Below are 288358 nucleotides of genomic sequence, written 5' to 3'. Positions count from 1 at the left end.
GGGATGCCCATCAATTGGGGAATGGCTGGACAAGTTGTGGTATATGAATACAATGGAATACTATTGTGCTGTAAGAAATGATGAGCAGGAAGAGTTCAGAGAAACCTGGAGGGTCTTGCGTGGGCTGATGATGAGTGAGATGAGCAGAACCAGAAGAACATTGTACACAGTATCATCAACATTGTGTGTTGACCTACTGTGATGGACTAGATTCTTCTCACCAATGAAATGGTACAGAAGAGTTCCAGGGAACTCATGATGGAAGAGGATCTCCAAATCCAGGAAAAAAAAGAACTGTGGAGTATAGATGCTGAATGAACCATACTACTTCTTTTGTTTTTGGTGCTGATGTTTTTCTATTTTGAGGTTTGTTGTCATTGCTCTGATTTTTCTCTTATAACATGACTAATGCAGAAATATGTTTAATGTTATTATATATATATATATAAAACCTATATCAGATTGCCTGCTGTCTAGGGGAGGGGGGAGGGAGGGGAGAGAGGGAGAAAAAAATCTGAAATTGGAGAGCTTGTATAAACAAAAGTTGAGAACTATCTTTACATGTAATGGGAAAAAAATACTTTATTAATTAACAAAAAAAGAAATTAGATTGTAAGTTCCTTGAGGGCAGGGATTGTCTTTCATATTTCTAATTATATTCCCAGCACTTAGCACAGTATGTGCCATGGCACGTAGTAGGTGCTTAATGTTTTTTAAAATGACTGACTGATGTGGGAGTAGAGTTCAGGAGAGGGATTAGGGCTGGATATAAAAATTGAATCCATGTGAGCTGATAGGAAGTCCAAGTGATAGGGTATAGAGGGAAAAGAAAAGAGGGCTCTCAGGACTGAGCCTTGGGGGACACCTATAGCATGAGGAGGAATAAGGGAGAACAGTGTTATAGAAGCCAAGGGAGGAGAGAGTATATAAGAATATCCTTGAAAGTTTTAGTATTTAGACTGTGGCTAGATTGTTGCTTAAATTCTGGCTTTGACCAGTTTTATTTTAGAGATTTCTTGGCCCTGCATTCCTCTACCCAGGCACCCAAAAGAAAACTTTTAGTTTCTACTTCACTCTCTAGGAAATCTTTCAATTTAGTTGGCCTTGATCTCTACCAGAACCCAAGCCAGAGTTCTTTTTCAAAACTTTCCAGATAAGTTATTGTTCTTTTTAAACATTTTTACTTAAAGTTTTGAGTTCTAAATTTTCTCTCTCCTTCCCTTCCTCTCCTACCCCCTCCCCGAGGCAGTAAGCAATCAGATATAGGTTATACATGCGCAATTATGTAAAACATTATCATGTCAATCATTTTGTATAAGAAAACTCAACTAAAAGAAAAAATGAAAAAATTAAGTGAAAAATAGCATGCCTCAGTGTATAATCAATATCAGTTCTTTCTTTGGAGACAGATAGTATGTTTCATCATTGGTCCTTTGGAATTGTCTTGGATCATTGTATTGTTGAGAATAGTTGTCTTTCACAGTTCTTCATCAAACAACATTGCTGTCACTGTGCACAACATTCTCCTAGTTCTGTTCACTTCACTATACATAAGTTCATATAAGCCTTTCTGAAATCACCCTGCTTGTCATTTCTTATAGCACAATAATATTCCATTACAATCATATGCCACAACTTGTTTAGTCATTCCCCAATTGATGGGCATTTCTTTGATTTACAATTTTTAACCACCACAAAAATAGCTGCTATAAATATTTTTGTATAAATAGGTCTTTTTCTCTTTTGGGGATGTCTTTGGGATATAAACATAACAGTGGTATTGCTGGATCAAAGGATATACAGTTTTACTTTGGGCATAGTTCCAAATTGCTCTCCAGAATGGTTGGATCAGTTCACATGAGTTATTGTGCTTGGGACCACAGGCCTCACCCCCTAGTTTAGAGTAAAATATCTTCCCATAATATACCACCTAACTTAGTCCAGGTTCTATGATAATTTCCTTTGCTGAAACATCCCCTTTTAATCTCCACTACCCAACTCATTCTCTTATTTTCTTCCTTCTTTTGTTTCATATTTCCCTTACTTTTCTCCAGATACCTGAGACTGAAGTTTTCCTTTAAGTCTATTATTTAGTTACTTGACAACTGGTCTCCTGATCCAAAGTGAACTCTCTCTTAAGGATGGGTTCATGTTTTGAATGGAAGTTAGACAAGAATTTAGTTCCTTCCAACTCTGAGATTATATTATATTTATAAATTACATGGAAGATGATACTCTAGCCATAGTAGAAAGAGAAACTCCAAAATATAATCATTTATTCATCATCATCTTTATCACAATAATAGTTGACACTTACATAGTGCTTTAAGCTTTTGTTGTTTAGTCATTTCAGTCATCTCCAACTCTTTCTGACCCCATTTGGGGTTTTCTTGGCAAAGATACTGGACTGGTTTGCCATTCTCTTCTCCAGCACATTTTACAGATGAGGAAACTGAAGCAAACAGGGGTAAGTGACTTGCGGGGGGTTACACAGTGTCTGAGGCTGGATTTGAATTCAGGTCTTTCTGACTACAAGCCCAGCACTCTATCCACTGAGCCATCTAACTGCCCTCTTTATGCTCTCTCCTTTGTTTTTCACAATAACTTTTGAGAAGTTTATAACAAGATGTTCTATTATCACTTTAAAAATTAGAAAACTGAGGCTCAGCAAGAGCAAATGACTTGTCTGTGATAATTAAATTAAAAGATCTCAGAAGAGGCATTCAAACCCAGTTCTGTGGTGATATCAAGCCCAGTGCCTTCTATTGCACCACAATACAGTGGTGAATACTTCTATTCTGCGTCATAGAGGCTTCCATGAACCTGGGAGGATTAGCAACCAGAGATAGTAGTGAATGTGCTTTGTCTGTTTAAGAACTAGAGCCTAAGGATGAAAAGTATTGTAGGATGTCATTTATTGAATTTGCATAAACTGAGTATTTGGGAGTATTGGTGATTCCCAGGCCCACCAACTATTCTGGACTTGAACCCTCCATAAAGACTTTGGTTTGGGGATTTTCTGGGGAACTGTGATGAATAGATTAGTTGGGACTTTTTTGTTTGTCATTTGGGAGGCCATTGAGTACTGTGCCATGAAGAATTTGGGAGACTTTTTGGTGCAAGACATTTTAAAAATTGGGAACAGGGACACATGTAGCAAAATTTACCATCTGCTGAATGGATAGGGTTTTTCTCAGTTTATAGAAACAACTTCCCCTTTTGCTCTAGAACTGTGAACTCTGCTTTCCTCCTCCTGCCTCCCACCTTCCTTCTCTTCCCCATCTATTTGCAGACAAGTGTTAGTTGAAATAGTTTTGTAAGTCTCCTGAGTTAATTGGTTTTTGTTTTGTGTGTTTGTGTCTGCTTTAATCCCCAGTGGTGACAGAGAGCAGTGGCCAGGGAAGTAGGGGAGGATATCTGGATATCATCAGAAAGCTCAAACAAGATGGGTCATCTCATTAGAAAATTGGATTTAGTATTGTCTTATTGTCTCTTGTTGGCTTGTGCCTTGTTTCTCTGTTTCCTAAATAAATTAACCTTTATCCTTAGTGGTGTGTGGCAGAGCAACCAAATTTTAACTATTTCAATGCTTTCCATAGTGCCTGGTGTCTATAGTTCCATATCTCTTCAGAATATGTGAATATGGATATGATTTTACTTTTTAGTGTAACAATAAAAACTATTGCTGGTCTTAGGGGGACTGGGTCATTCACCCTCTCCCTCTCAGGGATCCCTTTCAACTGCAGGAGCCACACATGAAGACCAGATTCAACCTAGTGGGGACATGGCTTCTAGAGAGAAAGGTCAGCCTCTTTTCTTACACTCTTTGGTTCTTTACATCTTCACCTGAAAACCACATTGAAAAATACTTCAAACTTAGTTTTGGGCATGTCTAAGGTATATCCAAGGTCTCCCCTAGAAGGGAGGTTTGTAGGTACTCAGTAAATCAACAATATATTTAGGGGCAGCTAGGTGGCACAGTGGATAAAGCACTGGCCCTGCATTCAGGAGGACCTGAGTTCAAATCTGACCTCAGACATTTGACACTTACTAGCTGTGTGACCCTGGGCAAGTCACTTAACCCTCATTGCCCTGCAAAAAAAAACCCCACAACAACAACAAAACAAAAAAAATAAAGACTTGGAAAGTCACAATTTTAAAACTACAGTTATACTCTCCTGAAAGGTAAACACTTAAAACATCAAACAAGAAACAGATTGTAGGACTCCTGATTAGGCCCTTTATCTTCAACTCAGCTCTGCACTGTGTCTCTCAAGGGCCATATCTTCTAGGAAGCCAGGTCAGATACCCTCATCCTCTGCAGTGCTGGTGGTTCTGGGTTGGGGCAGGTAAGCAATTCCAGGATTTGTTGCATCATCCCAAAGTGTCAGGCCCTTCAGTGGGGAGGCATTTGCTACCAAATGAAGCAGTTGAAATCATTAGGACAATTTGATCAACTCTAATCATTTTTAAATTCCTTAAAATCAAGGAGGACTCGTTCTAATCGCTAGTGAGGAAAGGTACAATGGTCATATTTATTATAGAGGAAGTTAGCCTCAAAAGGATGAGTTCTCAAGAATTAGCATAGGGAACTCATTGACCAACTCAAATTTTAAAATAACATATGAAAGAAAGATGAGTATGAAAACAAAATGCTTTGTGTTCTTATAAGAACATTCAGGACTAGGATAAGAACCTAGTGATACAAGTTAAGGGCAACAAAGGGTTGGGTTTAAGAAATTTTTTAAAATTGTATTTAATTTTCTTTTCTGAATTCTGTCCTTCATACGTCCCCTCCCCCATTCATTGTAAAATGGACACACATATGTATATATGTACACATATATGCACATATGTACACATGTGTGTGTATACACACATATATGTCATAAAGCAAAACTAATTCCCACATTAGCCATATCCCAAAATAGTACATTTCAATCTGGGCTCTGAGTCCATCACCCATCTATCTGGAGGTACAGAGCATATGATTGGTTCCATTGTGTTGGTCAGAGTTCCTAAGTCTTTCAAAGTTATTTGTTTTTACAGTAATGTTATTGTATAAATTGTCTTCTTTCACTTTACATCAGTTCATACGAGTCTTCCTAGGTTTTTCTAAAATCACCCTTTTCATTATTTCTTACAGCATTTGGTTTTATTTTTAGGCTCTCTTGAAAGCAAGAGGAAGATCAAAGAAAGGATAGAATAACAATAGTGAATAATGTTATAAAGCATAACTATTCAACTCTTGTTTTGTTTCTCTTTCTCTTCTAAGGACAATGATCTTTGGAGAGTGGAGGTCAAAACCAAACTGTTCACCAGGGAACAGAAGCTCAAAATGAGTGAGAATATTCTAGCTTGAACTCAGTTCAAATCATGAGGCTGTGATGGACTTTCTTCAGGAGCACTGAAAGAAATGTCAGATATCTTTGCTGAGTAATTGCTGTTGATCTTTGAAAGACCTTGTAGAGGAAGAGAGTGCTTCAGGACACTCTAGAAGAGCAAATATCTTGATTTTCAAGAAGCATAATAGGATGGAATTTGTAAACTGTAATTAAGTAAGCTTGATTTAGACTCCTGGCAAAATTCTAGGTTATAGTGTTCAAGGGATGGCTTGTGAGTATTTAGAAATAAAAGTAGCAATCACTAAAATCCAACATGGCTTCCCTAACCCATTTTATGCCAAATTAATCTCCTTTTCTTTTTGAAAAACTAACCAGATTAATATATTTAGAGAAGGTTATAAACATTTTATTTCAGTAAAGCATTTGGCAAAATTTCTCATGCTATTCAAGATGGATAGCAAACATCATCTCATTCACCCCTCCTTATTCTATGATGAAGAAACTGTGATTCAAAGGAGTGAAGTGCTTTTCCCAAAGCCACAAACCAGTCAAGGCAGAACCAGTGACCAGATTTCTCTCTTGATCACAGTATAGTGCTCTTCCCATTAAACCACATTCTTCATAAACTGGAGTAGGTTCTTAGTAGCCACAGCTTTCATTGTCATTGTCATCATTGCTATCATCATCACTATGATTATCATCACCATAATTTCCTCCACTAACTTCTTGCTCCACTGTAATCCCTTCCTTTCAATTTAAAGCCCTTTTGATTAGATGGTATAAGATTCTTCAACATTTTGTTGAATCTGTGATCTCATTAGTGTAGGTGCTCCTTACAAAAGTTCATACTGCAACCTCTCTACAGCTTCTCGTCTTTTGTAATATTTGTCCATGACCTCTTCTGATACAGAGAGTCTAGATGTCTTGTCATTACATGAATATTCCTGGAGCATTTGGGCTCTCTGTCAATTATCCCCCACTTTTGGCATGTGGCCCTCCCACCTCCTTTTCCAGTAATATGGCTCTCTGAGATCACTTCTTCATTGATATTTCATGCCCACTCATGCCTACCATATACCTCTCCAAAAGATTTTTTTGGTGATTCACAACTTTTATTCTTCAAAGACTGTGGTATTCCATGATTTATCACCTTACAGCATTATTGAAAGAATATTAATGTTTAATGGAGTTATGTCAGGGAGAAACTCTGGATCATGAAAAGCTCTACATGGTTTTACAAAGGAAATCCAATTTGTATTTCTCCTCCAATTGCAAGATTCCAAGAAAAAAAAATTCCAACCCCTTTTTGACCTGAAATAGTCCACTTCTTCCCATCAAGGATTTGCTGGAGGTCATGGACAAGCATCACATACAGGGCAAGGGAAGGGAATAAGCATTTATTTATTAATTAACTTCCTGTTGTGTGTCAGGTGCTGTGGGAAGCATTTTTACAATTATTATCTCATTTGATCTTCATAACAACACTAATATAGGTGCTGCTATTATCCCCATTTTATAGTTAATGAAAATGAGTCAGGCAGGGGTTAAGTAACTTGCCCAGGGTCATACAACTCCTAAGTGTCTGAAGCTCAGTTCTCCATCCACTGTGCCACCTAATTTCTCAGTAATGGAGGAGAAAGTGGAATAGGTTGCTATATGAACTGTTGTAGAGGTTACCCACATTGATGTGATCATAGCACCAACAAAATATTAAAGGTGAGATAGTAATAAAATATTTTTCTAACTTTCTCATTTAGCTCTATGATCTTTAGTCCTGGGGCAGGGCACCAAATTTAAATTGTCTCGATTGTTACTTTAGATGAAGTATGTTATTTAATATATTGGTAAAAGAAGTAAAAAATTGATTTTTATTTCATAAAATCAGAAAATATCAGAAGGGAAGGAACCTTAGAGGTCATTTAGTTCAACTCACTCATTTTACAAATGAAGAAAATGAGAATGAGAATTAGTGTTTTGCCCAAGGTCACCTAGGAAGCTCAGAACACGAATTTCCTGATTCACAGACAATAACTTTCTGCTTCTGCATGTTTCCACAGGGATATGTATATTTGTGCTTGTCCCTATGATATCTCCAATAATATGGAACTGACCATTGTGAGTAGTTTTCCATCAAAAGGACTCTGTGTTTTCTCCCTGGGGGAGGCTGTTAATTTGGCTTAATTGTTTGTACCATTTCAGTACCAGGAGGACATGGGATGGAAGTGTAATTAATCCTTTCATGCTGTTTAATAAAACAAGGAAATGTGTTCCTTGCACTTACACGAGGGCTTTTACTACACAAACACAGCTAACAAAATAAGCAGAGTATTTCCTGTTTATAAGTGCTTATGAGTCATGTGAGGGTGATTTTCTGCAGGCGCTGAGCTTGCCCTGGCATTGTTCTCCAAGAAATTGGCTTTCACTTTCATTAAATAATAGCATCTCATTGTGTTAGTGGCAAGAAGAAATAGAGCCATGAGATCTAAAATAGTCGTGTTTTAATTGCTAAACTTCTTTAGAACTTTTCTGCCAATAAGACTCTGTCCACATCTTAGTATTTTCCCTCCCATGATTTCACCTGTTGACATCTGAATGAGAGAAAATAAATACAGATTGATGTTCTCAAAATAGTGAAGTGAGAAGTATGCTGACTTGGATTCTAGTCCTACTTCTGCTCCTGATTCTCTGTGTAACCTTGGGCAAATCCTTTCTTTCCTCTTCTGGGAAAGGGAGGAATATAAGAAAATGTAAAAATGAAATAATAGTAGCAGTTAACATTTATATAGTGCACTAAAATTTACAAAGCCCTTAAGAATATTGTTTCATTTTAGCCTCACAACTACCCTGGGAGGTAGGTGCTATTATTACCCTCACTTTACAGATAAGGAAACTGAGGCATGGACAGCTTAAGTGACTTGCCCAAGGTCACACAGCTAGTAAGTGCCTGAGGCTGGATTTAAATACAGGTCCACTTGCTTCCAGATCTATCTTTCTCTCCAGTGTGACATTTAGTTGTTTCCAGCTGTTGAATAAACAAAAGAGAAACCCTACCCTTCAAGAGCTTCTCATCTAAATTAGGGGGATGACACGCACAAATTATTATAAGTATTGTGATTAGCACCTAGTAGACATCTGATATATTATGAGAAATTTGAAAGGGGAAAGATCATTTTTAGCTAGCGCAGGTAGCTGGAGGAAATTGCACTTTGGTTGGGCCTAGAAAGAAAGCATTTCAGCAGTTGATGAAGGAAAGTGAAGAAGTTTGTTTGGGGGCTACAGGAGTGGGAGTAAAAGGTACAGAGATGGAAGTTAGCAGAGAAGCAATGCACTTGGGATGAGAGAATATGTGAAAGGGAGAAGTGTGAACTAAGGCTATGAAGATAGGCTTGTCATGGGGGAAAGGTCGGGGTTCCTTAGGTATTCCTCAGTTAAAGAATTACACTCTTACACACAGTCCAGTTAGGATTTTATTTGGCGATATAGAAAGCGACCAAGTGGGAGGTCAAAGACTAGGGAGAAGGTGGTTCAGAAACATCCTCCTCCCAGGACACAAGGAAGGCAAAAGCTTTTATAGAGGATAGATGGGGTGACCACCTGAAAATGTAAAGTTCTTTTTTTGGGGTGGGGAAAGCTTGGATCCTTGTCATATTTCTGAGAGCATAGGGGGATTTTTTTTTTAATGATTTTGTCCTGGCCTTTGGGGTTACCTCTGTCTCATAGTTCGAGTCAGGTAGCCTAACTGACTTTCCTGCTGTAGAATTTTATTTCCCCTTATTTCTTAGGTGTATCTGTCCTGATATCTAGTTGGTCAATCTAAACTTTGATAGTCCCTTGATTCCTAGATATGTCTGTCCTGTTATCTGGTCATCTTTGGTTTTGCTTCTTCTGAGTTACCCCAAACCCCATGTCAGGCTGAAAGTGGATTGTGAATTGCATAGGGCCTTGAAGGATAAAAGAAAGTCTATTTGAGGTGTAAGGATAGATTGGAGTTAAGTGGGATGAGGTTTGGAGATAGGATGGGTCTGGAATAAGGAAGACCAATAGGAGGCTATTATAATAGCTTAGGTAAGATAGTCTATATTCCTAGGGACTTTCAATCTCTAAGCCTTTTTTTTTGTTCTAAAGTAACTTTCCACTCTAATATTCTATTTTTTATTTTCTACCATTCTGTATTTGAAAGTCCCTTCCTTCCCTATGATAGTCTTCCCTTCTACTGTCATCCCTTCTCACTCCTAGTCCAGTATCCCTGCAGTAAAACTTCACTTTAGTTGAATAAACAATACGTGAATTTTCTCTTTATTTTTGGTGCCTGCCAGGCCTAGGGTGATTACTCTCATGAGATAAAAATAAAAATATTACTTGCAAATTTTTCTCTTCCTTCCTCAATAAAATGAAAAAAAATTACCAAGATTCAAATCTTCCTCAGGGGACTAAAAACCCACAATCATTTGAGGAAGATAAAAATGTATTCTATAACTCTTTGCTGATAAACTATGTAGGCAGCACTTAATTCCCTAAAACTTAGAGTCAGAGATGAAAAGGACCTTTGAAATCATACTAGAAACCCCTCCATTTTATGAGGATGGGAAATTTCTCAACCCAGAGGCCTAAGATCCTCTGGGAGAGTAATTCTTCCCACCTTGGTCCATTTGAGTAGAGGTCAATAAATCAAGAGTGGAGACTAAAACAGAAAATGTTTAATTAGCGTGAGATGATGGGCAGTTGCCAGGTGATTAGCAATGCTAAGGAATGAGAGGGGATACGGTATATAGAATTTTGCATGGCCTTAGGGTGACATTCCTAGCAACAAAATAATACTATCCCAGGAGGCTATTCAGTAATTTTCCTTATTTGGGAGATTGAGTCATAGGGACTGGATGTCAGGTAATTTGGGGTAGAATATCTTAACCATGGCGTCTCAGGAGTTGCCAAAGATCAGGTTTGTTCCAGTGGAGATGTTTTCTCTATACTTAATTCCATCAGAATGACCTGGTGATGTAGGAGGTCTCTAAGGGAGTGGAGGCCTCCTTCAGGATAGAATCCATAGACTTATTCTGTTGAATAAAATACAGCTTGAAGGTCAACCTCTATTTACACAACCCTATAGCTGCTTTTCTTTTACCTCTAGGATTATTTTTCCCAAACATACAGCACACATTTTTGTTTGTTTGTTTGTTTTTTTACCCATTGAAAGGAAATGATTTTCCTAAGGACATAGAATAGGTTAATATCAGCACTAAAAATGATCCCTTAATTTTTTGGGGGGGAAATATATATATACACACACACATACATATACACATACACACATACACACACACACATACATATATATGTATATATTTTTTTTGGGGGGAGAATATTAGAATAAACTTGGCTCTACCAAAAACCATATTTTAAGTGTGATTGTTGAGTTCAAGTTCACCTAGTCCACTAGCTAGGTCCCAGAAAAGACTATGCTGCACCTACCATCCAATCATGTACCTGGGCCATCTTATCCCGTACATCCAGCTTTCTACTTCCTATTCTAGGCACAATAACCAAATGAATATTTTGATTTCCATTGCTTTACAGAAAATAAATTTATTAAAAACCTAACCTGATTCCCTGTTCAACGAATAACAGAGTTTATGTTATCAGCTATATTCCTAGAAGATAATGTACGATGGTGGTGTGGGGGAGAGGGAGTGTGGTGAATTGTTTATCAACTATTATTTAACCCCACAATACTATTGATTGATTGCTTAGATGGGTTTCCCAGTATAAACATTTTCTTTCTTTGCTCTGCAAAGTTTTAAGTAGAAGATACACACATGACCCATCTAACAATAGCATTCTCTTCTTCCAAAATACTCTCCCCTTTCCCATTATATCCTCTCAACTATATTCCCACTAATTATCAAAAGTTTTCGGTTAATGCTATTTATTTTTTTAAAAAGCAAACTTTTTTTTTTAAATAAAGAAAGGTAAACTTTTTTTTTTCTTGGTGGGGCAATGAGGGTTAAGTGACTTGCCCAGAGTCACACAGCTAGTAAGTGTCAAGTGTCTGAGGTCAAATTTGAACTCAGATCCTCCTGAATCCAGGGCCAGTGCTTTATCCACTGTACCACTTAGCTGCCCCAAAAGGTAAACTTTTAAGAAAGACTTTCCTGTGCTCAGGGGAAAATACTTTAGACTCCTCTAGAGGGAACCTAAGGGAAGGAAGGAAATAAAGAATTACTGCTTCAATTTTTGTAGAGGGAGGAGGGACAAAGTTTAGTGATGTAACAATTGTGCCCAATTGGTCCATAGAGCTTTGCTCCAAGAATCCTAGGACTTGCCTAGGTGGTGACTACTTTCATTTGTGTTTCTTTTATTCCAACTCTACATGGCTTCTCACAACTTCTTCTCCTTTAGCAGCTTTCAGGTTTTTAGTTCATAGCAGGGTCCCTCCTTTATTTTGGCTCCTATTTGGACTGGCTTCAAGAATGGGTAAGCTCAGCTTTTTAAGAGCCAGCAAGGGTGTGGCCAATCTTCATCTAGGCAATGGTATTGCCCCTTCCTATTCAATCAAAGGAAACTTTTCCACATTTCATAAAAAGACACTGTACATACACTTCTCTAGAGTTGGTGTAACACCTTGTTATTTGACCTTTACCTTCTGTAATTATATACCAGGTTTCTTGGACTGAGGCGCTGCTCAGAGACTGCCTGCCCTATAATAATGTTAGCTTACAGTTATATAGAACTTTAATATTCACAAAGAATTTTCCTTAAAACAAACCTGTGAGGTAAGTAGTACAAATATTTTTACAATTTTTTTTCCTTTTTTTTGCTAATGGAAAAAATATGCCTAGAAAAGTTAGGTAACTTGCCTAGGATTTTAAATGTTGGAATGGGAACTCAAACTCAGGTTTTTAGACTCTATAATCCAGTGTACTCTGTACCATATATACCATGATACCTAAATCAGAAACATTTTGAAATTATCTTAGTGCCTGAAGAATGCTAGGGAGTAAGAACCAGGAGACCTGAAATTGAGTTTGTTTCTAATTCATCGTATGAACATTCTGTGAGTCCAAGAATAGCAGAGTAGAAAGCACCTTAGAAAACAAAATGTTGAGGAAACAATGTTAGTGTCAAAGAGATTTTAAACATAGAACAAAAAATGTCAGGGACCTCAGAATATAATATAGTTTACATAGTAGTCACTTTAAAAATGCTCATTACCTTGAATTCAACCTATGATTCCAAGAACTTCTTACAGAACCAATTCCAGGGTTATAGGACCATGGGCAGATTACAGTCATTTTTACACATTCTTACAGATACATTTCTTTAGACTGAGAGATACACTGTGACGATGATGACATACTGGCCACTGGATTGGTTTTGATCAGTGTCACCTCCTATGCCTCTGGACTTTATTCTACATTGTGCCTAGAATTTTTAGGAACTCATTATAAGCAATGTATTTTGATTTAATGCAAATTAAATATAGGTATTAATTTCTTTCTACATAAGACAATGTAGGTGGACTTTGTTAGCTTGTTCTACTTGACAATCAAAAAATCACTTTTCTTTTTTTCCACCTTCAGCGGTACTGGAGTCAAATTGCCTACTTTTAAAAAACTAGCCCTTCTCTGTAATAGACCTTCCCCAAATCCCTCACCTTTTTTCTTTTTGGTGGGATAGAGTGGTGGTGAAGAACTTTTAAGTTTATGTCCCTGTTAAAAAAAAAAAGGACATGATAATACTGACCTACTTCTCAGAGTTTACCCAAGCCTACACAAGTAGTAAGTGGGGGAGGTGGGATTTGAACCCAGGTCCTCCAAATCCAAGTTCACCACCTCTGATTGAGATTCACTCATCTAGTGAAAGCAGAGGGAGATAGACTCAATAAGTTCTTGATGTTTTTTCTCAGCTTTCTTGCTTTATCATCTCATGATTTGGTGTAGTTAGGACAAACGTTATTAGCCTTCATTTTATTGATAAGAAAACTGAGTTAGAGAAGTTTATGTTCAGGCAATCCTTTCTACATTATGGTACCCTGAGACAAAGCCCTCTGTCACTTCACCCTACTTGTGGCTCTGATCTTTGACTAGTGGTCAACAGGCTTCTAATTAGAGAATAATAACAACAATGATAATGCTTACTATGTGCAAGGCACTGTGCTAGAAGTTTTATAGATATCATCTTATTTTATAAAAATAAATTATGGAATAAAACAAGCGTTGTTATAATAAAAAGATGATTGCATGTGAATCTGCAAATATATTCCTTTTAATATGTAACAAAATTGTCATGTAAATTTTTTCCTTTTTCTTCCGTCCCCTGACACACAAATATGTGTATATATACATACATATATGTGTGTGTATGTAAAATCTGGTAAAAATCATTCTATTCATACTTTTATCAGTTCTTTCTTTGGATACTAATAGCATCTTCCTTCACATGTCCTTTATAGTTAGTTTGGGTATTTATAATAGTCAAAATGACTTATTCAAAGTTGTTCTTAAAACAATATTGCTATTACTATATACAACCTTCTTTTGGTTCTGCTCATTTCACTCCTCATTATTTCATGCAAATCTATCCGTGTTTTTCTAAGATTATCAAGCTTTTGTCTTTATTCTCACAACATCCCTGGGAGGAAGGTGCTATAATTATACTCACTTTATAGATGAGGAAACTGAGACAGAGGCTAAGTGACTTGTCCAAGGTCACACAGCTAGGAAGTATCCGAGGTTGGATTTGAACTCAGGTCTTCCTGGCTTCAGGCCTTGTGTTCTATCTACTATGTCACCTATTCACCCAGTCACCTGCGAAGGGATGGGAACCCTCATCTACTACCCATTATTACTCTTCTTGCTTTTTACCATGTAATTTTACTGAGACAAGTTATAGAGTTCAGAGGTATAGAGTAGCTGTTTGTAGACTGATTGATTTAAAAAGTTTTATTGATAATTTTCATTTTTTAATTTCATTTCACTTAAAGTATTCCTTTGTAACAAAGATTTTTTTTAATTCAGCAAACCCACTAACACATTGACTACTTCAGATAAAATATGCAACATTCCATAATTTTAATCCTCTTATCTCTTGAGAGAAAGGAGGAAGGTGCATTTTCTTATTTCTCCCTGGGTGCCAAATTTAAACATGACACAATCTTCAGTTTTGTTTTATTGTTATTTCTATTTACAGTATTGTAATGTGTGTTCTGTTCATTGTTTTCCTGGTTCTATTTACTTCACCATGCATTAGTTCACATCATCCTGTATTTGCCTAAATTCATTACAATCAACATTTCTTAGGGTATAATAATATTCTATCACATTTTAATAATAATTTGTGCTTCTTTTTATGTCTTTTTTTCTCTCCTCTCTCTTATCCTCTCTTCCCTCCTCCCTCCCTCCCTCCCCACGCCTCTCTCTCTCTCCTCTCTCTCTCTCCCTCTCTCTCCCTCTCTCTCCCTCTCTCTCTCTCTCTCTCTCTCTCTCTCTCTCTCTCTCTCTCTCACACACACACACACACACACACACACACACACACACACACACACACACACACACACACACACATGCACACACACTCCGAATGTCCTGAGAACTTGCCCTTTTATCATCAAATGCTGATTTGTCTCCATGGCCCCTTCAGAGTTTACTGCAGTTGTGATGACTTCCTGAGGACTCTCTGCTGCATGGTTTCTTTCTGACAGGACCTGCTGGAGCTGGGTCTCTGTGCAGTTGTTCCTCCTTTCCCCCTTTCACCTGGATTTTTACTGCCTGGGGTACTGGGTTTCAGTGCTAGGTGGCTGATCTGGGGTTGCTTTGTGCTTTCCAGGCAGACTTTGCCTTTGCTTCCTCTCTCCCTAATGACATGTCATGTATTTTACTGCCACTGGCTGAGGTCTCCAGGCTTTCCTCATGAGCCTGTTGCTTCCCTTCTCCAGTCCCTAATGGCTTCTATTGCATTTTTATTACAACAGAGGCACAGTCTCCAGGGCTCCAGGGCTATTTGTTCCGAGATTTTTATTGAATTCTCAATAAATCTGTGGGCCATTGGGGGTCCTTAGATGGTTTCCTTACCTGTTTTATTGAAGCCATGCTTCTAGACAGACCATTCAGCCGTGGTTTTGATTGCAATCTGGTTTCTTCTCTAGGCTCTTGGCCTGCGCCATGCATGTTTGCTTTGGCAGAGTCTGAATCTCTTGGCTTCTTCTGATCTCCAGCTCTGATGTTTTTCTTCTTTTGTTGCCTCTCAGGGTAGGTCAGGGATGTTGTGTTGGGTGACCATTTCCACACGGTCTGGGTCGTTGAGGGTTGGCAGTGGGGAAAGGGATACAAATAGACCTTTGTGTCAAGTGGCAGGTGGAATGGAGCAATTTTAGGTCTCTCTAGTACATGGAGAAATGCTCTTGAGTTTTAAGATATTAAAAGCCCCTTACTTCCCTTCCCACTCCATACACACACACACACACACACACACACACACACACACACACACACACACACGCACGCACATACATCCCAGACCAGATGTAATGTGTGCTTAGAAAAACCTTCCTTTGCTGATGAACAGATCAGATTTCTATGTTTCAATTACCTGCAACTACTGAGGGGGTCTCAGGTAGGAAAAGGGGGCAGTGAATTCAATGTTCTGCAAGGAGATTGAGAAACCCCAGAGGGGATCAAGTTCATATTAGCCTTAGGACAATCGATAGTGAATGAGTTTAAATAAAATGTTGTAAATGCCTGCTTTGTGCAATTCGAGTTTAACTTTCCTAGCTAGAGACCAGATATAGTTTCAAAGATCACTGACAGCCCCTTGGCAGTTAAGGGGATTTGGGTTCAGGTGTAGGTTGGCCTAGAGAGTCTGTTTAGCCTCTTTCATTTCTATGATTCTGTTTTGGTACATACATGACTTTTCTTTTCAAATGTCAACAGGACAGTTATTTATGTGATGATTATCTTCATGCTTGCTGGTGGCTCCAGTGACTCAAAAACCTGAATTCAAGTTCTGACTGACATTTTTTTGGCTGCCTAACCATGGACAAGTCACCTCACTCCTCTGATCTTCAGTTGAATCATCTGAAAAACCAACTTAACCATATTTGTACTACCTACTTCTTGAGGTTTTTGTGAAGAAATCACTTCGTAAACCTAAAGTGCTGTAGAAAGAAATGGAAGCCATTGTTATCAATACATATCATTTGACCAAAGACCCCACATAGAAATTTGGGGAAACCTCCATTAAATAATCTAGAGGCTTGGAACTAACTTCCCACTTACACCCAACCTGGCCATACAATATAACTAACATGCTGGATGACACTTTCAAGATCCTAAGAAATATTTTGACAGTTTAGAACATTGGACTGAATCTACTAAGAGAGAGGAAGGAAGGATTAAATATTTATAAAGCAAAAGGAGCTGGTAAAATTTTTGTTGTTGATATAAATTCTTTTCTTTGATCTTTTTGGGGTTATCAGACTAGTGGTGGTATTGCTGGGTCCAAAGGTTTGTATAATTTAGTTGCTTTGGGGACATAGTTCAAAATTGTTTTCCAGAATGGCCGGCTGATTAATAGCTTTGCCAAGAGCACATGAATGTGCTTTTCCCACAGCCTCTTCAACATTTATCATTCTCTTTTTGTGTCATCTTTGCCAAATCTAATGGGTATGAGGTGGGACTTCAGAGTTGTTTACATTTATATTTCTTTCTTTCTTTTCTTTTTTTCTTTTTCTTTTTCTTTTTTGTTTTTTTGCAGGGCAATGGGGGTTAAGTGACTTGTCCAGCTAGTGTCAAGTGTCTGAGGCCAGATTTGAACTCCGGTCCTCCTGAATCCAGGGCCAGTGCTTTATCCACTGTACCACCTAACTGCTCCTACATTTATATTTCTCTAATTATTAGTAAGTTGGAGCATTTTAAAATATGGCTATTTATAGCTTGGTTTTCTTTCTTGGAAAATTACTCAATCTAGGGGGCAGCTAGGTGGCGCAGTTGGATATAGCACTGGCCCCAGATTCAGGAGGACCTAAGTTCAAATCTGAGCTCAAACACTTGACACTTACCAGCTGTGTGACCCTAGACAAGTCACTTAACCCTCATTGCCCCACAAAAAAAAAAAGAAAATTACTCAATCTTTTAAAATGTATTATTTATTTGTTTGTTTTTGCTATTTACCAATTGCTGAATGGCTCCTGGAGAACAGGGCATGGTTAGACTGGAAAAGAGACCAGGGAGCATGACAGTTGTGTTACAAGTATTGAAGGGCTATCAGATTCTTTTATCTGATTAGACAGGCCATTGGGCCCCAGAAGCAGAGCCAAGAACAATTTATTCCTTTTATAAGGAGGTAAATTTAAGCTTGACTTTATGAATCTTTCTAACAATTATAGACATCTGAAAGTGGAATGAACAGACTGCTTTGGGAGGTAGTGAATCTACCTTACTGGAAGGCTTTAAACTGAGGTTACCCTGGGCACTATAGTGGATATTCTTTTTCAAGTATATATTGGAATAAATGACAACTGAGGGCCCTTCTAGTCCTAAAATTCTGCAATTTTATATCGAAAAGAAATTTTATTATGAAAAGAGAAAAAAAAAATTGAAACAGTACACATCAAAACAATCCAGTTTGGGAGGCTACAATATCACAATTCTATCCCCAAGAATTTTGGTATAGCAGGGTCCTCCCTAAAGCTACTCCTAAAAGTCTTCTAGTAGTGGTGAGGTGACCCTGAGACAAAACCTCCTATGTACTGCTCCCATGAGTCTTCTAGATTCACTGGGCTTTTCTGAGATGCATTTTCATGATGAAACAAAGAGGGCTAGATGTGGAATAAAAGGATCTAGATTCGGATCCTGGCTTTTTTACTTTCTTTTCATGTAAATTTGGGCAGAATATTTAACTTTTCTAGGCCTCAGCTGTCTTATGTGTCAGAGAGAGAACTGTATTAGTCAGTGGTGTCAAACTGGCCAAATAGTGACTTAGAAAATCACAGATTAGCATTATCTATGTTGTATTTTATTTTATTTTATTTTTATACTTTACCCAATTACATTTTAATCTAGTTCCTGTGGCACTTGGGAGTTTTTTGGACTGCTTGAGGCCAGTTGGCCATCAGTTTGACACCTAGATGATATGGTTCTTTCCAGCCTAGGATGATTTTTTAAAAAAAGTTTTATTGATTTATTTTTATATTATGAATATTTATAGAACATTTTCATTTCCAGAAGTCTTATAAAAAAGTAAGATAGTTAAGTAAAATTAATAATTCAATGACCTCATCTGAATGTTGCATACATGTAACATCAATAGCACCCTCTCACCTTTCCATTTAAAAAAAAATCAATTTCCTCTCCTTCCCATTCCCTACTCAATTAGAAAAAGAAATGCTTGTAACAATGCTATGTCCTGAATAAGTATAAAAGAAAATCATTTTGCTTGAGATGGAGTAAGAGAGTCTATGTAATCAGTTTACCAGTTGGAATTAGTTCAAGAATCATGCATGGTATGTGATATCTCTGATGGATGCTAACATGCTCCACAAATAACTTCATGTGGTGGGAGACAGCAAAATTCTTTCATTTATCCTGACCTAAAGGAGAAATTTTGGTTATCTAGCTCTGTTTTCTCTAGGTTCCAAGCCACCCAGGTAGACTCATGGCCATTGCCCAGTAATCAGTGTTGATGAAGATCTTTTCCGCGCTATTCCTCAATGATCTCTCATACATCAACCATATAGTTTTTAGCTCAGCTCATTAGTATAACTTTCCAGGACTCCATCTCTCAGGGTGTAACCCATTATGGGATTAATAGTCCCAGCCATGAGCAAAATCCAACAAAATACTATTACTCAAGACTTATGCCTTGCTTCATGTGCATTATCTTATTTGATCCTCAAAACAGCCCCATGTGGAAGGACTGAATATATACATACATATGTGTATATGTGTATGTATATACATGTACACAGATATACATATACACACATATATATACATATATATGATAATTATTGTTATTATTATCACCCTCATTTTACAACTAAGAAACCTAAGTTTAACAGTTAAGTTATTTAGTCATGGTCACATAGCTAAGTAGATGTCAGAAACTGGCCTATGTCCAAACCTAAGTCTTCCTGTGACTCCAGGTTCAGCACTCAATCTCCTAGGCCCAAGCTTCTTAAACTGTGGATTGTGTAACTGAATGTGGGGGTTGCAAAAAATTTGGCAGTGAATGTTTGATTTTGTATACCTATTTTGTATACTTACATACCCAGGGTCATGTAAAAATTTCTTGGGCAAAAAGGGGTTATGAATGGAAAAAGTTTAAGAAGCCCTATCCTAGGCCAAGGTTTCAAAGAGAAGGAGGTAAAATGACCACATTGTAGCCCATAACATTCCTCAGAACAGCTGAAACCAGATTAAAATGCAGTTAGGAAATATGTAAAAGAATAATTTCTTTAAAAATAATAAACATTTTTATTTAAAGTTTTGAGCTACAAATTTTATCCCTCCTTCCCTCCCTCCCCTACCCCTTCCCTGAGGCCATAAGCAATCAGATATACGTTATACATATGCAATTATGTAAGACATTACCATATCAGTCATTTTGTATAAGAAAACTTAAATAAAAGAAAAGATAAAAGAAAGTGAAAAATAGCATGCTTCAATCTGTGTTCAATCAATATCAGTTCTTTCTTTTGAGGCAAATAATATGCATCACCATTAGTCCTTTGGGGTTGTCTTGGATCATTGTGTTGCTGAGAATAGTTAAGTCATTAAGAGTTTTTCATCAAACAATATTGCTGTCACTGTGCACAATGTTCTCTTGGTTCTGCTCATTTCACTGTACATGAGTTCTTACAAGTCTTTCCAGGCCTTCCTGTGCAAATTATCCTGTTTATCATTTCTTATAGCACAGTAATATTAGATCACCATCATATACTACAGCTTGTTTAGCCATTTCCCAATTGATGGGCATTACTTTGATTTCCAATTTTTAGCCACTACAAAAAGAGTTGCTGTAAATATTTTTGTGCAAACATGTCTTTTCCTCTTTTTTGAGATGTCTTTGGGATATAAACCTAGTAGTGGTATTTTGCTAGATCAAAGGGTATGCACAGTTCTATAGCTGTTTGGGCATAGTTCCAAATTGCTCTCCAGAATGGTTGGATATTTTCACAATTCCACCAACAGTGGATTAGCATTCCAGTTTTCCCACATTTCCTCCAACATCCAATATTTTCTTTTTTTGTTATATTTGCCTCTCTGATAGGTCTGAGGTGATACCTCAGAGTTGTTTTAATTTGCATTTCTCTGATGAATAGTGATCTAGAGCATTTTTCCATATGATTAGATAGCTTTGATTTAAAATACACTAGAATGTAGATGATGCATTAATATGTAGTTTTCTAAGTCAATAGGCTGCCTGTAGAGACCTTTACATATGATTTAGTGACCTCTTTTCATTTTTATTTTGACACCATTGCCCTAGGCCACAAGAATCCTGTGGGATGGTTGCATGGATTCCAATTCACACTATTCAGAGTTATTATTATGTAAGATATGGTCACTGGTTCCAGCCCAGTGGAAATATGCAGTTCAAATTTCATCACTTGATCACTTCATGGAATTTGTTATTTGCACTAATCAAGACATACCTATAAACTGTCTTAAGAATGAGTCTGGGGGCAGCTAGGTGGCACAGTGGATGGAGCACCGGCCCTGGATTCAGGAGTACCTGAGTTCAAATCCGGCCTCAGACCCTTGACACTTACTAGCTGTGTGACCCTGGGCAAGTCACTTAACCCCCATTGCCCCAGGGGAAAAAAATAACAACCCACAACACAAAAAAGAATGAGTCTGGGTCACAAATGTAATAAACTTCTTTCCATCTATGGTGCCCTATATTTGGACATTGACAAGAAATATGTGTTGTCTTCTCTTGTTAAAGATGCTATTGGGGGGCAGCTAGGTGGTACAGTGGATAGAGCACTGGCCCTGGATTCGGGAGGACTTGAGTTCAAATCCAGCCTCAGACACTTAACACTTACTAGCTGTGTGACCCTGGGCAAGTCACTTAACCCCAGTTGCCTCACCCCCCCCCCCAAAAAAAGATGCTATTTGCCCATAGCTGTTTGAGATTCCTTCAGACTAATGGGAATACATTTTCCCACACAAGGAAGGCACTGCATTGGAGTAGAAAAAGCATTAATTTGTGAGCTAGAAGACCTGGGTTTGAATTTTGGCTCTGGTGCTTACTACATGTGTGGCCTTGGACAAGTCCCTTGACCTCAGCCTCATTTTCAACAGCTGTAAAATGCAATCCTTGTATCAGAAGCTTCCATATTACATGAAGAGCACAGGTGTATTTTGGGAAAATAAGGCAACTGTGCAATATGATGCCACCCTGTGTTATCCCTTACTCTCCTAACTAGCAAAGTTCAAAAGGGAAAAAAGATTTAGATCAGAGTGTTGCAGGACCTATTTTTCCCCCAAAAAGAAGTAACCAGGGATTTGGGCTAAGGGGAAAAGTTAGAAGTATTCAGTAAAGCCTGAAGCTTAAGTAAAGGTTACAGTGGAGCAGTGTATAGTAGGGCAGCATCCATTGGAGCACCCAAGTCTGACTAAATTGTATTCTGCAGAGACTCTTAAGACTAGCTCAATAAAGACTACAGGAGCAGTGGGAACAGATGGGTGGAAACAGTGTAATGAAAACATTATAAGCTATTAGCAATCCTGAAATATAAGACATGAGTTACCCCTCCCTGCATACACCTGGGCCACATGTGTGTTTCTACATTTTCTGTCTCCATGTGACTTTGTTTACTCAGGCTGCTGACACCCACATGGTCCTGCAAGGATAGCAGGATATCCAGCTAGGTGTCAAGTTTACCTAAAGACTTGAATCACTCAGATGATTGGTCCATAAATTGGTGCACTTATATATATATATTTTTTTTTTGGTGAGGCGATTGGGGTTAAGTGACTTACCCATGGTCACACAGCTAGTAAGTGTCAAGTGTCTGAGGCTGGATTTGAACTCAGGTCCTCCTGAATCCAGGGCCAGTGCTCTATCTACTGTGCCACCTAGCTGCCCCCAATTGGTCCATTTATTAAACACCCATTATCTACTAGGCATGGTGCTAAGTGCTAAGGATGCAAAGAAAGGCAAAAGCAGTTTCTGGTCTCAAGAAACTCATGGTCTAATGGAGGGTACAACATGTAAACAACAATGTACAAACAAGATAAATGCAGCACAAATTAGAGATAATCAACAGAGGGAAGTCACTAACATTGAGTAGGACTGGGAAAGGTTTCTTGTAGAAGGTGGGATTTAGGCTGAGACTTGAAGAAAGCCAGGAAAGCCAGGCTGCAGAGATGGAAGAGGAAAGAATTTCAGGCAAGGGGGACAGTCAAAGAAAACATCCTATTTGTCATTCAATCAGCCAATATCTATAGAATGCCTAGCCCTGTCAGAGGAAATATTTTCTATGGTATTGAAACAAAGTATGACATGATAAGGTATAGCCACAGATTAATGGGAGACAACAGGAGCCTGCCTTGAGGTTAGCAGGAATGGGCATGAGGGAGCGTCTTGAACTAGGGCAGAGGATGAATATGAGGGCATCAGATTCTGCAGTTGTAAAAGATACCTCCCTAGCTCCACTCCCAACCACCTTGCCCCAAAACAAAGGAGACTCTGTAAGGTCTGTATGGAAAGAACTTTGAATCATATACTCATCTTTTCACACACACGTACAAACACACAGAAGTCTCACTAAGAAGCATTGCCTTCAAATAATAGTTCATTTTATAAAGGCTTATATAGCACTTTATATATACTCTCTCATTTGATTTTCACAACCACCCTCTAAGGTAGGTAATCCAAGTAATATTACACCCATTTTATAGAAAGGAAACTAAGGGGTAGTGAGGGGAATTGGATTGCTCAAGGCCACCCAGCTAGTAAATGGTTTAACTGTTTTGACTCCAAGGTCTAGTGTTTTTCCCCCACTACACCACACAGCTTATTCTTTTTAATTATTATTTTTGTAAAAAATTTGAACTTAGCCATCAACAAACATTTCAGAGTACAAGGAAGAACAGAGAAGAGAACTGTATAAGGAACAATAAACTTTAGTTACATATTTAAAAAAAAGAAATGTATATATATTAAGTTTAACAAGATACTAACAAAATGACTCCATTTGTGTCACCTATGTTTCTTTTTTTTTCTCTGCAAGGGTGGAGTAAGAACTTTTATTTATTAAAAACTGATAAAATTCAAGTGCAAAGAAACACAGTTATCAGTGACACAGAGAGTGGACCTCTCTGAAGAGCATAAATGATGCCTGGAGTTGCTGGCTATTGTGATACTTTAGTTCATTTTTATGTTATTTGAAGGCTTAGTGGGGTAAAATTCACAAAATAAAAAGTCATGTAACTTGGAGACTATGTGATGATTAAATGAAGAGGAATTAATAGGGGAGATTTAGATGGTGTTGTTAGTGTTGTTTTAATGTCAAAAATGAATGGTGAATACTATTTCTTTTGATTTTGGTGCTGTTGTTTTTCTATTTAGAGGTTTTTCCTTATTGCCCTGATTCTTCTCTTATAACATAACTAATGCAGAAATATGTTTAATGTTATTATATATGTATATAACCTATATCAGATTACCTGCTGTCTAGGGGAGGGGGGAGGGGAGGGAGAGGAGGAAGGGAGAAAAATTTGAAAGTGGAAATCTTATATAAACAAATGTTAAAAAACTATCTCTACATGTAACTGGAAAATAATAAAATACTTTTATTAAAAAAATGAATGGTGAGACCCAGTAGACTGATTTAAGCTACTAAAGGTAGTATTCTAGAACCTGGCAAATAGACTGGAAAAAAAAAAGTAGCAGGGCTTGAGATGTGAAGGCTTTTTGAAGTACAGTTGCTCTTTGCTGCCCCCTCTGATTTGAGAAAGAAAAACAAGATGGAAGACTGGCTTTATAATTATTTTGCTGAGAATTTTGTTTGCTACATACAAGCTGTATTGGTAGACACAGTGCCCCGTTGGGTGAAAAACTGGTTGGACTTGTCTGTATTGGCAAGGGAGAGCAAGATTGATGAGCTTTGTAGCTCTTTGGGTTTTGTTGTTGTTGTTTTTGTTTTTTAGGGACTTATTCCTTTCTTTGATTTCTTTAAGACAGAAGCATAATATTAGGATCAGTGTGTCAACTAAATTAAGAGTATAGCATTTTCATAATGCCCTTTTAGGGAAGATCATAATTTGAAAGAACCTGCAAATACTTTCTTGTTTCAAGAGTACTTCTATTCTTGGATTTGTTCAACCAGAGAGCAGTGAGAATCAGAAGAGAAGTCAGCAGAGAAATAGCTTCTTGTAGGGCAGATGTTTCTGAATGACCCAATGACTTCAAAGCCTTTAGTCCAGAGTTGTGTTACCCTCAGCACAAGTGTTTTTCTGTTTAGTTTCTGTATATGTGTGCCCACTCAACTCCACAGATGCTGAGTGCATTGGTAGGAGAATAGGAAAGAAGTTTATATATGAATTATGATGTTTTTATTATTCTTTTATTTGCACCAATGCATGAGTAATTATGGTATTGTTATTTATTTAATTAAAATTGTATTTTTAAAACTAATTTTTAAAATTATGAACTAGAGAGTCATCAACAAACATGAATATTTCTATATAAAAGGACAAAAAAGAAGATTATATATGAAACTGTGAATCTAACATATACAGCATATATGTATGTATATATACATACATACATATATACATACACACACATATATGAAACATGACTATACCAACGTGCTCTTCTAGTCTATGCCTCCTTTTGAACCTTATTTTGTTCCCTATGTATTCTGTTGGGGGGAGGGGGTCAATTTAAAAATAAAACTCCTTGTTTTATTCTGAAATTTTAAAAAAACTTCAACTATAAGTCATTTGTCTATTTCTCCCTCCCCCATCCTCACCCAGGGGAAAATTTTAAAGAAAAAAATAGAACTCTTGCATCATAAAAGCCAAGTCAAGCATAACAAAAATCCTACTTTGACCATACCCAAAATTCATTTCTCATTCTGCATATTAAGCTATCATCTTTCTATCATGAGCTGAGTAGTATTCCCATCAGCCCTCTGGAGTCATGGTTGATCATTTCACTGATAAGTGTTCTTAAGTCTCAGAATTGTTCATTTTTTACAGTATTGCTGTTATAAGTTGTTCTGCTCATGCTCATTTCACTCTGCATCAGTTCATACAAGTATTCACAAGTCTCTCTGAAGCAATCTCTTCATTTCTTACAGTACAGTAGTATCCCATTACATTCATATACTATAATTTGTTTAACAATTCTCTAATTATTCGGCATTCCCTTACTTTCCAGTTCTTTGTCAATACAAAAATAACTGATGTAAATATTTTGTACATAAGGAACCTAATCCTCTTCTTTGAATTTTTTGGAACATGTACATAGTATTGGAATCAGTGCATGTACCATTTAGTAACTTTGTGGAAATAGTTCTAAATTGCTTTCCAGGATGATTGAACCCATTCACAGCTTCATCAATACTACATCAATGCTCTTGTTTTGTCCCTTGGGCCCTCAAACAGTTATTATATTTTTGTCAACTTTGCCAATCTGATGAATATGAGGTAAAATCTCAGAGATGCTTTTATTTGTATTTATTAGTGACTCAGAAATACACATACACACATGCATGTGTGTATATGTGTGTGTATATGTGTGTATATGTATGTGTATGTGTATGTGTATGTGTATGTCTATATGTATGTGCATATTATTCCAGATAGCCTGGGCATCTTCCCTTGAGAAATTTGTCAGTTGGCCTTATTTTTATAAACTTGAATCAGTCCTTTGTATATCTTGGAAATGAGTTTTAACAGAGAAACTTACCGCAAAGATTTTATTTCTGAATTAACTATTTTCCTCCTAATCTTATCTATGTTGGAGTTTTTTGTTTAAATCTTTTTAAAAATCAATATTATTAAAACTGTTCATTTTATCTTCTGTAATCCTCTCTATCCCTTGTTAGGTCATGAACTCTTTTCCTATCTATAGATCTGAAAGGTAATTTCTCCATTTTTCCTTTCATTTGTTTATGATGTGACCCCTTTTATATCTAGGTATGATATTTTTCATATCTTAGTATAAGATATGAAATATTAATATAAACATAATTTATGTCATGCTGCTGTCCAGTTTTCCCAGCACTTAAAAAAAATCAAATAGTGATTCCTAATCTCAGTAGTTGAAGACTTTGGGTTTATAAAACAGTAGACTTCTATGTTCATTTGCTTCTTTATACTCTATACTAAATCTTCCCCACTGATTGAGCTCTCTATTTTAAAACCAGTAACCTAATTGTTTTTGAGAATTACTGCTGTGTAATATAGTCTGAGATCTTGTGATAGGTTAGGTTCCCTGCTTTCCCATATTTTATGACTCTTTCCCTTGAGATTCTTGAACTTTTGTTCCTCCATATTACTTATCTTTTTTTTCTAGTAGTATTATTTTTATCAGACAATTATTTAGCCCTATCTTTATTTCTAAAACACAGTATTTGTAGTTGTACTCATACAGTTCTTTTGTGCATGTTAGTTTCCCATGTATTTCATATATTCTATAGTTATTTTTCAATGGAATTTTGCTTTCTACTTCTTCCTGCTGTATTTTAATGGTATTCAGGTTTATTTTATATCCTGTGACTTTGCTGGTTATAAATTATATCAATTAGTTTTGCTTACTTTCTGGGGTTTTCTAAATATACCATGGTATCATCTGTAGGAAGTGATAATTTTGTTTCTTCTTTATCTATACTTATTCATTTAATTTCATTTCCATGATTTTATTGGAAAGGACTTTAGTTTGTTCCCATTATATATAATACTGAAAAGTACTATTAACTATATGAAGGAAAGGTCTATTTATTCCTATGTTTTCTAGTGGTTTTTAAAAAATAAATGGGTGTTGTATTTTCTCAAAAGCTTTTTCTATATCATGTTATAATCATATAACTTTTGTTGTTCTTTTTACTATTATGGTAAAACCATTAGGAGTTTTCCTAATTATTGAACCAATCCTGTTTCCATGGTATAAATCCAACTTTCCATAGTGAATAATTTTAGTGGTATGTTGTTATAGCCTTTGAACCAATATTTTATTTTAAATGTTTGCATTAATATTCATCAGGGATATTGATCTCTAATTTTCTTTATTTTGAATCTCCCTGGTTTAAGCATCAAGATAATATCTGTAGGGGCAGCTAGGTGGCGCAGTGGATAAAGCACCAGCCCTGGATTCAGGAGGACCTGAGTTCAAATCCAGCCGCAGACAAACTTAACACTTACTAGCTGTGTGACCCTGGGCAAGTCACTTAACCCCCATTGCCTGGTAAAAACAAAACAAAACAAAACCAAAACCAAAACAAACAAACAAAAAAAGATAATATCTGTGTCATAGAAGGGATTTGGTAGAAACTTCTCTTTTGCTATTATTGCAAACAATTTCTGTATTGTTGGAATTAATTGTTTTTTGAATGTTTGACAAAATTCACTTGTGAATCCATCTGATCATTTTCCCCCTCATTTGTTATTCAATTATAAATAGTTTGTTTCTGAGATTGGGCTGTGTACTTCCTTTTTTGTTAATATAGATATTTTATATTTTTGCAAATATTCATTTATTTCATTTAAGTTGTCAGTTTTATTACCATACAATTGTAACAAATAATTTACAGTGCTGTCTTTCTTTCTTTTTTGTTGCAATTTTTTTTCATTTTTATCCCAGTAATTTGGTTTTCCTCTTTGTTCTTTTTAATCAGACGTCTTAATTGTTTATTTATTTTTATTATTTTAAGATAGATGTTGTTAATACTAATTAGTATTAATAGAGCCCTGTAAAGCTTTCAAAATGTTATACAAATATCATTTTATTTTATCCTCACAACAACTCTGGGAAAAAGGTGCTAAAATTATCCCCATTTTATAGATTAGGAAACAGGCAGACACAGATTAAGTGAAATTCCCAGAATCACATAGTTGGTAGGGGTATGAGGACAGATTTGAACTCAATTCTTCCTCATTCCAGGTCCAATACCTAGAAGTAATAAGTATTTCTTCTGTCTTGTTGGTAAGTATTTATATTTAAGATGTAGAAGTGTCACCATTGTGAGTAATTGGTTTGAATAAATGAAAGCACTGGGGGAGGGGGGGCCTTAAGAGTAAAGTAGTGAGTTAGGATAGTGTATTCTACCACCACCCTAACTTCTCCTCTCTCCCATCACAGGATTATTCCTAGAACCCTGAGAGAGTTTGAATGTAACCCTGTGAAAGTCGCCCTTCTCTGGGAACCTAGATCTCTAAGTGTGAGAGCAGTTTGGAATGAGCTAGCCAGGTCAGATGAGGTGCTACAGAATGAGTGGCCCCACACATACATTTTTTAAAATGTTTTATTAATGTTATTGTTGTTATGTCTATCACTATGCACTAAACCCCCCACCCCACCCCACTGCACCCCATCCTGAATAGAAGTCTTCCCTTGTGATAAAAACATATAGTTAAACCAAATCAATCCAGTGGCCAAGTCTGTGATTGCATATCTGACTCTGTACTTAGGCCATAAAATCTTATGTAAGTGGTGGGAGGTATATTTCATCATTAATGCTTTGCAGTCTGATTTCATCGTCACTTTAGTTAGAATTCTGATACCTTTTAAGACTTTATCCTCACATTACCATTTTGATCATGACATAAATTGTTCTCTTGGTCTGTTCACTTCATTGTGCATCATTTCACATAAATTCTTTAAAGTATCTCTGAATTAGTCCTTTTTTAATTTCTTATGGTATAATAATATTCCATTACATTGATATGGTATAATTTGATTAACCATTCCCCAAATGATGGGTACTTATTTTGTTTTTAGTTCTTTATTACAACAAAAAGTGTTGCGATAAATACTTTTGTAAATGTGGTCCTTTTTTCTCTTTGAAGATATATATTTAGTTGTGTAAAAATTAGTGAATTTGGGGGGAAGAGTTCCAAATTTCTTCACATAATGATTAAAACAATTCATAGCTCCATTAACAGTGTATCAGTATGCTGTTTGTTGGCTTTTGTATTTAGGTCACTAGGATGCTTTATCAATGATTTGAGCCTTAGTTCCCTTGGGGCCAATTCAGCCTCAGAGATGATTTCAATACTTTTTTGGGGGGGCAGTGAGGGTTAAATGACTTGCCTAAGGTCACACAGCTAGTGAGTGTCAAGTGCCTGAGGCCAGATTAGAACTCAGATTCTCCTGAATCCAGGGGCGGTGCTTTATCCACTGTACCACCTAGCTGCCCCGGATTTCAATACCTTTTTTTTTTTTTTGTGAGGCAGTTGGGGTTAAGTGACTTGCCTAGGGTCACACAGCTAGTAATTGTTAAGTGTCTGAGGCCGGATTTGAACTCAGGTACTCCTGAAGTCAGGACCGGTGCTCTATCCACTGTGCCACCTAGCTGCCCCGATTTCAATACCTTTTAAAGAAAAACTAGTCTTGGTGGTATGGGGTAAGGCCCTAGGAAATACCAGTCCAGCCTTTATGGAAGAGACTCTAGTAAATATTGCTCATATAACATTTCTAAAAGAACAGTCTCTTACCATAATTTAAGACCAAGTGCTCTTAGCTTGAACTTTTAGTTTTTTCTATGCAAATTCAAATCTACTCTATAGCAAAGCTTCTTAAATTATGGGGTGCAAAACCATATGGAATTGTGTAACTGAATGTAGGGGTCATAAAAAATTTGGCTATAGTAAAAGGTTATGTATACCTATTTTATATACCTATATACCCGGGATCATGTAATAATTTCTCAGGCCAAAAAGGGTCGCAAGTGGGAAAAGTTTAAGAAGCCCTGCTCTGTAGCTTGGCTCCTGAAAGTGAGGAAAGATCACATTCTTCCCTTTCCAACCCACGCTTCTCAAGTTTATTGTCATGCCGTATAGGTTCTCTCATGTATCACTTCAGGGCCCAAGTGGCTAGGACACTTGATCCAATAAGGGCCTCCTTTGCTCTGGACCTATGCACATAGTAACTGGGTTCAATGGGGGTAGGGGTGGGAGATCTGGCCTCGAATTAGAAGGGTGAGCTTCCTTTTCTCACACAATTTGACTTGTTAGACCTCTTCCCCCAATGTCCCAGTGGCAAATTTACATCAAACTTAGGTTTTAACTCTTGTCTATGGTCTTCCCTAGGCAGGTAGTTGGCTGCAGTATTGAGTGTTGGGTCTGGAGTTAGGAAGACCTGAATTCAAATCCAGTTTCAGACACTTACTAGCTGTGTGACCTGGGTAAGTCACTTAACCCTGTTTGCCTCAGTTTCCTAATCTGTGAAATGAGAAGAAGGAAATAGCAAACTATTCTAGTATCTTTGTCAAGAAAACTCCAAATGGGGTCATAAAGAGACACACAACTGAAACAACTACTAGCGTCTCCCCAAAAATGGAGAGTAGAAAGAGACTCAATGTACAATATGAATCAGGTATAGGGTTGATATGGTAAACACAAAACACCCACAAATGTGAATTGACAGAAAGGATTAAAATAAATAACTAAACGAGCAGCAGTAGTAACTACTATTATATTCTGCTGGAAAGATGAGGCTTAAACCTTGTCTCTACTCTATGTCTTCAAAGTCCTTGTCTACTGACCAGCTAGGCCAGTGCTTGGGCTACTTTTTTTGGTTGGCAGTCATCTTTTATGTAGAAATTTTTGCTACCAGTCAGCTCCACCCAATGGACCCAGGACATTTGCATCACCCACTCTCATAAGGTTCTATCCAAGCTGAGACACATACATTTTGAGGTCAATATTTGTTCATCTCTTCTAGAAAGGAAACACAAAACAGGAGTCAGAGAAAAAGCCTGATATCATCTAGTTGAGTATCCCTGCTCCAGTTCATGAGCTCCCAGTTCATGACCACTGCTCCCAGAATTGGGAGAAAGGATACTATCTGATATTTGCCACTACTGGAGAGTTAAAGGAAGAGAAGATACGGGTAGAATCACTCTCTTTTTAGGGGCTCTTCAGATCTAGTGGCCAATAAGAGGGTTCCTTCCTCACCTCAAAGTATAAGTCCTTCAGTACTGAGTCACACATGACTGGAAACAGCTTGGGGCTTATCTCCCCAAACCAACCAAACACTGTGCCAGCTTTGCATATGTTCTGTTACACAGGGAATTAATTGAAGCATATTTATCTAGTTGCTATGCTTTTTTTTTTCCTTCTGCATCAGGTTCCTGATCTCTGAAGCATGACAGATGAATACTATTTTTACTTTTAGATATGAGTCATAGATTTTTTTCCACCAAACTGCCACAACCTACCTTTCTTTCCTATCTATGCCTTCCCTCCTCCGCTAGCTTTACAACTCAATAAATTTTGTTTTCTTAGAGACCTAGAAAATGACTTCTACAGAAATAGATAAGACTGAGTGTGGGAGGAGAAATTTTTACCGTGTGACTAAATAAAAGGACTTTTGTCCATATTGGTATGGAAAAATGGATAATATCACTTAATTCATAGAATGTTAGAATGAACCACAGAACATAGACTGTTACACCTGGAAGGGACCATACAACATATCACATTAAGAGACCTTAGTTTTCAATCCCATTTTACAGTATAAGAAACTAAAACTCAGAGAGATTTGTTAAATTGTTCAGGTTTATAGAGATAGATTAGAGCTGGTACTCGAACCCAGGCCTCTTGACTCTTCCAAGGTCTGATAATGTTCTTAACATTTCAAGATATAATGGAATGAACACTGGACTTGGAGGCAGGAGGCCTTGGGTTGAGTCCTAATTCTTCCCCTACCTAACTGCATAAGTTTGGTCAAATCGCATTTTCTCTATAAACCTGAGCATCTTCATCCATAAAAAGACTGGCCTGTATGTTCCCTTGATTCCCTTAAAACTCCAAAATTCGATGCTCCATAGAATTCGGTTTTTTTTGGGGGGGGGCAATGGGGGTTAAGTGACTTGCCCACAGTCACACAGCTAGTAAGTGTCAAGTGTCTGAGGCCAGATTTGAACTCAAATTCTCCTGAATCCAGGGCCGGTGCTTTATCCACTGCACTACCTAGCCACCCCCTGCTCCATAGAATTCTGTACATTTTGTGAAGATGCCCTTCCCCAGAGTGAATTTAGTTCCATGGAAATAAATTGACATTAGGACTAGGAGACAGAGTAGAATATCTTTTCTTCATCTCCCCTCCTTAACACTCCATTCCCCCAAAATACATATATATGAATGCTGGGAAAATCCCTGTAACATCAGGCCATGAGGTAAAGTCCACAGGGCTTTGGGAAACTAACCCTTGGCTGTTCTCTCAATCAGAATTAGGAATTCAAGTGAGGAAACCCCCCATAACAATTGTTCAGTTATGATTAAACTATTATTAAAGGATGGTTTTTGATCATTTAGAAAGGGAAAATAGTGGTTAAGAACAGGTCACATCACAATAACCCTGTTTCATTTTTTTTGACAGACAAGATTACTAGAGAATGTCATAAACATAGTATAGTTTGATTTCAGCAAAGCATTTGATTAGATTTCTGGTGCTGTCCTGTTGATAAGAGGGAGAAATGTGAACTACTTGAAGAGAGATCTGTAATTTCTGTAATCTGCCTTTAGCTTTGTGCTATTTAATGTTTTGGTTTTTTTTTTTTTTTTTACTGATCATTTGGATAAAAGCAGAGATGTTATGCCAATTAAATCTGCAAATGACATGAATCTGGGAGAGATAGCTACCATACTGGATGACAGATTCAAGATGCAAAAAGATGTTGATAGATGGGAATGATAGGCTGGAAAAAATTTAGATTTAGAACTGTAAGGGACCTTAGAAGTCATCTAGTACAAACCCCTCATTTTACAGATGAAGAAACTGAAGCCTGATCAAGAAAGGTGAAATTATTTGCTCAAGCTCTCTAACATAATTAATGGCAAAGCCAGGATTTGAACCCAGACTTAGGACTTAAAGGAAGATAGGGCATTCAGTAGATAGAATAGAGGAGGGAGAGCATTTCAGGCATGGGAGACAGCCAGAGAAAATGCCCAGAGAAGAGAGAGGAAGTGTCTTGTTTGAAGAATAGCCAAGAGGCCAATGTTACTAATCTTTCCTCTAACACTCTGATTTTTAAAAACTTTTTTTTTCCACTTAAAAAAGCACTTTATTTAGCATTCTAGGAATTCTTGTTGGACTTGTGTGCAATCTGCATTTTTCTTTCAGGCTTTACTTGTAGACGTTTCCAAGACGTCTTCTTAGTTTGTGTCTTGAGCTTCACTGTCACCATATGACACCAGTTTATGATCAAGTTATTTTTTGTTGTTGTTTACTTATTGTTCAAGCCTACTTCTTGACTTTGGACTCTGTTGGCTTTGCTCATCTTTGGGGGTCAGGGAGATGTCTGACCTGAGCTTCTGTCTTCTATGTCCTTCTGCTGCTTTTCTTAGCTCAGTGGATCTGTTAGTTTTTAGTGGTTCCAAAGTGTTACGATTCAAAGAGAAATCTGTTTGCTGACCCCTTGATGTGCAAATTCCTGACCTGGTTTAGGTCTGTTGGCTTGTATGTCATTGAGTTTCTGCAGATTGCTGCTGGACCCAATCACAGTTAGCCCACTAGGTGGTTTTGTAGGATTAAAGTAAATGAACTTCTGGCTTCCCATTGGTTTTGATCACCTACTCTGGTTTATTCCACTGTAGGCTTATATAGAGGGCTAAAATTAGAACTGAGTCTGCATTCTACTCTTGGGCTCAGGGCTATGATTCTGGAACTTAATCCTTACTTCTTATCTAGTTAGGGCCCCTGCTCCTCAGAACTCTGATTAATCCTCTCCATGCTGGAACTGTGACCTGGAACTGGGTAATGGGTGATAGACCTGCTAGATGGTACCAGATAATACCTGCTCTCAGGGCTCCCCGAGATCTCTTTCTGCCCAGGTGTTCAGTCTTCTTACTGTCCTTGGGTACTAGACTGCTTCCTGCCACTGTTACTGCCACAGGCTGTTGTGTGCTATTACACCTGCTGTGTCATTGCTGCTGCTGTGCTCCTGCCTAGCCTCTATCCCAGTGTCCAGTCATTTCTTTCTGTCTTTTTAAGCTGCCCTAGACTGAAAAATGACTCACTGTGACTTTTTCTTAGCTTTCTCCTCTTTTTTTTTTTTTTTTTTTGGTAGGGCAATGAGGGTTAAGTAACTTGCCCATGGTCACAAAGCTAGTAAGTGTCAAGTGTCTGAGGCCTGATTTGAACTCAGGTCCTCCTGAATCCAGGGCCAGTGCTTTATTCACTGTGCCACCTAGCTACCTTCTTAGCTTTCTCAATAAGTAATTGGTCTGGTGCTCTTTATCAGTCATTGTAGGGGAGGATGTGAAGGAGCTAAGGCAAACCTGCTAGCTCTCACTTTGCCATCTTGCCTCTGTCCTTCACAGGCCTTGGCAACAGATTGGATATTGGGGAGGGGGGGACAGCAAAAGAGAGTGAAGAGTCCCGAGGGACTGGAAAGATGGCATTGCCTTCTGCAGTAATAAGAGATAGGAGGGGGGCAGCTAGGTGGCGCAGTGGATAGAGCACCGGCCCTGGAATCAGGAGTACCTGAGTTCAAATCTGGCCTCAGACACTTAACAGTTACTAGCTGTATGACCCTGGGCAAGTCACTTAACCCCAATTGCCTCGCTAAAAAGAGAGAGAGAGAGAGAGAGAGAGAGAGAGAGAGAGAGAGAGAGAGAGAGAGAGAGAGAGAGAGAGAGAGAGGAGGAAGGGAGTTTAGGGAGAAAGATAAAGAGTTTTATTTTGGACAAATTTACTTTAAGATGCCTATTGGACATTCAGTTTGAGGTGTCTGCAAGGTAGCTGGATATGTGATGTTAGAGGTCAGCAGAGAGTTTGCGGCAGGATAGACAGATCTGAGAATTATCAGCATAGAGATGGTAATTAAATCCATGGGAGCTTATGAGACCACCAAATGAGATAGTATAAAGGGAGGAGAGAAGAGAAGAGGACCAGGATAGAACCCTGAGGGATACCTATGGTTAGAGGGTGTGAGTTAGATGAGCAAAAAAGTCTAAGGAGTGGTCAGATAGACTGAAGGAGAACCAGGAGAAAGTGTACTAAAAACCTTGAGAGAAGAGAGTATCAAGGAAGAGAGGGTAATCAACTATATCAAAGCCTGAAGAGAGGTCAAGAAGGAAAAGGATTGAGAACTCATTGGATTTGGCATTGGACCTAGAGTCAGGAAGACCTGACACCAAATCTAACCTCAGTTACTAGTTTATGACCCTGGACAAATCAAGTAACCTGCTGTCTGCCTCAGTTTCCTCAACTGTAAAATAGGCATAATAATTTCACCTACCTCCCAAGGTGGTTGTGAGGATCAAATGACATAATATTCATAAAGTACTTAGCATAGTGTCTGGTAATTCATTAAGTAAATACTTAATAAATACTTGTTAGCTGATCTGAGGCATTAAGGTTATGATAGAATCATAGACTTATAAAAGCAAAAGGGCCCAATGGATTCCAATTCCATTCAAATATTACAATTTTGATTTTCATCCTGATAAGAAGATATCACCAGCATGTATTACATGATCCCTAATGATAAAGTGAAAGCAGTACCTAAATCATGTTTCATTTTCTCACTTGACCAAGACTTCAAAAGCTGATGGTATAGCAGTTTGGATCTAAGTTTTGTTCCTAACAACTGATTCTGAGTCCCTTTCATTTTTGGATCTCTGCTTCTTCACCTCTAAAATAGAGATAAATAATAATTGTATTACCTTTCTTTTAGGATTTTAGGATTAGAGATATGTTCATACATAAAGAGATGTTTCATAGCCAATGGCAGTTTCCCATAACTCTGAATTAACAGACTTATGGAATGTCAAAATTGTAGATTTTAGAGTCCTAGAACATAGACTGTAAAAGCTTAAAGAGACCTTAAAGTCATAATACATCAAAATTGGAAGGGTGCTCAGAAGCCATCTATTCCAACTCACCCATTTTATAGATGGGAAAAACTAAGGCAGAGAGAGGAAGTGACTTGCCCAAGGTCATATGGTGACCTTGGCAGTAATGAAGCCAGATTTTCTGATTCTCTGCTCAAAGCACTCTTTCCACTGCATCCCTTTCTTTCTCCCCTGTAGGTATACTTCTTCCTAGATGAAATGCCACCTTCAGATAGCTCAGGTGTCAAATGTCTTCCTTCCCACCCATCCACCAGTACCCGGTATCTGTCATTCTTTGTTCAATTTCTATTAACATCACAACCAGACATCCACTAAAAATGAGTGTGTCTATTATTTTCCCCAATCTCCTATAGAAACACTCATGTAGGGAGTTATGGGAGAAGAGAGTAGGTAGCTTAATCACCAAAAATGTCAGTCAGGGAACCTCAAACAAAAACAAAAAAAGACTAGTTCTGCTTTTATTTGTTTATATAGTGGAAAGCATGAAATATTTAACAGCACTGAAATGTGTAACAGATGGGAATAATCCATCCTTTAAGGATAATGTTAACTGCCTTATTGCAAGTGGCCTATTAGGGCCATTTATAAACTGGACTTCCACTGAGGGAGCTCTAACAAGAAGTCCACAGGCAATCTAGCCTGACCCTGATAACATCTGCTATGGTTATTCACTGAAGGGGATTATGTTACAATCTTCAGTAATACCAGGAAGGCTACAGTAGAACCGGATGAGCCTTTGGGGTCAAGTCCTTCTTTGCTATATGCATTTATCAGAATCTGGGCAGTGTTTTTTTTTTTTTATTGTTGGCAGCAGACTGAAATTTTGGAATTTCCAGACATAAGATCCAAATTCTTAAGCATGTGCCTCAGTCTTTACCTCTCAACATCAGCAAAAACACAGGCAATGTTCACCAACTGGTTATCCAGAGACAAAAGAAAGGTTAGCCAATAAGTCAATGAACATTTTTAAGTGCCTACTATGATCCAGGTACTATGTTAAGCCTTGGGCATATTAAAAGAGGCAGAAGACAGTCCCTACCCTCAAAGAGCTCACAATCTAAGAGAGGGAGACAACCTGCAAACAAATATATTCAAACAAGCTATACACAGGATAAAAAGGAAATAATTAACAGAAGGAAGGCACAAGAATTAAGAGGGATTATAAAACGCTTTCAGTAAAAGATGGCATTTCAGGGAATTCAGCAGGCTGAGTGGAGAAAGGAAAATGTTTTCAGGTAAGGGGGCAGTCAAAAAATACCCAAAGCAGGGAGATAGAGTATCTTGCTTAAGGAAGGTCAGTGTCATTGGATTAGAGTATATATTGAGGAGTAAAGCTTAAGAAGACTGGAAAGGTAGGAGGGATAAATTATGAAGGGCTTAGAATGCCAGACATAGTATTTTGTATTTGATCCTGGAGGTAATAGGAAGCCCCTGGAGTTTACTGACTAGAGATCTGTGCTTTAGGAAAATCATTTTGGTATTTGAATGGAGGATGGATTGGAGTAGGGAGAGACATAAGGCAGGCCGACCTACCAGTAGGCTGTTATTGCAAGAGTCCAGGCAAGAGTCCAAACACCTGCACTAGAGTGGTGGCAGTGTCAGAAGAGAGAAGGAGTATATTTCACAGTGAAATTGACAGGCTTTGGCAGCATATTGGATATAGGGGGTTGAAAGATTGTAAGGAATCCAAGATGACACATAGGTTGTAAGCTTGAGGTCCTGGAAGGATGGTGTTGCATTTATAGTACTAGGAAAGGTAAGAGGCTAAGAGTCTCATAAATACAAAAGGAAAAGTAAATAAAAACTCAGAGGCCTGAATACAATAAACAACTATTGTACTAAATGTAAATGAATGAAATTCTTATTTAGAAATAATTTTGTACATTCCTGAGAGATTTTAGAATAATAAGAAACTCTAGAAAGTTTCAAAAGAGAAATAAAACTTTTAAAAGAAAAATTTACAAATGGAGTTGTTAGAACTCAGAACTCTCAATACAGAATTAAAAATGGAATGATAGAAACCTATCCAAAGAGAAAAGGCTTTCAGAGTAAATAACATATTTGAAACATAAAAATAAAGTGGAAGAAAATTTGACAGAAAAGAAGCAAAGGACAATAACTTTAAAAGAACACATGAATTCTATATAAGCCAAAAGGACTGATTTTGAAGACAGGATGCACAGAGATAACTTAAGGATGATCAGTCTCCATATGATAAATAAGCAAATGTGAATCCTATATTGCAGCAAATAATACAAGATAACTGCCAAGAACTTTTGATTATAGGAAATAAAGTAATATTCAATAAAATCCACAGATTAGTACTAAAGAAACTTTCTACGCTTCAAACTCCAACCCTTGTAGTAATTACATTTTATAATTTCAATAACAGGCAACAAATTTTGCAATCAGGTAGGAGAAAGATTTTCAATTATTGAGAAATTACAATTCAAACAACATAAAACGGATAGTCAGGAGAAATGGAAGGAATGAATATGATATTTGAAAAAGCATAGGATCTCAAGCTACAACACAAATAATGTCTTCTTCAAATCTGAGCCTACTCACCAGTGAAGTCTTCAACAAAAGAGAAACATTTGAAACATGGCTTATTTTTTTAAGTCAATAACCACTACAAAAAACAAAACAGATAAGCAGAGGATTTTTCTTGGAAACATGCCAAGCAAGAGAAACATTAGAAAAAAGGTAAGGAAAAAATTACCTCAAGATTATCAGCTATTAAAAAAAGAACTGGGGCAGCTAGGTGGCGCAGTGGATAAAGCATCGGCCTTGGATTCAGGAGTACCTGAGTTCAAATCCAGCCTCAGACACTTGACACTTACTAGCTGTGTGACCCTGGGCAAGTCACTTAACCCCCATTGCCCCGCCAAAAAAAAAAAAAAAAAAAAAGAACTGAACCAATTAATCAGAAAAGGAAGAAAGAAAGATCATTAAGAAACTAAAAAGAATTCAAGAAGCTACAGATTTAAGGTGAATTTAAGGAATCAGGAGAAGGGAAGGAGAAACAGCTGACTTAACACTGTGTGGATTAAATATCATTCTTGCCAGAAGTGAATTTTGTGAGAGATATAATATAAAGGGGAGTTGAGTGAGTGAGGAGATGCAAGGTTAGAGACAGAAAGGAATTAAAGATGCACCTCACACAATCCAGAGGTGAGCAGATAATGTTGAATAATTTGTTTAGTCTCTCAATAGGTGTGGAGGCATAGAGTATATATTGAGGAGTAAAGCTTAAGAAGAATGCATTTGCGCATTATGAGACCACCTTCCCCAAGGAGAGGGGATATATGAGTCTTCAGAGGTAGTATGCATCAAGGGTGGCATGAAGACTTAGGATAAGAGATAAATTAACAGGGTACCAGGGATGGTAAGTGATCATGGTAAGACAAAAAAATCAAGATCATTATTGGACAACATGCTCCAACAGACATAGCATCTAACTTCATAAAGGAAAAGTTAATCCAATTTCAAGAAGATATAGATAGGGGGAAGGTAGGTGGCACATTGGATAAAACACTGGCCCTGGATTCAGGAGAACCTGAGTTCAAATCTGGCCTCAGACACTTGATACTTGCTAGCTATGTGACCCTGGGCAAGTCACTTAACCCTCATTGCCCTGCAAAAAAATAAAAAGAGAGAGAGAGAGATAGAATTATAATAATTTTGGACACTACAATGTTTCTTAGAGCTATATAAGTCTAACAAAAACAAAAACAAAAAATAGATCATATGAACTAGAAAAATTATAAATAAGTATAAAAATGCAGAAATGCTAAATGCATCTTTGTAAGCAATAACATTATTGATAAAACAGTAATTGATACAGAGAACACAAGCAAAAATACAGACAACATGAAATCACAACAAATGGAGAAAAAAGTAAGAAGAATGATCAGAACCTACTACACACAGAGCTATATGCTAGCAAACCTTAGAATTTAAGGAAAGTAGGTGATTATGTATAAAAACATAAAATACACAAATTAACAAAGCATTAAATAGAAATCTCAAATAGCCCAATCTCAGAAAATGAACCGGAAAAAGTCATCAATTATTAAAGAAAAAAGTGCAGACAAATATGTGAAAATTCTATCATGTATGAAGAGCAATTAATACCTATATTGTACACATTATTCTCAAAAATTAGTCAAGAAAACATTACCAGGGGCAGCTAGATGGCGCAGTGGTTAAAGCACTGGCCCTGGATTCAGGAGTACCTGAGTTCAAAGCCGGCCTCAGACACTTGACACTTACTAGCTGTGTGACCCTGGGCAAGTCACTTAACCCCCATTGCCCCGCAAAAAAACAAAACAAAAAAACAAACAAAAAAACCAAAACATTACCAAACTTCTAAAGCCTAAATTAAAGGGATAAAGAAAAAAGTAATATTTTTTTTTGGTTGAGCAATGAGGGTTAAGTGACTTGCCCAAGATCACACAGCTAGTAAGTATCAAGTGTCTGATTCTGGATTTGAATTCAGGTCCTCCTGACTCCAGGGCCAGTGCTCTATCTACTGTGCCACTTAACTGCCCTGAAAAAAGTAATATTATTAATGAATATTGATACATTTTTAAAGTCCTAGCAAAATGATTATAGTGATACCCCAAATTACTCACTATGATCAAGGTTTTGTTTTTGTTTTTGTTTTTTTTTGTTTTTTGCAGTGCAATGGGGATTAAGTGACTTGCCCAGGGTCACACAGTTAGTAAGTATAAGTGTCTGAGGCTGGATTTGAACTGAGGTATTCCTGAATCCAGGGCCGGTGCTTTATCCCCTGCGCTACCTAGCTGCCCCTATGATCAAGGTTTTTAAACAGAGGGAAACAAAAAGCACTATTAATAATATTAATAATTAAAACATGCCAAAGCACAGCTACTTGGGAACAATTCTATGGAAATTAAACACATTGCTTAAAATTTAGGGTACAAGATTTATTTCAGCCATAGTTACAAGGCAAGGCAGGGAGAGACATCTGATGGCCCACAGGCAAGGGAAAGCACTGCAGGACAAGTGGATTTTTTAATATGAGTCATTTCCCATTTTGAAAAGTAGGATACTATGGTGGATACATCACTGGACTTGGAATCATCAAGAAGACATGGGCTTTAATTTTTTCTTGAATTAGCTGCATGACCCTAGGCAAGTCACTTAATCTCCCTGGGCTTTAGTTTCCTCATCTGTAAAATGCTGGGGTATGACTTGATAACCTTTAAGGTCCTTTTTAGTTAAAAAATCTATGCTCCCTTAGAGATTTAGTACACACAGAAAACATATAGTCATGCTGGGTTCATGACTGGTTAGCTGTTGACCTTGCGGGGGGGGGGGGAAGTTTTTGATGTTATAAAGGACAGAGAATTTATTTCCCATCCAGCTACTTTCCTGGACTTCATAATTTCCAGAAACTCATCATTCTGCAAGATGAAATCTACCCTGAAAGTCAGTCTTCCACAGTATCCCCTGGCCTTAGGGTCCCTTTTCCCCTATGATTTGAGAAGGGAGAGGAGACATCTGGGAGCTCCTCCCTGATCCTTCACTATTTAAGATGAGCACCCAGGGAATCTTCCTCTTCATATCACACGTTCTTGCTTTCCTGGAGGAGTGTATGGAGTGTTCAGGGAGAACTAGCCTTTTTGGTGTGAGGGCTTGCTGAGCCCTTTTCAGGGCTACTTTCCTCATCCCCCTTCAGTGTCCACCTAGCATTCCACTCTCACCTGTGGCTCTAAGAAGATGTAGCATGCACAGTAGCCACACCCTGGTGAAATAGTTTTGGCAGGTGGGCTAAATGAGGCTGAAGGTAACTAAGGGGACTCTTGTGATTTAGGGGGGTGTCTACCCCAAGCATGTTAAGACTTCCTCCATTAGAATAGGCAGATGAGAACAATTTGTCCCAACAACCATGAAGTCAACTAAAACAGGTGGTGTGGAATACTCAGAGGTTGGTCAGACGTGGAAGAAGCCAAGGTCATCTACTATATCCCAGGCCATTGCCAATCATCTTGACTTCTGTCTTTGCCATTGGACTTCAATGACTCTGGAAGAGAGAGTGAGGCTAATGACTTTGTGCAACTCTTCCTCACTTTAATCCAATTCACATACAAGTTAAGATATCATCCTGTGATGTCACTGGTCTTCTTCAAAAGTGAAGGACAAGGGGGCAGCTGGGTGGTGTAGTGGATAAAGCACTGGCCCTGGATTCAGGAGGATCAGGAGGACAGGATTCAAATCTGGTCTCAGACACTTGACACTTACTAGCTGTGTGACCCTTGGCAAGTCACTTAACCCTCATTACCCTGAAAAAAATGAAGGACAAAACCCCAAAACAACAAAAACAAAAGCAACGGCTTTCCTGGACTTCACCATCTGCAGAAACTCCTCATTCTGCAAGATGAAATCCACTCAGAAACTTTCACCATCATATCCCAACCCAACCTTCATCATGTCCCTGTAATGAATAACCTTTTCCTCCTTCTCTTCCCTACTTTTTAGTTTCTTTTTCTGTTGCCTACCTAATTAAACTAAGTGCTCTTTGAGGGCAAGGGGGCCTCTTATGCCCTTCTTTCTATCCCCAGAGTGCCAGGCACAGTGTGTGGTGCATAGTAAGTGCTTAGTAAGTGATTTTTTTGACTTTGACTTCCTAATCTGCTAGCTTGTCATAGACTTAAAGGATCCAAGACAGGGAAGGCTATGTTTGTCTTTAAGTTGCTGTTATGCAAGGATTGATGCAGAAGATATCCCAAAAGAACTAGACATGCTTCCTTGTTTATGCTGAAATGGAGTTTTGCCTCACTCTAAAATATCATTACTCATGTCAATAGAGGGAAAGAAAATATAGAGCCCTTCCATCTACCACCACAACAAAGAATATTTGTTTTATCTATGTAGTCCTATCATCTAATGTAGTACCTGACACATAGTAGGTGTTTGATAAATTCTTATTTTTTATTGATTTTATCAATAGATGCAGAAAATTCAACACATATTTGTAACGAAAATCCTATAGAGCATAGGTAGGGAAAGGAACATTAAAAAAAATAATAAACATTTTTATTTATAGTTTTGGGTTCCAATTTTTATCCCTCTTCCTCCTCCCTGAGGTGGCAATCAGATACGGGGTTATACATGTATGATTATGTAAAACATTGCCATATTTGTCATTTTAATATATAAACATATGCATCTAAAAAAAACAAAGAGGTAGCATTATTTTCAAAAGGGAACTAACCAGAAGCTTACCCATTAAACACAAGAATAAAGCAAAGATTCCTCCCTTCCCCTATTATTTGACATTATTCTAGTGTGGAGTGACCCTATATTTGTTGTGAGGCCCCTGCATGTTTTTGAGGCCTGTCTCCCACATGTATTTTGGGGGTATCATTGTGTATCTTGAAGGGAGGCAAAATAGACATCTCTAGTCCTCTTCTCTGCTCACTCTTTTCCAAGGGAAATTTTCATTCCAGCCAGGAGGGAAAACAGGAAGTTGGGGCAGAGGCTACTCTCATGCTCAGAGAGAGGAGATACAGGTTAGAATTTTATCTATCTGCACCTTTAAAAATTGTTAGTCTTAGGGATTACGATCAATTTCAAACTAATTTCTGATCACTGTGCATTATTGGTGGGAAGGAAAACCCAAGCTCTAAATCCAAGGTTTGACCCCTTTTCCACAATGAACACACTTAGCATTTAACCAAGAAGACCCATTTATCCAAATAGGTAGCAAAAACAGAAATTAGAGAAGATGTACATAGGAGAAGATATACGGGACAATACAGAGTGAAGGAGCTGTCCCACTGGGAGTGAAGTAACTGAGCTCAACCAAGAGAGAGTCCTAAATCTCACCCAAGAGGAATGAGTTCCCCAAAGTCTCAAGTGTAACAGACTGGGGACAAGGGCTTGATGGACTACCAGTTCCTCTTATGTTGGCTTCTTCCAAGAATCTTTTCCTTCAGCCATCTGAAGTGGGGTTGGCCTTTTCCATCTTCTCTTTTGAAGTTGGGAGCCAGCAGTGCCTAAAGCAACTTGAAGCTTGGAAAGTCCTGAAGTTGGCTAGAGCTCTTCACTCTCACCAATTCTGCCCTGACTCTCAGGAAGGGCAGGGTATTCATCTCTAACAAGGAAAAGAATCCCAATATCAATGGATTTGGGGACTGGTTCTATACTAGAAGTGCTAATGGTAGCAAGGAGATAAGAAGAGACTAAAGGCATAAACATTAGCAAGTTGTTCTTGTATAATCATTCAGTTGGATCTGACTCTTCATGACTGCATGGATCATAGCATGCCAGGTCCTTCTGTCCTCCACTATCCCATGAAGTCTGTCCAAGTTTATGTTCATGGTTTCCATGACACTATCTATCCATCTCATTTTCCATCATCCCCTTTTCCTTTTGCCTTTAATCTTTTTAGACATCAGGGTCTTTTCCAATGAGTCTTGTGGTCAAACTATTTAAGCTTCAGCTTTAGTATTTGACCTTCCAGTGAAGAACCTGAATTAATTTCTTTAAATATTGACTGATTTGATTTTTGTTTTGCTGTTCAAGGGACTCTCAAAAGCCTAAATCTTACAGGCATACATTGCTACTGGGAAAACCATAGCTTTCACTATACAGACCTTTGTAAGCAAGGTGATACCTAATCTTTTTAGTATGCTGCTCAAATTTGCCATAGCTTTCCTTCAAAGAGCAAGTATCTTTTAATTTCATGGCTGCATTTACCATCTGCAGTGATCTTTGATCCCAAGAATATAAAATCTGACACTGCTTCCATTTCTTCTCCCTCTTTTTGCCAGGGACCAGTTCATTTTGGGTACCAAGATCTTTTTTTATTGTGAAGTTTCAAGCCAGCTTTTACACTCTCCTCTCTACCCTCAGCAAGAGACTTCTTAATTCCTCTTCACTTTCTGCCATCAGAGTGGTATCATCTGCATATCTGAGACTGTTGTTATTTCTCCCGGCAACCTTAATTCTGACTTCTAAGTCATCCAGACTGGCATTTCGTATTATATACTCTGCATATAAATTAAATAAATAAGGTGACAATATACAGCCTTGTTGTACTTCTCTAATCTTAAAGCAGTCAGTTGTTCCATGTTTGGTTCCAATTGATCCTTTTCAGTCTGTGTACTGGTTCCTCAGGAGATGAGCAAGCTGATTTGGTACTTCCATCTCTTTGAGGACTTGCCACATCTTGTTGTTATCCACACAGTCAAAGGCTTTATTGTAATCAATGAAGAAGAAGTAGCAGATGCTTCTCTGGAACGCCTTTGCTTTCTCCATAATCCAGTGAATGTTGTTGGCACTTTGGTCTCTAGTTTCTCTTTGAAAACTAGCTTGTTCTTCTGGTAATTCTTGGTTCATATTTTGCTGAAATCTAACTTGCAGAATCTTAAACATAACCTTGCTTGCATGTGAAATGAGTACAATTGTTTGGTAATTTGAACATCCCTTGGCATTACCCTTCATAATTGGTACTTAAACTGGTCTTTTCCAAGCCACTGTTGAGTTTTCCAAATTTGCTGGCATATTGAGTGCAGCACTTTGACAGCATCATCTTTTAGGATTTTAAATAGTTCAGCTGGAATTCCATAACCTCAGTTAGCCTTATGGTTTGCAACGCTTTCTAAGGCCCAATTGACTTCATTCTCCAGGATGTCTGGCTCTAGATCAGTAACCACACCATTGTGGTTATCAGTGATATTACACTTTTTCTTGTGTAGTTGTGTGTGTGTGTGTGTGTGTGTGTGTATTCCTGCCACTTCTTAATCTCTTCTGCTTCTGTTAAGTCCCTACCATATTTGTCTGTTATCATGCCCAGATGACGTAAAATTATCCCCATTTGCTGAAAACATGACAGTTTACCTAGAAAACCACAGAAGATAAGCAAATAAATTGAGACGATGAATAGACAATAAAATAACATATGTAAAGTGTCTTTCAAATGCTATATAAATACATAATATAATATAATATATAAAATACCATATAAGCAATAGCTGCTGTTATTATTGTTAGCTATTACTATTTATTAATAGTGTCTGTAAGGTAGTAGTATACAAAATATTATCCACAAAAGTCATAAGCATTTTATAAAATAATAATAGAAATCAGGAAAAAATAATAGTAAAAGAAATGCCCTTCAATATTTCATAAAATGTGTAAACTAGGGGTCAGTGTATCAATATATATTTGAAACTTTATAAATATGATACTAAAACAGTCTTTAAAGAAATAATTAACTGAATAATTAGGAGTCATTGCTCTTGATTAGATCATGCAAAAATAATAAAAATTACAATACTACCTAGACTAATTTACCAATAAAATAAAAATAAAGTAGCCAAGAGGCTACTTTACAGTGCTAGAGAAAATAATTTTTAAAAATTCATTTGGAGGAATTAAAGATCTAGATCTGAAGGAAAATTATGGGAAAAAAGGAGAAATAGGAATTCTTATAAAAATAGTAACATAAGGGATTATAGTTGAGCCTCACTTCCCTAAGAAATTCTCCAGCAAACAGGGACTAAGGTGCCAGATAAAGCAATGATCAATAGTAAGCTTCTTTATCCAGACTCAAAAGGATGGCAAAAAGCCTGTTGCTATCTGGTCAAGACATACTAGGGGCCTGAAGCCAGAGTGATTTCTAGTAAATGGGGCCTGAAGCCAGCAAATGCTGGCCTTGGCCTGTTGTAGCAACAGAAAGAGACAAAGGTAGTTTCCATTAAATAAGTGAATAAGGAGATTGAGAACAGCTCCCTGGTATTTGTCATGGCTATAAGTAGAGGACAACTCCTTCCTGATGGCTTCATAAGTAGGAGACAGAAAGAGGCAAAGGGTAACACCTGGGCTGGGCCATCAGGAGGTAAAGGAAAAAGCCAGAGATTGGGGGTAGAGGACAGGGCCTGGTTCTAGCACACAGGGAAGGGAACCAGGGTCCAGTTTTACCATCCAAAAACTATGACAGGGCAGCAGTAGCAGCATTTGGACTGCAAAGGGGATAAGAGGATACTAGGCTACATCGTCCAAGAATGCAAAATGGGGCAGAACCTCACCTGGCATAAAATCCCAAACCAGGAACTGAGGCTGGAGATATGAGTAAACAGCAAAAAACAAACAAAAACAAAAACACCTTTGACTACAGTGAAGAAATACTCTGAGTTATAAGAACTCCAAGAGGTTAACCCAGCAAAAGACAGTAATTCCACAACAAATTCCTGTAATGCCTCAGAACAAAAAAGAATGGACTGGCCACAAAGACTTCAAGAGCAGTTGGAAAAAATGAAGGGATAAAAAAAATAAAATTAGAACTTTTGGGGGGAAAGTAAGGAGAAGAATAAATAACTTAGAACAGAAGGTAGAAAACATGACCTAAGTAATGAACTCCTTGAAAAATAGAAGGGATAACTACCACACTATAAGTGAAAAGCACAATGAAATGAAACTTGAATGCTAGTTATTTTTTATGACCAAGCTTGGTTCTAGAGAGAGTTGAGAAAATCTATTTCATTACAAAGAAATGGAAATAGGAGTGGGGAATTTTAGATAGATAGATGTGTATATATAAACATATTTTCTATATACATATACATACATATATACACATACATACATACACACACACACACATGTAGTAAGAGATGATTGGGTTTGCTGAGTTCTTTCCATTTCTTTTTCTTTAAATATTTGTTACAAGGGAAAATTGACTGGGTGAGGCCAGGATTATGTTTGGAAATTAATATAATATAAAAACTCATCAATTTTTGAAAAGGGGTGGCTATAGTGGAGAGATTCTGATTTTTAATCAGATGACCTAGTTTTATATTCCTGTGTAAGCTGGAAGAAGTCAATTTACCTTTCTAGGTGCTGGTTTACTTCTGTGTAATATAGGAGTTTGGGGAGAAGTGTTGAAATCGGCAATCTCTAAGTTTTCTTCCAGATCTAGACAAGTAATCCCTATGAAATTTAGAGATATAAGAAACCTTAGAATGTTCTAACACTCTAAGGAAGCGAAAATAAGAATCACTCAAGCTAACATTACTCAAACTGTGTTCCTTAGAATTCTGCTGTTGTATGTGATTGAAACATCAGTTACTTGAGAAAATTTTGATGGTAGTGCTATTTGTTCCTCTAAAATATTAAGTATTAGGTTATGAAAATATAACCAAAAAGTGTGGAACAATGTTTAATTAGCTGGCTCTCTTTTTTCACTTCCTCTTGCCATGGAAATTTGGGTAGGAGCTGATTCCTCCAAGATGACACCTTTCTACTTTTACATGACTTTCTCTTTGGTTAACTCTTCTACTCCACCCCGCATAATTCAGTGACAATTGGCTTTTTTGTACCTTTTGGTCTGTCTACTGGGGCAGCTAGATGGCACAGTAGATAGAGTGCCCAGTTTGGAGTCAGAAAGACTCCTCTCTTCCTGAGTTCAAATCTGGTCTCAGACACTTACTAACTGTTTGACCCTGGGCAAATCACTTAACCCTGTTTGCCTCAGTTTCTTCATCTGTAAGATGAGCTGGAGAAGGAAATGCCAAGCTCCTCTAGTATCTTTGCCAAAAAAAAAAAAATCTCAAATGGGGTCATGAAGAGTTGAACATGACTGAAAAATAACTAAACAAAAAGGTCTGCCTGCAAACAATGGCTTATTTGGCTTTAACCCAATAGGAAATTTGCCCTGGTCCCCATAGGTCTCTCTGCTGTTTTCTAGAACAAATAAATAAAGGTTATTAATTGTTTTAAATCATTGTTATAAGATCATCTCTATGAAGCCTTCAGTTAGGAAGTAACCCTAATGTTTTCAACAGAAATTCAATTCTCTGACCTGGTCAAATTCTGCCTTTCTAAATAGACATTGATGTCATCCATTTGCATTCCCTAGGAGGGAACAAACATAGCGATAGCAATACAAAGCATTCATGATCAATTGTATATTTTTATATAAAAAAAACCCACCAGAAAGTAGCCTAAATCAAGAGCAAGAAAAATCATATAGAAACGTGTTAGTAAACAAGCAGAGGGAAGAAAAGTTGGGAAGAGCCTTTTGGATTTTTCCCCTCAGTTCTTCAAGAGTCAGTTTCAGGGGTGGCATCAGCCTGAGATCTTGGTTCTGTTTTGCAGAGTCTGGGCCACTGAAGCCAACCTTCTGCACCTAGTCCCTAGTCCTGGAACTTCATGAATAACCCCAGGGACCTCAACAAGATGACCTCAGGGACCTGACAGTACAACTCTCTCTCTCCTCCATCTCCTCTGTCTCTCTCTCATCTCTAGTGTAGACTCTCCCCCAAATTCTGGGAGTGGAAGGATGCCTCAAAATTCTTGATAGCGTCAGTATATTCTAACATCTAGAGGCAACAGTGAGTGGCTCTCTAGAACTATAACCTCTAACTTGCCAGATAGGGTTTCTTTACTTTTAACCCACTCATAGGGAAGTCTGAATACTTTGTTTCATTCACAGTAACTTATCAAGGAGAACTTTTTTTTGGTAGAAAAATGGGCTTAAGCTAATAGGATTTAGAACTGAAGGCTGCCTGGAAAGAATGTTCTTGTTTGTGTTCTCTGCAGAAGGTGGTCGTAACTAGTTTTCTCTGCCCCATAGACACAGCTGGTGCTGGGGAGCAGGACACTGGTGTTTACTTGGAATTTATCTCTGATGTAAATTGGTCCTCATGTTCAGTTTTGTCACTTGTCATCATTTGTCCCATTTCAAGGACAACACATGCAGGACTAAATCCCTATACAATTTTCTACCCAGGAAAGAATGTGGCTTGACTAAGGCCACCCAAATGAACTTCCTTCAGGCCTTAGGGCCAAAATTCCTTGGCCCTAATGTTTCCATTGGGGCACATTTCTAAGGGTTCTAGGTGACTTCAAAGCGGCTTCCAAAAGGGATACATACATTCTTTGATTAAAGGTAAATTTTCATTTAGAATGTTTTCTTTTTTTCCCCAGTAAGTTTTCAATGGTTATGTATTGCCCAGAAATCCTTTTGTTTCTTTACCTCCTCCTATTCTAACTCCATGTTATAACAAGGATTTTGAAATGCATTTAACATTTAGCTTAAAGGAAAGGCACTGATAATAACAGATTTGCTTTGCTTTTTATACCTTCTCAAGCTGGTCTCCTAGCAAGTATATAATTATAAGGTATTTTTTAATTAAATGCAATCTATGCCTTTTGAGCCACTAAGTCACCAATGTCCCTTAAACTTTAGAGGTCAATTCTTATTAGATGTACAGATTCCCTGCTTACTGATCAGCTCCAGACTCCACCTTCTCCTGAACTTGGTCAACAAAATACTTGTTAACCCAGAAAAGAATGTTTTTCTTTTCAAACCCATGAAAACCCGAAGGTCCATTCTTTTCCCCCTGCTTGGAGTAATCCCCAAATTATGCACAATATCCGGAACAGAGTAATGGCTCCAAATTAAATTTTCTGGTCTCTGAAAAACTGATTCGACCCAGGCTGAGGGTCAGGAGGGATTCCCCAGGGACCTGGCCCCAATTTAACAACCAATGCAGTCAAAGGCTGAGAGAAACAAAAGACATGGAGGAACAGGAGGGATGCGTGTATGCAGAGCTCTGACTGGAGAATATGTGGCACCACACAGGGATTAGCCGTGCAGCACCAAAGGAAAGCATAGTTTAATATTGTTTTCCGTGTGCATTCCTGGCAATTGCCTAGAATAATGTTTGAAGGGAAAACACAGGTGGGAGGCTGCTGAAAAGTATTTCAACCTGTGTGACTTTCTTCTCCCCCAGACAAGATTTTTGTCACATTTTAAAGGAAGCATTGTGAAGGCTAATAGTCACTGAGACATCCCAAGTTTCTAGTCAGGGCTCTGCCACTGATTCATTGTGTGACCTTATCTAGGACACTCCCAATAAACTAAGGCCCATCAATTGAGGAATGATTGAGCAAATTATGGTGCATGAAGATATTGGAATGTTATTGTGTCATTAGAAATGATTATAATGATTATAAATAAAATCATTAGAATGATTTTAGAGAAATCTGGGGATACTTATGTGAACTGATGTAAAGTGAGAAAAACCAAGAGAACACTTTATATAAAAATTATACTGAAAAGTCAAACAACTCTGAAATTGTTCAGAACTCTGATCAATGCAGTGACCAACCATAATTTCAGAGGAACAATGATTAAGCATGCTGCAGATCTGCTGACAGAGATAATGGACACAGAGTACAGGATGAGACAAGCCTTTTTGAAACAAGACAGTGCAGGAATTTGTTGTGCTTAACTATGCATATTTGTCATAAGGGTTTTGTTTTGGTTTTGTTTTTTTAATGGGGATTATGGGAGAGAAAATAAATGTTATTTAAAAATAAAATGAAAGGGACAGCTAGGTGGTACAGTGGATAAAGCACAGGCCCTGGATTCAAGAGGACCTGAGTTCAAATCCGTCCTCAAGACACTTGATACTTACTAGCTGTGTGACCTGGGCAAGTCACTTAATCCTCATTGCCCTGTCAAAAAAATAAAATAAAATGAAATGAAAGTCTTCTAGTAGTAGTGGTATAGTCAACAGTGTGAGGATTCATGCTAGAGTTGTGTCAGGAGGAAAGGAAGAGACACTAGGCTTTGGGGGTAATTCATGGCCATAAAAATTTATTGACAATAATAAAAATATCCCAAATAAATACTTACTTTTCCTTAAATTGTACCCCAAACAGGTGAAAACAGAAGAGAACTTTTAAAAGGCCACTGAATTTGGTATTTACGAGGTCATTGGTGATATCTGAGAAATCACTTTCAGAACAAGTGTTGATGCTAGAATATGGCAGAAATTTTAAGAGGCTGAGGAGAGTAAGTGAAAGCACTGGGGAAAACAATTTTAAAATATTTAATAACAAAAGGAGGAAGGGAAGGGGATAGTAGCTACTTGGAGCTGAAGGGAAGAATCTAGAGAAGGCTTTTTGAGGACTAGAGAGAAGTGAAAATGTTTGTAGTCACATGGGAAGGATAAGGGTAGAGGGGAGATGTTGGGGTGAGAGAGAATAAGAGAGAGAGGGAGAGGGGGAAAGAAAGAGGGAGAGGGATAGAGACAGAGTCAGAGAGAGTCAGTCAAAGAGAGAGACAGAGGGGGGAGGGGAGAGGAGAGGAGAGGAGAGGAGAGGAGAGGAGAGGAGAGGAGAGGAGAGGAGAGGAGAGGAGAGGAGAGGAGAGGAGAGGAGAGGAGAGGAGAGGAGAGGAGAGGAGAGGAGAGGAGAGGAGAGGAGAGGAGAGGAGAGGAGAGGAGAGGAGAGGAGAGGAGAGGAGAGGAGAGGAGAGGAGAGGAGAGGAGAGGAGAGGAGAGGAGAGGAGAGGAGAGATGATTCAAAGAAATTTCAAAGAATGGAGGAGCAGATCTAAAATCCACTTCTAACTTTCAGGGATTCCATGCAACATATTTTTCACCTTCCTGCAACCTCCTCAGCATTATACACATATATACAAGAACCAGAAAATGTGGATCGTCAAAGTTAGGACTTCACTGAAGGGCAATTTTGCAACAATTTCTCTTGGTGTCTTTCATCAGAGACGGTCTCTCATTAAAAAGTCAGCAAACAGAAAAGGCTATCATGTTTGATCTTAGATCAGGAGAACTGAATCTATACTAAAGTGGAAGAACAAGGCAAGAGCCCAGCAAGTGAAAACAATACTGAATCCAGGTAGTTTATCCCTGATATGTAAGTGAGAAAAGTCCTGTACTAGGGAAGGGAGGAGTGGGAAGGATAGAAGAGGGAATTCTGCGAGCTGTAACTATGCATATATCGACATAGGAGCCAGACAAGGCCAAGTAATTGTAAATTCCTCTCTGAGGGATCCCCATTAAGAGATGATGAATCTCTTCAATTTAATGTGTTGCAAGTGGTTTTGGAAGTAGAATGTGAAAATGATGGTATGATAATTACTACCATAGGATTCTTGAACAGGGAAATAAACCCACTCATAAATTGCATTAATCACCAGGTCAGGAATATTAGTGGGATTTCTGTCAAGACTGAGAAATTGCGTCTGACTTTAGCACATAGGCAATCCTCCCACTTGTGGCAGGGTTGGGTCCTGAAAAAGACATTTTAAATAAAAGTCGTGCAATTTAAGTCAAATTCTCTATTGGAAAAAAAGATGACAAAGGGTGGGGAGTTAGATTCCTGATCAAGGACCTAACATCTGATCATTGGAAAATTAGAAATGATCAGAGAATCAAAGAATCTCAGGGTTAAAATGGACTAAATTGTATAGAGACCATTTAGTCCAGCCTAGCTCCTAAACAGAAATCCTACCTACAATATTCCTGACGATGGTCATTCAGCCTCTACTCAAAGAAGGTTCTCCAGGTCTCAGAAACTCACTTCCTTACAAAACGATCCTTTCTGGGGCAGCTATGGTGGAGCAGTGGATAAAGCACTGGCCCTGCATTCAGGAGTACCTGAGTTCAAATCTGGCCTCAGATACTTGACACTTACTAGCTATGTGACCCTGGGCAAGTCACTTAACCCCCATTGCCCTGAAAAAAAAATACAAAGCAATCCTTTCCACTTTTTAACATTTTGGATGATTGATTAGTTTTATTTGCCCCAATTTAAAATCTGCCTTTCTGTAATTTTTACCCATGACTCTCAGTTCTTCCCTAAGGGCCAAGCAGAACAAATCTAATCTGTGTTCCATATGATAACTCTTCAGGTACTGGAAGAAAAAGATTATGTTCCTCTTAAGTTTTCTCTTCCTACTCTACTGGTTGGGACTGGTTAAAGTAGCTAACATGGGGGGCAGCTAGGTGGCACAGTGGATAGAGAACTGGCCCTGGAGTCAGGACCTGAGTTCAAATCTGGCCTCAGACACTTGACACTTACTAGCTGTGTGACCTTGGGAAAGTCACTTAACCCTTAGTGCCCAACCAAATAAAATAAAATAAAATAAAATAAAATAAAATAAAATAAAGGAGCTAACATATACTCTAGCCCTGATAAATTTATTAGGTGAAAATAGCTCTACTCAGTCAATCAAACAAGAAATGTTTTGCATGATTGCACATGTATCACGTTTCTTGCCTTCTCATTGGGGGTTGGGGGAGGGGGAGAATTTGTAACTCAAAACATTTTTTAAACAAATGCTTAAAATTGTTTTTACATGTAATTGGGGAAAATATTAATATTAATATTAATTTTTAAAGTAATAAACTTTTTACTTATAGTTTTGAGTTCCAATTTTTATCCCTCCTTCCCTCTCTCCCCTTCCCCTTCTCTGAGTGTGTAAGCAATCAGATATGGGTTATACCTATGAAATTATGTAAAACATTAACATATTAGTCATTTTGTACAAGAAAACTTGAATAAAAGAAAAAATGAAAGAAAGTAAAAAATAGCATGCTTCAGTTTGTGTTCTAGCAATATCAGTTCTTTCTTTGGAGGTGAATAGTATGTTTCATCACTAGTCCTTTGGGATTGTCTTGGACCATTGTATTGTTGAGAATAGTTGTCATTCACAGTTTTTCATCAAACAATATTACTGTCTCTGTGTACAATATTCTCTTGGTTCTTCTCACTTCACTACACATCAGTTCATACAAGTCTTTCCAGGCCTTTCTGAAGTCATCCTGCTTGTCATTTCTTATAGCACAATAAAATATTAAAAATTTTAAAAAAGATATGGTCTGGGAGCGGCTAGGTGGCACAGTGGATAAAGCACCGGCCCTGAATTCAGGAGTACCTGAGTTCAAATCCGGTCTCAGATACTTGACACTTACTAGCTGTGTGACCCTGGGCAAGTCACTTTACCCCCATTGCCCCGCAAAAAAAAAAAAAAAAAAAAACCAAAAAGATATGGTCTTACCTGAATAAGCGACAGAAAGATTTTCTCTATTCTCTTCTTCATGGTATGCTTCTTTTCATGCAGTATGAGAGCATGCTAATTTTTTTTATAGAAACATCATACCTACTCAACTGAAAATGATATATTTAAAAATGAAAAGTATAATTGAGAAAAGAGAAATGTTGCTGAATACCACTAGGCATTAACATAAAGATTTTCAATGAGATAGCACACCAGAGCCTTATCTGGTTTGTTTTTTAAATGATTTTGAATTGTGGTCTCAATAATCTCTGCCATCAAATTATTTTTAAATGCTATGAAAGTAAAGTTCTATTGAAATGTCCAAATTAAAAATGGTCACACCGTAGTTAATTGTTGGTGGAGATGTGAACTCATGCAACCATTCTGGAAAGCAATTTGGAGCTATGCCATCATAACTGTGTATACCCTATGATTCAGCAATACCACTACTAGGTCTGTATCACAAAGAGATCATAAAAAAGGGAAAAGGATTCACATGTACAAAAATATTTATAGCAGCTCTTTTTGTGGTGGCAAAGAACTAGAAATTGAGAGGATGCCCATGAATTGGGAAATGGCTGAACAAGTTGTGGTATATGAATATAATGGAATACTATAGTGCTATAAGAAACAATAAGCAGGCAAATTTTAGAAAAATCTAGAAAGACTTACATGAACTGATGCTTGTGAAATGAGCAGAACAAGGAGAACATTGTACACAATAACAGTAATACTGTATGATGATCAGCTATGACTTAATTAGCTCTTCTTAGCAATGCAATGATCCAAGACAATTCCAAAAGACTCATGATGGAAAATGCTATCCACATCCAGAGAAAGAACTATGGAGTCTGAATACAGATCAAAGGATACTATTTTCACTTTTTTGGGTATTTTTTTCCTTTTGTTTTGATTTTTCTTTTACAGCATGAATAATGTGGACATATGTTTTTATAATATCGCACATGTATAACCTATATCTGATTGCTTGTCATCTTGGGAGGGGGCAGGGAAGAAGGAAGCGGAGAAAATTTTGTAATCAAAATCTTTCAAAAACTGAATGTTGAAAATTGTCTTTACACGTAATCAGAAAAATAAAATACTATTAAAAAATAAAAATGGTCACCAATTATGTTTTTTTTCCATGGGAAAAGACCTGGTTGAAAGGTATATTACTTATTTCAATTCTTCAAGTAACTTTTCAAATTAACATTTGGAAGTACTAATGTGGATACTGTTTCCTCCAGTACACTGGCTCAGGCTTCAACTTCTTTAAGTAGACAAGAATTCATGAGTTACTGGGGCTGAAAAATATTGTCACTTGGTGATCATTCTTTTTTTTTTTTTTGGTTGGGGCAATGGGGGTTAAGTGACTTGCCCAGTGTCACACAGATAGTAAGTGTCAAATGTCTGAGTCCAGATTTGAACTCAGGTCCTCCTGAATCCAAGGCCAGTACTTTATCCACTGCACCACCCAGCTGCCCCACTTGGTGATCATTCTTTATGGTTATGAGGATCTGCTAATTACTTTTTCAAAATATGTTAAATGCTTGCCTTAAATACTTATAGAAATTTTGTTCATATCTTTTAAATTATTAATCGCCAGTTTCAATATCAGTTTTAAATTAAAATTTAGGATAGTTGGAAGAATTCTCCAAGTTTGTTATGTGAGTTCTATAATCTTCAATTCAATAATTAAACTAGCAGTGGGCTGAGAAGCAGGACACCTGGGTTCCAGACTCAATTCCAACATTACAAATGTATTTCTTTGGATAAGTCACTTGGCCTTTCTGGTCCTCCTCAGTTTCTTCATTTGTAAAACAAGAGATTGAACTGCAAAGTTTCTACTGTCCCTAACCTCATCTGGACTTGTATGCTAAAAGGTCCCTTCCAGCTCTCACATTAGTTGAAATGTATATTATGAAATGTCCATGCTTTCCCCATCCACAAAAAAACCCAACCTTACTTGATCTATCCATCTCCATTAGCTATCATTCCATATCACTTTTTCCTTTTGTGGCTAAACTCCTTGGAGAAGGCAGTTTTGATTAAATGATGGGGCCATTTGCCAGACTGTCAAGAGTTATGATGATAGTGACAGAAAAGTAAATGCAGGCATTCATTGTAGAGAGCCTTCTCAAGGAATTTAGCCACACAAGGAAGGAAAGCTATAGGATGGTAGCTAGCAGGGATAGACAGTTCAAATGAGGCATTTTTCTGCTTGGGGAGATATGAATATGTTTGTAGAAGTAGCTGGTAAGCAGACAGATTGAAGATAAGTGGAAGCAGGAAAGATAGGGCAGTCTTCTGGAGAACATGGGATGGAATGGGATTACTTGTGCAGGTAAGGGGTTTGCCTTGGCAAGGGGAAGAGTTACTTCTTTTAGTGAGATAGGGGTGAAGCAAGAGAAAATAGCAGAAGGCATCTGGGTGATGTGAAATGTTGAGTGGGGGAGGAGCTCTTGGAAAATAGCCTTAATGTTTTCAGTGAAATATAAGGAAAGGTTTTCAGCTGAGAGGGTGAGAGAGAGAAAACCATGGGAGGTTTGAGGAGGGATAAAAAGGTTTAGAAAAGCTGTTGTAAGGGGCAGCTAGGTGGCGCAATGGATAAAGCACTGGCCCTGGATTCAGGAGTTCCTGAGTTCAAATCTGGCCTCAGACACTTGACACTTATTAGCTGTGTGACCCTGGGCAAGTCACTTAACCCCCATTGCGCCACAAAAAATAAATAAATAGATAGATAAATAAATGAATAAAAAAGAAAAGCTGTTGTAGTGAGTAAGATAGTAAAATAATTAGGGAGATGTAAGAGGATTGGCTTGCTGCAGTGAAGACCCAGTTGAGATTATGTAACAAATTTATAGTGGACCCAGTTAACCCAGTTTTGTGATTTTTCTCTAGCTTCATTCAACAGCAAGTGAGTAGGAGTGGATATAGTGTGGATGATGCTGGGCAGGGTAAGATTAGCAATAGGATAAGGGGACCAAGGACTCAAGAGAAGAGCATAGTGTAAAGATGGGGAAGGAGGAAAATATAGATAGTACAGAAGTGATTGCTTGGGAAAGAGCTCAAAGGATTGACCCAAGGGTCAGAGGATAAAGAAAAGGGTTTGGAAATACAAGGTCAAAGTGGAATGACAATAGATTGTCATCAAATAAGGGAATTTGAGAGTTTGTGAAGATTTAAGTGGTGCATTTTAGGGGGCAATGACAACATCAAGAGTATTACCATATTCATGTGTCACTCAAGAGTATGACCATATTCATTTGTCACTGAGGTGAGGTGGTAGAATGAATAAGTTAAAAAATTGTGAAGTTATTGTGTTTTAAAGACTATCAATTTATATATTGAAGTGTGAGATTAGGAGCTAGAGAGGAAAGAAAGACTGAGACAAGCACTGAATTTATTGGGGAAAGAAAGGGAATCTCCAGGAGGCTGGTAGACAACTGTTACTAGAATTTTGATTGGTTACTGATTAATGATGGTAGAGGGATAACCTGGAAGTAGCAATAGGGATCAAGGAGTATTGAAGGAGTATCCCCCACCTAGACCAATGAGTTGGGTGGAATGAATGGAAGTAGAACCAGTGCTGGAGAGGCCAGGGACTCTACGTTCATTAGTAGGGACCCAGGTCTCAGTGAGAGTCAGAAGATGATACAAGTAGGAAAGGAAAATATGTAAGATAAAAGCAAATCTGTTTCATATAGTGAAGACAGTTTCATTCCAGGCAGTGCAGTAAGTGCGGGGATTGGGTTGATGGGAATAAGAATAAGGGATTGAGCAGTGAGAGTAGAGAACAACTTTGTTATGATGATAGCTGGGAATTCAGAATTACTAGGATGAAAAGGGAATAAAAGGGTGATACGCTCAATATAAGGTACTTAAATAGCCCATTAGAATGATTCAACAATCCCCTCTCCAACTCCAAGTATATAGACTTCAGGAGACTTTTGAAAAAAATACTTCTCATTTACCTCAAAGCTGCAGTATCCAAGCAACAGTAATGGCAAAAGTAGAATTGGTAGCATCTAGCTCACTATTCTCCCTCTTCTCCCTGGAATGGCTTTTGTGCATTAGTTGTAGAGTGATTCTCTGTTGATGATCCTCTTTCTTCTCCAAGATACCAGCTACTAAGGAAATCTTTTTCTAGAGGGACAGTATCCAATCCTTCCCTTCCTTCCTTCCTTTCTTTCTTCCTTCCTTCCTTCCTTCCTTCCTTCCTTCCTTCCTTCCTTCCTTCCTTCCTCACTCTCTCCTTTTTCTTTTTCTTTTTTTTACTTTCAATTCTAAATTCTTTCCTTCCCCCATCCATTGAGAAGGCAAAAAAAAAAAATTACCAGTTATACATAAGTCATGTAAAACATTTCCATATTAGCCACATTGCAAAAACAAACAAAACCCGCCAAGAAAACAAAGTGAAAAAATGCTTTAATATGCACTCAGTGTTATCAGTTCTCTTTTTCCCTCTCACCCCTCCCCCCTGAAAATGGATAGCATTTTTTCATCATAAATCCTTTGGGATTGTAATGGATTATTATATTGATCAGAATAGCTGTCTTTCACAGTTGATCATCATTACAATATTGGTGTTACTATGTACAGTGTTCTCCTAGTTCTGCTCACTTTGCATCAGTTGGTATATCTTCCCAGGTTTTTCTGGTTTTTTGGTTTTTTGATTTTTAGTGAGGCAATTGGGGTTAAGTGACTTGCCCAGGGTCACACAGCTAGTAAATGTTAAGTGTCTGAGGCCGGATTTGAACTCAGGTACTCCTGATTCCAGGGCCGGTGCTCTTATCCACTGTGCCACCTAGCTGCCCCCCAGGCTTTTCTGAAGCCATCACCCTCATCATTTCTTACAGCATAATAGTATTCCATTACCATAATGCACAACTTGTTCAGCCATTCCTCAATTGTTGGGGATCACCTTAATTTCCAATTCTTTCTCACCACAAAAGAGCTGCTATCTATCTATCTATCTATCTATCTATCTATCTATCTATCTATCTATCTATCTATCTATCTATCTATGTCTTTTTCCTTTTTTCTTTGATCTCTTTGGGATACAGACTCAGTATCTGTATTGTTAAGTAAAAGGGTATGCACAGTTTTATAGCCCTTTGGGCATAGTTCCAAAATGTTCTCCAGAAGGGTTGGACCAATTCACATCTCTAACAGTGCATTAGTGTCTCAATTTTTCCACAACTCCTCCAGCATTTGTAATTTTCCTTTTCAGTCATAACCTAGGTGTGAAGTGATAACTCAGAGTTGTTTTAATTTGTATTTCTCTATTAATGATTTAGCACATTTTTCATATAATTACTGATAGCTGTTTTCTTTTTCTAAAAACTGCCAATTCATATCCTTTGACTATTTTATGAATTTTATGAATTGCTCTTATTTTTTATAAATTTGGCTCAGTTCCCTATATACTTGACAAATAAGATCTTTATCAGAGAAACTTGATGTAAACTCTGCCCTCTCCCCCCACCCCAGTTTCCTGCTTTTCTAATTTTGGATGCATTTGTTTTGTTTTGCAAATCTTTTTTAATTTAATGCAATTAAAATTATTTTTTTAACCCTCACCATCCTCTCTATTTCTTGTTTGGTCATGAACTTTTCCATTATCCACAGATCTGATGGGTAATTTTTATCATGTTCTCATTTCTTTATGATATCACCTTTTATATCTAAATCATATACCCATTTTGAGTTTATCTAAGTATACAATGTAAGATATTGGTCTATTCCTAGTTTCTTCCAGACTGCCATACAGTTTTCTCATCAGTTTTTATTGAATAGTGATTTTTTGCCTCCAAAAGCTTGTATCTTTGGGTTTCTCAAACACCAGGTTAATGTGTCTGGGCGGGGAGGGGAGGTTTGGGAGGGGTGAGGCAATTAGGGTTAAGTAATTTTTCCAGGGTCACACAGCTAGTGTCAAGTATCTGAGTCTGGATTTGAACTCAGGTCCTCCCGAATCCAGGGCCGGTGCTTTACCCACTGCACTATAATGTGGTTTATTCACTTCTGTAAATTGTGTGCCCAATTTATTCCATTGATTCCATTGTATTTCTTATCCAGTACCAGATTCCTTTGATTACTGTTTTGTGGTATAGTCTGAGCTCTAGTACTGTTAGGCTGCCTTCCTTTACTTTTTAAAAATTTGATTTCCTTGATATTCTTGACCTTTTGTTCCTTCAGATGAATTTTAAAATTATTTTTCTAGCTCTATAAAATAATTCTTTGTCGTTTGATTGGTATGGCATTGAATAAATAAATTAATTAATTCAGGTAGAGTTGTCATTTTTATTATAGTGGCTTGGCCTACCTATAAGCAATTAATATTTCTCCAATTGTTTAAGTCTGTCTTTGAGTGAAAATTGTTTTGTAATTGTGTTCATATGTGTATGTCTTGGCAAGTAGATTCCTACGTGTTTTATGCTGTCTTTCTGCTGGGTTTGTTGGTAATATAAAGAAATGCTAAAGATTTATGTGGGTTTGTTTTATATCCTGCAACTTTGCTGGAGTTAATTGTTTTGACTAGTTTTTCAGTTGATTCTCTAAGGTTCTCTAAGTATACCACCTATATAAAGTATACATAAATATACCATCTACATAAAGTAGTAGTTTTGTTTCCTTGTTGCTTATTCTTATTCTTTGACTTTTTTTTGTCTAATTGCTGTAACTAATATTGAACCAGCCCTTTATTCCTGATATAAATCCCACTTGGTCACAGTGTATGATTTTTGTGATAAAGTGCTGTCACCTCCTTGCTTGTGTTTTATTTAAAATTTTTGCCCTGATATTCACTAAGGAAATTGTTCTATGGTTTTCTTTTTCTGCTTGTGTTCGCCTTGGTTTAGGTATCAAAGTCCTTTTTTTTTTTCATAAAAAGAATTTGGTTGGATTCCTTCTTTACCTACTTTTTCAAATAGTTTATGTAGTATTAGAATTAATTGTTCTTTAAATGTTTGGTGGAATTCACTTGTGAATCCATTTGGTCCTGGGACTGTTCCCTTAGGAAGCTCATTTATGGCTTGTTCAACTTCTTCTTCTAAGATAAGGTTTTTAATGTATTCTATTTCCTCTTCTGTTAATCCGGGCAACCTATATTTTTGTACATATTCATACATTTCATTTAATTGTCAATTTTATTGGTACATAATTGGGCAAAATAGCTCCTAATAATTGCTTTAGCTTTATTTTCATTTGTTGTGTATTTGCCTTTTTCATTTTTGATGCTAGTAATCCCCCCCTTTTAACAATTAAGTTAAACAATGGCTTATCTATCTTATTGGGGTTTTTCATTAAACCATGTCCTTGTTTTATTACTTCAATGTGTTGTTTTTTTTTACTTTCAGTTTTATTAATCTCTCCTTTGAATTTCAGGATTTCTATTTTACAGTACTCAGTTCTTAAACTCAGGAATTCAGTCTCTTATAACTTCTAGAACTTGGGTACTCTCAAACTCAGTATTACAAGCAAGGGAACTCCATAGGCTGTAATTCATTCTCAGGATGTCTAGCTGTGGATCCATGCTCCTATAAGAATGCAAAAGCAGAAGGAGAGGAACTATAGGTCCAGGAAGTCCCAACTTAGGTTCTCCAGCAAGCCCAAGCTGGCTGCTCAAACTATGCTTCTCCTGTAAGTTACCATTTTACAATAGAGGACAAGGGAGGAGGAGGGGAATCCTTTCCCCTCTGCCTTACTGTATTCCATTCTGGAAGTCCAAGGGAGAAAGTATGAGGAAAAAAAGAAAAAAAAAAAAGGAGCCAGGGTCTTTTTCCAGACAGTAAAACCTAAATAAATGGGACATTTACGTATTTGTGTATCTCTTGGTTTAGAAGGCAGATTTTTTGATGTTCAAGTTGTCTTCCTATTTTTTCTCCACTCTGGAGAGGTAGCATGATATAATAAAGGAAATATTAGGCTTGGGGATCAGAAAATCTGGCCTTCTACTTATTGAGTGTTAGGTCAGCCATTTTACTCAGTTTCTCCATATGTAATATGAGGATTATCAAATGCCAAATCCAAGGTTGTTGTGAGGAAAGTGATTTGTAAAACTGCCAAGTGCTGTGGGAATTATAATTATTTCTCCGTACAAGTAGCAAAGGGAATTTCTGGGTTCTAAAGTAACTGGCCTACTTTGGAGAAAAAATGGAGACAAGACATTCCCCCAAAATACAATGTTTCATAGATCAAAATATATGTATATTTTATTTCCAAACACAAAGCAGGCATCAGTTTACAAAAAAAAGCAAAAAATAAACCCTTTGAGCCCTCTCCCACCCCCAAACCCTTAATGATACAGCATGAATGAAATATGATAGAAAGGAAAAAGTTTAAAATGCAATATGATTTTAAAAAACACAATTTACAGTTTAGATAAGAAAATATAGTGGTCCATGTTCCCCTGTGTCGAGCAGATGGTCTTAGCCAAGTCAATATGGTACTTTAAATAAATCATGATTAATACACGTGGAAAATGTGAAGTCAGGGGTGTGGGTTTGACTCCTAACTCTGCTACTTACTAAGTATGATTTTGCACATATTCATTTTCCTCTTTGGCCCTCAGCTAAACCTGTCAATCTTAGAATTGGCCTATGTGATTTTCGAAGGTCACTTTCAAATTCTAATCCTCAAACGATCCTATAAGCAAGCCACAGCATTTTACCATTGATGACTGGTGCCCCCTTAGAAATGGCCAGCCATCACTGGGGACACGTATGAACAAAAAAAGGAGGTAGGCTGGCCTTACAGTCAGAGGGACAGATCATGGATGGTCAGTCCAAGTGCAGCAGACTAGCACTCACAAAACATTAAACAGTTCAGAGGAAATGCTCAAGAGTAGCTGGGTACATCCTTTATGGAGCGTTAATAGGAAGACAAACAGTAGTACAGGATGGGACAGGGACAGGTTGTGATCTGCAGTGGTGGTGGGAGGACTTGCACTGATAAGATCAAGACTCCATTCAAATGTCTCATATGCCGACATACACAATGTTGAGAAAGTGCTAACATTCCTGTCTTAAGAGAAAGCATCTTTTGTTATAAAGAGATTTTAAAAATCATAAATGACATCACAAAAATGCATATGGTCCCTGTGTATACCTGAAAGATCCTTGGAATGAGGATAAGGTGGTTAAAAGATAGGAGGGATTCAGGGAAAAGAGGTACAGGGAATGTTGAGGTATAATGGAAGGTGACCAAAATATCCCCTTTATGAAAGGCTCTCTATTTGGCAACCTATAGATACTTTTTGTTTTTGTTGTTTTGTTTGTGGGGCAATGAGGGTTAAGTGACTTGCCCAGAGTCATGTGTCTGAAGCTGAATTTGAACTCAGGTCCTCCTGAATCCAGGGCTGGTGCTTAATCTACTGTGCCACCTAGCTGCCCCAAACTATAGATACTTTTAAGGGCACTTTACTTAACCCACTGTATTACTAGAAATAGGTCCCATTTTACAATGGGGTGTTTCCAAATACAGGAAGGTCCCCAAAGTATAGAAAAGGACTAATGGACTATAAAACTGACTCATTTCCTAAGATTTCATCTTGTACTTAACATGGGACATAAAGATGCTAAAGAGACAAAACATATGATGTATGTGAATGCACACATACACACATGTACAACCATATACACAAACAGCAAAGGGTAAATACAAGGAACATTCAAGAAACTATTTCACGTGTATACTGAAATACAGAAGGATTGTGATCACTTTCTACAGAGAAAGCACCAACACATGAAATCATGGATTTCTTAGATACAATTGGGGAGGAAGAAGAAAAGGAGATAAAGGAAAACAGAAAGGAGATCAAGTAGGACAAGAAGAGGGAAAGGAAAAAGAAGAAAGAGAAGGAATTTTTGTATATAGTAAGTTCACTGCATTCTCTTTAATTTCCTCTACAAAAAATAAGAAATAGCAGAAACAAAATGGTTCTACCTCTGAAGAGAAAAATTACTCTCTGGACACAGATTCAAGAAGTTTGAGGACTGCTATTCTGCAGCCTTCCACTAGGAAGTACATGGACTTCTTGCAAAGGAAGGTCCATTTCCTTAAAGCTTCTACAAGCAACAAGAACAACTCTCTTCACCCTCCCTGTGCTCCCTCCTCCCCTCCTCCAAATCCAAAGCTATGGCTCATCTTGGGATTCTGGCCTTAAATTTCAGTAGGAAAATAGTTACAACTCAGCTTCCAAAATGAGAAGTCACCAAATCCTCTGTCTCTTCCCTTGAAAAAGCAGGATAACCACCATAGCTTCCTGATTATTCCTGATAGATTCCTACATTTCCAAGGTACTGCCTGAACAGCAAAAATAGTACCTAGGTAAAATTAAAGTGTGTCCTTAAAGGTAAGTCTAACTTGCTAAAAATGCAGAAGGTATAAACAGAAAACATGGAGAGAGATTTGTTTGTACTTTACCCTAAATCCCAGAATACTTGAACTAGGGGGCTGCCTCCCTCCCTCTGGGAGTTTGAAAGAGGTAGTTTTAAGTTAAGTGCTAAGCCAACAGAACTTTGGGAACTTATGGAATATTTTAATCTCAGGGGTGATATAGACAAAAAATGACTGGAAAGTCTATTGGCAAATATGTCATGAGTTAAGGGATGAGCAGTTAGGAGAGTACCGAAATATATCTAGAGGACAGTGGCAAGGAGAAAGACTGCAGATGGGTCTAATAAGACAATTGGATTTCTGCTTATAAATGGACTTCTCTTTGCATTGTTTCTTTTAGCATGTCAGGGACTTGCAAAATGACAAAATTAACTGAGAAGACAAGGAATATGCCATGTTCATCTTCATATCCTTAGTTCTAGCATAGTGAGCATAACATAGTATTTACTTTATAAATACTGGCTGATGGATTGTTTGCATTATCATAGAAGGATTAAAGGCTGAAAGAACACCCTAAATAAACTAAGTTTTTGTTCAGTGGTTTCCAGTGACTATCCCATCAGTATGTCTATCAGCTGTAGAAAATGGGTTGGGGTGCCATACTACTCAGCCACTAGCATTACGTGATATGGATCAAAAAGAAAAAACTCATCTTTTTAAAAACTTAAGCTGGCCAATGCAATCCCTATGTGTTCACAATAGCCTTTTTAGACAACTCCTTAGTTAGACCAGATAATTGCAGAGATCCTTTCTAATTCTAAATCCTAAAAGGAGGGGAAGGGATTGTACACATTTTGACAGGTTCAAGGCTAGGGGACAGCATTCTTGTGAGGTTCATCCATTTTCTATATTTCCCAGATGTGTTTCTGAGTGTTGTTTTTCAGAAGACCTTATCCCTGAGAGAGCTACTGCTCTGATCATATAGGACTTGGCAGATAGAACAGCTAACCACAGCTATAGCTTGGGAAGAATAGTATAATTATGTTGGTGCCATTTGGGTGTTTGAAGCTAAGGTAGTTTCGATATTTCTAGTCCTGACTTTTAAAGGCTTTGATTGTTCTGCTGTAAAGCATTTTCTCTGAGTGGAAACTTTTTTTTTAGGTGAACTTTGTTTCTCCCTTATAGGAGTTTATACCTTGACATTCTGAGAAGGGGGTGGATAGGGGGTATTTAACTTGTAAAATGAAACCGAGAGAGAAAACTTTAGCTGGATTCAATGAACAAAATAATACTCATGCACTGGGATAACTCAAAAGCTGCTCTGAATCAAGAAATTAAATATGACTGCTGCATAAGTTCAAAATGAGATTGAATCCTCCAGGCAATGCAAGAAAAGGAAGAAAAAAAATCATAGGCAGCTGGTACATTTGCTGGATACTGTGCAGCCCATACAGTATGGACACAATCTTTCTAGGAAGCCTAGGACAGACTGGGCTTGGGTTGTATGGTAAATTAAATAGCTAAACAAGACTTAGTATTCTGGAAATTTGGACAGTTTCTTACCTATGGGCCTTCCAAGGCACTAGAATGATACAGCTGAAAGTGTCCTAAGAACAAGGAAACACTAGAATGTAGGCAATAGTATGACACGTGTTGAGGTCCTTAGAAGTCCCCTTCAACTCCTTCACTTGAGGGAAATGACCCCTGAAGTGGTTAAATAACTTGGCGAAAGGCACACAATGAAAAAGGCAGTGCTAGGGCTGGCACCCAAGACTTCTGACTCTTAGTTCAGAGTTTTAAGGCAAGAATAGAAACCCTGATTGCCAGAACTCTACCCCTCCTCAGCATCTTCCACCACACATCCCTCTGAGCAGAAGCAGATGCAGCCCTGGCTTCGAAATCATAAGAATACAGAAGGGTTAGCAGCTACCTTTCCCTATACCACTTGACACTGCTCAGTGCTGTGGGTTTCTGCCTTTCAGGTTATTGCGATTTTAAAACTTGGTCAAGGGTGAGTAGGAAGACTAAGTGAGTTTCTGCAGTTGTAGGTGAAATTGTAACACATCTACTAGGCATGATGGTACCCTGAGTTTGTCAGACACTAGCCTAAGACCAGCACAGACCAACCACCTAACCTGTTTCCTTCCATCAATAAGTAAATCTATATTCTATCTCATTTGAGCTTCATGACAACACTGTGAGGTAAGGGATTATCCAGATTTTACAAATGAGGAAACTGGCTCAGAGAGATGAATTAACTTGCCCCTGATCACACAGCTATTAAATGCTCAAACCCAGTGCTCAAACTGTCTCCTAGTCCAGCCCTCTGCCTCCCATACAACACGTGTCTGTCTGTCTCTCTTCTCTTCACCTCCCCCCCACAAGTGATGACATTTTCTAGACATTTTTGGTGGAGTGGTACAGGGACTGGATTGAGATCTCAAGTTGTACAATATTAAGTTAGTTTCTTCTCTATGAGCCTCAGTTTCCTCATCTTTAAAATAAGCAGATTTAATTAAATGGTCTCTAAGGATTCCATCAACTCTTACATCCTGTATTCCAAGGTTTGGCCTCTAACATCTGAATTCTATGAGTTTTTCTAAAGTTTTCCTAAAGGAAGAGCCTTGGGGTTTTCATGTCTCTTCTTTTCCCTCCCTATCACTGGATTAGACTATATTTTCATTTGCTATGACTTCACAACATTCTATTTTCCATCCCTCTGTTCAAAATGTCTTAGTATTTCTCTTCTCTCCTCCTCTGTCCTGGAGGACTTCTCACTAATGAAGACAAATGGTTCCTTTGACTCTTTCCCTTCTCTATTCCTCTGTTCTACTTCTGCTTGCTGTCTCTTCTCTCTAATTGGTTATTATTTTTCTGGTCCTCCTCACTCTCTTTTCATGTTTTCTGCTTTTCTCTGTAGTGAGTAGAGGTCCATCCTCTCTAGACATGAGCCCCAGAGAAGCCAAAGGTCACTGAGTTATTGGGAAAGTCAGGATCAAAACCCACGTACAATCACAACACACACACACACACACACACACACACACACACACACACGCCTGAACACATTTGGAATACCTGCCTGAAATTAGAGGGTCTTTTCTAGTCACCTTTCAATTACCAGAGGCAAATGACCTAATGCCTCTTTTATTTCTTCTTCTCACTGCTCACCTTTCAGCTGCTTCACTGACTCAAAGGCAGATTAAATGATCCTCCCATACTTACAATATCCTGCACATAGTAAACATGTATTGAATCTAATTAAGAGAGCAATTTATACCATTGGTTAATGGCCTGGGTTTACAAACACATTCATAATCCTGCCTATTTACTCCTAGCTATTTGTATGAATCAATCAAGTAAGCATTTATTAAGCATTTACTGTGCCTAAGGCACTATGCTAATTGTTGGAGATACAAAGACAAACGAAACAAAACAAAAAAAAATGCCTGCTTTTGGTCTAATGGGGAGACAACATGAAAATAACAATGTACAAACAAGATATAGACAGGGTATGTTAGAGATGATGAGTGAAAGGGAATAGTATTAAAAGGGATCCGGAAAGATTTCTCGGAGAGGGTGGACTTTTAGTTAGCCCTTGAAGGAAGCCAGGAAGCAGAAATGAGGGAGGGAGAGAATTCCAAGCATGAAAAATTACTTATATGGAAAATAATAATTCAATAATTGAATGGATCCGTGCTCTACCAGGACACAGCACAATGTGCTTTAAAAGTAAGCAAGTGGGGTTGAGCCCCTGTAGAGGCTCAAAGAGAAGACACAGACAACAGTATTTGTTCTCTTCCTGTGTAGAGTGCTTATTCATGTTTTCTCTTATATCCTCCTCAGGCCAGGAACTTTCTTCTAGATCTCTGAACTTTCTGTGGGTACCAGAGCAGTCCTCAGGCTGTCCATCTGTTGTCATTTATTCTCACTACATGACTGACCCAACCTCCTTTTCTGACCATCCATTTCCTTGAGGCTGCTTCTATACATGGACCATTAAAGAAAATATGCTGCCCCCTGCTTACTTGCAGCCAGAAGGGTTTTTTTTTTGCCCTTTGGGTACCCTGAAATTTGGATGGTGTTTGGATTATGGTGTTCCAAGGACACTTGTCCAAAAAAGGGTACCAACATAAAACCTAGAATGGAATTTACTGGGGACCTTATCCACTCGGTTTCATTAATGCAAAAGTTGTTTTACCCACGTAGTGAACCCCAATTTTAAAAGTCCATGTGACTTGTGACATTTCTAGATTTCAACAAGAAAGCACTTTCATTTTCCAAATAAAATACATGTTTTTCCATCAGTCACATAATTTTCTTGCTTTGTGATCTAGAAAGTTTTTCATTATCTATGAGAAGATTGATTGCAACTACCCACAGGACCCTCAGACCATTGGATCAGAGCTGGGAGGATGTTATGGCAATGTGCCACTAAGGGTGGTACATAAGCATGATTCTTGTGGACCATTCTCATGGTATGGTAAGAAATGAACTCTAAGCTCTTAAAAGAAGCTATTTGTCCCAGGAGAAGCAATCAACAGGCAATCAAAAGACCTGGGCCTGTAACCTTGGACAAATCTCAATCTCTCTCTCTCTCTCTCTCTCTCTCTCTCTCTCTCTCTCTCTCTCTCTCTCTCTCTCTCTCTCTCTCTCTCTCTGTCTCTCTCTGTCTCTGTCTCTCTGTCTCTGTCCCTCCTCCCTCTTCCCCCCTCTCTGTTTCAATTTCTTGATCTTCTCTTATGTGAAAGCTACATGATATTTCCTCTTGGGTACTTTCCAAATTAAACATTTTATGATACAAAGGTACCTTCTAGTTTCAGTATTATTCTGATGCCAAAATCTAATGTAAAAGATTTAGGGTCAGGAGCACCTATTTTTTGTGTGTGTCAGAGGACCATGGCTTTAGAGATAGAGAGGATGTCCAAAATCATCTATTTCAACTCTCTTCTATTGCACTGTATTACTGTGACTAATAGGGCATGACCATATAGACTGATAAAGCTTTCTAAAAAGAGTAGGCACTTAGTATGCTTTGGTGGTGACTTTCTTTTAAATAGAACTTTCCTACTAAGGGCAAATATTGACCCAGATTTAAAGCACAAACTACCAAGAATTATAGAGAGCAAAAAACTTGGAGTTGAGTCCAAGGCAGTGGCTGTGGAGAGGGAACAGGCCAATTTGTTAACCAGGGGCAGTAAGACAGCACTTGTTCTAAAATGGTGCTTCATCTGTAAGATCCCGAAAATCAGGTTGAACCTCTCTACATTGGTTTTGGGGTTGTGTGTATATATGCATGCCAAACTGGGAGGTCAGAGATGGACAGCAATGGAGGCTCCAAAGTGGGCTTACTCTATTTCTATACTGCACTTCTGACACAGGTTCCAAACATCCCTCTTACTCATCCCTTTCACTTGGATTGTAAACAATACAAAATTAGCCATAAGGTAAATACAGTAATGCCTTATTTATCTGGTCCCTTGCAACACTCACTTTTATGAGCTATGACTTACAGTGATTGGGAAAGGAACAATTCCACCTAAGTGAATTTCCTGGATAACTGTTTTCTTTTTTTAAACATCCCAACTATGATTACTTTAACCATTTTAAAAGGATAGCCCACATTCCTAAAATGCATTATATCTCCCTGTTTCCTTCAACAGAAATTTTAAAAATTAGAACTATGATTCCATGACATACGGTACTCCCAATGTGCAAACTTCTTTCTAACACTTGCTTTGCAACTTAAGAGTCTTTGAAAGCTGCCTGGGACACAAAAAAGTTAAGTAATTTCCCCAGGGTTACCCAGAGGCAGGGTTTGAATTCAAGTCTTCCCAACTTGGTCAGCTTTCTACTCATTCCCCTAAGATGCCTCTTTGGCACAAGAACCAGAGGATTAATATAAATTGCTTTAAAAAAAAAAGCCTGGGCTTTCTGGGTGCTATGGAGATACTCACAAGGGCCCCTGAAATATTCAGGGCTCTTTGTATCTACCTGGAATGGTTACAGGCTCTGAGCTTTCTGAAAGGCACATCTAAGCCTTTCTCTCCTTGGAAAGAACAATGGATTTAATGCCAGAATACCTGAGTTTCAGCCAAAACTTGTGACCTGTTTGACCTTGGAAAATCACTTAATTTCTGCATCCCAGTTACTACATCAGTAAAATGAAGGGGCTGGAAAAGATGACCTTTCCAGCTCTAGATCTAAGATCCCATGATACCCGAACTACCTGAATCATAGGATTGTTGGGAGGAAAGCATTCTGTAAAACGTAAAATGCCATTTAATGGGAAGATAGTCATTTCCTGCTTCTAATCTGGGTTGAGCTGGAAAACTAGATGATAATAATAATGTTAACAACAATACAAACCCACATTTTAGAGTGCTTCAATCACTGGTTTGAATTTTATAAAAAATAAGAGTAAGTAAGTTCTGAGTAAGAGCCAGAGGGGCTCTCATAAATAAAATGCATGAACTGTAGTGCATGTATCTATTTTAGCTGTTCAGAGACTTTTCTTTTGGGTTTCCTTTCAAGTTCTATGTTGAGTCCAGATAGCAGAGAATTGATTTCCAGATAAATGAGATGTTACTCTATTTGTTCTTCATGGCTACAACAAAAAAAATACTGCAAAATGATGTCTGAGAAGCAGGTTAGGATTTTTTTCCATTAACATCCATTAATAATATATTTATATACACATGTAGAATACTTATTACATGTATATAGCCTGCATCTCATTCCCTATCAACACACAAACATATATGTTATAAATATAGTCATATAATATTGTATAAAAAATTAACTTAGCTCTAGTTACATTGATGCTGGGCTAATACAGATTAAGGTTTTGCCAGTTGGTTCTGACCACATTTCCAGTTAGTGCTATGTCCTTGGGGAAAAGCCTAGGGTTGGAGAGCAGACTACAAGCCTGCTGTCTTCTGGTTTTGGTGCTTGCTAAGTTGGCGGGGGCCCCTCATACCGCAGCATTAGCTTGAAGGAACGGGCGAAGTTGTTGGAAAGGGCGCAGCTCCACCGCTCTTGTCCCAGGGGCAGCAGCAACAGAAGCAAGAGCAGGGACAGCAAGAAGAGCTGAAGGGGTAAGGCTACACAGCATACCCGATGGAGGAAGGGGCACAGTCCTCTTGGACGACTCTGCAAAACAAAAGCAGGGCAAAGTGGCTTAGTGACTGGGGAGGGAGGTTGAGACTAGCTTAAGGAAAGAACAGTCAAGGAAACTTTAAGATCCAGTAGCAGCTTCTGACTATGCTCCTCTTCTACCAGCAAACTTCCAGGGCTTCCTTATCACCTTCCCAATGAATTCTTGATCCTGTCATTGAAGGTTCTCTAAAAGTTTTTCAACTTTATTTCACATTGCTGTCCTTCAAGTATTCTACTTTAAAAAAAAATTAATAAAGTATTTTATTTTTTCTCCGTTACATGTAAAGATAGTTCTCAACCTTTGTTTATACAAGCTTTACAATTTCAGATTTTTCTCCCTCCCTCCCCTCCCTCCCTCCTCCCCTAGACAGCAGGCAATCTGATATAGGTTATATATATATACACATACATATATATACACATATATATACATATATATACACATAATAACATTAATCCTATTTATGCATTAGTCATGTTACAAGAGAAAAAAATCAGAGTAATGATGGAAAACCTCAAAATAGAAAAAAAACAACAGCATCAAAAACAAAAGAAATAGTATGGTTCATTTAGCATCTATACTCCGCAGTTCTTTTTTTTTTTCCTGGATTTGGAGATCCTCTTCCATCACGAGTTCCCTGGAACTCTTCTGTGCCATTGCATTGGTGAGAAGAATATAGTCAATCACAGTAGATCAACACTCAATGTTGATGTTACTGTGTACAATGTTCTTCTAGATCTGCTCATCTCACTCATCATCAGCCCACGCAAGACCCTCCAGGTTTCTCTGAACTCCTCCTGCTCATAATTTCTTACAGCACAATAGTATTCCATTGTATTCATATACCACAACTTGTCCAGCCATTCCCCAATTGATGGGCACCCCCTCAACTTCCAATTCTTTGCCACCACGTAAAGAAGTATTCTACTTTTTGACTAAACACAACTCCCCTTTGCCTGCCTCTCCCCTAACTCATCTCTAGTTCTTGCTACATTCTTCCTTCACAATAATTTTGTGTGCAAGTGTCTTCCTACCTTAGAAGGTTGTAAACTCTTCAAGAGCCTCCACTTAATTTTATTTTATCTTTGTATTCTTACGATTAGGAAGAAAGCCTTGCACATAGCAGGCATTCATTCATTAAATCAACATTTACTAAATGCCACATACCAGGCACTATTCTAGGAACTGGGGACACAGAGACAAAAATGAAACTCTAATTGTTAAACTGAACTGAATTGACACGCAGGGGCTATTAACCTTACTTCTACATTACCCTTATTATGGCCCCTTAAGCAAATCACTTAAATGACTTCACACCTCAGTTTTCCTATCTTTTGTGATATCTATATATCTATATCTATATATAGATATATAGATATCTATAGATATATAGATATATAGATATCTATAGATATATCAATATAATTTCCTGGATATACTCTTCATATAAGGCCCCAAGCGAGTTTTCCTTGATAACCAGGATAAAACAATAGAACAAAATCAAATAGCATGGCAGCTGTATCTGATGGGTGAAATCACCCTGTCTATAACTTGGGGCTGTGAACACATAACTACCCTTATCTTTTTGTGTTTATTCTTTTCTGATCTTGAGTGAATGACTATTTCAAGACAGAAGTGCCCAGGAGAAGTACCCAAACTCTTTGTGAGTTTGGATGGTCCAGAGGTCCCACTAAAGGGCTTATTGGTGGTTGGGGCTGAATAGTGGCAAGTAATTATAGCATCCACCAAAGTGGTAGTGCCAGTGGCAGGAAATGCATCTGCAAAGGTAGCAGAGAAAAACACTAAGAACAAATAGACATAGGATGACAGTCACCCAGGTGAACTTCCTGCCCTCTTGTCACAGAGAGAAGTGCCATCTGTGGATTCCAGAAAGTCCCAACCCTTTGAGCCCCGAGGAGGGCTACAGGGAACTTCATGAGAAAAGGACTTCCAGCATAATAGTTCTACATGTATGCTTCAGTACAATCATAATCCAAATATAAGTCCACTCTTCCCATAGAGACTGTGTGTATTTGTAAGAGAGTGCTCCTCTCAAGTTTGGGGGGAAATGTTTTGTACCAACTGTTCTTTCCATACTGTATGAGTAAATAACTACCTTTTTCTAAAAGCTAATTGATGTTACTGGCTGATTGTCGATGGGGAACATATCAATGTGGGATCAGTAGCGATAGTCCTAAAAGTGTACCTCCTTAGGACAAGACCAATAAGATACAAAACTAGACATTTCCTCTTCTGAATTCTTAAGCCTCTCTAAAATAAGAATTGTGCATAAGATAAAAGAATTTTATCTCTATTTGTAGTCTAAGACACCAAGAACTTTAATGAGATAACAACCTGATTAAATAAGAGCAGAGAAGGTTAATACCTAATCTCTAATGGATTATTTTAGCACCCCCTCCTTCATAAGCCCCCAGGCTCTGACAGTTTGTTACAAGCTGACCCATGGGTTTGTAACAGAGCTCAAGTTTGCCCCTATATATACCCTGCAGTATGGAAAGTGGGAATCGTGTTCTGTCTGAAAGGACAAGGTGCCAACATACTCTCATATTCTCTGGCTTAGCCAGAGAATAGAGGAACAGAGGGAACTGAGGCAGGATGCCAGCATTTGTGTGGCTCCACCAGACCTCAAGGAAAGAGAACTGGCATCCAGTTGAACCTAGTTCTGTTCCGCCATAAGTCACTTAGGGCAGAGACTGAGGCTTGTAAAAAGTGAATTTTCAAGGAAGGAAGGAGGGTAAGGTGACTTTGATGTATAGTACCTCTGGAAATTGCCATCAAAGGGGAAAGACTCAGAAAGTAAGCAATAGAGGAATATAGGGGAGGAAAGACTGAAATTAATATTTCAGGTGGAAGAAAACTCAGTTAAAGTATTTGAGCAATCTTGCCCTGTGGAAAAGTGGGAGGGGAAGGGGATAAGTGGGGAGAGGTGAAGGAAGGGAGGGCAAACTGGGGGAGGGGGCAGTAAAAATCAAAACACTTTTGAGGAGGGATAAGGTAAAGAAGATAGAAAATAGAGTAAATATTAAGGGGAGGGAATAAGATGGAGGGTAATACAGTTAGTGACAGTAAACTGTGAAAGAAATGATGAGTAGGATGCTATCGGAAGGACTTATGGAAAATACAATCCATCTACAGAGAAAGAACTACAGGTTGAACTACAGAAAAAATACAGATTGAAGTATAATTTTTTTTGTTAGTTCCTCTTTCTAACATTCTTTTTTCTTTTTTTTCTTGCACAACCTGACTAAGGTGGAGATGTTTTGCATGACTGCACATGTATAACATATTGAATTGCTTGATATCTTAGGGAGGGGTGATAAGGGAAGGAGGAAGAGAATTTGGAACACAAAGTTTTAAAAAACCAATGTGAAAATTTGTTTTTACATGTAACTTGGGGAAAATCCTAAATAAATAAATTTATATAAAGATTTAAAAAATAATAATACTGGGACATAGGAGTCAGCTCAATAAAGAAGGGCATTGAATGTCAAAAAAAGTGCTTGGGCACAAGGAGATAAACCAAAAGGGAAGCTATTAGTAACAGGAGGGAATATGATTTCCAGATCTCCTAAATTAGTCCATACACCTTTGAATAAATAGTGCAAGACAAATAAAAATGAATATACACCTCATGAGGCAGAGGATTATGCTGATTCTCAAGAGAAGATGAACATCATAGTAGGGGTGGCTAGGTGGCACAGTGGATAAAGCACCGGCCTTGGATTCAGGAGTACCTGAGTTCAAATCCGGCCTCAGACACTTAACTTACTAGCTGTGTGACCCTGGGCAAGTCACTTAACCCCTGTTGCCCAGGAAAAAAAAAAATCATAGTAAGATGTTCCCAAATAATTTGAGAGAAAACTAAGATTCATGAAAGCAGAATATATGTCCTGCATAGCATAAATAATTGGTAGAATAGAAAAACTTAAATTTATGGTGGCAAAAAACAAAGAATCAAAGAAACAATATATTGTGAATATAAACACAAAGACAGTAGAAAATCTGTAGAATAGAAGCAAAAACCAATAACATTAAAAGAAAATATATAGATACACATATATACACATATACATGTGTGTATAAATGTATGTGTGTATATCTGGCAAAATATTTTGACCTTGAAGACAGCATGAATAGAGAAAAGTTAAAGATTATAGGTCTTCCAGAAGAACACAAGTCAAAAACTGAGCACCACAATTCAAGAAATATGAGAAAAAATTCCAGAATTTCTGAACACAGAAAGTAAAGTGCCAATTGAAAGAATACATTGCCTCCAGGAAAAAACAAAATCCTATGCTGCAAATTCCAAGAGTCATAGTCGGTAAATTTAAAAATACTAATTACAATCAATAAATTTTGAAGTGACCTGGAGAAAGACCTTCAAACATAAAGGAAAGGAAATTTGAATAACAAAAGATCCATAAGAAACTGAAGGAGACAATGGGATAGTATGTTCTAAAAAGCAAAGAAGCTGAAAATGCAATCCAAGGTGATATATCCTGCAAACCTGAGTCTAATCATCAAAAACAAATGATGGACTGTGAGAAAATGGGTAGTTGTCTCCTCTCAATGTGGATATAACAGTCAGTCATACTCCTCCTAACCTGTTTGTAGGACAAAGGTCTCAGATCCCTTCTTTCCCCTCAGGCTGGCAAGGTCACATGGTTCAAGGAACTCTGGTCTCAATAAGGTCCGCTCCAGAGTTGTGTCCATATAAAGAAGCATAAGGTCCACTCCTGAGTTATGCCCATACAATGAAGAGGGGTAGGAATACTGCATTCCGATTAGCTAGTTTTTGTGCATAGATTGTAACCCTTGAGTAATCGGACCAATGATGCAAAAGGGGAGGGTCCATTCACATTAGGGACTAGGGTACAAAACAGGGCCTTTGAGCCCTCTTTTTTTGCACCCACTAGCTGCACACTAGGGGGCATCAAGAGCACTGGCACAAAGAAAATCAGAAGTGAGTGGATTAGTATTATTATTTGCAAATTCACTAAACAACAAAAACAATAAAGATAAATACAGAAACCAAGAATGTCACAAGTAAGGTAATAAATTGCCTGCTAGGGGATAATTTTCATGATTACTACTTTGTAGTATAGTTTTAGATCTGACACTGCTAGATTCCCATTCTACCCCCTCTCCATCCCATTTTTTCCCAATTATTGCCTTTGAGATTCTTGATCTTTTTATTTTCCCCAAGATGAATTGGGTCATTTTTTTCCAGTTGTAAAAAAGGACTCTTTGGCAATTTGACCGCTATGGTACCTAATAAGTAAAGTAGGGAATATTGTCTCATGTATTATACTGGTTTCACCCAACCATAAGTAATAATCATTTCTCCAATTATTCATATTTGACTTTATTTCTATAAAGGGTGTTTTCAATTCTACTCATATAATTACTAAACACATATGTCTTATTCAATAAATTTCCAAGTGTTTTATACATCTAGAGTGGAATTTCTCTTTCTATCTCTTCTTGCTGGGCTTTGTTGGTAATACATCAAAAGGCTAATAATTAGATATTGCTATTTTAGTAAAATTATTAATTTTTCAATGCACTGTAGGTGAATCTCTAGGGTTCTAGGATTGTGTTGATTCTCAAGATAGGATGAAAATCATAGTAAGATATTCCCAAATAATCTGAGAGAAAACTAAGATTTGTGAAAACAGAATATATGTCTTACACATCATATTGGTAGAATAGAAAAACTTAAATAGGCCATATCAACTGCAAAAAGTAATGTTTTTTCCCCCAATTTTCTTCCCTTAATTGCCTTTTGTTGTCTTATTAATATAGTGAAAATTTCTAGAACTACATAAAATAATAGTGGTGATAATAGTCACCTTTACTTTAAACCAATTTTTAAAAAATGTCTATAGCATTTCTTCATTAGAGATAATGCTATTTCTTAGTTTTGATAGATACCATTTGTCATATTAAGGAAAGGTCCATTTTTTAAAAAACAGAAACTGAATTTTGTCAAAAGCTTTTTCTACATCTTGTAATAAGTTTTCTTGATAATGAGCCAACCCAGAATTCCTGGTATAAATCAAACTTGGTCAGAGTACACAATAGTTTTAATGTGTTGTTATAACCTCTTTGCTAATATTTTATTTGACAGTTTTATAAGACTATTCTTTAGGAATACTGGTGTTTATTTCTCTTTTTCAAACTTGTCACTCCCTCTTTACAAAAGATAGCTTGTTGGGTAGAGGAATTGAGAGTTATATATTCAGAAATAAAAGTGACATAAAAATGATAATTAAAGCTATTAGATCTGTGATTTTGCTGGTACATAGAACTCAGGTGAAAAAATGCCCTGTTCCACCATAAAGAGACATTTTCTCTGCAACTGAAGTGTTTACCTAGAGAATTTAAGCGACTTGCCCAGAGTCACATAGTCTAGTAGGTATCAGAGTAGAGGAGCCAGGTCTATTTGGCTCTACTTCTCTATGCCATATTGTCTCTATCAAATCAAGTGAACAAGCATTTATTAAGTACCTACTATGTGCTAAACGCTAGAGATACAAAGAAAAGCTAAAACAGATATTACTGCAACAGCTAGATGACTCTGTTGAGAATGCTGAATGGGGGATTATCTTCTATGGTGCACTTACTGGGAGACTGGACTACATTATCTAAGGATTCTGCCAACTCTAGGTAGGATGTTATGGTTTGTACAAGTCCTTGCTCTCAAGGAGCTCACAATTTAATAGAAGAGACAAAGTGCAAACAACTATGTATAAACAAGATAGATATAGGATAAATCAGAGGCACTTAGCATTAAGGAGGGTTGGGAAAAGCTTCTTGCAGAAAGTAAAATTTTTATCTGGGGCTTGAAGGAATTTAGGGAAACCAAGAAGTGGGGACAAAAAAAGAGAGAATTCCAGGCTGTGAGAAAATAATGGGATTTAGCAGATACTCAAAGGCCCACCTGGAGATTAATCTAAACTGATTGAATTAAGTGACAGTGATTGACTTTGCTGATTAGCCTACTTTAGGTTAATTAGATTGTAACCACACTTGGCTGGCTCTTAAGGAGGTATTGTTCTCAGAAGCTAAGGACTTTGAACTCAACTCAAGACCACCTTCAAGTCCAGTAAAACAATAGAGTTGGATGACGCTAACCAATCAACTTGAAGCAGTGTGTAAGGACCGCCTCTGCTCCAGACCTATAAAAAGCTTCCACACTCAGTTTGACGCAGTCCATGGTTGAAGCAGGCTCATGGCGGAGGACTTGAGGAAGAACCAGACCAGGCTGGAACTCTAGGCTAGATAGGCCTTTTCTTAACTTTCTGAACTCCATGTGAATACCTGGTATGCTTTAATAAATACTTAATGCCCAAAGACTGGTGCTAAAGCTTCTAATTTAAGGTGACCACACATTTAGATTTTAAACATCACAAGGCCTAGGGAATAGTCAGTGAAAATGCTCAGAGCTGGGAAATGGAGAATTTTGTGTGAGAAATGGCAAATGAGGATTGAGAATGTTTTAATTGCTTTATTCTTTTTCCTACCATTCAAAGCAGAGAATTGGGAGAAGGACACCACAACTCCTGAGTGTAAGGAACCATATTAGAATGGAATTGGAAAATGATTAACAATAAATAAAAATGCAATATGGCATAGATAATGTTAATTTGTGGTTTTCCAAGTCAACACGTGTCCCACAGGGATCCATTTCTATTTGAGTTTGACACCACTGATTTACTTTGTAATTGGGTTCCAATTTATTACTTTCCTATTTAAAAAAAAAAAACAACCTACTAAATTCTTCCTTCCCTCCATCTACTTTCATTCCTTCTACTTCTCTGGGAAGGAAACTCCTCAGACTTAATGGAATCACAGAACGTGAAAGGTGATAGGGAGCTAAGCAACTGGTTCTCTGAAAAAAACTATATGCATACCACACTTTTAATAATCTGCATTATTAACATTTTCTCCATCACTTTCTTAAGTCTAGATAATCAACAAAACAATTAAATCCAGCCCTGATTTGTTGCATTTGCCAATTTCCAAGGTATAAATGATTGTATAATAATTAACAATTGGTTTTGGCAAGCCAGTATGAGCTGGCTCCAGCACCTTTCTAGTCCAACTCTCATTTTACAGAAGAAGAAACAGACACAAAAGTGACAATCAAGATCACATAGTAAGTTTGTGGCAGATAAGTTTTTCCAACTAAGATCTTTAGACTCCAGAACTTTCTACCATACCAAGGAAACTCCTCAGACTTAATGGAATCACAGAACGTGAAAGGTGATAGGGAGCTAAGCAACTGGTTCTCTGAAAAAAACTATATGCATACCACACTTTTAATAATCTGCATTATTAACATTTTCTCCATCACTTTCTTAAGTCTAGATAATCAACAAAACAATTAAATCCAGCCCTGATTTGTTGCATTTGCAACTGTAACGAGACAGGTAAATTAAAATGCATCTAGATGAAGACAGCTAGGATGGGAAAGAATCTGCAAACCATATCAAATAAATACTGTTGAAAGAACTGGGAAGGTTTATCCTGTAGAGAAGACAAGGCTTAAGGAGAGCATAATAAGGGTCTTCAATTATATGAAGGATTGCCATATGGAAGAAAGTTAGATAGTCTCTGTTTGGCTCTAGAGGGAAGAACCAGGAGCATGACAGCAGCTAGGGGAATGAGATTTATGGGGAGTCAGGTTTTGGTGCTTGATAATAGTCAGAGCTATCCAACAAGGGAACACACTGCTTTGGTAGGTAGTGATTTCCCTGTCACTAGAGATATTAACACAACAGCTTGATCATCATCTGTCAAGGATTTTACATGAGGGATTCATTCAATGGTGTGTTGAATAGAAGGCTGGATTACATGATCTGGACTGCATTATATAAGGGCCCTGCCAGCTTTAGGATGTTATGATTGTACAAGTCTCTGAGTTGTTGCTGAGGAAAAATGGTTTAGCACTCAGTGGAGGAGCCCCTGGGATTGATTGGGTGAGTAATGCATGGTTCTTATACACCTAATGAACACTAGGCTGTCAGCTGACCTTATTTTGACCACAAATTCAGGAGGAAAAAGTCTATTTTAGCAGCTGTATTATTATTGTCACATAAGAAAATATTTCCTGAGAGAACATCATAAATGGCTTCCCAGCAGCTGCCTGGATACTGCTTGTGTATCTGACAAACATCTATAGTGCACCCACTGCTTGGTTTATTTCAGTCCTGCCATTCTCTTAGGCTGTCAGAATCTCTCCATTTGCTCTTTCTGATCAGAGCCCTGGTTTTGCCTGATTCCAATACTCCTGCTTTCTCCCAATGGGAGGAAAGGGGGCAGACATGTTGCAACTTAAAACCTACAGTTAATGGTCTCCAAAGGAAAGAAAAATTAGTAGATACATCATGTTTCTGTTTATATTTCCATTCCCAAAGCTAATGATCTGTTTGTTTAAGTGAAGAGTTCTGCCTTGACGACAACTCTCTAGTGAAAATGTATTTGCAGTTCACACGCTGTGTGAAGTGATAGACTCACTCATCACAGAGTGGCCAAAGTCACTTTAGTTATTCACAGCTGAATTTTTCCTTCAGAGTAAAAAAGGAAACTAGGCATTAGATTTATATTGGACTATGACTCTATAAAAAAATAATACTGAAAATGTGAGCTCTATAACTCATGTCCATTTTCTACCATAAATCACCCATGAGAATGTGGGAGATGGGGGAGGGGAGGGAAGAAAAGTTGCACTTAATGTGCCAGGATCTCTTGACACTGTAGGTGCTAATGGAGAACAAGAAAGATCCAAAGGTTATCTCCCTAACCAGTCTCCCTCCTTTCCCAGTCATATATCTTTCTAATGATATCCTTTACACCATTTCTCATGCATGATTCTTTGTTGGGACTTTAAGAGTCTAATTCTAAACCTTCCTCAGTGAACCTCCAATCACTGTACTCATTGCTCAATAGTTCCCATAATCTAACCCCCATTATATTCTCTCCATCCTTCAGCTGTTGATGTATGTGCCCATCCACCTTGATCCTATTCCCCCAATTTCCATTCCAGATATGCCTACTTCTTTTACTTGCCCTTCTGAATACCTGCTGCATAATTAACAAACTACTTCTTCTTCTTCCTTTATTCTTCCTTCCATCCCCGGCACTCACTGAAACCAGGCTCCTTCCTGATGACACTACTTCCCTTTCCAGTACTGGCTACACACTTTCTTTTATCTCTACTGCCACTTCAGTGGTCACTGTGAAGGTTTGCTCCCCAGTACCATTTCTAGATTCTTCCTCTATTGCCATCATTCAGCAATCACTCTCCTTGGAATTTCACGCTATCTAAATTTGTCAACTAATCTAGATCTTGATAGTTATTTTCTGTTGACACCCCCACCCCCACCCCTGCTCCCAACATACACCCAGGGCATTCTCTTTCCTTCCTCCTCTCTCAAGATTTTCATGACATTTCTTTTTCCTAGTTCTCCTGTCTCTCTGACTTCTCCTTTTCATTCTCCTTTGTTGATTCTTTATAGCTGTTGCATCTACTAAGCATGGGCTTCCCCCAAGGCTCTGCCCAGGGGTCTCTTCTCTTCCTTCCATATCATCTCCCTTAGTAATCTCATTAGCTTCCATGTTATCATGTATAGATGGATAATTTCAGATCTATATATGCAGCCATACTCTATGTCTTGAGTTCTAGTCTTGAATCACCAACTGCCTTTTAGACATCTGAAAGTAGATAGCCTGCAGGCATTTCAAACTCAGCATGTCTAAAACAGAATTAATTATTCTACACACACACACACACACACACACACACCCTTTCCTCTTCAAAACTTTGCTATTACCGCTGAGGGCACTACCATCCTCCCTGTCAACCAAGCTCACAACCTTTATGCTATCTTTGTCTCCTCACTCTAATTCACCCCATATATTCAATCCATTATAGAAACTTAATAAAAAAAATCTGTTTTATATGTATATATGCATACATGTATGTATACACACACACACACACACACACACACACACACCCCATATCCTCTTCTCTCTACTCACATAGGCCAATAGCCTAGTTCAGGGTCTGATCACCTCTTCCCTGGACTATTACAACCTTCTAGCTATTTTCCCTGACCCTAACCATCTTTCCACTCCAATTCATCTACCACTAAGCTACCAAGATAATTTTTGGGGGTTGAGGCAATTGGGGTTAAGTGACTTGCCCAGGGTCACACAGCCAGTAAGTGTTAATTGTCTGAGGCTGAATTTGAACTCAGGTCCTCCTGACTCCAGGGCTGGTGCTCTATCCACTGTACCACCTGAGAGGAGCAGAACCAGGAGAACATTGTACACAGTAACAGCAACATTGTGTGATGAACAATGATGATAGACTTCATTCCTCTCAGCAGTGCAATGATCCAAAACAATTTCAAAGAACTCATGATAGAAAATGTTCTCAAGATCCAGAAAAAAGAACTGTTGATTATCAATGCACATTGAACCATACTGTTTCTACTTTGGGGCTGGGTTTTTTTCCCCTTCTTTTTTGAGGTTTTCCCCTTGTTCTCTGATTCTTCTTTCACCAGATGACTAATGCAGAAATATGTTCAATGTGATTGCACATATGTAACCTATATCAGATTGCTTTCCATCTTGGGAAGGGGGGAGGGAAGGGAGGGTGGGAGAAAATTTTGGAACTAAACATCCTATGAAAACAAATGTTGAAAACCATCCTTCTGGGGCAGCTAGATGGCGCAGTGGATAAAGCGCTGGCCCTGGATTCAGGAGGACCTGAGTTCAAATCTGACCTCAGACACTTAACATTTACTAGCTGTGTGACCCTGGGCAGGTCACTTAACCCCAATTGCCTCACCAAAAAAAAAAAAAAAGAAAGAAAGAAAACCATCCTTCTTCTACTTCTAATGAACACCAAATGGTGGACAACACCATGCTGCAGGAGGAGCTGGAGGCCCTGGGGCCCTGGAGTCAGAGACAGAGGGAGCTTCTGTAGTGGCTATGGCAGTGGGGACCGAGGTCGAGGTTGGGGCCACAGTTGAGGCCGGGGTCAAGGCCTCAGGGCCCAAGGATGAAAGGCCAAGGATAAAGGGTGGGTTCCTGTTACCAAGGAACCCACCTAGTCAAGGACATGAAGATCAAGTCTTTGGAGGAGATCTATTAAGATCTTTCTATTAAGGAATCTGAGATCATAGATTTTTTCCTGGGGTCTTCATTGAAGGATGAGGTTCTGAAGATCATGCCTGTTCAGAAACAAACTAGAGCTGGACAGTGTACCAGGTTGAAGGCTTTTGCGGCCATTGGCAACTACAATGGCCATGTTGGCTTGGGTGTCAAGTGCTCTAAGGAAGTAGCTGCAGCTATTCTTGGTGCTATCATTCTGGCCAAGCTGTCCATCGTTCCTGTGAGACGTGGCTACTGGGGAAATAAGATGGGCAAGCCTCACACAGTGCCCTGCAAGGTCACTGGATGCTGTGGATTAGTTTTGGTGTGCCTGATCCCTGCCCCTCAAGGTATTGGCATTGTCTCAGTTCCTGTGCCTAAGAAGCTCCTGATGATGGCTGGAAATGATGACTGCTACACTTCTATAAGAGGCTGTACTCCCACTCTGGGCAACTTTTCTAAAGCTACCTTCGATGCCATCTCCAAAACATACAGCTACCTAACCCCAGACCTGTGGAAGGAGATTGTGTTTACTAAGTCTCCCTATCAAGAATTCACCGAGCATTTTGTGAAGACTCACACTCAGGTGTCTGTCCAGAGGACCCAGGCAGCTGCTGTAGCAACCACATAAAATGGGTTTTTTTATAAACAATGAATAAACTGAACTATGTATGCCTGCTTTAAAAAAAACACCACCAAAAGTATCCTTATGTGTAACTAGAAAATAATAAAATACTTTAAAAAAGAATACATATTTACTGCTTCTATTTTTGTTGATGACAATGAGTGTTTGTTATGGAAATCCTGACAGATCGTTTCCATTTTCCAACACTCTGACCTGTCAGTCAAAACAGGTAATTTAACTTTGACTGCAATGAAGAAGGTATAGTATTCAGGTTGAAGGAGGTTATAATCCCATTGTGCTCTTTCTTGATTAGGCATTTTATAGTATACTCTGTCCAGTTCTGGGTACCATAGTTTTGAAAATATATAGAGAAGCTGGAGTGTGTCTAGAATACAATGATTGGGGAAGGGGAGAGGACAAGCATTTATTAAGAGATCACTATATGTGAGGAACTGTGATAAGTGCTTTATTAAAACCACTTCATCGAATCTTCACAATAACCCTGGGAGGTAAGTTCTATTATTATCCCTGTTTTGTAGTTGAGGAAACTGACAGAGGTTAAGTGATTTGCCCAGGATCATGTAGCTAATAAGTATCTGAGGCTAGATTTGAACTCAAGTCTTCCTGACTTCCGTCCCAGTGCTCTATACATTGTATATGGGTGAATAGATGAAGTTACAGTGGGCAACAGGTGTTTGATATAAGGAAAGCAAAACCAAAATTTCTCAAGAATGGAAGCTATCCAAAATTAGAATAGGTTCCTATGGAAGCTAGTGCTTTTCTCTTCACTTCATGTCCTAAAGCAACTTTTTGGTAACAATTTGTATATGATAAAGCTATAAGGTCCTTGTAATTTTGTGAGTCAGTACACCAATGAAATCACAGACCTTTGAGGTACTGAAGTCAAGCTTATCCTGTCCCTTAGCTGTCCCTGCTAATCAATGCTTCTAGATGTCTCCATCAGAGTTTTTGCTCCCATCTCCTCATAATGTCTGTTCTCACTGTTTTAATTCTAGTTTAGGCCTTCATTACTACTTCCCTGGACCATTCCAACATCCCCCTTCCTGGTCTTTCTATATCTACTCTCTTCCTCTTCCACTGGATTCTTCATTCCAATCCCAGACTAATCTTCCTTAGGCAAACATCTGATCATGTTATCCCTTTGTTCAGAATCTACCAATGATTACCTGTCATCCTGACAAGTAAAAGTCCTAACTCCTTGACTGGTATTGAAGGCCTGTCACAATCTAGCACAACCCCAACTTTCCAACTTTATGTCATACCCCTTTCTTGCATGCACTGTGTATGGAGCATGCTTTGTCCCTTTAATTTGTAATTTTAGCACCTCAGAGCTTGGGAATTCTTATTAGCTACTTATCTAAAAATTGGACTCTACTAATAGTAGAAGGTGGGAGGAAATTGAATCTTACTCTAACAATTTGATTTATAGTATAGACTTGCTTAGCTAGGATCCTGATTATTATCATGAATAGTCTTAATTTTTTAAAAGAGATTTGGCTAGGTAAGTGATCTCAAATGCTATATTTTGTAGATAGTTTTGGATTGTCATTTTTTACCCCCTTTGTCCAGAATGAACAATACAATTAAGAAATCTTTATTTTAATTTTTTATCATTAAACTCTTTGTATAAGTACTACTTAAATCTTTGTTACTATTCACAAACTTACAGATTGACTTTTTTTTTTTTTGCGGGGCAATGAGAGTTAAGTGACACAAATTGACTTTAATAACTCTAGACCAATGTGCCTTTCAATCTCAAGTCCATGATCTAATTTAAAATAATTGTGTAATATTTACTATGTTATATTTCCAATTAAATGTTTATTATTAAAACTTTTATTAGAATACATATGGGGGGACGGCTAGGTGGTGCAGTGAATAAAGCACCAGCCCTGGATTCAGGAGTACCTGAGTTCAAATCCGGCCTCAGACACTTGACACTTACTAGCTGTGTGATCCTGGTCAAGTCACTTAACCCCCATTGCCCCATAAAAAAAAAAGAATACATATGGGGTAGCTAGGTGGTGCAGTGGATGAAGCTCTGGCCTTGGATTCAGGAGGACCTAAGTTCAAATCTGACCTCAGACCCTTGACACTAACTAGCTGTGTGACCCTGGGCAAGTCACTTAACCCTCACTGCCCTGCAAAAAAAAAAAAAGTATGATGTAGCAGCTTTCTCACCACATGACTGGCATCCTTACTGTTTTAGTGTAAAACCAATAAAACCATTCTTATAGTACTGATACCTTTTCAATAATCAAGTGAGCAAATGCACATATGCTTTGATATCAGACATTTAAATAAGATTTAACAAATGAAGAAAAAATAGATAGGATTTGATAAGTAAAGAAGTAGGAGAGGATACTCCCAACATAAAGAAAATATGTGGGGGCAGCTAGGTGGTGCAGTGAATAAAGCACCGGCCCTGGATTCAGGAGAACCTGAGTTCAAATCCAACCTAAGACACTTGACACTTACTAGCTATGTGGCCCTGGGCAAGTCACTTAACCCTCATAGCCCCGCAAAAAAGAAAAAAAATATGTATCTATACACACACACACACACACACACACACACACATACATGACCAAATTTGTGAAAATATAGACCATGTTGAGGAGATGAAGAGTAGTTCATCTTGGCTGGAGTCTAGAGTATATGAAAAGGAAGAGTATAAACAAAGGTTGGACAAGTATGCTGAGACTGAGGAAGGGCAAAAAATTTTTGTTTTGTTTTTTGTTTTTGTTTTTCAGGGCAATGAGGGTTAAGTGACTTGCCCAGGGTCACACAGCTGGCGAGTGTCAAGTGTCTGAGGCCACATTTGAACTCAGATCCTCCTGAATCCAGGGCCAGTGTTTTGTCTACTGTGCCACCTAGCTGCCCCGAAGGGCAAAAAAATTAATTTTACTTGGCAGGCTGTGAGCATTTTTGAATAAATGAATGAGAAGACTACATCTAGTCATAAAGAAGATGATTTTGGTAGTATGAATGATAGATTAGACTAGAGGAAAGATAGAACGGAGGCTCTAAGAACTATTGGGAGGTTATTGCTACAAGTATATGAATGAGGTTATGTCCTTTATAATCTCAGGTTGTGTCCTCTGTGTTCTATCAGATGAAAGTGATTTCTCTCTCATCTGATCTCATAGCATTTTGTATTCCTATTATGCACTTAGGATATTCTAACTTGTATTACATTAATATCTGCCGCTATTCAAGTCCCCTATATTAGGATGTAAATTCCTTGAAGATAAGGATTATAACATTTATTTTTGTATTCACTATAACACCTAGTTTTACACACTTAATATTTGCTGAATTCAGCAAGTATTTTTTAAGTGCCTACTATGTATAAGGAACTGTGTTAGGCACAAACCATTTTTTAAATATTCTCATCCCCCAATCCCTTATCCCAGCATTTAGAACAAAGCTAGGCACAGAGTAGACACTCAATGAATATCTGTTGTACTGAATTGGAAAACTAGAGATTTTGATTTATTCCCTTAGCTTCTGTGACTCATGGCAGCACAAAGGGCAGACTCTCTTTAGGGTATTAGGATTTCTCTTTGGTGTCCTTCCTGTTTCCCTCTACCAGCTCTACCTCTAGGTCCACAGGTTTGGCAAATCTGAATTATAATAAAAGACTGTCAACAACTTACACTTAAGGAACAGGGAAGGCTAAGGTACGGGAATCAACATTGAGAGTTAGAAGGTATGTTACAGGCAAATTAGTCCAACCCCATTTTACAGATGAGGGAACTGAGGCTCAGAAAAGGGATTAAATTTGTCAAACATGCAAATAATAACAGAGCTGGGATTTGAACCTAGCTAGGTTCTTAAAGCAGCCTTTCTGCTACATAATTGTAGTGCTAGTAGAAAGCATCTGAGGGAGGGGTAAAGGATGATTTTTGATAGATATATAATCCCACTACCATGGAGAGTATGGTGAGAATTCTTTTCTGTGGAGAAAATATATATAGGATATATATAATAATTATATACTCTTAGGCAAGTCTTTAGGATCATAAACCCATATATTTAGAAGTCATTTAGTCCAACTCACTTGTTTTACAGATGGAGAAACTGAGGCTAAGAGCAGGTATATGACTTACTTAGAATCATTGGGCTAGTTTGAGAGTCAAAAATCTCTATATCCCTACTTTATATAGTCAAGGACGCTAAATTCCTCTCTAGTTTTGGCAGATTATGACTTTTGAGACCCTTGGATTATAGAGCAAGGGCATATGAAACATGCTGGTTGAGCACCTGCATCCTTGCCCTTGAAGCCAATCAAGTTAGTCAAGAAATCTAGGTGTGTCCAAGTTTCTTTCATCATTTCAATTCCCAAAGTAAGTGTTTTTACTTTAGATTACTACAGACTCATAATTGAAATAAAATTACAGTGTTCTCCATTTGTAACAGGTTTGGGAAGTATTATCTAATTATTCTGGGTATATTACCACATAACCATTAAATGATTGTGGTAAGGAACAATAATCCTGGTATATAATTCCATTTGCATTTTCCCTGTGCTCAGTCTCTTTTGGATATTACCCCATCTACCAAAACCCAACTCAGAATTATGCAAAAAGTCATTAAATGAATAAAATATTGACTGACATTGTCCAAGGAATTGATACAAAGACAGGATAGCTACCTTTAAAAAGCTTACATTCTAGTAAGGGAAATATGACACACACACTTTTTTTTAAGGAGAGGGGATTATTGGTAAGATGGAAGAGTGAGAGGTTTCTTAGTTCCCCTCTATCACATTATTATCTACTTATTCAAATAGAAAGACTCAAATGCAGAAAACTCAGCAATAATGAGAAGAGAGTTAAAAGAATTTGCCATGAGGTGATGTATACAGAAAAAAAAGCTAGACAAAATCACTAGCTCATCATTTTGTACATCCCTACTGCTTCCCTTCTCTACCCACAGCTCACACAATAGCAGGATTGCCTCAAATCCTGAATACCATTTCCAATAAGACATGCAGAAAAAAAATTGCCCAGAAATATTGAAAGCTGATGATAAAGTACAAATTGAAAGAACCTAAGAACACTAGCAGAAAGAAACCCTCAGTTTTAAATTACCAAGAAATATTGTAAATTTGTAGAACTATAAAGGCAAAATAGGGAGTGTTCTAAATGTTGTACTGCAGCTTTAAGTTTAACAACTTAAAGCTAATTAAGTTTTAATCCTTAAAACTGGACTAAGACTTTTGAGATATTCTATATTGTAAGCAGTGAGGGAAAACCCCTTCAAATTCCAAGGAAAACTTGTTAAAATAGCAAAAGATTTACTGTGTTTTTCAAATAAATCAAAAGAAAAACTGAATATGATATTCTGGAGAGAATAGGTATTCATCACTGGTGATGCAAGGAAGATTGGCTGGAACCCTAAAGTGAAAGTGATCATCTAATCTCATTATGCAGATGATGAAGCTAAACTGAACTGAAATATAAATGAAAATAAGAGAATTTTCAGGAAAAAGGCTTCACAACATCTCTCATATACACCCCCTTCTCTCCACTAACACATTCCCCACACTAGTTAGGGCCCTCATCATCTCTCCTTTAGGTATCTTAATGGCTTTTATTAAGTGTATAGTATGTGTCAAGCAATGGCAATACAAATAGAAGAGTAAGACATATGTGGTATTGAGCTCATATTTAAAAAAAAAAAATTTGCAGGGCAATGGGGGTTAAATGACTTGCCCAGGGTCACACAGCTAGTAAGTGTCAAGTGTCTGAGGTCGGATTTGAACTCAGGTACTCCTGAATCCAGGGCCAGTGCTTTAACTACTGAGCCACCTAGCTGCCTCCAAGCTCATATTTTAATAAGGTGAGGCAATACATAAAGGATGGATCAGTTTTGTGGCAGATGAAAAGGCAAGGTAGTACTCAACCTTGGGCAGGAAAACCAGCAGGTAAAAAACAAAGGCCATGAGGACCTCATGAAGCAATACCAGGGCAGATAGTTTCCCACTAATGAGTACTGGGAAGAGAGTAGTGGGTTCAAAGGTCCAAGTGGAGTGGGGACTCAAGGTTAGTTTTCAGTCCTCAGTTTTATCCTACCTCAATAATGTAAACATATAATGTAGAAAGGACAAAGGCAAATTCTTGCAGGTTCTACTGGCCTAAAAATTCTTTGAATATAGAACCAGTTATGGAGTCTTTGCCTGCTACCTGAAGACCAGCATGACCAAATTTGAGGAGGATAGCTATGGGGTGATAAAATTTTCAGCTCTTGAAATCCATCGATGAAATCATAGAGGAATTGTAACATATATTGGTGGAGAGAAGAACCAGCCCATTAGAATCACAGATCTTTGAAGTGTTGAAGATACTGAATTATAAAAATGTCACCCTCAACCACTAGTAATATCTAACATCTTGTTCATCTCCATATCTTCCCTAAAGTTATCCCCCAAAGTTATGACTAGATGTCCCTACTCTCAAAAGCCCTGTGATCCTTCATCTCACTGGAAGGAATAGAATGAGTGATTCTCATTTCACCTAAGCAGTGTGAGCATTCAAGCAGCTCAGCTGGTCTCTGGCTACTTCATCTGGGGAAGAGGGAAAGAGGAGGGATAGGGCTGGTATGGACTGATACCAGGGGTGGGCCAGGGAAAAGAGCTTGAGCCCAGGAAGCCTTACAAACCAGAAACACCGGGGTTTTGAGTAGAATCACTTGGCAAACAACAGCAACTCCCTTTGACAGAATATGATCATATCCCCCATAGCTCTTCCTTTCCTCCACTGTTCATGACTGCACCTCACAGACATGAATACACAGCCCTAGGCTTTGCTCGTCTCCTACAAAATAGCATGTATAATATGGGACCCTAAACTTGTGAAACATGAAATTTTCATGTAATCTTGCCCTCCACATCACTCACTGGGCATTTCAAAACCGTGTCAGTTACATTTGGTCCATCCTCCTTATCCTCTCCAGCTGGCCCCTTGGACTCTCCCTGATCCTCTGTTTGATGAGCTTATCTTGCCTAGAGCCAGGCCTCACCTCTTTTCTAGTTCCCTTTATATATGTGCTTCCCTCATTAGAATGTAAGCTCTTCAATTTGGAATTATGCCCAAAGGGCGATAAAGCTGTGCATACCCTTTGACCCAGCAATCCCACTTTTAGGTCTTTTGCCCAAAGAAATCATGGAAGGGGGAAAGGGACCCACATGTACAAAAATACTTATAGCTGCTCTTTACGTGGTAGCAAGGAATTGGAAGTTGAGGGGGTGCCCATCAATTGGGGAATGGCTGGACAAGTTGTGGTATATGAATACAATGGAATACTATTGTGCTGTAAGAAATGATGAGCAGGAAGAGTTCAGAGAAACCTGGAGGGTCTTACGTGAGCTGATGATGAGTGAGATGAGCAGAACCAGAAGAACATTGTACACAGTATCATCAACATTGAGTGTTGACCTACTGTGATGGACTATATTCTTCTCACCAATGCAATGGTACAGAAGAGTTCCAGGGAACTCATGATAGAAGAGGATCTCCAAATCCAGGAAAAAAAAAAAAGAAAGAAAGAACTGTGGAGTATAGATGCTGATTGAACCATATTATTTCTTTTGTTTTGGGTGCTGTTGGTTTTTTTTCTATTTTGAGGTTTTGCATCACTGCTCTGATTTTTTCTCTTGTAACAGGATTAATGCAGAAATAGGATTAATGTTATTATGTGTATATATATATGTGTGTGTATATATCTATATCTATATGTATATGTATAGAGATATATAGATATAACCTATATCAGATTACCTGCTGTCTAGGGGAGGGGGGAGGGAGGGGAGGGAGGGAGAAAAATCTGAAATTGTAAAGCTTGTATAAACAAAAGTTGAGAACTATCTTTACATGTAACAGAAAAAATAAAATACCTTATACATTAAAAAAAGAAAAAAAAAGAATGTAAGCTCTTTGAGATCATGGACTTTCTTTTTTATTTGTTTGTTTTTTATCTTTTTTTGCAGGGCAATGAGGGTTAAGTGACTTTCCCAGGGTCACATAGCTAGTAAGTGTCAAGTGTCTGAGGCTGGATTTGAACTCAGGTCCTCCTTAATCCAAGGCCAGTGCTCTATCCACTGCGCCACCTAGCTGCCCCACGGACTTTCTTTCTTTACTTGTATTTTCTTTCCTAGAATTTAGCACAGAACATGACACATACATAGTAATAAAAGTTAATATTTATATAGTGTTTACTATGTGCTAGTCCCTGTACTAAGTGATTTACAATGATTATCTTATTTGATCCTTACAACAGCCCTGGGAGATAGGTACTATTATTATTACCATTTCAAAGATGAGGAAAGTGAGGCAAACAGGACTTAAATGACTTGCCTAGGATCATACAGCTAGGAAGTATCTGAAGCCAGATTTGAACTCAGATCTTCATGACTCCAGACCAGCCCCTCTAAACCACTGGTGCCACCTAGCTTCTAAGTGTGTTTAATCAATGTTTTATTATTCATTCATTATGTAGACTAGACTTAAACACCATAATGGTCATTACAAATGAAACATGCACCTCAAGTAATGTGATGTTTGTTTCTGAGAGTAAAGAATTCGTTTGATCCACTCAGGGTCAAACCATGACTTTTAAATGTGAATAAATCATGTCTGTGTGTTGGGTTTTCTTTTTTTTTTTTTTTTTTTTGGCTTCTACTGACTACACTGGTAAACTTGAACATTTAATAAATTCTACTGATTTTGTTTATGTAAACAATAAAATTGAATTCATTGACATATCAAGAGAGTGTAATAAGTTACAGTGATGGGGAAAATGATAACTAGCTGCTCATTAAAAACAACTCAACTTTTTAGTGCACATACACAAAAACACACGTGTGTGTATATATGTGTGAGTATATATACATTGGCAAGAATGCAGCCTTCAAAGACAGCATCTAATTTTTTGCCACCCAGTAAACAAATATAAACAAACTACTCTGTACAAACACAACACAAACTATACAACTATGCAAATGTAAACCTCACAAACATACACAAACCACTCTGTACAAACACAAAACAAACTACACACACGATGAAAATGTAAACCTTATGAACATATACAATATTATAGTCTGGCAACAGAACATTTTTCCCAGTCATCTTTGCACTGAATGAGAGTCTGAGAATGAGGAAATTAGAGGTTTTTTGTGTTTTGTTAAATTAGGATTCTTGACAAAATGAGGAGGCAGAACACTGACAAGGTCACAATTATAGGAGCTGGAAGGGCCCTCAGATGCTATCTGGGCCATTCTCCTATTTTACACATGAGAAAAATGAAGCCCTAGGAGAAGACACAAGGAAGTTAAGTGACTTCCCCAAGGTCACACATGTAGTTATATCAAAGGCAAGGTTTGAACCTAGGTTCTGTGTCTCTATAATGCATATTCTTTCTCCTGTACTACACAGATCTAGGATTCCAAGGACTATATGGTTTAATCCCATAGTTTACAGAAGAGGAACCTGAGAACCAGAAAGATTACCTGACTTGTCCAAGGTCACATAGGTAGGAAGTGACAGAGGCTGGATTTAAGCTTACTTTGTCTGGCTCCAAATCCAGGCTTTTTCCACTGAATAACACTGCCTGGTGACCAAGTAAAATAAAGGCAGAGCAAAACAAGGAACGGTAGTGTAGGACCCTGGCCTGGACTTTAGGAGGTTGAGCTGTTGCATTAGATGATCTCTAAGGTTTCTTCCTGATGTGATGTTCCATGATTCTAATATGAGATGAACCTAATCACCTTGTAACATAACCCCTTAGCCTTTCATTCACTTTCTTTGTCTTGCTTCCATCATGCGCCTACCCTGTCTCTCCTCTTCCCATCCTTAACCTTGGGCAAATCACTTCTCTAGCCACTTTCTCCACTTCTACTCCAGCCTGGCCCTAACAGGCTAATGGGGTTAGAGAATGAGGCAGTTAGAGGTTTTTTGTGTTTTTTTTTTTAATCAGGATTCTGATTTAACTATATCAAGATTCTGATTTGACTATGAAATGAGGAGTTTGGACTACATAATCTCTTAGGTCCATTCTTCCTCCAATGTTCAATTACCATATAATTACAAACAATAGATCTCTTCAGGAACATTTGAGAGCCACTCTACACAGCAAGTCTTGTATTGCTCTCAAAATTTAAAGGAATGCCATTGGCTGTTGACTTTTTGTGTGTATTCATACAGTGTTTAAAAGAATTGATCCCTTTGGGATACAACTGGAAAGAATACAGAGTTTGCCTCTTAAATTAGTAGTCCAACCTTGAACAACTCCCTTAACCTATCGAGCCTCACTTTATTCCTATGTAAAATATGGATAACAATAACATCTCATAGGGTTTTTGTGAAGATCGAATGAGATGATGAATGCAAAGCTCTCTATATAAATGTGAATTATTATTATTATTATTATTGCTATTGAAGCCTGTAGGTTTGGTTGTAGGATAAAATGGACTAATGTGGGCAATAGCGATGGTACCTTGGTCACCCCTCCAGATTCATGGACAGCTTTGAAGTTGGCGTTAAGGCCTAGATTGGAATATGGGCTCAGATAATTGCTAACTTTGGAATTCTTAATCCTATCTGTGACATTACCTTTGTAACCATGGGTAAGTCACTTAACTTCCCTCAGTTTCCTCCTCAGCTCCCTTAAAACTGTAAAATAGACATAACTGCTCTATTACTCACCACACACAGGGTTATTTTGAGGAAGAAAGTTTGTAAGTAGTATGGAAATGTGAGCTCTAAATGTATGAACTAGCTATCTCTGTGTTAGAATAATTCAGTAACAGTTTTTAAGTACAGAGTGCTCACAATTGATAAATTGTGAATTATTTGGGGACTTGCTGGAGTACTTGGCCACTTAGCAAGAAAGAATTTTAGAAATCACCTGAAGAGAGCAGTCTGTATGATTTCAGGGAATTGAATACATCTCACCAACCAAAGAATTCTCTAAAAATTTTAAAATGTGAATGAACAGTGTAACAGACAGAGCCCCCTCCTCAAATAGAGATGAATTTGCTGCAAAATAGAGATGAGTAGCTCTCAAGATTATTCTAATTATAGACTACTTAGCTGAGCTAAGTAATGATTCAACTCTCATAACCATAGAACCTGAGATGGAAAAAATCTTTAGATGTCTGTATAAGTACATACATCTCTCTGTATGAGAGCTAGAAGATATTAGAAATGCCTGCATGAATATTCATACAATGTTTAAGTTGGAAGGGTCTTCAGAGATCAATTAGTTCAACCTAGATGAGATGTCTGCCCTACAGCTGAATTCCTTTTTATATAGTCTTTCCTAATTAGAAGCTGAGCTCCTTGAAAGCAGGAAATCTTTTGGGTTTTTTCCACTTGTATCCCTAGCACTTGGCCCATAGTAAACACTTAATAAATGCTTTTTCATTCATTTTCATTCATTCTTTTGCCAGAGAAATGAAGTGACTTTCTTAAATTTACATAGTGAATAAGAGCATAAAGAGAAACAGGACTAGAACCCAGGTACCTGGACCACTAGAGTAGTGCTTCCAGAATTGCATCTAAGAGCTGAAAGGGAACTAAAAGACCTCTAGTTCAATTAGTATTGTACCAAATATTATACTTATAATCGCCGTAATAAATAGTTAGTTAATCTCTGATGGAGACATCCAAAGAAAGGGATCTCATCACCTCTTAAGTTAGATCATTGTACTTTTCATGGTCTTAGTTCTGTTTTCTAATAAATGTAATCCCTTTCCCACACAACAGCCCTTCAAGTAGTTGAAGGTGGCCATCCTGTCTTAAGTCTTCTCTGCTTTTAGTGATCACTCATAAGAGTTTACAAACCATCTCTTTAATACTATATTCTAGAATTTTACCAAGAATCAAAGTTAAAATCCATGATTTATTGCTTGTAGACACTACCCCCTCCCTTTTTTGGAAAACTGGGACACTGGCCCTTCTTGGTTCCTGTGACTTCACTTTTCATTTGCCATAATCTTTCAAAGTTGACTGAAAATAGTTTAGTAATCACATCTTCCATCTCTTTCATGATTCTAGGAATTCACTGATTCCTGTCTCAAGTTTAGTCGATGTATAGACTTTCTTCCTTGGTTTTGTAGAAAAAAAATCTTTGGAAAGAAGCCAACCTTGTTTTCATTGAACCAAGAAAAAAAAATAAACAAAATCATATACAAGAAAAGGAAATAAATCGACAATTTAATAGAGCATAATTTTGCAAATCCAAACAATCCTAGAAGATATCCATTGGCCTGCCTTAAGTGTATGGCCATATCATCCTGCCTAAGTCAGAAGGAGTTTGAAAGGCCTGTCTTGTGACCACAATAACACATAAACCTCAACAGGTAATTGTATAAAAGACTAGATGTTTGGAGAAAGAAGCTGAGTGAAGCAAATACTCAGCATCATTCTCTGTAGCTTGCTTCCTGATCCAGCACAGATCCTGATCTCACAGGCCTAAATCTCTGATCTTTCAACTTATTTCTATTTATTTAATTATAATATATTTGTTTTAATTTTATATTTAGAATTTTATTTTCCCAAATTACATGTAAAATACACATTTTGGCATCAATTTTTTTAAACTTTGTGTTCCAAATTCTCTTCCTCCCTCCCTCCCCAGCCAACCCCCCAAGAACTCAAACAATTCAATATAAGCTGTACATGAGCAGTCATGCAAAAACATTTCCACATTAGCCAGGTTGTGAAAGAAAACAGACAAAACCAAAACTTCAGATAAAGGAATTAACAAAAAAATTATGCTTCAATCTGTATTCAGATACCATCAGTCCTCTCTATAGATGGACTGCATTTTTTCATAAGATCTCCAGAGTTGTCTTGGATCATTGCATTGCTGAAAATAACTAAGTCATTCACAGCAGATCATCTTACAATATTGCTGTTATTTTGTATATAGTACATTTTACTTCGCATCAGCTCATGCAGGTCTTTCCAGATCTTTCTGATAGCATCCTGCTCATCATTTTTTTTTATAGTAAACTACACTTATATAGTACTTTAAAGAGAGATTTCCTTACAATAAACCCATGGAATTGGTTATTGCAACAACAGTAATAGATAGCATTTATATAGTACCTTATACCTGACAAAGAATTTTTTTCACAATAGCCCAGCAAAGTATCTCAACTTATTTCTTACTTCTCTCTTAAGTCTTTTGGATTGTGATATGATAAAGAAATCATGGTACCAATCCGGAATGGCCTTTTGGTTTAAGCTTGTTTGGATCCTGATTAAAACTTCACCCTTCCTCCTCAGGAAGGGACTGCTCCTCTGTATGCCCTAGTGTTTGCCCTGACTGCTGGCACAGGTCACAAATACAATATTAGAGACATTTCCTTTTCCTTTCTTTTTTCTTTTCTTTCTTTTTTTTAGGGACAATTCCTTTTCTTCTCTTCAACTCTAATGGGAGAACCTGGGTCCAAAGTTGTTCCTTCCAGATCTACCCTTAGGAGTGTACTCTTATTATATTTATTAAATAGATCACATTTATATAACACTTCCCTCTTAATAATTATGTGAAGTATAAGTATTACAGTCCCCGTTTTACAGATGAGGAGATTGAGGCTTAGAGATGTGAAATAAGTTGATCCAAATCACAGAACTAGTTAGTGGTTCAGTTATGATGAGAACCAAGAATCTTCTGACTATAAATAAGTTCAATGCATTTTTCTCTTTAAAAAGCTGCCTCTCAACTCCCTCTTGTGGCCATGAAGGGCAGAATAAACTGTTAACTTGTTTTTAAATAGTTTTTTTTAAAGAAAAGACCATTAGAATAACAGTATACATATGGCCTATCCTCCCTGCAGTTCCATGAAGGTAAATTTTAATAAATGAGTCATGAGTAATCAGGCTTGTGTGTAAGGGCTTTTCTTCTCTTTCTGTAGAGTTATGGGGATCAGTTTCCCACAATCTCTTAAAAAGTTGTCTTCCTTCCTTTTCTGTGAAAATGGATCAGTAGAAATCTGATGTTGGGATAATAATTCAGACTGAGATCTAGAAAGATTCCCACTTTGTTCCCAAATCCTCACACCAGCTACGCTTTCCCCTTTTTGAATGTCTGTGATCATTCTAACTAGAGGAATGAAACATCACTGTCAAGGCAGAACCCAAGAAGCAAATTCAGCTACTTTGGGAACAACAGAAGTAGTTCTATCCTAAATCGATATAAGAAGCTTCTTCCTTTGTTTAAAAAATTTGAATTTAATATCAAATATCAATATAACAAATTAGACTTGTAATTATTTACATTTAAGTAAATCAATTCCAATACATAAAATGTCATGGCTTTTCAGTTATTAACTTTAAGTCTCCCTCAAGATTCTTTATCTATTCCTTAGTATTCATTCTTCCTTTTATGTGGTCATATCGAGTATTTTTCCTTTCAATTATTTCATTAATATCTTTACAGATATCTTTATATTTCTCATACTTGCTGATTTTAAAGCTCTATATAAATGCTGACTATTATTATTAGCTTAAGTGCATTACAATATTTTATTACAGTACTTTACCACAATTTATTTGACCTATATAATACTCTTGTTATTGGTAGTATGTTTAGTTGGATAGAGATCCATCCTTGGAGTCAGAAGACCTTGATTCAGCCTATGTCATATATTGGCTGGGTGATCGTGGGCAAGTGACTTACTGAACTTCTCAGTGGCCCAGGAAACTCTCTAAGAAACATAAGTTGCTTATCTGAATTGGTAGAGGAAGTTTCCTCCCTGGAAGCTCTGCATATCAACAAAATCAAAGGTCCTGAAAAACAACAACAATAACAATAACAACAACAAAAACCCAAACTCCACTATTGGGCATTTGGGTTGCTTCCAAGTATTTGCAAGTATAAATGCTGTTATAAAAATCTTTGAACAGATAGCTTTTTTTGTTTCTATTTGAAAGATGTACTTTAGTACATTAAAATAAACATTTCTGTACAATTTAATCTATTGTGTCTAGGAAGATGATTATTTACTTAGCTTTACAGTCACATTGCTCTCCAAAAAGATTCCAACAATTTGCAGTTCAACCATGAATGGCTGAATATACCTGTTTCTTTACATCCCTGCAAATAATGAATTTCACTGTTTTTAACTATTTTTTTTACAATTTGATGAGCGTGAGGTAGTATCTCAAAGTTGTTTATATTTTTATATCTTTGTAAATCAATCAGTGAGCATTTTTACACATGATTAATTACAATATGTATTTGCTCTTTTAAAAACAGTCTATAGTATTTGACCATTTATCCACTAGGGACTAGAAATTGCCTTTGCAAATTTTCAGTATTTCCGTAAATATTTTAGATGTCAAGTTTTTAACTGTAACAGGTACCATAAGTACTTTACCAATAAGTTCCTTTGTTTTCATATTATTTTTTGTTCTATAGGAACTGTTATTTTAATGTATTAAAGTACATTTCCCTTATCCCTAATAATTCATTCTACTTATTTAATAGAAAAACTAAGCTTCCCATTATAATCTAGATAAATATATTATTCCATGTTTTCTCTTTTATTTATAGTTTGTTTTTGTCATTTTTAAAGTTTTTTGCCCAACTAGAATTCACTGGGGCATATGGTGTGGGTCAAAATTCATTTCCTGCCAAATTGCTAACTAATTCTCCCAGTACATTTGTCAAGTAATAAATCCTATTCATCAGACTTTTATTATCTATTGTTTGTTATATTTATTATCTATAGTTTTATTAAATAACAATTTTCTGAATGTATTTGATTATATTTCAATTCCCTTCCAGATTCCCTTCACATTGCCATGGTACCATATAATTTTGATAACCGCTTTGATATATGCAACAGTTTTAGAGAGCAAAACTACCTCATCAGCTTTTTTGAATGTACTCCTTGGGATTTTTACTCATTTGTTTATCCATATCAACTTCATTATGGTTTTATCCAAGTTTATGAGGAACCAGAGAATTCTGTTCTATGCTAACACTTAGTGAAAACCATTTGTTTCCAAGGGACATAGAAAAATGGAATTAAAACGGACCTTGGAATCATAGAACCATAGAATGTCAGACCTACCCTTAGATTAATAAACTATTAAAGATGAAAAGGACCTTAGATATTAGATTATTAAATTGATGCCAGGTCAAGGGAATTAACTTGCTCAAAATCTCAAAGCTAGTGAGAGTCAGGACTAGGACTATAATCTATGTCTACCAATTCCCATTTCAGGATTCTTTCTCTTGCATCAAGCTATCTACATAGAGGGACTTTACAAGATCTCTCAAATAGTTTTTATGACAGGCAGGGTGTTAACATTAAATAGAGACATCATTTAGTGAATGACTAAACAAATTGTGGTATATGATAGAGGCAGTTTGGTGGCCCAGTGAATAGAATTCCTGGATCTGCAGTCAGCAAGATTCATTTTTCCAAGTTCAATTCTAGCCTTAGACACCTTCTAGCTGTGTGACTCTGGGCAAGTCACTTAGTCTCTGCTTCTGTTTCTTCAACTATAAAATGCAGATAATGATAGTATCTACCTCCCGAGGGCATTATGAGGATCAAATAAGATAATATTTGTAAAGAACTTAGCTCAGTGTCTGACACGTAGTAGGCACTATTTAAAATGTGTGTTATTATTGTTGTTGTTTCCACATGAATGTAATGGAATAATACTGTGCCATAAGAAGCAATGAATGTGAAGAATACAAACAAGCAGGGAAAGACTTATATTAACTGATTCAAAGTGAAGTAAGCAGAAACAGGAAGCAATATACTGTATACAACTACAATAATATAAATGGGAAAAACAAAAAAAAAGTGCAAAACTGAATGCTGTGTAATTATAATAAACTTGTACCCCAAGAAGAGATGATAAAGTGTGTATCCTTCCCCTTTTTGCAAAGGTGAGCAATTATGGGTATAAAACATTGTATGCACTATCAGAATTGGTTAATTGTTGGTTAGTCTTTCAACCTGAATTTTTTCCTCTCTATATTTCCTATATTTTGTTACATGGAATGACTTTCTTGGAGGGGCAAGGGAAAGTTAGATTTGGAAAGGAATGTAAAAACAAAACATCAATAAAAACATTTAAACCCTTCATTGGAAACCATGTTGAAATCCCATGTGTGTAAAATTCCTACCAACATATCCTTTTGGATTCATTTTTATAATGCAGCTCAAAAAGGGCTTTTTAAAAGAACCTTCAAGAAAGTCAAGGGAAAAAAACACACATTTCAGAGCAGATGCTCCACATGGAACCAGTATAGGCAGTACTATTGAAATGAGTAGCAGGAAAGTACCATACCTTTCTGAATCCCATTGGCTTCCCAAGAGGACTGTGAGCCTGTTGGTTTTTTAAGGGGAGGGGAGTGGGAAGGGGGGAAAGAGGGGTGGTATAAAGGGAGGTGGGGAAAGAAGAAAAAAGAAAAGTAAGTAAATTCAAAATCCCAACAGAGCCTACAATGGAATATTCATTTTGCTGGGAGAATGTTTCCTTAAAAATTCTGGTCATCTGGACAGCCTGAGCTAGCAGGTAATTTGATTTAATGAGCTTTTTAACACACATCAGGAGCACAACCCCGGTGGGTCTTGTTTCCTAATAACGCAAATCCAAGGCACAGTTGCCTCATGCATAGCTTTGATTCTACTGACACCTCGTGGCCAAATGTACTGTGCTCTTGGTGAAAAGGAAGGCCAGGCAAAGAATGAAGTAAGATGAAGAAAGAATGTAAATGACTGAACTTCAATATCATCTAGTCCAATCTCTAATTTTACAGATTAGGAAACTGATTTAGTTTTGTTCATACACTTAATTAGTGGAGAACCGGGCCTAGAACTTGGGTCTCCTTATTTTCAACCTAATATTCTTTCTGCTAAACTAATCAATTCAACAAATATTTGTTCAGTAGGGCCTGGTGGAGAAAATATAGAAGGGGTGCTTATTTTTGAAAAGTTTATGGTTATGGAGAGAAAATATACATACGTGTGAAAAGAAGTAACAACACAAGAAAACATATGCCAAGTATCAAATAAAATGTATAGGCAGCTAGATATTTCAGTGGATAGATCACTGGACTTGGAGTCAGGAAGACCTAAGTTCAAACATGGCCTCAGACACTTACTAGCTTCGGCAAGTCACTTAACCTGTTTACCTTAATCCACTGGAGAGGAAAATGGCAAACCACTCCAAAATCTTTGCCAAGAAAACTCCGACAGTATTGGTGTGCTATGGTCCACGGGGTCACAAAGAGTCAGATACGACTAAATGACTAAACAACAACAACAATCCAACAAGATGAACATTTGTACATATTGTACTTTGAATTTAGGAAAGAGAAAAGTTACTTCAAGCAGGGGTAAACAGGGAAGGCTTCAAAGCGTGGTTTTCTCAGCTTGACTTACTGAGGAATAGTGAAATGTGGAGTATGTGACTTTCTATCTACCTGAGTGCCCATTCTTGGATGACACAACACACTTATTTTTTGACACTTACCAACAATTGGCTGGAGTCCTTGAGTTTTGATTTATAGAGCATCCAGCGATAGCGGAGGTCCTCCAAGTTTTCACAGGTCCCTTTCTTTGGTCGGAGATGAAGAAGATTTTCAAAAAGATGCTGACCATCTGGGAGCCTATCTTGCAGCTCCTAAGAAGAGGTAAAGATAGGGTCACTCACATAAAGGATGCAATGAATACAATGACAGTTTAGCCTATAGTCCTAAAACTCACTTAATGAAACTAGTCTACTTAGCCCTATTCATGGTTAATTAGGGCTAGGAAATCTTGAATAATTTATAAATTAAAACTATTTATCCACATATGATAGTCCCATGTGATCCACAATGATCTTTAAATTCATTGAAATAAAAGCATATTTTTATTTTTACTATCATTATTATCAAGGGCAGCTAGGTGGCCTGGTGGATAGAGTTCCTAGGTCTAGAGTCAGGAAGATTCATCTTCCTGAGTTCAAATCTGGCCTCAGACACTTACTAACTGGGTGACCCTGGGCAACTCCTTAACACCGTTTGCCTTAGTTTCCTTATCTATAAAAGAAGATCAAGAAGGAAATGGCAAACCATTCTACTATCTTTCCAAGAAAATGCCAAATGGGTCACGAAGAGTTGGACATGACTGAAATAAATGAATAGCAACATTATTATTGTCATTTATACCAGTGTTACTATTATTATATCATTACTATCATTAATTTTAAAAACCCTCCAAACTCAAGATTCAGAGTCAGAAAGAATTTTACATATCATCTAAGTAATAGTCTATTGCCTCACTTTGTAGATAAGAAAACTGAGGCCCAAAGAGATGATAACACTTGCTGAAGATTACAAAAGTAAGACTACAGAACTAGGATGTGAACACTAGTTCTCTGAGAGTCAACCTTGGGCTCTTTTCACTATGCCATGATGCCTCTAATGTCTTCCCTTCATACTTCATTGTGTTGAGGGGATAATTCTGGGTTCTGAAAGGAAATACCAGTCGAATGCAAGCTCTGGGAGATCCTACTGACTAACCCAATTAAGCACAGAGAAATTCATTACCAGAGTGCTGGCCTCCAGGTAAGAGGGGCTTTTTCATCTACAGCTGCTCATGACACCATTACTTAAGGTGTAGTACTATGGAAATCTGTACTGCTGGAGGGAGGACCTACATCAATGAAATAGCTGATCCCTGAAATATATAAGTAATAATGATAAAGGTATAGAAATGAAAGACATTTATTAAGCATTTATTAAGTGCTTACTATGTGCCAGGCACATAGTTCTTCATCTGACATATACTAGCTGTGTGACCCTGGGCAAACCAATTGACCTCTCAATGCACCAGGCAGCTTTCTAAAACTATATACTGCAGAACCCATTGGCAATGGTAGGGCAAATGGTGATAATGAGCATTTCTTCATGGGGCATTTTCTATATAGAATAACAAATCTGGTCTAAAAAAATTGTGAGGTTTGTTTAGTGTTACTTATCACTAACATTCTTCTCTGATCTCTCCAAGTAGGATGGTGTGGACCCTAGATTCTCAAAGACCGTGCCACAGATGAAAAAGTATGGCAGGTCCTGCCAAGCTGTAAAGACTCTGAGTATGACCTCAGAGACAAGGATATATGTCTGTCTTATCAGCAGAGAGTTAGAAAGAACCTTTGATTAGAGGTCATCTGGTCCAACTCCGGGTTACATTACAGATAAAGAAAGTTTGACCCACTGAAATTAAATGACTTGCTTAAGCCCAGAGAGGGAGCTATATTTTGTCATTAATAATTAGGATAGAAAATTAAAATTCTGGGTCTTAATTCCAGAATTTTACATTATAATGGGTTACAGTATGATGCACAGGACTTAATTAGAGTCAAGGGAAATTGGCTGATAATTCCAACTCTAATCACTAACTACTGTGTGCTTTCTTTGAGACCCAGTTTCCTCAACTGCAAAATAGGGATCATTATATTTGAATTACTTACCTCACAGAGTCGTCATAAGGAAATCACTTGGCAAACCTTAATGTACTCCATAAATGTGAGTCAGAGTATTTCAATTAAACAAATAATTATTTAGCAACTCATTTGCAAAGCATTAACTTAGGCACCTGGAGATATTTAACCATTACAGGTTCCATTTTCTTTATCCTCATGAAAGATTAAAATGGAGCTATCTATTGCCCTTAAGAAACTTACATTCTTCTTAGGGACACAGCATATACATAAGTAAATACAAGATATTTAAGAAAGGGGGCAGCTAGGTGGCACAGTGGATAGAGCACTGGCCCTGGAGTCCGGAGGACCTGAATTCAAATCTGGCCTCAGACACTTAACACTTACTAGCTGTGTGACCTTGGGCAAGTCACTTAACCCCAATTGTCTCACCAAAAAATATATATATATATATATATTTAAGGAAGAAGAGAACTGACTGGAGAGATGAAGGAAGGCCTCATAAAGGATAGAGCAGCATTTTAATAAGAATTCAGAAAGGTAGAGATGAAGAAGAAATGCATTGTAGGCATGGAATATAGTTTGTATGGCCGCATAGAAGCAATTCATTAATCAATGAAGAATTTATTAAAAACCTATTGTGTGCTGGGTATTGTGCTGAGATAGAAAGAAAAGGAATGAATCATTCCCTACTCTGTGGGAAATGGCATTGTAATTGGAAAGGAAACAAGACAATACACAAATACATACATACACATATACACAATAAATATGAAGAAAATAGAAATATACAGCAGTTGTTTGCAAAGGAGACAGGGGTATGCCAGTAAATATTTAACAACCAGCTTCCTAGAAAAATGTATACAGGACCTCAATCTGTATTATTAAGTGTAGACAATCAACAAAACGGCAAACCAAGCCCTGATTTATAGTTTGCCAATTTCCAAATTGTAAGTGCTCACATCCAACATTTAAATAGTAAACTATCTAGAGCTGGTAAGGAGTTAACATTAGAATGGATTTCAGATATAGGGGTTGGTCAGCACAAAGGCATATCGAAAGGAGATGGAATGCCATGTGAGGAACAGAGAGAATGCCAGTTTGGCTGGACTGCAAACCATGTGATTGGGGGTGAGAGAAGTAATAAACAAAGAAACTGGAAAGATAGTTAGGACCAGGTTATGAAGGACTTTAAAAGGTAGATCAGCTCATAATTGATCCCAATAGGGAGCCACTGGATTTTATTAAGGAGAAGAATGTTATGGTGGGGCCTGGACTTATGGAAAATTACTTTGGCAGCTGTGAGGAGGAAGGACTGGCTGGAGAATGGAGAGACTCAAGGCAGGGAGAACAATTAGGAGACAAGAGTCTAGACCAATGTGTGAAGGGAGAGAAGGGGCAAATGGGCGAGATGTTGTGGAGGGAGAAATATCAAGTTTGGGCAACTAATTGGACCTGTGGGGTGAGGAAGACATATATGTGTAGAGTTTTCAATGGAAGGCACAGATGCCAGACCCCCTGGGTGCTGGCCTGGCCTGCTCCTTGCAGACTCAAGGGTCTGCCCAGTAAAGGCCCAGGGAGCTGGGCTCCTTCCCGGTCCCCACAGACCCTTCACCTTATAGCTTCTCATCACAGCTGAAAAAAAAAAAAGGAAGGGAAGAGGACCACCCACGGCCCTGTTGACACATTATTGTTATTTCGGTGATAAAATGTTTAATAAAATTAAGTGCTAGTCTGGTCTTCCCTCAGGCCCCCAGGAAGAGCCCCTTGGGGCCCAGTTCTAGGCCCAGCATCTTGCCAGCACACAGCGCTGCCAGGGCCCCTGAAGTCTTACTCTAACACCTTATGATCCATTTTCAGGGTAGTGAAGAGGGGCCCTATGTGCTGGCCCAGCCCGGACCCCAGTCCTACAAGGTCTTTCAGACTTCCTCCCCTCCCCTAACTCTCCCCCAGCTCCAGGAGGCAGAGATAACTGGGCATTATAATGTAGAATTGACACCTAGACCCATTTAGGACCACAGGTGGAAGCAGAGGCCACATGGCCCAGAATCAGGGAGGGTCCTTAGTATTGTGGGGGAGGGTCTTTAAATAGCTTCCCTTTTACACCCCAAGGGCACTATGCTGTAAACAAGCACAGAGGGGCAAGGGTGAAAGCCTAGTCTGGAAATGCCTCAGCAGCTTTGCTCCACAGGCTCCTCCCCCACACACACACCCTCTCCCTGCCCAGGTCCCGGAAAGTGAAGCTGCCATTGGCCTTGTGCCCGCCCCTCCTCCCCTGGAGTCCGCGTCACATGACCAGCTTTCCTTAGCTACATTTAGCATTCTCACTTCAAAGCATATTAGGTCCTCAATGACAATACTTTAAAAATCAAAGCATCTTAAAAGTGTTGATGCCTCTGCTATTTTGTTCTTGCTCTTCCCAAGAGACTGGGCTGGGACCTGGGGGTGGGGGAGGGGAGAGAAAGGGGGGAAAAGAAGGGAGTAGTCAAGGATAACACTGGTTACAAACGTGGGACATTTGGGGAGAAATGGTTGTATCTTTGACAAAAATCGGGAAGTTCGAAAGAAAAATGAATTTAGGGAGAAAGATAATGCATTTTATTGAATTCAAGGTGTTTCCAGAATATCCAGTTTTAAATTTCCAATAGGCATCTGGTGATGCAGGAAACAAAGCTCAGGGGAGACATTGGAGGTAGATATAGTGCCCTGTGAGTCAACTCCATAGAGATGATAATTAAATCAATGAGGAGAGACAGAGAGGAAGAGGGTCCAGAGCAAAGCCTTAGTTAGTGGGTCATGACATGGATGATGAGTCATCAAATGATATTAGAGAAGAAGTAGACAGGCAGGAGGAATCCAGAGAGGAAAAAGTTTTTATAAGGAGCAAGCGTGGTTGACTGGGCCAAATCCTGTAGCCCAACCAAATCACATATGACAATTAAAAAATCATTGGTAACTTCGGAAAGAGAAATTTTAGTTGAGTGTTAACTCTTGATAGTAAAAAGGTTGAGGAATGAGAGCAGAGACAAGTGTAGATAATCATTTTCTAGTTTAGCTTAGAAATGGGAATGAGATATAGAATATAGAGATGTAGAACCTTGAAGGGATGGTAGGGTCTACTAAAGGTTGTTTTGTTTTTGTTTTGGGGGGTTTTTTTGTGGGGCAATGGAGTTTTAAGTGACTTGGCCAGGGTCACACAGCTAGTAAGTGTTAAGTGTCTGAGGCTGGATTTGAACTCAGGTCTTTCTGAATCCAGGGCTGGTGCTTTATCCACTGTGCCACCTAGCTGCCCCCTAAAGGTTTTTTAAAGATAGGAAAGACTTGGTCAAATTTCCAGTACAGTAGGTGTGAGAAACAGGTACAGACCACCTTCTCAAAATAAGTTCTTTCAGAGGCATGCCTCTGAAAGAACTTATTTTGAGAAGGTGATCCATACCTATTTCTCACAGTAGGGAAGAAACCAGTTAGTTGTTCAGACAATAAACATATATTAAGTACCTACCATGGCCTAGGCACTGTGCTAAGCACTGGGCATACAAAGAAAGGAAAAAAGACAGTCCCTACCCTTGAGGAGACCATAGTCTAATGGAGGAAACAACATGGAAATAACTATGTACAAAACAAGCTAATACAGGACAAAAAAGAAATCATCAGAGGGAAGAGATTAATAAAGGGTTTTTGTAGAAGGTGGGATTTTAGCTGGGATTTGAAGGAAGTCAGGGAAACCAATAAGGAGAGATGAGGAAAGAGAACATTCCAGGGATGAGGGACAGCCAGTGAAAAGGCCAAGAGTTAGGATAGATTGTCTTATTTGAGGAACAGGAGGGAGATCAGTGTCATGGGATCAAAATGTGCAGGGTGTGTGTGATGGTATATGAAAGAAGAGTGGAAAGGTATATGGGGGGGATTAGGTTATTAAGGAGCAGATAGGTATTGAAATGGATAGAACATAGGTCTTGGAGTCAGGAAGACCCAAGTTCAAATCTAGCCTTAAAAACCTCCTAGCTTTGTGACCTTGGGCAAGTCACATCCTTGGTTTGCCATTGGAGAAAGAAATGGTAAACCAATCCAATATCTTTGCCAAGAAAACCCCATGGACAGAGGTCCACAAGGTCATGAAGAGTTGGGCCAAAATGAAACGACTGAACAAGTCATTAAAAGTTTTGAACACTAAAAGGGATTTTTTTTTTCTGTTTTTTTGGACTGGGCAATGAGGGTTAAGTGATTTGTCCAGGGTCATACAACTAGTGTCAAGTGTCTGAGACCTGATTTGAACTCAGGTCCTCCTGAATCCAGGGCCAGTGCTCTATCCACTGTGCCACCTATCTGCCCCAATATTTTTGACAAAGTATTTAAAATAATGATGAACATAATCACCAATAATTATTAATTATGCCATAATAATTCTGGAGGGAAAAAAGGTTTACTTAAAAACATACCTTCAGTTTGTCTTGTCTTCTTTCTGAGTCCTTAACAGTGGAATTTTTCATGGCAATGATCTTGATCAACTTGGTATTTTCTCCTTGCAACCACTGTTCAAAGTCTTTCAGAAGTTTGGAGAAATTATCATTATTTTCTTCTTCTTCTTCTTCTTCTTCTTCTTCTTCTTCTTCTTCTTCTTCTTCTTCTTCTTCTTCTTTGGGTGTAGGATTTCCCTACACAAGAAGGAAAAAGCATTGGAGATAAAAATCATCCACTACCAGCTGGTTATCCTAGTTCCATCTTAGAACGGATAAGAATGGGGAAAGAAAGATTCAATGAAAAGTCATTCAGCTCATATCCATAAAAGGAAGAGTGTTGAATTTCTTCTTAGCTCAGCCTTCACTTGCCACCCCCACCTCCCAGTAGTTATTTGGAATTTCTTAGGAACAGGAAATCGAGAAAAGCAATCAATTCTATTTGTGATTTTGATTTTTAAATGAAGTCATGGGTCTAGGGATGAAAAAAGACTTTTTAAATTAAAATGATTCTTGTTTCAATCGAGGTTTCGGGTATATCAAACTAGTCTGAGTTACAGTAGTAGTAGCTTCAAGAAGAAATCATCCCTAGTGGGAATGGAAAGCTTTCAAGGATAGGATTCTGATAACACAAATAAATCTAATAAGGAGAAAAGGGGAAATTTGTATAAAGAGATTGATGTGAATATACAGGAAAATCAATGATCAATTTAGAATTTTAAAAAGACATTCAGGGGCAGCTAGATGGCGCAGTGGTTAAAGCACCGGCCCTGGATTCAGGAGTACCTGAGTTCAAATCCGGCCTCAGACACTTGACACTTACTAGCTGTGTGACTCTGGGCAAGTCACTTAACCCCCATTGCCTAAAAAAAAGACATTCAGAAGATGGAATCAAGGGCTGGCAATGAAAGAGTAAACACAAGACTGTGGAATATTTCTATAAGAATAATGTGTTGTTCAGGTGTTCTGTCATGCTATTTGTGACTCCATGGACTATAGCATGCCAATACTGTCAATGGGGTTTTCTTAGCAAAGATAGTGGGGTGGTTTGCCATTTCCTTCTCCTGTATAAGAATAATGTAGAGAACATTAATACTCAGAATGAACTGAGGTAGTGAGGAATGTTAAGAACAATCAAGAATTTTTTTAAACTATTTTTGGGAAAAGATAAGGATCAAAAGAAGAATCAAAAGAATCCATTGGTTTTGGGGTGGATGAGACTATGATAATGGATGAAGGAAAGAAGGCAGATCACTTAACTCTTATTTTGATTCTTTTTTACCTGTCAAGTAAAATTAGACTAGCAAGGAGCGTACAAATTGGTTAATAGGGGGTTGAAACCCAAGGTTGATGAAAACTAGACCCTGTGACAAACCACATCACAGGATCCCCAGAGAACTTTGAGGTATGATTACTGAACCTCTTTCAAAGAATGGAGAGCTTGAGAGCTACCATAGGGCTGGGCTTAGTAGAAAGTGGAGTCTGCAAAGTAAGCCAGTGAGCTAGACTTTATTCTCTGACAAAAGTCTAGAGCAAAATGAAAGCTAATCAACATTTCAGAAGGTATTGGTCACAGAGAACCTATCTGACCTTATCAAGAACAGGACATGCCAGTTTAACTTCAGTTCATTTTTTTTTGGTCTTTTTGGGGGGGGTGAGGCAATTGGGGTTAAGTGACTTGCCCAGGGTCACACAGCTAGTAAGTATCAAGTGTCTGAGGCCGGATTTGAACTCAGGTCCTTCTGAATCCAGGGCCTGTGCTCTATCCACTGCTCCACCTAGCTGCCCTAGGTGCCTCCAGTTCATTTTTTGACAAGTTCATAAGACTGGAAAATCAGGGACAGGCCATAGTTATAGTTTATATTTCAGCAAAGAATCTGACAAAGTCTCTAATGACACTTGAGGACATTATAGTAAGATATGGATTAGATGACTGTTCAGTTAGTTGGATTCAGAACTGATTGAATGACTAGACCCAAAGATTACTTTAAGTCAATTTGGGGAGAGGTCATTACTGGAGTGTCCCAGAATTAGTTATTTGATACTTTTATTAATGGTATGCACACCCAATTTTCAGATGAAACAAAAGCACATTAGATGACAGATTCAGAAACCAAAATCATATCTCAAGAGACTATAATAATCAGCCAACTCTAATAATGTATTATAGAAATAAATATAAAATCTTATAATTGGGTTTTATACTCCTGCCTCCAATTTTTTAAGTTCAAGATTGGGAAGGTATGACAGTTTATCTAAAAGAGATAACTGTGATGGATTGCAAATTTAATATAAATTAACAGAGAAGCATGGCAGTGAAAAAAAGCTATTTTCATTTTATTCTGTATTAGGAGAGGCAGAACTTCCAGAAAAAGGAAGGGAAGATAGTTCCACTGTATGTTTTCCTAATCAGACCACATCAAGGGTACTCGATTCAGCTTTGGACACTATATTTTAGTAATAATATTGATAAATTGAAGAGCATCCACAGGAGAGAAAGATGGTGAAATTTTAAGATCATGCCATTTGAAGATTGGTTGAAATAAGTAGAGGTTGTTCAATTCAGCAAACATTTATTAAGCCCTCCTATATTCACAGCACCATATTAAGTGCTGGAAATACAAATGGGGAAAAAGAGTTCTTCACTGCAAGGAGCTTAATTCTACTAGGATGACACAATAGGTGCATGTAAAAGAATAAATGAATAATATTTGCTAAGTGATTTTAAGGGGAAAAATTCTCCCCCTCTCAAGGGGAAGTAGAATAATGAAATGGCTCACTAATGTAAGGGGTACAGCAAAGCTATGCTGTGAAGAAAGCTATGGATTCTACAAGGCAGAGGTAAGGAGAAGAGCACATTCTTTCTGACATAGGTGATTACTTGTACAAAGGTCCAGAGCTAAGAGATAGAATGTCATGTACCAGGAATAGCTAGCAGGCCAGTTTTGCTGTAATTCATAAAGGGGAGTAATAGGAAATAATACTGAAAGAGTAAGTGGAAACCAGATTATGGAGGGCTTTAAATGTCAACCAAAGGAGTTTCTATTTTGATCCTAGAGGCAAGAGTGAAATATTAAACATATTTGGAGGAAGGTTGATGATATGGTCAGATCTTTGTTTTAAGAATATCATTTTGGGGGGCGGCTAGGTGGCATACTGGATAAAGCACTGGCCCTGGATTCAGGAGTACCTGGGTTCAAATCCGGCCTCAGACACTTGACACTTACTAGCTGTGTGACCCTGGGCAAATCACTTAACCCCCATTGCCCCGCAAAAACAAAAACAAAAACAAAAACAAAAGGATATCATTCTGAAAAATAAAAATTAAAAATAAAGTTTTTTAAAAAAAGAATATCATTCTGGAAGTTGTATAGAGCATGGATTGGAAAGGAGAAGAGACTGGAGGCAATTAGGATGCTACTGAGTCTAAGTTAGAGGTGCTGAGGGCCTGAATTAGAGCAGATGCCATTGTGAGTAGATGGGGGCGGGACAGATATAAGAAATGTTGTAGGGGCAGAATCATCATAACTTGTCGACTAATTATATATCAGAGGTTAGGGGGCAAAGTCAAGTATAGCATTGAGATGGTCAATATCAAATGAAATGATAGCTGTGAAAAGGCTATGAAAACTAAGGCATTATATATCTAGGTTATAACATTCTTTTGCTCCCTTTTACCAGCCTACCTCCCTGATCAGCTTCCCAGTCTCCTATGTGAGAGAAAGTGATCCTCCTTAGCATCTGCTAATTATAGCAAGGAGTATTGAATGGGCCCAAGATCAGCTTTGATTTGAAGTATGGCCTCCCTAGGGTGTATGAGTCAATTCTGTATTTTCATTTTTCAAAAACCCCAAACTCAGGGTCTCTGCATAGTTGAAATGCTTCCAGTTCATTCAGGAATTCAAGAGCCCAGTCACTTGTGAATGGTGAGAATCCAATCCTATGTCACGTTTCCTGTATGTAAGGGACTACTAACCATAGTCTGAGCTGGAAAGTCAGAAGATCTGAATCCAAGTCCCAGATCTGTCACATTTCTTCTCTGGTCCTTATTGTCCTTACCTTTAAAGTGGGAATGTTAACACCTGCCTTCAATGGAATGTCATGAAAATCATTGAAAGCATATTATCTTACCTTTATAGAGACTTATTTCAACTTTTCCAATAGCTTTCACTTATGTTACCATGATTGTTATGGCTGTTAATATTCTTCTACTCCCTGACGGACTATATTCTTCTCACCAATGCAATGGTACAGAAGAGTTCCAGGGAACTCATGATAGAAGAGGATCTCCAAATCCAAGAAAAAAAAAAGAAAGAAAGAACTGTGGAGTATAGATGCTGATTGAACCATATTATTTCTTTTGTTTTGGGTGCTGTTGTTTTTTTTTTCTATTTTGAGGTTTTGCATCACTGCTCTGATTCTTTCTCTTGTAACAGGATTAATGCAGAAATAGGATTAATGTTATTATGTGTATATATATATATATATGTGTGTGTGTGTGTGTATATATATATATGTATATGTATAGAGATATATAGATATAACCTATATCAGATTACCTGCTGTCTAGGGGAAGGGGGAGGGAGGGAGAAAAATCTGAAATTGTAAAGCCTGTATAAACAAAAGTTGAGAACTATCTTTACATGTAATGGGAAAAATAAAATACCTCATACATTAAAAAAAAATTAAAAAAAAATATTCTCCTACTCCCATGGTTTTGGGTCTTAGAGACAGGATGTTACTAGATCTCACCCAAATGAAATGATTACCAATAGATACACGGATATATAGGATTCTGTGGTTTAAGTCCCATTTGTCAGCATATGCTAGATCCATCCTTATTATTGAGGAGTTTCAAACTAAGTACTATTGTGAACAGGAGAGCCATAATTTCATTTGATAACAAGGAGACATTAAGGATGAAAAGGGAAGACAAAATAAGAGACCAGAGCACTTCATCAATGTCATGAGAAGAACGCCTGGTCTGCAAATTAGGAAACTAGCGTTCTAGCACCAGCTTTGCCTCTCATAAGTTTTACAATCTTGGGCAAGCCACTTAACTAGGAACCTCTATCTCTTCACCAGTATAATATGGAGACTAAAACCCTTCTATGTGTGATAATGCTTTTAACTTTTAAAAATTTTTTCAAGGGGCAGCTAGGTGGCGCAGTGGATAAAGCACCGGCCCTGGAGTCAGGAATGCCTGAGTTCAAATCCGGCCTCTGACACTTAACACTTACTAGCTGTGTGACCCTGGGCAAGTCACTTAACCCCAATTGCCTCACTAAAAAAAAAAAAAAAAATTTCAAATACACTATCCTCATAATCCTCATAATTTTTTATCATTGTTATCCTCTTTATTATCTCCTACTTAAGCTGAAGAGCACACCAAATTTTGAGAGAAGATGCTCCGATAGATTCTGAGTTAACCTTTTCTCCAAAAAGCCCTGTTTATGGTGGGGAATAGAGAAGATTTGTTTGAAGTAGAGAGGATCAAAAAAGGATGAACATCACTGTCATGGGCAATAGGGAGCCACTGGAGTTTTTTGAGTAGGAGAGACCTTCACTTAAGGAAAATTACCTAGTAGCAGTGTGGATGATGGATTGAAGTGAAGACATACTTAAATCAGAGAGACAAAATAGTCCAGGCAAGAGGTGATGAGGGTCTAAACTAACATGGTGATAGTGAGAGGTGGATGAATCTAAGAAATACCTTGGAGGTAGAAACAAATTTTGGAAAATTATCAGATATGTGGGGTGAAAGAAAATGAGGAATTAGAGATATAATGAATGCAAAGGCTGCAAACCTGGGAGAATAAAAGGATAGTGAAGCCTTTGTCAAAAACAAAGAAGTTCAAAAGAGGTGAGTTGGGGGATGGGGAAAGATGAGTTCAGTTTTGTACTACTGAATGAGCTATCTATGGGACACCCAATTTGAAAGGTCTAATAGAAAGCTGGTGATAATAGGACTGAAGCTCATAGGAGGAAATGTGGATACATACATAAATCTGTAAATCACCTACATAGAGATAATAATTAAACCTAGGGAAGTATATGAGGTCACCAAGTGAAAGAACATAAAGAAAAGATGACCCAGGACAGAACCTTGGGGTATATGCACGGTTATGTGGTATGATGTGAAGAGCCAGCAAAGGAAGCTGAGAAGATGTGGTTAGGCAAATAGGAAAACCAGGGAAGAGTCCTGTGACAAAAACTGAGAGAAAAGAAAGTCCCTAGGAAGTGATGAACAGTGTTAAATGTGGGTCAAATACAGAAGAAAAGTCAAGAATGAGGACTAAGAAAAGACATATCCAATTTGATCATGAAAGAGCTTATTAATAATTTTGAAGAGAAGTTTCAATTGAAAAGGTTAGAAGGCAGATGGCAAAAGGCTGGGAAGTAATAGAAAAGTAGAGGCAACATGTGTAAATGGCTTTTTCTCGAAGACTGTTTTTGGGGGTAGGGCATAAGCTTCATGTGGAAGGTGGCACTTAAACTGAGGTGGTTTTGTTGTTGTTGTTTTTGAACTGAGTTTTAGTGCAACAGGATTTTAAGAGGCCCAGGGGAGGAAGGGAGAACATGCTAGTCATGGAAAACAGCTTATGCAAAGGTCAGGGCATGCAAGATAGTGATAGTTGGGCTGCAAAAGGGAGGAAAGATTCAGGATGATAAATTGAGGGAAGAGGAGGGTCCACTGAAGGTTTTTAGTGATAGAGGAGGGTTGGTCTTGTTAACAGGCAGTAGGGAAGAAACAAGTAGATAGGGAGAGATTGAAGATTAGAAAGAAGGGGTGGGAAGGAGGAGAAGGAGGGAGAAAAATTTGGAACTAGAAATCTTATAAAAACAAATGTTAAAACTATCTTTACATGTAAATAGAAAACAATAAAATACTTTTATGGTTTAAAAAAGAAAAGAAAGAAGGGGCAATTGCTGGGGCATTTTGCTAGAGAAAACAGGAGAGTATGGGATCAAAAGTACATGTAAAGGGGCAGCTAGGTGGCGCAGTAGATAAAGCACTGGCCCTGGAGTCAGGAGTATCTGAGTTCAAATCCGACCTCAGACACTTAACACATACTAGCTGTGTGACCCTGGGGAAGTCACTTAACCCCAATTGTCTCACTAAAAAAAAAAAAAAGTACATGTAAAAGAGTTGACCTTGGCAAGCAGGAAGGACTTCTCTTTACCAGAGACTGGAATAAAAGTATGATGTCAAGGGGTTTTGAGATGTAGGGAATAGGAGAAGAGGGAGTTGATGTAAATGGTATTTATTTTCTTAGTATTTGGGAAGGTCCTCAGCAAAGAGGACCCAAAGCTTCCTCATGGAAGCCTGGCATGCTTTTCTAGAAGATAAAAATGAGAGTGAGGGTAAGGGGATGAGTTAATATTCCATGGTACTTGGCTCAGCAGTCTCTAGTCACTTACTTGGTGATAATTCTCTTTGGAGAATCCTCCCCACAACCCTTACTCACCTTACCCCGGTGTCGAGGAATAGAATCCACAGAATCTATGAGAAACCCATGTTTTGGGATATTGTTGGAAAAAATCAATTTCTTCCCTGGATCCAGCTCCTTATTTTTTAGCTGCCACTTCCTGATGAGGCTGGAAGACACAAAGCAACCCAATTAATATTATGACAATATTAATTGATATGTATCTGATGACTCACACTTTCAGAGGGACTCACAAGACGTGTTCCTCTGTTATGGCTCATGCGACAACAAAAAGACATACAAAGGACATAGTTCACAAAAATCTTTGGAAAGCCAAGACATAGTACTGGGTAGCAAGCTCTCCCCAGACATTTCACATCTTTGATAGTTCCTAAAAATATCCTTGAAGCCAGTGGTACAATCCCATGACCCCCAAGGCATGCAATAAAAATGTTGACTGATGATAGTGATGGAAGAGGTAGAGTTGGAGAGTGCAACACATTTATATTGAGAGGTCATGGAAAAGCATTTCTGTCCCTCTGTGCTCCTATGTCCTTTTTTCCCCTATATTTTGAATAGTGCAAACTTTTTCTTTTAAAAGAAACTCATATTCAAAGCAGTAAGGAAAACATTTTGAAAGCCAATGGTCATCTTACCAAACCATCGATTTTGATCACCATGACTTAGTCATTTGGTAAATACTGATGCTCAGTCTCCACTTCTGGCTGTGGAAAAAACAACCAGATACCCTTCAGAGCAGCTGTGCTGTAATGGTAAGAGGAATGGATTTGGAGTCAGAAGACCAGGTTTCAAATCCATGCTCTGGTGCTTATTAAATATAAAACTTTAAGAGAGAGACTTAATCTCTCTGTCCCTCAGCTTCATCATCTGCAAAAATGGGAACAGTAATACTTGAACTCTTATTATCTCAGTCTTTTCACACCTACTTCTTTTTTTTTCTTTTTTCTTTTTTTTTTTTTTTTGCGGGGCAATGGGGGTTAAGTGACTTGCCCAGGGTCACACAGCCAGTAAGTGTCAAGTGTCTGAAGCCGGATTTGAACTCAGGAACTCCTGAATCCAGGGCTGGTGCTTTATCCACTGCGCCACCTAGCCGCCCCCACACCTACTTCTTTCCATATACTTTGCAATCTAGTGAGACTGGCCCCTTTTCTGTGATTCACACAAAATGTTCCACTTCCCAATTCACATTTTCACTGGCTGTAACTTGTGCCTGGAATTCTCTTCCTCCTCACAATTACCTCTGGCTTCTCTGGCTTCCTTTAATTATCAGCTAAAATTCCCACCTTCTATGAGAAGCCTTTCCTGATCTTCCTTAATGCTAGTGTCTTTCCTCTCTGGTAACCTCCAATTTATTCTGTATATATCTTGTTTACATATAATTGTTGGCATGTTTCCCCCATTAGATGTGTGCTTTTGGGGAACAGGACTCTTTTATCTTTCTTTGTATCTTCAGTAGGCACTCACTAAATGCTTGTTGACTGTACTCTTCTAAAATTTAGTGCCTCACTCTGCCTTACAGGTAACTGTGAATTCTCAGTAGTTCTTCACTTGGAGCATTCTCGTAGCTTCTACCAAGATGGAAAAGCATTGACGAGGATGCTAGTGATATGTTGAAAAAGACCCTATGTCATAAATTTCTTCAGTTACAGGAACTCACAAAACAGGGGCTGAAATTTTTGATGGTGGAGGCAGCATCCTCAGCTATGAATCATCATAATGTCTATAGCCACAGGAAAAAAACAAACCTTCTATCTCTAAGTCCCCATAAGTGAGAGAATGGAGGGTTTCTTCTCTGAAGGCTCATGACAGCATTACCATTATATCTTCACAATTTGAGACTTGGAAGGGACTTTACTCAGATCCACCCCTTTCACTTTACAGAGAAGGAAACTGAGAATTTCTAAAGGAAAGTGACTTGTCAAATTTCCCATAGCAAGACAGTGGCAAAATGGGAACTAGCATTTGGTTTCCTGGGGTTTACCATAGTACTCTTACCTTTACATGGGACCTGAGGAGCAGCAGTCTGTGGATAGAACTTAACTGATAGCAGTACAGGGCCAATGAATAGGTATACATTTACTATATGTTTCAAAGGATGTGATAAAGATGTATTTTTCATTAAACAAACCTAATGTCTTAAAAATGCAAATTTTCCAATGTCCAAAAGACATATTTGGCAATGATAGTTCATTTTGCCAAAAGAATTCTTTGCTTTAGAAAAGGATTTACAATACAGTTTCTTTGAATAGAAACTCCCCTTATTAAATTTAAAGTACAATTTGATTTATAAAATTTAGGTTGGCAAATAACATTTTTTTTTGGCGAGGGGCAATGGGGATCAAGTGACTTGCCCAGGGTCACACTGCTAGTAAGTGTCAAGTGTCTGAGGTCGCATTTGAACTCAGGTCTCCTGAATCCAGGGCCGGTGCTTTATCCCCTGTGTCACCTAGCTGCCCCCGCAAATAACATTTTAGAAATAGGAATAGTTCTTACAAAGTAAGAAAAATGACTAATAGTCATATGGTTTCATGAGAAAGCTGAAAGGGATCTCAGAGATCATCTATTCCAATTTTATAGGTAGGACTTTGTGGCAAAAAACATGGTGGAACAAAGGAACAAAGAGTGTCTAGTTTCCAAATGAGATCCTGCCCACTATCTCACTCTGATTCAAGTCTGAATCCACCTTGCTTATTGTCTGTGAGCAATGCCTTCTCAGATATGCAAATGAACAGCTCGCTGGGGTACCCATCCAACTAAATAAGTAGTCTAGACAACATGCCAATAAAATGTTTATAAGCACAATAGAATAAGTCCTACCTTTTAAATATCAATATTCTCCTATTGACGCCGTTGGAAATTAATAATGAGATACCATGATCTTAAAGGGAATTGCAGGGGACCAAAGAAAGATGTATGATAAGAGTACATAAGTAGGCTACAGCATATTACCAAGAAGGATCACATAAAACATCTGCATCGATAGAGGTAGTACTCACACTAATGAGTTCAAGGATCCATTGAAGTAAATACTATATGCAAGGCCTTGTAATAAGAGAATTAGTGCTCTAACAAAATATGGTGAATTTGTAACAAAGGTGGTCCTGGGCATCCTCATATATGTTCCATTTACATGTATGACACATTTTTTAAAAGATATCAAATTATTTCTGCCACCACTTTTATGAGGTGGTATGACACTGGGGATGGATCACCAAGAGCTGCCTCTGTCTTTCTAAATATTGGGTCACAAGCAACATTTGAAAATGGAAAGAAAAAGTCTCAAATATCTGTTTACCTTAACAATGTTTCTTCAAGCAACTTCAGAGCCTTCCAAGACTCCGTCAGTTCCTTTAATTCCCCCTGAACAAGAGCTGCTCCTTCAAGAGATGATGTCTCCATTACCAGTTGGCCATGAGCTTCAATCAAGTGCAATTGTACCTCCTTATCAGGGAATTCAGCCACCAGCCTCTGAAATATGAGTGGCTCAATGTCAAGGTTTATAGTCTATAATTAAGATACCTGCCAGTCATTCATTAGATTGGGGGTAGGGAGAGAAAGTTGATGCTTGAACCAAATAACCTTACCTTGTTAAGAGGACCAGCAAAACTAGCATGATATCTTTTCCACTGACTTAAAGTCTCTATTCAATATGTACAGATAGAACCAACTAATTGGATATGGATAGTGAAGAAGACTGTAGAAGTGTGTATGATGCCAAGGTTATAAACAAGAGTGGCAAGAAGGATAGGGGTGCCCTTAAGATAAATAGGAATGTTTGGAAGAAAGATGGCTCAGACAAGATAAGTTCTGTTTTTGACATCTTGAGTTAGGGATGCTATCTAAGTTGGAGATGTTCAGAAGGCAGTTAGTGATGTATCAGAGTGGACTCAAGCTCAGGTGAGAGATGAAGGCTAGGTATGTAGATGTGGAGTTTTCTTCATGGAGATGATAATCAAACTCATGGAAATTTTCTACAGTAAAAAACAGGATAGAGAAAAAAGGTCAAGGACAGAGTCATGAAAGCACATCCCCACATATGGGATTGGACATGGATGGTGATTGAGCAAAAGAGACCAAGAAGAAGCACTTGGATAAGGTAGGTGGAGAACCAGGAAAGAACAAATAATGTCAAAACAAGCCAGGGAGTAGAAAGTATCCAAGGGCAGGATATAGTCAACAATGCCAAGTACTATAGAGGTCAAGAAAGATAAGGTCTCAGAAAAGGCCATCAGATTTAGTCATTACAAGATTGTTAGTAACCTTGGAGAGAGTAGTTTTCATAAACAATGGAAGTATTGTGCTCAAACGCCTGATCACAAGAAGTTGGGTAGTGGCAAAGAAAAAATAAGGATTGATGGTCTTTTCTAGGACTTTGGCTATGAAAGGGAAAAAAAATATAGGATTATGGCTTGAGGAGATGTCGAGGTCAAGTAAAATATTTTTTAAAGTATGATGAAAGTATGCCAGGGAAAGAGCCAGAAAATAGGAGGAGATGGAAGATTGGATTGAGGGAGAAGATATTTGAAAGGGCAAGTTCTAGACAAGATGGGAAGGCCTGGGGCCGAAGACATAAGTAGATGGGTGGAATGAAGAAGGAATACTTTTTCCTCCAAGAATAGAAATAGAAAAATGTCTGAAGGGAACAATATATTATAACATATCATGTAAAGGTAGTGGGAGCCAGACTATGTAGACTTTAAGTCAGATCATCAGTCAAGAAACATTTAGTAAGCACCTACTATGTGGCAGGTGCTAGGTGCTAGGGATACAAAGAAAAGCAAAATACAGTCACTGTTCTCAAGGAGCTCACAGTCAAGGACAAATATTTTGTAATTTATCCTAGAATCAATAGAGATCCACTGAAGTTTTTTGAGGCGGGGGAAGATGGCATGATTGATTGGGAAATGGATAAACAAATTGTGCTACTAGTGTATTATTCTTATGCTATTATGTAAAAAATAATGTGATGAATACAGAGAAGTATGGGAAGATATAGACTGGTAGAAAATGTAGTAAGTAGAACCAGGAAAACAACATACATAGTGACTACAATGATGGAAATTTTTTAAAAAAGACAACAGAAGCTAAATTCTGTGAAATTATAATGGCCAGAAAAGATAGAAATTCTCCTCTCTTTCTTTGCAGAAGTGGTAGTGTATGGAGTACATATGTCAGACTTGGTTGATGTTTCAGATGGTTTTGCTAAACTATTTTTGTCCTCTTTATTTTTTGTCATAAGAGATATTTGGGGGTTGGGAGGTGTGATATAGAGGGGAGAATATGTTGGTAAATGTAGATGATATAAAAGCAATGTACATCAATAATTTTTCAAAAGGAAAGAGTTCAGAAGGGGACGTGGAAATAGCCAATTTTGTTACTATCATTTAAAAATTAGTAATTGGAGGGGAAGACAATAATTATGGCATTTATGGCAATCATGTACAATTACACTTTATTATTTAGCTATGTGAATATTTTCATTTGACAATTTTAGGATCTTAGATGTAGAGTTTGAAGGAACCTGCATGGTAGTTAACTCAGGATTAGGAATGTTAAGGGACACGAGTAGTATCAGAAGAGGGATTTGAACCCAGATCCTTTGACTCCAGATTGAGTATTATTTCTACTGAAGAATAAAATAAAACAAAAACTTCTGGCATAAAAAAGAAAAGAAAAATACCTCATTTTCTGCCTCTGTAAACAGCATGTAATGAAAAGAATAGTAAAATTAATCCCAGGGTCAGCTAGGTGGCTCAGTGGATAAAGCACCAGCCCTGGATTCAGGAGGACCTGAGTTCAAATCCGACCTCAGACACTTGACACGTTCTAGCTGTGTGACCCTGGGCAAATCACTTAACCCTCATTGATCTGCCAAAAAAAAAAAATCCCCATTTTCCTAAATCTAAGTCCTATCTCCACTATCAATTTTGGTTTTGTTCAGTCATTTTTTAGTTGTGTCTACTATAACTCTAACAATTCACTGAAGTTCTCCAAATTTCCTCATCTCTAAAAAGGAGATAATATTTTAAGCAGAGGCTCTGTGAAATGGGAGGTATAAGAACCAAATACGACACAGTGGAAGTGAAAAACTATCGTAAACTTTGAAGTTCCAGACACAGGGAAGAGATTTTTATTCTTTGATACATGGGACAATAGCCAGGATTCACAAACATGAGAATTGGACTTGAAAATCCAAAGGTCCTTTTCTCCCCCACCCCCAACATCCTATGGTCCCATGATGTGCTTCAGAATATCAAAGCTCACTACACAAGACTAAAAAATATCAAGAACATAGATCAGTATGAATGTCAACCAAGTCCTAGCCATTCATTTTGGGGGTGCTTGCTCATTTTGAATGAGTATTTTATATTTGTTGTAATTTGCCTTCTCCCCGCCAAAAGGGCAATAAATAATGTACTAGTCACTTGAGGATACCAGGGAACGGGGTTCTGGGCAAAATAGGAAATGCATAGGCAGTAGAAAAAGTTCAGAACGGAGAAAAGGGAGCTATATATTCTACTCCTGGTTATATATCACTGCCTCACTACCTCACTATCTAACCATGGACAGCTCACTTCTCTTTCTGCACCCAACATTTCCACATCTGCAAAATGAAGAGAACGGATTAGATCATTTCCCAGCTTCCTTCCAGGCCTCTAAGTTCATAACTCTAAGGTTCTATTGTAATAGAATTCTCTTCTACAGAAGAGATGGAAGAGAAGGATGCGGAAAAGCAGCTAAAAGGAATAGAAACAACATGAGCAAAGGGAATAATAATACCCTTGTGTGTAAGGAGGGGACCACCCAAAACCTTGAAGATAAAAGCAGGTGAAATATCTCTGGTACTGATGCTGTTAAGTTTTAAAAAATAGGAGATATTCCTTTGCCCCATTACAATATCCCTTTTTTTTTTTGGTTTTGTTTTGTTTTGTTTTTTGGTGGGGCAATAGGGGTTAAGTGACTTGCCCAGGGTCACACAGCCAGTAAGTGTCAAGTGTCTGAGGCCGCATTTGAACTCAGGTCCTCCTGAATCCAGGGCCAGTGCTTTATCTACTTCGCCACCTAGCTGCCCCCTACAATATCCCTTTGCTTAATTTAAAAGAGATTGTTACTAGAATAGAAAATTCTTCCAAAACAGAAAATGTCCTCTGGATCTTTTCCTTCTTCCCTCAGAATATTGTACTAGAAAAACTCTTAAGTTTCTTTTTGGTACTAACATTTTATGTTCTATTGTTCCATCCTAAAGTCTCCTTCAGCTCTAACATTCTGTGCTTGACCATCTTTAGATCCTTTCCTGCTATAACATATTATATTCTATATTCTAATATTCCATGTTGTAAGATTCCTTCTAGGCCTAATGTTCTAGGTTTAAATTCCCTTTCCAGAACTAACATTCCCTGAATCTATGGTCTCATGTTTCATGTTCTAAAGTTTTTTGCACTCTAACATTCTCTGATTCCACCTCTTTCAAAGAGAATCATATTGCTTTAGCTGGTCAAGAAGACAAGCAACTTCATTTAGAAAGAGAAATTTGGGATTTTAACTTACATTGTGAACATAATCCAAAATTTAGTTCTACTCATCCACCTGTGAAATCCTCAGCTGATCCTCAGTTACTTCAACCATAGAATTATGTTATTCAAATTTAACTCAAAATCCAAAGAAGTCATAAGGAAAGCTCACTGATAAACAGAAGTGACTCCAACTCGATTCTCTACCTACATCAAGAGTCAGCTCACTTGCACTCTGGTTTTTCAAAACTATGTTCTAATCCTCTGCAGCTTGGCTTTCCAGTAAGTCAAATACTATTCCTAAGGAGAAAGTCGACTTACCTCAATATCTTCTACAGACTGGCCATCCACCTTCCACTGGTCTTTATCCCCTTGGTAGGATTCCAGCTTTTGTTTGGCCAACCCAATCCACTGCTGGAGCTCCCACAGTTTGTGATTGAATGTCCACTGCTCCCGAACATGCTGCTGCCTTTGTTCCATAGTTATCTACAAAACCAGGAGGGCACCTAGTATATGAGTACCAAGCTTCGACAAGTAGCCAGTTTATAAAGATAAAGAGGTAATAAGGAGGCAGCTGGGTGGCACAGTGGATAAAGCACTGGCCCTGGATTCAGAAGGACCTGAGTTCAAATCTGACCTCAGACACTTGACACTTACTAGCTGTGTGACCCTGGGCAAGTCCTTTAACCCCCATTACCCCGAAAAAAAAGAGGTAATAAGGGGAACAAGATATCCTAACTCTGCCTTCTAATTCATTCCATGGCTGAGGCAGCTAGGTAACAGAGTGGATAGAGCGCTGGGCCTGGAGTTAGAAAGATCTGCATTCAAATCCAGTCTCATACACTTAACTTCTGCTGGCCTTAGTTTTCTCAAGTGTAAAATGGAGATCATAATAGTACCTTCCTCCCAGGTTTGTTGTTAGGATCAAGAGATTGAATGATATAGGTAAAGTACATAGCACAATGCTCGACACATAGTAGGATATTAATAAATGCTTGTCCCTTTCCTTCCTTCTCCTCTTCCTACCACCTCCCCTCCCTTTTTCTTCCTTTTTTGTAACTACTGGCTTAGCTTCCAAATATATAAAATGAGAAGGTCACCAGAAGAACCCTAATGTCTGTCTGTCTGTCTCTCTTTTGGCAGGGCAATGAGGGTTAAGTAACTTGCCCAGGGTCACACAACTAGTAAGTGTCAAGTGTCTGAGTCCAGATTTGAACTCAGGTCCTCCTGAATCCAGGGCCCGTGCTTTATCCACTGTCCCATCTAGCTGCCCCCACTAATGTCTCTTAAAGATATGATATTCTGGGGTAGCTCGGTATTCAACTGAACTTCTTATTTTTCAAATTTCTCATGTTACTAAATAACAATAATATTTCTATAGTACTTTAAGAGTTATAAAGCATTTTCTTCACAATAACCTCGTGTCATGTCTCCTGTATCTTTCAACTAAGACACTCAGTCCCTTACTTGTGAAGCATCTAATATGTGCTAAAGAATGGGTACAAAATCAATAAATGAAACAATTCCTACCTTAAAGTAATCTAGAAGCACTTGTTAAGTGCCTATTTTGTGGCCAGCACTGTGCTAAATGCTACCAGATAAGGTCTGGAATCAGGTCTTTTCTTTCCTTCTTGTCTCTTCGTGGAATCTAGGGCATGAGTCTATAGCACACGGACTCAGCCAGCAAACTCAGAGGGACTAGTAATACCGAAGACATGGATTCATGAAAGGCAGCACAATATTATGGAAACAGCACAAGATTTAGCCTCAGGAGATGAGGGTTTAAGGCTCAGCTCTACTACACTAACTATACCCTTAGAAGAGGAGACATTTCTCTCCTTGAGCCTCAATTTCTTCATTCTTTTTTTTTTTTTTTTTAGTGAGGCAGTTGGGGTTAAGTGACTTGCCCAGGGTCACACAGCTAGTAAGTGTTAAGTGTCTGAGGCCAGATTTGAACTCAGGTACTCCTGAATCCAGGGCCATTGCTCTATCCACTGCGCCACCTAGCTGCCCCAATTTCTTCATTCATAAAGTAGGAATAATACAATTTCACCAATGATCTTCATTGTTAACTTCATCACAGGAGAAAAGCACACTATAAACTATCTATGAGCTGTGGTGGTCATCATCATCATCACCACCATTTGATCTCAGCTTGGGTTAAGAGAGACTGTGTTGCACAATTTAGAGTTTGAAAGAATCTGAGAACATAAGAATGTTGAAACTATAGAAGGAATTTTAGAACTGAAAAAAAAACTTCTTTCTGTCGTTGTTTCCTCAACATAAAATGGACCAGATGAAGTGAAATGCACAAAGACATACACTTTTGTTCTACTTCATGGTTTCAACTCCACATTCCAAGATGTGGTTAAGCTCAAGAAGAATTGAGTAAGAGAATGGGGATAATCACTAAAAATTCATCCCCACTACTGCTTTTTAAAATGTATTTTAATGTTAGAAATGTCCAATTAACAAGCATTTTTTCTTTCCTTCTCACTCCCACCATCCACAATGAAAAAAAAAAAAAAAGAAAACCAAAATTTTTCTAACAATGTTCATAGTCAAGCAAAACAAATTCCCACACTCACTCATATGACATGTTGAGTTCATGCCCTTTCTCTTGGGTAACATCCTTCATTACTGGACTGCCAAAACAATACTGGATTTGAAGCCATAAGACCTAGGTTCAAGACCCACATCTTGTAGCTTATTAGCTGTGTGATCTTGGGTTAAGAGCAGGGCCTGTCTTTTACTTTTCTTTTTATCTCTGGTGTTTAGTACTGTAACAATTGGAAAGATGCCACCTGCTGGAGACTTACTGTAGAAAAGCTCCACCACGAGGTGAAGGTCTCTGAGGGCAAGACCTTTCTTTGGCATCAGGAAGTAACGTTTGCTTGTGGGAGGAAGAAGGGGGAGCCTGGCGCTCTGACACTCTCTCTTTTCTGTGGACTCTGGCGGAGAGCAGAGCTAGGAATGCTATTTCCCTTTAATAGACAGAGGAATCTAGGCCTTTCTCTCTCTCTTTACAAAATTCTTATTCTCCTTAATAAATGCTTTAAAGTCTAACTCTTGCTAAAGCTTATAATTTATTGGCGACCACTCATTAGATATTTTAGACAGTATAGCTAGAATTTTAGCCCCTTAAAGTACAGTGGCTGGTACATAAATAGGCACTTAATAAATATTTATTGACTGATTTAACCTCTGTAAGCCTCAATTTTCTCATCTGTAAAATCAGGATAAAAACACCACCTCACAGGGTCATTGTGAGGATTCAATGAAATAATACATGTGAAAGCATTTTATAAAATATAAGGCATATGTAAGTTGTTACTTTTACTGAGCTTTGATAACTTACCTCTAAAGACCTCTTCAGGGTCCGATAATCAGACAAAAGTTGACTGATTTTATGCTGGTGTTTGGGATTTGCCTGAACTAGGGGTTTCAGGTTTTCGATCTGAACTTCAAGCCCTTGCAAGTCTTCTTGGATCCGCTACAATGGAAAGAAGGAGAGAAAGTCAATCTGTTTGGCAGAATCAACTTTATTATGTGGAATAAATTAGGGTAAGGATTGGAGTAGCTTATCTGAAGGGAGGGGCAGAATTCCAAAGAGAGTAATACTTACTCTAAAGTATGAGAAATACTCTATGTTTGGTATTCAGAACATGTAGGAAGTTTTGGGTGAAGGGGTCCAAAAATATCTGGAAAGTCTAGAAGAGTGAGCCATTTATAATAAGATGAAATTGAATATGGATAAAAGTTAAGTCTTGACTTTGGATTCCAAGAATTATCTGTATAAATGTAGGATGAGGGAGAAGAGCTAGGGCATAAACAAGAATCAAATGGGATGAGAAGACATGGATGGGGTGTCATCTAAACCACCTTAAAGAAGTCATCAAATCCTTTGAAGAATTTTAATTCAAGCTCTTGATTCAAGACTTCAAGATCTCAGGTAGCATTAACATAAGAAGAATGACCAGGACAAGGGAGGTTATAATTTCAGGTTACATTCTCTGTGGTGGTCAAACCAAACCTGTCCAGTTGTAGTTAGCACATATTAAGAAAGATTCATAAAGTGAAGTGTGCCCAGACCAGGATCATGAGAAGAAAGGAAGGAAACAAGTATTTATTACTACAGTGTGCCAGGATAGCAACCAGATATCTCATTTGATCCTCACAACCCTTGGAGGGAGGGACTACTATTATCCTATTTGGAAGTTAAGAAAACTGAGGCAAACAGAGATTAAGTGACTTGTTCAGGGTCACAAAGCTAGCAGATGTCAGAGGTGAGATTCGGACTTAAGTCTGACTGCAAGCCCAGAGATCTATCCATTGTGCCACCCATCTTGTCATAGAGACTTAATTGAAGGGACTGGAGAATATTAGCTTGGAAAAGGAGAACATAATAGTAAGATAACATTAGTTATTTGAAGAACTAGCATGTAGAAGAAGGATTAGATTTATTCTGCTCCTAGATGGTAGAACTAGGACCAGTGAGTGGAAGTTACAAGGAGTGAGATGTTGGTTCAGAAAAACTCCCCAGTAAGAGAGCTGTCTAAAAGTGGAGCGGTCTGCCTTCTAAGGTAATGAGCTCTCCAATAGTAGAAATCTTCAGTCAGAGACTGGATAATTATCTTCTTTGTGAGATGTGTTTAGGAATAGGTTGGACTATTTGACCTATAAGGCCTATCCCAGCTCTAGGAATCTAGAAAATGTAGAAATAAAACTTCCTCAAAGATAGCTTGAGGGATAAATGACTTTCAGGAAATATGTTTGATGTAATTATCTGTGGTGAAAAATCCTATCTGTGATTCAAGTGATTGAGAAAACCCACAAATACCTTATGCTCACTTTTTTGTTTGTTTGTTTTGGGTTTTGTTTTTTTTTTGGTAGGGCAATGAGGGTTAAGTGACTTGCCCAGGGTCACACAGCTAGTAAGTGTCAAGTGTCTGAGGCCACATTTGAACTCAGGTCCTCCTGAATCCAGGGCCGGTGCTTTATCCACTGCGCCACCTAGCTGGCCCTTATGCTCACTTTTTATATGGAGAACAACTTACTCTCTGTGTAAAATCTACTTGTTTCTGAAATTGATACCAATAGCAATAACCTTAATTATGGCGTTCTTCAACCAGAAAATTCTTTCTAAATTAGCACTGGACTAGACCTGTTCTGACATGTTCTTAATTCATTTTGTTTACTTAAAATGGTCATAGCCCTTCCTTATTAGGAGGGCTTAACATACTTAAAATGTAATTTTGTTTGGGATTTTAAAAGACTATAGAAATTATCCACTGGAGAAAAAAAAAAAAGAAACAGAAACAAATCTGGTTGCTAGTCATAAAAAAAATAGCATTTTTGTGATATCTTTCTTAGTATCAAATGGGAAAATTTTTGAGTTAGGAAAATCTGTGTTTCTTCTCTTACTTCTGACACATACTAGTTGTGTCACCCTGGGCAAGTCATACCCTCTGATTGTGCCAGGCAATTCTTTTAAGGCTATATTAAACCACTGCTGATCTGCATGGGTAGAGGGAATTTTTACCCCTTAAGTTCTCTCTATATATAAAATTACGGTTTTGTACCCCCCAAAAAAGTTTGTTTCTTTTTTAAAAAGAAATGTTTGTGGGGACAAAGAAGAAAAGATTTAGGTGATATATGGTAGCTGTGTTCAAGTATTTGAAAGGCTGTTAAGTGGAAGGCAGATTAGACTTGTGTGACAGGCTTTAGAGGGCAGAGCTGGGAGCAAGTGGAAGAAGTCAAAAAAGGAAAATTTATGTTTGATGTCAGGAAAAATTTCTCAACAATCAAGAGTTTATCCAAAACAGAATTGGCTATTTAAAGAGGGGGTGGGTTCCCCATGCATTTGAGGTCTTCAAGCAAAGTCTAGATGAATGGGGATTCCTTTGGGGTATGGATTAGAATAGATGCCCACTGAGCTACCTTCAAGGTTCAAAAATTATATGACAATATTCATCAGTTGCATAAAACCATTCAGTTGGATAAGGAAGGTATTAACCATAGTTTGGATGGATGATCTGAAGCCTTTCATTCAGAACTAATCTAGTGATTTACTAACTGTTGTTGGATTCTTGGCTAACACACATGCCTACATTATCCTACTTACCTGCAAGCGCTGGAGTTGGGCCTGCTTACTAGGGAGGTCTTGCTGAAACTTCTTCTCTGCTTCTGCTCTGCTGTAGAGGTCGGCTAATCTCTTCTGCAGTGGTTCAAATGCAGTATCAAAGTCATTGTGCTGAGATACTGCGTTCTAGAGAAACAATGACACACACTATAAAAATCAATCCATTTCTTCACCTGAACTCTTTAACAAGATCCATGTCATGTCCAATACAAATAAGGGAGGAGGGCATGACTTCCTCAAATATTTGAAGTATTGTCATGGGGAAATGGGAACACACTTATTTTGTATTATGTTTATTTCTGTATGTGTTACATTTCCTTTGGTAGCATAGAAGCTCCTAGAGGGCAGGGACCACTGTTATTCCCCCTTTAATCTCTGTCTCCCCAGTGTCTAGAACAGTGCCTTGTGCATAGTAGGTACTTAATAAGGGAAGTAGATTCCATTCCTAATTAATGTTGGCAAGCAATAGAATGGACTACCTTTGTCATCAGAAGCTCACAATAACCATCAGCCATTAAACATTTATCAAGCATCCGCTGTGTGCCAGGTACTGTGCTAATTCTCAGTAATACAAAGAAATGCAAAAGACAGTCCCTGCTCTTAAGGAAGTCACAGTGTAATGTGAGAGGCATCTTTCAAACAACTTGAAAATAATCAATTGAGAGAAGGCAAAGAAAGACTGGGAAAGACTCTGTCCCACACTTCTCTTGCTAGGGGAAGGGGCTTGATCACTGGCTTTCTGCTCTGAGGCCTCAGGGGCTTGCTTTGCTCATTGTATAAAGTGGAACTTTAGCTGGGACTTGAAGGAAGGGAGAGCAGAGTAAGTAAAAATGATTTAGAGCTAAAAGAACTTTAGAAAAATAGTAGAAGTGAGCCCTCCCTGTCAGAGATACTTAAGAAAGTATATTCTTGCTGAAGGAGGAGGTGGGAGTAGATAATCTCTAAGCATCTAGCAAATTCTGGGGTTCTCTGACTTCTTGGCTCATTGTAGCTCCATGAATTTGCACCACAGGCAAGGCATTTTTCACTGACCTAGAACTGAGTCCTTAGTGGGAGGTGATACTTACTTGCAATTTGCTGTTTCTTTGCAAGAGACTGTTATGCAGCAGGTCTCTCTCCCTGATAGTATTGGCCACCTCTTCCAGGAGAGACTGTGCCCTTTCCTCACCAAAGACGCTGATCAGTAAATCCTTCTTCAGTTTTAACATGATCAGTTGTTCCTTCAGATGTGAGCTTTCAGCCAATGCTGCCTAAAGAACACATTTACATAGCACTTTTAAAGTTTGCAAAGGACTGTTAGTATTATTTCATGTAAGTCTCACAAAGCAGTCCCGGGATTTAGGTACTACAGGCACTCTGCCAATTTTAAAGATAAGGAAACGGGCTGAGAGAGAAGCTAATTAGACCAGGGTCACAGAGCTAGAAAATGTTTGAGACAGGATTTAAACCTAGGTCTTCCTGGCTGTCTGCCTAGGACTCTATCCACCAACCTAAAGGTCACCAAAACTTGGGTCAGTAGCAAAAACCAATGGAAACTGACTGGAGTAGATGTTTGTGAACTGATAGTGCTTACTGTTTGCTGACAGAAGGGCAGGGACAGTGACTGACTGCATATTCAGCTATTGGAATTCCCCCTTTTCTAAATTCCCAAAGCACTTATTCTATTGACTTTATAATTCTGTCCTTTTGAGCAAAACTAGATTGGGAACAATGGGTAGAAGTTATAATGAAGGGATGACTTATTTCAGCCACAATTGCTCATGAAGACCACTTTGAAGATCTCACAAGATACGGTCATTTTCTCTATAGATACTGAAAGAAACTGGTGCTTTCAAAGAACTGGACCACTCACATTCTAGATCATAGCATTTAGAGCTAAATGAGACCTTAGAAATCATCTAGACTGATTCCCTCAATTTATAGATGAGGAACCTAAGACCCAGAAGCTCTTAATGATTTTTTCATTACCAAATCTGATGGACTTTTCTGAGTTCTCATCCTTGACCAGTATGCTGCATTTGACTCTTACATACTATCGCTCCTCAGGGTTTTCAAAACTCCTGGTTTTTCGGCTGCCTGTCTGATCATTCCACAGTCCCTTTTGCTGGCTCATCATCCCCTAACTGTGGGTGTTCCCCAGAATTCTGTCTTAGGTTCCCTTTATATACAGCTCCAGTGTCTCCCCAAGCTTCGGTCTTGCAATACCAATTACCTTTTGAACATTTCAAACTAGATATTCCAGAGACATCTCAATCTCAACATGTCCAAAACAGAATTCATTATCTTCCTACCAAAGTGTTTCTTTCTTCCAAACTTTCCTAAAGATCCCACCATTATTCCAGTTTCCCAAGTTCATAATCTTGGCATTATCCTTTCCAAAACATCTTTTGTATCTGGCCTTTTCACTACTCACACAGCTAGCACCTTCAAGTAGTCATATCTTAGCCAGATCATTGAAAATGCCTCCTATTTGACCTCCCTGCCTCAAGTCTCTCCCCTCCAGTCCATCTTACATATATAAAGTGCTGCCAAAGTGATATTCCTTATGTGTAGGTGCTATTGTGATCCCAATTTTACAGTAGAGAAAAGTGAAGCAAACAGAAATTAAGTACGCAGTTATAAGTGTTTGAGATGGGATCTGAACTCGGGTCTTCCCTGACTCCAGGCCCAGTAGTCTATCCAGTGCACCACGTAGCTTCCTCTGTGCTCTACATGTGCTCTACAAATCATACAATCTCAGAGAGCTACCTATTATGCCTATGTACAGGATGATAGCAAGGAGCACTTTATTTATTAGGAGGGAAAAGCTGCTTATCTGCCCATCTCAGTGAGCTGCCTCATGTGTATTTCCTTCCAACACGAACTAAAGGAACCTAGTACAGACTTCCTCTCATGACACCATCCTATTTACCTCAATCTGTGGCAAAAACGTATGTATTGATGGGAGATCTGGGAGGCTGTCAGTGATAGCCAGAAGTCTCTGGGCCAATGCCTTCCACAGCTGGAACTCCTGAAGTGGGTGCTGAAAGTGCTGCCACAGGTCTGTCCCAGAACGATTTCTTAGTTTCGAGGAATTCTCTTTAACCCTGTAAGGATCAAAAGAAAATACAGAAGACTGTTTTAGCAGGATAGCGTTATTCACATAGCACTTCTTGGGGCTGTGAAGGAGATAGGGATACTGATCAGAATGAACATCCCTCAGCATTCTCTTCCTGGACCACAAGGAAGTGTGCCCTGGCCCTGGTTGGACAAGACCAGACTTTGATTGACAATCTAGCCTCTCCTATTCCAAAGGAGGGTGGGGGCAGCTGAATCTGTGGGAAAGATGGAGTTGAGGAACAGATGTGCAGCCAAAGAACAGTGATGCTAGTCCCAGGGCAAATAAGGAAGGGCAGCCTCTGAGACTAGCAACTATGTCAGGGGACTGAGACGACTCCCTTAGAGAACTGTGTGGGGAGAGCACTAGGCAAGAGACCCTCAGAGCTGGACTCTAGGATATGGGGTTTAAGCCATGCAAAAAATTGTTTTTTGCTGGGTTCCTGGAACCTTCTGGGCTGAGAGCAGAGGTGGTGATTTCTTAGCCTGTTTCTCTTCTTTCTGGGAGAGCATGTTTTCTAAATCTCCATTCCTAAGGGTTCACTTACTTTCCCTGTTTACTTCTAAGTATGATAAACATGGCAAGCTCCTGCACCACTAATTTATATGTATTTGTTCACAATGGTGGCATAGAGAGACAGTAGTTGGGGAGCACACAGGAGGAAAGAGTTTACAACTGTAGTGTGTGTGTGTTAAACCTGAGAAATTCTCTCACTTTGGGCTTGAGCTACAGAAAGATAATCACTGATTCATTTTTTAAAAAATACAACTTCCCAGGGTAGATATAGAAACTCAGACTCAGGTCTTTTAGGCAAATGGTCAGCTATTTTTGTCTAGGGGAGGTTACGATGAGCTGTCTGGCCTTGCAAGGTGGAGCCTTGACCTGTTCCCTTCTCGTTGCTTTTCCAAGGCTGATTTGAAAGGAAGCCAGAGGGAAGGAGCCAAAAGGATGATTGAGAAGGAGTAGTGCTGCCCTTCCTATCTCCCTCAGGAGAAGTATCCAGCATAGCCTCCAGTTCACCACCCTCACTACTGCTAAATTAACTTTTGCCAGAAGGACAGCAAGACCACATTTTCTATGGATGACATCTGTGGTCCCCACAAATCAGGAAGCCAATTTCACACCTTTGAAATGCATTGTCAGTCAGCTACTCAAAGTTCTGATGGCTGACCTTAACTCCTTGCAAATGCCCTGTTTCCCAAAGTCTGATGCTTGTATTCTTCAGTGGTAAGGTCCAAACTGCCCACTGAGAGTGAAGCCAAAGAAAAAGCTGAATGGTTGGTTTAAGCTATGGGACTCAGAGCACCACCTGTTGCACACATATCAGTACTTGAAATCTGAGGAAGTCAATGAACAGAAGGCAATTCTGAAAAATAATGCAGGTGTCTGCCATTTTTCAAAACAAAACCAAACAAGCAAAGAACACTCTTAAAAGAAATGCTGAAGGCCGAGACGTGTTGTTGCAGGGACTTTTCAGAAACAATACTAGTGACATTCAACCTGAAATATTTTAATTACAATTTGATGTTTTTATAAAATCTGCAGAAAATAGAAGGAAAAAAAACAAGACATATAGGTCATATAGGGTGTAGCACTATTTATTGTGGATGGGTGAGTGGATGGATGGATGGATGGATGGATGGATGGATGGATGGATGGATGGATGGATGGATGGAATGAGTAAGACAGAGGCATAGACAGAGACACATGAGAAGACATTTATTAAGTACTTACAATACGTCAGACACTATGCTAAAAATAGTTTCCCAAATATAGAAACCTGAGTATTTCCTGAGAACATGTAAGGGGACCATGAACACAATTTCTTAGGAGAAGGAAATAAGAAAAGGAAATGAAGCTTCTTACAGGATGGGAGGCAACAGACTGAGGAGAATGATACTCCCTTTGCTTGAACCAAAGCAGAGCCTAAGCAGAATTCACAAAGGTGGAAGGGAAGTAGGGAGAGGCTCTCAAACTTCTACGCTGAACACCTGAAAGTCACAACTTATTGTTTAACTCACATGAGCTTATGAATGATATTAGTGCCCTCAATTTTCCCATCCATGAAAATTGGGGGGCAGCAAGGTGGTGCAGTAGATAGAGCACCAGCCCTGGATTCAGGAGGACCTGAGTTCAAATCCTGCTTTGGACACTTGACACTAGCTATGTGACCCTGGGCAAGTCACTTAACTCCAATTGCCATACCCCCCTCCAAAAAAAAAAGTACATGAAAATTGGGAACAATATACTGGTTAGCAAAAGCCAGAGTGACACAGAGACAGATCTTGATTAGGTACAAGGTGGTGAGGAGGTGGAGGTGTAATCTTTTTCTTCTTCTTTTTCTTTTTGGTAAGGTAATTGGGGTTAAGTGACTTGCCCAGGGTCACACAGCCAGTAAGTGTTAAGTGTCTGAGGCCAGATTGGAACTCAGGTCCTCCTGAATCCAGGGCCGGTGCTGTATCCACTGCACTACCTAGCTGCCCCATGGGGGTGTAATCTTAATGGCTTGGTAAGCTAACACAGATTCCAGTGAGGGACCTAACCAGTAACTTCTTTACCTCACACTACTGAACTTCGTCCATAGTGATCCTCAACACCTTAACTTTCCAGCTCCTCAATTTACTACTCATTTTCCATAACCTACTCCTCAGCTATATCATAGAGATGGTCATATCATTGATTTTGTGGCTATTCCCAGGTTTATGAACTCTGAAATTCTTTCATTTGATTACAATCTTTTATTATTCCATTTCTCCCTCTTGACCCCATAACTCCTAAATCTATTCTTCATTCTCACTATGACCTCCAATTCCTCCATGCCTGAGTCCTTTCACAAGCCATTTTTCCTGCACTGGATAGAGCCTCCTCTCTTTCCCAGCTTGACTACTTGAAAAGCCAGTTCAACTCCACACTCTCCTCTATACTAGAGTCCCTTGCCTCCTAATCCCATCACCATTCATACCTTGCCAAGCCCTGACTTTGGATCACTCCCACCATCTACTACCTTTATTTCTATTCAAGAGCTACTGAATGGAACTGGGGAAAGTCATGAAACTGTGCTGACTGGGTACACTACGAATTTATTTTATATAATATCAACTGAGCTGTTACTGCAAAAATCCTTTTATACATCACTAATTGAGTCACTATTCCACTCACGAAAATTATTTTTCCAAAGCTTTTTATCCCCCCAACCTCCCATAGCATCTCTCCTCCCACCATCTTAGCAGAGAGTCTTACCTATTACTTAACTGAAAAAAATTAAGGCCATTCAATAAGAGCTTCCTCTTATCCCTTCCTCTTTATGTGACATCACTCAGATGTTTTCTCTTGCTATGACACTGGTCTCAAATGAAGAGGTATCCCTTCTCCTTACCAAGGCTAGCTTACCCCTCTCTTTGCCTGTACCATTGATTCCATTCCATCCCACCTTCTCCAGTAGATTTCTCCCTCGATCATCCCCACCATCTCATTAATCTTCAATCACATCCTCTCTTTTGGCTACTTCCCTGCTGCCTACAAACAACCTCATGTCTCCCCCATTGTTAAAAAATATCTTCACTTTGATCCATCAATCCCTACTAGCTATTATTTTATGTTTTCTCTTCCCTTGGCTAAAATCCTTGAGAAATGTGACTACAAGTGGTGTCTTCACTTCCTCTCCCTTTATTCTATTCTAAACCCGACATTTGGGCTTCTACTTCCAATATTCAAATGAAACTGCTCTCTTCAAAGTCACCAATGATCTTAAACATCCCCAAACTGTTTTTCTCAACCTTTATCAATTCTTGACCTCTACAACTTCCAACACTGTCAATCAACCTCTTTTCCTTGATAGTCTCTTCTCTCTAGGTTTTTTTGGCATTGGTTTCTCCTAGTTCTCTTTCTATAATACCAGTCTTTCTTTCATCCAGGTCGTGCCTGCTAACTATGAGTATTAACCCAGGCTCTGTCTTGGATCCTCTTCTCTTTTCACTCTCTATTCTCTTGCTTGGTGATTTCATCAGCATCCATGGATTCACTTGTCATCTCTATGCCAATGATTCAGTCAACTTATCTAATCCTAACCTTTTCTCCTGATTTCTAGTCTTATATCTCCAAATGGATATCTAGTACAGATCTTAGCATGTTCAAAAATGAATTCATCTTTTCCCCAAAACCCTCTTCTGAACTTCTCTAATACCATAGAGGGCTCTACTTCCTCCTAGTTACCCAGGCTCACAACTAAGTGTCTTCCATGACTCCTCACTTTCTCATTCCCTCATATCCAATCTGTTGATTTTCCCTTTGCAACATCGTACATACATTCTCTCTACCACCATCTTGGTGTTGGTGCTCATCACCTTGCACTTGGACTATTGAAATAGTCTCTTGGTTGGTCTCCCTTTCTCAAGTCTCTCCCCACTCTAGTCCATCCTCCACTCAGCTGTCAGATTCATCTTCCAAAAGTTCAGGTGTGAACATTTCATGTCCCAATTCAACTACTCCAGTAGCTCCCTACTGGATCAAATAAATGCAGGATCAAATAAATCTTCTTTGGGGCTTTAAAGTCCTTCACAATCTGGCCTCTTCCTACCTTTCCATTCTTCTTACCCTTTATTCCCTTTCATGTACTCTATGATCTAGTAACACTGGCCTCCCTGTTGTTCCTTGTACACAACACTATCTCTCAACTCCATACCTTTGCATTGGCAGTCCACGATGCCTGGAATTCTCTCCCTCTTTAACCCTACCTTTGATTTCCTAGGCTTCCTTCAGGACTCATCTCAAACACCACCTTCTATAATAGGCTTTTCCCAGTTTCCCCAATGACCTGAGCTTTCCTCTCTAAGGTTACCTTGCTTCTACTCTGTATATATGCATCTCTGTGGCAGGCATTTATTCATTTGTACATTGCCTCCCTAAATAGTATATAAGCTCTATGAGGACAGAGGATATTTTGGTGGTTTTGCCTATATTTTTACTCCCAGAACTTATTATACAGCCTGGTACATACTAAGCACTTAACAAATGTTTGGTGATAGATAGACACATAATGTAGCTCACACTTCTAAAACCTTAAGGTTTATAAATTTCTTTCCTCACAAAAGTCCCATGAGGAAGGTTAATATAAGTATTATCATCCTCATTTTTCAAATGAGGAAACTCAGGGCCAGAGATATAAAGTATTAATGCCCATTTATTTAATGGTTGAGGACTGGTTGAGGTCAGGAAATGTAAGCAACTGATCCATGGTTACCAGCTAGAATAAGAGCCAGAATTGAAAACCAGGTCTGCTGAATTCAGGCCAGACTCTTTCCACTACATAAGAGTGCCTCTGGCTGTTCTTTGTTAGAATCTGGCTTCAACCCCAGATTTTTCTCTTGAGGAGGCCCTCTTAGTTGTTCCAATTCATAACCTTGATTCTCCCACTGACTAAACCATCTGGTACTCAAAGCCAAGAATCACGCAATGTTACCAGTGGAAGGGACCTTGAGGTTCAGTTAGTTTAACTCCATCTTTTTTCTACTCCTTTACATAAAGGAGTTCTACAGTGTTGGGTGGGTAAGAATGCTGAACTGGCACTCACTTCATACATACCTTTGTTATGTGACTGTGTAAGTCTCTTAATAGTTATCTCAGCTTTGTTTTCTTCATCTACCTCATAGGGTTGTGAGGATCAAATGAGATAACATGTACAGAAATTTGGAAACTTTAAAGCACTATATAAATGCTAGCTATTATAACAACAACAATAAAGTTTACAAAGTATTTGCCATTCATTATCATATTTGACACAAGCATAGTTATTTTCAGCCCTATTTTACAAGAAAAGATGCTGACCAGCCCAGAGAGATTAAATATGATTTAGGTCACATCAGGATAGTTGCAAGGCCAAAGCTTTAACCAATTCTTCTGACTCCTACTCAAATGTTCCTTCCATTATCCTAGGTTGTCTGTTGTCTTTATCTTAGGTTTTTTTCTCCACAGATAGCACTTTCCAACAATATATGATTCTGTCATATTCTTTGCAGTTACTGACAAATTCTCCTGAAGCTCCAGCCCTACACTAATGATCTTGTGTTAATTCCCACAGTCCTAAACTCTATCAGATTACCACATGCAGCATTTGGGTGAATATAGCTGGGACTGGTATGGAAATTTCTTATTCTTATCTTTCAAAAAATTCCAAAGATGTCATGCTCACGAAACACACCTTGACTCCACTATGGTGCTAAAAAGATACCAGGACAGAAATTCCGTTTTTTCCCCCCACAAGCATCTGTCTTCCTTACTAGTGCTCTATTTCCAAAACTACTTTAAAAATTTTTTTAAGAACTTTGTACTTCTGCTTATATATTAGAAGCATTCTGAGAGGTGTGTTTCCTCTTCAGGTTAGTGCCAGGGATCACATACTTCTATTTCCCTCAAACTCTACAACAGTCTCAGACTATTGTGAAAGGAGAGGAGAAGTAAGGGAAAATGTATTTCATCCTCGATCTTCCTATAAGTGTGGGATAAGGATTACTTAGAGCTCATTCATTAAGGAATTGGGAAGGGGAGTTAAGCCAAGAAGGAAGTTAAAAGGGGAGGAAAGAAGGAAGAGCTAAGAAAGGACTTCCCATTAAGATGGCTGTTTGAATGGTTTCAGAACTCGGCTCTCACACATGTATTCCACCAAAGATATATGGAGAACTTTAGACTAAATAATGACTAAGCTAACTACAGTTAGCTCATTTGTCTAGCACAGAAGAAAAGGTAGCACAAGCTGGCTGGAATAAAACATGCTGGAAGACTTCTAGCATGGACCAGAGACATGCCTAGGATGCTGAAATCTACTGTGCTCTGTACCCAAGAAGATAGGAGTACTCAGCTGAAGAAGCTATAGGGTAGGTGAAAACCTGCAATGCTTTAACCAAGAAACCAGTAGAACTCAGGTTGAGATGAACTAGGAAGAACAAAAATTCATAACCTGAAATGTTCCAGAGGGCCCTCAAGATCATAACATCCAATGATGGATGGAGGAGGCCTGAAACCTGGCAGTGCTGTGAATATGGACACATCAGAGGAAGTGAAAACAAACAGCAGGAAATTGAGGCAGCACCAACAAGGGCCCAACCACTCCATCCAAGAGTGCAGGAGACAAAACCCAGCCCTAATCCAAAGTCTTAAATCAGGACCTGGGACTAGAGATAAAAGTAAATGGAAAGACACTGGACATAATGAAGAAATGTTACGAATCCACAGACTTCCAAAAGATCAACCCAGAAAAGAGAGTAACTCAACAAGAACTATAATCAGAGGATCAGAGCAAAAAAAAAAATCACTTAGCAACAAGACTAGTAAGAATGGCTGGAAGAAATGAAGCAAAAAAGACAAAATTGTAAGTGAAATAAGAAACAAGCATACCTTTGGAGAGAGTTAAATAAGAAAAACAGAGGGTGGCATATGGGCTATAAGACAATCATATACAAGGTTAATTTATCTCCCAACAAGCTGTCATCATCCATAGAATTTGAAAGACAGGGCCATTCAGTGGGAATAGAGTTTATGTACAAGACATTACTACAGACTTGGCCAGAAGTCAGCTGTGAAGTTGTCTGTGTTAACAGATAACTAAGAAGGAAAAACATGCTGTCTGCCAGAAATCAGTACTTTAGTGCCTTTCTTACTTTTCCTTTGTGCCTTCCATAACCCTGTGAAGTAGGATTTTGTAGTTTCTATGAATTTTCTATAAAAAAAATTTTATTCCTCTTCTGGGGCAGTGGAGTGGAGGACAGATGTAAGGGAAGAGTCTGATCAAGCCATATTTCAAAAACTTTAGTACTGCATGGATATGTGATTTCACAGGTGTGGGAACTGCCTTCATTAACACAGGCTATAATTCTACTATGTCTTAGGTGATGGTCTTGGTAAATTATGGCGGCCAAAAAAAATCTCACTTTCCAGTCAGCCTGGAAATGAGCTTCTCAGAACCTAGCTGGGTTGATTCTCAGATGATAGACATATGGATAGTCACAAGACCCATGTTTGAAGCATTTTCAATACGTGTGCTCCACTGGCATAGCCTTTGAGAACCTCTCTGCCTGAGATCTTTGCTAAGCAAGTTGGCTTAGGTAAAGTCTCAAACTTGGACCTTGAACCATTCAAACTCATAGAAAAGAATGAAGAATATTAAAGTTAGAAGGGAGAAGTGTCATGGTTCATTGGAATGAACCAGAGGACCTGGGTTCAAATGCCACCTCTGATGTTTATTACCCATATAACCTTACAAATCAATCCCTGGGATTCAGTTTCCTGATCTATAAAAAGAGGCATTTGGACAAGATGACTTTGAGGTCCTTTTCAACTCTGAATCTATGACTTTATAACCTTAGAATCATAAAGTATTAGAGTTGTATGGATTCTAGAGATAGAGCTACATCCAACTACCTTATTTTAGTGATGAAACTGAGGGCCAGATTTGTCATAGGTCAAATATTTATCCAAGGTCACTACTTAATCATCATTACATTTCCATAGAGCTTTAAGATTTACAAAATACCAATAAAATATCTATATGGGAAAAAAAGATTTACAAAATACTTTCATCACAATTATCCTGTGAGGGATATTATGCAAATATCATTATCCCCATTTTAGATGGGGAAATAAACTCAGAGAGTTAAGAAAACTCTCTATAGTAAGAGTTTGAAACTGGATTTGAATCCTGGTTCCCTTACTCCAGAGCCAGCACCCGAAAGGATGTCCTGTCATTTTCCAGCTAAAATGAAGAAAACTTGCCAACAAAATTCTCCCATCCTCAAAAATGTGCAGCAGACTTTTGGCTTCTGAGACTTGCCCATCAGTACAATAAAGGTCCACAAATCTACACACAGCTAAAATCTGCTCTATTAGGTTCCCATATATCATGCTTAAGCATGAACAGCAGGGAACTGAAGAGGCAGGATTAATAAAGGGTGCTGAACAGTGTGGGAGGTCAGAGATAGGAGAAAGGCTGAGTTAGTTTCTACATCTAATGTTTGCATCTGAAGTTTGTGTACTGAAAATCCATAACAATTACATATATATAATATATCATATCTTTCTATCTATCTATCTCATCTAGTTCTAGAGGCAATAAATATCTCCATATGGTGAAAAGGGCACTAAGCTTGGAGTCAGAGGGACTGGGTTTGAGGCCAGTATTGTCCCCCTACTAGATGCTATAAGAGCAAATCACTTAACCTCACTGGCTTCAGTTTCCTCATCTGTAAAATGAAGGCAGGGGCAGCTAGGTGGCGCAGTGGATAGAGCACCGGCCCTGGATTCAGGAGTACCTGAGTTCAAATCCGGCCTCAGACACTTAACACTTACTAGTTGTGTGACCCTGGACAAGTCACTTAACCCCAATTGCCTCACTAAAAAAAAAAAAATGAAGGCAGCACTTATATTACCTCTTACTCAGGGAAACTGTAATGAGTGATTTGTAAGCCTTAAAGTTCTACAGAAATGTAGGTTATCATTATTTTCTAGGCCAACCCCATCACTTCACAGATAAAAGTAAAGTTACTTCTTTCAAGTCCTAATATGTATACATTTAAAGATTCTGTAATTCGGGGGTGGCTAGGTGGCGCAGTGGATAAAGCACCGGCCCTGGATTCAGGAGTACCTGAGTTCAAATCCAGCCTCAGACACTTGACACTTACTAGCTGTGTGACCCTGGGCAAGTCACTTAATCCCCATTGCCCTGCAAAAAAAAAAAAAAAAAGATTCTATAATTCATTGTTGATATATGATTTTAGGTTGACCTTACTAAGTTAGAAGACTAAAGGACTAGAGTAGATCCCTGAGATGTGAGTGAGAGGACCAGAACAGGGAGATGTAGGTTTTCTTTTCTGTTGAACTGAAGGAAAGAGGGAAGACTTGTCTCCAAGATGGAAGTAGTAACAGAGCCTCCAAAAAGTGCCTAAAAATTCAGAAGAGGGATAAGACTTTTTCTGACTGACCAAGAAAGCAGAACCAAAATCAGTGGAAATAAGTTGTAGAGGCACATTTAAGCTCCATATGAGGAAAAACATGCTGGGCTCTTGAGCGGTACAAAATGTCCCATCATTGGAATTATTTAAATAGACCGTAGATGCTCACTTACTGAGCTCCCTGTTTAGTTACTGTCTTGACTGACAGCTTTGACACAATATGATTCTGTGATCTCTGAATTCTTTTTTTTTTTAAGTGAGGCAAGTGACTTGCCCAGGGTCACACAGCTGGTAAGTGTTAAGTGTCTGAGGACAGATTTGAAATCAGGTACTCCTGACTCCAGGGCTGGTGCTCTATCCACTGCACTACCTAGCTGCCCGATCTCTCAATTCTAATGAAATGTAAGCCTTGAAGATAAGAAAGCTACAGAATACCACAAACATCTGCTGACCCTACTCATTTAGAATCATAGAGTCAGAGATTTGGATGGAACCTCAAAGGCTAGCTAATTTAACCATGTGCTTTCTACAGTCTCCCTGGTTAATAGGCCATCCATTAAGCACTTCTAGTGATGGGGAACTCACTATCTGATGAGGCATGTAATGATTGGAATGATGCCACCTGCTGGAGACTTACTGTAGCAAAGCTCCACCATAAGGAGAAGGTATCTGAGGGCAAGACATCTGGCTCTTTGGCGTCAGAAAGTGATGTTTACTTGTGGGAAGAAGAGGGGGCGAGGCTGGCTCTCTTGCTCTCTTTCATCAGGATGCTGGTGGACAATGGAGCTAGAAATGCACTCTCCCTTTGATAGATAGATGAATCTAGGCTTTTCTCTTTCTCTTCACCAAATTCTTATTCTCCTTAATAAATGCTTAAAAGTCTAATTCTTGCTAAAGCTTATAATTTATGGGTGACCACTCATTAGATATTTTAGACAGACTAGCTAGAATTTTAGCCCCTTACAGGCGATCCATTCTACTTGTCTTGTTTCCATGGTTAGTGTTACTCCTCATTCTACTCACATATCCTTCATCCTTGGTCCATCAAAAGGACATGGCTAAAAAAAAAGAAAGAAAAAGAAATTCTCCTAACTCTGGGCTGGCCCTGCAAAACCAGTCAGAGTTCCTGTGTGTGTGTGTGTGTGTGTGTGTGTGTGTGTGTGTGTGTGTGTGTGTATGTGTGTGGTGGTCTCTGAGTTCCCAAAACACCCTATTATTAATAATTTTCTCACAATATTAAGCTACTTCTGGGACTAATCTTTGCTGTTGTTACACATTCACGAACTTCATGTTTTTCCCTTTTGTTTCACTCGAATTTCAAGAGCATATTGTTTACACTGGAATTTATATTCACTGTATGACAATAAAGATAATGGATCAATTATGTGACAAGAAAAAAAAAGGACATGGCTACAAGATATTTGAGAGGGATAGGCTGAAGCAGGAAGCTCAGTATCTCATCTCATTTTATTTTTATATAGCCACAACTTCAAAGTAGTCTAAATCTTTGAATTCAAAAGCCACAGTCTTCAATCCATGGGCAGTCCCTACTTTTTCATGTAATTCCAGAAACTACCAAAAGAAGCTGGCTTGAGGAAGCATGGCTCATGGTAAAGGTCACAGGCTATGAAAACATGGGTTCTAGTCCCCAGATGCTGGTTGTGTGATCTTATACAAACTATTTAACTTCCTCAGTTTCTATGTCTATAAAACGAGTACAACAATATTTGCCCTCCCTATTTCACAGGTCTTATGAGTTAGAGCTCTACAGAAATACCAGATATTGTACTTCCACTCAGGTGCTACATTCAGTTAGAAAGGTTTATTCAAATTTGAAAGCTTATAATTCCTTTATTCACTTGTATAGCAACACTAGGGGGAAATACTGACTAAATTACATCCTGAGGCTTAGGGGAAATGACAGATGGGGAAATTTTATCTTGAAAAGCAAAATCCAAGTCTTTAGGCTGTATCAGATGAGTGAATGCATGAGTTGCAGCTGTTAATACTACCTGTATTAAAAGCTAACACCACAGCATTTGGGAGGTGAAAAGAAAAAGGTGTCATATTTCAGGGAAAATCAGAGTCTGCCTGAAGATTTCATTTTAAGTGACCATTCAACTCTCAGATTCCATATTATTTAATAGAAATGTATTAGGTTCCTACTTTGTGCAGAGTACTGTGCTAATTACTGAGAGAGAAACATAACTTAGATAGTCCCTGATCTCATGGAGCTTGCAGTCTAATAGAAACATTGGAAACATGGGTAGATAATATGAGATACCACATGATAAGGGCATTAGAGAAGTACAAGGGATACTTAGAGATATAATTCAATGATAAGATGAGTAGGAACACAACAGAATCTGGCAAGGGCATTCCGGGCAAAAAGAACAAAGGGAGTAATGATAACTGAGGTAGGAAAAATGTGGAACATGTTTGGGGGATAGTAAATGGTACGTTTGTCTCAAGTATAGAGTGAAATATAGAGGAGAATATTGTGAAATAAAGGCAGAAAAGTAGGCTGGTACAAGATTATAGAGGATCTTCAATGCTAAACAAAGGAATTTGTATTTTACTCGGTAGATCATAGGGAGCCATTGATGGGTTTTGAACACAAGAGTGATGGGACCAAATCTATTCATTCTCAAAAGTATCACCAATTCTAAATACCTTTGGAACTCTTGCATGGTAGTTACAACACTGTCTGAGAGGGGCTGCAAATCATGGTAAAATCGGACAAGTTCCTTAAGTTGAGACTTCAGTCTTTCAGCCTTGGGTTCTTCTGCTGCCAGAGCCGATCTGGTGGCCTTTATCACAGAAACAACAGTCAAGTCACATTCCAAACACACTCTCTAGAGCATTAAAATCAACTATTCTCAACAAATTATCACTAGTCAGGGTAATGCATAAGATTCATAAACTCTTTCCATACATTATCTCATCTGGGCTCCACAACAAACCTGTGAGGTAGATAGAGCTAGAGGGAAAGGTCCCAAAGACTGTTAATTTTCCACAGTTATTTTCTGACTGTGGCAAGAAGAGCAGTCTTTATTTCAACTTCAAGCATTCTTGTTTTTGCTGGTGTTGGCAATCATAAATCACATCCCTCCCACTCCTTAGTACATTGTTTTCATGAGCCCATTGGATGATAGCTCTAGAGCTGGACATGACCTCAGAGACCACACTGGCCAATCAATCCCCTCCAATTTTACAGATGAAGCCCAAGGAGATTAAATAACTTGCTCAATGGCTCTTTCTTGAATCCTATGTTCACACCTTCCAAATGTATCTGGGAGGGAAAGCAAGAGCCAGTATAGCAATCTTTGCTTTATTTTTACTCAGATACAACTTTAGAGAAGTTTCTGAATAATAAGAATTATATAGTACACATTTTATAGATTCCAGGGGGTATGTGAACTTGGATATGGAAAATATATTTTGATTTTCACTAACTTCTACCTAGAATTTAGCATTTCCTTCAATTATAAACATAGACATTATTCTGAAAAGGGATCCGTGGGCTTCTCCCAGGGGTTCACTGGAACCAGCTCAACCCAATTCAGGAGAACCAATTATTAAATTTTCAGTCAGAGCATTTACACCTTGGAAATCTGCAAATGCTACAAATCAGGACTTGGTTTATTGTATTGTTTATTGACAAGGCCTTAGAAAGTGATTGAGACAATGTTAATAAAGAAGATTATACTTAAAAAGTATGTCCGGCATATTTACATTTCCCCCTCAGAAAGCTGGTTATTAAACATTTACCAAAACACCCCTGGCTTCACCAGACTGCCAAAGGAGTCTGTGACATTAAAAAGGTACAGAACCCCTACCATAGGCCCTTAAGGGCAAAGGATCTGCCTGATGCTTCTTTTTAATCTCACCTGTATTCAGTAGGTGCTCAATACAGTGTTTACTGAATAATAAATAATGGGTAACTTGAAAAAGGATGTGGATAATAGCAAGCAGTGGCTCCCCTTAAACTATCTTTATTTCTGGCCTGGCTTTAATATCACTGAATAGAAGGGACCTTAGGGATTGTCTAATCTAACCTCCTCATTTTACAGAGAAGGAAACTGAGGCCAAAGAGAGACAGACTGAGTTGCCTGAATTAACACAGGTGAGTAAACAGTAGCACTGGGATTCAAACACAAGACCTTAGACTCCATGTCCAGTATTGCTTCCAAACTACATTTAGTCTAATTTGCTAACCTGAGGCATTTCCATAATGAACTAGGGAATCCCCACAGCCTATCTAACTTGTCTAGACAGATCATATTCAACATTTAAGTAAATGCAACTTACAGAGTAAGTTCTCCAGCGTGCTATCATCTCTGTTTCATCTCTTGCTTTCTCCCCAGGTTCCAGGTCCTCCTCTAGTCTCTGTAGCTCCTTCCTGAATTCTCTGACTTCAGTTTCCAGCTGTTTAGCCTGCATCTCATAAGCCCCCTCTGACTTCAGTGTCTTTAGGATCCTCTGCTCTTCCTCCTTGCAAAAAAGTTTCAGCTTGTCCAGGGCTTTTCTTAGGTCTTCAAGCTCATTAGTAATCTTCTCCCCTCCCATAGGAGAGGTATTCTGGATAACCCCAACAGAATGATCCTCAAGCTTCTTTAATGACTTCTCACCGCTCTGAAAATCTTTAGCGAAATTCTAAAGAGTAAAGAAATTGTAAAGGGTTGATTAGAAATAAGAGAAAAGGTATTAACCATATTTCCAGGGGTTCTTTTTCTTTTTCCATCCAAATCTGAGGCATTTTCATTATCCTTATCAAATATGCTTATAACATGTTAGAGCTTGAAGGGTTAAAGATAGAAGACAAATCTAAAATCCAATTAAATCAAATCTACTAAGAATTTAATAGTACCTACTATGTGAAGAAAGGCACTGTGCTAGGTATTGGGAATAAACAACAACAAAAATATACAGTTTCTGTTCTCAATGAACCTACATTATACTGGGAAAATATAATACCCTAATAGACAGGAGGCAGCTAACAGGCTCATTAAATAGAGTGCTGGGCTTGGAGATAGGAAGACTTCAATTCAAATCCAGTTTTAGACACTTACTAACTATAAGACTAGTAGTGGCACAAGAGCTGAGCCTTGAAGGAAGCTGAATATTCTAGAGAGCACATTCGAAGCACAAAAAAGTAATCATGCCAAGGCAAAGAGGTAGGAGATGACATATTAAGTCTTAGGAAAATCAGTTTGGCTGCAATGGAAAGTATAGGAAGGGGATTAATATGTGACAATTCTAGAAAAGTAGATTATTAAGGGCTTTGAATGCCAAGCTGAAAATTTTGTGTTTTATCCTAGAGGCAATTAAGAGAGGGGCACTCAAGGCTCTTCATTGGGGGAACGATGTGGTCAGACATGCATTAGGAAGATTATTTTCTATTATGTGGAAGATGCATTGGAGAAGAGAGAGCCAGAAGCCAGAAATTCAACAAAGAGTCTCCTAATATTATCTGGGTGAGAGGTAATGTGGACCTGAATCAGGGTGGTGGCTGTGTGAAGGGAAAGGAAGTAGGCAAATAAGAGAGATGTTGGGAAGACAGAATCAGAACAATTTAGCAGCTGATTTTGCCTGGAGAATGAAAGAAAGAGAAGAATTAAGGCTAATTCCAAGAATGTGAATCTGGGTGAGTGTGGAAGGATGATGGCACCTGCATTAGAATTAGAAAAGTTTGGAGAAGGGATAGATTTAGGAGGCAAGATGAATTCTGTTTTTATACAAGTTATATCTCAGATGCCATGGGGAAATCCAGGTGAAAGAGGTTAGAGAACCAGCTTCATAGAGATAATCATAGAACCCATGCAACATGATGACATCACCAAGAGAGCACAGAGAGGGAAGAGGAACCAGGACAGAACCTTGGAATTTAAGGAGGTAGAAAATGGATGATGATCCAACAAAGCAGTCAGGGAAGGAAGGGATCAGAAAAGTTGCTGCTTGGCAATTTGTCTATAATTTACAGTGTTAGACAGTTGCCTGGGGCACTGAGAGATTAAGTGACTTACCTATGGTCACACAGTCAGTCTGTATATATCAATGGACTTGAATCCAGGTCTTCCTGACTCTAAAGCTGGCCCTCTATCTACCATTATATGACGATACTAGTCAGTCTAACCAATCAATCAATCAATCAATCACAAACTTTGATTAAGCACATAGTAAACATTATGCTAGACACTAGAGATGCAAATACAAAGAATAAAACAATCCCTACTCTCAAGGAACTTAAATGCTAATGTAGGAGACAAGTTCATATAATGTATAAGAACATACAGGTAGAAAGAGGACCAGGAGAAAAAAGTGTCATGAAAGTCAAGAAAGGAGAGAGTATCCAGGAGTAGGGGGGTGAGTAACAATGTCAGATGCTTAAAGAAAGGCCAAAATGGGGATGAAAAAAGGCTATCAGAGTTAGAAGGTACCTTAGAAATCATCTAGCTTTATCAATCAACAAACATTTATAAAGCACCTACTATGTGGCAAGAAATATGCTTAACTATTTCATTTGACTGATAGACCTAAGATCACAGAACTTGTTAGTGGCAGAACCAGTGCAAGAACCAAGCAGTGACCCTGACCTCTAGCACTGTGCTCTTTCCACTACAGTAAACTACTCCCCATGAGTGGGCAAGTTAAGTCGATAGCTATTTATCAAACATCTACTATGCACCAGACACCTTGCTAAACACTGGGGATTCAAAGAAAAATAACACAGTTCCTGCTCTAGAGGAATTCATAGTCTATTGGAGAAAACAACATGCAAACAACTATATGCAAATGAGATCTACAGGATAAAGGAAGTGGGAAAGGAATAAGCATTCATATGCACCTACTACATCCCAGGCACTGTGCCAAGTGTTCTTATAAATATCTCCTTTGATCCTCACAACAGCTCTGGAAGGTAGGTGCTATTATTATCCCCATTCTACAGTTAAGTGAACTGAGGCAGACAGAGGTTAAGTGACTTGCCCAGGAAATAATCACAAAGAAAAAACACTAGCATTAAGGGCAATCTGAAATGGTTTGTACAAAGTGGGACTTTAGCAGAGACTTGAAGGAAGCCGGGAGCCAGGAGGCATAAATGTGGAAGGAGAGAATTCCAGGTATGGAGGAAGAGCCAGTGAAAATGCTCAGAGTTGGAAGATGGAGTGTCTTGTTGGAGGAATTATGGAAAGGCCATTGCCATTGGATTGTGGTATATATGGGGTAGGGGTGGGTTGAAATGAGCCAGGTTATGAAGGACTTTAAAAGCCAAAACAGTTAAGTTTTCAAGTATCCCTAATTACTCAGATAGGTATTGAATAAACATGGGTAGATAATATGAGATAAACAAATAAGCAAAACAAATCTGCCTTTTGACCCAGCTTATAAATATTTATACTTAGGAGACTGAACTGTTTAAAATCAAGCAATTTTACCAGTTTTCCACATCCCTACATGGAGAATACATTTACTCTGAAGGTGTATTGCCAAAATATATAAACCCATCCTTCACCATCCACGTTATCTCCTACCTTCTCCATGAGGCTTTACTGATCATGATCAGGGTGAAGAACTGCCACAGCTTATAAGTTATCTACTTATGTGTATAAGTCTTGCCTGCCCAATTAGACTGCAATCTTCAGCTCTTTATATACCTCTCAATAACCAATATATCAGAATAATTACATTACTGCATTCCCTCCTCTCCTTTACCTCATAAAATCTGATATTTCCTTCAAGATTCAACTCAAACTTTATGCTTAAAATGGTGCCTTTCCCAATCACCCCCGATTGCTAATGCTCTCCCTCCAGATATTTATTTTGTATATATTTATATATGTACATGTTCCCCTGACAGAGTATAGGCTCTTTGAGGGTGACTATTTCATTTTTGTATTTGTACCCCCAATGCCAAGAACATAGTGGGCACCTAATGAATGCTTGTCGATTGATTTATTGAAGGTGAAATATAATGCATTTAGGTTCAAAGAATCAAGTTCACAAATGAAGAGTAGGGGAAACACTACTGGACCTATGAATAACTTTGTGTGTTTTGGTGAATTGCAAACTCAAATTAAGTCAATAGTATAAAATGAAACTCAAAGTAGGTAATGCTATCCTAGGCTGCATTAAAAAGACACATGTTTGGAAGCAGCAAAGTGAATAATAGTCCTGCTGTACTTGAATCTGGTCAGACCCCATCTGTAGTATGTGTCTAGTTCTGCATTCCACATCTTAGGAAGGATATTGATAAGCTGGGAAGCATCCGCAGAAGGGTGAAGACCATATCATCAAAGGACCAAGAAAAGGAATTAGAAATGTTTGCCCGCAGAAAAGATAACCTGAGGCTAGAGCACATGATAATTGTCCTCAAGTATATGTAAGGCTCTCATGCCAGCATGAATTGGCATTGTTCTGTGGGGCCCTGGAGAACAGAGCTAGAACCCATTAGAAGAAGCTGAGACGGATTTAGGCTTCAATGAATGATTGAATCAAAGAATGAAAAATCATGACTTAAAGCAAAAACTGTATATAGTTTTCCAAAAATGGAATGGTTTGCCTTAGGAGGTGATTAGTAGGTTTCTTCTCCTCATTAAAAATTTTCAAGTAAAGGCTGGATGACCACTTGTGAGTAAACTGTAGAAGGAATTCTAGATTACATGAAGATTCAATTAGAATGTCTCTGAGGGGGCAGCTAGGTGGCACAATGGATAAAGCACCAGCCCTGGATTCAGGAAGACCTGAGTTCAAATGTGGCCTCAGACACTTGACACTTACTAGCTGTGTGACCCTGGGCAAGTCACTTAACCCTCATTGTCCCGCCAAAAAAAAAAAAAAAAAAAGAATGTCTCTGAGATTCTGTGAGGCTCAGTGATTTGCCTCAGGTTACATTGCTAATAGGCATCAAAACCTAGATTCATGGCCAAGTTTCCTGACTCCAAGTCCAGAACTCTTTGCACTGACTCACTCTGCTTACCTTGAAGGAGGAGGCCCATATCCTAAGCAGTGATAAGTGACTTGAATAGATGCAGTTATACAGCTGATGGTTCACTTCCCATCAATCCCTGATATGTCTCTAGGTCACATTCCTTCTTAGAAGGACACTAATGTGACCGTGAGCTCCTTGAAAGGAGTGACTGGTTTTGTTTTGCTTTTTGGTTTGCTTTTTATTTTCCCAGCATTTCTTTATATGTAGGAAGAGGCTGATGATACCCCTCAATACCCAACAGGGTGCCTTGCATTTTGGGAATGTAGTTCTACCTTTCTTCCACTTCATAAAACCTGTTATTTCCTTCAAGACTCAGCTCATGCTTTACTTTCTAAATGATGTCTTTTCTGATCACCTCAGTTGTTAGCACTCTCCCTCTATAAACAACCATATATTTATTTTGAAATTCACTTTGTATCCTCAGCATTTAGAACAATGCTTGGCACTTACTAAGTGATTATAAATGCTTGTTAACAAGCCTTGCCAGAAAAAAAAAAAAGGATGACAATTCTCTTCTTCCTACCACAGAGTATTATTCCCTATTCTTTGAGTCAGGACAGTCTGGGCCGGAACAACATGAATATTTCTTATCAAAACCTTCAGTCCAAAGATAAGCAATATGTGAAGTTACCTGTAAAATTTTAAGCTGCTGCTTAGCAGACATCTTGCATCTTCTTCCTAGAGAGGTGTTCACTTTTTCCATCACCCCATTTAGCCACAAGTGAAATTGGTCCACGTTTGCCTTGTACTGCTCATGTTCCTTGGTTATCTTCTCAAGTAGGCTGACTCTTTCCTATTAAAAGAATAACCACAATAAAAAAACATTATCAAATATTTCCAAGACATTTTATAATCTTGTAGGATTTTAGTATCTATTATCTCACTGGATCCTCATAGATCCTCATAGCAAGTCTATGAGGGAGGAAGAGCTGAGATCATCTTCATTTTATAGATGGGAATACACTCAGAAAAGGGACATGACTTACACACAGTTATATAGCAATTTAGTAGGAGTACTTGGACTAGAACTTTGGACTTCTGTGTCCTTTCTACCAAGTCACCGACCATCAAGATACCTGGAAGCCAGGCTTTATCAGGCCTTTTACCCATAAGGAACTGACATTTTGGGAAGAACAGCTGGGATGCAGTAGAAAGCTTACAGGGTTGAAAGTCACTGTGATATGGTTTTGGCCTCAAATGCTATCTATCTGACCCTAGTTGTGTAGCTTAACTTCTCTGTGCCTCAGTTTCCTCATTTGTAAATTTAGGTTAATAACAGCACCTACCTCACAGGGTGGTTGTCAGGATCAAATGACTGAAATGTAGAAAATATTTTGTATCTGTTAAATCTATATAAATGCTAACTATTATTATTGTAACCAAAAAGTACTAAAAGTGTTATTAATATTGTCCTATTTAACCCAAATCTCTTCCACCAAAGAGAAAAAAGTTATGACTAATGAATGAAAGAAAGAATGAATGGATAAGCATTTAAGATTTATATGCCTATTAATTGTTTATATATCTCGCATACCAAACTTTTATCAGAGGAAGTTGATACAAAGATTTTTACCCATTTATATCACTTCCATTTTTATCCTAGGTACACTATTGTTATCTGTGCAAAAGCTTTTCAGTTTTATTTTATCTTGTTTTAACTGTTTTTCTTGTTTATTTAAGAATATATATCCTACTTATAACTGCAAGTGATGTATGATCACCTTCCCTTCTAATTTTTAATAGTATCTTCAATATTAAAGTTACATATCCATTTAAAAAAAGATTTCTATGTCAAGCACTATGTTAAGCATTTGGGATACAAATAGAAAAATAGGCCAGTCTTTCCTCTCATTCTAACTGGGGAGACAATACATAAAGGAGAACAAAAAGGCAAGGCCCATTGGTCCTCCATCTTGTGGAAGATATGGTTGGCAACTCCCTGTCCATCCAAATGGTTTGAGAGGTCATCCCACCAGTTGAGGGGGAGGAAATAGAGAGACTATACAAGCCACAGGAGAAAGTGGGGGGCAACTAGGTGGCGAAGTGGATAAAGCACTGGCCCTGGATTCAGGAGGACCTGAGTTGAAATCCAGCCTCAGACACTTGATACTTACTAGTTGTGTGACCTTGGGCAAGTAAGTTAACCCTCACTGTCCCACAAAAAAAAAAAAAAGGAGAAAGTAAGTCTAAGGGTCAGAGTAGTTTGGGGGGGGGGGAATCAGTATCTAGTCTAGAGAGAAGAAATTAATAGGAAAGTTGGGGGAAAGAGCTCCCACCCTCCTCCCCTTTTTATCTCTTGGACCCTCCAACAGTGGCTGAGATCTGGGCAGTGAGCAAGTTGAGATAGGAGAGGAAGAAGCACTGCCCACTGTACCTACTACAGGTGAATATGATCTGCACAGAAAGCACTTGTGAATCTAACTTCCCTGACCTTATCATAACATCATTCTCTCATTCCTATGCTGCATATTTCATTTGCAAATAAAAAATATCTAGGGTAGTTATCCTAACATATTTCACTCACAAAAGGAATAATCTACCTTGGCTAATAAGGTTGAAACCTGGGGAAATGGCTTAAGAGAAAAAGAGCATTTTTTAAAAAAGTGAAGAGAGAGACTGTTCAATGTGGCATGAAAAGCACTGGAGCAGAAGTCAGAAGACATACAAGTTCTAATCCTAGCTCTGCAACAGAAAACTCTTCTACTGAGGCAGCTAGATGGTACAGAGTCAGGAACCTGGAGCCAGGAAATTGTTATTGTTTAGTCTTTTTTCAGTTGTGTCTGACTCTTCATGACTATTTGTGGGGTTTTCTTGGCAAAGATACTGGCGTGGTTTGCCATTTTTTTCTCTAGCTCATTTTACAAATGAGGAAACTGAGGCAAACAGCATTAAGTAACTTACCCAGGGTCACATAGCTAGTAAGTGTCTGAGGCCAGATTTGAACTCTCAAAGATGAGTCTTCCTGAATTCAGGCCCAATGCTGTGCCACCTAGCTGCCTTTAGGTCAGAAGACCTGAATTCAAATCCAGCCTTAATTACTTCCTGCCTGTATGACCCTGGTCAAGTCACTTAAACTTGGTCATTCTGAGTTTCCTCATGTCTAAAATGGGGATAGTATTAGCACCTACCTCCCAGAGTTATTGTGAACATAAAATGAGATTATGTTTATAAAGTGCTTTGTAAAGCATTATATAAATATTAGCTATAATTATTACTAACTATAGTTGTATGGCCCTAAATAAGTCACTTTAATTCTCTGGACTCCATTTTTTTCTTCAGTAAAATGGGAATAATAATAATAATAATAAATAACATTATTATTATACATATAACTATATAATAACTGATTTTCTTATGGTGTTTTAAAGTTTGTGAACATTTTAGATATACAATCACATTTTAGCTTCACAATGCTTCTGTGAGATAGTTCCTACAGATACAGTATTATTATTCTCATTTTAGAGATCAGGGAATTAAGAGATGAAGCTACTGGCTCCAGGTCACAGAGCTAATAAATGTTAGAGGTAGAATTGGAGCCTGTTTCCCTGTCCCCACTGCCAGAATTCTATTCTAGTCACTTCCCCTTCCTGTCTCTCTGGCTGTTCCCACATGGAGTTATTGTGAGGTTCATGTGACATAACAGATGCAAAAGGGTTTTGTAAACTGTAAAATACATGTAAGTTAGCACTATCACCAGAGATTCCTCCATAAATTGGATCAGGGTAAGACAAAATCCTGATTTGCCCATTAGCTCTTTTTTTTCTTCTCATCTAAAGGGGGGAAATGGTAAATACCATTTTAGAATCCAATGATCTGGTAAAGGCTTTTTTTAATCCCTAGGGCAAATCCCTGGCTTCCAGGTATCTTGGGGACACCCTGTATTTATAATTACAAACACATTACATACTTGTATCTGTAAATCCTTACTATAGCTCTTTGAGTTAGATAAAGCAACTTTTATGATTCCCACTTTTTTGATGAGCAAACCAAGGCCCAGAGAAGTTAAGTGACTTGCTCCAGGTGAGAGATAGATAGACAGAGACAGAAACAGAGAGGGAGACAGAGACAGACACAGACACACAGAGAGATAGAAATAGACATAGAAAGCTGAGAATCAAACTTAGGTCTTTTGATTACAAATCCAGTACTTTTTCCCTTGTCCCCATATTGATGAGACATACTGGTTTTTATCAGGCAGAGCTGAGTGCAAAGCACTGGTTATTAATGGATCATGGCACCTGCATAATAGCAGATTTACATGATCACCCTCTTCAAGTATCTGAAAGTCTGTCTTGTGGAAGAGGTTGGTTCTGCTTAGACACAGAGGGTAGAACCTGGAGTGCTGGGAGGAAGTTACACAGAGGAAGATTTTAGCTCAACATAAGGAAGAACTGTCTTACAAAGTACTACAGCCTCCACAAATCCTTTTTTTTTTTTTGATCATCTATTCACTCTCACCTTCCTCAAGCTGAAAATAACCTTTGACTTTTTACATTTCTCCCAACATTTTGTCTGAAACTTTCCTTTGTTCTCATTGCACTCTGCCTCATATCACAATTATTCATGTCCATGCCTTATCCCCACTCCTATCATACCCCAACCTCCTTGAAAGCAGGGCCTGAGTCTTTACTATCTATCACTGTATCTCCTCATGGCATTCAATGAATATTTATAAGAGCCATCCCACAATGGAGTGGGCTACCTCATCCCTGGAGGCTTTAACACACTTGTATTGGTTTACAGAAGTAGAGGGCAAGACTGGATGTCCCTTTTTCCTTCAGGGTTCCTGTGAATTTTGAAGATTTGAAAATCCCAAGATTCTAAGATCCCTTGGCTTCAAGACTCATTGGTTCCATGAATATTCTTAACAGCAGTAACTATATTGCAAATGCTGTTTGCTGGCTCATTCTCCTCCCGTATTATTCGTGCTCACTGAAATATTTACACAACTTCCTCCCATTAGCTAGACATTTTCATTTATTAAATAAATCAGATCAGGAATAATAAATGAGGTATAAACACTGGAGCTCCAGCTGATGTTGACACTGATGATGATTAATGTTTCAGCAAAATGTACACACTCAACCAAAAGCACCTCATTACAAGTGATTGCTCCAGATGAGCCCACATCCAAGGACTGCATTCAGGAGCAGCCGAGAATAAATAAAGCCTTACGTTACATGTGGCAGAAGCTATCAAAGGGAACCAACTGAACAGGGCCAGAATTCAAGATAAGATTTATGACAGGCATACACAATGGCTAAGATGTAATTCAAGCTGCTGCCAAACACTGGCAAATGCCAGAGAATGACAAGTGTGACAGATCAGGAGAGAGTTTAACCTTTTCATGAGATGAAGCAATTAAACAGTCTGGGGTTGTCAAAAATGTCTAAATTTGACCAATTAAGAAAGACATGACAGATTTATACCCATGTAAAATGTTAAATGAGGAGATTTGACTTTAGGCCAAAGATCTTGGGTTTAAAAGAGACACTGTTCATCTGAGGAGAAAAATGCTAGCTCATAATGAATTGAGTAAGAAATTCATATTATAAAAATGCCTAATAGTCCATGGCTCTGATTTGTATTATGGTGTTTTATAGTTTAAAAAAATTGTTTCACATATGTTATTTAATTTCATCATCACAACAACCCTTGAAGGTAGGCAGGGAAGGTATGATCCCTATTTCATGATAAAGAAATCGAGGCTTAGAGTAACTTGAAGCTAAGAAATATTGCAGCCAGGGCTCATACCCAGCTAATCAACCGAAGTTCAGGATTCTCCCAACTCTAGTTTGTGCCTCAAAAAGATCAGGTTTCTCCCTAAGAAGCCTGCTTATACATAGGAGTGTTCAAATCAGTTTTTCATTAGATATTTCTAGCAACTTTCCTAAAAAGAGAAACTTTTTTTGATCAGTTGCTATTTCATACATCAAACTAGAATTCTAATTTTATTATGGAGTAACAGATCAGATTCAGTCCTGTTTGGGGCTGGGCAGTGTGCTGAGGTGCGAAGAGTCTTGAATTTGGGGCTAGAAAGCTTGAATTAGAATCCTAGATTTGTCATTTACTTTCTGTGTGACCTTAGGCTAGTGACTCCATCTTTCAGGGCCTCCTTTTCCTCAACTGAAAAATCAAAGGGTTGGATAAGATGATTTCCATGGTACTCTTCAATACTAAACTCCAAAAAAATGAGAATATTTTATAAGGCAAAGTGCCAGTTAAAGGATTAATATCACAGAGAAGGAAGAACATGCTGAGTATGACCAGCAGGGTCAGAGGACTGGAGAACATTCCATAACAAGATCAGTTTAAAGAACTATGAATATTTGGCCTAGAGAAGACTGAAGAGGAACACAGTAGATATTTCACACGCTTAAATTCAAGTGCTTAAATCAAAATGGATTAGACTTGATCTATTTAGCCCCAGAACATAGGACAAAAAGTGGTGGACAAAAATTGTAGGGGCAGATTTTAGTTTGATATAAAGAAAATGAGCTGGTCAAGGAAGAATTGAGTACACCATCATTGTGATGTTCAGGAGGAAGATGAATGATGATTTGTTGCTTTGTTATAAGGGAAATTGTCTTTTGGATAAAACTGGACTAGGTGACCTCTGATTTCAGTACAATTGTTTTTCAGTTGTATCCGACCCTTCATGATCACTCTTTGGGATTTTCTTGGCAAAGGTACTAGAGTGGTTTGCCATTTCCTTCTCCAGTTTATTTTACTGATAAGGGAAGTGAGGCAAACAAGGTTAAGTGACTTTCTCAGGTTCACACAGTTAGTAAATGTCTAAGACCAAATTTGAACTCAGGAAGATGAGTCTTCCTGACTCCAGGCCTAGCACTCTATCTACTATACCACTTCACTGCCCTGGGTGACCTCTGATATCCCCTTCTAATTCTGAGATCCACAGACGATACCTTGTTGAGTTACCTCAGTAACACAAATTCATAGGTTGGACCCTACGGGGAACTACTACCCAAAGTTCAATGTACTGTGCAGGTCAAAACCCCTAAAATTATAGTTAAGCCCTCACAGGGATAGGCGGCTAAGTGGATAGAGCACTGGACTCAGAATCAGGAAGACTCATCTTAATGAGTTCAAATTTGGCCTTGAGACACTTACTAGTTGTATGACCCTGGGTAAATCACTTAACCCTATTTGCCTCAGTTCTACATCTATGAAATGAGCTGGAGAAGGAAATGGCAAACCACTCCAGTCTCTTTGCCAAGAAAACCTCAAAAATGGGATTACAAAGAGTTGGACATGACTGAAATGACTAATGACAACAAAAGCCCTCACAGGAATGTTTGCCTTTTAATTGTCTGGTGGAGAACAATATTAACTTTAATGCAAAGGCACTTACTGAAAAAGGCATAGTAAAAAAAAGTAACAACAAACATCTCACGCAAAACCTGGGGGGAACTCTCATATCACACACACACACACAAAATCAATCAATAGGAAACCTAGATACCCACAGAGTTTATCAGTGGAGAGGTATAGATATAGATGATACATGTGTCCAAGGCAACGTGCCTCCACTGCTGCTAGACATCACATTTTCCCTTATGACATATCCTAGTCCTTACAAGGTGCTGTGTGTCTGTTGGGATACTCATTGCACTGGGCCCCTATGGCTTGCTCCTGGGTGGGGCACATGGTTCTGATGCCTGGACATGACCTCCACCATCTCCAACTTTGAACTAGGCTAAAATCCTGTCATTGGATACAGGACGTTGCTTGACATTGTCCCTACCGTTCTGGAAATAACATGTTGTGTGTTGTCTCCCCCATTAGACTGAGCTTCTTGGAGGCAGGGATTGTCTTTTGTCTCTTTTTGTATTCCCAGTGCTTAGCACAGTGCCCCAGTACATAGTAGATGCTTAATAAATGTTGACTGATTGGTTGATTGATTGAACTGGAACCCATACCCCTGGGATGAGGGAGAAACATGGCTCTGGGATGTGCCATTTCCTCAGCAAGACCCCAACTCCAGGGGCTGGACTCAACTCCTTTTGCTGATTCAACTCAACTTTGACTGCACAGTGGAACTCTGTCCACTAGATGCCGCTGCCATGGGCTTCTGCTAGAAGATGACATTACAACCGTGGTATGTGGGGGACCAAGGGGAAGGGGAGGATAATAAAGGAGACAGAAATTCCTTTTCCAATCTTGCTGCATTCTACAAGAGGAACAAGGGAAAATGTAAAGAACAAACTCTTCTCAGAGCTGATTCTTTCTTGTGGTTATTCCTTTAAGTCAGCCAATTTCTTGAAGTTCCTTTTGTTCTACCATTTGTTTTCATCCATGGTCAGAACCCTATATAATTCTATCAGGTTGAATGAGGAACTTGCTTACATTTTGCTATTGAGATTTTTAGGAAGAATCTTAATACACCATCTTTACACTAAAGAAAAAGTCCTAGATATTGCCTTTACACGTCCCTTTTGATATACATATATATATATATATACATACATATATACATATACATATTAGCAGAAAGTAGTATAATAAATATATATATGTATGAAGTAGTATATTTATATGAATGTGCATTTGTTTATAATATGCTAATATTCATTAGCAAGAAAACATTTTATTAGTTCAAGAATTAGAAGCCTAGGAAAGCTTCTTTTTCCAATTCTGGGATTATTAGCAATGTGGCCCTAAAAAAGTCACTCCATCTCTCTGACTCTTAGTTTTCTGTCTACAACATATGAATATTAAATAGTTACACTATTATTATTCTCATTGGATTACAGAAGTAAATAGCATTAAGGCTTCATATGTACTATAAGAGAATAAAAATCATATATTATGACAGTGGCCTAGCCTAAAGGCCTTGGTCTCACCTGATTCAAAGATTTGATCGGTCTTCCTTAAGCAAAGATTTAATCAATATCAGAGAAAGACCTTCATTCCCTGAAACTTGTGGTGATCTGAGTAGAAAAATGTTTAATTCAATGAAGAAAGGTATTTCTTAATTAATTCACCTTTGAGCAAGATGAGAGGAATAGATAAGAGGGAGTGATTGGGGGCAGCTAGGTGGTGCAGTGGATGGAGCACCGGCCCTGGATTCAGGAGGACCTGAGTTCAAATCTGGTCTCAGACACTTTACACACTTACTAGCTGTGTGACCCTGGGCAAGTCACTTAACCCCAATTGCCTCACAAAAAAAAAAAAAAAAGAGGGAGTGATTGGTTTTAGGAAAATATTTTCTCAAATGGTATGTCAGCACTAACGTGACTATTGTTCCAGTTGGATAAACTCTAAACATAAATTATATACCTTTGATTATTTCACAATGGAGTTGTGCCTTTTATGTTAGGATTACTATAAAACATGCATGGAAATTGCTTGTTTGAGTGAGAGGGAATTCAGAGTGGCAGAATGAACTTTGCCCATTTGGACTTCTCTCCAAGAAAGAATGTTTGTATATTAAATAATTTGCCTCTGATAGATGTTGGCTATGATTCAAAGTACAGGGTTTTTCTTCCAGTTAAACCATGCTGAAAGAACTTGCATTCCAGTTCCTGGTAGAAGTTAGCATGACCTTGCAAAACTCTTTGAAACACTTTGGTGTCAACCGAATAGAAGGTAAGAAGACTTTTTTGTGATTCTTAAGGAAGTTTTTCAGATCAGAGCAGCACCATATTCATGGTTCTTCACTTAGAGAATTTCACTCTGCAGCATCTGGGAACATTGACCCCTTTCTCCCATTTATACTCTCTCCTCTCTGGGTACTCTCTTTTGGTTTTTCTCCTACCTGTCTGATTTCTCCTCTTCAGTCTCCTTTCCTGGACCACTATCCTAAGTGCCAGACACTGAGCTAGGTGCTAGAGATACAGACAAATATGAAACAGTCTCTGCCTTCAAAGAGCTTACCTTCAAGAAACCCTTGATTCTTGCAGAATGTGGAATCCTTCTGTCCCTAACCCCACACCTTGTCTCTCACTAGTGCCCTCCTGGACAATAAGATTCCTGGTTTCCACCCCACTTTTCTACTTGAGACATTGTACCCAGCCTCCACCCTATTTATCACCTCAGTTTTTGTACATTGTTCTTGACCTTGTCTTGTTTGCACCTCATGCCATACCTCTGACCCCTATATGAGCAGCAGGAACTTCTTGGTTGACATTCTTCATATATCAGAAGCATAAATTAGTAAATAACATGAAGCCCAGCAAGTTGCAGCCCTCACAGTTCCAGAGGAACAGCATACTTTTGCCTATAGCAAGATAACTGTCTACTTTCACTATGATGTTGAGAGGGAGGCAATTATCTGCTCAAAATGCTTCAATGTCTCCTTATCACCCACTGAGCAAAGTCTGGATTTTTTTAGCTCATGCCCTTTACAATGAGATAAAGCTCTAACGGTACTTCCTACCAAGGGAAAAGGACCCACATGTACAAAAATATTTATAGCTGCTCTTTTTGTGGAGGCAAGGAATTGGAAATTATGGGGTTGCCCATCAATTGGGGAATGGCTGAACAAGCTGTGATACATGAATGTAATGGAATTCTATTGTGCTGTAAGAAACAATGAGCAGGAGGAGTTCAGAGAAACCTGGAAGGACTTGCATGAACTGATGATGAGTGAGATGAGCAGAACCAGAAGAACATTGTACACAGTATCATCAACATTGTGTGTTGATCTACTGTGATAGACTAGATTCTTCTCACCAATGCAATGGTACAGAAGAGTTCCAGGGGACCCATGATGGAAGGGGATCTCCAAATCCAGAAAAAAAAACCTGTGGAGTATAGATGCTGATTGAGCCATACTGTTTCTTTTGCTTTTAGTGCTGATGTTTTTCTATTTTGAGGTTTTTCCTCATTGCTCTGATTCTTCTCTTATAATATGACTAATGCAGAAATATGTTTAATGTTATTATGTATATATATAACCTATATCAGATTACCTGCTGTCTAGGGGAGGGAGGAGGGAGGGGAGGGAGAAAAATCTGAAATTGGAAAGCTTGTATAAACAAATGTTGAGAACTATTTTTACATGTAACTGGAAAAAATAAAATACTTTAATCAGAAAAAAATAAAATTAAAAAAAAAAATTTTTTAAGTACTTCCTACCATACCTCCCTTACTCCAGTCAAACTGGATTACTGCATGTACCTTTCGCTTTCCTTTCCTGTCACTTTGCTCACGCTGTTCTCCAAGACTCCCTCTGCAGCTCCACCTGTTGGAATACTAACCATCTTTCCAGATTCACCTCAGGACACCTCCACCAAGAAACTTTCCCTAATATCCCAAGAAAGAAATGTTATTTACTTCCTATGAGTTTGAATAACATTCTTATGTTATTTTGTCCTACTTTGTTTTATAGTAATACACACGTTTCTGTTTGTGCCAGAAATGCTGAGGGTCTTCCCCTCCCAGATTGACTTTGGGTTTGTTTTTGGTTTTTTGATTAGGTAAAAGAGGCCATTCTTTGCCACATTTCTTACCTAGCCTTAATCATTGAATGGGCATCGTCTCAGTCAAACTGAGACGAGGGAGAAAGACCCTAGCTTCAAAACGCAAGGTCTCCTACTGCATCTGGAGCCATCTCCAGTCGTCCTGATCTATATCTTGCCATTGGACCTGGCCAAAGGAGAGAATAAGGCTAATGACTTTGCACACCCCTCCCTAACTTAAATCCAATTCACTTGCAAGTCATGATGTCACCTTCCTGATGCCATGGTCTTCTTCAAGAACCAAAGACGAACAACAACAACATATCCTGTCCCCCTACTAGATGCTATAAAGGCAGACTTCACATCTTATTCTATTATCCCCAGCAGTGCCATAACAAGTAGATTTTGTTGAATTGAGTTGAATTACATTTTGGGGGGGTGGGGCAATGAGGGTTAAGTGACTTGCCCAGGGTCACACAGCTAGTGTCAAGTGTCTGAGGACGGATTTGAACTTGGGTCCTACTAAATCCAGGGCCAGTGCTTTATCCACTGCACCACCTAGCCACCTTGAGTTGAATTACATTTTGACCATTTTCCTTTTATTATCTTTTGTAGGATTCTGAGTGGGAAAGAACTTTAGAGTTTTAGTTTCCCCCCCTTATTTTACAGATGAGGAAACCGTCCCAAAGAGGTTAACAAATTTGTCCAGAATAACAGATGGTAAGTAGCAGAGCTGAGATCCATCTGAAATCCTTTGACTCCAAATCCAGGGTTCTTTCCACTATATGGTGCTTTCTCGATTTAGTAACTGTTACTGTCATTAAAGCTCACTGATGAATGCTAAACTTCAAATATGAAGAACAGGGCTGCTAGGTGGCACAGTAGATAGAGCATCTGCCCTAGAGTCAGGAGGGCCAGAATTCCAATCTGCTTTAGACCCTGGGCAAGTCACTTAACCCCAATTGCTTCAATAAGAAAAAAAATTCTGAAGACCTAGGTTTGAATCCAAGCTCTGCTACTTAGTATGTGATCCTGCACAAATCACTTAACAGATTTCTAGTGCATCCCCCCATATATAAATATAAGTGAGTTATAAACTTTAAGAAGTGTTTTGAAAATAAGTAACTATATTAACAAGAATGATAATGAGACAACCATTCCAGGTGGAAGATCCTTAGCCTTAGCTAAGCAAGATAATGGGTTCTAACCATGTGCCAAAGCCCCATTATATACTATTAATAATTCTAGTAGGTGGCATCAGTTGAGAACACTAAGATTAAAAATCCTGACCACATCCCCGCCTGAACTCAAATATAATAAAGGTCAGTATGCAAACTGAGGGTACACTTCCAGTCCTTGCTACATTCTACCCACAGCTATTGCTCCCATCCTGAACCACTAAGAGGAGCCAAGGCCACCCACTTAGGTATACATTCAGCTTTTGCCTAAAATTGTCTGATTTGCAGATGCTGCTTGAGAGTTTCAGCTTTTCCTTGTGAACCTATTAAATAGAAATTGGATACTATTAGTTAAAAGAGCTCATATGTTATTGTGTTTAACTTTCTAACATCCCTGTGGTATATGTGGTAGGAAGATATTATTACCTCCTGTTTATAGTAAGCTAAACTGAAGTGTAGACAGGCCAAATAGTTCACAACAGATTACAAACTTGCAATTAGGACACGAAGATATCTGATTTAGGGGTGGCATTCTTTTTAGAAAATAGAGTGGGTCAGGCAGCTAGGTGGCACAGTGGATAAAGCACTGGCCCTGGATTCAGGAGTACCTGAGTTCAAATCCGGCCCCAGACACTTGACACTTACTAGCTGTGTGACCTTGGGCAAGTCACTTAACCCCCATTGCCCCACAAAAACAAACAAACAAACAAAACAAAATAGAGTGGGTCTTTAGGTTTCAGTTTTTCCATCCTTATAAAGCTGATAATAAGACATACCTGCCTGGCAAAGAGATGCAAAATAAAATGAATTCATAGATGTGATATGATTAGAAAAGTCAAAAGTAACATGTGAATAAGAAACATAATTATATTTGAGAAAATTTTCATGAATGAACTTTACAATCATAAAGTGCCACATAAATGTCATCTATTCTTATTATGATTGGTAGTTTAAAAAAATCCAGTCAGTTATGTCATAAGATCCTGAATTTAGAGTTGGAAGGGGCCTTAGAAACCATGCAGTTCAACCCTGTCATTTTATAAATAAGAAAACACAGAGAATTTAAGTGATTTATCTAAGCTCACACAGCTACTAAGCATGTCTGAGGCAGGATTTGAACTCAGATCTTCCTGATTCCAAATTATGTACCTTAGCAACTATTTTTTTATTGTTTAGTCATTTTAGTTATGTCCAACTCTCTGTATCCCCATTTAGGGTTTTGTTGGCAAAGATACTGGAGTAGTTTGTCATTTCCTTCTCCAGCTTATTTTACAGATGAGGAAACTAAGACAAAGAGGGTTAAGTGACTTGCCCAGGGCCATATGGCTACTGTCTGAAGCCAGACTTCAGGTCTGACACTCTATCCACTGTGCCACCTAGCTGCCCCTTAACCACTATACTATGCTGTGTTCCCTCTTCCTATTCCCCCACACCCTAAAAAACCAAACTCTTGAGGTTCAGAGAACTTATTTGAGGTCATCCAGATGAAGCTGGCATTTGGTCACAGGTCTCTTGTGTCCCAAGTTCAACACTCTTTCCATTGTACTACAAAACCTCACTAATAACTGATCTAACTGAACTTTTGATTTGGAAGGTACTGAAGTGTAATGGTCAGAGTTAGAGGACTTGGATTCAGGAAAGTATTACTTACTTTCAGGAAAGTATTACTTACTGTCCTGGCTCTTAAGCTTATTATCACTATGACTTTGGGAGGGAAAACATATCATTTCCCTGAACCTTGGTTTCCTCATCTGTCAAGTAGGAAGAATAATTCTTGCCCAGCTTCTTTAAAGGGTTGATGTCGGAAGCTTTCTTCTAGGTCTCTTCATATGTGGATGCTAATAGGATACTCAGGCTATCCACTGGCTATCCCCATCTCTTGCTACAGGGTTGCCAGCTCCTTTTCTGGTCAGATAGCTGACTGAAGATATTTGTTCCTCTTCTCCAGCACAATTGTTTACTAGGAATATGTTACATTACTCTTGCCAACCATGTGTCTCTTCACTGCCCTTTGGGTGACTCACAATTTTCATTCGTCAGAGACTGATATTCCATGACTCACGATCATGCAGTATCACAAGAAGTAAATCAATGTAGGAAATATAGGCCCTTTTCAGGGAGAAATTTGAGATCAATACTGTACTATGCAATTTCTATAAGGCAATTCAATCAATCTATCAACAAGCATTTATTAAGCACCTGCTGTGTACCAGACACTCTGTGGTGTGCTATGGATACAAAGATGACCACCCCCCCCCAAATGGAATAGTTCTTGTTCTCAAGTACTTTATGCTGTATTGAAGGGTGGGGTAGAAATGTGAGGAGGATAGTATATACCAAGATATGTATGTACAGAATTAATACAAGGCATTTAAATGCAGGGTAGTTGGGGAGGAAGAACATTAGCAGTTACAGGTATCAGGAAAAGGCTTTGTTTACAAGGTGGTGCTTCAGCTGAGTCACATAGAAATTAAGAGATTTTATGACATGAAGGTGAGGAGGAAGGACATTCCAAGAACTGTGGATAGTCAATGCAAGGGTGTGGATTCAAGAAATAGCATGTCATCTGTGAGGAATGTAGAAAAGGCCAGACCAGAGCGTAAGAAAGGAAGTAGTATATGATGAGGTTGGAAAGATATATTGAAGAAGGATTGTAAAGGGCTTTAAAAGAACACTAGAAAAGTTTATATTATATCTAGAGGCAAAGGAGCCTCTGGAGTTCATTAAATAGGGGAGTGAGATGGTCATAGGTCAATTTAAGCAAAAATGGCAGCTATGCGGAGGATAGACTAAAGTAGGAAGATACTTGAGACAGGGAAACCAATGAGAAGGCCAATGCAATAATCCAGCCAAGAGGTATTGAAGACTTCAACTAGGGTGATGATAGTGAGAAGTAAGAAGATGATAGAGGCAAGAGATATCATGGAGTAGAACAGCAAGGTTTGTCAATGGACAGAATATGTAGGGTGAGTGAGAATGAGTTGAGAATAATATCCAGTTTACAAGCCTGAACTACAGGAAGAAGGGTAGTTATCGTACCATTCTTGGACAGAAATAGAGAAGCTTGGTAGAAGGGTGGGGGAGGGGAGGAACATAACCAATTTCATTTTAGACAGGTTGAGTCCATGATGTCTGGGATATCCAGTTTGGTGGATATGAGTTGGTGATATGAGATTAGAGTTCAGGAGAGAAACAGGCAGGATATAGAGATCTGAGAACTATCTGCATAGTTTATAATCGAACTTGTGGGATCTGATGATGACATGCGGGTTGGGACTATTAAAGTTTAAACTGGCCAACTAGCTATCAGGATGGACACACCTAAGAAGTAAGGGGAAATTAAATTCTATAACAAGAAAGTCAGTTAGGCGTGACTACTACCTGAGCTAAGAGACAGAGATAACTCCAGAGGTTCAGGACTGTCATTCCAAAAGAAAATTCTCCCTGACTCTCAGGAATCTTTTCCCCAACCCACCCCCAAAGGGAACTTTCCAAAGTCAGGTGGTCACCCATCCCTCCCCCCACCATCAGTCCTCTATAAAGGCTTTGGCCTCTTTCCCGGTGGAGGAAAAAGGTATCTCAGAGAATCATGTCTCTGAACCATCTCCTCTTGAGGAAGTCTATGACTTCCCTCTTGGGCACTTTCTCTAAAAGTCCAAATAAAAGACTATTTTGTTCTAATTCAATTGTAGAGAGTGTAATCCTTTAAAGAAGAATACCTAAGGACCTCCACCACCAATTTCAACATGACAGTGAGATTACCAAGAAAAAAGAGGGTACAGAGAGAGAAGAAGAGGGCCCATGCCAGAGTAAAGTTTGATGTGACTATTCAGCAAAGGTGGCTGAGAAGTAGTAGTCAGCCAGGGAAAAGGACAATTCAGAGAGAGAGGAATGTCACAAAAATTTGGAGAGTTTCTAGGAAAAAAAAAAAAGATAATGGTATCAAATTCTGAAAAGACAATAAGAAAGATGAGCCTAGTCTTTTCTCATTCAATTTTGGGTCCATCCAGGTATGGATTTTCAGACCAGATTCTATCAGTTTGACATGGGAAAATAGGGTAGGGGGTTTGGGGTAGGGGTAGGGGTTTAGGATCCTTAGGAATTCCTCTTTAAAGAATTACACCCACTTGCACACAAAAGCAATCAGAATAAGATGGTAGTTTATTTAGGGGCTGGGGAAGGGAAGGGAAACCAAGAGAGAAATCCTTGGACTTCTCTTGGGGAGAAGGCATGGCACAGAGTGTAGCTCTGAGATACCAATCTCCTTGAGCAGGAGACAGGCAGATACTTTTATAGAGGACTGATGGGGGTGACCATCTGACTGTGGAAAGTTCCCTTATTGAGGGAGGACCATCCCCCACTGGTGGTGGCTGGAGGAGTTGGGTGAGGGGTGGCTGCAGATCTCTCAAGCCATCGCTCTCTTCAGGACACAAAGGAAGCAGCCACGCCCAAACTTATCTCCCCAGGGGTGAGGGAGACTAGAATGAAAGGTGGGGGTCCCGAAGCCAGCTCAGTCCCATCTACTTATCTCTCTAGGCATGTCTGTCCTCTGGCTTAGTTTCTTAAGGAGAAGGTTCTTTGATGTACCCCAGAAGCTCTGGGCCCATAACAAGTTGTTCTGTATATCAGTCTGAAAAAAGACATTATTCATTTCCTTGATTTTCCCTATGTGTATAATTAAGCTAAACTCTTAAATGATTATGTGTCAAATTTAAAAGGCCCTGCAATGTTGGAGGGCTTACTACAATCACCATATCCAGAAACATGAGCATCTTCAGGCCCTCACCATTTATAGGGAATCTCTCTCCTATTTCGACTGCAACCAGTCATCCTATATATTGATCACAAAACACTTTTGGTAAACAGCGTTGGCAATGAAAGCTTCCTATGTAGTTATATTATTCAAGAAATCTTTTATGGGGATTAGTGTTTAGGACAGCATTTTGTGCTACTGAATCAAATGCTTTTTCATAGTCAACAATCAATAAAACCCAGAGGGATCTTATATTTTGACCACTGTTTTATTCAACTGTTTTAACTATAAAGATATATTCTGATGTATAATGTTAATTCAATTCAATTCAACAAACCCCTATTATGCAAGGCACTCTGTTGGGACACATCATTTCAAAAGCCTTTCTTTTCTCAAACCTTGAAGGATACCCTGCATACATATGCAGACTAATCTCGTAAATATTCGGTAGGGATGAGAAAGTAGGCATATGAATCAATGACAATATTTTCCCTATCACCTTTTGGTCATAAAAAGGCTCATAATTCCCCTCCCCCCAAATATGTGGTATCTTCTTCCCTTCCAGACAGCTTGAGAATAGGTGTCATACACCTTTAAAACTGTGCCACCGGGGGCAGCTAGATGGCGCAGTGGATAAAGCACCGGCCCTGGATTCGGGAGTACCTGAGTTCAAATCCGGCCTCAGACACTTGACACTTAATAGCTGTGTGACCCTGGGCAAGTCACTTAACCCTCATTGCCCCACCAAAAAAACAAACAAACAAACAAACAAACAAAAAAAACTGTGCCACCAACATAGACATTTTCTGTATATACATGGTCAAGTCCAATAGCTCCTCCTATCTTTTATTTTCTTTAGGGCCATTTTTGCTTCTTCATATAGCACAGGAAAATGTGGTGGCTCCATTGTTATTAACAGTGAAAAGAGTTTGCTGTAGAAATTTTGACATCTTTTTTCATTTTTTCCCCTTTTTTAAAATCCTTTCACAGGCAGCTAAGTGGCCCTGGGGTCTGAAGTCAGGAAATCAGGAAGTCAGGAAGTCAAATCTCACCTCAGACACTAACTTTGTGATCCTGGACAAGTCATTTAACCCTGTTTGCTTCAGTTTCCTCATCTACAAGTTGAGCTGGAGAAGAAAATGACAAAGCTCTTCAGCATCTCTGCCAAGAAAACCCCAAATCGGGTCATGAAGAGCCAGACATGACTGAAACGACTAAACGACAGCAACAATAATGCCCCCTTTCCTATTTCATACTTAAATGCCTTTGAGATGATTTTGCTTAGGTGAGTCACACCAAGTTTTCTGTTAACCCCAATTTTCTCTGTTTTATGAAGCAATACTCATTGCCATCTTCTACTGTCTTGCTCCATACAATTTTTCAAATGAGTTTATATTCTAAATTAGTATTTCTCTTGGTTGCTATACCTCTTTGGCAAGAAGAGCAAGTCTTGCTGGCTAAGACAGTTTCTTGGCTTTTTTGAGCTTCTTTTGGATTTGCATTAAACTTCCTTCGGGAACAGTGATAGTGGACCAACATATAGCTTCTCTAGTATCCTACTATATAATCTACCTCACCATAAGACTTACTTTTTATAGGAAGCCAGCTTGGCTGCTCCCTCCCAGCATCGGCAGCTGCTTTATGTTGATGCTTCCTTTATCCAGTTTCCTTTTTTTTTTTTTTTTTTTTTGGCATCACCAGCTTGTGCTCTGAATTGTGTACCCCTATCTCCTCATCTTTATTCTTCCTTCTATTTTGACATTGTTTTAGCTCTTTGCTCTAACAAGTTGGTCATCTGACTGTACACAGGGAGCTGCTTCAGAAATGACTCCCACAAGAGCACCCAGTCATTTACTATCTGGCAGAATATTATCAATTCCTTTTTTGTTTTTTTACAAAATTATTAGGAATTCATTATATCCTGGGGATCCTATTCTTTTTCTGAGTATTGGAGATATTTAAGCATGGGGGAGGTAACATGTTATAATGCATAAATAGACAGCCTTTGAATCAAGAAGACCTGGGTTCAAGCCCTGCCTCTGATATACTGACTTTTTGACTGAAAGCACGTCACTTAACCCCCCAGTGCCCAAGCACAAATCTAAGTTCATAAGTTGAAAAAGAGTTGCCCATCTGCATTGGTAGAGTAAGCTTCCCTGTACCACTGAAATCACAGGTCTAGTTTAAAAAAAAAAAAGCACAAGGCTTCTGAATATTCTATAAACCTCAGTTTCTTTTGTCCCTTATTCCTGGACCATATTTTCCAAAGCATTTTTCATCATCAGCCCCATGCCTACACCTGCATTGAAACTGCTAAAAAGTATATTCTTCTTCACCTTCATGTGATTTTCAAACACCCTAGTCCTCTGTACTTTCAAAGGCCATAATGCTCATTGAGGCTACACTTTCCTCCCTTCCCAGTCTCAATCCCTTAGTAAACCAGCTCAACTCTCTATCCTCTACTCTCTACTCCCTGGCTCCCTTTGTCCTATCAATGATCATGCCTTGTCACATCTCAACCCTGAATTACTCCCATCATCCAGCTCTCTTCTTACTCCCATGCTGCTGAGCAAAGGTGGAGGAAAATGTCCAACTGTATGTGTCCTGGGTCTACTATATTCATGTGATTTATTCTCTATTAGGGCCTTACTACTGCAGATCAGTCCTTTTATTCTTCCTAATTCTCTATCCCACTCAAATTAATGGCTATTCCAAAACCTCTTTTTTCCTCATGCCTGTGATAGTACCCCTGACCCAATACTCTCAGCTGAGGACCTTACCTCAACTTTTACCAAGAAAAGAGAGAGGCCATTCAACAAAAGGATTCCTCTTTACCCTTCCTCCTTATCTAACAACCTACCTTCATCTCACAAACCTGACATCTTTCCCCACTATTTTCTTTTCTTTTTTTTTTTTTTTTGGTGAGGCAATTGGGGTTAAGTGACTTGCCCAGGGTCACACAGCTAGTAAGTGTCAAGGGTCTAAGGTCGTATTTGAACTCAGGTCCTCCTGAATCTAGGGCTGATGCTCTATCCACTGCACCACCTAGCTGCCCTCCCCCACTATTTTCTCCTTTAATCACTGATGAAGAGATGTTCCTTCTCACCAAGTCTGATTCCCCTATATATACCCTCAACCTCATCTCCTCATAGATTCTCTCCCAGCCTGCCTCCACTATTAACCCTTCTTTATCTAAGCTTTAATCTCTTTCTAGCTACAAATTCCTTCCCTGCTGCCTATGAACATGTGAAAAACTAACATATATGAAATAAATCTTTACTGGATCCTACAGTAGCTGCTATATATTATCCTATATCTCGCCTTCCTTTCTAAGCCAGAGTCCTTGAAAGACTTTTTATACCCAGTAACTATCCTTCATCTTATCTCACTCTCTACTAAACCATACGGCCTGACTTCTGAGCTCATCACTGAACTGAAATTGTTCTTTCCCAAGTTAACCAGTGATTACTTAATTGTCAGATCTAATGGACTCTTTTCAATCTTCATCTTTCTGAGCCAGATACTATTGATGGCCAGTCTCCTTCCTGTATATTCTCTCCATTTTTTTTTTGGTGGCATGGTTCTATTTTGGTGCTCCTCCCACCCATGTGACCACTCTTCAATCTCCTTTTGCTGGAGATGTCATAACCACAAGCTGTGACTGTACCCAAAGGCTCTGACTTGGGTCCTTTTCTCTTTTCTATCTACAATCCCCTACTTGGTGATATCATCACTTCCCAAAGAGCTCAATTATCACCTCTAAGCAGACTCCCAAATCTACATATATATATACACAGCCCTGATCTTTCAAGTGGATCTCAGTTTTACATTATCAGCTACTTACTGGACATTTTAAGGTGGATATCCAAAACATATTTCAAACTTTAACGTGTTCAGAACAAAAGTCATTATCTTTCCTTCTAAATCCACCCCTATTCTGAACTTCCCTATTTCTTTCAGGAACACTGTCGTCTTTCCAGTCATCCAGGTTCCCAACCTCAGTGGCATTTTCAACACTTCACTCTCTCTCACCCCCCCCATATATAATTAGTTGCTACACCTTGTTTCTATCTCCATATGCCTCAAGTAGGTTTCCTACTTTTCACTCATAAAAACTGCCATACTTCACATCCTTATCCTAAATCCCCTGAACGACTAAAGAAGTATCCTATTGGGTATCCCTATTCCTTCATACAGCTGCCAAAGTGATTTTCCCAAGCTCTTGGGGGACCATAACACTACTCCTTCCCATCCCTCCTAAGACAGACACTCAGTGCATTCAGGTGGCTTCCTGTTACTTTTAGAATCAAATCTAAGCTTCTGTAACTGGAATATAAAGTTCCATAGTGATTTTCCATAAGCACAGGTCCGACCAGACCTCTTCTACTCAATAAACTTAGATATAAACAACCTATTTAGCCTTTAAAGGCATTTACAATCTGGCCTCAATCTGCTTTCAAGACTCATTGTACATTATTTCACCTTTCACTCTTTAATCCAGTCAAGTGGTTTTCTTTTTGTTCCTCTCACACAACACTACAGCTTCTATCTCCAAGGTTTTGCACTGGCTGTCTACCATACCTGTAATTCTCTGCCTACTCAGCTCTGCTTCTTAGAATGCCAAGAGTTTCCTTTAAAATTCATGTCAAGCTCCACCTTCTACATGAAAGTTTTCTGGATAATAATAGCTGCTAATGCTTTCCCGCCCAAAACTACGATATTTTTATTTGTATATGATACACACACACACACACACACACACACACACACACACACCCCTCCACTAGTAGAATGTAAGCTCTTTGAGGGCACAAACTGTTTCATTTTTGTCTGTATCCTCAGACGCTGGCAGAGTACCTGGAACATTGGAGACATTACATAAATGCTTGTTGATTGAGGGTGTTATTGAATTTCTCCTGGAATTTCCCTGCTTCTTCAGTCTCTGTAACAGATGTTGGTGCTTAGGTTATAATTATTTTTATAGTCTTTTTTCAAATGCTTACCATGAGCTACACAATGCTATTTGACTGTGTATCCCACACAATGATGTTTCTTGTGCCTTTGGATGAATGATACCAATTCCTTTATTTGCCTCTTTAAAAAAAGACTGTGTAGTATTCTCCCAATTATCTGTCACTTCCTTTTGTTTTCTGGCTTCTTTTGTAGTGAAAATGTCAAGCCTGAAATGATTCAGTTCCTTTAGTTGTATTTCCATTGGTTTGTCACTGGAAAAGGATTTCACATTCAGTGTGTTAATTCAGCTAAGTTAATGTTCATAGAATTGACTGTACCTGTGATTTCATTGATATAGGGAACTCCCAGGTAAGAAAACTCACTCCACCAACATAGATCAGCAAGTTTTCAGCCACTTGAGAGTTGCCTAGAATACTGAGGGGTTAAGTGGCTTGTCTAGTGCCACACAGTCAATATATGGCACAGGTGAGACTTCCTGGTTCCAAGGCCAGCTCTCTATTCTACTAGGCTGCCTCTTAATTACAGATAATGAAAAAGTTGTGTGATTATTAATATTCTCTGCCTCCTTTTACACCACTCCGCCATTATCCCTGAAGAATTAGAAGGGGATTGATAGGACTGAGGGCCATTTTGTACTTTATGTTTCATGGGTTCCATAGCCAAGGAATTCATTATGTGTTGATTTCTTCAATACCAGCTTGCTGATGACAAGGTTCTCTTTACTACCAGTCTGTTACCCCAGGACTGTACTAGCAGCTTTTCCATTATATTAGAACCTGTTAGAGCTTTTATTCTGCTGCCATTGACTTTGAGAATCCAAGGTCACCTCCATATCATAATGAGGCACCAAAATAAGGTTTTGTGAAGAAAATTGATGCTATTGTTAGGCCAGTCAGTTGTGTCTGACTCTTTGTGACCTCACAGAACACAGAATGCCAATATCATCAATGGAGTTTCTAGGCAAAGATACTGGAGTAGTTTGCCATTTCCTTCTCCAATGAATTAACCAAACAAGTTAAGTGACTTGCCCAGGATCACACGGCCAATAAGTGTCTGAAGCTGGATATGAACTCAGGTCTTCCTGCCTCTAGGCCTAGCACTCTATCCACTGAGCCACCTGGCTGCACTCCTCCCGCCCCCCCATGTGTATACGTATATACATATATAGATGTGTGTCTAATTTATGCTGTTGTTGTTGTTTTCATGCTAAAGGAAATCTAAAGAACCCATCAGAGAAAGAACAGCTCTGAAGTTCCCAATACCCTGACTGCCTAGCCTCTAAACATATAACAGGAAAGATGACTTGGAAGAACTTTCTTAGTTATTTTGGTCACTTTTGATCAGCAGATCCTTGTCTCCCTGTTCCCCTATACTTCCACCCACACACATTTTACTGTTTCCCCCACAAACCCATTTTCCCCATTACTCCATTTTGACGAATCATCTTCATTCTCATCAATATAGTGTGAATGTGATTCCCTGTGTTAACAGCATTCCCTACACTACAAAGGATCAAAGAGAGGGTGAGGCATGTTTAAACTTGGTCTTGTAGCAGGACAGGGCTTGGAAGGTTTGGGAGTAAGGGGAAGCAGGCAGCCAGCTGGCACCATTTGATTTAGGCAAAACTTAACCTGTCTCTGAAGGCCTCTCCCCCTAGTCCTGGCCCTCTTGCAGCTGCTCTACTAACCTACTATATATTCTATTCTTAATCACTCTCAGACTTGTTCTTCATATAAAGCCAGCTTGGCTGTTCCTCTGCCCAAACACACATGAGCAGCCTACCCAGATGCCTGTTGCCTCCCAGGCCCTGGGTCACAGATTATGTGTCTGCTGTTGCTGCTAAATAATTTCACTAAGAATTTGCTAAGATATTTAGAGAAAGAAAAGTCAAGTTGAGGGAGTAGGGTACACAGAGGGGTGAAAGAAAAGGTGTAGAGAAGGAAAGGACTAGGAAAGAGAGAGGGAGAGAAGGAGGAGAAAGGGTAAAATGATAGAAGGAGACCTGACAGGGAGAAATGAGCCTAGGAAATGAGAACAATTAAGGGGAAGAGGAAGAAATATGAATTGGGGAGAAAAGATGACTGAATTGGAAGGAGATAGAGAAAAAGGAGAAAAGGAAGAGATGCAGGGAAGAGAAAAAAAGATAGAAAAGGAAGGAAATGGGGAAAGATAAAGAGAATAAGAAAAGAGGAAAAGGAGAGAAATAAAGGTAAGAAAGGAAAAGAAGAGGCAGAAAAGGAAAAGAAGAGAAGAGAGGGTGAGAATAAAGGGGGATATGAGGAAAGAAAGGGGAGAGAGGAAAGAGGATCCAGGAAGAGACAAAGGAAGATGAAAAATAGAGAACCTTGTGAGGAAACAGGTAAAAAGAAATAAAAATAGAAAAGGGGAAATAAGAAGGACAGGAAAGCTGTGTGACAGCAGCACTTTAGTTCATCATTAATCCAAGATAAGCCAATGTTTTTCCCACTCAGTCTTTTTTCCATTTGTTCACCCAGAATGGGATCAAAAAGAACAGATGCACAGACCAAGAGGCAAAGAGAAGAGGAGAAATCAAGGAAGAATCCCTTCGTTATTGACAAATCACCTGTCATTGCTTTTATACTTCTGGATGATCAAGTTGTAAATATGCTTATCTCACCATGCTGCCTGTGGCAGAGCCAATGGACTGGGAGGCTGACCAACAGAGGGGAGATATGTCCAAGTGGGGCACATATAGAGAAAAAAAGACAAAGGGAGAACTGAAAGACCATAGGCAGGTAGCATTCAAATTTCATCCCAAAATGACTAGGAGATAGCTACAATGAAAGAAGAAACCTCTTCCCATTACAGTGTTCTCCCCCCATTCCAATCTCAACCATCAGGAGTCTCTTTTTCAGGCTTTCCCAGATGAGCATCCCTTTGAGCCTTTATGTTAACATCAGAAGACCTCTGGCTTAGGTGTCTTGTTTTCTAGCCCAATGAACATGGATCCAAAGGGATTCGGGACATTTACTACAACTGCAGAAGCTGACTCTTGGGAATGAGTGGCACACATATTGTCCATTCTTTGTTTCAAAGAGGACAAATGACACCATGCAGTGATACCTTGACTTGTAGGTAAATTAGATTCAAGTGAGGCAGAGGTGCACAGATTTGTTGGCCTCACTCTCTCTTCCAGATCCATCAAATTCCAGTGGCAAGATGAAAAATCAAGACAACTGGAGATGGCCATGGATGCAGAGGATGCCCTTGATGTCTTCAATACCTGACCAAGCTCTAAGCATTCCGCAGTGCTTCATAGTCTCCATGAAGCCACCTTCATGGCCAGTGGAACAAATTGTTCTCATCTGCTTATTCTGCCTAGAGAGATCTTCAGATGCTTGGAGTAGACATCCTCCTAACTCACAGACAGGTTTGAGGCCTGTTGGTTACTCTCAATCTGATTTAGCCCATCTGCCCAAAAGGCTTTATTGGGGTGTGGCCACTGCAAACACTAGAGTTGAGTGAGAGGCAGACACATATAACCCAAAAGGCTAATCCATTCTGGCAAGAAGCCGACTTAGGGTGGTCTCAGTCTAAGGACACTATTGTTATTAACAGAAAGGTGTGTTATGAAAAGAATACCATCAATACAGAAAACATGAAATGACCAGATATCCAGGAGTGTGTTGGCACTGGTTCATACTGGTTAAATTTTGAGTGTGACCATTTATACCTTGGAAATCAGAAAATGCCACAAATCAGGGCTTAATTTATTGTTTTATTGACTATCCTAACTTAAGAAAGTGTTGGGGGAAATGTCACTAATGTAGATTAAACTTAAAAGTTTGTCATATATACATTTTCGGGGAGGGGAAGAGCTAGTTGTTGAAGAGTGACAAGCACACCCCTGCAGCTAGCCCTCCACAAAGTTCTATTCTAGTACTTTATCATAGTATAGAAAGGATCTTTGGTTCTCAAAGGCTATAACAGAGTACCAGAAACTCTGATGGGTCCTACCGTGAAGGAAAGGCTTTGACTGTGGCTCAGACAACACATTGAATCAGTTTTCTGAGAACCAGTTCAGCTAAGCACAGAAAGGCTCATCACCTCTATGCTGGCTACCTGGTGATGAACTTTTGGGCCATGGCAGTCCATGAAACAAAGAAAAATTTAAAATGTCCCTTTGACCTGTGAGACCTCCTTTTTTTCCTGCAGAGGTGGTACTAGAATTGCATAGTTTTTTAGAATGATGGTAAACTTTGACCCTTGTAACTGCACATTTGAGATATTCTCCCAATGATTAATTAACAAGTGGACATATTGGTAGAGGAACTCAGTCATAGCAGTCAACATTCTTACGATAAGGAAAAAAATAAGGGAAATTAAAGCTAAATGAAAAGTTGGTTTACAGACACTATTTTAAGAGGTAAAGAGAGGAGTTGATAGAGTTGGTTGTATCATCCATCCAAAGTTAAAATAAAAATGTATTCTTTTAAAAAAAAAGAATGGCGCAGTGGATAGAGCACTGACCCTGAAGTCAGGAGTACCTGAGTTCAAATCCAGCCTCAGACACTTAACACTTACTAGCTGTGTGACCCTGGGCAAGTCACTTAACCTCAATTGCCTCACTAAAAAAAAAAAAAATAGAATGGGAAAAGAATGATACAGCAATGCATTATATATAATTATTTTAACACTGTTCAAACAATCAATACACATTTATTCAGCTCCTACTATATGCCACTTTTGTTAGTTATGAATAACATTTAATTGTTCACTACACTTAACATACTACTAAGCGCACAACAGGCATTAATAAATACAAGAGAAAAGCAGGGCAGGGCCTTAGAGTGCGTAATGTGTAGGTAATCATGGTTAGAAGGAAATTAGGGAAAGGGATTATTAGAAGTTCCCTTTCCCTTGTGTGTTTCCTCCAGGGAAGGGAATGATAACAGAACCTTGGGGAAAGCAGGAAGGTGTCCAGTGGGGAAGGTTCATGTTGGTGCTTGCTAATGTGGACCATGAAAGAAAGCACTAGACAGACTCACTTTTCATCCCTTATTGGTACAAGCCTCTTTCCATCTTTATCTCTATTTTGGAGACTATTAGACATAACTCTCTTTCTTCCCGTCTCACTAGAAAAATGAAAATATAAAACGACTGAATACCTATAAGCAGCCCCAAATACCCAAATTTGCAAAACAAGAAATAGAGAACCTAAATAAACTTATTTCAGAAAGAGAAATTGAACAGGGCATAAAAGTTATGCCTCTCCTTTTGTTTGTGTTTCTTTCCTAGTGATTCCAAGTAGAAGGGAACTGAAAGACAGCTTTTATTCTACCACCTAGGGGTCCAAGGTGACATACATATAGATATATAGACTCATACGCGCACTATCTATATATAATATATGTAACACATATATGTATATATTTATGTGTGTATGTTTTGGTCAGTCAAACAGGCCAAGGTCTTCCAGTGGTGATGTGGAGGTGCAGTGGGTACCATGGGCTAAAACAAAGCAGGAGCAGGTGTGCATTACAGATTAGAGCACAAAAGGAAATGACAGTCTCACCTGGGCTTGGGCCTTTATCTTTTCATACTCTCCCTTCATCCTTTTCTGGACATCTTCATCTACACTGGGGTCTTCTATCCTGTTGAACAAGGAGGCTGCTTCCTCTAGCAGCCTATCCAAGAGGATGGACTGGTTCAGGATGTTATTGAGCAGGACTTGTGAGTGACTAAGTTGCCACTGCTTTTCTTTTAGTCCCACTTGCAGCTCCACACTGGTCTCCAAGGTCATTTTAATCTTTTGGAACCACCGGTAAAATTCATCCTGGGCCAGCAAATATTCACTCCAGTGCAGCCACACCCACTCAATCCGGCTGTTAAAAGGGGAAAACAAATACAACTAAAAATAGTACATTTATGTTGCATTTAGAGTTTATGAAACACTTTTCTTATAAACTTTATAAGGAATGCAGTATACAGGATATAACTATTTTATAGATAATAATTCACTTACCTTTAGTAACTTAAAGCTTATAAAAAGGAGCATGTTTGTGTCAGCTCTAACCTGAGATTGTTAAATTTTCAGGGTGAGCATTTATACCTCGGAAATCATTGATTGCTACTAATCAGGCCTTGATTTATTGTTTCATTGATTGTCTAGACTTTTTAAAGTGTTAATAATGTAGAATAAGGGGCAGCTAGATGGCGCAGTGGATAGAGCAGCAGCCCTGGAGTCAGGAGTACCTGAGTTCAGATCCAACCTCAGACACTTAACACTGACCAGCTGTGTGACCCTGAGCAAGTCACTTAATCCCAACTGACTCACTAAAAAAAACAAAAAACAAAAATAAAAACAAAAAAAAAATAATGTAGAATAAGTAAAATTAAAAGTGTCCGTATACTCCCCCCCACCCAGAGCCTGATTGTTAAACATTTACCAGCATACTCTTGTATTGTTCTGTAAACACTGCTTGAGCTTAGCACAAGTGTAGTAGAAGAGTTAGAGAATGAAGTCATCACTCGTGTGGAGGTCTGGTGACAGTGGGCTAATAAATTAATGATGATGATAACTGTCATTTATATAGTAATTTAACATTTGCAAAGTGTTTTACATCCATTATCTCATTTGAGTTTCATAACACTCTTACTTACAAAGCACTTTCCTCATAAGACTCCTGGAATTATGATTTCCATTTAGTAGATAGGGAAACAGTCTCAAAAAAGACCTCACTTTACACCCAAATGACTTGCCCAAAGTCACACACCTAGCAAGTACAAAAGATTATATTTTAATCCCTGTCACTTGATTCCCAGTCTTTATTTTGCTTTGAAAATCAGAAATGAAGTATGGAACATGAAACATAGACACAGTACTCACATGTTCCCATAATTAGGATTTATTTGGCACTTTAAGGTTTGTAAATTACATGTATTATCTCATTTTATTCTCATAATCACTATGGTATGTGCTATTATTATGCCCATTTTTATATGGGAAAACTGAGACACAGAGGGTTTTTTGTTGTTGTTTTGTTTTGTTTTTTAATGTCTATCACCAACCTAACTTCTCTTCTGAGTTCCAGACCTGCATTTCTAATTACAAGACCTATATTACTGGATTTCCCACCAGGAACTCAACTTCAACATATCAGAAAGAGAACTTGTTATCTTTTTCTTAATTCATCTTTTTGACTTGACATTTTCTATCAAGGATACCATCATTTCCCTATCTCCCATATTTGAAGCTCTATTGATATCTATGATTCTTCTTTCTCTATCTCATATATTCAGTCACCCAGTGTTGTAATTTCTGCCTCTGAAATAGCTTTCCAATCCATCCCTTCCTCCATTCTTACTGACACCTTCCAAGCATAGGCCCTCAATTCCCATCCTCCTGGACTATAATAATAGCTTCTAAAACCTTCTGGTCTCCACTTCTTCTTTCTCCAGACTATCCTTCACATGCTTCCAGACACTTTGGCATGAAGAGAAACTGTTCCATGAAACATCTTACCAGCTCCCTGTTATCTACCAAGAAATGTTAAAACAACAACCACCACAACAATAACATCTGCCTGGCTTTCAAAGCTATTAACATTCTATTATCACTTTCCTTCTCCAAGTATAGCTCACTCTCACTTGTCATTTCCCTTCTACACCTTAACTTTCTCATGTCTGTGCCTTCACTTAGACTCTTCCACAGGCTAGGAATGGTCCTTCCTCCCCACTCCACCTGCCAATTCCACCATATTGTCTATTGAATTCCTGTTAATCTGTTAAAGCCTATCTCAAATGCCACCTCCTCCAGAAAACCTTCCCTAGTCCCCCATGCCAGTAAGCACCTGTCTTCTCCTGGACCTCACACAGTACTTGTCTCACACCATTCTGCTCCCTTCTGGTACGTTTATCAAATATCATTTTGAACTATATTTATTTGTGTGTCATATTTACCTACTACAATGTAAACCCTACAAAACACGGACTGTGTTTTATCCAAACTTTGGATCTGCCCAAAGCCTAGAACAGTTTTTGGCAGTAGGTGCTTAATATATGTTACTTTGATCATATTGTTTAACTAACCCATAATACCCTTCTGTGTGGTGATCTTCCCTCTGTTTAAAACCTCTCATGATGGTGAGGTCACTACTTCTCCAGGCAGCCTGTTTTAATAGCAGTTCTTTCTGATACTGGTCCAAAATCTGATTTTTGGCAACAATGGTATACTAAAGCTAATACCTATTCCCTATGACAACCCTTTGGATATTTGAAGACAGTTCTCATACGCCTCCTAAATCTTCTGTTTTCCAGGCTGACCTTCCTAGTTCCTTTAGCTAATCCTCATATGGCGTGTTTTCTAGTCTTTTCCTCCTCATCCCCTCCTTTAGCCCTAGTCCTTCTTCTACTCTGGAGATGCTCCCGTTTGTCATTGCCTCTCCTAACATATGGTGCCCAGTCCCACTTCTGCCAACTCATATTTATAGATTTTTATTTTACCAAAGGCTTTCACATATATTACTTCCAATAATAATAGTTAGCACTTATATCGTAGTTTAAGGTCGGCAAAGTGCTTATCCTCACAACAACCCTGGGAATTCAGTACTGTTGTTATCTAGGAAGCTAAGGCAGAGAGAAGTGAAGTGATTTGCTCAGCATCCTATAACTACTAAGTATCAGAAGGCAGATTGTAGCTCAGGTCTTCCAGATTCCAGATTTAGTGGTCTATCTACTATACAATCTATTTGTCTTACTTGGGACAAGAAGACAGGAAACCTGGGTCCTGGTCCCAGCGTAACCTTGGGAGAGATATCTCAGTATCCTTATTCATAAAGGAAAATATTTGCTCTATCTGCCTTGTAGATTTTTTGTGGGAATTGGATTACAAGGTACATGAAAAGATTTGGAAGTTTATATACACACATGCATGCATGTGTGTATACATATATGCATACATGTATACACATATACACACATATATAACATAAGCTATTATCAAAAATAGTTTTTAAAAAACAAAATTCTCATAAATTTGGTATAAATTTCCAATTGGCTAAACACAACATGCTAACTTATGGTGGGATCAGGAGGATAGTATAGCCAGTGTACCTTGTCTTATAATGTACCACCTTCTTACATTGTTGCCAAAGCATCACAAATTGCCAGTGCTTGTTATTGTCATTAAATGTTATTATTATAATTATTATGAATCAAGAAGGGAGGGATTAGAGGTCATAAGAGAATATCTTGTTCCTAAATAAACTCCAACAGGGACATTCTCTTCCATGATAACATTAGGAAAGAGGTGGATTTCTACAATAAAGCAGCTATGGTACAGTAGAAAGGATACAGAATTTGGAATTCATGAAGGTCTGAATGTCAGCTCTGCTATTTGGGCAAATTGTTTCCTCTTTTGGGATCCCACCTACTCTCCTCTATAAAAAAAAGGAAGTTGGACAGGATGACGTCTAAGGTGCCTTCTGGCTATGACATCCTATAGCAATATGATTCCAAGGCCTCTTTCTGCGAAGGGTCTAAGGACTCTTCTAGTTTTGATGTTCTATGGCCCTCTCTCATACCATCATTACAGACTAACTCTCAAATACCAGTAGGACTAAGCCCTCATGATTTTCTTCTACCCAGACTTCCAATAACTCACTACCTGTGACAGTGAGTAATGTAGATGACTGTTTCTTCCCACTGGGCTTTAATGTCCTTCAGCCTGGCCAGGATCTTGTGCTTCTGTTCTTCAGTGCAATGGCTGAGTAGAGCTTCTGCTGATTTAAGAACCAGGTCCATCTTCATTTGTCCCTCTGGTTCCAGGCGACATATTTTCTAATAAAAGCAAGATTGACAAAAATTCATGTTTTCATAGTGTTTGACAGCTTGTCAAGTCCTTTTCTCACAAGAACCCTGTGGCTAGGTGTGCAATAGCTCTACCTTCTCCTTAAAATTTTTCAAAAATACATCTTATTGATGCCTTCATCTTTACATCAACCATTTCAACCCTTCCATCCATGAACTCTCCCTTGTGATGAAACAAATTAAACAAAAACATCTTATACAGTGACCCCCATCTAATAATGTATACAAAAGTATTTCCCAGTAATTTCCCATCTCTCAGTCATAAGAAGGGAGATATGTTGCATTCTCTGATTTTAGGATCATTATTGGTTTTTCAAATACTCAAAGTTCAACTTCCTTTTAGTAAATTTTTTACTTACATTATTTTATTCCTTGTATATAGTATTCCCTTGGTTCTGCTTAATTTTTTTTGCATCAATTTTAATGAATCTTCCGATGTTTTTCTTGAATTCCTCATTATCTATCATTTCTTTTCTTTTCTTTTTTTTGGTAGGGCAATGAGGGTTATGGGACTTGCCCAAGGTCACACAGCTAGTAAGTGTCAAGTGTCTGAGGCCAGATTTGAACTCAGGTCCTCCTGAATCCAGGGCCAGTACTTTATCCACTGCAACACCTAGCTGCCCCCTATCATTTCTTACTGTATTCCAAAACATAATTTTTTTTCAAATATTTCCCAATGTGTACCCATTTTGTTTCCAAATCTTTGATACCACAAAGACTATTACTATAAATGAATTGTGTACATGTATGCATGTATGTATGTACGTACTGCAGGCATTAAAATTAGCCTCAGGCTCCCCGAGCAGAGCTGCCCCTCCCCCTCTGTTTGGGGGGGGGGGGCGCCTCTGAGCCAGGATAAGCTGCACAGACAAAAAACCCAGGCCCCAGATGTGGCATGGTGCGGCCTGTGAGCACAGTGGAAATGCACACGAAAAACCGGAGGGACCCCGGAGCTTCCTTTGCCCAGCCCCCAGCTCCTGGCGCACACAGCATGGGGGCTCTGCTGCAACTGGGGGTGGGGGTGGGCAGCCTGAGTTTCACCTGAGAGAGGAAGTTAATAAAAAGAGATGCAGGGAGAAGTAAAGGGCGGGGGGGGGGGGGTCGACAAAGTGAAGGGGGATTTGAGTTAGAAGAAAGGAGTGGAGCAGTGAAGCAGAGGGCTTTTCAGTGAGAGGACACTAGAGAGATGTGGAGCACTGAAAGCGAGAGGGGCTGACAGGGAATGTGGAGGAGAGCTAGCAAGAAGGTAGAGACATCGAGAGGTCGGTGGGAGAAGAAGCGCAGGGGAGTTGGAGTGAAGGAGAAAAAGAGTTAGAGGAAGAGTGAGAGTGAGGGAAGGTAGTGAAAGACATGACAGAAGGAGAAAGTGCAAGCACTGAGAAAGTTGGAGAGGACTAAAGGCAAACAGGTCTGAGTAAGGCGAGGCTGCAGGCCACTGCAGCATACCCTCAGGTGGTGGCGGCAATGGCAGGAGAGGAAGTTTAAAAGTCAGGTCATATAACTTTGCATTTCTCTATCCTTATCTCTTATATTTATTTTTATAAATAAACCCTGCTCTGATTATTTAAAAAAGAGGTGTTTGCTTATCAATTTGGAAGACGAAGTTGTGGCGGAAATTTTAAACGACTCATACTAAATTAATAGCAGTCAGATAGCCAGCCAGTCAACAGTCCACAGATTAGGTCCAATTAGTTAAAATAATTCTTATAGTACGTATATATGTACATGTGTATACTGGACCTTTGTTTCTGTCTTTTATTTTCTTTGGGTATCAGTGATATCACTGGGTCAAAGGGCATTGGCAGCTAAGTCACTTGTTAAAGGATGCCAAATTGGGCTACTTTACAGCTTCAACAAAAGTACACTAGTATACCTGCCTTCCCATAGTTCCTACAGCAATAACTGATTCCATCTTTTCTCAAATCTTACAATTTGAATGGTGTGAAGTAAAACCTCAGAGCTGTTTTAATTTGGATTTCTTGAACTATTAGTAATTTAGAGCATATCTTCAATTAATTGATCATTTATAGTTTGCAATTTTTCTCTTGACAAGGAGTTGCCAGGAGGGACAGATACAGTAGTGTCAGGGGAGCACCTGGAGTCGAGAGCTTCATCATCTGCCATTTTGGGGTGAGAATTACCTCATGGCGAATTCTTACATGCTTCCTTTTCCTGTTATTCCTGAGATATTTGAATCTGGGGGAGGGGGGAGGTTAACTTGTGTAGTTTAGTGTGGTAAGGAGAAGATATCCTAGGATATGTCTTATTCTTACATTTTCCCAGGATTACTGCTCTTAATCCACTCTACTTTCTTATCATTTGTTCACCTGTGATACATAAGAAAATGGGCTGGTCACATGTTGAGAGCAAGAAATATCTGGTGAACTGCCTGTGCTCCACTGGTATCTTTACAATCTTTTTTTTTTTTAGTGAGGTAGTTGGGGTTAAGTGACTTGCCCAGGGTCACATAGCTAGTAAGTGTTAAGTTTCTGAGGTCGGATTTGAACTCAGGTCCTCCTGAATCCAGGGCCGGTGCTTTATCCACTGCGCCACCTAGCCGCCCCATCTTTACAATCTTAAGAAAAACAAAGGAAGGTGCTCAACATGTTGGGTGGACTCTCTTGACAAACTTAAGGAAGGACACGGACAAGAATGACATAAAATGGGCAGTCATGAATGGGTCATAATCTTTTTTGGTGGAAATATCCACTTTGATAAGATCACAAATCCATTTGTGTACTGAATATAACATATAAACATAAATAATATATGGGTATCTCTACATACATAACAGGCAACTAAGTGGCAGAGTGCACAGAATGCCAGGCCTAGGGTCAGAAAGACACACCTTCCTGAGTTCAAATCTAGCTTCAGATACTGGACAGTCACTTAACCCTATTTGTCTCAGTTTCCTCATCTGTAAAATGAGCTGGAGAAGGAAATGGCAAACCACTGTAGGATCTTTGCCAAGAAAACCCAAAATGGGGTAATGAAGAGTCAGATACAACTGAAATGACTGAACAACAATAACAACATATGTAATACATACAAATATAACTTAGCTCTCAAGGAAGTTGAAATAGCACTTAAGAAGGCAAATTCAGGAAGAGTTGTTAGAGCAGATTGAAGCCACACAGTGCTGAAAATATTGTAGAATAGTTTTACAAGGTAGTTTGGGAAGAAGATACCAAAAGAATGGAAATGTTAGGAACAATACAGATGACCCCAAAAGGCAATCAAGAGACTAAAAGTAATTACTAGCTAATATGCCTACTTTTTCATATTTATAAAATCTTTATGAAAATAATACATATGCATATATATGGAAAGATAAAGAACAAGAAAAAGAGCGGATATGTTTGATGATAAGAATAGCAAGCATTTTCTTTTTTTACTTTATTTTTGTCTGTTTTCTTTTACAACATAGCTAATATTGAAATATATTTTGCATAATTTCACATGTATAATTGATAGCAAATTGCTTGCCTTCCCAAGGAGGGTGGAGGTATAGAAGGGAGGGAAAGAATTTGGAACTCAAAATTGAAAAAAATACAAGTTTAAAAAATTTTACATGTAATTGGTAAATAATTAAATAAACAAAAATATATAAAACCTTATGTTACACATTAATTATATTATATGAATAAGGTTTATGAAACATGTTATAAGGATATGAAGGGAATAGGCAGAGTTTTATAAACAATATTCTATAACAAACCACATCTTTGCACAACTGACCGGAAAGTACAAAGAATATAAGATCTTATGTTTATTGTTTGTTAATTGCAACAACAAAAAAATGGCTGAGTAGAACCAAACATAGTCTCAAAGACTCTCTCCCAATAAAGTGTCTCTTGGAATTTAATATAAAATTCCAAGGTAAATCCAACCACCATGGAAACTGTTCAGTGGCCCTAAAATTAATAATATCAAGTAAACTCCCAGGGAGGTATATATATTTGCCAACAGTGTTTGCCACTATCATGGAGGGTATCCTTCAAAATGTTCAAATAAAGAATGGATTCCCTACAGATGACAAGGTCCTCCAAATGTTCCTCTCTGTAGATCACACTGCATTAATTAAAGAAGCCACAGAACATTTCAAGGCATCCTCAGTGAGATCCATGATGACCCCCAAAAGATCAGGCAAGCAAGCCATAAACACAAAAAACTATATCGAAGAAAATAAATCTATTTGTTTATACTATGACATAGAGTTGGATTGCCATTCTATTGAGCTAGTCTATCAGTACGTAGAGTTGAGTCAGGTACTGCAGTTAGAGAATGAATTGGATCCAAAACTGAAAAGATGGAAGAGAATGGGTTAGATGCCATTTGGAAAATACAAAAAGTTTTTGATGATCTCAATCTTTTCCCTGGAGTGAAAAATAAAATAAAATTTAACATTCCTATTCCCTGGCAATACCATAGGTTCCCTAGTTTGAAGACTATGCCCAAACAATCAAAATTGTAAGTGAAACAAAGAACAATGGAAAAATATATGTTGGATACACAGTATATTTTCAACATTTGTCTGTGTTTAAGAGTGGTGCAGAGGACATCACAAAAGGAATATATAGGGGCAGCTAGGTAGTGCAGTGGATAAAGCACTGGCCCTGGATTCAGGACACTTACTAGCCGTGTGACCCTGGGCAAGTCACTTGACCTTCATTGTCTCACCCCCCAAAAAATGTAATTAACAAAAGGAATATATGATCAGAAAAAGACTGAAAAGTAACAGTTAGAGATTGCAAGTAGATGTCCTCAGTGCTACACTGGTACCTAAGAAAACCGTTGAGTTCTCAATTGAGGATCTATGAATTTAAATATATATTTATAACTGAATTTCAATATAATTGGTTTCCTCTGAAATACTATTTATTTTATACATTGTAGGACATTATTCTGAGAAAGGGTCCACAAGCTTCACCAGACTGCCAAAGGGGTTCATGACTTTAAAAAAAAAATGCCTCTCTCCTAGAGGAAGGCTTCCAATATTTTGGATAAACCTTTATAGAAAATCTATGAGGGCAGCTAGGTGGCACAGTGGATAGAGCACCAGACCTGGATTCAGGAGGACCTGAGTTCAAATCCAGCCTTAGACACTTGACACTTACTAGCTGTGTGACCCTGGGCAAGTCACTTAACCCTCATTGCCTTGCCAAAAAAAAAAAAAAAAGAAAGAAAAGGGGCAGCTAGGTGGCGCAGTGGATAAAGCACCAGCCCTGGATTCAGGAGGACCTGAATTCAAATCCGACCTTAAACATTTGACACTTACTAGCTGTGTGACCCTGACCAAGCCACTTAACCCTCATTGCCCTGCAAAAAAAAAAAGGGGGCAGCTAGGTGGTGCAGTGGATAGAGCACTGGCCCTGGATTCGGGAGGACCTGAGTTCAAATCCGGCCTCAGACACTTGACACTTACTAGCTGTGTGACCCTGGGTAAGTCACTTAACCCCAATTGCCTCACCAAAAAAAAAGAAAAGAAAAGAAAAGAAAAGAAAAGAAAAGAAAAGAAAAGAAAAGAAAGAGGAAGGAAGGAAGGAAGGAAGGAGGGAAGGAAGGAAGGAGGGAAGGAAGGAAGGAAGGAAGGAAAGAAAGAAGGAAAGAAAGAAAGAAAGAAAGAAAGAAAGAAAGAAAGAAAGAAAGAAAGAAAGAAAGAAAGAAAGAAAGAAAGAAAGAAAGAAAGAAGAAAGAAAAAAAATAGAGAATCCATGGGAGATCATAGACAAGAATCTCACGAGATGAGAAGGCAAGGATGGGTTGCAGTTGATACCAAATGGAAAGGATATACATGTAAGATCAAAGAATCATAGACTGGAATTGGAAGGTAATCTCCTCAACTTCTAGGTGAAGAAAATGAGGCCCAGAAAGTTTAATCAATCTGCCCAGAGTCCCACATGTAGAGATCATTGTGATCATGGATCCACTGACAAATCCGACACATATAGTCCTACTGTGCAGCACCATATGGGTTTACAGAAAAACCCCAAGTGACCACAGCAAAGCCTCCCTTGTCCCTTGGTCAGCTTGGTCGGCAGCCTCAGATTGATTTTATAGAGGGCAGGCTCCAGAACCTTCCTCACAAAAGAGAAGCTAGAGAGGAAAATCCCTCTGTGTCAAGGGCTCCAGAGAGCCAAAGTGAGGGATTTCTAAAACATCACTCTAGACTCTCCTGACCTTTGGCATATCAGCATTATGCAAAGTTCCATTCAATCCTGATGGACTGCACAAAGTTGTGCTGTAGTTTCCTTGATGTTTGATTGAGTAAATAACACCTCCTCCATGAAATCTTTCCTGATGTTCATTCCCCCTCCTTCCCTGAAAGTAAGGACCATCTCTCTGAACCAAACGTAACATATTTTTAAACTATCTAATAGACGTCTCATGGGTATTCGAGTTATTTATCTATGTTTTATCCTCCTGCTAACCAACATGAGGGCAGGGATACTATCTTACTTTGTAATTCCTCTGGCCCCCATCTCCTCATCCCATAAACAAGAGCATCAGAATAAGTGATGTCAAAGGTCACTTCCAGCTCTAAATCCTAAAATCCTGTGGCTTAAGCTTAGTATCTTCTCCGGGGTCTAGCTCAGGGCGCTACATATAGTAGATGCTTAATAAATGTTTATTGAATAAATGCTTAGGCAGCTTCTGGAGCAATCTTATTTAAAAAAAAAAACGTAACAGTTTGGGCAACAGAAGAGTCTGAATCTATAAAACAAAGAAGAAATCAAACATGTCTATCTCTAGGACAAGTACAGATGGCACACCCCTCATCAACACACTCTGGCTGTTGGTGTTCAGACTTGAGTATTTTCTTCAAAGGGTCCTCAGATCTCTAAGTTCCTTAGGGAGCTATGAAAGCACTTTCAGGGACTTGCTTGTGTGGTGCATATAAAGGCATCTATGGAACTCAGTGGTCACTATATGCACTCCCCTGATAAGTATTCTCCCCTGAAAGGAAGAATAATGGGTCACTTTTGCTTATAACAGGGGGGGAAGGTAAGAATACTAATAATTAAGAGGTGATCCAGAAAAGAAAAGAAAAATCCCTCTCCTTAATATCTCCTTGATTTACTATTTTTTCAAAACCCAGAAAAAGATAATCATTGGACAGCTACAGCTGAACGAGTAAACTCATTTTCCAAGGAGTGAAATTCCACCCTCCTTCCCCCACTGCCAAAGAGTATTTTCTTTGCCTGGTTTCTTTTTTTTTAAACTAGTAAATTAGCAGAAAATAAATGTCAAGGGGAAGTATGGAGACATAAGTGCCAGCTGGCAAGGAATTGCTTGGAAAATGATATACATCTGGTATGCATGGGCAAGGATGTTTATATTTAAACCAGCCAATAAGGGAGCAAGTCGAGATTCAGACAGCAGCTGAAGCAGGAGATCCCTTCTACCCACTCCCCCCACCCCAAAAAAAAAAAATGAAAAGGGAGGGAAGTAGGCTGTGGACATAAGGAGAATTACAAGAGTTGTAATAAGAGCTTTGAAGATAAATCCCTGAAACCTTTAGGAATACACAGAGAGTAAGTGGATTTGACAGATGGCAAAAATCAGAGTCCTAGAATCTCAGAATTGGCAGGGATATATCGGAGATCATCCAGCCAACATGCGAAGTGTGAATCCTATTTAGAAAATACAATGGAAGGTCTCTCAGCCTACCTTTAATACTTCCAAGGTGGGGGAACTTGCTACCCTATGAGGGAACTCATTACATTTTGGAACAAGAGAGAACCTTCCTTAGAATGAGTCAAAATCTGCCTCCCCCTAACTTCTACTCACTGCTCATAGTTCTGCCTTCTCAAGCCAAGTATAACAAATCTTAATTCCTTTTCTTTCAAATATTTGAACACAGTTATATTCAGGGGTGTGCTAGTGCCAGCTTGAATAGCTCAGGAGAGCCAATTTGAAAATTTTCAATGTGAGCATTTACACCTCAGAAATCAGCAAATGCTACAAATCAAGGCTTGTTTTATTGGTTTGTTGATTTCTAGATTTAAGAAAGTGTTAATACTATAGATTAAACTTAAAAGTGTGTCCTGCAATACATTATTTTTTCATAGAGATTATTATTGAAATTTTACTAGCACACCCCTGGTTATCTGCTCATAAATCGATTCTTCCAGTTAAGGATCCCCAGGCTCCTTTAACTGGGATAGTTTCCTATTCCTTAACAATAATAGGCACTGTCAAAAATGCTGTTGCAGAACTGACCATGATACTATACATGTGGTCTAACCAAGGAAGAGTACAATAGGACTGTCCCCTTTCCAGATCCAGAAATTACACTTCTCTTAGTGGTGTCTAAAATGACTGGGGCAGTTAGGTGGCACAGTAGAAAAAGCATTGGGCTTGCAATCAGCAAGACTCATGTTCATGAGTTAAAATCAAGCCTCAGACACTTAGATGTGTGACCTTGGGCAAGTCACTTAACCCTCTTTGCCTCAGTTTCCTCATCTGTAAAATTAGCTGGAGAAGAAAATGGAAACCACTCTAGAATCTTTGCCAAGAAAACCACAAATTGGGTCATAAAGAGTTGGACATGAATGAAGTGACAACAAAATTACTTTAGGTCTTCTTGCTGCCATATTATACTGAATGGGAAGAGGATTTAGGATTAAGGTAAAAGGCCTGAGTGGGTGATGAGAAGATGATTCCAAAGAACAAAGTGCTATGTTACTGGTACCTGAGGAGAGAGTCAACTCAAGGCTGGTGCCCTACAAGCTTCTTTCTAAAGGAACCACTAGGACTTTAGATATCATCTAATCCAACTACTTCATTTTACAGATGAGGACAGAGAGGTGTGGTACAATGGGAAGAGCATGAGATTTGAAAATATAGGCTAGGGCAGCTAGATGGCTCAATGGATAGAGCACCAGCCCTGGATTCAGGACGACCTGAGTTCAAGTCTGACCTCAGACAGTTGACATTTACTAGCTGTGTGACCCTTGGCAAGTCACATAACCCTCATTGCCTGCCCCCCCACCCCCCCCCCAAAAAAAGAAACTATAGGCTAAGGGTTGGACATGATGACTTCTGTGATCCCTTCCAAATAATTTCCAAATGAACCTGGGTTCAAATTCTGGCTTGCTTCCTTTCTGACCCTGGTTTTGTCAGGGGGGAGAGGTGATGGTTCTTAAGTATTCCTCAATAAAGAATTACACTTTCACACACAGTTCAATTAGAATTAAAGTGATTTTTTTATTTTGTGCTAAAGAAAGTGACTGAGTGGGAAGACAAAGACTTCACCCCTGGAGAGGAGGGTTTAGAAACATTCTCCTTCTCTAACAAAAGGAAGGCAAAAGCTTTTATAGAGGATAGATGGGGTGTCCACTTGAAAACTGGAAAGTTCCCTTTTGGGGTGGGGTAGGGAAAGCTTGGATGCTTGTCATATTCCTGAGAGTGAGGGAGATTTTTTTTTTTTTAGTGAGGCAATTGGGGTTAAGTGACTTGCTAGTCACACAGCTAGTAAGTGTTAAGTGTCTGAGGTCGAATTTGAACTCAGGTACTCCTGACTCCAGGGCCAGTGCTCTATCCACTGCCACCTAGCTGCCCCAGGGGGATTTTTTTGAAATGATGGTCCTGACCTTTAGGGTTATCTTGGTCTCCTAGCTCTAGTCTGGTAGGAGCCACACCTAATTTACTTTCCTTCTATAGAATTTTATCTCCCCTTACTCCCCACCTATTTCCCCATAACAATAAAGTTGGACCAGATGATTGCTAATATCCTTTCAGGCACTAAATCTTTGATTCAGGACATCGAGGTCAAGAGACTTGAATTGCCTAGCCTAAATGGACATGTTTCAGAGCTAATATTTGAACCCAGATCTTCTGATTCCAAATTCTATACTATGTTCCCTTGGACAAGTGATTTCATCTCTTTAATTATGACCACCAATTTTCTCATTTATAGAATAAAGGCAATTTTTGTACTGACAACCATATGGTAGTTTTGAGGATTAAGGGAAAACATTTATGAAAAAGGTTTTGTTAAAGAAAGAGAACTATTAAAAAAAATGTGAGCTACTATTATAATCCAAAGAATCTTCTACTAATCTGGAAGATTTATACTCAATATAAGAACTTCCTAGAAACTAAAACTACCTGAAAATATATGGACAACGGGCAGCTAGGTGGCGCAATAGATAGAGTACCGGCCCTGGATTCAGGAGTACCTGAGTTCAAATCTAGCCTCAGACACTTGACACTTACTAGTTATGTGACCCTGGGCAAGTCACTTAACCCCAAATGCCTCACCAAAATATATATATATATAAAATGGTCAAGCACAAAATTAGTTAAGTTCGGGGCAGCTAGGTGGCGCAGTGGATAGAGCACCGGCCCTGGAGTCAGGAGTACCTGAGTTCAAATCCGGCCTCAGACACAACACTTAATAGCTGTGTGACCCTGGGCAAGTCACTTAACCCCAATTGCCTCACTAAAAAAAACAAAAAAAAAAATTAGTTAAGTTCCCCATTTCTAGAGGGATTTAAGCACAAACTAGATGAAGCTAATTGCTGAAGATATTATAGACCAAATTCTTGTTTTTGGCAGGAAATTAGACTAGACTAGATGGCACATGAGGGCCCTTTGAGCTCTGAAATTCTGTAATGTTGTAAACCTAAGATCCAATTAGTGGTGCTGAAAATAGATTTATGGGAGAAATAACTGACTCCATTTTGTCCTATGTTCCTATATTTGTCCTATATTATATTTCTTTGCCTTTCCGAGTGATGCTTCTGACATTTACTTAATGTCTCCTTCATTACTTCCCTCCCCCTCCCTCACATTGCAAATGAAAACAAGTATTTTAAATAGTTCCAGGAATTTACTTCCCTTCTCTTCAGCCAATCCATTAAGGCAAGCTGTAGGAGCTTAACGAATGCTAATTAATTAACCTACTGATAAAGAAGAAGCTATTTTCTTTGGTTTGGTATAAATGGCTATGCAAAAGAACATATTCTTTCCTTAAGGTAACCATTTAGGCACCTTAAAAAGTACCTCTAGGGGCAGCTAGGTGGCACAGTGGATAGAGCACCTGCCCTGGATTCAGGAGGACCTGAGTTCAAATCTTACCTCAGACCCTTAACACTTACTAGCTGTGTGACCCTGGACAAATCATTTAACCCCAATTGCCTCACCAAAAAAGAAAAAAAGTACCTCTTCCTGGTGCTGTGTCCTACCTGTTATTACCCAAAACTGCTTTGTAAGAAACATCTTTAAACTCTGGGTCACATATAAAAAAAGCACATTAAATATATGTGTGTTTGTGTATATGTATAAACACACAGATCTATATGTGTGTATAAGATTACATATACACACATATTTATATATTTTTATAAAATTAGATATACATAAATGTATAAGTAAAATTATAAATGTATATATATATTTTTATATCTGCATATGCAAAATGAAGTGAGCAGAATCAAAATTTGCAGTATGACCACAGAAATGTGAAGGGAAGTTTCAGAGCTTTGCCTGAAATTATTTCTTTATTTCTTTTTTTTTGGTGGGGCAATGAGGGTTAAGTCCAGGGTCACACAGCTAGTGTCAAGTGTCTGAGACTGGATTTGAACTCAGGTCCTCTGGAATCCAAGGTCAGTGCTTTATCCACTGCGCCATCTAGCTGCCCCTGAAATAATTTCAATAGACTAATGAAGAAGCATTTCTTCTTTTTGTTTTTTGTTTTTGTTTTTTGCGGGGCAGTGGGAGTTAAGTGACTTGCCCAGGGTCACACAGCTAGTAAGTGTCAAGTGTGTGAGGCCGGATTTGAACCCAGGTACTCCTGAATCCAGGGCCAGTGCTTTATCCACTGTGCCACCTAGCTGCCACCTGAAGAAGCATTTCTTACACCTTTTAGATAATAGATAAAGAACCTCCCAGGTATGGCCAGCATCTTGATTTGTTTTACTTGACTAAACATATTTATTATAAGGTAGATGTTCTACTTAGTAGTAGGCAAAGAAGGAATGTGTGGATAGTGACAGATACAGAAAATAAGAGCATCAGTGAAGCATTTTAAATTTTATTTATTTATTTATTTTTGTGGGGCAATGAGGTTTAAGTGACTTGCCCAGAGTCACACAGCTAGTAAGTGTTAAGTGTCTGAGGTAAAATTTGAACTCAGGTCCTCCTGAATCCAGGGCTGGTGCTTTATCCACTGCACACCTAGCTGCCCCCATCAATGAAGCATTTTAAAAGTTAAAATGAAAACAACTTTGGCCTAGAACTTTTGAAAAAAATGCCTATTTTTCTGAAAACATTATGATTCAAAAAGATCAATAGCCTATAGAAATCACCAGTATACACAAGGAATTATTTTATTCAACTATAAATAATTTTGAAGCATGTTTAATTGGTTGTATTGGTAAATGATGAGTTTATAGTTATTCATTTAAAATGTAATTTTAAAAAGCACAGACTTAGGTTACCAGTCTTTTCCTCTGATGACCAAAGTTTTGAGCTCCTAAGTATTATTCTTCATAGAAAGATAAGGGAAGAATACAAAACAAACAAAACTATGATAACTGAAGTTTAAAAAAAAAAACACAACTAAAGATACAGTCTTGTGGCCTTCTGCTAAGTATATACTCAATTTGATAGGCCCCCTGCACCCATCTTTTAATTCCAAAATGAGGGGTGTATAGAAAGAAAGCAAGTTTTGCCCCAAGATTCCTTTTCAAACCAGTATTTCTCTTCCCAAGGTTTTAAATAAATCAAAGGAAATCCCCTTTCAGAAAGCTATAGACTCAAGGGATTATCCTGGAATTGCCAAAGAATGGAACAGGCTGCAAGTGTTATCTTATCTGGACCCCCAAGGTAAACTCCTCCGTCTAGCAGTATATGTGACAATCTGTGGAAATCTGCCAGACACTAGAAAAGAAACCAAGTTTTATTCCACTGAACTCAGTATTGTTAAATGAATATATGGATCACCTGGATTTGATGAAGGTACCTTATTATCCAAAAGTATTTTTTATGAAACCCTGGGTTAATAGGAGCAAAATGTACTTCAACTGAACTCCAAACCTGAACAAAGATAGCTAGCAGATAAAAGACCCTACCTAGTGACTTCTTTTCCCTCAGAATAATAAGTCCCTATCTTATGGTAACATCTGGACATCCTCTCTGAGAGGAAGGGAGTCTCCACATGATCATGTTGTGTTATCTTTCTTCTTGGGACAAAATATTAAATTGATATTATGTTTTTTTCTGTCTGTCTCTAATCTGGTCTTGTTCTATAGGAGACATGTCTCTGATCTGATTTTTTTTTGGTAGGAGATATTATGAGATATAATTTCTCTGATCTGTTGATTAATTTTGTAGGAGAGATTAAAGATTATTTTTCTCTGATCTGTTTGTAGGAGACAGGCAGATACAAAAACTATATTTTAATATTTGACAGTACTCACCCAAAATGTTTAGGCTAAGAAACTTAAACTAAGAGGGAAAGAATACATAGAGATTCTTGAAGTCAGACCATAAGTTCCAAGATTATTGAGAATGAGACAAATAGACAGTTCCAAAGCCAGAGGAATTGGAGCTTCTCTCCTCAGTAAGTTCCAATTCCATCCTTCAGCGTTTGTAACACATCTATTAGTTCTTGATGATCCAGCATCGTATAAAGGAAAGAACACTGAACTGTCTGAAAACCTGGGCTCTAAGGCAATATACACTTAATATATCACCTAGCTAGTATAACTAGCGCAATAGCTTAATATAGTAAATACTTAATAAATGTTTGTTGAATTGAATCAAATAGTAATAATAATTATAGCTAGCATTTATAAAGAAATTTATAAATTTACAAGGTGCTTTACAAATATCTCATTTGATGCTCACAACAACCCCTGGGTGGCAGGGGGCAGGGTTACTATTATTATCCTTGTTTTATTGATGAGGAAACTAAGGCAGACAAAGGTTATGTGACTTGCCCGGGGGTTGCCCAACTAGTAATGTCAGAGGATAGATTTGAACTCAGGTCTTCCAAATTCCAGTTCCAGCTTCCTATCTACTGCTCCATTAAGCTCCCTAGATATATCAGTATCAAGGCATCACTGTCACCAGAGCTTTCAACAGAATGATACAGGGTTTCCAAGGAATGTCATATTTTTCCATCAATAGTTTCACTATATAGCATTGGTTCAGTTGTGGTCAGTAGCAATAGATTTAGAACAAGCCAGTGGTGTGATAATAAATATTTAACAAGTAGCTCTTAAGAAAAAAAAAACCACAACCCATTTTTTAGTTTAATCTGCATTATTAACATTTTCTCCACCTATTTCTTAAGTCTACAAATCAACAAAATAATGAATCAAGCCCTGATTTGTAGCATTTGCTAATTTCCAAGATGTAAATGTTCACAATGAAAATCTAATTATCAGTTGGTATCAGCTGACTGTAGCACAGCTATGGAACAAGCAGAGTTTGAGTCCCCCAGTGCTGTGTAACCTTAAAGAGGGAAAAGAAGAGATAAGCACAAATATGGCACCTACTATGTATCAGGAACTTGTGCTAAGCATTTTCCAAATATTATCTTATTTGATACTCACAACAACCCTGAGAGATAGGTACCATTATTATTTTCTTTTCACAGAGGAAACTGAGGCTGAGAGAGGGTCACACAGCTAGTAAGTATCCAACACTGGATTTGAACCAAGGTTTTCCTGACTCCAGGTCCAACACCATCTACTATACCACCTAGCTGTCTAAGCAAAGCACTTTCCTTCACTGGGCCTTTTCCTCATCTGCAAAATGATTTAGTTGAACATGATGACTCCAAATATCCCTTATACCTCAAACAGTCTATGATTCTGTAAATCTGTATTTTCTTCCACATCCACGCTAATTACAATAATAGATATTCATTTGATGGAAGCCCAACATAATCACAAAGTGTGTTCTGAAATCATCAAAGAAAGATGCTATTATATGCTATTTCTTAGAATTCCTTTATTAAGTATAATTTATTTCATCATGTGTCTGTGAAAACTGGCAACCAACATACAATATACATGGGAATTCTCAGTTAATAAGACTATTTGATTCACTGGAATGCCCTGTTCCCTAACCCAGTTGGACTAGATTTATTATAACTTATTTTCTTATCCTGTTACCATGGAATAAGGTCATCAGTCTGTCGAGAGGATAATAATTCTACTTCATACACAGAACCACAGTTAGACAACACGTTTTAAGCATAGCAATCAATCAATACATCTAGGTAGAACTTTGTAGATTATCTAATTCAAATGATTCATTTTACAAATGAAGAAAGTGAGACCCAGAGAGAAGTGATTTCTCCCAGATCATAAGGTAAGTTAGTGGCAAGGCCAGGGTTAGAACTGAAGTCTAGAAGTCTAAAACCCCAAACCATAATTATTGTGCTAAGGAGCTGGTCGTGACGTCTAGGTCTCAACATACCTCTGTCTCTCTCAGTCTGGCTTCTAGGGCAGCTCGGGGGCCTTGAGTGTTGTCATTAACTTGCAGTCGTTCCTGTACAGCCTTCATCCACTCCTGGGCACTCTCTACACTGCTGTCAAACTCATCCTGGGACTGCTGAGTCATTGCATCTGTAGAACCTGGAGTAAATCTTTGAAATGAGCAAGAAGGTGAGAAAACATGGAACTGTGAGAAAGACCCAGGTTGCACAAGGATGCTAAACTAAGTCTGAGGAGTAAGAGAGAGAAAAGGACATCATCTCACAATTACAGGCCAATGAACTTAATTTCTAATTTCTGGCAAAATTCTGAAACTTGCTACTTAAGAGCTCATTAGTGGACATTTAAAAAAGAAAATAATGATCACCAAGAAGCAACATGACATCATCAAGAACAGGTCATGACTGGGTAACCTCATTTCCTTTTTTGAAGTTTACTAAACTGAGGTATTACTGGAACACTAGTTCTCCTAGATTTCAGTAAAGCATTTGACAAAATTGCTGATGCTATCTTTGTGGACAAGATTAAAAGTGTGCATGAGATAAGACATTTAGGTGAATTTGGGAATTGGGTGAATGACTAAAGTCATGAATGCTAACTAATGGATCAAAGTCAATGTAGAGGGAGGACTTAGTGGATTCCCCTGGGATCTGTTTGGCCATGTGCTATTCAATTTTTTTGTCAAGCTTGGATTACAGAATAAATACGATGCTTATCAAATTTGCAAATGTTGCAAACTGAGAGGGACAGCTGACATGTGAGTTAAAAGAGTTAGGATCTAAAAAAGAAAAGATCACAATAGGGTAGGACACTGGGCAGGAGTGTGCTGGTCAGTGTCTAACCTTTGGCTCTGGAGGTGGTAGAGAGAAGGGGAAAGTGTAGGTCTAATTGGACTTTTAAGTTGAATCTACATTATTAACATTTTTCCATCACTAATAAGTCTAGACAATCAACAAAACAATGAACCGAGCCCTGATTAATAGCATTTGCTGATTTCCAAGGTGTAAATGCTTAGATTCACAATAAACACCAACAGACACAGGGCCAAATATAAAATGACTTTAATAGGCATAATTGTAAAATCCTACACTTGGATTCAAAAAGTTAACTTAACAATTAAGAGCCTGGTCAGATAACATATACTGTGAAAATTAGCAATTTATGTATGATATACATAGTAACCTTTTATTAATAAGACTGGGGATATTAATGAATTCTTAAGTTCAATGTGAGTGAAAAGTATATTATGGTACTGTAAAAAACTAGTAAGATCTTAGGCTAAATAATAGAGGCATAAAATCCAGAACAAGGTTACTGTTAAGACCCATAGTACTCTGTCTTGATCCAGACACATATAAAATGTTATGTTCCAGTTCCTTCAACCAATCCTTACATGACAGATCCCAAAATACTGGGAAGAAGCTATCAACTCAAGTAACAAACATTTATTAAGTGCCTATCATATGAAAGGTTCTGGTACTTCTAGATACCATCCAGTTTGTTAATGTCTCTCCAAAAATACACTGCCTAGAACTGGACAGGGTACATCAGAGACAGTCTCCCCCTGATTAGGCAGTAGAACAGCCTCTTGGGAAGGGAACTGATTCTCTTTCTACTAGAAAAAAAACAAAAACACAAAAATCATCCAGACCCAACAATCAGTAATTAATTTCTCTGCCCAGGAGTAAAAGCAGAATTTATGAAGAACATCTTTCAATTTCTCCAAAAGGACATGAAATAGGGACTAGAAATAAAAGCTCCATTTTAGCCTCTCAAGGGGAGTTTTTCAGATTTGAGAAGCCAAGTCAAGAGTAGAATTCTCAAGAGGCTCAAATCTAATAAATTCCTCTCCAATAGTAAAATATAGATTTCAGGAAAGCAGAAATACAGGAATAGGTAAAAATCTAATAATTGCTTCCAATTTAATTAAGTATATGTTAAGTGCCTACTAAAAAGACCCAGGTTGACTAGAGGTACCAGACTAATTCTAGGGAGAAATTTGTTCCTCCAGAAATATGTTCCAGGCCCTATATTCCAAAAAATAGGGTTTCAATTCCATAATAAAAATCATAACTACCTGGGTTATTCTTGATAAATTATTTGATCTTTGTGGGCCTCAAAAATAAGAAATAAAGGTTAGATAAACCCAAAAGAATTTTCCAGCTTGTGTACCATGTTTTTTATTTCAGAAAATGTTTTCAAGAAAGCATTCGAGAACAAACTACACACCGGGAGGTACTTCAGCAGAGTAAGGTAAAACGGTGCAAGTGCTCAGCATAATAGTGGAAAGCGCACATTACAGAGACTTGAGTTGTAGGCCTGGTTCTTCCACTAACTTGCAGTGTGACTTTGGAAATGTTCCTTTCCATCTATAGGCCTCAGTTTCCTTCTCAATAAAATGAGAGATTTGAACTGGATAATCTCTAAAGTCCTTCCCTACTTTAACATTTATTCTGTAAATTCTTTTTTAAAATAATTTTTTTGTAAATTCTAATCTAAATATCAATTCAATAAGAATTTAAGCCACTCTTATGTGCAGTGCTACTTTAGCAATTGTGCCATGAAGTCAAGTAAGCACTAACCTTCAGAAAAATAAGAGGGTGAGAAAAGGGAATATGAAACGAGGGAAGTAAATTCAAAATTCACTGAGTTGAAAGATGACAGAGATGGGAAAACAAGAGAAAGGAAAAGCCTGATTATAATAGTCTCCCAGAACACAATGCACTGTGTTTGAAAGCCTGGCTGCTCAACGTGTTGTTTTGCTTTCAGAGTGGGGCTCATTTTTCTAACATCTTAATGTGTTCTTCCACGGTCACTCCCCTTCTTTTACTGCTTTGTTTGAAAAGAATGTTAGTCTGGGTAGGGTTTAAAATTGGTTCAGTGTGGCTCGAATTCCTTTCCTTGTGTATGACTTGCCTGGCTTTCAGAATGGAAAATTTAAAAGGAAGGAAAAGAAGGGGGAAAGGGATCTTTAAGAAGTCCATATCACTTGACATTAGGAAGAACAGTTTTTAATTGCAGGAATAATTTAAGCTTTTTATGGAAGCATTTGGAAAGGTTCCAACTTTGCATGTGTTGAATGATTCACAGACACTAGAGTATGTCACATTTTACACAAGGAGCCCAGTGTTGGAGTGACTAGGGTGGGGGCGGAGAAGAGGGTAGGAGGAGGGATCCTAGATCATCTGATCATCCTTAGGCTACAGAAAGAAAGTGGAAAGAATGGGAAGAGGTGGGGGAGGGGGGAGAATCATTGGACTTTGGAGTAAGGAGAACTGGGTGCTTAGTACTGCTTTAGATACTGGCTATAATTCTTGGCAAATTAAAACTAATCTATGCCTCATTATCCTAATCTGTAAAATAAAGGAGTCATACTAGCTAATCTCTAAGACTGAGAGGCAGAGGGACCTCAGTGGCCATCCAATCTAACCCCACGCTAAAGAAATAACCACTAAAATATACCAATGTGTTCATTCCTTGTTGTTTGTCCTTCATTCTCAAAGAGGACCATGACATTGGGGTGATGTCATGAATTGAACAGAATTGGATTTAAGTGAGGGAAAGCTGTGCAATGTCACCAACCTCACTCTCTTCTCCAGTGATAACTGGAGATGGCCCTGGATGTTTTATAAGGTAATTGGGGTTAAGTGACTTGCACAGGGTCACACAGCTAGAAAGTGTCTGAGGTGATTTGAAATCAAGACCTCCTAACTCCAGGGCCAGTGCTCCATCCACTGTGCCACCTCACTGCTCTATAAGAGTTCTTTCAACCTCTGCTTGAAGGAGAGATCCTGGATTCCACTTCTTGGAAGTCTTCAAGTGGAGACTGGGTATGTTTTAGTGGGGATTACTTTCATGTTTGGGTTGAAAGAGATGGTTGTTGGGGCAGCTAGGTGGCACAGTAGATAAAGTACTGGCCCTGGATTCAGGAGTACCTGAGTTCAAATCCGGCCTCAGACACTTGACACTTACTAGTTGTATGACTCTAGGCAAGTCACTTAACCCCCACTGCCCTGCAAAAAACAAAACAAAACAAAAACAAGAAAGAGATGGTTATTGAGGTCCCTCTTCCATTTCTCAAATTCTTATGAGAGAACTGGAAATACAGGCCAGAAGAGTCAGGAAGAATGCAAGAATTCCCCAATAGATAAATGTTCAAAGGATATAAAAAGCAGTTTTCAAAAGAAGAAAAACTCTTAACCATATGGAATAATTATTTGAATTACTAATAATAAGAGAAATGCAAATAAAAACAATCCTGATTTTTCATTCCATACCCAGCATATTGGCAGATGACAAAAGTTAGAATTAATCAGTGTTGGAGGGGTTGTGTTATTTAACAACAACAATATAAAGAAAAACAACTTTGGAAATTGTAAGAACTATGATCAATATAGTTACCATTCATGATTCCAGAGGACCAATGAAGAAACAAACTATTCATCTTCTGACAGAGAGATGATAAACTGAGCATGAAGAATGAGACACACACATATACCTAGATATATTTGTATGTATTATTTATTTGCATACAGCTAAAGAGGGAATTTGTTTTGCTTGACTGTACTTATTACAAGGAATTTGTTTTTCTTTTATCTTTATTTCTCACTGGAGTGAGAGGAAGAGAAAATAGATTTGTGTTAATCTTTTAAATTTAAAAGTGTAAGGGGGGCAGCTAGGTGACGCAGTGGATAGAGCACCAGCCCTGGGGTCAGGAGTACCTGAGTTCAAATCCGGCCTCAGACACTTAACACTTACTAGCTGTGTGACCCTGGGCAAGTCACTTAACCCCAATTGCCTCACTTAAAAAAAAAAGTGTAAGGGGGGAGGGGCAGTTTTCTACAGATATGGAATTGTCCCAACCATTCTAGAAAGCAATTTGGAATCATGCAAAGAAAATGACTAAAATGTCCATATTCTTTGACCAAGATATACCACTTATAAGGCATATATCTAAAGAAGGTCAATAACAGACGCCAAATATACAAGAAACATGTATAGAAGCATTTTTTTGTAGTAACAAAGAATTAGAATCAAAGTAGATAGACTGGAGAGTATGAGCGCAGAGAGGATTTGGGGTACTCTCTCCAGCTACAGAGAAATAGTTTGGTGGGTAAGACAAAAACAAAATAAAAAAACTTCTGAGAGTTGTCCAGTCAGTAATTATGATCTTCTTCCTGATCTTGCCATCCTGATAATCAAAGCACTCTATGGCTTCCACAACGTTCACATCTTCTTTTACTTGGCCAAAGACCACATGCTTGCCAGCCAACCAATCAGTGTTAGCAGTATAGATGAAAAACTGGAAGCCATTTGATCCATGTAGATGCTATTATTTTCCCCATTTGACCAATGAGGATATTGAGGCTTAAAGAGATTAAGATGCCTGTAATCATATAGCAAGTCAATATCTTAGGCAGGATTTGAACTCAGGTCATCCTGGGTCTATATCCAATGCTCCATCCCTTTCTACCACCTAGCTGCCCTAGTTGAGGGGTAGATACCCTCTGAATATTCTTCCCAACTCGAAATTACACTGTTATGCTCCAATTCCAGGTATTCATCTATAAATGGGAATGTGATTGAACTAGATGATCATTAAGGCTTTTTCCATACTGATAACATGAAGTAGAAAGGCACTTCCTGATTAGTGCCCAACCATAACAAGTTATTGCCAGTCCATCACAAGTTGTTACCATTGCAAAAAACATTTACTAAAAAAGGGTCATTACTTTTTTTGTTGTTGTTGTTGTTTTTTTAGTGAGGCAATTGGGGTTAAGTGACTTGCCCAAGATCACACAGCTAGTAAGTGTTAAGTGTCTGAGGCTGGATTTGAACCCAGGTACTCCTGACTCCAGGGCCAGTGCTCTATCCACTGCACCACCTAGCTGCCCCTGCATTATTATTATTAGTTTTTTTTTTTTTTTTACGGGGCAATGGGGTTAAGTGACTTGCCCAGGGTCACACAGCTAGTAAGTGTTAAGTGTCTGAGGCCGGATTTGAACTCAGGACCTCGTGAATCCAGGGACAGTGCTTTATCCACTGTGCCACCTAGCTGCCCTCATTACTTTTTTAAAAATCTCATTCTCCAGCCACATCTTTGGGTTCTGTCCCTCCCAAACCCAGCCCCTTTCATTGTTTTGACTCCTAGTTCTCTGAGTTACAGAGACCAATAGAAATGAAGCTGAAAAAGGGTGAGGTGGACACTTCTTCCTTAGCATCAATGACTCTGTACTCTCTTGGCCCTCCTTTTCCCTGACTGATTTCTCCTCATATGCCTTTACTGAGCCATCATTCATCTCCTGGTCCTGCAACCTAGGCATTTCCCTAAACCCTCTCTTGGGAGCTCCTCTCTATGTATTCTTTTCCTTAGTAAGCTTACCTTTTCCCATGGTTTCATAATAACTTGTCTATAGGTGAGTCCAAAAGAGATAAATCTTAGCCGTACTTGATCTTTTTAACTAGATCCCATATCTCAAACTACCTGCTGGACATTTCCATATGGAGGTACGTTAAGTAACTAAAACTAAACATGTCCCGAATTAAACTCATGATCTTCCTCGTTAAACTGCCCTGCAGCCAAACTTCCCTGTTTCTGTTGCGTACAATACCATCCTCCTAGTGACCCATGATTGTAATCTGAATCATCTTTGACTCATTTCCTTGCTTCACTTCTCATATCTGATCAATTGCCAAGTTCTAGTCTTTCTAACTCCTTTATTCCATTCACAATACCATTATCATAATTTAGGCCCATATCACTTCCACTTTGTTGAGAATGTTATTAAGAGAATTTTTCAAGAATGGGATAGACAAGATGGCTTCTGAGCTTCCTTCCAAATCTGTGAGTCTAGGATTCTTTGACCAGATGGGAAAAGAGAAGTTCCAAAGAAAAATGCATCTTCCCTTTAAGAACCTGCCACATTTCTAAGCTCTCTCAGCCTCATCTGTGCATTAGGTTCTCCTCTCTCAGGTTCATCTCTAGAATGGGGTTCATAATAGCACCTAACTTAACTGAACTAATACCTCTCCCAATGTAGTATTTTACCTGCTATGCCACACTGCTCATAAATAAAAGTGAACTAGGATACAAGAGGCTTAGTTTTGACACTAACTCTCTGCACTTGGATGAGTGACTTCACCTTTGTATGTTTCAATCTCCTCCTCATCTATGAAATTAGGGCATTGGACTAGATTCAATTTAGCAATAAATTATTAAGTACCTTCCATTTGCTGAACACCCTAGGCACTGGGGAGCTCACAGTCTGGAAAGGGCATATTACCCTTACGTCCATAAGCAATAACTATAATACAGAATGATTATTGATAAGAACAAAAGAGAGAACAAAGTACCATGTGAGATCTGAAGGGAAAGATCATTACTGATATGAAGGATTGAGTAAGGCTGTAAAATAGAGGAAGTAGGGGAAGCTAGGTGGTGCAGTAGATAGAGCATTGGCCCTGGACTCAGGAGGACCTGAGTTCAAATCCAGCCTCAGACCCTTGACACTTACTAACTATGTGACCCTGGGCAAGTCACTTAACCCCAATTGCCTCACCAAAAAACAAAAAAACAAAACAGAGGAAATACATGCCCAACAAACCGGCAACAATGACTAAGGACTTTTGTCAATGGTCAGTATTGGAGGGGCACTAACAAAAATAGAAGGTAAATATCCCATATATAGCAAAATAGCATCACTTTTTATGGTTGCAAAGAACTAGAAATAAAGTAGGTACCCATCAATTGCGGAATAGGTATTGAAATGGTGAATATATGGATAATTATGACAAATTAAGAAATGATATAAGAAATTTAGAGAAATATTGGAATACTTATAGGAACTGATGCATAGCACAGTAAGTAGAACCAGGAAAATAATGCAGTTACTATAAAGTAAATAAAAAGGGCAACAAACCCCTGCATATTGTGCAATTACAATCATCAATTTTGGCCCTCAAGAAGAGATGATGAAATGAATTTCTATACCTTTTTTGCGGAATGGAGTGTTGCATGGGGGTATGCTGTAAGACATGGTCTATGTGTCAATTGGTTTTGCTTATTTATTATTGTTGTTATAAGGGAAGGCTCATAAGGTAAGGCGGAAGGGGAGGGTGATGCATATTTAGAAATGACTGATTTAAAAACAAAAGACATTGATAAAACTATTTTATTTCAAGTAAAATAAAATTGAGGGAGTAGCATTTGAGCTGCATTTTAAAGGGTTAGTAGAATTGCAAGGGGCAGAGAGGGATATGAAGGAGATTCCATGCAAAGATTATAGCTAAATTCCCTTCAAAAGGTTCATCCTAGAAAAACAAAACTTAAGAATTCACTGAGTAGCTTAGATATGTATCACAAAATCACATCCATCTAGTCAATCCAAAAGGAATCACCACTATAACATACCAGACACATGGTCATTCAGCTTCTGCCTAAAGATCTCCAATAAAAGGGAACCTATCACCTCCCAAGGCAGCCTGCCCCACTTTGAGACAGCTCTAAAGTTTTACCTGACATCAAGTACCCCCTGCCCCTGGTTCAGCCTGCTATGACCAGATGGAATAAGGCTAATAAATCCCTGTTCCACAGGATAGTCCTTCAAATTCTTAAGGCAGGGACAACTAGGTGGTGCAGTAGATAGAACACCGGCACTAGATTCAGGAGGACCTGAGTTCAAATGTGACCTCAGACACAACACTTACTAGCTGTGTGACCTTGGGCAAGTCACTTCACCCTCATTGCCCTGCCCCTCCCCCCCCAAAAAAATTCTTAAGGCAGCTAGTTGGCACAGTGGATAGAGCACTGGGCCTAGAGTTAGGAAGACCTGAATTCCATTCTGGCCTCAGACACTTGCTAACTGTGTGACCCTGAGCAAATCACTTAACTTCCATCTGTCTTGGTTCCCTCAACTGTAAAATGGGAAACATAATAGCAACCTACCTCCCAAAGTTGAGGTGAGAATCAACTGAGTTAATATGTGTAAAATGTTTAGCGCAGTGCCTGGCATATACTACCACAGTAGGTGCTTAATAAATGCTTGTTCTTCTTCCACTTAAAGACACCTATCATGTTTCCCCTTAAGGATTGGTTGTTTTGTTTCCTCCATGCTAAATATCTCCAGTTCCTTTAAACCTCACATGACTGGACTCAAGGCCCTTTGCCATTCTAGTTGCCTTCTTCTCCAAACTCTCCAGCTTATCGATGTCCTTCCTAAACTGTGGGACCCAGAATGGAACACAATACTGCAAATATGGCCTGACCAGGGCAAAGCACAGAGGGATTCTCACCTTGTTCCTCATTCCTTCCTGGCAGCTTTACTTCTCTTAATGCAGTCCAAGATCCCATGAGCTTTTTTGGCTAATGTCGCTAGCTCATAATGTGCCTGTAATCTGTTAAAATCTCCAGATCTTTTCAAGAAGAAGAACTTTCTCACCCTCCCTCTCTTATACTGTGAAGCTGATTTTTTTTTTTTGGCAAGTGTAAGATATTTGACAAATCAGAAGACATTTGTTTCTGTTGAATTCATCTTTTTAGCTTCATCGAAATGCACCAAACTGTTATGATCATTTTAGAACCTGGCTGTCATCCACTAACTTCCCAACTCTGTGTCATCTGTAAACTGAATGAGCGTGCCATCTATGCTTTTCTCTCAGTCATTGATAAAAAATTCTACATAGTGCAAAGCAAACCTAGCTCCAATCTTCCCAGCTTGATCATAGAACTCCACACCACACTACATGAGGCCTTTCCTATTTCTTAACTCCTGTTGCCTTGCTCTATAACTATTTTGTATTTAAAAACCTTTCATCTATTCTGTAGTCATTTATTCTGTATATGTTTATGTGTACCTGATTTCCTTCTCATAAGAATGTAAACTACCCGAGCAGCTAGGTGGAGCAGTGGATAGAGCACCAGCCCTGGATTCAGGAGGACCTGAGTTCAAATCCGGCCTCAGACACTTAACACTTACTAGCTGTGTGACCCTGGGCAAGTCACTTAACCCCAATTGCCTCACCAAAAAAAAGAAAGAATGTAAACTACCAGAGAGTTGGGACTATTTCATTTTTTTGTACATTTATTCTCAAATACTAGCATACTGCCTGAAATATAGTAGGCACTTAATAAATGCTTGTTGATCGACTGATCTCTGAGGTAGTCCTCTGAAGACCTTTAGCCAAGTTGACATTAAAGTATTAACAACTACTTTTATGCATTCAGCTATTCAAGCAATTCCTACTTTATCTTTTCCACAGGAAATTTTATTTCTCCAAAAGTTCATCCTTCTTAATAGCACTATTCTCCCAATTATGCTATATGTCTGTGAATCATGGAATTCCATTATCTCAAAGATTCATAACTGGAGGTAACCCAAGGGATGATAGAAAGCTGCATAGTAGGAATTATTAGTCTCTAGCATATTACCAACTTGTTTGCAAAGAGCGGCAAAAAAAAAAAGATATCATCAAAGAAAAAAGACATCATCAAAGACACTGGACAAAGGAGATATGCCCAGTCAAATAGCAAGCACAAGAGATAACAAATGGATGACCCAAATTCTGTGTTTGGTTATTATTACTATTTAAAGAATCAAAGGAAGGCCTCTAGCACATTGGATATACCACCATGTTGGACATAGGTAAAATTAGTACGTGTTAGAAGGAATAGATAATTTCTATTCTGCACCAACATCAAAAGCTCTGTGAGAAATATTTCATGAGCTTTTTGTTTCTTCAGGATTAAATATTTTGTTGATGTTTATGAAGAGTTAGGGAAGATAGCTCTAGGGTAAAGGTATCAGGCTTAACTCAAGAATACTAAGTGAGAACTCATTAATAGTGGAGGATATACCAAAGGCCCTCCCTAAAACAATGCCTACTAATATTGGTTCTGGGGTGATCATGCCAGTACCTCATTTCAAACTAACACTTATCTACATTTGGAGGAAAGATGTATCCAGAACAAACCAAATAAGGTGTTGCCATATGGTTGAATTCCTACTCTAGAAAAAGGATTCTTTTTTTTTTAAACAAATCAATAAATATTTATTAAGTACCTATTATGTGCCAGGTACTGTGCTAAGTGCTAGGGGATAAAAATTTTTAAAAGGACAAAAGACAGTCCCTGCCCTCAAGGAGGTTATAATCTAATATCTTCTTGGGAATATGAAGCTGAACACAACATTGTAGAGAAAGTGTTCTTAACCTGGGGGTCACTTAAAAATATTTTGATAACTATTTCAATATTATTGACTTCTTTTGAAAGCCCATGATTTTTATTTTATTAAAGATTTATTCTGATAGTCCTTAGATTTTACTAGACTGTGAAAGAAATCCATGACACAAGAAAAGTTACTAACCCCTGACCCATGGATAGGGAGTAGACCTATGATTTCATTGGTATAAGAAATTCCCAGAAGAGGAAACTCCTATCAATATAATCCTTCTCTGCAGCTTATAGACTTAGTTGCTTAGACCACTAAGAGGATAAATGACTTGTCCAGGGTCACTGAGCCATTGTGTATCAGAGGTAGACTTTGAACTCAGATCTTCCTGGCTCTCTAATCAGTCTATCCTGCTGCCTCTTGACCATAAAGTGAATTAATATTAATGCTAAGTGAATGAGGACATTTCTGGAATGGAGAAGCACAGGCTTTTCTATGACTCATTTTTGCCTAAACATCAGTACTTTTCAGAGTTTGCTCACTTTCTTACTGTGCTTATATAGAATGGATCATATTTCAGTAACCCAAGGAGCATCTGGTTTCAATCTGATTCAAGATCTATTCACATTCAATTCTGGGAATTTCTTTTTTTCCCCCTTCATATTCAGCTCTGAATAAATGTCCTATAACATACAAGAAGATTCATTACTGCATACTTCCTTTCATATAAGTAGTATTTTCAAAGATAATTTCTATGAGCATAACCTCTTTCTAATCCTGCATTAACTATGGTTACAAATAGTAACAAAGTCATTTGTGTCAGTAAGTCTTCTCAAGGCAAGAATTTTTTTTTCAAAATTAATCTACTGGGGGCAGCTAGGTGGCACAGTGGATAAAACACCAGCCCTGGATTCAGGAGGACCTGAGTTCAAATCCAGCCTAACACTTGACACTTACTAACCGTGTGATCCTGGGAAAGTCACTTAACCCTCGTTGCCCCAAAAATAAAATAAAATAAAAATCTATTTATTTAGCGGGCAAGCTTTTATCATCTTTCCTCATTCCCAAGTAAATAAATAATTTAAAAACCCTCATAACAAATATGCAGTGTTCCAGCAAGACAAATTCCCACATTAGCCATGTTCAAAAATGTATGTTTCGGGGCAGCTAGGTGGCGCAGTGGATAGAGCACCAGCCCTAGATTCAGGAGGACCGGAGTTCAAATCCGGCCTCAGACACTTAACACTTACTAGCTGTGTGACCCTGGGCAAGTCATTTAATTCCAATTGCCTCACCAAAAAAAAAAAAAATGTATGTTTCATTCTGAATTTTGATCCATCACCTCTATGGTAGGAGGTGGCTAGCAAGCTTTATCTTTGGACCCCTTGAACTGTGATTAGTCATTACATCAATCAGAGGTCTTAAATCTTACAAAGTTATTTTTCTTTACAATGTTGTCATTGTATAAATTGTTCTCCTAATTTTGCACACTTTGCTTTAGGAAAAAGGTTCTGAAAGTCCAGAGGGTTACAGTTCAATTCACGGACTTCAGAGGATATCTAATCCAGCTTCTACCTAATATGGGAATTTCTTTGGCAATATCACGGAGAAGTGGCAATCAAGCCTCTACTGAACTGCACAGCAGAGGCTCCTCTATGCCTCAACAGGAACCTGGTAGTTTGGCTGGGCAATTCCATGTAGTCAAATATGTAGCCACCTGCCTCTTTGGGTAAGCTCAAGGTGTTCATCCACTCTCCTTGACTCTCCTACTTTCCTAGATGGGGAAAGAAAAACAGTAGTAGGGGCAGCTAGGTGGTGCAGTGGATAGAGCACCAGCCCTGGATTCAAGAGGACCTGAGTTCAAATCTGGCCTCAGACACTTAACACTTACTAGCTGTGTGACCCTGGGCAAGTCACTTAACCCCAATTGCAAAGAAGAAGAAGGAAGAAAGAAGAAAAATGGAAGAAGAAGAAAATAGTAGTAGTTAGTTGTCCCTTATCCCTTGGAACGCTGACCCAATTCTCCTCATTGCTCTACCATCACAGTCCCTCTTGCCCTCTGCTATTCATTTCTACCACCTAGACTCCACAAGTCTAGTAGACTAGTAGACTCCAGAGTGAGAGCACGGTAATAATGCCAACTCACATTTATTTACTGTTTTAAGGTTATAAGATCATAGATTTGGGCCTAGATGAGGCCTTAGTGATGATCTAGTACTAATTAAACCCCCTCATTTTATAAATGGGGAAACCAAGTTTCAGAAAGGCTAAATATCTTGCCCAAGGTCAAACAGATAGTAAAACCAAGACTTCAACTCGGGTCTTCTGATGCCAAAAACCACTGGCTTTGTCTCCTAACCAAATTCAATAGGAAAGGAGCTCAGGGATGACCATATTACTTCCCCACTCAATAAACTCTAGTGACCCCTTTTTTCATTAGAATCAAACAGGAATTCTTCTGTTAGGCTTAAATTTAAAGGCCTTTACTACCAGGCTCCAACCTATATTTCCAGCTTTAATATGCATTACTTCTCTCCACTTACTCTATAATTCAGTTAAACTGGATTTTTTGCTTTTCCTCATGCATAAAAACCCTTTATTTTCAATTTTTGAGCCTTTGTATAAACTGTCTGTTTTGCCCAGAAGTGACTCCCATCTCTTGGAACTCCTAATTTCCTTCAAAGCTCAACTCAGGCAGCTAGGTGGCACAGTGGATAAAGCACTGGCCCTGGATTCAGGAGGACCTGAGTTCAAATCCAGCCTCAGATAATTGATACTTACTAGCTGTGTGACCTTGGGCAAGTCACTTAACCCTCATTGCCCCACAAAACAAACAAAAACAAACAAAAAAACTCAGCTCAAGAGTCTCTCCTTTTCCCCCCAGCTGGTGGGGGATAAGTACCTCACTCCACAAAGTTACCTCATATTAATTTTGTTTATACTTATTTGTGTATGTGTTGTCTCCTCTTAAAGACTATAAACTCCTTGATATCAGGGGGGCACAGTTGCATTTTTGTCTTTGTATCTACTGTATCTAGCACAGTGCCTGGCATACAGTAGGTACTAAATAAAGGCTTGTTGATTGGTCCACTGAAGGGTTTGAGTAGAGTGGTGAAAATGATCGGAGGAATATATTAAGATAATTATACAGACAGCAATATAAAGGATGAATTGGAGAAGGGAATAGAATAGAGAAAGGAAAATCAATTGGGGGATATTATAGTCCTTTAGTAAGAGCTAATAAGGGCCCAAATTAGGATTGGTGGAAATAATTTTTAAAAAGAGGGGATAGATGTGAGAAATACTGAAGAGGTAGAACAACAGGTCTTGGCAACTGATTGCTTCTTCCCTTTTTTCCCCTAGTATTCAAATATGTCTAAGAGCATTTAGGTCTGGGTACATGGGAAGACAATGGTACCATAAACTGAAATAGAAAAATTGGGAGCAGGGCTAAGTTTTGCTGTTGTTGTTGTTGTTGCTGTTGCTGTTGTTGTCATTATCGTTGTCTTCAGCACAGCAAGAAGTCCCACATGGGCAGAAAATCCTTTTGAAGAAGGCAGACCTTAGCCCTGTTTAGAAGTAGGTAAGACACTTCCTTGGAAAAGAAGCCAACTGTGTTGAAACCAGCAAACTAAACAAAGAACAAGGGTTTTATCCTCTGAGGCCAAAGCAGAAGTCTAATTACTATTCTCTATAACCTCACTTCAAATCCTCAAGTTGGTAACCTTGAAGCATCCCCAGTGCCAGAAGAGTGTGGCAATGAAAAATTTATGGGGTGCCCTATAATTGTCCCAAGTTTTAGGGAACTTAGCTGGGGTTTATAATATATTTGTTACTTAGAAATTAGAGGCTACTGCACCAGTTTGGGGCATTAAGCATTTATTAAAGCATACTAAATATTAGTAAAGACAGAGCACATGGCTCTGAAAGATCAGAAGCCCTACATACCTAGAATGGAGGAGAAGGAGCAGTGTGGGAAAGGGAAGAGTGGGCCAAGAGAGCAAGAGACCCTTCTCCAGGGTTTTTAACCTGTCTCAAGTAGAGATGAGTCACTCCACCTTGATCCAAGCTAATTGGCTGGTAACATTCAAGTCCATTGATTGACATGACTTGAAGGTGGTCTTAAGTTAGTTAACTTCCTTTAGTTAGGAAGGTCGATCTACATTTCCTTTGAAATTCCCCTGACTCTGGGCTGGGCCTGCAAAACCAGCCAGAATTCCTGTGTATGTATGTGTGGGTGGGTGGCTCTGAGTCCCCAAAACACCATATTATTAATAATTTTCTCACCAGAGGTCTAAGAAGAAACTGGACAACTGCAGAAATAGAAGAGCCGTAAAGATTTCTTTTTTCATTAAGTTGAAGATTAGACTAGATGACCTCTAAGAGCTCTTCCAACTCAAGGATTCTATGATCCCAGGAGCTGGATAGGACAGAGCTAGTCTATTAGAGGTTCAGTGAGTGGTTAAGAGTTATAGAAGTTAGGAAGTGTACATTTACTGTGGTTCTTGTTATTCCAAATAATGTTATGTTCATGGGTACACGCCAGTTCAACATCACAGTTGTGATATCAATACACTTCCTCCACTTGTGGGTAAAAAATAGTCCCAATTGCATTCCAGGTGCTAAAGCATCACAAAGGTTTGCTCTGTGAGGCAACCCCACAGGGTGGTAATTCCAACCCACAGAAGAGTGACCTACCCCCACCAGACAGACAGCTGGCCAGTTCAAACAACCACATTTGTCTGAGAAGTTTCACAAAACCTCCTGTTACAACATTCCAATTTCCACTGAAGTTATTTGCCAAGTGCTTAATGGCCAGCTCATTTTACACTGTGAAGCTGGAACTGATGGCCAGTCTATTTTATACGGTGAGGTTGGAATAAGGATCCTTTAGTGAACAGCCAATAAATATTCTGTTAAAAATGAATTAACAAATTTAAATCTGACCAAGATTCTGGTTGTGAATGGGACCAATATTCCTAAGCAACAAGTACTCAAATAGTTCAGACGGCTAGATGTCTAGTAGGTATGAAGACAAGGAATCCTTTTAGCTTTACAGCATGAAATATTTGCATATATTTCCAGGTCATATAACTAACAAGATGGCAATCTTGTCACTTTCTTCGGACCTATTTAGCTGTCTAACCTGCCAAAAAAGGAGGCATGGGGAAGGAATTATATACCAGGTATAGAGCAATTATAGCTGAATTCATAGAAAAGGAGGGTGGGAAGGAGGGAGGGGAATCCTAACAAGGTCAAATGCTTATGAATTAACATTGAAAAAATCTCATCCTTAATGTACTCAGTACCCCTGCCCCACCAACCTGTACATGCTTCCAAAAGGATCACAAATTGGACTCATGGGCAAGTGTCTGGAGCACATCTTGGAATTTCTATTTACCATAGAGACTCTTTGGGCACACCCCATCCTCACCCTGCCCCCTACTCTGAATCAAATAACAGACAGACTCTACATGGTCAATAGGGGATATTGAAAATATGTTGCCTACTAAATGGGGCTCATCTCTAATTATGGACGCCCAAGACTGCAAAGACTTGCTGTAATACCCTCAATGCATTTCAAATAGCAATAGATATGGATTTAAGCCAGCCAAAAATGAAAAAGATAAAATGAAAGTGAAGTTAAGAAGTGAAGGGTTTGTGGTATCACTGGGTATAACTATGACTAAAACCACCTGGATCCAGTCTTGTCATCCTAGGGGTTACTCCAGGCAAGGATTCAGGCTGTAAAACCCTATATATCCACTAACACATAAGGAGGCTGGAGCAGCTTTACATCCTAGCCTCAGAGATGTAGCAACCAGCAAAAAAGGAAGAAGCAAAAAATGAGTGATTGGGAATATTTATAAAAGGCTGAAACAGCAAGGACTTCAAAAGGAGAAATCCTCAATAAAAACCCAGACACAAGCAAATAAATCAATCAAGAAAGGATCCTAAAACTAGAAAGATGAATACTAAAACCTCAAGGAGATTAAAAAGCTATTTAATAACTATCACATCTTTTTGTCCAATGGATAAAGGAAAACAAATCAATGTCTGCTGAAATACAGAATCCTATATATTCCCAAGAGATCATGAAACAACAATAGGAAAATCCAAAATCCTAAAAGAGAAATTAAATACATAAAATTAATATAGCTTAAAACTGGGGCAGCTAGGTGGCGCAGTGGATAGAGCACCGGCCCTGGAGTCAGGAGTACCTGAGTTCAAATCTGGCCTCAGACACTTAACACTTACTAGCTGTGTGACCCTGGGCCAGTCACTTAACCCCAATTGCCTCACTAAAAAACAAAAAAACCAAACAAACAAAATATAGCTTAAAACTTAAAGCTCCTACTGCAGAATTGAAAAACTCAAATAATTAGCACAATAGGGAAAAAAAATGAATCCATGATGGAAAGTTTCTCTATAGAAGTTAAAGAGAGATTAATAAATTTGGAATTCAAAAATATTGAAGTGGAGGAAGAAATAAAGTAAAACAAAAGGTAATGATATTAAAACAAACACAAGAACTCTATACAAACCAATACAATGAACCTTGAAGACAAGATGATGACAAGATTTATATGTCTCCCAGAGATACGTGAAAAATCAAGGGGGCAGCTAGGTGATGCAGTGGATAAAGCACTGGCCCTGGATTCAGGTGGACCTGAGTTCAAATCAGACCTCAGATACTTGACACCTACTAGCTGTGTGACCCTGGGCAAGTCACTTAACCCTCACTGCCTGACCAAAAAAAAAAAAAAAAGAATATTTAAACTTAATTATCCTTATTATTAGAAAAACTTATAAAAAGAAGAAAAAAAATCAAGAGGATTGAATCTTACCACTCTGATGATTTTAGTTTCATAGATTTAGAATTTAAATGAACCTTATAAATCATCTAATTTAATCCCCTACTTATACAAATAAGAACCTGAGACTAGGCATAGTTAAGTGACTTATCTAAGGTCACAAAGGAGGTGAATAGCAGAGCTAGGATTCCAAATCCAGGTCCTCTGACCTAAACTCAACAGTCTCCACTCTCTAGTGTATATTTAGAAGAATTAATATCCAATTAATCCAAAATAAAAGGCATTAAGAGAAAAAGCATTGCATTGAGTCAGAAAAATGTTAGTTCCAATTACCTACTTTTCAAAGTCTTGTTTTCAGGCTCAAATTATGTATTATAGATGTGCAACTAGAAGAGACCTTAGAGACCTTCTAGTCCAACCACCCTCATTTCACAGATGAGGAAAATGAAGATCAGGAGGTTAAGCGATTTACCCAAGGTCACACAGGTAACACTTAACAGTTGGAATATTTGAATTCAAATCCTTTGACTCCTGAACTGGTGTTCTTTCCACTGGCCTTCTCTTTCCATTGACCTTCCAATGTCTCCTCTTTCTTTGTATGTACCTTATGGTACTGTTGGATTAAAGGGTACACATACAGTCTAGTGAATTTTTTTGAGTATAGTTCCATATTGCTTTCAAGAATAACCAAAGCATTTCATAGTTTCACTAGAAATAATGTGCTTATATTCCCATAGACTGTCCAACAACTCTAGTTTTTTTTCTTTTTTCTTCCTTCCTTTTTTTTTGTATCTTTGCCAATCAGAGAGGTGTGTAGTTGATCCTCAGAGTGTTTCCATTTGTATTTCTGTTGTTATTAATGATGTGGAGCATCTGTTCATATGGTCAATCATATGTTTCATTCTTCTTTTGAGAACTGCCTGTTCATAGCCTTTCATCATTTATCTATTGGTGAATGGCTCTTTTTTCTTATATATGTATCAATTTACTATATATCTTGAATATCTGATCTTTATCAGAGGAATTAGCTATAAATCTTCCCCCCATTTAAGTTTTTGCCTTCTAATTCTAAATGCATGGATTTTGCTTGTACAAAATCTTTTTTCCCCAATTTTATATAACTAAACTTATCCATTTTGACTTTTATTATATTTTAAAGTGCTATATAAATATCAGCTATTGTTATCATTATCATCTCCCCATCTCAATCCACCACTTAACTACCACAACATTTCCCCTTTGTATAACTTTATACAAATAATTAGCATCTCAGGGTGCCAATTGACTCATCTATAAAATAAATTTATCATCTTCTCTGTCTAAAGCTAAGGGGATAGGCCAGTTGATTTCTTGAGGTACCTTTATAGCTCTAGGATTTATATTTTATGTCTCCATCCTGCAACCTGTTCTCACAAGCCCTTTATATTTCAAAACTAGCCAGTCATCCCTGCGGCTTAATGATGCTTGAAAGATGAGCCTGCCACTTCTGGACTCTGAAAGTGTAATAAATAATTATTCTAAGTCTGGGCTCTTTTAGGAGTCTGTGTTCCTTCTATAGTGGCAAAATCTTTGCATGGTAGTAAGATTTAGGGATGTCAGATGAGGTTGCCTGGCTGCAAGTCACATAAGTGTATAAAATGATTAGCAACCACAGAAAATCTGAGTCAGAAAAAAAAAAAAAAAACCTAATAGAGAGGATTCCCCTGTTGAATCATGGCAGCAGTCTTACTGACTCTGGGAGTCTCGTGGGTGGATTGTGGGTCAGAGTAGCCCTGCTGGAGCCAAGTAGTTCTGCCTCTGCTTTCATGTATGACTTTGAGCAAGTCATTTTTCTTCCTCAAAGCCTTGTGGTACTACTCTATAAAATAAGGAAGTTGGACTCCTAAGTTCCTTACAAGTTCTGACAGGCTTGGAAAAGACCCTTGGCTAATGTTTCTTTGGTGAGAATCATCTGAATGGTTATGAACCCCAAGATGGATTCATGGCTTTAAATCACCAACTAACGCTGCCTCCCTAACAGGCATCTCATAGATTAAAGAATGACATGATTACAGTGAACAGATCAATTCGTCACTCAGTCAGCATTTATTCAGCACCAATTATGTGGTAGGAACTGGGGATATAAATACAAAGAGTGAAACTATACCTGTTCTCAAAGACTTTATATTTTAGTAGGGGAGAAGATAGATCTAAAAGACAGCTAAGTGGCACAGTGATAGAAAGCTGGGACTGGAGTCAGGAACACCTATGTTTAAATCCAATCTCAGAAATTTACTAGTGTCTGAGAAAGTCAGTTAATCTCTATCTGGCTCAGTTTGTTCACCTATAAAATGAGAATAATAATAACACTGACCTCCCAGGGTTTTTGTGAGGATCAAAGGAGATAATATTTATAATGCACTTAGCACAATGTCTGGCATAGAGTAGGTGCTTGATAAATGTTTGTTCCCTTCCTCCTTCCCTTATATGTAAGCATACACAGAATAAATATGAAGAGACAAATATATAGTTAAATACAAGGTATTTTGGGAGAGAGGGCACTAGCACTTGGGGAGACTAGGAAAGTGATACTTGACTTGCATCTTGAAGGAAAAGAAGGATTCTATTGTTGTTGTTGTTGTTTGTCCTTCATTCTGGAAGAAGACCATGACATCAGGAGGTAATGTCATGAATTGCAGTGAACTGGATTTAAGCGAGGGAGGGATGTGCAAGGTCACCAGCCTCACTCTTTCCTCCAGAGCCATCTGGATCCAGTAGCAAGATATACATCAGGACGACTGGAGATGGCTCTAGATGTTTGAGTCAAGATGGTTAAGCGACTTGCCCAGGGTCACACAGCTAGTAAGTATCAAGTGTCTGAGGCCTGATTTGAACTGAGGTCCTCCTGACTCCAGAGCAAGTGCTCTGTCCACTGTGCCACCTAGCTGCCCTGAAGAATTCTATAACGAAGCAAAGAGAGTATGTCAAAGGTATGGAAGACAACCAGTAACAATGTATAGAAGCAGCAGATGAAGTATTGTGTGTGAAGAATAAGATAAAGCCAAATTGGCTGGATTGAAGACTGATGAAAGGGAGTAATATTTAATTATGTTGGACTGGGGTCAGGTTGTGAAGAACTTTAAAAGCTAAAGAGAGAATTTTATATTTGGTCCTTTTGGCAGCAGTGTAAACAATGGTTTGGAATCCTGAGAGACTTGAGTCAGGATGACCAACGAGTTGTGCTGAAGACATGGACTCAGGTAATATAGCTGGGTGAGTGGAAAGGGTCAGGTGTAAGAGATGTTGTGGAGGTAGAAATGACGAGACTTGGAAACTGATTGTACACACACACACACACACACACACATGGGTTAAGAGAGGGAGGAGTTGAGGATAGCACCAAATGTCTGAGACTAGATTTGAACTCAGGTCTTGATGCCTGCAGGTCCAGCACTCCATCCACTGTACCTCAAATATAGGTAATCCTTAAATATAATAACTATTCATTGATATCCTGTACTTATTAGTATTTCACAACAATCCTGTGAGGTAGGCAATATCAATTTTATTGTTCTTATTTTATAGATGAGTAAACTGAAGCTCAGAGAATTTAAGGGATTTGCCTCTGTGGTAAAATATGAAAGTTTTTAACAGTCGGTTAGGATAACTGAAAGACGCCAGTTTTTCAAGGACCACCCTTTTGGGGAGGAGATGAACAGTGCGCCTGCTGCGCATGTCAGACTGCCTGCCGGGTTTTTTTTGACTTCCAGGGTGGAGAAAAGGAGAGAGGCCTTTTTGCCTGCTTGGCGGGACTCCTGACGGCGCGGCACGGTCTCTCTCTCTCCAAAGGTGGCCTTGTCGGTTGGTGGCCTTGTCGGTTGGTGGCCTTGTCGGTTTGGTGAGTTGTTATAAGGAATATAGACTAAGCTTAGACTTAAGACGATTTGTATTGTGTTTCTACTTTCCTATCCTTCTAACCAACATCACCTTGTGACTATCATAACTATAAATAAAAAGGTCTATCTAGAAAACCAAAACCTGCTTCCATTTACTAGTTTGGGAGATAAATTAAGGGAAAGGTTAAGTAGGGGAGATTTATGATCTAATATCCAATTTTAAATCTCACAGTTTTGGCGACCCCGAAGGGACCTTAAGGACCCTCCCACCCTCCCTAGTTTGGCCATAAGCCGGCCAATTCGGTGGATTTTCCAAATTACCCCCCCCCACGGACTTTCCCTTTGTCTAATCTCCCTTAAAGACTTTAAGCCTCTAAGAGTCTTGCTTTAAACAGAAAAGCCAGCCCAGTTTAAAGGGCAAGATGCTTGAATATTCTACTATCCCTTTGATTTTTCTCATCGGAATGTATTGGGACAGCATAACATCCCGACTTAGAGGAATAGTTTACTCAATGGTCCTTCATAACATTATTGGTTTTTTCCTCATTCAGGCAGCAAAAAGTTTTTTGTATAATAGTATACGTGAGAATCTTTGGGAAAATACGTTTAATATAAGTAGAAATTTTATGCCTGCAATTGAAATACCTTTTAATACCACATCCATAGTTCATACGACTAAGGATTTTATTTTTTTTTGGTTTTTTTTTGTTTTTGTTATTATCATTGTTTTTGTTATTATCATTGTTATGATATGGGGGAAATTCTCACATATGGAGAGAGACCTCGAAATGAAATTCTCACATATGGAGAGAGACCTCAAAATGGCTGTTTCTACTAGAGATGATCCAAGTTCAGAATCAGATCAGCAGAAACTACTCCCTCTGCAGGAAGCTATAGAACATAGTAAGAAGGGAGTGCCAATTCAAGTCAGAAAATATAGCCCCTTTAGACCAAGTGACTTGAGCGCATGGAAATCAATCATCCCTAGTTTTGAGAAAAATCCTAACACTGTAATTTCACAGTTAAGGACTATATTTAATGCATATCAACCCAGTTGGGCTGATGTTACTTGCCTTTTGGAAACTTTACTGTCCCCAACTGAGATTACAGATGTTATCTCAGCAGGAAATGCCCTTGTTGCGAAAGGTAAGGCCGATGTGGAATGGCCTCTAAAGGATCCAGAGTGGAATTATAATGATGATAGGGATTTCCAAAGATTAAAAGATGCTAGAGAAACACTTCTGAAGGGAATGGAATCTTGCTCTAGAAAACCAGAAAACTGGCAGAAATTTTTAAGCCTACCTCAGGAGGCTAATGAAAGACCAAACAGATTTTATGATAGACTTTGTGAGGCCGCTAGACAGTACACCAGATTGGATCCAGTAGATTTAAGAGATTCCTGTATCATTCTCAACACATTTGTTTATAATTCACTGCCAGAAATACGCAGATACTTTCTGAAACAATGTCCAGACTGGAGAAATCTCTCAGTAGATAGAATTAAGGAACTTGCAAATTATGTCTTTGACTCACGTGAGGAAGATCCAGATCACCCTAAACAGAGCATTCTGGCACCAGCGATTACTAGTCAGCCATGTGGATACCGGAGCAAGGACACTAAGGTGTGTTGTTACTGTCGTAAGGAGGGGCATGAATTGAGAGAATGTAGGACTTGGAGAAGAAATTCTAATTCTAATTACAGGCGAAATCAAAATAGAAATAGATCTTTTTGGAGGAATACAGAAAGGCAGTACCAGAATAATGGTAACCAAGACCCCCCTCAGAAGAGGACACAGGAATGATGGTGTCTTGGGGAGGAATGGAACATAGATAATGAAAGCCATATATTCCCAGATCCGGATTTTTTGAATGCACTTGTGCCAGTCCATTCACCTCCCCAGAGTAATGAACCACATGTCACCTTAAAAGTGGGGGAGACTTATTATGATTGTCTGCTAGACACAGGAGCCTCTAAATCAGTATTAGTAAGCAAACCAGATGCTGGGTGTAGACCTGTAGGATATTTGAATGTAGTGGGAGTCTCAGGAAAGAGCCAGAGAGTGGCAAAATTGAATCCTCGCATGGTATCTATGGGGCCCTTAACAGTAGAACATTCATTTTTACTCATGCCTGATGCCCCTGTAAATTTATTAGGTCGTGATCTCCTTTGCAAGCTTAGAGCAACCATATCTTGTGCTCCAGATGGGGCTGTCTCCTTACAATTGCCAGAGGATACTGTTCATTTATTACCAATTTTACTTACAGAAGCTCAAGGAACAGCAGGGGAGGTATCCAAAATTCCCTCTGACATTCCTGAGTCTTTATGGGCCTCATCCCCTAATGAGGTGGGGCTCCTTAAGTCTGCCATGCCTGTTACCTTTAAAGTTAAGGGGGGACCACCCCCCTCCATTCCACAGTATCCATTGTCTAGGGAAGCAATAGAAGGGATCACCCCTATAATTGAGGCTTTGAAAAGCCAGGGTATTATTATTCCATGTCATCACTCTCCATGCAATACTCCCATTTTGCCAGTTAAAAAACCCAAGCCTGGGCCAGATGGTAAACCTGTTTATCGCTTTGTGCAAGATCTTAGAGCGATTAATAATTATGTTATTCCTAGACATTCTATAGTCGCAAATCCGGCTATGATAATTTCCTCAATTCCCTATGAATCTACATGTTTCACAGTGGTAGACCTTTGCTCTGCCTTTTTCTCCATACCAGTACATGAGGACTTCCAATATTTATTTGCTTTTACCTGGAAAAATAGACAGTGGACCTGGACTAGACTCCCACAGGGATTTGTAGACAGTCCCACATTATTTTCCCAAATTTTACAGCAGGATCTGGCCTCTATTACCTTTAAAGCCTCCACACTAGTACAATATGTTGATGACTTACTTTTGGCCTCTCCTAATGCTGAAATTTGTCAGGAAGATAGCCGTCACTTACTGCTGGAGCTGCACAAGAGAGGACACAAGGTTTCTAAGACAAAGGTACAATGGTGTTTGCCCCAGGTAGAATATTTAGGATTTATTTTGGCTGCTGGAACTCGCTCTGTCTCTTCTAAGCGAGTCCAGGCCATTCAACAACTCTCTGCCCCCACTACTAAGAGGCAGTTGAGAGCCATTCTGGGAGCAGCTGGGTACTGTAGACAATGGATACCCTCTTTTGGTGAAATTACTAAACCCCTCATAGCTCTTACAAAAAGTTCTGTTCCAGACATTTTACAGTTGGATCCCCAGCATCTCTCAGCCATAAAAGAATTAAAACGGGCCTTGTTATCAGCACCTGCCCTAGGACTGCCAGATTATAGTAAGCCTTTCACTCTCTTTGTGCATGAACAAAGGGGGGTGGCTTCTGGAGTCCTGACTCAGTCACTGGGGCCTAACCAGCGTCCTATAGCCTACTATTCAATTCAGCTGGACCCTGTAGCGGCTGGAGTGCCACCTTGCCTTAGAGCAGTGGCGGCCACAGCACTTTTGGTAGAAAAAGCCTCTGATTTGGTCCTAGGTAACCCTCTAACTGTGCAATGCCCTCACGAAGTGGAGGCTCTCTTACTACGTCACAGGACACAAGCCTTTTCAGATCAAAGGCTGGCTAAGTATGAAATAACCCTGTTAGGTAATGAGAATATCACTTTAAAACGCTGCACAGTTCTTAATCCAGCAACACTACTCCCTAATTTACCATTCTCGGGGGAACCGTTGCATGACTGTGCTTCTTTAGTTGATATGGCTGAAAAACCCCGTGATGATCTTTTTGATACACCTTTAGAAAATCCTGATCTTGTCCTCTATACAGATGGTTCCTCATTTATGAGAGAGGGAACCCGTTTTACTGGAGCTGCTGTAGTTTCTGATTATGACACCCTCTGGGCAGCTTCTCTGCCTTCCCATTTTAGTGCACAGGCTGCTGAACTTGTGGCTCTTACACAGGCCTGTAATATAGCTAAAGATAAGAGTGCCACCATTTTTACTGACTCGAAATATGGCTTTGGCATATGCCACTTTATTGGTATGATTTGGCGTCAACGAGGCTTTCTAACATCCTCGGGCAAGGCTATTGCCAATGGGGACCTTATCAAGGACCTCTTAGATGCCCTAAAACTGCCTTCTTCCCTAGCCGTTGTACATTGCCCTGCCCACACAGGGAATAGTGACCCTGTTTCAAAGGGAAATGCACGAGCCGATTCTGCAGCCAAGCTTGCTGCATTAGAAGCTCCTGAACATGTATTTAACCTTTCACCTTCTGAGGATATTCCTTCCAACCTAACCTATGACGATTCTGAAGTAGAAAAGTGGAAAAAGAAATTTAAGGCGAAACAGATCAATGGCATCTGGGTGTCTCCGGAAGGTAAGCCATTTCTTCCCCGGAAATTCTACCACCAGGTATGCCTCTCTGTTCACAGAAAAGGCCATTTTGGTACACAAGGCATTGTAGACTCTATTAAGAGAACCTGGATAGCACCAGGTGTGACTAATACAGCATCTCGAATCTGCTCGGGCTGCTCCACATGTCAGTCTTATAATCAGTATGCTTTTAAGGCCAAAGCTTATGGAGGGCGTCCTCTAGCATATACACCTTTTGAGCACTTACAAATTGATTATATTACTATGCCAAAAGCAGGACATTATAAATTTTGCCTTGTTATAGTTGATCAGCTCACTCGGTGGGTGGAGGCCTTTCCCAGCCCGCGAGCCACAGCTGCCTTTGTTGCCAAAATTCTTCTTAAAGAGATAGTACCTCGTTTTGGCCCACCAGCCCGCATCGATTCTGACAAAGGCACACATTTCACTGATTCGATTTTATCCCAAATCTACTCTTTCTTGGGAGTGACTCCAAAATTCCACACGCCCTACCATCCACAAAGTTCAGGCCAAGTCGAACGTATGAATAAAGAGCTTAAGAGTATGATTGGCAAATTATGTACTGAAACCCATTTGAAATGGCCTGATGTTCTACCATTGGCATTATTCTATCTACGAAGTAGACCAAGAGGAGAACTTCATATATCTCCTTATGAAATGCTTTTTGGTCACCCTCCTATCCAAGCTAAAACTTTTTCCCCAGTTTATACATCACTGGTGGGAGGTGATACTTCTGTTGCTTCCTATATACAGGAATTACAGACCAGGCTACGTGAACTCCATGAGGCAGGAGCTGTGGTCCAGGCAGGACCATTAGACTTTTCATTGCATAACTTCAACCCAGGAGATAAAATATATGTAAAGAATTTTCAGAGAACCAGTGGAACTCAACCTGCCTGGGAAGGACCTTTTCAGGTATTATTGACAACTCCTACCGCCATTAAAATTGGTGAAAAAGACTCATGGATTCATTGCTCTCATATAAAGCCTGCACCATTCATAGGTGAAGAGATTTCAGATAGACCTGAGGTAGACGCTAAAGAGGTAAAAACCCTAACGATAGCAACTGTTAAAGAGCAAAGAAAGTTCAGAGGAAACAGGAAGTTCCCATTTAAGAATCCCACTGATCAGTTAAATGCTTTGGGACTCAGTCTTCGTAAAGTATCAGGAGACGGAAATTGCCTTTTTAGGGCTTTAGCAGACCAGCTAGAAGGTCACTGTAGAAATCATCTCAGACACAGACAAGAAGCTGCTTCTTATATGATTAACCATAGACAAGAGTTTGAGTCTTTTATAGTAAATGACTCCCCTTTTGAAGAATATGTTGATGAATTAAAGAAATTTGGAAAGTGGGGAGGAAATGATACAATTGTAGCATTTGCTAAGCAGCATCAGCTGAATGTTGTGGTTCATCAATTAAATCAGCCTTTATTGAAAATCAGTGGCACAGACAAAACTGATGCTACAGAACTCCACATTTTCTACCATAAAGAACATTATGACAGCATTAGAAAGATCAATGACAATTCAGAAACCCCTGCCACTTTGGCATGCAGAGAATTGGGGAACCAGTTAAAACAATGTGGCATACCCCAAACTCTAGCAGCTTAAATACCTTATAATTTAACAAGCATTTCCTTCTACAGGCAAAAGCACTGAAGTACATGGCCTAGTTTTCTGGCCTACCTCAACTATTTTTTTTTTATTAATTTTTGGGTTTTTTTGTTTTTGTTTTGACTTTTGAAAGGCACTGAAAAGACCTGGAATTGACTGCACCTTTAAGTTCTTTAAGAGCACAAAAGGGTGCTTAGCGAATCTTTTGCTTTTTATTTTTTATTTTTGGTTTTGCTTTGGTTTTTTTTTTACTTTTGTTTCTTTTGCTTTTCTTTAAAACTAAATTTTGTAAACTAAGTGATTATTCAAAGACATTTTAAGTATATGCTGTGGGTGAGGCTATCGGGCTTCAGAAGCTACCAGAATTCTTCTTTTTTTTTATTTACTCTTTCTTTTTGAGAGAACCATGAGTTCTAATGAGTTTTGTTTTATTTATTTATTTTTCTCCTTTCTCTTGTATGTTGTTCTGTTTAACTAAAAAGTACCAGAAATTGCTTGATACCTCACTGAAAACATTGAATATTGAATCTTGCTAATTGAAGTCTTATTTCTTTTTGATGAATTAATCACCACTTTAAGTATCTGCTACTGTTATACCAGAGAATTCATGTATAAGATGATGTGGTCTACTTGCTAAAAGAAGATTATGTAATAATGTCTAAAAGAAGATTATGTAACAATGTCTAATATAATCAGCTATTTACATTCGTTTATTATTTATATGTCATTATACTCTGGGTATGGTTTGGAATTATTGTATATATCACTAATATATTCTCAGTTATGCAGCATAGCACACATTTTTACCATCATATTGTCTTTGGTGAAATTAATGAGATTTCAGAAATATGGAAACTTATCATTTCAGAGACTAACTTGCTGTGAACTCTGACGCAGGCCCTGGAGAGAATATATGTGCAACAAAAGGAGAGACAGGTATACGTAAGTCCATGGTTTGCTTATGATGGTGACTATGTAGAGCACAATTACTAGGCACAGTCCAGTATTCATCCTCTCTCCCTCCTAATTTAACCTAATTTAACTGAACTTATTTATCTTTTTATCTCACTCAGTTGAATTCACCTGTGGCCTAGCACAATCACTGGCTGTCTCAGAACCATGAGATATGGTATGATAACCTTTCCATAACATTTTCAGGTGTCATGAACACATACTAAATTTGGCTTTGATCCAGACACATGGTGGTAAAAAGTGTTACACATTGCATAACTACCTCAACCCTCTATTACAAGTCTAACCATATAAAGGAGGGAATGTAATGGAATTTATTAATTTGATCATTGACAATGCTATGCTAAGGTTTTAAAAATACAGCAATTCAAACAGTTAAAGAAGATAATCCAGCTTTCCAGACCAGAGTCCAGAATCCAGTTTTCCAGACCAGAATCCAGTTTCCTCCTGATGACATCTTACCACTTCAAGAAGACAAGAGAACTCAGAGACTTTATATGAACTGTTTTGCTTTATTAGCTTTTACTATCTCCTTTCTGTTATATACTATCTGTAACATGTACTCTCTGCAGAGGCTCTCCCTTTGCAAGACTAATGTCAAAGCGTCGGTTCATGAGGAAAAAAAAAAATCGCCCCTCTGGACAAAACTTTCCTCTCTTCCTTTTCTGTATTGTTGTTCGCATATTATTAGTCAGCAAAAGTTATTATATTCTTTTTACTGTTCCATCAAGGAAACATTCCGTTTCTTGAGGAAGCAAAGGGGGGAAATGTGGTAAAATATGAAAGTTTTTAACAGTCGGTTAGGATAACTGAAAGACGCCAGTTTTTCAAGGACCACCCTTTTGGGGAGGAGATGAACAGTGCGCCTGCTGCGCATGTCAGACTGCCTGCCGGGTTTTTTTTGACTTCCAGGGTGGAGAAAAGGAGAGAGGCCTTTTTGCCTGCTTGGCGGGACTCCTGACGGCGCGGCACGGTCTCTCTCTCTCCAAAGGTGGCCTTGTCGGTTGGTGGCCTTGTCGGTTGGTGGCCTTGTCGGTTTGGTGAGTTGTTATAAGGAATATAGACTAAGCTTAGACTTAAGACGATTTGTATTGTGTTTCTACTTTCCTATCCTTCTAACCAACATCACCTTGTGACTATCATAACTATAAATAAAAAGGTCTATCTAGAAAACCAAAACCTGCTTCCATTTACTAGTTTGGGAGATAAATTAAGGGAAAGGTTAAGTAGGGGAGATTTATGATCTAATATCCAATTTTAAATCTCACACCTCTGACTGCACAACTACAAAGTATCAGAAACAAGTTTTGAACCTGGGTCCTCCTTACTATAACACCAACACTTTCTCCAGTAATCCGTTGTTGTTGTTGTTGTTGTTGTTGTTGTTGTTGTTGTTGTTGTTTAGTCATGTCCAACTCTTTGGGACCCCATTTGGGGTTTTCTTGGCAAAGATACTGGAGTGATTTGCTGTTTCCTTTTCTAGCTCATTTTACAGAAAAGGAAACTGAGACAGAGAGGGTTGAATAACTTGTCCAGGATCACACAGCAAGAAAGTATCTGAGACTGGATTTGAACTCAGGTCTTTCTGACTCTATCCACTGTACCACCTAACTTCTTGGTGCTCTATTCACTGTATCACCTAACTGCCCCATCCAGTAACTCATAGAGCATTCAATATATGAGATGTTATAAATGAACTATATACCTAAAATGAGATATATGTGGAAGGAAAGATATATAAACATATACTAAAAAAAGCAACACCAATTATAGGCTACCCTCAGATTTTAGACATCCCAAATTTGGGGAGGAAAGTGTGGTACATATTTGAACCAATATAGTAAATAATGATTCAACACAATGTTATTTTCATCCCAGAAGATTTTCCTGAATTCCAAACCTCCAAAAAGGTTCCATTTTAGCATAGATATAGATAGCCATTCACAGAAGAAATCTGAAAACTCTCAACTTGGAAGAGACTTTACAGATTATAGAATCGAATTGTATATACAAAGCAGGGGGGCGGGGAGGGGGAAACAGCTAAGTGGCACAGTGGATAGAGCACCAGGCCTGGATTCAGGAAGACTCATCTTCCTGAGTTCAAATCTGGCCTCAGACACTTACTAGCTTGTATAACCCTAGGCAAGTTATTTAACCTTGTTTATCTCTGTTTCCTCAGCTGTAAAATGAGCTGGAGAAGGAAATGGCAAACCACTTCCAGATCTTTGCCAAGAAAACCCCAAAAAGGGGTCATGAAGAGTTGGACATGACTGAAAAACATCTAAACAACAACATACAAAGAACAAACATAGCACAGAGGAATGAAGTCAGATTGCAGAAGTATCCTGAGCCCCTTGCTCCACTGCTTCTTTATGGTACATATAACAAAATCACATTAGAACAGTGATCTAAAATTAGAACTTAAATCTAAAGCAGAGGTTGGCAAATTACTCTTTTTTTTTTGGATGGTCTGAAGCTAAAAATGGTTTTCACATTTTTAAATAATTTATTTAAATATGTGAAAACCACTCTTAGTTTGTAGGCTATACAAACACAGGCTGCAGGCAGGATTTTACTCACAGGCCTCATATTGCCCACATTTTGATCTAAAGTCCTTGGACCCACCTGAATTACAAACCTTTTTAATTAATTAATCAAATTTCTGGGGAACTGTATCCTGCACTGAAATCTTTTTACATCATTCTTCTCTAAGGCCTAACTATACCCCTTCTCACCTGTCTGGCTGGTCCTTTACTTCTGGTCATCCCAGGAAGAACTCTTCCATGACACTATTAAGGTAATGATCAAAGTAAGAGAACTCTTTGGTTATTTCAGTCTACAGAAGTATCTTGAGTTCACAGACGAACAAGTGGAAAGAGAATCCTTGGATGGAGAGGTGAAAGAATCATTAGGAAAATGAGTCTCTAGGATGTGCCAACATTTAAATTACTTTTGTTGTGAGACTGTTACCTAATCTCTGAACCTTTGCTTAATCCTGACTGTGGAATTTGCCTGTTATTTGAGAATATTTTAAATTTTGATTCCAAAATGGTTTGCGTTAGATTTTCAAAGGTATGAGTAACTTCCTGGTAGGTGTGTATCTATAACATAGAATACAGTTTTGTCTACTTTTTTACTTTGACAGAGGACCTAGCTCTGTCCCTTGAGATCTGTGCAACTTTGAGAAAGTCTCTAACTTCTCTGGTTCTCGACTTCCTCGCCAATGAAATGAAGGGACTGAATCTGACTACTTCTAAGGTACATTGCAGCATTCTGTGATTCTATGATAATCGGCATCAAATGTTTGAAGGCCTATCACACAGAAGAGGGATTACGTTTGTTCCCTTTGGTTCCCTCAAGGAAAAACTAGGAACAATAGGGTCTTAGAACTTCCTAACAAAGCTATAAAGAAGTAGAATGGGATGCTTTGGTTAGTGACTTCTTTATCACTGGAAGTCTTCAGGTGAAGGATGGCACATCACTTGACAGGGAGGTTGTAGAGGAAATACCTGCTCAGGCATGGGGTAGAATAAATTAGGATAACCTTTCTAGGCTTTAGTCCCTTCTTTGTAAAATGAGGTACTTTGTCTACATAAATAGATAATAAGGCTAGAGATAGGACTGGATTTGTGATTTCACTGGTTATTGGGAACTCCCAAAAGAGGAAACCCTTTACCAATGAAGGTCAACAGCTTTTCTGCCAATTACAGTCCTAGACAGTTGCCAAAGCAATAAGACTCTACATGACTTGCTTGGGGCTATACTCCAAGTCTGTGTTAGAAGCAGGTCGCCATGGCTCCAAAGACACTCTCTATTCTTTGTACAAAATTAGAAAACTCATGTACCAATGAGATAATTAATGATTATGCTAACTATTTGGACTCATTAGTACTCCTTTATTTTCTAGAGGAGCTGTATAAGAACCTGGCCTAACATCAAAAAATCCTTTGTGGTGACAGAGGGTGGACCTGGCAGGATGTGCAAGTAGTAAAAATCCTGAGGACAATAAAAACATATCAGCCTTGGGGGAGCTAGATGGCACAGTGGATGGAGCACCAGCCCTGGAGTCAGGAGTACCTGAGTTCAAATCCGGCCTCAGACACTTGACACTTGCTAGCTGTGTGACCCTGGGCAAGTCACTTAACCCCAACTGCCTCACTAAAAAACAAAACAAAAACAAACCAAAAAACATATCAGCCTTGAAGCAGAACTTGAGGCATTTGGGAACTTATGGTCTTTCTAGAGACATTCTAATCTGCTAGAGACTCCCTTTCTAGCCTCCCCAACATTCCTGAATCATTTGGGGTTTCATGGACCTTGCAAAAGATATCTTTATCTGCAAAGAATCCCTTCCCCACCCTCCCCTTATCACACTGTTAACTTTCCAGGCTTGCAGTCAGGCTGATTTGTGTTATGCAAATGAAAGGAAGAACATCCTGTTGCAAACCAGGAAGCAAGGAGTTAATCAAGCTGGCCCTGACTGACATATCAATAATAAGATACAAATTAACTGTCCAGGGATTGCAAAACCCCCTCTTTCAACTGCTTAAATACTCTCCTTCCCCAAGTTAGAGTGAGTCTCTCTCTTGAGAGCCCCCATACATGCACGTGTACTAGTTTTGCTAAGTAGAATTAATAATAAAATGGATATCCTGAACTGTGACTCACTGTTTTCATGGGAGAATTACTCTCTCTCTCGCTCTGTTTTCATAGGGACTGCTTTTTGGTGTCCCTTACTTTGTGTCCATGGCAGAAGGAGGGGGAAGGGAAACAGTTTTACCAAACTGTACTCTCATTCTGGTTTGTAAGCTGTGGGGGATGCCTCACTCTGGTACTATGAGCACAGTTTAACAAACTACATTTCACCCTGGTTGTAGCTAACTCTGTTTACTGTAGGGACAGTTCTCTTTTTTAACATCCTGATGCCACAATACATTTATATTGTGTCTTAAGGTTTTCAAAATGATTTTCTCATGACCACTTTGTAAGCAAGGTAGACTAAGTGACTTCCTTATGATCATATAGCTCATAAGTGATAAGGTTCAAAACGGGTAATATTTTAGGACAAACCACAGCATTACTATAGGAAAAATACCAACTAATGAGTCTAATTCAAGTCCATTCACTTCAACAGACATTTGTTAATATGCATGCAATATTAATGTCACAAATATAAGGATTCAAAGACATAAATGGGGATACAAGGACATAAATGCCCATAAATTATAGGTATACAAAAGCTGAAAGACACAAGTCACCAAGCATTTATTCAGCCACTAGAATATACAAGGCACTGTGCTAAATGCTGGGGCAGGGGTGGAGATGAAATAGCTTCCCTCTTCAATAGAATACAAGAACACAGATAAGTAAATAGATGATCATTTGAAGAGAAAAAAAATGCACTATACCCTGAATTGAGCCTTGAAGAAAACTAAGAATTTTAATAGGTGAACCTGAGGAAGGAATGCATTCTTGGCATGGGAATTGAACAAAGGCACTAAAACCAGAGAAATAGAGCCACACTTGGGAAATACCTAGTATTTCTAGTACGACTAGAATGTAGAGTCTGTGATGAAAATGAGAAGAAAAATATGAAGTAACTTTTTGGAAAATTACATTGGAAATAAATTATAGGTGAAATGTACTTTTTTTCCCCAGGGGCAATAGGGAGTAAGAAGAATGACAGGATCAGTTTTGTTACTAAACCCATTCTAGAATTCTTCTCCAACTTGACCATCCTGTGTTCTGAAGTCCCATTTGGGCTTCTGGATTACTAAATCTCATCCACATTTCATAACAAAAATGAACTTTGAACAAAATGTGCCAACTAGGTTCTCTAAGGTTTTTAATTTCCTGGTTAATAAAAGTCTCCTGCAGCAGCTTTCAGATTGGGTTTACAAAAAAGCACTGGAACCTGCTAGGGCTCTGAAACAAATAAATGATCAATAAATGTCCAAAGCAAAGCACTACCTAAAGTGATTCTAGTGTCTAGTTCTCTGCTCATAATGACCGGAATAATAACCAGTGATGTGAAACATTAATCTTTGTCTGGGCCAGACACTAATTCTACCAAGGTTCACATTACAAAGGAAACTCCCATCACTGAATGTTCCTTGGTTTACGTGCTCTACCTGCAGGCAGTTTTGTGTTGGCCTCAGTCTGGTAACCTGGCCCTGTTCCAGTTCTCTGTGTTCCTGGAGGGAGTTTCCTGTCAGTCCTCAGTAATCTCTCAAACATGTTTAAGAATTATAGCAATAGGGGCAGCTAGGTGGCGCAGTAGATGGAGCACCAGCCCTGGATTCAAGAGGACCTGAGTTCAAATCTGACCTCAGACACTTAACACTTACTAGCTGTGTGACCCTGGGCAAGTCACTTAACCCCAATTGCCCCGCCCAAAAAAAAAAAAAGAATTGTAGCAATAGGTCCCCCAAAGAAAAAGCTTCATCAGAAATGGGTGATATACTAGGAGACTACAAAAAGAAATTATCCCATCCCTAGCTCCTCCCAATAGGACAAATCTTTTTTTTTTTTGAAGGAGTAAATGCTGCCTAAACTCTGATGTTCTTGTGTCTATGCCTCTGAAGTGCATTTTAGCTCTAACACTTCATGTTCTGTGGTAATGCAGTAACTTCTAGTGAAATTCAACTAAACAAACACGTTATCAAAAACTTCCTCTTTGAAAGACTCTCAAGGAGATGTATTATAGTCCAAAGTGAGGGAGGTGGTTAGGGGGAGTGGGGAGGAGACATATAAACAATTAACTTTCACTGTGATAGAAAGGAGAATGAGATAAGTATAACAGAGTAGCAAGCAAAATGCTACCAAGAAATCTGAGAAAGGAAAGATCACTTTCACTTGAGGAGTCAGGGAAAGCTTCCACCGGTTCTGACATGTGCCAAGTTTCTAAGGTTTTTACGATTCTAACTGGAAAAATTTGGATTCCAATTGTGTTGGAAAAGGTAATTCTAATACCCCTTCTAGCTCTAAGGGCTACATTTTCAATATGGACTCATATATCAATAATGGAGTTGTTTGTTTTTTTAATTAGATCTGTGATTTCATCAGCACAGGAAACTGAAGACCTTCCTGTAGCAAAGCAGAATCTCTCTTCAACTCAGTCTCAGAAAGTTGCCTGAGGCACTAAGAAATTAAGTGACTTTCTCAGGGTCACACAGGCACTATGGCTCGGAGGAGAGACTCCTGAGGTCATCTGTCCTAGTCAGAATCTATATGAAGTATTGTGTCTACTTTGGGGCACCATATTTCAGGAGCCATGTCCAGAGAAGGGTGACCAGGAGAGCAAATTGGTTGGAAAAACTAGAAATGTTTAGCCTGAAGAAAAGACCTACAGAGGACATATACGGTTAAAATCTTTACATATATGAAGAAAAAATCATCACCAAGAAGAGAAATTAGACTTGTTCTGTTTGGATTTAGAGGGCCAAACTAGAACCACCAAGTAGAAAGTATAGCAAGACAAATTTCAGTTCAAGAAAAGGAAGAACTTCCAAACAATTAAAAAGTTATTTTTAAATGTAATAGGTTAGGGGCAACTAGGTGGCACAGTGGATAGAGCACTGGCCCTGGATTTAGGAGGTCCTGAGTTCAAATCCAGCCTCAGACACTTGACACTTACTAGCTGTGTGACCCTGGGCAAGTTACTTTATTCTCTCAACCTCAGTTTTATCTTGTGTAAAATAAGGGGACTGGACTAGATGACACCTAAGTTACCTTCCAGTTCTCATATTTTCTTTACCACTTAGCATTAATTTAGAATTGGTATTTAGGGTTCTCCTATCCCTATGCAAATCTCACCAAATGTGGATGAAAATTCACAATTCCCAGATCATAGTGAAGGGCACCAACAAGAAACACCCTTGATTTCAGTTGCAGGTGCACCAAAACAATCTGTCTAGTTGGTTGGCAGAGTTGATTATCCATTTTGTATGTGATTGAATACCAGAACTGGAAGGTACCTAGCTCTGGATCTAGAGTGAGGAAACCTGGGTTCAAATCCCACTTCTGAAGCTTCCTGCCTTTTGTCACCCTGGGTCACGTATTGTCCCTAGGATTATTTCCCCATCTGTAAAATGAAGGGTTTGGACTAATTGGCTTTTGATATCTCTTCTGGCTTTTACTTTGAATGCCTACCTGACAGGCAATCCAGGTATTTGAAGGCAGCAAGCCACCCAGGAAATAGAAGTAATGAGATTTAAAATGTCAGGGGATTTAAAATTCAGGAACACCAGTCTCTATAAAATTTATGTTTTCCAGAAGCAAGCCAAATACTCCTATTGTTGGCTAAATTCCCTAAGGGTTCAGAGGGCTTGCCACATCTTCAAGAAGAATCTCTTGGCTGAAGAATCTCTCTTTCTAAAGTTCATTGCTACCAGGACAGTTGGGAGATGAGCTAGTCATCCATTTTACCACAAATTCAAGTTAACCCTTTCTTTGTATAAGACACAGCTTTTTATCTGGACAATTCAAAATTTTTCCATTATTAATTGAATATTCATTCTATATATAGGTAGGTGTTGGTGATTAACTTATTTGGATAATTATTTTTATGTATTTCATTTTACTGAAAGGGAATTTTTTTAGTACCAAGAAGATTAAGATGGGTCTACATGCCATTTCCCTACCTAGGGCCTGAAAAATAATTTGTCAGTTTATAGAGGGCTTCTTAAAATGTTTACATGACCCAGGTGTATGGGTATATAAAATAGGTATACATAACCTTTTACTGTTGCCAAATTTTTCACAACCCTCACATTCAGTGACATGACCCCATATGGGGTCACAACCCACAGTTTAAGAAGCTAGGGTGGGGGCAGCTAGGTGGCACAGTGGATAAAGCACCAGCCCTGGATTCAGGAGGACCTGAGTTCAAATCTAGCCACAGACACTTGACACTTACTAGCTGTGTCACCCTAGGCAAGTCACTTAACCCTCACTGCCCCAACAAAAACAAAAACAAAAACAAAAAAAGAAGAGAGAAGGATCTATATAGCCTTGAGCGGACTTCCTAAGGGGTTCACAAAACTAAAAAGGTTAAGAATCCCTGATACCAAATGGAAGTGCTCAGCAGAAAATGTAGAAGAGACCCATAATTCCTGAATTAAGCTTGTTCAACCATACCTCTGAGAAACATCCCCCAAATACTACCAGGGGTATCAAAATAATCTGTTATTAGGTAGCATGGTAAATACCTGTCTCCATACTGACACATAGACGCTTGGAACTGTAAAGGAATTCTGAAGTCATCCAATCCAACCCTTATGCAAAGCATAAATTCCCCGTACAACATTATGTACAAGGGGATACCTAGTTCCTATATATATATATATATATAGTTATCCCTTCCACATTGCTGGGTTTAGTTGTGTGGTGGCCCTGCAATCTGGAAAATCCACATAAAATTTTTTGGTTCTCCCTTCATATCAGAAAAGAAGTCTGAATTTTTTTCTTTTTATTTTAGGGAGTGTTTGCAGTACTTTATTATAAAATTTGGGTTGGTATTATACAATACTGTACATATATTTTATGCATTTCCAAGTTTCTAATCTTTTTCTGTGTTGTCTGCCGGCCTTCGCATGTCATCTATGGATTCTGCAAAACTCCACCCAAAATTTCCATTTAATTTCTTATGCTGACTTGAAATATATAGAAACCTTGAGGAGGAATGTCTTGATGTGGAAGGGCTTCTCTAACAAAGCAACCCAACTCCCAGTTAACTCCCTACTCCTAAATGTATAGCATTCACTACAATCACAAGGAAAAAACCCTCAGACCCCTAAGCCAATCTGAAGATCACCATTTCCTTCTCTATCAATCAAGTCAAGTGGACAACAAAACTCAGTTTAAGGTGATATGGATCAATGTTATTTTTAAAGTATTTCCCCCTTTTGAAGTCATCTGTAGAATTAGGAAGATAATATGCAATATCAAATGCTAAAAATCAGCCTGGGGGCAGCTAGGTGGTGCAGTAGATAGAGCACCAGCCTTGGAGTCAGGAGGACCTGAGTTCAAATCTGACCTCAGACACTTGACACTTACTAGCTATGTGACCCTGGGCAAATCACTTAACCCTCATTGCCCTGCAAAAAAAAAGCAAAAACAAAACAAAACAAAACAAAAAAACAGCCTGCATCTCAACAAAGCAGCAAACTATATAAGTCAGGCTGCCAAAGGTCTTATTGTATAAAAAGGCATGTTGGAAAAAGTACTAAACTTGAAGCCCAGAACCTGGGTTTCAGATCTTGGCTCTGCTACTTATAACCAACCAACCAATCAATCAACAAGTATTTTTTAATGTATCAGACAGTGTTTGCTGGACAAATACCAAAAAAAATTTTTTTAAATCTCTACAATGAGTTCTATTCTAACCAGGGAGACAAGAAGTTCAAATATAAATATATACAAAATAAAATTTGTTGTTGTTGTTGAATAAATACAAACATACACAAAGTAGTGTCATACAAGGTAGTTTGGGAGAAGAGAGGGCACTAAACTATTGGGAAGATCAGATATAGTTTCATGCAAAAGACAATGCTTAGTGGATAGAGCACCGGTCCTGGATTCAGGAGTACCTGAGTTCAAATCCGACCTCAGACACTTAACACTTACTAGCTGTGTGACCCTGGGCAAGTCACTTAACCCCAATTGCCTCACTAAAAAAAAAAAAATTAAAAAAAAAAAAGACAATGCTTGAATATTATGTGTGAGGGATAGAGAGAAAGACTGTGACTGGATCACAGGATGTGGGAGCAGTGGTTCCCTCCAAAAGAAATAGGAAAATAGATTGGGGCCAGGTTGTAAAAGGTTCCAAAAGTTTAAAAAACAAAGGAGTTTATATCTGAGAGGCATTAGGGAGTCTCTGGAGTGCGCTGAGTAGAAGAATTGCATAGATCTACACTTAAGGAAAAGTATTTTGGCAGATGATATTAGAAGAGACCAGAGGAGAGAGACTGGAGCCAGGAAGAACAATCAACAGGCTGTTGCAGCAACAGTCTAGGCAAGAGGTGATGAGGGCCTGAATTAAGACAGCAGCTGTGGAAAGAAAGGGTCAGATGCTACTTACAACCTGAGTGACCTAATGCAATAATTGATTTAAGCTCAAGGGCCCTCAGTTTCCTCACTGGTAAAATGAAAGATTAAATAGCTCTAAATTAAGGGACGCTCCAAATCTAAGTCCTTTGATTGGGACAGGAGTGGGGAGGAGATGGGAATGATTAAGCACTGGAAGGAAGAAAGAAGGACCTAAACAACCCATGGGGGAAAAAAAGCTTTATCCTTTTAAAAAGTATTATTATGCCTTTAAAAACAATGTTTATCTCTCTGTCAGACAATAATATTCTCATCAAACCCCTTCTCAATCATCCTGATATACAAGATGTTTCCCATGCAATCCAAATGCCGCAGCCCAAGGGTTTACCACATTAGACAGTAAAGCCAGCACCACCCATTTCATAACACATGCCTTCTGACTCTCAGAATAGGCACCATTTATACTGGCCAAGTCAGCATTTCCTCTGCTACTGACGCTGATACTATCCTACATGGTCCTGTAATAAAAGAGTAATAACAGCCCCACAGAGCATTGACTTATCTCCATTCCTACAGGGACCTTTGACTTTAAAAAGGTGCAGGCAAATGAACATCTTCAAATTCAGATCAGAAGATTAGATATTAGAGCTGGTGGGGATCTCAGAGACCATCTTGTCTAACCTCTTCATTTTATAGAAGAAACTGGAGGCCCACCAAGGTTTAGTGATTTATTGGAGCAGAACTTCCAGGAAAATAACAACAACCCATTTATATAACACCATAATGTTGACAAAGAAAGGACTTTCTTCACAACAATCTTGTGAGATAGCTAGTAATAACACTAACTAGCATTTACATAATTCTTTAAGGTTTGCAGAACACTATATGGATGTTATCTCAATGGGTTCTTATAACAACCCTGTGATTTAAGTGCCAACATCCCCATTTTACAATTGAGGAAACCGAGGCAAAGGTTATACGACTTTCTGAGGGTCACATTGCTAGTAAATACATTGTCTTCCTGACTTAAGGCCCAGCAATCTACCCACTGCACAACGGAGCTGCATCTAGAGTAATTATTATCCCCACATTACAACTGAGGAAACTCAGGATCTGAGAAATGACTTGCTGGTGATTACACAACTAGCAATCATCAGAGGCAGGATTAGACCCAGACTTCCTAAACCTAAATCCAACAGTCTTTCTACAACATTCTATTGCATAAAATGACCATAAAGACCCGGTTCTCCAAGGCATCACTGAAACCCAAGAGTTAGGAATTGCCAAAGATGATCATCATCCCGAAGGAATAAAGTCAGGAGGGAACCTCCACATTCAGATTTCTTCCACTTTAATATTTCCCTCTCTTCACTACGAAGTAACTTTAATTTTCACAGTCTTTTTTGAATTGATAGCAATCCTGGGAACAATACAAATAGTAGAAGTTTAAACTCCTTTTTTACATATGTAAACTACCATTAAGGAAGTTTAAGGGAGTTGGCCATACTCACAGGACTAGCAATAATCTAGTAATAAATCAACAAGCATTAATAAATGCAGAAAAAAACTTCTGAACAAATACAGTGTCCATTCCTATTCAAAACACTAGAAAGCACAGTAATCAGTGGAGCTTTTCTTAAAATGATAAATACTATCTATCTAAAAACCAAGAGCAAGCATTATCTGTAATAGCAATACATTTGAAGTCTTTCAAATAAGATTACAGATGAAACAGATGTCAACTTTCACCACTATTATTCAATATTGTATTAGAAATGCCAGCTAGAGGGGCAGCTAGGTGGCACAGTGGATAGAGCACCAGCCCTGGAGTCAGGAGTACCTGAGTTCAAATCTGGCCTTGACACTTACTAGCTGTGTGACCCTGGGCAAGTCACTTAACCCCAACTGCCTCACAAAAAAAAAAAAGAAAAGAAATGCCAGCTAGAGCAATTAGACAAGAATAAGAAATCGGAGAAATAAAAATAGACAACAAGAAAACAAAACAATAAATCTTTGTAGATTATATAATAGTATACTTAGAGGACCCTAGACAATCAATTAAAAAACTAGTTGAAACAATTAATTTCAGCAAAGTTGCAACATACAAAATAAAGCCACATAAATCATCAGCATTTCTATATAAGACCAACAAAACCCGTAAGGAAGAGATAGAAAAGGAAATTCCATTTAAAATAACTGCAGACAATATAAAATACTTGGGAGTCTACCTGCCAAGACAAACCCAGGGACTACAAGAACATAATTATAAAACACTCTTCACACAAATAAAAATAGATCTAAACAATTGGAGAAATATTAATTGCTCATGGGTAGACTGAGCCAATATAATAAAAATGACAATTCTATCTATTCTAATTTACTTATTCAGTGCCATACCAAACAAACTACCTAAGAATTATTTTATAGACCTAGAAAAAATAGTAACAAAATTCATCTGGAAGAAAAAAGGTCAAGAATATCAAGGGAATCAATGAAAAATGTGAAGGGAGGCAATGTAATAGGATCAGATTTCAAGCTACTTTATAAAGCAGTAATCAACAAAAAATCAGGTACTGGGCTAAGAAGTATAGTAGTGGATCAGTGGAATAGATTAATTACACAATACACAGTAATAAATGATTATAATAATCTAGTATTTGATAAACTCAAAGATCCAAACTTATGGGTTAAGAACTCACCATTCGACAAAAATTGCTGGGAAAACTAGAAAGGATTTTGACAGAAACTAGGCAGAGACTGACATCTCACACTGTATACCAAAATAAAATCAAAATGGATAAATGATTTAGACATAAATAGTGATATCATAAATAAATTAGGGAAGCAACAAAAAATGTACCTGTGAGATTTATGGATAAGGGAAGAGTTAATGAGATAGAAAAAAATAATGGGAAATAAAATAGAAATTTCTGATTACATGAAATTAAAAAGATATTGCACAAAGAAAACTAATGCAGTCAAAATTACAAGGAAAGCAGGAAACTGGGGAAAACCTTACAGCAACTTTATTTGATAGAGATTTTCTCCAATATATATGAAACTGAGCCAAATTCATTGAAATATGAGCCGTTCCCCAACTGATAAATGATCAAAGCATATAAATAGGTAGTTTTCAGAAAATGAAATCAAAGCTATCAGCAATGACATGAAAAACACCAAACCATTATTGATTAGAGAAATGCAACTGAAAACAACTCTGAAATACCACCTCATACCTATCAGACTGGCTAACATGACAAAAAAAGAAAATGACAAATGCTGGCAGGGATATAGAAAAACTGGGACACTAATAAATGCTGGTGAAATTATGAACTGATTCAAATATTCTGGAGAACAATTTGGAACTATGTCCAAAGGGCTATAAAACTGCCTACCCTTTGACCTATCAATAGTACTACTAGGGGGGCAGATAAGTGGTTTGGTGGATAGAGCACTGGCTCTGAAGTTAGGAGGGCCTGAGTTCAAATTTCACCTCAGACATTTACTAGCTATGTGACCCTGGGCAAGTCACTTAATTTATATACATATCTTGCCATGGGACCCACATGGCTCTGGAGGAGAGAGTGAGGTTGGTGACCTTGCACAACCCTCCCTCACTTCAATACAATTCACTGCAAGTCATGACATCACCCTAATGGCATGGTCCTCTTCAAGAACAAATGACAAACAATAACAACTACTACTACTGCTAGGTCTGGATGCCAAAGAAATCAAAGAAAAGGGAAAAGGTCCTATTTGTACAAAAATATTTAGAGTAGCTCTATTTGTGGTGGCAAAGAATTAGAAATTGAGGGGATGCCCATTAATTAAGGAATGGCTAAACAAGTTGTAGTATATGAATGTAATGAAATATTATTGTTTTACAAGAAATGATTAGCAGGATGGTTTCAGAAAAAAAAACAACATGGGAAGACTTGTGAACTGATGCAAAGTGAAGTGAGCAGAATCAGAAGAACATTATACACAATAACAGCAATATTGTGGGGGCAGTTAGGCAGCACAGTGTATAAAGCGCCGGCCCTGGATTCAGGAGGACCCGAGTTCAAATCCAGCCTCAGACACTTGACACATATTATCTGTGTGACCCTGGGCAAGTCACTTAACCCTCAGTGCCCCACAAAAAAAAAAACCCAAAAAACAAAAAACACCACCAAACAAACAGCAAAATTGTAAGGACGATCCACTATAACAAACTTAGCTACTCTGATCAAGATTATGAATGATCCAAGACAATCCAATTATGAATGATTCCAAAGGACCCATGATGAAAAATACTATATAGCTTCAGAGAGAAAACTGATTTAAGTCTAAGTGTAGATTAAAGCATGCTATTTTTTTTAATTTTTTTTTCTTGTTCTGTGTGTTTTATTTTTTCTTTCTTTTTTTTTTTTAGGCAATTGGGGTTAAGTGACTTGCCCAGGGTCACACAGCTAGTAAGTGTTAAGTGTCTGAGACCAGATTTGAACTCAGGTCCTCCTGACTCCAGGGCCAGTGCTCTATCCACTGTGCCATCTAGCTGCCCCTGTGTGTTTTCTTTTGCAACATGGTTAATGGAAATGTTTTGCATGATCCCACGTGTATAATTGATATCATATTACCTGCCTTCTCAATGAGTGAGAGGGGGAAGGAGAAAGGAAAATAATTTGGAACTCAAAATTTTAAAAAATGAATGTTAAAATTTTTGCATGTAATTATTAGGAAATATTTAATGAAATCATATATATGTATATACATTTAAATAAACAAGCATTTTTTTAAAAAGGACTTCCTGGAGCTTTCCCTAAATAAACAAGCATTTCTTAAGATTCTACTCTTAATTACTCTATTCCTAGAGCTAGGCATAGGAATGCAAAGACCAAAGTCCCTCTAAGGACTCACATAATAGCTAACATTTAAGCTTGCCCTTTACATAGATACCTCCTTAGGGCCTTACAATGACATCTGTGAGAATTTTCCATCTATTTTACTGATGAGGAAACTACTTAATGTCAGTTCCAATTAGAAGCTGTCTCTTCTGAGTCCAGGTCTGGTGTGCTCTCCAGACCCTCACCTTTCTTCATGAACAGAACATCTAACCAGAAGGGATCTCTTACACTCTCTCTTCCTTTTTTTTCCTCCTCTCCCTCCTCCTAACAACTCCCTCCCTCATCCCCCCAAAATTGTATCCTTTCTATAAAATATTTAAACAAGAAATATGTTCTGGGTCTGTATCAACAAAGTATTTGAAGAATGAATAATACTGACTAACTCGACTATTTAGCTGTCCCTGTGACATTTGGATATCTGCTTAACCTATTTAGGCCTTAGTGTCCTCATCTGTAAAACAAAAGGATTGGACCAGACATCTCTAGATTGTTATTTTCAGAGTGTTTTATTAAAGGTTACAAACACCAGCAAAGAAAGAAGTTAATTCTTTTTCTAGGCCATATCCTCCCCCTACATAGACATTATTACTTCTGTGCCAACCTACCAATTAGTCCAATAAGCTGTAAAAAAATGATCTGTGACACATTTGGTCCCTAATCATAGACTATGTTATCTTGTACTGCTGTCTAATAATTTCATACCTGTTAGCTCTGTCTCCCCAAATGAAGAGATTGTGTGAGCACGGTGCCTGGATTCAGGAGACCTGGATTCAGGAGATCTGGTTTCCACTCTGAGACTTGATAGAGGTTTGACAAATCACTTCATTTTTCTGATCCTCATTTCCTTCATCTGTAAAATCAGGAGAATATTACCTGGATTAAGAAATGTTTCATTCTTGGTATTCCCAGCACCTAGTACAACACTATAGCACATTCTTAATAAATGCTTATTAACTGATTGACTATTTTAAGGGGCTCAGGGAAGAAGTGTTTTGTAAACCTTTCAAAATTCTCATGTGTAAATGGAAGATATCAGCATGAGATAATGAGAATACTGGGCTCCGAGTCAGTCAGTAGCCCTGGGTACAAATTATTGTTCATGTGGCTATAAAATGACAGTAATGCTATTTACACTTGTAAGCAAAGTGCTTTGTAAACCTTAAAACAATTCAATTTAGAGCTAGCAAAGACTTTTTAGAAGGCCTTAAATTTTTTGTGCATCATGGACCCCACTGGCAGTCTGGATCCCTTCTTAGAAAAATGGTTTTGAATGTATAAACTAGAATATGCAGGCAGACAAAGGAAATCAATTATATTGAAATATAGTTGGCAAAACATTTTTTCAAAAACCCAGCCATTATATGACCCAGCAATACCCCTACTAGGTCTATATCCCAAAAAGATCATACAAATGGGAAAAGGACCCACATGTACAAAAATGTTTCTAGGTGTTCTTTTTTTGGTGACAAAGAATTGGCAATTGAGGGGATGCCCATCAATTGGGGAATGGCTAAACAAGTTGTGGTATTATGAATGTAATGGTATACTATTTTGTTGTAAGAAATGATAAGTAGATGGAATTCAGAAAAACCTGTTAAGACTTACATGAATTGATACTGAGTGAAATGAGCAGAACCAAGAGAACATTGTACACAGTAACAACAACATTGTGTGATGATCAACCATGATAGACTTAACTTCTCAGCAATACAATGATTCAAGACATTGCCAAAAGAGTTATGGTGGAAAATGCTGTCCACATTAAAAAACCAAAAACAAACAAAAATGGGGCAGCTAGGTGGCGCAGTGGATAGAGCACCGGCCCAGGAGTCAGGAGTACCTGAGTTCAAATCCAGTCTCAGACACTTGACACTTAACTAGCTGTGTGACCCTGGGCAAGTCACTTAACCCCAACTGCCTCACTAAAAAAAAAAAACAACAACAACACTATGGAGTCTGAATGCAGATTGAAGCATACTATTTTCACTTATAATTATAATAATATATATAAATAATGAACAGATAAACAAGCAAGCAAATAAGCGGATAAATGGATGGATGGATGAATAAATAGATGAATGAACAAATGGATGAATGAATAAATAAATGGGTGAGTGGATAGATAAATGAGTAAGTAAATAAATAAATAGATAAGTAATTAGACAGATGAATAAAGAGATAAATAAGTGAATTAATGAATAGATAGATAAAAAGATTAAAAAAGAAAGAAAGAGGGGTAGCTAGGTGGTGCAGTGGATAGAACACCAGCCCTGGAATCAGGACTACCTGAGTTCAAATCCGGCATCAGACACTTAACACTTACTAGCTGTGTGACCCTGGGCAAGTCACTTAACCCCAATTGCCTCACTAAAAAAAAAGAAAAGAAAAAGAAAAGAGAGAGAGAGAGAGAGAGAGAGAGAGAGAGAGAGAGAGAGAGGCATGTTCATGGACTCCAGGTTAAGAACCTCTGCCTTAGTGATTATATAGTACAGATGAATATAAAGATACCATAGAAATTAAATAATTTGCCCAAGGTCAAGCAGGGATTTGAAACCTAGTTTTCTGTCTCTCTGTCTGGAACTCTTTAAAACAATGGACTGTTGGGGGCAGCTAGGTGGCGCAGTGGATAAAGCACCAGCCCTGGATTCAGGAGTACCTGGGTTCAAATCTGGCCTCAGACACTTGACACTTACTAGCTGTGTGACCCTGGGCAAGTCACTTAACCCCCATTGCCCTGCAAAACAAACAAAAAACAAACAAACAAAAAATGGACTGTTATAATTGTAACTTCCTTCAGGACAAACAAAGGCTTTGTTTTCACCTACTTTAGATGCCAGTCTTAAGCATATTGTAAGGTGCCCAATAAACAGTTATCATTAAGGAGGTCTATACATTTATGTCCATTTTATGGAAAGAAAACCTAAGGCAGAAAATAGGCTGAATAAACCACCTGGAATTACACAAGGAAAACTCATTATAGGACCTTATAAGCAAAAGTGAGAGTTTTTCCATTAAAAATAATAGCAACGGGGCAGCTAGGTGGTGCAATGGATAAAGCATTGGCCCTGGATTCAGGAGGACCTGAGTTCAAATCCGACCTCAGACGCTTGACACTTTACTAACTGTATGACCCTGGGCAAGTCACTTAACCCTCATTGCCCCACCCCCAAAAAATAAAAAATAATAGCAACAAACAGTTAATCTATTAATGAGAAACCAGTCCTCTAAGCACTTAGGCACACAGAGGCACTAAAGAACCAGGCAGGACTTGAAACTAGATAGGAAAAGTCAAAAAGAATACACAAATTGAACCCCAAATGAACTCCATTGTGATCATGGGTAACAAAATTTTCTCTTAGAATTCCTGTTAGGATTTCCAAGAATCTGATTCAATCGAATCCAATAAACATTTATAGAGTGCCTACTGTGTGCCCAGCACTTCACTAAGGGCTGGAAATACAATTAGTAAAAAGATAGTCACTCATCCCATTGGATGGTAAACTCAGGGGTGTCTACCATCCAGTGGGAAGAAACAACACACAGGAGGAAGCAGGAAAGGGGGAAGGAGTCAGGAAGTACCCCTAAAAGGCTTTCTAGGAGACTAATTGAAACGCATTTGATTTAGAGACACTCCCCCCCCACACACACACACACAGACATCAAGCCATCTTAAATCAGAAAGAGGGGACACTACTGACCTCGGGTGAATGCAAGGCAATGAAGACTCCCAGATGATCTGCTTGCTCTGCTCCAATCTGAAACACTCTAATCTTATTACTAATCTCTCCAACCATTCAGTCTCTACTTAATGAGTTAATTTTAAACTTTGACTATCCACAAGCAAAAAGTGCCTTTGGGGGTTACTATATTGACCAAACTTTATCTCCCTATTCCCCTAGCACAGAGCTCTCCACTGAATCCAAGGACATAATAAACATTCGTTGAATTGAATTGTAAAATGTTGCTGAGTATGTTGGCACACTGCTCTGCACTCACAGGCAACTTGGTACTAGTGGAAGTCAAGAAGCTGGGTTTTGAATCCTGGCTTTGACACTTATCTCTGACCCTGGTTAACTCACTTAACCATTCAGAGGATGAGTTTTATCACCTTTAAAATGGAGAGAATACACTTAACACTTACTAGCTGTGTGATCCTGGGCAAGTCACTTAACCCCAATTGACTCACCAATAAATAAATAAATAAAATGGAGAGAATAACATTTGCACTACCTACTTCATAGGGTTGTTGCTATCAAAGTTGTACATAGAAAATAAGGCAACTAGGTCATGCAATAGATAGATTGCTGGGCCTGCAATAAGGAAAATCTTAGTTCAGAATCCAGCCTCGCTTACTAGCTGTGTGACCCTGGGCAAGTCACTTAGCCTCTGTCTGCCTCAGTTTCCTCATCTGTAAAATGGGGATAAGAATAGCACCTGCCACCTCAGGTTGTTGTGAGGATCAAAGAAGATAATAAGCACTAAGCACAGTGTCTAGCACATAGTAAACCCTATATAAATGTCGTCATCTACTGCGGCTGCTGCTAGTACTACTACTACTACTACTACTACTACTACTACTACTACTACTACTACTACTACTACTGCCGCCGCCACCACCATTATGATGATGGACAACCTCTGTCTGCCTCAGTTTCCTCATCTATTAAGTACAGAAGATAATAGAACCTACCTTCCAGGGTTGTTATAGGGATGAAATGATGGGATAATAAGTGTTATATAAATATTAGCTATTATTATTATAGAAAATGTGGTCCAGAAATATGGGTCATGAAATCTTAACCTGCAGATATAACAGTGAGTTTCTTTTCATTACTAGTTGTTTCGGTTTTTTTAGATTAGGAATAGTGAGTATACAATTCTTTCAAAGACGTCTTAAAAATCCCACAAGAAAATCTCCATTGTCATTTAACTCCAGAAAGACCTTACATCTGTGGAGTCAAATAAAGTATTTCTTCCACCTTGTTTCCTATGAATTGATATTCCAAAGGGGCTGAGATTTCGTAGTAATAATAATATTGGCTAACATTTATATAGCATTTTAAGATTTGCAAAGCACTTTTACATATGTTAACTCTTTTGATCCTTACAACAACCTTATGAAGTGGATGCTATTATTATCTCCATTTCACAGTTGAGGAAGCTGCGGTTGGCTCAGCTTAAGTAAGTCGCCCAGAGTCACATAGACCATAAATGTCTGAGGCAGGATTGGAACTCAAATTTTCCTGACTCCAGATCCCTCACAGTAACCACCATGCCACCTCATTGCCTGTACTTCTTTGGTACTTCATAGTTTCTCTAAAGAAAGGGTAGTATATGTACTATCAACCCCATTTTATAGATAAGGAAACTGAGTCTCAGAAGGGTTAAGTGACTTGTCTGAAATCACAAAGCTGATGAGTGGCATAGCCCAGGCTCAAAACCAAGTCTCCTGACTCCAAGTCCATTATTTATGCCATTCTGACCCGTGAAAATACATGCTAATCTTAAACATATTTTTCAAGGAACTGATGAATGCTTTTCTTCACATGCTTACTTTCCTGCCCAATTTTCCTTTGTGATACATATTAATACAAGTGACTGTCTAATGTCTTTTAATAAAGAGTTAAGCAGCCTTTAGAGCAACGGCAGTTCACACACTACTCTAATTTTGAGTCAGAAACACCTTCAAGGTTTTCACATGGTTTGTGTAGGTGCAATCAAAGCCTGGGATACATCAAAGATATGAACCAGTTAGGCCGGAAGCAATTTTCTTTACTAACAATTAGAAGAGCTAATTCAACTAAAGACAACATTCTTAAACTAACAAACAAAAGAATACTCAGCAGGGAAGGCACCTTCAATAATAATTAGCTGGCAAGAGGAAACTCTTGGCCAATAACAGCATCACAAGAACACAGTCTCAGAACTGGAATCAATTAACAAGCACATATTCGGCTCTATTTGTGTGCCAGGCCCTGTGGTAGGTGCTGGAGATACAAAGAAAAGGGAAAAAAAAAAGACAATCCCTGCCTTCAAAGGCTTTTATAATCTATCTGATGGGGCCTTGGAAGTCATCTTCTTAGAATGCCCTCCACAACATCCCCAAGAAAAGCTCATCCAATTTTTCCTGAGGACACATAATGGGCACCATTTTTACCCCCACAAAATCAAGAGTCCAGCTTATTTACCTGAAGTTTTCTTCCCACTTTCAGGAAATTCAACCCCCGGGGCGGGGGGGGGGGGGGGGCTTCTTTAACTTAATATGTCAAAGGCTGAGTCTGCACAAGGAAAGTAAGGCTGTTGTTGTCCTGTAGTACCAGCCCTAGGCATCTCTGTAACCTGGGGCAAGCCTCATTCAATCCCTCAGAGCTTCAGTTGTCTCATCTCTAAAAAAAGGAATATTAATATTTGCAATACCTACACCTTATGGTGTTATTGTGAGGAAATTGCAGTTATACGAATATGAGTTGCCTTACACAAATGGAATTCATTCAACAAAAGCAACAAATTTTAAGCTCATATCATTCAGGGCCCTCAACCAGATATTTATTGTAGGGAACAAGGATTTATTTAGTGCCTCCTATGTGCACTTTATAGATATTATCTCAGTTGATCCTTACAACAACCAAGAGAGATAAGTGCTGTTATTATCCCCAATTTAGAGTTGTGGAGAATGAGGCAGACAGAAATTAAATGACTTGCCCAGGGCCACATAGTTGGTAAATGTCTGAGGCTAGACTTGAACTCTGGTATTCTGGACTGCAGACCAAATGCTCTATTCACTGCACTACCTAGGTACGTTTAAAAAAAAAAGTTAAGACGCAATCCCATATCTTGGTATAGTAGGGATGATAGAGCCACAAACAACTATAGTTTAAATTAATTTTTTGTGTGTAAAGTAAATATTGAGCTGGTCCTGCAGTCAAGAACACCTGTGTTCAAATATAGACCCAGACACGAGGTCATTTAACCTGTCTGCCTCAGTTTCCTCAACTGTAGAATGAGGATCATAACATCACTTACCTCCTGGGATCAAATGAGAGAATATCTGTAAAGAGCTTAGCACAGTGCCTGGCATATAAAAGGTGTTTTTAAAAATCCATCCATCCATCCTTCCTTCCTCCCTTCCAAAGTGCTATGAGAGAATAAAGAAATCTCTGGCTATTATCCTCTTATAACTGATGCCAAGTTTAAACAAGGGGAAAATGGGAGATGTACTTTCAACAAGTCTTGTGCCTGCAATAAATACTTCTGTAAAACATTGTATATTTATCTAGATTGCTTATTACTATAATTACATATATATATGTATATATATATACATATATATATGTAAAAAACAGCTTTTGCACCTCATTTGATCCTCCTAACTCACATGTAAGGTAGGTAAGATATATGATTATTCCCACTATATAGATGAAGAAGAACTTAAGGCTCACGTAACTTATTGAAAGTCCTATGCCTGGTAAGGACAATGTTAGGGTTCAAACCCAGTCCTTATGATTTCTGGAGGTATGGCATGGGCTATGGTATTTGATAATCAGCTAAACTTTCATAAAACTGTGACCTAGAAGCATAGGAGCCAGAGGGTTCTTAAGAAGAGATGCATTAGGGGGCAGCTAGGTGGCACACTGGATAAAGCACCAGCCTTGGATTCAGGAGGACCCCAGTTCAAATCCAGCCTCAGACACTTGATACTTACTAGCTGTGTGACCCTGGGGAAGTCACTTAACCCTCATTGCCCTGCAAAAAAATAATAATAATACATGGAGGGGGCAGTTCTTAATTTAAGACTTGGTTGAACTAAATGAGCTTGGAGATCCCTTTCAACTCAAAAATATTACCTATCTAGTCTATTTAACAGGCTTCTGGCCAAAAGCCCCCCTTCCTTTTACCTTTTGGGTAACATCCTAATTCTCTACAAACATTAAAAAAAAACACCCTGGGGCAGCTAGGTGGTACAGTAGATAGAGCACTGACCCTGGATTCAGGAGGACCTGGGTTTAAATTTGGCCTCAGACACTTGACACTTACTATCTGTGTGCCTCTGGGCAAGTCACTTAACCCCCATTGCCCTGCAAAAAAAAAAAAAAATAGGGGCAGCTAGGTGGCCCAATGGATAGCACACTGGCCCTGGATTCAGGAGGACCTGAGTTCAAATTGGGCCTCAGACACTTGACACTTAACTAGCTGTGTGACCTTGGGCAAGTCACTTAACCTCAATTGCCTCACCAAAACAAAAACACCCTCTGCCCACTGGCCACAAGTCTTTAAAAGTCAGAGTAGTAGGAGCAGCTAGATGGCACAGTGGATAAAGCACCGGCCGTGGATTCAGGAGATCCTGATTTCAAATCTGGCCTCAGACACTTGACACTTACTAGCTGTGTGACCCTGGGCAAGTCACTTAACCCTCATTGATGCACTCAAAAAAAAAAGAGTCAGAGTAGGGGGTTCAAATCCTAGTTTTGCCACTTACATTGGTCAAATAGTTTTATCTCTCTGGGCCTCAGTTTTCTCATCTGTAGAATTTGGGGGGGGGGGGGGACAGGAATTAGATACTACATGAACTTTTAAAGTCCCTACCAGCTCAGTATCTAAGAATCATGGACTCTCACCTTCTCTTTCTCTCTCTCTCTTTCCCTCTCTCTCTCTCTCTCTCTCTCTCTCTCTCTCTCTCTCTCTCTCTCTCTCTCTCTCTCTCTCTTTGAGGGGGGTGAGGCAATTGGGGTTAAGTGACTTGCCCAGGGTCACACAGCTAGCAAGTGTTAAGTGTCTGAGGATGGATTTGAACTCAGGTCCTCCTGACTCCAGGGCCGGTGCTCTATCCACTGTACCACCTAGTTGCCCCACCTTCTCTTAACATGGCCTAAGTCCACATTAACTTTTTTGGTTGTCCTATTGCATTATTGATTCATATTGAGATTTGTTCCCTAAAACCCCCATATCTTCTTTTTTTCTTTTTTTCCCCCCATATCTTCTTTAGCTGAACAACTGGTCACTTCTTACCCTTCCTGATCTCCTAGTGTACACATTAGTGGTACCTCCCCCGACCCCAAGCAAAACAAATGTAATTCTGCTTTTGAATGATAACAAACCAAATACATGAAAACAGCTGTCACCTTCCCCCCCCCCAAACAAAACCATCAATTCTTTCAATCGATACCTCTATAGCAAAATCTTCAACTCAATTATGCAGAAGCAGTTTTGTGCAGTGGAAAGAGCCCTAGAAAAGTCAGATGATGCAGTTCTGTCCTCCACTTACAAGCTGTATGGCCTTAAAAACTGATCATAATTCACATCTCCCTTGATTTTTTTTTGGGGGGGGGGAGGGACAATGAGGGTTAAGTGACTTGCCCAGGTTCACACAGCTAGTAAGTGTCAAGTATCTGAGGCTGAATTTGAACTCAGGTCCTCCTGAATCCAGGGCCCGTGCTTTATCCACTGCACCACCTAGCTGCCCCCAATAATTCACATCTCAATAGAAATGCAAGGTTTAGAGTGCTCTCTTCACAAACCTTTGCATTAAGCACAAATAGTATAATTTCCCCCATTTTTAAAATGATGAACCTAAGGTTCAGAGTGATTAAATGACTTACTTGCCCATGATCACAGAGTTAAGGATCAAATCAAAACTGGGAACTCAAGGCCCAATACGCTTCCCACTACAGCTACCTCATATATGAACCTTATTTTCCTCATCCATAAATTGGGCATAATAAGACTTGCACTATCCACTTAATGGATTTGTTTTCAGCATCAAAAGTGGAAGTGTTTACAAATTGTAGCATTCTACAAATAGAAGGTTATAGAAAATATTATATGACATTTTACATTGTTACAACCATATCAGCATCACATGGAGGGGAGGGAGGTAGCTTATATCAATAATGTTCCATTCAAAGGATAATGCAGTAATACTGAAAAGTTAGAGAGGAACACTCAAGAATCATTGACCTTCTAAGTAATAATCAGCCTCTCTCAGCTGGCTGAAGTTTCATTACATAGAAACATTTGAGCAGAGATACTCCCATTATTATATCAGGCGGAGTGCCTTTAAAAACAAAGAACTACCCCAGAGTGAGTCAGCCTATATCATTATTTCAGCTAATTTCACTTGGGAGTAGTTCAGCTTTGTCCAAAACTCAAACAAAACTCATGCTCTACTAAGAGATTTTTTTAAAATGCCAATAGAGTGGATAGAGCACTGGCCCTGGATTCAGGAGGACCTGAGTTCAAATCTGACCTCAGACACTTAACACTTACTAGCTGTGTGACCCTGGTAATAAGGGAATCACCATTCTAGTCCTGATCCCTATTTTCACTTTACAGAAGAGTAAAGAGTAGCCCTGAAATCAGAGGTGAGTTGACCAAGGTTACTTTGTTCAGAATAATTAAGTAGCAGCATGGACTACAAGACCCAGGTCAGCAAACTCCAAATTCCAAATTTTCCATTACACTAGACATGGGATTTTTAACCTTTTTTTGTGACATGGACCCATCTTTGGCAATCAAGTGAAGCCTATGAACCCTTTCTTAGGATAATGCTTTTTATAAATAAGATACAATAAACATAGGATTATAAAAAAATATATCAGAATACAGCTCTAAAATTTCTTTTTAATGTTGACAGATTCTGGAACAAGGCCCCCTTCATTAGACTAATGTAGCATGAGCTGAAGTTGGGTGGGTTTTTTTGGTCCCCAAAATTCAGGGCTCAAGTATTCTTTAATGACATATTATAAAAAGTGGCTGGATTGGAAAGAAAATGGACCGCTCTAAACTATTATTCTGACCATGGGCAGTGAATGATGTTGATAAATACATTAACAAATGCTGTTTTCCATTCACCTTCCCCACAGCTGTTGTGTGGTTCTAGAATTCCACTCTGAAAGATTAAGAGTGTCAATGATTAAAAAGTCCTTTTATTTATGTTTAACACTTGTACTTGGCTAGCATTTCTCACTACCAAGAATTAAGAATATGCCAGTATTTTATCTACATTCTTTAATAGTTTTTCCTTTTAAGTCCTGGAAGAGTCTGTGTTCTTTGTGATTATAGGGGTCTGATTTTTTTAAAATACTGATTATATCATTTTAATGGCACTTTCCCAAGGATATGATGCCTAGTTGTGCAACTGACTTCCTCTCTCTGGGACTCCATTTCCTAATCTGTAAAATGGAGTTAAATAATACTTGTACTACTTACCTTATCATTTTGCTTCCAGACTACTGCAATAGCCTGCTGGTTAGTCTCCCTGCCTTAAGATTCTCACTACTCATGGGCGGCTAGGTGGTGCAGTGGATAAAGCACTGGCCCTGGATTCAGGAGTACCTGAGTTCAAATCCGTCTTCAGACACTTGACACTTACTAGCTATGTGACCCTGGGCAAGTCACTTAACTCCCATTGCCCCACAAAAAAAAAAAAAAAAGATTCTCACTATTCTAACTAATCTAGTCCATCTTCTGCTTAGCTCTCTAGGTGATCTTCCTAAAGTACAGATCTGACCCTGTCATTCCCATACTCAATGAATTCCAGTAGTTCCCTAGGATGAAATACAAAATCCTCTGTTTTAGCTTTTAAAGCCCTTCACAACCTGGTTCCTTCCCTCCTTTCCATTCTTCTTACAATTTACTTCCCTCTACATTCTCTATAACCTGGTGACAATGACCTTCTTGCTGTACCTTAAACAGAACCCCTTCTCCTAACTGTACTTTTTCACTGGCTTCTTCTCATACCTGGAACCTTCTCCATCTCTGCCTCCTGGTTTCCTTCAAGACTCACCTCAAATCCCACTTTCTGCAGGGAGACCTTCCCTTTCCCATCCTTTACTGGTGTCTTCCCTCTGAGATTATCTTCAATTTACCCTGTATATATTTTGGGTGCGAATAATTGCTTTTATGTTATCTCTCCCTTTAACATGTGAGCTACTTGAGGGTAGGCAAGGTTCTTGCCTTTCTTTGAATCCACAGTGCCTAGAACCAGTAAGCATTTAATAAATGCTTGTTGACTTGACTCCTGACTGTAATTAAGGAATTGTTTGTTAAACTTTAAAAGCACTGTTGAAATGATATCCATCTATGATTATTTCAATTCATCACAATTGTTACCATAGTAAAAATCTACACAAGTCACAGAGAGTGAGAGGCCACACAAAGTGGAAGATCATAGGTTTTTTGTATTAAAGCCAACTATCTTTCCTTCATAGAGTTAAGCTCTATAAATATTCAAGTCCTGTCTAAAGGTAAGGTGTGAGGATGGTGACAACAATGACATCCAATGATCCTGGGACTGTCTCTTCCCCAAGTGTCAGTTAAGGTTCCTCATGCTTAAATATTCTCCTGCTGGACAGGCCACAAACAGCAGAAGGGATATCAAGAAGTGTAGGCGAAGGGACAGTTAGGTGGTGCAGTGGATGAAGCACTGACCCTGGATTCAGGAGGACCTGAGTTCAAATCCAGCCTCAGACACTTGATCCTTACTAGCTGTGTGACCCTGGACAAGTCATTTAACCCTCATTGTCCTGCCAAAAAACAAAAAAAAAGCCCTCCACAAGAAGTGTAGGAGAAACCACTAAACCTCCTTAGTGGTGTATAGTAATCTGTGATGATCCCTGAAGTGAGCAGTTTTTCATAATGACAGCACTAAAGAATCCCAGCATTTTAGGAAGAACATACTTAGAGGCCATTTGATTCAACCCCTTCACTTTACATAAGAGAAAATGGAAAAGTGAAGGGCTCTGACATAAATAAAGTGCTGTGCCTACATTCGGGAAGACTCATCTTCCTGAGTTCAAATCTGGCATCAGACACTTACTAGCTGTGTTACCCTGGGCAAGTCATTTAACCTCAGTTTCCTCATAAGCAAAATGAGCTAGAGAAGGAAACAGAAAACCAACTCTAGTATCTTTGCCAAGAAAACCCCAACATGGGTCACAAAGCATTGGACATGACTGAAAAATGACAAAACACACATAATAGGTATGACATTTTGCAAATGGATAAGAATTGCATGGGATGCTAGGGTATGGGTGGGTTGTAGTCTGTACTACCATCCACAATGCTACATTGTGACTTCTCACTTGCATTTTGGGTATTTGAACCTGTCAGCCAGTCTCTCCTTCTGAAGTCTCTCTCTACCCCAGGCTTTAGATGATTACCACACTGTTCTGGTATTCCTTCCATTTGAAAATGATTTTTCCCTCTACAAATTTCTAAGTATTCTACTTTATATCATCCTTGGTTGTATACACATCTCATCCCTACTAAATTCTAAGCTTTTTGAAAACAGAATCTGCACCATTGTTCATCATTGTCTCCTAGGTGCCACACACATAAGACACAACTTGGAATGGTGCATGGAGGGATGGATTTGGAGTCAGGAAGATACTCAGTTCAAGTCTTGCCCCTAAAACAAACTGACCGTGACCCTGGGCAAATCACATAATCTCCCAATGCCTCTGGCAACTCTTTATTACCAGAAATTGCCTAACAGGTGCCAACCTACATTAGCATAGGGGGCTCCAAGCCCATACTGATGAAATCACAAATCTGGTCAAAAAAGAAAAATTACCTGATTCTCAGCAATAAATATCTGATGAATGAAATTCTCCTCTTTATCTCTCTCCATTATTATTGACCCTTCCTTTTCTGAAATCCTTGAGAATTTGGACTTCTCTCTTCTCTCTTTCTTGCAAACTCTATAGGCTACCTCAGGCTTCAACCACTGCCTTCTTTCCAATGACTTCCAAAACTCCTGCCAGACTCACATCTGCCTACAGGGCATCTCCTCAGATACCATATGTCCAAAAATTTATTTATCTTTTCCCTTTAAACGTGTTTCTTCTTCCTTCACTAGCTCTGTCTTTGGCTTGTCAGTCCAACCCATTCTTCCTGGGTTCAAAATTTGGGAGTTGTGCTTGATCGTTTCTTCTCTCACTTAACAAGGCCTATCAAAAAACAACAATAATTATTAATAATAATTAGCTAGGATTCATATAGCACCTTAAGGTTTATGAAGAGCTTTTCGGGTATTATCTACGTTTACATGCATAGCAAAGCAACTCTGGGAGGTGGGTACTATGATTCCCATTTTACAGCTGTGGAAACTGAAGTGGATAGAGGTGAAGGGACTTGGCCCAATTTATATAGTTAGTAAGTAAGTGAGGCTACATTTGAACTTCAATGTTTCTCACTTCTATCTAATGTTAATCACATCTGTTACAATTGAAAAGCCTTATTAATGAGATAACAGATCTTCCTTAATTGTACATGGGCAGTAACACATATAGAGACAATATATTTCTTTGAAATAAAATGATTTAGGGGAGCAGCTAAGTGGCGCAGTGGATAAAGCACTGGCCCTGGATTCAGGAGGACCTGAGTTCCAATCCAGCCTCAGATACTTGACACTTATTAGCTGTGTGACCCTAGCCAAGTAACTTAACCCTCATTGCCCTGCAAAAAAAAAAAAAAGAAAGAAAGAAAAGGAAAGAAATAAAGCAATTTAAGGGACAATTTAGTTCAGAGAGGAAAGAACTTCTGAGCATAACTAAGAGACAGAAACATGGCTTAGCCAATTTTACATGTTATGGGGTGATACAGAATAGAATCAATTACAAAATCGAATCAGAATTCATTTGATTTTCTCACCACCCTTCTCTAATCCCGCTATCAAAGCTCTTACTACAGCCATACATCTGAAACATTGTAATCGTGTCTCCTAAATGGTCTTCCCTCTGCTACTTGTCTCTCCTCCCAATTTATCCTTGATACAAGCGATCTCTAAAGTGAGCTGAAGCTTGAGAATAAGGGTAATGATTAATGGTCAGCCAGAGAAAACATGAGTCATATTATCTCCCCTCCTCTAGGTTATATCGGACTTGTCTTCTGTACAAAGATCAAAACTCTCCCACTTCAGTCCTCCCCTCCCCCCAGCTCCCAGTGGCTTCTTGTGTGCCTCCTGTTGTCCCCTCAGGGAAATTACAACAAAAGGAGATCCAGACACCAGCAGCAGCTGAATAAGCAAAACCCCCATCCTCCCCCTCCACCCACCCCCCCACCCCTCCCACCCCACCCCCGCTTCCCCAAATTATGGTGTGGCTGCCACAGGTGCCTCAACATATGGACTCTGCACTCTGAGTCAGTGACATTCAGTGAAACTCCCCTACTTGTTGCTTTTTTTTTTCCGTAGGAAAAGGCAAGTAGCACCGGATGAATACTATGGGGCCAGCTTGCTATCTCTGTTGCATATCTCATTATGTTATCTTTCTTCCCAAACCCAGCCCTCTTTCCCTTGAGGACTCTACCAGCATTCTCTCTCTGGTTCTTAAACTCCTCTTTATCCTTGACTCATCTCTGAAATGAGACTGCTTTCTTGAAAATTACCAGTGCTCTCTTAATTACCAATCTGATGGCCCTTTCTCAATTTTCATCCTTCCTGATGTCTATGCAGCATTTGACACTGTCCATCACCCTCTCCTTCTGAATATTTTGGGGGGGGTTGCTAAAAACAACACAAGTGAATCATCTACAAAAGCACACAGATCTACACGCTTTAAAATTTCCAAAAGAGAATTTTCTAACCTCTTTTTAAATCTTCCAAATCAGAAACCGTTTCTTAAAAATATAAAAATATAGCTTCCTATTAGTTTACTTGAACTTAGGGAAGATAGAAGTCTGTTAACCAGATTTCAATAAAAAACTTTTGCATGATTGATGGATGGGAATTTAAAATGATTATCATGATTTAGTAAGCACTGTTTATATGCACTTCTTCCATTTGAAATTATGCATCTTTAATATACAGTATCTTTTTCACCTATCACAACTATTCAAATATTGACAAAACTAAACTTAGAAGCAGACCTTCTAATTGCTGTACCACAAAGCATTCAATCAAGGTTTTAAAAAATAATCAAACATATACAATCGCATTGATCTCATTAAAAATATTAACAAAAATAGAATATTATTTTCAAAATGTTATTTCATTTTATCTTATTTTTTGTAATTGTGTAAATTTTATATTATACATAATTATTAGTACAATGGTACATGCTCATGGGCAGCTAGATGATGCAGAGCATTGGTCTTGGAGTCAGGAGGATCTGAATTCAAATTCAGCTTCAGATACTTACTAGCTATATGACCCTGGACAAGTCGCTTAACCCCTATTTGCCTCAGTTCTTCATCTGTAAAACGGGGATGCACTGGAAAAGGAAATGGCAAACCACTCCAGTAACTTTGCCAAGAAAACTCCATGAACTAAGTCCATGGGGTCCCGTAGAGTTGGACATGACTAAACAACAACATATATGTCATTTATAAATAAGTAAATATACAAATATTGGGGTACACACTCCAAGTATTTTTGCTTATGGGGGTCCATGACCAAAACAATTTAAAGACCAGAATTTTCTCCTTCAGTAACTCCTCTGCTCAAAAATCTTAACGAATTTCAAATGTATTCTGGTATCCAAGCATATCTTAATCTAGCACTAACCTACCTTGCTAGCCTTACCTCATAATCCTCCCTCCATAACCAGAACTATTCTCTAAACCCAACCTATTTGCTTCCCCTCCTCTTCTTCAATCCCTGCTCTTTCCCACCTTTGTTCATTCTATTCCTTATACCCGGATAGTTTTCCCTACACATTTTTCCATCTATTGAATTCCTATCAGTCCTTTATAGCCCAATTCAAATAACACTACCTCTAGGAAGCCTCATTTGATAATACCTCTCTCTAAATACATATCTGTAATTATCTTCGTCCTCTGAAGTCACATAGAAATTTGTGCTTCCTCAATGCAGTTACTATTCTGAATTATAGTTATTTGTATCATGTCACTTGTTGCACTAACCTGGGATATATGATGTGAAAGCACTTTGTATACTAGCCAAGTGTGGCTATGGAAGTCACGCGCATTGTAATACTCATAGTTGATATTTATATAATAGCAATAATTACTATCTACTGCTTATAGGTGATCTCATTTTATTTCTTACAATCCTTAAGAAGCTACACAATACAGTAGGAAGTAAACTGGGCAGTCAGATGTGGGTTATAATCCTAGTTCTTCTGCTAATTAAGCCTGTGACCTTGGATAAATCATTTCACCTCTGCTGGCTGCAAAGGATATCAAGTCCAATCCTGTTATTTTATAGATAAGAAAACTAAGGTCCCTTATATCTCTTCTCTCGGTACTTTGGTTTGTTCATCTCTGAGATAAGCATATCTGCCATACTACCTAGTATTATAAAATCATGGAATTTAAGTGCTTTCCTCCACTTACTTTATCACACTCATGTCTACAATGACCCTAATTAATGAATTAGTATTTGAGAATCATTATCCATGTCAGAGTTAATTCATAGTGGAAAAAATCCAGAAGTTCAGAGGCCTGGGATCTTTCTAGTTAGTTATGAATCTATTATCAACTTGGGGAAAAAATGCACTGGATTTGGAGTGAGGGGATGTGAGTTCAAAACCTAGCTGTTACCTTATACAAGTCTCTTGGTATTAATTTCCTTTCAATCTGTAAAATTGCATTGGATATTAATTGTAAAGTTCCCTAAGGACTTTTATACTAAAATACTATTGAGTATTTTAATTTATTATATTTTTATTTTATTCCAGTTTATTGAATCTATTAATTAAATATTTTATTTATTGAGTATTCCGTATACTCTGGGCCTCAGAATCCTACTTTAAGAGGAGAGTCTTCAATGACAATCCTTTCCAGTAATAACAAGCATAGTAAAAACTTTTCTCCCCATCACCTAAAAAGTACCAGCTAGGGCTGGTAATATGGTGTAGTGGAGGAAGTCTGGGAGTCAGAAGACTTGGGCTTGAGTCCTAGCTCTGTAACTAATACAATGAAAGTCGTTTATATCCCTGTGCCATCGTTTACTCCACTGTAACATGAAGTCAGATGAAATGATCTCTAAGATTCCTTTCAGTTCTAAATATATGTTTCATGCGATATGAAATTATTTTAACCTATGGGATTTACATGGGGTTCCTGTTGAGATCTGAGATCTGGAAGTAATTTTTCTCCCAACTCCATTTGGTCTGGTTCCTGGAGCTAATTCAGAGGGAAACCTTTGCCACTAAACAAGGGATCCCCAAGCACCTTAGCAATCCTGACTATGTCACTGCATAGCAATGAAGGGAGGAGACTGTGTAGAACTCAGAGGTCTCATCTATATACCAGGCAAAACATGCCTCGGGCACATGCCTAAGAACCATGTGAAAAACATGAGCTCTGATGCAAAAAGAAGGCAGGCATGCAAAGTCAACTATAAACCACAACTAGCTGAGACACTTCAGGAGGAAAAGACTGAACCTGTTGTGTATGTATGTGTTTTCATTATTACCTTTTAAAAATACAAAGTCCATTAAATAGTGTCAGTCACAAGACCTCCAAGGAGCTAGATATAAAACACAATTTTAAGGAAAAGTCCTGCCAAATGGGTCTCCACCCCACCCACCCCTACAGTCCAAAAGAGGATGCTGGGTCCAACACAAGGGCCTCCCATAATGAAAGTTGATGCCACTGAATTAAGGGTCTTGGCACAGCTGCAAATCCAGAACATGTCTTCCTGGTAGTGGAATGTGCTGTCCCAAAGGGAAAGTAAAGAAGCATGATACAGGGTGTTCTCTCCATCTTGGTGCAAGGTTACAGGAAATTCGGCAAATCGTTCCCATTGTTCATGCTCCCATCACGCACTCACCAAAAAATACTTTCTAAAAACTCCGACCAACTATAAACTAATCTGTTTCCTATCTAGTGGTGGACATATTTCCCTTTTTCTGGCATGCAGACTGTTTTTCAACGGTTTTTCCTCTTGCCATCTCCACCCTCTCCCACCAGTCACTTGTTGATGGCTGGCTTCACTAGGATCTCAAGAGGATTCTCTTAGTGTGAGTCAGAAGACCCTTGGCTTGTAAAGGGTTTAAATACAATGGAGAAAAAATTATTTCTTTATTAACCCTTCAGGGCTGAAAGACTTGTTTCAGAAGCTAGAATCTTGGCACTTTGGAGCTAAAAGGCCCCTAAGATAATATCTAAGATCTGTGAATTTTAGAAGAGCACCTTAAGAAATGCCTTCTTCAAAAACAAAAACAAAGAAATGCCTTCTTAGTCCTGTTATTTTACAGATAAAGAAACTGAGGTCCAGAGAGGGGAAGTAACTTGTTCAAGTTCATATTGATAGGTAATGACAGAAACAGAAGAAGCCAGGTCTCCCAAGTTTCAATCCTATATTCTCTCCACTACAGGTGTCTACTCTTAGAAAGCCCTCTAACCCTTCTTAGAGCACCAACATGTGGAATACCATGAGCAAAACACGCACAATACTTGGCGGCATCCATTGTCTCCGATTTAAAATATCAGGGCATAGGGCAGACAAGAGGTATAGCAATTAGAGCGGGAAGTGGGAGGTGACATCAATTCGGATCCCAACTGCTGAGCCACAGATATAAGAGGATTTGTAGTAGAAGTGTGTGCGTGAGGAGGTGGCAGAGTCAATAGATATACAGAGCAAATTGGGAGGGTCTGGTACTTTCATGGAACTGTTAAGTGTTTTCAGTTTAGAGAGAGCAGCTTGAGTTAGCAGATTTGAGTTTTAAGATCAATCTGTGAGCATCGCCTTGGTGGCTCTACTCCCATCTCCACCCTGTTGTTGTTTTGCATTAGAGTTAAATATTTCTTGATTTACAGAGAAACATAACTAGAGCAACTTCCCTACTCAATGGTGGGGGCGGCGGGAGGCGGGGGGGGGGGGAGGAGGCACATTTCAATTTAAACTATAAATAAGCGCCAGCCGCCACACAGCCCACAGATGTCACGTCATGGGTACAACCGTCACTGCCTCTCGGGCTGATATTTCACTTCTGTTTTTTCTTCCTCTCAAAAACACACTCACAAAGCTAACGCCGTACACACACCACCATAGAAACGTGGAGTTAAACTCACTTAGATAAAAACACAAATTGACAAGGGGAGAGCAAAGGGGTAGAGACTAAAACTCCACCGTCCCGGGGCCGGTGTTTCGCTTAGTCGGAGGGGGCTGAGCCAGAGGATGGGAGGCCTCTAGCCAGCCGCTCGAGCTCTCACCCGCCCCCCAGGCGCCCCGGACCCAAACAGGGGGACCCAGTTCCTGGAACTGACTTAGCTTTGAACTTCGAGATTGCTCCAAAAGCCCCATTCGCTCCCCAACCCACCATGTCCAATGCAGCGACGCCAGTCCTTCCCTCACCCTCCGCTTCAGTCCCCCCTACCAACACCCCTGAGGATCCCCAGCCCAGAGGGCACTCACGCTACCTGGGGCCAGCAGGGAGGGAGCGCGGGGCACCGATGACAGCTCGTAAGAAAACTCCCGGGAGGACAGCCAGCTCAGGGAAAGAGGGTGGGGCTAGGACACCCCGCCTCTCCAATTCCAGCCCTCCTCCAACTCCGCCTCCCCATTTTTTTTTAAAGAAGTGGGGAGATACAAGCTTAGGTTTGGGAGGGAGCCTGCAAGTTTGTTAGATCTTTTCCTTCGGTCCATCCTCCTCTGCTTCCATTGCGAGAGACCAGGCCCTGGGGCTGGTTGTGTAACCAACCACTCAAGGACGCGCTGCTCCAGCTGGGGCTCGAATCTTCCCCTCCCTCCACTTTACTTAGAGAGCGCTCGCTCAGGCAGCCGCGGTGCTACACATCTACAAAAACACACACCTCTTCACGTTATTCACCACCAGCTCCTTCTTTCTGATGTTTCTGACTTGGGGAAGGAGGCATTAATGGAATTTCTAAGGGAGGAGGGTGAGTCAGAAAGTCAGGGATGCACTGAAATGGGAAGTCTGCGGGAGATACTCTGTCCCAAGTTCACATTGTATCTGCCCTAATTTTGACGCTGCTCTTCAAGTGATGCCTATGAGTTGGTCCCTTCCTCTTTCCCAGTTCTGTTACTACTAGTCAGCAGAGAAGAATGTCGGGGTAGGTATAGATTAACCCAGTCCGTGGTGACTAGGAGGGTGGGGCGACTCTGCCCTTCCAGTCAGTTCCATAGAAAGTAGAGGAACCGTTGGCTGTGTGGGGGACTTCTCCTATCTTCATAGAGCTGACATCAGACTGGAAAAGGGATACTGCAGCCAAGAGCAACAGGAAAAAAAATCGTTTTTTATGCTTGGAGTACACCTGGAACTACTGACACCTGACTCCTTTCCTCTACATATCCCAACCCCAGGACCTGTGCTTTAGGTCAAGGAGAAGGTCCCTAATAGGAAGGCTTTGTTTGAGGCCACTTGAATTCAGGCTCCCACCTTGACTGGGAAGTCCACATTACAAAGATTAGCAAGGGGGCAGCTAGGTGGCGCAGTGAATAGAGCACCGACCCTGGAGTCAGGAGGACCTGAGTTCAAATTCGGCCTCTGACACTTAACATGTACTAGCTGTGTGACCTTAGGCAAGTCACTTAACCCCAATTGCCTCACAAAACAAAACAACAAAACAAAACAAAAAACCAAGGATTAGCAGTTGGAGCCCAGTTTCTCCCTTCTGCTCTTACTCCAAACACTCTTGAATCCATCCAACGTTTATTGTCCCCATTTCAAACATAAAAAATACGGACAGGGGCAGCTAGGTGGCACAGTGGATAGTGCACCGGCCCTGGAGTCAGGAATACCTGAGTTCAAATCCAGCCTCAGACACTAGACACTTACTAGCTGTGTAACCCTGGGCAAGTCCCTTAACCCCAATTGCCTCACAAAAAGAAAAAAAAACACATTCATTTTAGGGGCAGCTAGGTGGCACAGTGGATAGAGCACCGGCCCTGGAGTCGGGAGGACCTGAGTTCAAATCCGACCTCAGACACTTAACACTTACTAGCTGTGTGACCCTGGGCCAGTCAGTTAACCCCAAATGCCTCACTAAAAAACAAAAACAAAAAGAAACTTGTGGCCTTACCAGCACAGTTGATTAATAAGCGTTTACTATGTGTCAGTCATTGTTCTAAGTGCTAAAGAAACAAAGAAAAGCTAATACACAGTTCCCCTGCCCTGCTTACATTTTAATGAAGAAAACAACAACAAAAAAAGTATTCCGTAATGGGTGAGGTCCCTCACAACTCTCAAATTCTATGATTAGATAAGATATACTAGTTGCTTTCAGACTTTGGGGGGGTTGGGGGGAGGGAGGCTATCACAACAGTTTCTGTCTAGAGCTACATCCCAAATAATTTCCTTCCCTTCGTGTTGCCAAAAGCCCCTTCTCCTTAGCAGGGGTTGGTAAAGAACCTGGAGAAAGCTCCCTTTCCAATGATATTGGAATGGAAAGCAGGAAACCCCCTCCCCCGTGAGCCTCTGTTTCAAATGGCACCTAGAAAATTAACCAATAAGAAGCTGCTAAATTAAACAATTAGGAAATTGTGACTCACTTGGTGGTTAACAGTACAACAGAAATAATGTCTTTCAAAGAGTGAGAAGTTTGTACTTCCCACTCCTCTACCCTCTTCTAAAAATAACCCTGCAAATGAATGTTAATTTAGCAAAGCTGAGGAACATTAAGTACACAAAAGTATGAAAAAAGGCCTGAATAGTTTGTCTTATATTAATTTCTAAAATTATTTGCTCAGTTTAATTGTTTAATGTCTTAAGTCTCCCCAGTAGTAATCATGAATTTTGTTTTATATCTCCCCCCCATCCCGATTTCATCCAGAATGAAAGCCTACCTTCATATATCATTTTGAGGTTTGCAAAATGCTTTTCCTCCTAAGGATACTAGGAAGTAGGTAGAGCTAATAGTATAATCCCTACATTACAGCTGAGGAAATTCAAACTCAGAGAGTAAATGTAACTTGTCAAAAGTCACAGAGTATTGACTGAAGATATCACACTATACTAATTTCCCAATAGTTGGATAGGGCCTTGGCTAGCTAGCCTAACTCACCACCTGACAGAAATTACTTTTAAATCTCAGTTAGGGTTGTCCAACATTTGAACAGCTCCAATGATAGGTAACTTAAGACTTATTGATAGCCCATTTCAGTTTTCAAGAGCTGTTGGGGAGCTTTTCATTTATCCATTTTTAAATACAGATTCAACATTTTCTTAAATTTCACCTTTTTACTAATAGTTTTGCCTTTGGGAACCACACAAAATGTCTCATGCTCCTTTAAAGAATATAGACAGCTAGGGCAGCTAGGTGGCATAGTGGATTAAGCACTGGCCCTGGATTTAGGAGGACCTGAGTTCAAATCTATCCTCAGACACTGGACTCATACTAGCTGTGTGACTTTGGACAAGTCACTTAACCCTCATTGCCCTGCCCCCCCCAAAAGAATATAGAAAGCTATCATACCCAAAATCCCTCTATAGAATAAATATTTCAACTCATATAAGGTTTCCAGTTGCCCCATCACTCTGGTGCCTTCTTGTGATGCACTACAGTTTGTCTAAGGGCAACCAGAACATAATACAATATTCAAGATGGGTTCTGAAAATAGCATAACATTTCTTATTCTGTATAGCCTTTTCAGGTAGCCTAAAACTGATTAGTTTTCTATGACAATCATATCATACTGTTGATTGACATTGAGCCTGAAGTTGAATAAATTATCTTTAAGGTTTCCTCTAGCTCAAATATCCTAATGTATTTTTTAATAAAGTATTTTATTTTTTCCCCGTTACATGTAAAGATAGTTCTCAACTTTTGTTTATACAAGCTCTCCAATTTCAGATTTTTTCTCCCTCTCTCCCCTCCCTCCCCCCCTCCCCTAGACAGCAGGCAATCTGATATAGGTTATATATATATATATATATACATACATATATATATACACATAATAACATTAAACATATTTCTGCATCCTAATGTATTTTTACTTTAAAAATACCTAAATGTTTTTCATATGTACTGGTGCTAAACCACCTCTCCTTAATGCTATATGTTCAGCAACTGTTGACAAATGAAAAAATTGAATCAGAGTGGTGACACATATATCAAGTCCTTCCAAGAAAGTCTCCCTCTACACAAAAAGTGTCAATTTACAGCTTGAAACACTCTGTAAGTGTATCTGGAACCAGATTAAAATGTAATTGGGAAACTATTTGACAAAATAAATTTAAAATATAACAAAACATAAATAACATTACATTCTCAAAACTAAGTCAATATGTGGTATGCAGGGATACGTATGTATGCATTAGCGGCCCCCATTCCTATTTGATTTTGACATCCCTGGTGTCAAAATGGAATATAGAGGGGCAGCTAGGTGGCGCAGTGGATAGAGCACCAGCTCTGGAGTCAGGAGTACCTGAGTTCAAACCCGGCCTCAAACACTTAACACTTACTAGCTGTGTGACCTTGGGCAAGTCACTTAACCCCAATTGCCTCACTTAAAAAAAAATGGAATATAGAGTAGTTGACTGAGCAATTCTAGGTAAGGGTAGTTGTTTTGGAGTCAGAAGACCTACTACTTATGTGACATTGAAAAAGTCCCTTAAACTCTTGGACCCTGTTCTCTCATCTAAAAAATGTATAGATTGTATTAGATGATCTCCAAAGTTTTTTCCAATACTAAATCCTATGATCAAATATATTAAATCTTTTAAAAAAAATTTTTTTTCTGTGGGGCAATGGGGGTTAAGTGACTTGCCCAGGGTCACACAGCTAGTAAGTGTCAAGTGTCTGAGGTCAGATTTGAACTCAGGTCCTCCTGAATCCAGGGCTGGTGCTTTATCCACTGCGCCACCTAGCTGCCCAATCATTTTTGTATATAAAACATGGGACAAGGTAATTAGGAGGGAGCAAGAGAGGAGAGAAATTTGTATACAAATAAGAAAGCTTATAATCTAATGGGTAGAAATATGTAAATATAAAATGATTCAAAAGCTCATTAATATTTTAATTGTTATAACTATGAACACCTCAGAAATGGTCCTCATGTCCAGTTACTCTAACTCCAAGGCCCTGAAAAAGAAACTTGGTCAGAAAAAAACACCAAATAATCTCACTTCATTAGTTCATTCCTCCTAAGATTATGGTCAATCAATCAACAAACATTTATGAAGAGCATACTATGTGCCAGACATTTGATTAAATACTGGGGATGTAATCAACTGATCAGTCAACAGGCATTATTAAATACTTACTATATGCCAGGCAATATACTAGATGCTAGGGATACAAATACAAAGAATGAAATAATCCCTACTTTCAAGTATCTTCCATTTTAATTTGAGAGACCAGAAGTAAATATGTAAGTCTTTAGCAATTAAATATAAGCTCATAAATACAGTTAAATACAAGCTACTTAGAGTAAGAGGGTGACCAGTTGGGGGAAATCATGAAAGGCTTCAAGCTGTGTCTAAGAAGAAGAGAGGGATTCTATAAAACAACGAGAATACTTTCCAGACATGGAGGTTGGCCAGTGAGAAAGTCCAGAGAGTAGAGGGTGTTGTGTGTGAGAGAAAAAAGCCCAATTTGACTGGATCTCATTGTGTGGGAGAGGAAGTATTGTACAACTAAACTGGAAATATCAGTTGAAGCTATGTTGTGAAGGGCTGTAAAAAGCAAAACAGAGTAATTTGTATTTGTTCCAGAGATTTGTAACTAGAGATTATTGAATGGAAGAGTGGCGTGTCCAATCTGTAGTTTAAAAAAAAAATTTTGACAGCTATGTGGACGATGGACTGAGGTGGGGAGAACCTTGAGTCAGGGAGATCAATTAATAATTGGTTGCAGTCATATTTTTTGATGAAGAACAGTGAATGATTTAACTATCCTCAGCAATACAATGATCCAAGACAATCCCAAAGGACTAAGGATAAAACATACTATCCACGTCCAAAGAAAGACTGATATTGAACATAGACTGAAGCATGCTATTTTTCACTTTCTTTCATTTTTTTCTTTTATTTGCATTTTCTTGTACAAAATGACTACTATGGTAAATGTTTTACATAATTGTTCATGTATAACCTATATCTCATTGCTTACCACTTCAGGGAGTGGGAAGGGCAAGGAGAAAAGGAGGCATAGACTTTGGAACTCCAAACTTTAAATAAAAATGTTTATTAAAAAATAATTTGTTGCAGAGATGATGAGGGCTTGAATTAGGGTGAAAGTTATTTAAGTAGAGAGAAGCAATAAAGTGAGATATTGTAAAGGTAAAAATGGCAAGATTTGTCAACTGACTGAATATGTGGAATGATAAAGAGTGAGAAATTGAAAATAACAAGTAAGATTATAAATCTGGATTAATGGAGACTGGAATAATAGTGCCAGAAAAGGGGTTGGTTTGGGGAGAAATATAATGAACTGTTTTGGACATGTTGAGTTTAAGATGTCCTTGGGACATCCAGTTTGAAATATCTAATAATCACCTGATCATGTGAGATTAAAGCTTGTAGAGAAACTAGAGCTGTAAACTATCTGCATTGGGATAATTATTAGATCCATGGAAGCTAACAAGATCACTGAAAGAGTGTGCAAAGAGAAGAGAACCCAGAACAGCCCCTTAGAGAACACCCAGAGTCAAAGAGTATGCTATGGGTGGTAATCCAGCAAAGAAGATGAAGTAGTGGTCAGACAGGTAGGCGAATCAGTGGTATGAAAATATATAGGCAAGAGGACCCAACAGAGAAGTCAGAAAGAATGAGGACTGAGAAAAGACAATCAAACTTGGTAATTATGAAATCACTGCTAACTTTGGAAAGAGCAATCTCTGAGTGATGAGTTGGGAAGTCAAATTATAAAGGGGTAGAGGAATGAAAAAAAGATGAAGTGGAGCTGATGAGTGTAGATAACTCTAGGAGGCCAGCTGAGAAAGGGGAGGAGGGGCAGAGAGAGGATAATAGTTTGAAGGTATAGTAAGATCAGTGAAGTTTTTTTTTTAATATTAGGATAAAAGGGACCTAAGCATAAATAAAGGCACCAGGGAAGGAATGAATAGGTAAAAGTTGAAAATTAGAGAGAAAACAGGATAATTGAAGGGGAAAAATCTGCCAGAGAACATGGGAGATAGGATCAAGAGTACAAAGTGGAGAGGTTGCTCTTGTCAAGAATGGTTACCTCGGGCAGCTAGGTGGCGCAGTGGATAAAGCACTGGCCCTGGATTCAGGAGGACCTGAGTTCAAATGTGGCCTCAGACACTTGACACTTACTAGCTATGTGACCCTGGGCAAGTCACTTAACCCCCATTGCCCCGCAAAAAACCAAACCAAAACAAGAATGGTTACCTCATTATTAGAGACTAAGGGCAAGCAGAAGAAAGTGGGGGCAGTTTCAGTGGTGAAAAGAAGGGTACAAGAGGGAGAGAATGGCCTCAATTTTCTCAGTAAAAAGGGTAAGGACCTTATCCCTATCATCATGCTTTCACATGAGCAGCCCATCTTCTCTCCCTATCATATATATCCTACATGACATCTTTCATTCTTGTTCTATTTTTAGGTTCCTTATTATTGTTACAGATTGCTCACACCTGTCACCTACCTCTCCATTGTCCTCTGTGTGATGTTCAATTATAACTTTTTAAAGACTGATGCATTTCCTATGTTTCTGATAGCAACAGCAGTAGAATACTGGTATTGAAAAGATATGTCTTGGGGCAGCTAGGTGGCGCAGTGGATAGAGCACCGATCCTGGAGTCAAGAGTACCTGAGTTCAAATCCGCCTGCAGACACAGTGACCCTGGGGAAGTCACTTAACCCCAATTGCCTCACAAGGAAAGAAAAAAAAAAGAAAAGATATGTCTTGCTTTCATGAGAAATTTAGGACATTAACAGTGTTTTGAAATTTCCTGATGATAATTCAACCCATTCTTCTCCTCTCATTGATCAACTATGATCCCAACTCATTATTCAGCCATACTGTCTGTCTCAGGTATACATACTTATAGAAAAGCTTTACATGTCTTCCTTCCAAATGCATATCATAACAATGGATATGCTTCATCCAATTTCCAGGGTGGATAGTCAGATGAAACTCTTTTGAGTGGTTATAAGAGTATTCTAATTTATAGCAGCTCTTTTTGTGGTGGCAAAGAATTGGAAAATAGTAGATGCCTATCAGTTGGGGAATGGCTAAACAAGTTGTGGCATATGATTATGATTAAATACTATTGTGCTATAAGAAATCACAAATTTCAAAAAACACGGGAAAACATATGAATATATACAAAGTGGAATGAGCAGAACCAGGAGAACACTGTACATAGTAACAGCAATATTGTGCAGTGATCAACTGGGAATAACAACTATTCTCAGCAATACAGTGATCCAAGACAATTTTGAAAACTTATGATGAAAAATGCTATCCATCTCCAAAGAGAGAACTGATGGAGTCTGAATGCAGATTGAAGCATATTTTTATTAACTTTATCTTTCTTGGGTTTTTTGGTCTGTGTTTTCTCTTGCAACTTGGATAATATGGAAATATGTTTTATGTGACCACACATATATAATCCCTATCAAATAGCTGGTCTTCATAAGGCAAGGTGTGGGGTGGGGAGGGGGGGAAGAGAGAGAAAAAGAGAACTTGGGACTCATGATTTTTAAAAAAATATATAAAATAATTTTTATATGCAATTAGAAAAAAAGGAAAAAAATTTAAATACTCTTCCAAGAGACTCTGCGACATTCCAAAGCTTGAATACAGTAGCATCTGGAGGACCTCATTATCCACCAAGAAACCCTTTTCAACTAGTACTCTGTTATGGATCTCCACCATCATGATGGCAAAAACCCCAAACCAAAACAAACAAAACAACAAAAACCTTTGGTAAATATTCATTTCCCTACTTTATTCCCCATCTAATCCAAGGGTCACTGAAAAGGATTGTATCTGTTATGCTTTTTCAGAAATCTTGAATGATTTTGACATATATATGAGACATACTTAAAAAATACTTTTAAAGTGTTTTTTTTTCTGTCAAATCAATGCACCTTTTCTATAATCAATAAATCATGTCCTTTACTTCTATTAGTCGATAGCAAAATTGTAAATATCTTGTCTATTACTGAATATCACTAGAAAAAGCCCACTTATTCCCTACTAATACTTTCATTAAGAATACCCAGGGCAGCTAGTTACCACCTAGCTGTGTGACCCTGGGCAAGTCACTTAACCCCAATTGCCTCACTAAAAAAAAAAAAAAAAAGAATACCCTCTACTACTCTGCTCCACCTCAGCTACACAGGGAGAGTTATTTCATATTATTCTTACCCTATCTTACTCCACAATCTTACTCTTCATCTTACCATAATTCCCATCATATCTATAATCAAGGACTCCAAGATTCTTTCATTTGCTCATAAAGCTTTTCATCCTCACAATGACCACTAATCTATCCATTCCTTTCAACACTTTCCCAAATCATCACTATGACTACAATTTCCTCCCTTCCAATCTTGACTCCTTAGTATATCATTTCAACTCTACACTACCCTCTACTCTTGAATCCTTTGCTTCCTTGTCCTATTGTTGCTGAGACCTTGCCAAAAAACACCCCCTGTCCCCAACTGTGAATTACTCCCAACATTTGATTCCACCACTCTTACACCCAAGCTTTTGAAAAAAGCTGAAGGAAGGCACACAACTATGTTGACTGAATCTAATATAAACTTATGCTATCTAATCCCAATTGTATTTTGACAGCAGCAAGGCAATCTGTTTCTCCCTAATTGATTCTCTATCCCAACTACCACAAGCAGCTATTCCAAACCTTTTCTTCTTCCAAGGTTCCCATAGTAACTCTTTCCCCTACCTTCTCAAGTGGAGGTCCTCCCCTCATTTTTTACTGAGAAAATCAAGACCATTCATCTGATGTTCTCTCTTTTTCCAACTCTTCATCTTCCACCCTTCTGACACCTCTTATTTCTTCCTTTAGTCTTTGATGAAGAGGTGGTCCCCTTCCTTGCCAAGGCCAGCCCTTCCTCATGTAGAACTGATCTCATCCTCTCTTATTTTCTCCATCAGATTGCCCTTTACCATCACTAGGCCCACTCTAGTCTTCAGTATCATCCTAACTTATGATTCTTTCTTCAAAAATTCCATTCTCAAAAGAATCTTTCAATAGATTGTACCCTTTCCGCTAGTTATCCTATATTGCTTCCCCCCTTTCCAGCTAAAGACCTTTAGTCATCTAGTCATCCATACTCAATTCCTTTACTTCCTCTATTCTAATTCTCTTCTAAACCCTCTGCAATCTGACTTCCAATGCCATCAATTAACTGAAACTGTTCTCCCTAAAGTTATCAATGAACTCTTAATTCCTAAATCTAATGACCTCTTCTCAATCTTCATCCTTCTTGACCTCTCTGAAACACAACACTATTGACCACCCTTTCCTCCTGGATACTCTGTTCTTTCATGGCAAAGCTCTTGGTTCTTCTCTTATCTCTCTAATTATTCCTTTTGAGGCTCTTTTAATGAACCTTTATTCACATCATGCTCATTTATTGTAGGTGTAGCACAATGCTCTTAAGCTCCAATTATCAGGGGCAGCTAGGTGGCCCAGTGGATAAAGCACTGGCCCTGGATTCAGGAGTACCTGAATTCAAATCTGGCCTCAGACACTTGACACTTACTAGCTGTGTGACCCTGGGCAAGTCACTTAACCCCCATTGCCCCGCAAAAAAAAAAAAAGTTCTAATTATCTTTCCTTTTTCCAATTAAAACGATCAGGTCTGTTGTGCTGGGTTTCAAGCTAGTTATAGCAGAAGAAATGATTTGGGGAAAAAAACAAAATGATATAATTCTTACACTTAATTCTCCCAGGAGGATTTTCATTTTAAAAAAGGATATTTGCCTTAACCCAAAGGAATTATCTTTAATGATAAAATCAGATAGATGCAGGTGAAATATATGTCCTGTCTTCAAATCATATCAAGGAGGCAACTGTCTACAAAAGATGTAATTGCATTGTGGCAGCAGATACATCCAAACACAAAGAATATAAGTCCAAGCAAGTTGCTGGAAAATATAATACTATACAAGGTAAATGGTTCAATGTAGGAACCACATTAGTGACCTTTAGGTAGGATTATAAGAGATCTAGATTTGTCAGAGACTCTTTTTTTGTCACTTGGTCACACATTGAGAAATTTTACGTATGGACTTTGCTTCAGATGTCAAGCCCTGTTCTGTGCTTTCACTGTTTTTATTTCTTTTTTTAGGAGTAAATCACTGCCACCAGATCAGCTATTGATCTACTATGAAATTGAGGGGAAATAGAACATCATACTCACTTACCTAAATGATAGACTAATAGAAATATACACATTTATACCTAAAGATTACCTTTCAAGTTGTGATGACCTTTATTTCCTTTGTACAAACATCATTCTCTTCCCCCCAACCCATCCTTTACCCCCCTAAGAACAACAACAACAACAAAAAAGCAAACAGTGAAAGCACAGAACAAGACTTGACATCTGAAGCAAAGTCCATACGTAAAGATTTCTCAATGCATGACCAAGTGACAAAAAAAGAGTCTCTGACAAATCTACATCACTTATAATCCTGCCTAAAGGTCACTAATGTGGTTCCTGCATTGAACCATTTACCTTGTATAGTATTATATTTTCCAGCAACTGACTTGGACTTATATTGTTTGTGTTTGGATGTATCTGCTGCCACAATGCAATTAAATCTTACTCCTAAAAAATGGTATTCCCGATGGATTAACTAAGGTATAAAGAATTAATTGTTATTTGAGGTTTTTATGCCTCGGCGAGCACTGGCCTGGGGCTCCGCAAACCACACGGTGCTCCACCCGCTGGTTGTAGCCATTGCCAGGGCTCTGGCACCTCACGTCATCACCACTCGCCGACACCTACAGGGGCCTGGCAAAATTATAATGATTGGAAGCCTAGTGAGGGCAGTCATGTGACTGTCAGAGCGGCCATCCCATTGGCTGGGACTGTGTGGGGGTTTCTAGGTTTGGGGGAGGAGAATTGGGCATTCTAGGTGGAAGCTGGAAAGCCATAGGCATTCTGCTGCGTATTTTCAGCTGATTCCTGGGCGATGGTATTTTTCAGGTATTTTAATTTTCCTTTTCCCATTTTTATTTCCTTTCCCTTGATCCTACTGATCCTGTTTGTGTTTTTTTTTAAGTTCGTTCTTGTTAAAATAAATCTTGTTCTGTTTTGAGAGAGGCTGCCAGTTTCCTTTCTTACCCCAATATTGCGGCGAGCCGCTTAGCTAGCACTCCCCAATTAAAAATTGGTCCCCACAAAGGTCTATTACCCTGCTGTCCAGTTTGCAATATTCCTCAACCATGAAAAAATCAGTTATGTTTCCATCACTTAAAAGAAAAAATTAGGTGCAAATTCTAGAAAAAATGTCCACATCCCTAATACTCTGACTTTCTCTTTGTTAGAGGCTCATTGGTGTTTAGTGGTTGATCACTCATCTCAAATATTGTTTGTCCTTCATTCCCAAAGAGGAGCATGACATTGGGGTGATGTCATGACTCACACTGAATTTAAGTGAGGGAGGGCTGTGTAAGCTCACCAACCTCATTCTCTCCTCCAGAGCCATCTGGGTCCATAGGCAAGATATATCAGGATGACTAGAGATGGCCCTGGATGTTTTAAGGCAATTGGGGTTAAATGACTTGCCCAGGCTCACACAGCTAGTAAGTGTCTGAGGTGAGATTTGCGGGTCCTCCCAACTTCAGGGCAAGGGATCTATCTACTGCACCACCTAGCTGCCCCCTTGATCTCTCAAGTAGGTGTTCACTTTAAATATGTAAACCTGAAAAAGCCAGCATTATCATTATATTAAATTAAATATTTTTGTGATATAAAAAAAATTTGTTAGTTTCACTTGTGTGATATTGGTCTAGCTATTCAATCTCTTGAAACCTTGTTTCTCAACTGTAAAATGGGAAGTCTGTATTAAGTTTTGCCCCTTTCAGCTCTAAAAATTGTATTATTTTAATTGTTTAAACAGATTAGTCAACACAATGTTCTTTGTAGTGTTAGTCCACATGTTCCACTGGTATTAGTCACAATGTCAAGAGAAAAAGAGAAAAGCTCAAAAGTTGGATGGACTCACTGTGAGGAATATGCTACAAGATACAGAAATGAAAAATAGTACAAAATAGGCAAGTATGAATGAATTGCAATCTGTACTGATAGAAAGAGCAGTCACACTGATGATATCATGTATCCATTGAAGTACTTTCTGCTTACAAATATATACAACCAGATGTATGTGTGAACAGACAGACAGAAAGACAGACATTATCTGCTTAGATATATTTAATAACATGGGAACTGATGAAATGACCAAAAAAGAGAATATAGAGAAAAAAGAAGGCCCAATAGAGAACTTTGGGGAACACTTGCCAAAAAGCCTAGAATATCTATGGCCAATAAGTTACCAAAATGTTTGCTAGTTAGTATATGTTTTAACATATGTGCAAATTTAAGCACTGCCATTAAACAGGTATTAACTGAACATCTAGTGTGACAGATTAAAAAAGAAGCATAAATCAACAAGTGTATCTGACTATGTGTTATGGTTCCTACTTAGAGGAAATTTAGGTAAGGAGACAAAACTAACATATAAAGCATTAGAGAACAAGAGAGGGTAAATGGTTCAATATATGAGTGCTATAGGAATTCAGCGAAGGGAGTAATTAATGAGGACTTCAATTATTTCACAGAGGAGTGAGTGGCTTGAGTTGTTTTGGATTGAAATTTGTACAGCAGAGTAAAGGGCAAAATCACTGCATATATTCTAGTCAGAGGTTAATTTTAGTCATTACATATCTTGAGATAAGTCTAGGTTCAATCTATATTAAGTAGTAGTGTAGTACAGGAAAACAGTACTGGCTTGAGTTAGAAGACTCGGGTTCAAATCCCACCAATGTCAGTGATATGCCCCCAACTTTGTTTCTTCAGTTGTAAAATGAGTAGAGTTGGATTAGGGAACCCTTGGAGTTCCTTCCAGCCCTAGATATAAGATCCTATGATCCTAATAATGTGATTAGCTTCTTATACCAAGGTCATTGATGAAATGTTAAACTGCTTACCCAAAGTAACCAGAATAGGCTTAGTAACAAGAGGCAGTCCAGTATAGGTAAAAAAATGTCCCAGAATTTAGAATCAACAATGCCAGTCATGTGACCATTGGCTTTAATATTTCCAAACCTTCGTTTATTTGTCTATAAAATAGGGATAATACTTGTGGATCTACTTCTCAGGGATGTTGAAAGGCTCAAGTGAGACAATATACACAAAGCACTTTTTTTTTTTTTAAGTGAGACAATTGGGGTTAAGTGACTTGCCCAGGGTTACACAGCTAGTAAGTGTTAAGTGTCTGAGGCCGGATTTGAACTCAGGTACTCCTGAATCCAGGGCCAGTACTCTATCCATTGTACCACCTAGCCGCCCCTACAAAGCACTTTGTAATCTTGAAAGTGTTATTTTAAAAAGTCAGCTTATGTTGACAGCTTATGTTGCTATATATGAATTTTTGTACAAAGGCGTGACAGAAATAGCTTTAGTTATCCCATTTTGCTATCTGTGCATGCAGTGGAAGAATTGATTCAGGAACCAGAAACAGGAAATGTACAGGTCTAGCTAGGGCAGTGACTCAGATACTATATGATTATTTTCCAGGAAAGAATGTGGTTGCATATCCTCTGAATTGTTATATTACCAAGAAAGTAATAGACACAAATCTTTGGTTGTTAATAACTACACACAGTAAGCTGATGAACAATGAATAAAACTGTAACTCTATCATTAGATATTTAATCAGTTTTGTTTCAAATACACAATGCCATCAAATGAGTTCTTGAAACCAAAATGCTGCTTTAGTGATCTCAGTTTTCATATTCTTGATGAAGTACAAAAACCACTACACTTGAAACCAAAACTTCCCAGTGACAGAAACCAAGTTAATCTAAATCGTTCTTGACCAATAAGTGGGAAATGTCAGGGAAGTCTTTGTTACAGTGTAATGGACCTTTCCTCCTTGAAAAATATTTGTAAAATTCTTCTAATATTTTCTCTTTTTTGCCTACAAAAGATATGACGATTCTGAATGTGTGATAATTTTAGAAGTTGTGTGTGCATGATAAAGCAGAGTGCCAAGAACTTAGGCAGAAAGTGCTCTGCCCAACCCTGGCATATAAATAGGATAACATTATTGGCACTGTGCATTCTGGCAGTGAAACTTATGTAGGGCATTTACAAAAACAAAAAGGCATGAAAATGCTGCTTGCTTGGGGGGAGGCCCGTCATTTTGGGTGCAGTTACACATACAGTGGCAGGTGGCCAAACACTAAAGGCTGCCTGTATAAACCAATGTTCTTCCTGTGGTCTCATTTGAAAGCAAAGCATCCCAAGCAAAGATAACTGGGTTTTTTCCACAAAATCTGAGAATGCTTCATATGACTACAAACAGAAGGCAGGAAAAAATACAAATAACAGATTTACAATAATGTCCTGACAATTATACTGGGCTTTCAAAAATTTCAAAGTCTTAATTCTAAACATGGTATTTGATGCTAGTAGGGTTTATAGAGAAAGAATAGTGGGTAGTCCTAAGTGCATTAAGAAGTTAATTCTGGAAGCTTCATTAAGCATGAGAAATAATCCAATTAAACGAGAGTACAGTATGTACTATGCTGTATAATACTCTATACTAATAACTCCTGGCAACAAAAATATTTCTAATAAGATACAAATCAATTACCTGTTTGTACTACTTTTCTCTCAAACTGAAACCATTTTACATTCATTCATATTGATTCTCAAGATGCTTTAAATTACATCATCTAGTCAGGTTACTTGATAGGTACAATAAAGGCAGTGCCCAACGAAGTTAGAATAGAAAAAATGTCATTAGAATTTAGCATTGATGCTACAACTTCTAGCATACTGGTACTTTCATCCTGCAGTTTTGAGTTCAAAAGATAACGAACAGGCTCTTGCCCTTCTTAATGTTGCTCCTCTCTACTATTCAAATTTTATTTTTATTGAATTAAATTGGCTTTCTGCAAAAAAGTGCTGGTAGCTGAGGATAGTTTAAAAAAATTAAAAAGTCCCTTCCTTTAAGCTTAGATTTCAATCAATACCAATTAATACATGAAACTTGAGGAAGAGATGGTTATTTCACACTAATCCTCCACTTTCCTCATGCTGTTCTCATTGCTATGAATGTTCTTTTCAATTCACTATCCAAATAAATGTTTCATCATAAACAAGTCCCTTTCACTCCATCCCCATACTGATCTCTCCAGTCTTTTTCTACATCACTTAGAATCAATCTCATGTAATTTAAAATTTGAGGTGTTCTGCACTGCTTTCTAATTCTTCATAAATGTGCTGATCTCTACTCTTGCACAGCTTACAATCCAATTGGAGACAAATTGGAAAAGTTAAAAAAGCATTGGATTTAGAAGCAGGAGACTTGGGTTCAAGTCTCTTCCAAAATGCCTTATAACCTTCTAAGAACTGCATTGAAATTGTAAGGGGCTAAAATTCTAGCTATACTATTTAAAATCTAATGAGTGTGGGGCAGCTAGGTGGCATAGTGGATAAAGCACTGGCCTTGGATTCAGGAGTACCCAGAGTACCCAAGTTCAAATCCAGCCTCAGACACTTGACACTTAACTAGCTGTGTGACCCTGGGCAAGTCACTTAACCCTCATTGCCCTGAAAAAATTAAAAAAAAAATCTGAGTGGTCTCTAATAAATTATAAGCTTTAGCAAGAGTATTTAAGTGTTTAAATATTTATTAAAGAGCATTAGGATCAGAGAGAAAGGTAAAAATCTAACTATTTCTAAGAGACCCCATCATCTGACCTGCCATGGCAAGGTCAGGAACCAAAAAAGAGGAAAAAGCCCTCTGCCAGCATCCACTTCCTACTTTGTGTCCTCCTCCCAGAAATGGGAGGCTCCTCAAGTTGATTGGCTGGTAGCCTTGATAGACAGTACCCACGAGCAAATGTCACTTCCTGACGCCAAGGACCTTGACCACATGGCTTGCCCTCAGATGCCTTTTCCTCATGGTGGAGCTTTCCTACAGTAGCTCTCCAGCAGGTGGTGTCATTCCAATCATTACAAAATTTTAAAAGGGAAAAAACCCCCATCACTATAGGAAAGACAAGAAACAACTTCAGACACCTTTATAGTAAACTTTAGAGCTGAAAGAAATTTTAAAGATCATCTAATCATTTTAAGGATGTAGAAACTAAGGCTCATTGAAAGAATAAATGAAATTACCCCCATTTTTTCACACATCTAGTGAGTGGCAGAGTTAGAATTATAATGCAGGTCTCCAGACTCTCAGTCCAGTGCTCCTACAATTCAAGTTCCTAATATATGAGAAAGTACTTGATTCCTCATAAGACAGGGGCTCTTAACCTTTTTGTGTTGTAGACCTTTGTGGCAATTTGGTAAATTTGGTAAAGGCTATGGGTCCTTTCTCAGAATATATTTTGTTGCCTACATTCAGAATTGAAGGAAATGTCAGAGGTTAGTGAAAATAAAGTTGTAACTTTTTCCCCATACAGGTAACAGACCCCCCTAAAATCTAGCCATAGACTCCTCAGGGTCAGAAACCCAGGTTAAGAAACCTTGTTATAAAAGGTCTTTATTTATAAATGGTTACACTGAGATATGGATCCTATTAATGATAAAGGCTAAAATGACTATTTCACATGACTTTATATGGTAACATTTTTGGTGGCAAGAACAGAGAAGTGGACCTAAATTATATAGATAGTGCCATAATAAATCCTCTCTTCCTTCCTAAAAGCTTAAGTCATATAACTATCAAGGGCAGTGCAAGTTGTAGAAAATATTTGTATTCACTCACCTAGATGTGTAATACAGATAAGAGTTAGTATAATTTTCTTGATAGGAAGTCAATTTATTAATTAATTAGTAATTAAAATTCAAATGGTGTTTCTAATTTTATATTAGAAAGCATAGAAGTTAAAGCCTTAAAAGGAGGGCTCTTGATTTGGGCCTTAAGAGAAGTCTCTAAATTTGGGTTCCGTGAACTTTCAAAAAAAATTATTTTGTTAACTATATTTAAACAGAATTGGTGGGGCAGCTAGGTGGTGCAGTGGATAAAGCACCGGTCCTGGATTCAGGAGGACCTGAGTTCAAATCCAGCCTCAGACACTTGACACTTATTAGCTGTGTGACCCTGGGCAAGTCACTTAACCCCAATTGCCTCACCAAACAAATAATAATAATAATAATAAACAGAATTGGTTTTCTTTATAATCTCATGCATTTTACATGTAAAATATCCATTTAAAAACATTACTCTGATAAAGAGGCTTCATAGGCTTCACCAGACTTCCAGAGGTCCAGAACACAAAGAAGCTGAAGAACACCTAACTTAGTGGGTTGGACACTCTCCCAATTTTTTAACATTCATTCATGATATTTCAAGGTGAAACCACTAAAGATAATCTAGGCAAGTTTATTTTAGTACTGCTATTATCCTCTAAAATTACTAGATAACTTACGAGACAAAATTACTAGATAAAAAGGTTTCTGACCCTAAATGTACTCAATAAAACTGAATGCATACACAGTAGTGGCAAGAAAAGTTTATTTTAGGAGCAGAATTCATTGATACATTTATTATGCAGCATATCTTGGGAGAAATTTCCAATACTGAAAAATATAAAAGTTTGGTGTTTTGAAAAAACATTATGAACACACTTTTCTTATTTACCAAATTTTAGACTTCATTATGTAATACAAGCTAGCAGACAAACACAACATTTTAAATGATTTTTAGTGACTTAAATTCTTTGTAGTATGGAAATTTATTTTGATTTGGGGACCCTACCTTTGGGCTGAGATTAGAACGCCTTAGGCCCTCAAGGTTTTTTCTGTGTGAAGGACTGGTGCCCCATCGCCTCCACTTCAGCTGAGCCAAAAATAAAGCCTCCTGGGCTGTATAAGACGCCAGGTCAGACAGCTGAGGGGAAAATCCCCAGCTCCCTCCACCCTGAGTTTGTCCGGGCCGGCCTCTGGTGTAGCCCGTGCAGAGGTCCCTTGGCACATAGCAGGGGGCACGGGCCCTTGGAGCCCTGGGTGTGGTACGCACGGGATGCTCGAGTGTCCCCCCAGCCACAGCCCTAGGTTGGCTGGTAGATTAGCTTGGTGTCTGTGGGGGCACAGGAAGCCCTGAGATTTGAGTGGACAGAAGGAAGATATATATACCCAAGAGTTAGACAGTAGGGAGGCTGACAAAATTAAGGGAATGGAGAAGGACGCAAGAGAAGGCTAAAGGACTAGAGCAAGAGGCAGATGTACAGAGCTTGGGAGAGCCCAGAAGATTAAGAGAACAAAAGGACACTGGAGCACTAGGAGAACGGAAGGAGAGGTCGGCGAGAGAGAAACAGGGGTTCAGCAGTGGCAGTGCGGAGAGGAAAGTTAGACGCAGGGGGATCAACAAAGTGAAAGGGGCTTGGAGTTAGAAGAAAGGAGCTGGGGCAGCTAGGTGGCGCAGTGGATAGAGCATTGGTCCTGGAGTCAGGAGTACCTGATTTCAAATCCGGCCTCAGACACTTAATAGCTGTGTGACCCTGGGCAAGTCACTTAACCCCAATTGCCTCACTAAAAAAAAAAAAAGAAAGGAGCTGAACAGTGAAAGTGAAACATACCCTAAGGCAAGAGGCAGCAACAGCCCTTATTGTATTAAAAGCTGACAGGTTATATGATTTGCATTTCTTAACCCTTATCTCTTACATTTATTTTTATAAATAAACTCTGCTTTGATTATTTAGTTAAGAGGCTTCTTAATCTTTTGCTTATCAATTTTGGGAGTGGAGCAGTGTGGTGGAACTTTATAAATGGCCCATATTAAATTAATAGCAGTTAGATAATGAGTTAGTCAAAAGTCCCCAGATTAGTCCTCCAGTCATATTAGTCCCCCCAAATTAGGCCCAACTAGTTAAAATATTTCTACATTTGAATAGCGACTGCGGCAGGACTTACAACCCAATTATAATTTTTCTAAACTTATAATTTTTCATATAATCATAATTTTATATAAGTCCTGTTATATAATTTTTTTCAGACTAGATTAGTAAAAAAAAAATTTTTTTTACAGTAGCCAAGTCTACTTTAATCTGAATTTCTTGGCCTGGTTCAAGAACAAAATTTATTGTCCTTATCTGCTTCTAATCCTATTTTTAAATCATCACTCAGCTTTCTGCATGTTAAGAGTTCTTCCTTCTCTTTTCGGCATCTCAAAAATATTTAAAACTATCAAAAGGATTTTGTAGAATGAGCTATTCTTCAAGTTCAATACACTTCCTCCTGTTTCTTCTAGACAACTAATATATTTTAAGTATTTAAAGGTGTGAATATGTGTATATAAAATATAGAGGGTGATAGACATATATCTACATACACACATACGAAATATTCTTTGATTCAACTAGCATTTACTTAGTGCCTTCTACATTTGGCAAACTCTGCTAGATGCTTGAGATACAAAGACAAAAATGAAGTCTGATCTCAGGGAGTTTCATTCTGTCTTGTTCATAGATAACTCATTTAGTTATTCCTTCTGAAGAATTGTTTATTTAATGTTATAAAAACAACTTTGAAAGACTTGAGAAGTAATCAATGAATGTAATGTTAACTCAGAATTCCAGAGAAACAATGATGAAGCATACTACTTCCTGAGAGGTGATGGACATGAGATGCAGGAGGAAACATACATTTTTGGAAGTGGCCTGTTTTGGAATTTATTTTGCATATTTATACTTCTTTGTTATAAGGTTTCTGCTTTCCTCCAACCTTTTTTGAGGGATAAGAGTCTGGAACACGAGGTGATGAAGAGGGGAAAAAATTGTTACTTGAAAAAAAAATTTTTTTAAAGGAAGATATGGGTTCAAATTCTGGCTTGACGATTTATAAATTGTTACTGTTTAGTCAAGTGACTTAACTTGAATATCAGTCCTCTCATTTGTGACATGGGGATAATAAAAGCACCTATATCACAGAGTTGTTGTGAGGACCAAATGAAGTAATCTATGTAAAGAACTTTGAAAAAACAAAACGTATTCCTCCTGACCACTGCATGCCTCAAATGGATAAAGGAGAAGTACCTGATATTAAAAAAAAAAGAAAAAAATTGGGACACTACTCTTTAACTACTAAGATGCCAGGGCTTCTTATAGAAGTTTGCATTTTTACCCCCAGTAAAGTTGGGATTTAGCTAACTTATAGAGTATCACTGAGTGACAGACTCTGCTTCTATTTTCTAAGTAGCAAACCAATACCCAGCTAACTTTAGAGAAGCTTATCACTGGTGGATTTTAATGAGCCTGGGTGGGAGGAATACAAACACAAACAAAATCACAGCACTGAAATTTTAAAAGTATTAAAATATATTTTCAGGGTTCCAGGAATTAAAATTCCTAATGTGCTTTAAAAATAAAAAAAATGTACCTTACCTTTAAATTTGTTGAAATCGTGCTATAATAGTTAAGTATTAATTAGATTACCTTGGAAAGAATGTATACTAGATGATAATGTTAACTCTATAGTACTCTAAACTTCTAATAAAGAAACACACATAAAGTAATGCTTCAGCACAACAGGTAATTCTACATATATTGATGCTTACTTCTATTTACCCTGGATCATGTAAGGGCCAAATTTAATATGGGGAGAGTTAATTGGGCAGCTCACCGTAATATTAGGGTTCAGAAAATAACGAGACACCTCTAGGTCTAAGGTTTCCTCCCTTCCAAACTGCCTTTTTTAGTTATTTCTCCCAGACAAATAAGAAAGCAGATTAACAGCCTCTTTTCCACAAACAAAACAGGTTTTATTAAAAGGAACAATGAATTTATGACACAGGTGAAGTTAATAAAGCCTGGGACAATGAGAAGGGGAAAAGGGGAAAAGAAAATTAATAACCTCCCTGGCTCTAGCAAAGACTGACTCAAAACCAAAACTTGCTTCCAGCTCACCTAGCTCAAAGAGCTGGCATTGCTTCCACAAACTCACCACCACCTGGGGTCCCCGTAGTTTCAATGAAAGTCAGCTGTGCAGTCTCTCTCCGGTTTGGCCAAAACTCCATTCACAGCCCTCCCCCCCCCCCTTTTCTTCTCCCACAGGAAGGAGAGGTTCTTAGCCCTGTTGAGTCTCCAATTGGTTCAACATACCCCCTGGGCTGTTCCCATTATAATTTGGCCAAGCTCATGTGGGCGTAGGGGAACTACTAGAGAAGGCTTAGATACTTAGTTGTTCTTTTCTATAATCTCTTCAAGTACATACCTATCTTCTCTCTTAGGCTTTTTCAAGGTTACATCTTTTCAATCTGACCATAATGAAGCAAAGATGTGGTCATGGAGACCCCCAAATTACAATTAATTCTTTATATTCTCCCCTTTGCTTCGTT

At 38.6% G+C, this 288358-nt stretch overlaps 1 protein-coding gene across 1 annotated transcript; it reads right to left on the bottom strand.

Moving 5' to 3' along the window:
• Positions 1-63465: 63465 nt before the first annotated feature.
• On the bottom strand, positions 63466-266351 carry SYNE3 (spectrin repeat containing nuclear envelope family member 3). The gene is made up of 22 exons (XM_043989293.1): positions 266294-266351; positions 259539-259914; positions 249667-249723; positions 246671-246818; positions 201209-201377; positions 185568-185740; positions 181476-181785; positions 154243-154404; positions 148934-149278; positions 147296-147432; positions 134499-134673; positions 132655-132837; positions 131570-131713; positions 128804-128938; positions 125767-125931; positions 121230-121402; positions 117953-118082; positions 110466-110681; positions 104074-104223; positions 102886-102924; positions 72547-72719; positions 63466-72174 (listed from the first exon to the last, which is right to left on the bottom strand). The coding sequence occupies exons 5-22, from the start codon at positions 201350-201352 to the stop codon at positions 72153-72155; spliced, it is 2976 nt and encodes a 991-aa protein (XP_043845228.1). The 5' UTR covers positions 201353-201377; positions 246671-246818; positions 249667-249723; positions 259539-259914; positions 266294-266351; the 3' UTR covers positions 63466-72152.
• Positions 266352-288358: the final 22007 nt, after the last annotated feature.

This window comes from Dromiciops gliroides, chromosome 2 (genome assembly GCF_019393635.1).
Source record: "Dromiciops gliroides isolate mDroGli1 chromosome 2, mDroGli1.pri, whole genome shotgun sequence".
Classification (NCBI taxonomy): domain Eukaryota; kingdom Metazoa; phylum Chordata; class Mammalia; order Microbiotheria; family Microbiotheriidae; genus Dromiciops; species Dromiciops gliroides.
Note: the sequence above shows the minus strand (reverse complement) of the source record. Positions and strands in the feature narration are given on the sequence as shown.

Bases quoted from the DNA above. Each gene is read 5' to 3' on its own strand.
- SYNE3 (XM_043989293.1), bottom strand. From the start codon at position 201,352: ATGACTCAGCAGTCCCAGGATGAGTTTGACAGCAGTGTAGAGAGTGCC. The intron at 181,786-185,567 runs GTAGTGAGTTAT...CCCTTTTAACAG, and splicing joins TACATTACTCACTGTCACAG to CCGGATTGAGTGGGTGTGGC. The intron at 128,939-131,569 runs GTAAGTAGGATA...TTTCCATTGTAG, and splicing joins CCCAACTCCAGCGCTTGCAG to CGGATCCAAGAAGACTTGCA.